Source organism: Eretmochelys imbricata, chromosome 6, assembly GCF_965152235.1.
Source record: "Eretmochelys imbricata isolate rEreImb1 chromosome 6, rEreImb1.hap1, whole genome shotgun sequence".
Taxonomy (NCBI): Eukaryota; Metazoa; Chordata; order Testudines; family Cheloniidae; genus Eretmochelys; species Eretmochelys imbricata.
This window is the reverse complement of record NC_135577.1, coordinates 56,900,460-57,153,169: the sequence shown is the minus strand read 5'-3', so window position 1 is coordinate 57,153,169 and position 252,710 is coordinate 56,900,460. Positions and strand designations below refer to the sequence as shown.

General features: G+C 42.0%; 1 protein-coding gene across 1 annotated transcript; it reads right to left on the bottom strand.

Annotated features, from left to right (window-relative positions):
* Positions 1-9,627: 9,627 nt before the first annotated feature.
* Positions 9,628-160,647, bottom strand: HSD17B12 (hydroxysteroid 17-beta dehydrogenase 12). The gene is made up of 11 exons (XM_077818566.1): positions 160,440-160,647; positions 94,900-94,946; positions 94,067-94,142; positions 73,687-73,797; positions 66,473-66,537; positions 64,852-64,896; positions 41,622-41,656; positions 35,569-35,650; positions 19,552-19,617; positions 12,183-12,332; positions 9,628-11,934 (listed from the first exon to the last, which is right to left on the bottom strand). Exons 1-11 carry the CDS (start codon positions 160,603-160,605, stop codon positions 11,830-11,832), a joined length of 948 nt encoding a protein of 315 aa, XP_077674692.1. The 5' UTR covers positions 160,606-160,647; the 3' UTR covers positions 9,628-11,829.
* Positions 160,648-252,710: the final 92,063 nt, after the last annotated feature.

Sequence of the window (252,710 nt, the reverse complement as noted above, 5' to 3'; positions counted from 1 at the left end):
ATGCTCATGAAATTGACCAAAATGGACCATGAATTGGGTAGGGTCCTAATTATAACTCATTCATTCTACCCCAGTAACCATGATCAACTAGACAGCCCCTGCTATCCCAGCCACATCCATTTCCATAGCCCAGCAACAGAAAAGGAGAGGTGGAATGGACTTCAAGAGGGCCTGAAACTCATCACCCTCACACTCAGCCACAATTATTATGCTAAAAAACACTTATCCGCTGGGGTTGGGATGCTGAAGAAAGAATAGGGTACCCTAAGCCCTGTAGCTGCAGCCTCAATGGTATAGAGCACAGGTTCCCATCCATCAGGTGCCCTACCCCCAACTCCTACTGAACTGGTGGTGTAGGCCCCTAAGTCCTAGCAGCTAATTATCACCTGATCTATGCTAGAGGCTCACCACCTCAGGCCAGGGCAGCTCTTGTTGTTTGTACAGCAGTAATCATGCTGCTGGCTACTAAATGCCAATGATTATTTCCAGAAGGCAGTGAGCATGGGGGATTGGGGCCTCAGTACCCCATTTCAAAAGTCCAGAGCTAGAAGTAGTTTCAGTGCTGCTCCTGTATTTCCTTTCCCAGTGCTGCCTCAACTAGATAAGCTATTTATGTTCTCCACAGAGGGTTACAGTTGGGGGGTACTGCAGCCAGTTTTAAGTTTAGACTAACAATAGCCTTGAAGACGTTATTAGCCTCTGTCTCTTTATCCTCCTTTTACAAAGAGGGAAATGATGATCCTGACGCATTAGTCATTTGTAAAATGCTTTGAAGATGAGAAAGGGCTGAGTAATGATTCTTCGCTATGCCACATGCATGACTATATGCCTACAGATAGAGCACTGACCGCTCACGAATCCCAGAAAGGATGAAAATTGGCCTGCAGAAAAATTAAATGGTTAGAACAAAGGAATGTGTTTCATGTTGACAGTGGTAATGCTAGTTACAGAACCACAGCTCTATTTATATTTTAGCGGAAGGATGGCTCCCCATTCTACCTAGCACAATGGATTTGGAGAAGAATTCATTCTTATGCAACATTTTGCTGATACTAAAAATATGGTTACACATCTGGTCCACAACTTGTTCAAAGAGAGGTATTGTACATGTCCATTCTACTTTAGGTGTCCCTGCGCAAGAACTGGATAACTTTTTCCCACTGTGGTACCTGTCGGGACAACACATGCACCCTCTACCCACTTGTGTTGCTTGTCTAGAGAATAATGGGATAGAGCTGCCTTGAGCCATCTCAGTTCCTTCCCATAGCAGAAGCCAATGTACCTAGCAACTATGATGCAAATGAAACAAATAGCAGCAAGGTATACCCTGAATGAACTGACAGGACAGTTTTCAGATGAAGGTAGTCCAAGATAAAATGAATAGCAGCCATGGAAGGAATTCCTCTATCAGGACCAAAACGAAAACCTTTTCCATTTCATAAGGTCTGTATATCTTGTAGAAGACTTTCTGGTATTCAGAGGAACACTCTGAACTGTGGCAGAACAGGCAGACTCTTGACAATCTAACCACTTAGCATCTGGGCAGTTTGATGCAGACTGACAGGGCTGGGATGCAGTCTGGCCACGACCTTGTGAGACTACATTCAGATTCAAAGGGAGGGGAATTGGATCTCAGAAGTTCAACAGACTGAAAAACTATGTTGACAAGGCCAGGTTGGTGCTATTAGGATTAGACTGGCATGGTCCTGTCTGATGTTGGCTAATACTCTGGGCACTAAACAGGATTGGGGAAAGCATAAACAAGCTTGCCCTTTTATAACATCAGAAAGGCACCCATTATTGACCCAGGGCTGGGGTCTCCTGTCAAACAGAATCTGTTCTAGCAGGTGGCGAACAGGTCCAACTCTGGTACATTCCATGTATAAAAAAATGGACTTTATGATTCCGGATCTGAGAGAGACTTGTGGTCTCTGATGAATGACCTACTGAGTCTGTCTGCTGGTGAATTCTGAAATCCCAGGAAATTACATGCTTTCAGCAATATCCTGTTCTTCATGCAAAAATTCCAAAGGCCCAATGCATTTTGGCAAAGGGGGTTAGATTTGGCCCTCCTTGTTCATTGAGGTCAAAAATCACCACAGTGTTGTCTGTGAGAATCTGCACGGAGCAGCTGGCTATGTGAAGAAGAAATACTCAACAGGCCAGGCATATAGTCCAAAGCTCCCAGATCCTGATGTGACTGGTGAGATCCTGATGTGACCACAGACCCTGAGTTCTTAAATTTCACAGAGGTGCCCCCCAGCGATGTAGCATCTGTGACTAGAGCCCCTGAAGGGAAGAGTCAGAGCAAAGGGAACTCCACGGCATATTTTGGCCTAGTCCATCCACCAGTTCAGGGAGGACAGGAGAGTTGAATGTACATGAGTGAGCATATCCAGCGGATTTCAGGAGGGACTGTTAACTGACTTCAACCACTACTACGTGATCAAGCTGAAGTCACATATGCACAATCTGCATACTGAGTCATGTATGTGGTAAGCTGACATGTCCTAGTAGTCTCAGGCAGTTCCTCATCACTGTGGGGATGCAGTGGCTCTTGGGAGAGGCCAAGTGTCTAGTCAGAGCCAGAGAGAGACCCTGAGTCAGCCCCCCTCATGAAAAATTGATTTGTCTTTGAAGGCCCAAGGACTGGAAGAGAGACTGATCCCTCTGCCCCCTTTCTTGCACCTGCTGTCCGGACTGTCCATGGAGCAACCAGTCATCCAGGAATAGATACACTGGGCTGCCCATCTTTCAAAAATGTGCTGCCATCACTGTTGTGCATTTTTTGAGAACTCGGGGGGCAGAAGACAGGCCAAGCAGAAGGTCCATGAACTGATGAATCTCTTCTATTACAAATCTTAAGAACTTCTTGTGACTCTGGCGTACAGCCACATGGAAGCATGCATCCCTTGAGACAAGGGCACCAAACCGGTCATTAGGAGACAGGTCTGAATAGTCGAGGATAGCGTAACCATACCTTTTTTTTTTTTCTTCTTCTTCTTCTTTTTTCTTTTTTTAAATTGGTTGAGATTTTGCAGGTCCAGAATAGATTTGAGACATCCCTTGGCCTTTGGTATGATAAAATATTGGGAATAAAATCCCTCCCCTGAAGGCAAGGGGGAACTTCCTGCATGGCCCATAACTGCAACAGAGACTGTACTATTTTAATCAGTATGGGCTTGTGGGACTGGTCACTGGAAAGGGACAGGGAATGGGAGGCATCTATGTGAACTGTGGAGTATATCCCAGTTCCACTGTGTTGGAAACCCACTGGTCTGATGTGATCCAACCCTTAGGAAGTGGAACAGCCTGCTGCCAAAGGGAGGGGAAATCTCCATGAGAGGTTCACTGTCCTCAACCAAGAACTCAAATAGACTGCTTTGTGGTGGAAGAATGTCTAGTGGTAGCAGATGATGGAGAAACATGGGGAGGCAGTCCCTTTTTCTGAGACCCCTGAAATCTCTTGGAGTAATTAGGTTGCCATAGTGGATAAAAGGGATCTCTTTACTGGACAGGAGGACGAAAATGCTTCCTCTTCCTCTACAGCAGGGGTATAAATCCCTAAAATCTTCAGAGTTGTCCTGGAATCTTTTAAGAGCCTTGTCAGTTTTGCCAGAAAAACTTGGGCCTTCACCAGCAAATCTTTTATCATCTGCAGCACTTCAAGCAGAATTCCTGATCCCTGGAGTCATGAAACACAATGCATAGTAATGGTCATGGCCATGACTCAGGCTGTTGAGTCTGCATTGTCTAGTGCGGCCTGTAAAGAAGAGTGGAGAACTGGACAATGCTCATTAATAAAAGCCTTAAACTCCTCTTTTGTCTCCTCTGGTAATTTGTCCTGAAATTTAGACATTGCATCCAAATGTGAAGAGTCATACCTGGCCAGTAACACCTAGTGATTTGCGATTCTAAATTGTAAGCCAGATGAGGAGTAAACTTTTCTTCTAAATAAATCAAGTGTTTTAGCTTCTCTTTCCTTGGGAATGGATTTGTTCATTAGTGTCTTGAATTTTCATTCACAGCCACCATCATCGAGCACCACGGGTAGGATGTGAATAAAGTTATTCACGTCCTTGATACCTCTTTTCAGGGCACTTATCTGTGGGCACAAAGTCATCTCATTAATAGACAGAGCCATTCTAGCTGGACCAAAAGAATGCAAGATGTCCACAAGCCAAAGAGGATTATCTTGCACTAATGCAATCTGGATCCTCGGAGTTAGCCAACCTCTTCATGAGCTCCTGGTATTCCTTGTAATCATCAGTGATTGGAGTAGATGACCTAGATACAGTAGCTTCATCTGTGGAGGATGAGGTGGTACTCACTGGAGGCACGAAAATATCTGTCTGGTCCAGTGGATTAAGAGCTCAGAAGGGAAAAAAACTGGAGCTGGAGTTAAAACCTCTCTCACCTGATGGGTAGCAATTTCAGCAGAGAGGATGGTTCTGGCCAGAGACCGGCATCCAGGTGGAGATCATGTGCCAGCATCCATGAGGACAGGACAGTACCCATAGGTGAAGAGCACCTGGATGGTGATCTTGTGCCAGCATCAGCACCAAAGATGGTAGCAGACTGAGAATAGCACCTCAACCATCTTGGAGTTTGGTGCTGAGGAAAAATTGCCCTCGAATCTGGGGGAACTCAGAAGGGTAAGTGCTGCATCTGGTATAGGATTGTGGCCCAACCCCACAATAGTGTTTCTCTCAATCTGTGTGTGTCTCAGTGCCAAGAGCACGAGCTGTGCATTGAAGATAGAGGAGATATATGGATGGGTTGTAGAAAAGAATTTTGATCTGTAGGAACTCTTTCAGAATCAGATTAACAGTCCACTTTAAGGTACCAGGGCAATGTAGTACTAAAGGAATAGGTGAACAGGGTCATTGCCATGAGATGATAGTGGTACCAACAAACATTCAAAGGTACCAGGTGTTTAGCTTGGTGGACATCAACACCACAAGTTGATGGAACTGACATGGTGAATTTCTAGACACTAAATTTGGTTAAAATTCATAAATCACAGTACAAGATCTAAGACTTTCCATATCCAAGTCCATGCCTGTTAATATGTAGGCTATATAGACCTTCTTTATAAAATTAATGGTTATTACACTAATGGCTGTCCTGTATAGGTATATTGAATAACCCAGAAAATTACAAAGTAGCAATCAAATACTCAATACAGGTAACTCCTTCAGTTAATTTCTCTCTCTCTCAACTCTCCTCCCCCACCCCCCGCACAATAAACTAACATCTGTGAAGTTGTAGACAGACAACTTAGATACAGATGTGTGCCTCTATAAAACAATTGGGTATATTTGGTTTCAAGTAAGTCAGTGGACTCAAAGATTTAAGCAATCCTGAGAAGAGGTTACTTGTCAGCAAGTTGCTCAGGAAGGTAACAAGGTTTCTAGTTACTGAGGTCTTCAGGGAAAGGTTTATGAAAAACAACTTTTCAGCATAGGCAGAATACAAGCAATATGACCAGGATACATTTTATGTTTAATCCATTTTACTGGAAGTGTCTGTCTATACTTAGCATATGCAGTGTTGTTGTAGCTGTTTCTCAGACCTGAAAAAGTGCCCAGTGTAAGCTCAAAAGTTTGTGTGTCACACCAACAGAAGCTGGTCCAATAAAGGATATTACCTCACCCACCTTGTCTCTCTATAATTAGAGTGTCTTTTCACCTCAGCTGGGAAGTTGCTTATCCCGGATGATTCCCAACTGATGGGATAGCCTGGATAATGGGTGTCCAGCAGAATCCTCAGGTTTCTTCTACCTTAATTCTGTTTAAGTACATCTCCTGCAGGCAGTAGCTTCCTTCAGGTTCCATCTGACTGGTCTCATGTCAAGAAAATCTGGTTTTTGGCTCTTCAGAACCATATTCTTCAAATACTCACTTGTTCAGGAGGATTTTTCTCTAAGATAGTTACCATAGTCTATAGGTTAGTGAAGATTAAAAAGGATGAAAGTTGTTAGGTATACTGCAGTAGAAGAACTTTTAAAAGGCTCCATTCTCTGTGCCCTGTTCTCGGTAAGTCAGAGATACAGTAGTGTGCTCTATACCAGTGGCTTTCAACCTTTCCAGACAACTGTACCCCTTTCAGGAGTCTGATTTGTCTTGTGTACTCCAAGCTTCACCTCACTTAACTACTTGCTTACCAAATCAGACAATAAAATAGTGACAGCACACTATTACTGAAAAATTGCTTACTTTCTCATTTTTACCATAGAATTATAAAATCAATTGAAATATAAATATTGTACTTACATTTCAGTGTCTAGTATATACAGTGGACATAGGCTGTATAAAATTTTAGTTTAAACTGACTTCACTAGTGCTTTTTATGTACCTGTTGTAAAACTAGGCCAATATCTTGAGGAGTTGATGTACCCCCTGGAAGACCTCTGCATACCCCTAAAGGTATGCGTACCCCTGATTGAAAACCATTGCTCTATACCAGAGATGGGTAAACTATGGCCTGCAGGCCACATCTGGCCTGTGGGACTATCCTGTCCTGGCCGGGGAGGCTAGCCCCCAGCCCCTCCCCTACAGCCTCAGCTCGCCATGCTGCCAGCACTCTAGGTGGTGGGGCTGTGAACTCCCGCTGGGCAGCGTGGTGGCATGGCTGGCTCTGGCCAGGCAGCTGCCAGACATGCTGCTCTGAGCAGCATGGTAAGAGGGCTGGGAGGTTGGATAAGGAGCAGGGGATTCCATGGGGCAGTCAGGGGACGGGGCGGTTGGATGGGATGGAGGTTCTGTGGGGGGGCAGTCAGGGGATGGGGAACAGGGGTGGTTGGATAGGCGTGGGAGTCCTCAGGGGGCTGTCAGGGGGTGGAGGTGTGGATAGGGGTTGGGGAAGTCAGGGGACAGGGAGCAGGGGAGGTCGGATAGGGGGTGAGGTCCTGGGGGGTGGTTAGGGGCAGGGGAGTCCCAGGAGGGGCAGTCAGGGGAGTCCCAGGAGGGGCGGTCAAGGGACAAGGAGCAGGGGGGGTTGGATAGGTGGGGAGTTCTGAGGGGGGTAGTCAGGGTGCAGCAAGTGGGAGGGGGCAGAGGTCAGGCTGTTTGGGGAGGCACAGACTTCCCTACCTGGCCCTCCATATAGTTTTGGAACCTCGATGTGGCCCTCAGGCCAAAAAGTTTGCCCACCCCTACTCTACACTAACTTTTCAGCCTTTCTAACCTTCAGGGTAATTTTAACAGTTAGAGCAGCACAGTCTCTGAATTGTGTGTATGTCTCCCTTTTCTCCTGCTCAAAACTGGTTTGTCCATTCTGATGATTTTCAGGACTAACTCCTCTTTTACAGATTTCCATTAGGTGTGTTGATAAGGGGAATCTCTCCTCTACTATTTAAGATACAAGAAGCCACTCATCCTTCTGGAAACTTTTCAATGGTAATTTATTATATGTTTTAAGACATTAAAAAAAATCTTAGTATTTCAAACTTTTCACCATTCACACTCGGGAAGCAGGACAACCCTACTTTATGGTAGTGACTTAGGCTTCTCTTTCTTGCTATTAAAAAGAGCATTTCTTGCAAGCTTCCCCAACAGATCAGCCAGGTAGAACCACCGCCACTCCTAACCTAAGGCAGGCATCCTTTTCTGCACATTGCCAGGTGTGCATCAGTCTGCAATGCCTATGCAATATAGGATGGCTGAGGGAAACAAAGTGTTAACTTCCAAGATCTTGCTGCTCAGTGTTTTCAGTCCTTCTGCTCACATTGCTCAGGCAAGGAGCCTGTATATGAGCTTCACTCCTACCGCATTCTCCTCTCACTTCATTTCTCTTTTGTTGCCCAGTGTGATCATACTTTCCTCCTCCCAGTTTTCATTTCATATCAATTAAGTGGCAATTGACCATTCCGAACCTACAATCCAATAAGGATGCTTTCATTTTTTTTTTTAAATAAAATTTTGGACCAATTGTAACTTTCAATATGTGGAAAACTTAAAAGGGAAACACTTAATGCATCTTTTGTTCTATTTGTTCTCTGTAAATTTATGTAATGCTCACTTGGTTTTTAGAAGCACTGAGCACCCAACAAATCCCAAGGCGGTAAGGGGAGCTGCAGGTGCTCAGCATCTTTGAAAATGAGGACACGTAAATGCTTTCAAAAATTTTTACTAAAAAATAAAATCTTGCTGTTTTGTGGCACTAGGGCTTCATGGTGAATGAATTTATCTGCTTAAAAAGAGATCCAATTCCCCAATTTCTTGCTGGGACTAGGTAATGGACATGGAGTTTGCATGTTTGAAAAGACAAGTTTGAGTAAATGCTGACCCAGCCTTGTAAAAGTTATGAGAACTTACACAAGATCTACCTGGCCATCCTTATAATGAAAATATTTTTCACTTGCCTGTACAAGAAACAGCATTCGCTCCTGTCAGGGCAGAGAACAAGAAGTTTGCAATGTTACCTCTAATGCTAAAAGTCTCAACTCAGCCAAAATAAGACCAAGCATTTGGTTTCCCAACAATGCAAAAAAAAGTTTAGAAAACCCTCTGACGCATATGTACATAGTCATGAGTTTTTTTAAGTGCTAATTACCTTTTGGTCCTAGACCATGCCAGGCATCACTATAAATGCTACTGCACTGATTGAGCCACTAATCTGCCTTCCAACTACATTATTGGATTTCCTGTGCCTCTTTACTTCTGGTTACATTTTTGCCATCCACTTCTGCCTTCTGAAGACGAAACATGTCTGACCTGATTGAGTACGTGTGTAATTGTCACCATCTAGTGGTACCCGTGCACTGCTACAGTTACTGACGATTCTTTAGAACAAATGGTAGAGGCCTTTTAAGGCCAAAGTCACAGATTCTATCTCCATGTTACAAATTTGCATCATAGTAATTGTGCTGTCCATATAATTATTGATTTTTTTCCCCCTGTGGAGACTATGTTCTTAGACCTACCTACCGTGTGACTGACCTCACTTCTGTTCCATCACCTCACTCAGAAAACAGGGAGGGCAAATAATGCAAGAACTGGAGTTATGTAAGTTATAAAAATAATTCAGAATATTCATAAAAAATTAAAATGAAAAAATGTAGTGCAGAAAAGGAAAGTTGCCTTATTTTTATCTCACTTCACAAACTACTGTACATGCACAGGAATCACTTCAATTACAGAAATGTAGCAGGTTTTAAAACAGCAAATACAAAGCACTTTTAGAGAGGACGTGGAGAAGATGCCCATCTTTAGCTGAATACAGAGAAGAGATTTTAGAGAATCAGAATGTAATTCCTGGGCTGCAATTTACGATGCTGGTAACGTGCTTAGTACTATACAATTCAAAAACTGAACTCTCTGCTTGAATGTAAGAGTTCTCTTCCAAGTTAGCACTCTCTATGCAGCAAGCTTCGGTCAAACTAACAGGAACACACGCAGGAACGTGAATTATTTCCCTTTAGTGGTTTACTTTGATATAACAAAAAAAACAACAACAAATGTCACTTTTAGTTGTCATTCTTGACAAGCAGGAAGCCATAGTAATGGAGTTCTTTTTGGGGTGGGGAAGGATCATTTCAAGTGTTGTGTTGCCCTGTATACAAGGCACCAATTATCATTTGAACGAAGCAGGGTAAAACATTTAAAAAAGGAAACTCAAGAGTTAATCGTTCAGGAGAAATCTTTTATTTTAACTATTTCAGTTCTATGTGTGTGTTAGAAAAAGAATATACACAGAATTGGTTAGTCAGATAACCCCATGTCTTCTCCAAAGCAAGCCAAGAAACAGTGGCCTTATGCAGTCTAATCCACCCACATTCTATCACCCCCACTCCAAAATAAAAGCTATGGGATAAGATCCTCATCTCATACCTGATCAGCACCATTGCATCGGTATTCATGTATTTTCAATGTACAGAAATGTTAGCCCCTTCATGCTTCAATACAACACATTTAACTTAAAAGCAGAGCTTTAAATTATTCTCTCAAGGGCAATAATCAACTCCAGATCACAGAATTTCTAGCACCACTAAAAATGATGAAGCTATTGCCCATGAAAGTTACTTTTAAAATACAGTTTTAGTACATTTACAGCTGGTAAAGAGTTTGATGCCAATGGAGACCAAAATCTTTATCCACGGAGCAAACAGACACCGGCAGGGGCAGTATAGACTTTATGCACACACACACACACACACCCTGATCAATGTTCCCCCATGGTGAGATAAGGATAGAGCAGCCTCAATGGAGCATTCCGTCTGGGTTAAAACTTTCAACCCAAGGGTGCCAACTGTGATGGCTTTTATTTCACATATCCTATTAAAAATTATCCAATATTTTAGCAATCCAATCTTTTGTAATCCAAAAACCCATTCCCCTCCTAGAGTAGATTTTTTCACGGTGTTAAAGTCGCTTGTAAAAACACATTCATGGCTCAGCCTAGAAACAAAATTTTGAAGCACTTGATTCTGCAGTTTCTCTACATTTAAATTCATTTATTGTTTTTAATTTGCATATTCATTTTTAGACGTTGGTTTCAAAGATTCAGCTTCTTATATCAGCAGGCCCACAGTGGAGAACAGACTGGTGCATGTGCCAGAAAAAGAGTTTAACCAGCAGCCCTAACAAAGACAGCACTGAATTTCAAGAACCAATACTGTGTTTTACGGATCAACCAACAAGCAGCATGTAACTGGTAGCATTTATCTATATTGTGCTAACACTGTCTACAGATTACAGCAGGCATCTTTTAAAGAGATCATTACAATTCCAGAAGATAATATATTTTGAAAAGTTAGCATTAATATTCAAGATGCAAGAATTTAAACAATTTCTGTTTTAGGATGTTAATATGTATTATATATATGTGTGTATATATATATATAGCAATCACTCCCATTGTGTACTTTGGTTCACTTCCCTCCACTTCATAAAACAGATTACAGTACATCCTTCTAATTTACACAAACACTCAAATGTTGGTTCAAGAATCTGTTTCAGTACACTAGATGAAAGCTCTGAGTGGTTTTTTAGGATGTAAAACCAAAAATAACTAAAAATGGGTGGTCTTTCTCAGTTGAGTTCACTTGACACTAGCCTGGAAATGGTTTTATTGGAGACCCATACACAGCAGCCAGGCAGCTCCACCCAGGGGAAGTTACACATACTTCTCTCCCCAGTGTCCCAATGCACATACAGCTTGTTAAGTGAAACATGGGGAGACATCATTAGAAGACTAGCCATATAGCATCCTAGCAAGCGCTCTGAAGCTGACCTCGGGAGTGGCTACATCACTGAACATTAGCTTGCCTTTTTTAATAACCATGTTTTCTCCCAGAAGTATACCTGAAAGACAAACTGCCACCATTCCTCCCTTCACCCAAACATGCACAATACAGGAAACAGGTGGAGGTTATATAACTGGTCGTTTCCAGAATGAAAACATTAAAGTGATGGCCAATCAACTTCCATTTTTCTTTTTAAATGAGCGCAGGCCATCTGACTTCAATAATGTAGCACTTTCGCTTGCTTTATTGTGAATTTTTTCTTTTAACACCAAGCTACTTGCATTGGGATACAATTCCTTATTCATTGGTATAAATACATTACATACAGCTAATGATTAAATCCAGCTAATATACCATATTCACATATGAGCAACAAATCAAGCATATTTTGAAATCAACATTGGAAAATTGAGGCCGGAAAGAAGTCATGTTATATCATAATCCCACCCTAAATTGGTGTTTGGTCCCATTAAAAAGTAAAAACGACAAGAGAAGATTTTAAATGTGATTAATTCTATTTGGTTCTGAATTGTGGGTACTGAGCCACCATGTGTCAAAACATCTGATCAAGTTGCTGCAACTTAGTTTTCCTTCACTTTCTTTAAGTAGCGAGCTCGAAATTGCTGGTGTTTTTGCATTGTCAAGTTGATGACTACTGAGGTGGGAAGAAGAGAACAGATCCAGCCCTAAGAAATTAAAAGAAAAAACTCCAACTGTTATCACCTGCACCAAACAAATTTAAAATTAATCTCTTCTACATCTTCAAATGTGACAAAATTAGGACTAAGTACGAAAGAACAAGTGTCAGTCTCAGGATTTTAAAAAAGGTAACTAATGTAATTCAGCACTCCCTTTTCTCCACGGTCAGAGTACATGCAGAACATACTCAGGACCACACAAAATTATTAACATCCCCTTTTTCAAGGTAACTTACAGAAATGGCATGGGGCAGACATCCGTTGGTCCGGGACTGCAGGCCTACTGTGCAGAGGGCAGCTCTTACATATGTTTCCGGACTGGGCTTATCGAAGGTCGGTTTCCGGATTTTAGACATTTTTGTAGCCACAAAATATGGCAGAACACTCTGCAGGGAGGAAAAGAGATGACAGTAAGTGAAGAGTATTTTCAGAAAAATTTCATGTACATCTACTGAACATGGCAAGAAGAAACAAAGTTCATATTGTACATCCTGGCTGGGGGTCTCCAGGTGTGCTCTCCAAGTATAGAGCTGCTGTCTAGCTAGCATTTGCTTCTGAGACAAGAAACCCTGCAGTCCAACTGCCCAGCCCCTGGGACCACTGCCGTCCCCCTCTGCTCCCTCCCAGTAGCTTAAACACAACCTCTCTCCCAAAACTCCAAGACAGACAGACTTCCACAGGATTATAAAGACCATTGCTCTTTACTTAAGAGCATGACACACACACACACACACACACACCCACCCACCCCTCAAGAAAATAAGACATGCCTGTATATATTTCCCTTACCTCAGTTTCCTCATAACTATGGAGAGTTCTCTGGGCCTGGGCAGAGTGTTCTGGTGCACCAAAGATCCTTCCCCTACAGCCTTCCCTTCAAAAACATGGAGCCTTTCTCTAGGTCAGCTAGCTGCCTCTGACCTTGGCTGGTCAGCATTTAAAAAGGACCCATGCTACAAAAGCCTGCCTTCATTTTCTTCTTTCCTATCCAAAGCTTCCTGTTCAATAAGTCCCTTGAGTTTATACGTCTCCCGTCAACACCTGGTTCCTTTGTTCTGCTGCTGGTGTTTTTCCACTTTTCCTATCACCAGCCTCCGTAAACTAGGTAGGAGAAAACTAGTTCTCCGAGGTTCCAGCTAAACCGTTGTCCTCAAGGTCCTTCCACCTATTAAGTTTTAAAGACCCACCATACCTGGCCTGGGAGAAACATGCTTACAGCCTTGTCAGGAAGAGGTGGATTCCATATTTACACAGAGGCATTCCCTGACATTACAATTTCTTAACATAAGAATGGCCATACTGGGTCAGACCAAAGGTCCATCTAGCCCAGTATCCTATCTTCTGACAGTGGCCAATGCCAGGTGCCCCAGAGGGAATGAACAGAATAGGTAATCATCAAGAGATCCTTCCCTGTCGCTCATTCCCAACCTCTGGCAAACAGAGACTAGGGACACCATTCCTGCCCATCCTGGCTAATAGCCACTGATGGACCTATCCTCCATGAATTTATCTAGTTCTTTTTTGAACCCTGTTATAGTCTTGGCCTTCACAACATCCTCTGGGAAAGGGTTCCACAGCTTGACTATGCATTATGTGAAGAAATACTTCCTTTTGTTTGTTTTAAACCTGCTGCCTATTAATTTCATTTGGTGACCCCTAGTTCTTGTATTAAGAGAAGGAGTAAATAACACTTCCTTATTACTTTCTCCACACCAGTCATGATTTTATAGACTTCTATCATATTCCCCCTTAGTTGTCTCTTTTCCAAGCTGAATAGTCCCAGTCTGATTAATCTCTCCTCATACAGAAGCTGTTCCATACCCCTAGTCATTTTTGTTGTCCTTTTCTGAAACTTTTCCAATTCCAATATATCTTTTTTGAGATGGGGTGACCACATCTGCACACAGTATTCAAGATGTGGGTGTACCATGGATTTATATAGAGGTAATAGGCTATTTTCTGACTTATTATCTATTCCTTTCTTAATGACTCCCAACATTGTTTGCCTTTTTTGTCTGCTGCTGCACACTGAGTGAATGTTTTCAAAGAACTATCATCCACAGTGACTCCAAGATCTCTTTCTTGAGTGGTAGCAGCTAATTCAGACCCCATAATTTTATATATATATAGTTGGAATTATCTTTTCCAATGTGCATTACTTTGCATTTATCAACACTGAATTTCATCTTCCATTTTGTTGCCCACTCACTCAGTTTTGAGAGAACCTTTTGTAGCTCTTTGCAGTCTGCCTGGGACTTAATTATCTTGAGCACTTTTGTATCATCTGCAAATTTTGCCACCTCACTGTTTACCCCTTTTTCCAGATCATTTATGAATACGTTAACAATCTGTACAATTTATGATTCTGATAATGCTGTGAAAACAGATTCCCTAAATAGTTCTAAGTGTGTTTTCAGACAGTTTCTACGTATATCTGTTGAAGATGGCAAGAAGAAACAAAGTTCATAGTGTACATTAGGTGACCTGTAGTAGCAGGGTTCTAAAAAAAGGTATGAACTTTAGTTAAACTTTAAAAAAAATCTGATCACCTTTTGGTGAAATCACAATCTATCACGTGTATGCATGTGTATATTACGTATATACATACACACGCAAACACAAACAAATACAATCAGGATTCAAGAGCATTAATAATCCATAGCCATATAACTCAGGGCTATGATGTTGTTAGATTTTACAAGCTAAAAAGAGTATTGGTCCTGATCAGTACTTGGACAGAAGAATTGCTGGGAGAATCCAGGTGGTGCAATAGTGGGGCTCACGATTCAGTAGGCAGACCTGTTACCGAACCAATGCCGCAGTGTGACATTAAGGAGTGCGGTGATGGGTAAATCTCTTGCAGAGGATTTCAAATCAGGGTACTTGTGCTTGTTTATGGAACTTTGAGAATAGTGTCAGATCCAGTGTTCTGAGCTAATTCCAATTTTAGGTAACTTCATTCTGCCTTCCCAGATTTCCTTGTTGCTTTCGTTGCATAAGGAAGTCCATTTCCCATTCTAAAGTATTGCTAATCGCTGTGTTCCATTCCACAAGGAGGTACATTTCTGCATGGGCTGAAACAGTCCCATGCACACAAGACTTGATTGGGGAATTCAGGGAAAAGAATGGCTAATGCAGATTGGGATTCCCCCCACCCCCCACGTGCATTTTTTAAAGTCATCATAACAATAACAGTGATCAGTTTATACTTTCAAGGCTCTTTGCAAATAAAGGGCTTAAAGACTTAGCACAGTTTTCAAATGTGGAGAAAGGCACTTTTATTAAAGTGGTTTGATTTTCAGAAGTGTAAATGCCTTCAGATCTCTTTATAGGTCAGCAGCATCTCTGTAAAACCACACCACTCATTCAGGTATCTAAATATGAATTTATGTGCCTAACTTTAGGCATCCGAGTTTGAACATTTTGCCTGTACTTTTTAAATTAAAAAGGTTCTACTTTGCATTTGGTGCCTTTCAAAAGTCTGCTGGAACTTGACTGACTATTTGGCAATTCCAAATTCACCAGTGAATAAATTCTCCAAAATCCCTTTTTGAGTCTCAAGGCTGTAAATCTTGCCAGCATCTTTTCCATAAGTTTCATATGAAGTTTTGACGACAAGCTATTTGAAGTAAAATATAGCAAGTGTTTCTTTTAAGACGTCCCCTTTTTTTTCCTCAACACCTTTCTGCAAATTTGGGCAAAATACAGTTTCAATCTTAACTAGCCACACCATTCTGAAACAAAAGAAGTTTACGTACAAATTGCACTACTTAGATGCACAACTAGATGGTGCTGAAAGATAATCCATTGTCTGCCCAGAGAAACTGAGCAGAGTGGGAATAAGCTGTACCGCTGATAATTTATGCATAGCGTTCTCTAGCCATTATTCCAAACACTTCAACGTTGTTAGAAGTTGTAAGACTATGGAATAACATTTTGTCTCCTGCATTCTATAGTGAAAAAAATGCTTCAGAAACATTAGCTCTACCATCTCTCACTAAGAATGCAATCTTTTGTTTGGGCTAAAGCTCCTATATGTTCTGAAAGCTGTTAATTTTTCCTAGGAAATACAAAAGGCAAAACTATTCAGAGAGATGTTTTATTCAACTGGGATCCAGAGATTGAAAGGCTGTAAGCAAAGCAAGGTTTGCTACGGGTAAAACTGGGTGCTTGCATATGACACTACACTGTTCAGGCCAGAAAAGTCTGTAGAGCAGCTGATCATATAAATCAGTGGGAGACCTATGAATGGAACTCAAGAGTCCTGGGTCCCTGGCTTATGCACTAGCTTGTAAACCACACTCACTCCCTATATGAAGGAAGACTAATTGAACCATAATCTTTTTATACTGATGCTTCTTGAGAAACTGCTGCATTCAGATCTTCTGGTACTACCACCCACCTGGGAGGTACAGGAAGGGACCTTCAGGCTTCTATGAAAAAGCCTCTTTAATGCCCCCCAAACCACTTTACAGAACAACAAAACAAAATCTCAGATATTCAAGGAAAATCCTTCAAACAGAGAAGTGTGAAAGAAAATCCAGTACTATGCCACTGCCTGGATACTGTAATAGCGGTATTAGGAAGAACTGTAAATAGAGTAAGATTTTTTCTTTCCTTATACTTTTAAAATATGTTTTAAAGTATTTGAAAAGAGGCAAAAATGCACGATACTGACAGAAAGCTGTTCTCTGCCTATTGTTCTGAAGCAGGAAATAGGAATAAAATGAACAGAAGGAAGAAGAACCCAGTGACCTCTTCAGACGGACTATCCCATGGAGACTCACGTTTCTGCAGACAGATCATAGTCATCCCCATTAACAGTGAACTTGCAAATTAGTCTTGTGAGAAATCCTTACATTTTTCCATATTCCTTTCATTCTTGGCAGCTACTTTCCACTATAGATTTTCATCCCATTCCCCATACACACACACAGGAATACTTGACCCTGAGACTATCTAGTTGCTATTCTCCAAATAAAGATTGGAAGTGGCCTGTGGAGCCAGAGAGGAGTTTGTTTCTGAACCTAAAAGTTCCTCTGCATTACAGTACAGCCACACTGCTCAAACCTGGCTTCCAAAGAGAAGGCATTTTCACTCGGGCAGCATTGCTACAACTTGTACTAAGTTTCAGAAGTAGTATATTAGCAAGCTGTCGTGTGTTTCTGCTTTTCACACAAGTGTTTTCTATTGGTCTGGTATAAGCTGAGGACATGCCACTTCAAACAGCTACCCCATACTTCAGCTATCAAGAGGCTGAAGTACTCCTAAGGGAATGAAGGAGACACGTTGGCCAAACTTTAAAGATATGCCTCTAATGTTCATTAGTGGTAGGCACAGGGGCTCAGACTGGGGTAGGGAAGAAAGACCAATAGCTTAGTACAATTAGCATAAGAAATTCTGATCACCAGCTATTAGGCCCACACAACTCAGAATGGCTATTCATTTAAATTTAGGGAGGAGATGGAGCTACCACCAATTGCAAGCCCACAGCCAGCATGCCCGAGAAGTGAAGCCAGGCTGACACTATTCATTACCTTGACGCATTTGGGATATCAAAGTCTTTCGGAAAACATGCTGGTAGCTAGGGGAAAACTTTGTTCGCAGGAAGACAGGCAAACCTAATAGAGCAACAGCTTTCAGTGAAGTTTAAGTTTGCAAAATACACAAATTCTCAGTTTCTCTACATCCTGTGCTAGAAAGGTTTAGAAGCTACACTCCGGGGGGGAGGACACCGCGGCGGTTCTCCCGTGTTTACACTAAGTTTTCTTGTCTGTGTAAAAGTGTCATCTTGACTGCATTTTCATTACCATGTCATCTATTCCTGCTCAGAGCAGGTCTGCGCAACAATACTTAAAACATCATCAGCCACCAGTGCCTTGTCAACACTAAAGTTTCACCATTGGAACTCCTACTGAAATTGCACCAGTGGTACAGTTAGGAATGTTAAGAAAAAGTTTAGCGTAGGTTTAAACAAGGAAGCCATTGTAGGGACATTGCATGCAATAGCTTATTGAATCAAAAGTTGTCCTTTTCCTAGCACTGTCCGCACAATACTGTTGAGCAACAAGGACAAACGGCATTTCAAGCATTACGTTTTTATTATGCTCTAAAAAGGAAAAGCCACGAAACAGACAAGATGTTCCTTCCCTAAGGACATGTCTACTCAACACATTTGAGATGTTCTTAACCAGTTAGTGAAAACCTAGTTTGTGTCCAGACAGTTCCTGGCTAGTACTCACTAACAATGGCAGCTCATAACTGTTCTCCTGTACCTTGTTTAAAATACTTGATTTGTTTATTTAGCATCACGTAGCATTGTTTCCCTGACTGTGTAACCTGCCTGGTCAGTCCTCCTTTCCTCCAAGCTTTCTGTGGCAGGACATCCGAGAGTAGATTGCCTCATGCTGCACCTGATATGCCACATGTATGCCTTCTGAGCATGACCTGCTGCTGAAGCACTAAGAGCCACCACAATTTTCTAACATCACATGATACAAAATATGGGCAGGCAAAGTGGTAGCTATGGACACAACTCAACTATGTTTGTAACCAGATCAGATGAGTGTTCCAAACGGTTTACAAAAATAACACCTGTACGTGTAGAGTAGACAGGGTCTTATGAAACTCTCACCAACCCTGATTTATGCTCTGGGGTGAAACCACGAAAAAAATCATTGGTTGTGACACCCAAAACCAGGCAAAACTTGGGGTCATGTGAGTACTGCTTTGAGTTTTTGAGTTCAAACAATTCTGAAACTCAAAGCAAACCCACAAGGGATGTGAGAAACAAAACTACAGAAAGGTTTGCACACGGTCCTGCAAACAAAGCCAGCCGGTGTCACATAGCTGGATTCAGCGCTCTTAAGCCCTGGTTTTCTTAATTTGTATCCAGATGGTTCACTGGTCTACTGTAAACACAGCTAAGTTACTGCAGGTAAACTAGAAGGCAAAGATAAAAACCTATTAAAATGAGGTAATACGAATATCAAGTTGTGAAGTTATACAACTGGAATCTGATATTCAAAATGAACCTATTTCCCCGATGCAAAGTTGTTCTTCCTGCTACGTTTCCCCACAGTGTAAGCAACTGTGAGTGCAGAGATCTTACTGTTATATACTTTATTAGAGTTGCCAGCATTATTCGTAACTAGTGCTAAACTAAAGGATATTTAAGTTCTGTGTTCTAGTCCTTAGTGTGGTTAGCTATTGGATTTCTGGTGCATAATGTCATGACAAACATACCAGGAGATTAAGGAATGTTGTAACCAGTCAGTATGTAACTACAATCAATCAGTTTTGTGGAATATATTGTAGCTAAAATCATAACAGGTTCTGTCAATTATATTGATCTTCTAATATTTAATTATTTGTAACACTCATCTTTGGTTTTTGTTTTTAAGTCATTTATACTTAATTTCAACAGGAAGAGTTCAGAAACAACTGCTACTGGGACAAACAAAAAGAGAAACTGTATCTTTAATGGTTTATCATCATCACATTTTTGAGTGAATGGGACGATTTCCTTTTGTTGCCAAGACAACAACTGTTACTGTGGTAACCACACAATAACACGGATACTTAAATGAAACAAACTCCACTCACCTGTACAATGATGCCCTTGCTCTTGTACTCCACATGGAGGCCTTGAGAGAAGAAATCCACAAAAGCCTACAAAGAAGGGGGAGGACACACAGTATATATCAAAGTGAAACTAATATATATGTAGTTTGTCAATATTTCTCAGGAGGTTCTAGATGACTATTTACACATCTTAAACGCTTTTTAAAAAAGACAAACTCGTTTTCAAATAAAGTTTGTAGATTACAGTAAAACCCTAGATTTATAGTGCATTATACAAGTGAGATGCCAGTTCAGAGCAAAGATGTCCCCAATCCAAAAGAGAAGATCCAAAACCCTTGGAACTACTGGAGGTTCAAATCTGGTTGCAGATTTAATTTTTGGGGCTTAGGCCCCTCTCTAGTCCAAAGAGAAAAGGGACTGGAGCTGGTATATAACGAAGTCCAGTAAAATGGCTTCTTGCTAAATGCCTGATTTGCTTAGCCTCTTACAGAAAGGTAGTTATCTGCCACTATTTCTCCATTTAAAAAAAAAAGGCAACAATTAAAATTGTTTCTCTTTGTAAAACTGAAATGTTTAGATATTTGAATTTTTTCCAGTTCTGCATTCACAGAAATGCCACCTTATTTTACACTAGTATATCCACTACAAGAGAGGCATTTGCTGGCTTTGAAGAACACCACTGTTCATTTTCCCTCAGTTGGAGGTTTACAAGTGCAACATCCTATAAAAGAAAAGGTGATACAGGAAGGAAATTGGTAAGGATTATCAAGACACCATCTCACAGCTTAATACAGCAAACAGACCCCGCTGTTTCCCCCTCCTTCCATACTCACACCCAAATGATGAAGACACCACTTCCAATTTAACACTCTGTCAGTGCTGTAATAACCCAAGGCTACTCACCAACTCCAACATTTTTTAGGACCATAAGGTTTCCAAACCATATTTCTCCTTCATTTCTTTTTCACCCAGGTAAAACACAAAAGGTGTCAGATGCAAGTATCATGACTTAATAACAAGGATGTACTGATCAATGAAAAAACTAATGCATTTTATTCATATTATGAAGTTAAATACAATTATTTACCTTTTACTTTAACTTCAATTATTTGAGAAAAAAATCAGCTCTGGAGAAAAAAGATGAACGAGAGATAGCAGCAGCTGCTTCAGAGCTGCGTCAATAGAGACATAGTCAAGAAAAAATATTACATCTGTTTTGCTATTTCTTTCATTGATCATGTCACCATCACTATTACATTAGTAAAAGTCCTACTTATACCCAGTGCTTTGTTAAATTTGTAGTAGTCATACTCATTTCTATTAAGTGGTCATCTCACTGAACTTCTCAGCCCTTACACAAAGCAAAGAGGGTATACTCCCACACAATACAATATCTCTATAGATATCTACCTGAGCATATGCAAGCGCTGAAAAAAACCCAGGTTTTACTGCAAGACAGATAGGTCCATGGGGATTTTACATCTTCAAGTCACATGTACAAATTAAGTTAGCATTTAGAAGAAAAGCTTACCAGGCCATCTAGACCACACCCAAGTCAGTTACCAAAATATCTATAATTTAAACAAGTTAGATATCTAGTTGTAAACAGCTGCCAAGTACCATGCACAGGCCCGGTGGAACCTGCATATGCAAATAGCTTGTTGGTCATTTCCATGTTCCACTGGCAGATTTGCATATGTGGTGACCGCACACCACAAGAGACATGCAATCATGCATCTACCGTATTTAAAATAAATAAAATCAGGCCCATACATTATTCCTATGTAAGTTGGCTAACCATGGTATTCTGTTAATCAACAAAGTGATTCCTTTTCCTCATGTCAGGTAGAGAATTTCTGATCTGACATGACTGGTAGTCCCACAATCAAACATTGACTTTAAAATATAAGGTGTAAAAAGGAACTGCTAGCCATTTTTATTGAAAGTTTTGCAAACAAAAATAGCATGTTCATTTTACATGGGTTCAAAAAGCAGGAATTTAGCCACTTCCACTGTGCGAATGAATTAAATATGTATTTCCAGTAGCTAAATCGTTCAAGACAGAGACAGACATTTGTATAAGATTTTACTTTTGTTGGCACCCCAGCTCCTCAAAGAGCCTTAAACACTCTTCTCCATCTTCTGTCTAGTTAGCTAAGGTCATCAACTTAGCCCTGAAGGATGCCGCAGATGAAACTAACATATATTGAGGGGGAGAGAATCTCAGAGTTGCAGATGGGGCCTTTCTACAGATTATAGACCTCAGGAGAGTCATTTGCAAATTTAATAATCTCAGCCACGGTGGTAGAAGAAAAGCAGTTCTTCCACACATAACAGCAAAGAATGGAACAATTACCCTGTAATTGTGTTTCTTGGAAGAAATCTTCCAGGGGTCCCTTTCCTGTGTGTCAGTTTCCCAGCATATGACAAATGGAAAAATCCCAAACACTTAAGATTTTTTAGTTCTTTCATATGGCAGCAGAGGATGAGAACCTGAGCCATCTCCCTCACACAAGAAGCCACATCCACCTCTGAATTTGCAGTGCCATTGGGGAGTTCTAGACAGTTCCTACCTTACAAAAAGCAAAGACTATCCAAATGGCATAAGATATACTGTCACTGGAGTATGAAACTCACTCATTCTACTAACTGAAGCTACCAGGAAATTGACCTTCTACATAAGAAACTTAGCTCACAGGAAGTGATTGTTTCAAAAGGAGCTTTCATCAACTAGAACTCTCATCCAGTAGATGAGAATTCTTACATCTTAATTACCACAACATTCTTTCCTCTAGTCTTGACAAATGCAAATTTTCCATTCAGAATGCTGCTGCAAAGTTCACCTTCCTAGACCCTCAGTTTGACCATGTCACTCCTCTCCTTGAACTGCACTGGCTTCCCCTTCTTTATTACATCGGACAAGCTGCTGGTCTCCACTCTCAAGGCTCTTTACAGTCAATCTCCATCCTAACCATCATCTTTCATTCACTATTGAGATGTCAACTCCCACCTCTGATCTGTCCATAATACCAAACTCCACATATCTATGAGGGGGACATTGTAAAGTGTGAATGTGGTTGATGCCTGTGCTCTTGTGGAATGGGCCCAAATCCCTTCAGGTGGGGACTGTCCCAATAATCGATAGCAGCACGTAATGCACCCTGAGACCCACCTGGAAATTTTATGGATGGAAATGGCTTGACCCTTGATTCTCTCTGGTATGGCAACAAAGCGCCTTGGAGATTTCCAAAATAGCTTTGTCCGCTCAAGATAAAAAGCCAAGGACTGCAAATGCCTAACAAGTGAAGTTTCCTTTAGTCATTAGAGGCATGAGGCTTGGGCAAGAAGGTAAGTAAGTGTATGGACTGACTGAGGTGGAATTGGGAAGCCACCCTGGGTAGGAACTTGGGGTGAAGATGTAAAGAGACCTTGTCTTTATGGAAAGGGGTGAAAGGGGGGTTGGCCATTATAGCTCCCAGTTCACCAACCCTCCTTGCTGATGTAATGGCGATGAGGAAAGTGACATTCATGGACAGGAGGGACAGTGAGCAGGAGGCCATAGGTTCAAAGGGAGTGGTTGTCAGCGAAGTGAGGACAAGGTTAAAGTCTGATTGGTGGGTGATAGACTGAATGGGAGAGTATTTCCGCAGAAGGCCCTTCCAGAACCGTACAGTAAGGGGTGAGTAAATATCAAACGGCAATCTACCGGTGGGTAAAAGACTCTATTGGCAGCTGCATGCACCTAAATGGAACTGAGGTCAAGTCCCGAGATCTTCAGATAAAGAAAATATTCCAAGAGTAGTGGGATGCCCATAACTTCAGGGATAAGGCCCTGCTGTGTAGCACAAGAAGTGAAATGTGTTCATTTGGTGCAGTATGAGCATCTTGTGGAGGTTTTTTTTTTTTTTTTTTTTTTTAACTGCTTGAAAGGACCTCTCTCACTGCTAGAGAGCACTCCTGGGCTAGTTGAGGTGTCCATCCAAAAACCAAGCCGTCAGTCAAAGTGTGTGTGGGTTGGGGTGTCTGAGTCTGCTGTTGTGTTGGGTTTGTAGCTCTGGAAACATCTGAAGCATGAGTGGAGGGTGCTTCGACATGTAGGGGAGAAGTGGGAGCCAGAATTGGTGAGGCCAGAAGGGGGCAATCAGGATGGTTGTTGCTTTCTCTGATCTGATCTTGTGAATTACTCGTAGTAAGAGGGGCACGGGGGGGGGGGGGGAGGTGTAGCATCCGGTTCAACCAACCAATGACTAGGGCCCCTCCCCTGTGATTAAGCTCCAGTTCCTCCCCGGGAACAATACTGGGTGCATTTGGTGGTGTTGTGGGATGTGAAAAGATCCCTAACGGGGGTTCCCCACTGACCAAAGATGTCAGTGATCACAGAGTCGTACAACTCTCACTAGTGGCTGGTTGCAAAGTTTCTGACGAGAGCGTCGGCAATCACGTTCTGGGTGCACGACAGGTAGGCTGCTGTCAAAAGAATGTAATGTGTGATAGGGCTGACCTAGGAGAGAAGGCCTTAAAGCCAGAAGCTAAGCAACAAAGGGGAGCTAGCAAACAGGGGAGTTTGAGAGGAATTTGTAATACTGTCGCTATGATTAGGAAGGGTTGCATCGCCTGTGCCAATGCTGCTCCTGTCTCTTCCACCTGCGCCTGTATCCAGACAGACAAGCTAACCATGGATGCCTCTACCCAGATCCTGGTGTGGATTTACAGAGACGGTGGCCTGCATTTCCCACTCTCAGAAAGCCAGGCTGCGGGGGCGACCATCCAGTGCGAAAGGTGGCTGCTGGTGGAATCTCTCAGGAAGCAGGTGGGAGAGCTATAGGAGGAGGTGGCCAGGCTGAAGAGCATCCGTGCCCAGGAGGAATTCCTCAAGAGTATTCACATGGAGACTTCCAAGGCTGAGGAAGCTATCCAGCTACAGAGGACTACTGTCAAACCACAGGGGAAGGAGGATATGGTTCTGTCACAGGGAGGACACTGGCAGCTAGTTACTTCTGGCAGCAGGCAGTGCTCCACCTCTACTCCCAACCCACCCACCATGGTGATGGAAAACTGATATGCTGCCCTGGCAACGAGCGATGAGGAATAACCCCCAGGAGGAGGAGGAGAAGCCATGTACCCCACAGCCACCACTCCCAGGAGTAAATGTAGGCTCATGGTGGTTGGTGACACTTCTGAGTGGGACAGAGGCACCCATCTGTTGTCCTGACAGGACATCCCAGGAGGTATGTTGCCTGCCGGGGACCATACCCAAGATGTTATGAAGGGATTGTCGAGGATCATTCGGCCCTCTGACTACTACCCCATTCTACTCATCCACGTGGGCACTAAATGATACTGTGACTCTCAGCAGATCAGAAGTGACTACAGGGCTCTGGGAGTAAGAGTGAAGGAGTTGGGAGCACAGGTGGTGTTATCTTCGATCCTTCTGGTCAAGGGCAGGGGCCCAGGCAGAAATACATGCATCCTGGAGGTGAATAGATGCATCCTGGAGGTGAATGCCTGGCTGCAAAGATGGTGTCACCAGGAGGGCTTCAGCTTCCTTGACCATGGGATGCTTTTCCAGGAAGAAGGACTGCTAAGCAGAGATGGGGTCCGCCTATCAAGGAAGGGGAAGAGCATATTTGGATACAGACTGGCTAACCTAGTGAGGAGGGCTTTAAACTAGGTTCGAAGGGGGCAGGTGACCAAAGCTCACAGGTAAGTCAAGAACATGGAGACCTGGGAGAAGGTTTGGAATTGAGGGGAACATGGGCTGTTATAACAGGGATAAAGGAAAGACAGAACTGATGGAGGAAATCAAATCAGTATCTTAGATGTCTGTATACTAATGCAAGAAGTATGGGGAATAAGCAGGAAGAACTCAAAATGCTAGTAAATAAATACAGCTATGACATAGTTGGCACCACAGCGACTTGGTGGGATAATACACATGACTAGAATATTGGTATTGAAGGGTACAGCTTTCTCAGGAAGGACCGGCAGGGAAAAAAAGGAAGAGGTGTTGCGTTATATATTAAAAATGTATACATTTGGACTGAGATTGAGATGGAAATAGGAGACAGACTTGTTGACAGACTCTGGCTAAAAATAAAAGGGGTAAAAAACAAGGGTGATGTCATGGTAGGGGTCTACTACAGACCACCTAACCAGGAAGAAGAGGTGGATGAGGCTTTTTTTAAACAGCTAACAAAATCATCCAAAGCACAGGACTTGGTGGTGATGGGGGACTTCCACTACCCAGACATCTGTTGGGAAAATAGCACAGCATGGCACAGATTATCCAATAAGTTCTTGGAATGTATTGGAGACAATTTTTTATTTCAGAAGGTGAGGACAGCTACTAGGGGAGAGACTGTTCTAGGTTTGATTTTGACAAAGAGAGAGGAACTGGTTGTGAATTTGAAAGTGGAAGGCAGCTTGGATGAAAGTGATCATGAAATGATGAGTTCATGATTCTAAGAAATGGTAGGAGAACAGCGAAATAAAGATAATGGATTTCAAGAAGCAGACTAGCAAACTCAGGGAGTTGGTAGGTAAGATCCCAGGGGAAGCAAGTGTAAGGGGAAAAAACAATAGAAGACAGTTGGAAGTTTTTCAAAGGCATTATTAAGGGCACAAGAGGAAACTATCCCACTGCGTAGGAAAGATAGGAAGTATGGCAAGAGACCACCCTGGCTTTGACCTAAAAAAAAAAAAAAAAGAGTCCTACAAACAGTGGAAACTAGGTCAAATTACAAAGAGTGAATATAAGCAAATAACACAAGTATGCAGGTACAAAATTAGACAGGTCAAGGCACAAAACGAGATCAAACTAGCTAGAGACATAAAGGGTAACAAGAAAACATTCTACAAGTACATTAGAAGCAAGAGGAAGACCAAGGACAGGGTAGGCCCATTACTCAATGAAAGGGGAAAAACAACAACAGAAAATATGGAAATGGCAGAGATGCTTAATGACTTCTTGGTTTTGTTTTTCACCAAGAAGGTTGGTGGTGATGGGACATCTAACAGTGAATACCAGTGAAAATGAGGTTGGATCAGAAGAGGCTAAAATAGGAAAAGAACAAGTTAAAAATTACTTGGACAAATTAGATGTCTTCAAGTCATCAGGGCCTGATGAAATACATCCAAGAATACTCAAGAAGCTGACTGAGGAGATATCTGAGCCATTAGCGATTATCTTTTGAGAAGTCATGGAAGATGGGAGAGATTCCAGAAGACTGGAAAAGGGCAAATATAGTGCCCATCTATAAAAAGGGAAATAGGGACAACCCAGTGAATTACAGGCCAACCAGCTTAACTTCTGTACCTGGAAAGATAATGGAGCAAATAATTAAGCAATCAATTTGCAAACATGTAGAAGTAACAGTCAGCATGGATTTGTCAAGTACAAATCGTATCAAACCAACCTGATAGCTTTCTTTGACAGGGTAACAAGACTTGTGGATGGGGGGAAGCGGTAGACATGGTATATCTTGACTTTAGTAAAGCTTTTGATACTGTGTCACATGACCTTCTCATGAACAAACCAGAGAAATGCAACCTAGATGAAGCTACTAAAAGGCGGGCGCAAAACTGGTTGGAAAACCGTTCCCAGAGAGTAGTTATCAGCAGTTCACAGGCATGCTGGAAGGACGTAACAAGTGGGGTCCTACATGGATCAGTTCTGGGTCTGGTTCTGTTCCATATCTTCATCAGTAATTTAGATAATAGCATGGAGAGTACACTTATAGTTTGTGGATGATAGCAAGCTGGGAGGGGTTGCAAGTGGTTTGGAGGATAGGATTAAAATTCAAAATGATCTGGACAAACTGGAAAAATGGTCAGAAGTAAATAGGATGAAATTCAATAAGGACAAATACAAAGTACTCCATTTAAGAAGGAACAATCAGTTGCACACATACAAAATGGGAAATGACTGCCTAGGAAGGAGTAGTGTGGAAAGCGATCTGAGGATCAAAGCGGACCACAAGCTAAATATGAGTAAACAGTGTATCACTGTTGCCAAAAAAGTGACATTAATACATCAAAAAAGCGACATTAATACATCATTCTGGGATGTATTAGCAGGAGTGTTGTAAGCAAGACACGAGAAGTAATTTGTCCGCTCTACCCGGCACTGATTAGGCCTCAACTGGAATATTGTGTCCAGTTCTGGGCACCACATTTAAGGAAGGATGTGGACAAATTGGAGAGAGTCCAGAGAAGAGCAACAAAAATTATTAAAGGCCTAGAATACATTACCTATGAGGGAAGACTGAAAAAACTCTTTAGTCTGGAAAAGAGAAGACTGAGAGGGGACATGATAACAGTTTTCAAGCATGTAAAAGGTTGCTACAAGGAGGAGGAAGAAAAATTGTTTGTCTTAAACTCTGAGGATAGGACAAGAAGCAATGGGCTTAAATTGCAGCAAGGGAGGTTTAAGTTGGACATTGGGAAAAACTTCCTAACTGTCAGGGTGGTTAAGCACTGGAATAAATTGCCTAGGGAGGCTGTGGAATCTCCATCATTGGAGATTTTTAAGAGCAGGTTAGACAAACACCTGTCAGGAATGGTCTACATAATTAGTCCTGCCATGAGTGCAGGGGACTGGACTAGATGACCTCTCAAGGTCCCTTCCAGTTCTACGATTCTATGCACCATTCCCATAGGTGTATAGTTTCAGCACACAGGGCTCAGGATCTCATTCCCCCTTGCTTGTTTAAGTAAAAGACTACGGTGGTGGTGTCTATCATGAAGAGAACTTGCAACCCTGAAATGTTGGCAGGAACACCTGGCAAGCTTTGCATACTGCCCAGAGTTCCAATATGCTTATGTGCATCCTGGTGTTCCATAGTGTCCAGGTGCCTTGTTTCATGCAGTTGCCTATCCTTCCCCAGGCTGTGAGGGATGAGTGTTATGATAGTCACAGTGGGCAAGGATGGAGGAAGGTCATCCCTGAGCAGATCCGTAGTGGGTCCATCTACCATTGTAGTGAGGAGAGGACGTCAGGTGGCATGCTGAGCAGATTATGCATAGGTTGATGAGTGGGGGAGTAGACTCTTTGGAGCTACAGCTGAAGGGGGCGCAAGTGTAGGTGACTGAAGGACATGACATATGTGGAGGTCGCCATGTGTACCAAGACATAAAGGCAGACTTTGGCCAGAACCGAAAAGTTGGAAGTCACCCAAGTGATTAGTTCTCGCATTGTCTGGAACCTGGAACTCAGGCAGAAGTCGCATTTATGAGAGCTCCTATGAACTCCAGCGACTGTGTAGGACTTAAGGTTGATTTTTGACGTTGATCCTCTGGGAGGAGAGGAGTAGAATGAGTTGGGATGTCGATTCCTGGGTTTCGTCTTGGGACCATGCTGCCATAGCTAGCCACGAAGATAGGAAAAAAGGGGGATCCTCTGACGACTGAGATGAGTTCCAACTACTGAGAAAACTTTGGTGAATACTCCCGGGGCAATGGTAAGTCCAAACAGTAGGACCCTGTATTGAAGGTGTCGAGGTCCCACCTTGAACCTCAGGAACCTTCTGTGTGTCAGGTGTATATTGATATGGAAGTAGGCATCCTGTATATCAAGAGCCATAAATCATATGCCTTTTTCTAGGGAGGGAATGATTGTTGCAAGTGTGACCATGCAGAATCTTTGTTTGGAAATGGAATGGTTGCCAATATCAGTCTCCATCCTACATTCTTTTTGGGGACTGGGAAGTAGCTCATTTGGAGCATGAATATTGGGGCCACGAGCTCCAGTATGGCTAACCCAGTTGACCCTGCTGTTGTGTAGCCTGTGACCATGGCGCTGGATACCAACTCTGTGGGTCAGGCAAGGTGGGGAACTGCCACCATGCTGTTAGAACCTTCTGGTCATCGTGCATCTGGAACAGGACCCATGGACCACGTCGGATATCCGTATCATCTGAATCATAGGAGTCAGAAATCTCGCCAACGGGGGGAGGCAGGAACATAGCAGATAAGGGTCCCTTGGACTTGATGATCAGACTGGGGCCCAGAGAGAACATAGTCCCTACAGTGCAAATAACTTGTGGGGACCAGGGCGCTTCCAGGTCTCCCAAGGGTCAATGATATCCTATCCGTTGGAGGAGCTGGTACCGAAAACTGCATCTGTCTGGGGACTGACATTTCCTGTGACTCTGGCAGAGTCAGAGCTGGCGGAGTCGCAGGATCCGTATGGGTGGATACAGTGATTGATACGGCTGTTTCTCAGTCTTGTGAGACTTGGAATACCTGGCTCCTTCATGGCTGGAACCCATGATCGGTGCCAAATCTGTCTTAGACTTGGAGGAAGATTTGCTGCCATGCTTATGTACATGCTTTCTTGCTTCACGGCTAGGCCCCGGCACGGGGTGCTTAGCACTAGTACCAGCGGATCCCGACGAGGTTCTGCAGTAGGGGGAAATACCCTTTGCATGTTCACGTCAATATACCGGGGCGGGGGTGGGGGGATGTCCCTGGCCAATGACTGCCTCATGGCAGCCTCCATAAGGTGTGTTTCCTGAGGTGGAGAGTCCAATTCTCTCAAGTATGGGCAGGAAAGGACAGGCAGATACTGCACCTAGCCACAATGTGGGCTTCCCCCAAGCAGTACAAACAGTGCTGGTGCTCATTGCTGATGGAAAATGAGTGAAGGCAGGAAGCACAGGTTTTGAACCTCAACATCTTTGGTATAATCTGTACCCTGGCCCAAATACTGGGGGTGGGGTGTAGGGGGTGGTGGCAAGAATTGCCACCAAAGCAGCATCCCAAGTTCTAAGTCTGTCATGAAAAGAAAATTTGAACAAAAATCAAAAAGGGGATACAGAATACAATAAATTGAAACTACGAACAATACTAAGAATATTTTTGTACAGTGTGTCACAAGGATGATAGGAAAGTAAAAGCTCCAACTCAGATCATGAGGTGGTGAGAAGGAACTGGAGACACTGGAGTTCTGCCGTGCCCTTTATCACCTCGGGTGAAGACATGAGGCAGTGCAGGGTGCATACGCAGACTGCTGAACGGTACTATTATCAAAAGTTCTGGTTCTGGGAGCATGGTGCATGCACATAACCCTCAGTGGAATACAATAGGGACAATCACTCAAAGGCGGCAGCGTTTTGCTAGACCTAGCTCTTCTCAGGGTCATGAGAAGAAGAGTGGTAGCTTCTTATTCAGGCAAGTGGGGAAGTGATCCACCTCACTGGATTCTCTATGGGAACCTGATTCGTCACAATCTGATATATGCACCACATGTGAGGATATATCATGGATCAACTCCATTTGCATGAGACTGTGTTCTTCCTTCCTGCTAGGCATATGGCTTCTGGGATTGTGTGAACAGAATACACTTTCATATCTAAAGGACTTTAGCAGGGCTGCATTAGATGGCAGCTGATCACTCAGTGCCTCTTTCTGTGAGGAAGCAATGCCTCAGAGCAGGTGGAACTCAGGAACCTGTGACTTCAAGTAGCAAGGTCTGGAAGGTATTAGTGACTGCATGGCAGAGTCCTTACTCTCCAGAGGGAGGATTCAGAACTCTCTGAAGATGAAACTATCCTGCTGAGCCTAAAAGGAAACTGGATTTGCTCTGACATGGGTGGCACTGACAGTCTGGTGATTAGTGCTGAAGGCTGACTTAAACATGTTCTTTGAAGAAGAAATCCTTGAAGCAGTAGGGGCTAGGCCTTGGGCTGTACTTAAGGTAGTTTCCAGGAGTGCCATACTGCTTGAGTGCTCAGCTTGACATTTGCACACAGATCTGATACTTTCCCCTTCTACTCATCCATTAGACATTCTTCTGCCCCAAGGGCACTGTTTGAAGCCGCTGAGGACTCTTATTGCCTTTTTAGGGCTCAAGTGGATGGAGGACATCCTAAACACCCACACAACAAATAGCTTTGGAGTCAAATTATCTCCCAAACATAGAAAGATGAAGCATCAAGGTGAAAATGGAGGCTGAATGCTGAGGCCAATTAGAAAGACTTCAACCACTGAACTGGGGTTCTGCCAAGATCTCTAACTGTGGGACAATATCCTATTGGTTATCTCATAAGCCAATGCGAGCTGAAGAGCCACAGCATTACAAAAAAAGGGAAGGGCAGATCCAATGAGACAACATATAAGGATATCAAGAGACAAATGTAGTGCAATGAAAAGTAGCTTGATAGTTGCAGTTCCTGTGGGAAACTTCTTTGGTGACTGTGGTTCAGAAATGAAATGACAAAAAGTTTCATAGGGTAATGGTTAAACTTCATGGTGGTTCACTACCACCAGCTGAGGGAAGAGGGATTGCTTGTGACTCTACTAGTTACTACTGCCCTTAGGGCCACAAAAATAGCTCAGGGAGCTATGGTTGTTGCATGTTAGGAGAAGGGAGAGGACTGGGAATCCTGCACAGATGGTACCTTTGGAGAAGTCAGCATGATAAATGCAGTGAAATCTCTTTAAAAATCACAGCTTTTGCAAGTCTGTAAACACATTCAATAAATGACGAGTAGCTTCTGTGTGTTTTATATCACTTCAAAAAAAAATTAACTAGCTAGAACACTGAAGTCAGGAGGGAGAAAGAAAGCCAACAATTTGCTGGAATACCTAGTATGGAACACACTTTAAAAGCTACAAGAATAGCATTCAAACTAATGCAAGTACTAATAAATAATATTCTGCGTGAACTGCACTGGTGGTCCACTTGCACAGATTCATACTATCTGCTATTGGAAAAAGGCTGTTTTGACATTCCTTCTCCATGCAGTGAGAAATTAAAAATAAAACAAACATTTTAAAATGAGGCTCCTATAATTCATATGGAAGATAAGACGAGGGATGGCAGAGCTTATACAGCTGGGTTGAAGTGGTGACACGGTGGTAGGACAATACTTTTGAAAGAGTGAAGATGTACTGCACAGAATTGTTTTCATAGAACAGTGCAACATTTTATTGAAACTGTAAAATGAGACAGCCAAAAAAAATTATAAAAAGCTAGAAACATTTAGAATGTTGTTTTGCCAGTGATGAACTTTTTAAACTAGTCTAATTGTTTCCAAATTCAAACAGTCAAAACTTGTAAGTGGATATCTTAAGTTGTGCATATAGGGTCCAATGGAGGAAACAGGTGTAACTCTTTAATAGAAACAATGGACAGATTACACCCTACACTTTGGTCCTATCACACAACAGGAGAAACATGTTCAAAAATATCTTAGAATCATAGAAGCATAGAATATCAGGGTTGGAAGGGACCTCAGGAGGTCATCTAGTCCAACCCCCTGCTCAAAAGCAGGACCCATACCCAATTAAATCATCCCAGCCAGGGCTTTGTCAAGCCTGACCTTAAAAACTTCTAAGGAAGGAGATTCCACCACCTCCCTAGGCAACGCATTCCAGTGTTTCACCACCCTCCTAGTGAAAAAGGTTTTCCTAATATCCAAACTAAACCTCCCCCACTGCAACTTGAGACCATTACTCCTTGTCCTGTCCTCTTCCACCACTGAGAATAGTCTAGAACCATCCTCTCTGGAACTGCCTCTCAGGTAGTTGAAAGCAGCTATCAAATCCCCCCTCATTCTTCTCTTCTGCAGACTAAACAATCCCAGTTCCCTCAGCCTCTCCTCATAAGTCATGTGTTCCAGACCCCTAATCATTTTTGTTGCCCTTCGCTGGACTCTCTCCAATTTATCCACATCCTTCTTGTAGTGTGGGGCCCAAAACTGGACACAGTACTCCAGATGAGGCCTCACCAATGTCGAATAGAGGGGGACGATCACGTCCCTCGATCTGCTCGCTATGCCCCTACTTATACATCCCAAAATGCCATTGGCCTTCTTGGCAACAAGGGCACACTGCTGGCTCATATCCAGCTTCTCGTCCACTGTCACCCCTAGGTCCTTTTCCGCAGAACTGCTGCCTAGCCATTCGGTCCCTAGTCTGTAGCTGTGCATTGGGTTCTTCCGTCCTAAGTGCAGGACCCTGCACTTATCCTTATTGAACCTCATCAGATTTCTTTTGGCCCAATCCTCCAAGTTGTCTAGGTCCCTCTGTATCCTATCCCTGCCCTACAGGGTATCTACCACTCCTCCCAGTTTAGTATCATCCGCAAATTTGCTGAGAGTGCAATCCACACCATCCTCCAGATCATTTATGAAGATATTGAACAAAACCGGCCCCAGGACCGACCCCTGGGGCACTCCACTTGACACTGGCTGCCAACTAGACATGGAGCCATTGATCACTACCCATTGAGCCCGACAATCTAGCCAACTTTCTACCCACCTTATAGTGCATTCATCCAGCCCATACTTCCTTAACTTGCTGACAAGAATACTGTGGGAGACCGTGTCAAAAGCTTTGCTAAAGTCAAGATACAATACATTCACTGCTTTCCCTTCATCCACAGAACCAGTAATCTCATCATAGAAGGCGATTAGATTAGTCAGGCATGACCTTCCCTTGGTGAATCCATGCTGACTGTTCCTGATCACTTTCCTCTCATGTAAGTGCTTCAGGATTGATTCTTTGAGGACCTGCTCCATGATTTTTCCGGGGACTGAAGTGAGGCTTATTGGCCTGTAGTTCCCAGGATCCTCCTTCTTCCCTTTTTTAAAGATTGGCACTACATTAGCCTTTTTCCAGTCATCCGGGACTTCCACCGTTCGCCACGAGTTTTCAAAGATAATGGCCAATGGCTCTGCAATCACAGCCGCCAGTTCCTTTAGCACTCTCGGATGCAACTCATCCGGCCCCATGGACTTGTGCACGTCCAGTTTTTCTAAATAGTCCCTAACCACCTCTTTCTCCACAGAGGGCTGGCCATCTATTCCCCATGCTGTGATGCCCAGCACAGCAGTCTGGGAGCTGACCTTGTTCGTGAAGACAGAGGCAAAAAAAGCATTGAGTACATGAGCTTTTTCCACATCCTCCGTCACTAGGTTGCCTCCCTCATTCATTAAGGGGCCCACACTTTCCTTGGCTTTCTTCTTGTTGCCAACATACCTGAAGAAACCCTTCTTGTTACTCTTAACATCTCTCGCTAGCTGCAGCTCCAGGTGCGATTTGGCCCTCCTAATTTCATTCCTACATACCCGAGCAATATTTTTATACTCTTCCCTGGTCATATGTCCAACCTTCCACTTCTTGTAAGCTTCTTTTTTATGCTTAAGATCTGCTAGGATTTCACCGTTAAGCCAAGCTGGTCGCCTGCCATACTTACTATGCTTTCGACACATCGGGATGGTTTGTCCCTGTAACCTCAACAGGGATTCCTTGAAATACAGCCAGCTCTCCTGGACTCCTTTCCCCTTCATGTTAGTCCCCCAGGGGATCCTACCCATCCGTTCCCTGAGGGAGTCGAAGTCTCTTCAATAAGAGAAAAGTGCCAATATGTTTTTGTATATAGACTAATTTTCAAAACACATTCTGTGCCCATGGGTCCACCCAAACCAAGTTTGCCTTGTGTTAATATCCTCCTTTAAATAAGGTATCAGATTATTTCAGCTTTTAAAAATATGCAGCATGTGATAAGGAAGTGTATGCAGACCTCACAAAACATTAGGTTAACACAAAAGTAAAACCAGTATGCCTTGTGTTCTCTCCTGCCCCACCCAAGCTTTCATTGTTTGCAAAAAATTAAGTTCAGTAACCACTACTTTTAGGACATGTCTACACTGCCTTCACTTCATACTATGAGGGTGTGACTAGCAATGTGCACTGAAGTGCTGAGCTGTAACTCTCCTGCATGGACACTGCAGGCACAAACGAAAAGGTTTCTACTTCACATTTAATGTAGTCCTATTTGAAGGGGATCACATTAACGTGAGCTAGGAACCTTTTAGTTCATGCCCACAGCATCCACACAGGGGAGTCATAACACAGCACTAAGTGCACACTGCTATTCACATCCCCTTACTCCAAAACGCGGAGCAGTGTAGACAAACCCTTACTTCACCAAACCACCAATAGAGGGACCTCAGAAACATTTACTCTCACAGCTTTTGTTGTTACATTTCTGTTTGACAGTTCAGATTGGAGCATACCAAAAGGAAGGTGTACCTTGGTTGCTGAGTACAGAGTGAGCAGTGGAGATGGATACATGCCAGCAGCTGAAGAGATATTCAGGATTATTCCTGTAGATCTGAAAGGCAATGAAAGCACAGTTACTTGCAGGAAAGAACACAGGCTTCAGAAGTGTCTGTTAACTAAAGGGAAATGTTTACTTGCAATAGGGGTCATGTAGATTCATTTATTTAAAAGAAAAATAGTTCAGAGATTTGTCTTCTGATGGCTATAGCAGACATGGGCCTCATTCTCTTTTTGTGCACGTATTAATCAGGAGTAACTCCACTGAAGTCAGTGAAGTTACACAAATGTTAAACTACTGTACTAGAAGAAGTAGGCACTGTACATCTAGGCTAGAGGTTTCAAAATTTTGCCCAACTAAGAGGTGCAAGGGCAACTTACAAAGGTGCTCCAAGGGCAGCTTTCAAATCTCTGCTAAAGTGGCAGGAAATAATAGGAGAAATTTGTAATATATTTTGCACTTCTGTGGTATTTTTCAGAAAGGGACCTGGAGTGGTTTATAAACATCAGTTCACAATGCCCTTGTGAGACAGTAACAAGTACCTATACCCACTGTTCAAATTTTGAAGTAATTTTTTGTTGGACGGGATAGACTTGAAATACACAACAAAAGACAATCCTCTAGATACCAAACACGTTTGGTACCCCACACAGTAAAGTCTACATTTTAAGCATTGATCTGACACATTGGCTATCAGCTGACCTTATATTTACCTTCCAAACCCCAACTCAGGGCTTGTCTACACTACTGCTAAGGTCAATGTAACTTTCCTTGCTTGGGGTGTGAAAAATCTACCCCCCGAGTGATAGAAGTTGCATCGACTTAAAGCAGTGTCTATGCTGTGTTACGTTGGTGGGAGACGCTCTCCTGCTGACTTAGCTTCCAACTCTTGTTGAGGTGGACTAATTACGTCAACAGGAGAATGCTCTCCTGTCGACGTAGTGCACCTTCACCAGATGTGCTATATTGGCACAGATATAGCGTGGTAGCGAAGACAAGCCCTCAGACTATATCATTTGATAAAACAATTATTAAGATTTAGCAAATGAAAGTTCCTTCAAGTATCTTGTAACTCTTTATTATTCCGACTGCAAGTAATTCGTCCACAATGGGGTAGTGAAGTTTTAAGCAAACAGGAAAACTAAGGTTGAAATCTCTCTGAATTGAAGCTTCTGTAATAAACTAACAAGCACTCACAAACCTTTTGTATAACACCTCTGCAAATAGCATAATTAATGTTCCAGTTAATTAGCAAATATCTATCCTTATCGCTATGTAACTGCACTTTGTGAACTGACTGTAAAAAGGCTGCTTTGGAATCACAATGACGTAGTGACATTATTTTTGATAGGTACGCTTTAACACGAGAAGAACAAATTCCATGAAATATATCTTGATTTCCGTTTGTTTCCTGCTAAAGCTTCAGAGTTCCTGATCATAGTATTATTTACTAGTGTAGCAGCCCTCTTGTCTCCCTGGAGTCTTTGTCAAAGTTCCTCAGTAGCTATGATGGGAGAGGCAAAGTATTAACATGGATCAGAAACTAGCTAAGACAAAGTAAGAATAGGACTAAATGGTCAGCTTTCACTGTGGCAAAAGGTTAACAATGGGTGCCACAAGTTTTTGCTAGTAGGTGTTTAGTAGATTTATTCTCGAGCTCAAAACAGGAATGAGCAGTGAGATGGCTAAATTTACATATGTCAAAACCATTTAGATTACTCAGACTAGAGACCACTAAGAAGAACTTCATAAGGCCCAACAATGCTACATGAACGGGCTACAGAATGAGAGATGAAACTGAATATTGACAATGCAAATAATACATACTGGAGAAAATAATTTGAACTAATCATATCCCCTACCGGTTTTTAAATCAACTCTTAACTCAGCTAAAAGACCTGAACATCACTAAGGACACAACTTAATGAAGACCTCTGCTTAATGTGCAGTAATGCTCAAAAAACCAAACAATGTTAGGATGCATATGGAATGGGAGGGTTAACAATACAGAAAATATAATGCAATTCTAAATTAATGGTTTACCCGGACCTGAAATACTGTGCTCAGGTCCTTCTGATCATCCTCTCTCAGAAAAGATAGCAGAAATTCAGGGGATTTGATGAGAATATTAGGAAGAAGGAAAAACGCTCATACAAAGGGTTTGAAAAGACAGACTGTTTACTTTATGGAAGAGATTAAATGAGAGGAGCTATGATAAAAGCACACAGAACAGTTAATGGTATAGGGATAGGAGATCAGACTCTTTGATTCACCCTCTTGTAATACAAAAGCAAGATGACATTTAATTAAAATGAAATACTGGAAATTCAAAACTGGTGAAAGGAAATACTTTTTCCACATGCACAGTTAGGCTGCAGAAGTCATTGCCACAAGAGTTCACTGAGGCCAAAAGCTTAGCAGGATTCAAAAAAAGGATCAGACGTTTATGTGGATAAACAAGAATAGTAAATATTTAAAACTCAAACTAAAGCCTTGGAAATGATATAAACACTTAAGCTTCAGGGCATAAGCCAGTCTCTATTGGGGGTCAGGAAGCAGCTTTCCATAGGGGCAGGTTATACCATAACATACTGCAGAGTTTCTTCCTCTGAAACAGATAGCACTGGCTCCTGTCAGAGAGAGAATACTGGAGTAGGTGGACTACTGGTCTGATCCAGTATGGCAATCCCTATAAAAAATTCCACAAGTCATAAATATAGCCTCCATGCAACAGACTGAGAACCCTATATATTACTATTTTGTTTAGTGCTGACAAAATGCTTTAGTACTGTGAAAGACAAAAATAAAAACTGGTCCTGACCTGAAGAGCTCACAATTTAAACATCACAGAGGGCAGGGAATCCAGATGCGGGGATAACAGTTTCCAATCACCCCATGATTATGGTTTTATTTCTTTCAGGTATCACAGAAGAAACAGGCTTTTTAAGGAGGGATCTGAATAAGGAGAAGGTATTGGTTTGGCAAACTTGACTGGGTAAATTAAACTTGTGATATGCCCCACTCCTCAGTTTGCTGAAGAAAGTTGATTAGCAATAATAAATAAAAAGGTGACTTGCCTAACACACCCTAACACCTCACCATCATTCTACCTTAAGCAGTACAGTGTAAGAGATGCTATATTTAGCTTTCCCACTGTTGCTATGGTAACCACCGGCTGCTCCAGCTGGAGCAAAGTGGAAAGAGCAAGCTTCCTTCATAATGTAATTATGCACTTGCTACTTCTATAGCAATATATACTATAGTTTGATATTTATCTAGAAAAAAAGTCAACTGATTTTTCTTGCTCACAAAGACATAAATCTTAATTTCTTGAGTAGTTCCACGAGGCTCCCACCTTTGCAAACAGCAGACAAAAGTCTGAACATCTACAGCAGAACAGCTCATCTAAGTGTAACACAAAGTACATATTATAATTTTCATATTTAAAATATAAGCATTAGGGAATCAGAAGATGAACAAGAACATAAAGCCTAAATGCCAGCATTTATAGAAGAGGTATTCTTCTAGTGCTGTACGTAATACAAATTAAGAGGAAAGACATACAAGGCGTGGCGAAGTTCTCCTTACAGACAAAGAGTTAGAGATTATAAAGTCTGCTCTGCTATTCCTTCACCTTGAGACATTATACGGATTTACATTGTACAAAAGTGCGTGCACCAAGACAGACAAGTACAGCACTATAATATACACCAAAGTGCATTACAGTAAGTTTTATCTCCTTGAACAGGTTATGCCTAGTGATCATGGGATCGCCAGTATAATACACTTGGACAGAAAGAAAAGGAGTACTTGTGGCACCTTGGAGACTAACCAATTTATTTGCGCATAAGCTTCCGTGAGCTACAGCTCACTGGCCCCCTTAACTTCGTCCAGGCTCATAAACCCAGATGAGGAGTTTGTGTTTGGCCCACAAAGTACAGTTAAACACAGCTACCTGCCATTCATACTCTTGGCCTGGTGAGCCACCAGATCTGTTGTGGCTATAGATTCTGAACAGTGTTAACAGCTTAATAATTTATACCATGGGTGCAGGGGGCTGCAGAACTGGTTTCTGTACCCCGTAAGGTCAAAAAAAAAAAAAAAAAAAAAAACCTGAGCCAGCAAGAATGTAGAGGCTTTTGTCACCCATCTTTCCTTTTCATATTGAGGGTGCCATCCAGGATGGGGGAATCATTTAAAATAGCTCTATATGACTTGGGGGGAAAGGGGGAGCTCTTGAGATTGGTGAACAATTTCTTAGCACTAATATGACTTTTGTCTTCAAACTGCTTTTTGAATATAAAGTCTCACCCTCCTGTGAAGTAAGTATGTATCACCATTTTACAGATGGGGCAACTGAGGCAGAAGGATGGAGTGAATTGCCCATGGCTAGTCAGAACTAGAACTCAGCATACATGGTTCCCTGGTTTATATTCAGACTATGCCACTCAATATTTGTCAAGTTGTATGTAAGTGTACACCATGCTTAACAGAAAAGCAAAGTTCCTGCCCTTAGAAAGTGACAATCTAACTGAAACAAACAGAAAAAGATACAAGACAAAAATAAAAGACCAAACAGTGCTATACACAAGGATTGAGAAGGAATGCAGGGCAGCTTTATGAAAGAGGTGCTTTTAAAAGGAGATATTTGAAGAAAGAGGCTGCCTAGTGGACAGAGCAGGAGGTCTCTTTAAAATGACAGGCGGTTTGAAGGCTACCACAATGCTGAGTGTGTGGTGAATAGAGAAGAGGAACAATCAAAAGAGATAACAAAGGGAAGAAGTACAGCTGAAGATAATCTCTGCCAGCCACATCTACGAAAATCTCCTAAATAGCGTTGTTTTATATATGGCCTACACCTTTTTCATTTGTTACAATTCCTAATTTTGTTTAAAAGAATCCCAGTGTACACAATGTTAAACCCCTCAGAAAAGCTGAGTGACTTCAGTAATGTCCATCTCTTTTCCTTTCATGGCAACAGTAGAGCTACTCAGAATATTTTTACTGCATTTGATTTTGCAGTCAGGCATATGCTACTTATGGTCATGAGCAAAACTATAGCTGCCAGCTTCATACAGGGGAGCAAAGAGTCCCACACTTTGGTCAAGAAAATTTTTGGCCTATGAATCAGGAAACGTCTGATGAAACATGTGTGCTAAGAAAGTGAATCCCAGGGTATACAGACACAAAAGGTTAATTATTTAAGCGCTCGTCAATATTTTAGGTTTGTTTACATACCAACACCACCAGGCTGCATTACCTACTCAAATGGTACTGAAGCATTGTATGTAGTCCCCTCCCATTGTATTTATTTAGTGATGCCAAAAGCAGCAAACTAATCATCATGGCTATCATGCCTGGTGCTATGCAATCTTCCATTCAGCCCCACAACCCTTGGAAATCCAGGCATAGTTCTTGAACAAAAACTGTGAAAATCATGGAACAATCAACATCAACTAGAAAACTGCCACTAGGCTGAGACTTCGGGGCTTTAGTTTTACCTGGGATCTAACCAGGAAGTCAATACATGTCTCCAGCAGTGAAAGACTGGTGTGTATTAACTGTTATTTTAAAGAATTGCCTCAAATTCTGATTTACTATATGATCACAAACTTCCCTCAATATGCCTCCTACTGTATAATGAGAGCACACTCTGAATCCATTTTACTTACAATGACTCTGAGAAATAGCCTTCAGAAGGTTATTCCCAGGAACTGTAACCACCCCCTCAGAATAGCAGGTTGTTGAGTTAGTGCCGATGAGTCAGACGGGCTTTTTAATTCTGTTCTAAAAGAAATCACCACAACAGTGGAGAAGGGGGAAGAGCAAAAATAAAAAGGGAATCGAGTGGAAAAGGCTTCCACCGTCTGATGATTCATGCACCATCAGCGTGACTCACCCAGCAATACTCTGCTGTTAAAACATGGAGGGTAGGTTGATTAGTCACAGTAATGAATTTTTCAAAGAAAGGATTCTCCCCTATAAATAATGATGACTTTGTCTGTATAGTGTTTGCGTGACTCACCTTTCCACCATGCCGGGTAGCACCAATCGTGTCATCTACAAAAAAAGGAAAGAAAACATTCGTGATGGCTGGGAATGTAGATACAGAGTGAGGGAATCCTTCCCTCCCAGAGGCAGCTGCCTGCCCTCTGCCCAACCTCCACTCAAGTCACTCTAGGGGAAACTGAAGACTATATTTTGCATAGGCAGTTTATTTTTATTCAGTGTAACTTGGCAGTGTCAAGCAGTTATGTGCAGTGAATCTGTTGAATTCATCTGCACTGGTAACATCAGTACAGTGGGAGAATCAATTTATCTCAGATATTTTCCACTTCTACAGCACTTTTCATCAGAGGCTTTCAAAATGATTTGCAATGTCATATCACTAGGATGTTTTGGGGCAGGTATAACCTCTGTTTTACAGATAGCCACACAGGGGTAACCAAGTAAGTGGAAAGGCTAACAACAGAATCCAATAGTTTCCCATCCTTTATGCCATCCATCCATCCTTCCCTCCATCCTCCTCTTTTAATTGTGAAAAAAAATTTTAGTGAAAAAAATATTTTCATTTGGTTTTGAGTGGCAAAAGCACTAGCCAGAGCGTAGGCAGGTACTCTGCTAACTTTGGTAGGCTGCTCTTTCAATGCAGCTTGCTATTGAGCTGAATCCCACTTATTAAAGAACACATTCTTTTCTGAGGACACTATGCCATCTGTGTAATAGAAAATAATTCCTACTAGAAACCAGATGGAGGTAAAGAGGTCAATCAGATTTCACTCCTGACCCAGGCCAAGTATTGTTTGAACGAAGTCTTCTAATACGAATGTGAGAATATTATATGCAATATATGTACACAGGCACAGAAGTTATAGGTTATTGTTCTGGTGATGAAGTTCAGAGTAGTCCTAGTTTGCATGCGTGGCTTTTGTTTTTAAACTACAGCTCCTTTAACAACAGAATGAGATCAAGTTACATATAGGAAATATTCAGGACCATTCGAGCAAAGAAAATTTTTCTTAACACTATCCAGCTGGAAATACAGCTTTTTCACACCACGAACATAACCTATATCCACATGGGGGCCATAGTCATGCAAGCTTTTATAAGGTGCAAACAGACTACAGTCCAGACAAGCAAGATATATACTTGGTGCTTTAAAAGGGCCAATTTCACAGAGTTGAAAATAACTGTCAGCCAATTAAGATGGGAGGAAGAATTTAATCAAGAATAGGAATAATGATAATTGGGAATTGTGTAAGACCACTTTATTAGATGCTTCAAAAGCCACAATTGAGGAAGAAGGCTTTGTTGATTATTGATATTGATAATATTGATATTATAATATATATATACAACAAATGGAAGGGAAAGGAAGTTGATAGTAATGAATAAAAATCAGAAGCTAGGAACTGCAGAAAGTTGAAATGGGAAGCAAAGGGACTCAAGGAGAAATCTATTGCCAGCAGAGTTAAGGACAATAGGAAGGAATCCTAGCAATGGTATTGGTCCATTACTAGATGGAAATAGTAGAATTGTCAATAATAATATAGAAAATGTGAAGTGTTAAATAAATATCGCTTTCTGTATTTGAGGAATAAGGATGCTATTGTCATATCATATGATCACACTCTTTCCATTCCACTAATATCTCAGGAGGATGTTAAACAGCAGCTATTAACAGGGAGGCATTTAAATCAGCAACTCCCAATAACCTACTTCCAAGAGTTTTAAAAGAGCTGGCTGAGGAACGTGCTGGACCATTAATGTTGATTTTCAATAAAACTTGGAATACTAGGGAAGTTCCAGAAGTCTGGAAAAAAGCTAATGTTGTGCCAATATTTAAAAAGGATAAAGGGGATGATCTGAGTAATTATAGACCTGTAAGTCTGACATCAATCCTTGGCAAAACAATGGCACAGCTGATGAGGGACTCAATTAATAAAGAATAAAAGGAAAGTGATATAATTAATACCAATCAACATGGGTTTATGGAAAATAGATCCTGTCAGATTAACTTGATTTCCTTTTTTGATGAGATTGCAAGATTGATTGAGACAGTAATACTGCTGATGTAATATACTTAAACTTCTGTAAGACATCTGACTTGTACTGGACAACATTTTGATTAAAGAGCTAGAACAATATAAAATTAACCTTGTGCATTAAATGGATTAAAAGCTGACTGTTACATCTCAAAAGGTAAGTGTAAATGGAAAATCACATTGAATGGATGCATTTCTAGTGAGGTCTTGCAGGGATAAGTTCTTGACCCTATGATATTTAACTTCTTAACAATGATCTGGAAGAAAACAAAATAATCACTAATAAAGTTTGTAGATGACGTAATTGGGGGAGTGGTAAATATCGAAGAGTACAGATCACTCATTCTGGATTACTTGGTAAACTGGGCACAAGCCAATACTACGTGTTTTAATACAGCTAAATCTATCTATCTATATATAGGCTATGATAACTGGATGGGGGACTCTATCCTGGGAAGCAGTGACTTTGAAAAAGACTTGAGTGTTGTAATGGATAAACAGCTAAACATGAGTTCCAAGTGCGATGCTGTGGCCTAAAGGGCTACTGCATAAACAGGGGAATCTCAAGTTGGAGTAGAGAGGTTATTTTACCTCTGTACTTGGCGCTGGTGTGACCTCTGCTGAAACACTGAGTTCAGTTCTGGAGTTTACAATTCAAAATGTATGTTGATAAATTTGAGTGTGTTCAGAGAAGAGCCACAAGAATTATTAAAGGGTTAGAAAACATGCCATATAGTGATGGACTCAAAGGACTCAATCTATTTAACTTAACAAAGAGAAGGTTAAGAGGTGACTTGATTACAGTGTAAGTACTGATATGGGGAACAAATATTTAATAATGGGCTCTTCAATCTAGCAGACTAAGGTACAGCGCGATCCAGTGGCTGGAAGTTGAAGCTAGACGAATTCAGACTGGAAATAAGGGGTAAATTTTTAATCGTGAGGGTAAAACAGATTATCAAGGATGGCGGTGGATTCTCCATCACTGGCAATTTTAGAATCAAGATTCGATGTTTTTCTCAAAGACACATGCTAGGAATTTTCAGTGAAATTCTCTGATCTGTGTTATACAGGAGGTCAGACCAGATTATGACAATGGATCCTCTGGCCTTGGAATCTATGAATAAGCTATCCCAATGCCCTGAGATAAGCTACCTCAACAATGACTTTGATAGGCCACCATCTCCAAACACAAGATCTGACTCAATTTCCCAAATAGCTCAGAAATCCCCCTTAGAGCCTAGAGTGCTAATTTTAGAAAAAACATCAAGCTCTAGACAGATTTTTGTCTCTGTGTACTTTCGGCAGGGATTGGCTCCGATTAGGGAGATTGGTATGAGGGTCTGTTTATTTCCAATTGTAACAGGAGGTGGAAACATACATGGTTATGCTATCCAAATATTTTACAAAGCTATTTAAAAACAGCTCTATAATTATAATTCATGCTTTTAATTAAGGACTTTTCCTTGGTCCTTACACACACACACATACACACACTCACTCTTCTAACTTTAATTTTATTGAACGACAGTCCTACTGAAAAGTTTTAAGGAAAACAAGCACCAAACTGTATTTCAAGAGACAGTGATCAGCCTTTTTTAAAAAATTGAGTATTATAGTAGAGTTTAACTCATCAATGAATAACTCTTGGCCAAAATACCAGATATAATGCATTTTAGTAATTAGAGCTAGAAAAGACGTTAGGTCAGCGTTCATGCCTGTGACAAGTTCAAGATACCATCCCCAATAGTATCAGTTCAATATCTGGTCATTTATACCAACGCCAAGAAATAGCAACTGCCAATGATCTTCACGCCCCTTATATTGTATAGCATTCTTGTGTTCCAACAAGATTTCTGGAGGAGCAATATAAAATCGCCCCAAAACAATGCTTCCCACTGGATCCAATTTATTTTGACAGTTTTACAAAAATGACTTTTGCAGGGTAGTGGCAGTGGTGATGAATCTGTGTAGATAAATTGTGAAAGTGTAGAACAACTCCATTTCAAGACACCTTTGTGCTTCTATAACAATTTTTTTTAAAACTTCAAATCTTAATATTAATTTTGAAGTATTATTTGTATTATTGTAGCACCTGTGAGCACCAGCCATGGACCAGGACCCAATTGTGCTAGACCTTGTCTATACTTTAAAGTTACTAAGAATGCTTCTGGCCAGCATCGCTACCATCATTCAGGGAAGTGGTGTTATTACATCGATGGAAAAAACCCTTTTGTTGGCACAGATTGTGTCTGTATTACTGAATTATGCCTGCATAGCTATCTCTAGACATACCTCTAGGTGCTGTACAAACACACAGCAAAAAGATAAACCCTGACCCAAACAGCATACAATCTTACCACTGCGTTAGCTCTCACATACTCTTATGGTGAGTTTGAGCTATATTCTGCTCTAAACAAAAAACGTCCCTACAAAGACGGAAGAAAAAGCCAACAGTCACAAAATGGAACAGCTAAGTTTCAGTTACACAAGTTCTTATAAAGCCAAAGTAGACTCTTCTATTGCATGGCATGAGCAGTTTCTATCTGATGTCACGTGATCCCTAGGGTGGGTAGGAACCATGGCCTTTACCACTCAAAGAAAGGAACTCAAGATGGCAGCAGCAAAGAGGCTGGATCCAAAGACGTACAGACCTGGCACCTGTGGTGTTCGTTCTGTCCAAAGCCCTCCAGCTGAGTCTTTTGCTCAGTGGCTGTATGTTGTCAGAAACATGATTAGCCATCTTTTAGAACACCCTCCCAGAGCCCAAGCCGCAGAGTCTTAAGTAGATGCTGTACTAATATTTCATTCTGGAGCAGTTAACCTCCTCTCTAATCACAGACTCATTTCTTCATCCATTCCCACAGAAAATATCAATACAGGAAACCCTTCCACAAACTGGAGATACCACCCTCCTAGCTCAGTGTAAATTGAATTAATTGCTTTGGAAGTGGGGGCCAATACGTTAACCTTCATCCCCCCAAGTAAATGATGACATCAGGCCTTAGACTTAACTGAAATCTGTGGTGTGAAATGCCTTCAGTCAGTTTTGTATATTGCACACATGGAAAACATGGAAGTTCCCTGTAACTTATGGAGGTTCTTCAAGATGTCTTGCCCCTATCTGTATTCCACATTTGGTTATGCATGCGCATCATGCACCTGAGATCCGCAATTTCTAGCAAGTAGTGTCAGTTGGTCCACACCTCAGCAGTTCTTCTTGTACTCTGAAACAAGGGTACGTACAGTGACCAATTCCTCAAGTTCCTCTCCTACTGCTAATCAGAAGGATCCAAAGAGAGGGGAAGGAGAGTGGATAGTGGAATACATATAGGGACCACACATTTTGAAGAACATCCAGTTACAGGTAAGTAACCTCTCTTACTTTGAGTGCTGGTCCCTGTGTGTATTCCACATGAGTGATTGACAAGCAATATTTAAACAGGAGGGGGTGGAAGGATGCAATTGGTATAGATGCCTATAGAACTGCAGTCCCAACAGCTGCATCTGCAGGAGGCAGCTTGAACTAATACATGATGCTTTGTGAACAGATGAATGGAGCTCCAGATATCTACTAAGGTATTAATCGAAGAGATGCTATTAAGGTTGTTTGTGTTCTAGTGGAATGGACTCTCACCCCACGTGGGAGAGAAATACACACCACTTGATGACAAAATGATGCAGCCAAAGATACTTAGTCTCTGAGCAGATAATGCCTAGCCTTGCCATCATTCCACTGTAGCAAAAAACTGCCTTGGTGATTTTCTAATCCATGTTGTCCTTTGCAGGTATAATACCAGACCTTTTCTGATGTTGAAAGAGTGAAGTCTACTCTCCCACCAGGAAGCATGAGGTTTTTGGGAAGAATACTGGTAAATTCAAATTACTTTAGGGATGAATTTCAGGTGAAAGTGAAGGGAAACCTCCTTATGAAAAATGGTGTACAGTAGGTCTACCAGGAGTGCTCCCATTTCACTGATCGTTCTGATCAATGTAATGGCAACTAAAAAGGCGACATTCACGTAAAGACGGGACATAGAATATGGAGCCAGTTCTTCAAGTAACGGTGTGGTTAGTACTTACAGTATGAGGTTGAGGTCCCACTGTGGTTCAGGTTTCACCACCGGTGGGAAGGTTCCTGAAAGTCCTACCTAGAATAGAGTTATTGCTAGATGAGTAAAAATAGAGTCTCTCTCTACTGGGGGGATGGAAGGCACTGACTGCTGCTAGATGGGCCTGCAGGGAACTAATGGAAAACCCTGACGTTTTCATGGACAGAAGATAGTCTGAATAGACTGAATGGCTTCTGAGCATGAATGTTCTAAGATCTGATGCTCATCCAAACACCAGGCCATGATGTGAAGGAAGCCTGGGTTGGGATGTCAGATCTTGCCATTCTCCTGAGCTAGTAGATACTGGAAGGGTCAGATGCTGATGGGAGGAGGAGTTAACATTTGCAGAAGGTCCAGAAACCAGAACTGTCTGTGTCATCAGTTGGGTGCTACGAAAATGCCAAGCTGTGACAGAGCGAATCTTCCACAGAACTTGTGGTAGTGGACAGATGGGAGCATATCTGAGATGATCTGTCCAGGATAACAGAAAAGCATTTGCCCCTGGAATTGCAGTTCAGAGCTGCCCTAGAGCAGCACAGAATAAACTTCTTGTTTGTTTGGGATCCAAACAGATTCCAGGATGGTGTTCCTCTCTGTGTGAGGATCTTGTTGAGGATTGAATTGTGTTATCTCCCACTTAAGACCATAAGAATGGCCATACTGGGTGAGACCAAAAGTCAATCTAGTCCAGTATCCTGTCTTCGGACAGTGGCCAATGCCAGGTGTTTCAGAATGAAAGAACAGAACTGGCAATCAAGTGATCCATCCCCTGTCACCCATTCCCAGCTTCTGGCAAACATGGGCTAGGGACACCACCTCTGCTCATCCTAACTAATAGCCATTGATGGACTTATCCTTCATGAATAGGAGAAGTGCCTGCTGAGAATATTCATTAAACAATCCAGTGCACCTGATAGATACGTAGCTAAGAGAGTTATGTGATTTGACACATCAATTTCATAAACTGACTTCTTCTAGGCAGAGAGGAAGAGATTTTGCTCCACCTTGTTTATGTGAGTGTCATGTTTTCTGACACTATTTGGAGGGATAGCTCAGTGGTTTGAGCATTGGCCTGCTAAACCCAGGGTTGTGAGTTCAATCCTTGAGGGGGCCACTTAGGGAACTGGGGCAAAAATTGGGGGATTGGTCCTGCTTTGAGCAGGGGGTTGGACTAGATGATCTCCTGAGGTCCCTTCCAACCCTGATATTCTATGATTCTATTCTATGATTTGGACATGGTGAGATGAAATAAGTGGAAGGAATGCATTACAGACTAGACGGACTGCTCTAAGTTCCAGTAGGTTGATATGCATCCTGGACTCATGAGAAGTCCATGCACATTGTGGGGGGCGGGGGGGGGGGGTGTAGTTCTCCAGGTGGGATTCCCAGCCAATAAGTCTTATGTCGGACAAGGTCACATCAGGTGTGGGTGGGATGAAAGGAACTCTCACATGTACTTGTTCCAGGTTCAACCAGCAGACAAGAGAATATGTGACTTTGGTGGGAATTCTTACTCTTGTGTTTATGTGGTCTCTGTCTGGACAGTAGATGGACCACAGCCAGGCCTGTAGGCAATGTACATGAAGACTGGCAAACGGTGTTACATAAGTGCATGATGCCATGGAGGAGATCAGGGAAAGGCAGCCCTTGACAAAGATTCATGGTCTGAAAAGTAACTTTCTTTTCACATTGTTCATGGCTTGGAATATTTCCATAGGAGATAGGCCCATGCTGAGATTGAATCTAGGGTCACTCCTATAAAGTCTATAGTTCTAGTAGGAAAAGTGGACTTTTCTTTGTTGACGAAGAGTCTCAAGGCTGCCGGAAGAACAGCCACTGAATGTACCTCCTGACTAGAGTAACCCATTATGAGCCAGTCAACTAGATGCGGAAAGACTGTAGTTGTGATGTCTCATTTGGCCCGCCACCATTGAGACGACCTTCATGAAGACCCTGGGTGCTGTTGCTCATCTAACTGGGAGTATTCTGAACAGTGATGTTCTTGTCCCACCAGAAACCTGAGGAACTTTCTGTGGAATGGATGAATCTTCATATGAAAGTAGGTGTCTTTCATGCCAAGAGCTGTGAACAGCATTCCCTCCTTTATGGAGGAGATTATTGATGCCAGCATAACAATTTGGAATTCTGATTTGTGAACAAAAACGTTTAATTGCTGAAGGTCAAGAATGAGTCTCCATCCTCTATTTTTCTTGGAGACTATGAAATATGAACAATTTCCTTGTTACTGATGTGGCACTTATTCTACAGCATTCACTGCATGAGAGAATCTGCCTCCTGACAGAGAATCTGCTCGTGAGAGTGGTCCCTGAGAAGGGGCCAGAAAGAAGCTGTGAGTGTGGGGAAGGAACTCTATAGAGTAGCTGCAGTGGATGATTACTAGTACCTATTTTGTCTGTTGTGATGACCCTCCAAATTGTGGGAAAAGAGGGTGAATCAGCCACCAAAGGTTGGGGAATTGGGGGCCAGTAGTGGATGGCACCAATAGGGTTAAGCAGTGCTCAATTGCACCATCAAAAATAACCCAATCCACCATCCAGGGGTTAAGTAGTTACAGATATGGTAAAAAGAACTGTATAGCTACGCCTTTGTACCCTCTAGTATTTGCGTGGTTGTTCAAATGAGCACTGGTGGTAGAACAGTTGGGGAGGTGGTCTTGGCTAATACATCTGTTTATGGGTGTTTCCTCTTCGAGGCCAGGCTGTAAGTGTCCACATAGTGGAAGGCTGTCCTAGAGTCCTTCAATGAGCCTAGAGACATCAGTCTTCTTGTTAAATAAATTAGACCCATCGAAAGGCAAGTCCTCTATGGTATGTTGAGCCTTCCTGGGGAACCCCACGATGTGCAGCCAAGATTCATGCCTCATGACCACTCCTGTGGCTATCCCTCGAAACATAATGTCAGCGGCATCCGCTCTGGCCACCAGTTTGCCTTCCTCAGTGAGAGCCTGGAAATGGGCCCTGTCCTCTTGATGGAGTTTGCCCTTGAAGTCAAAAATTTTCAAGTAATTGTTGAAATCCTATTTTGCTAACAAAACTTGCTAGTTAGCTATACAGAACTGAAGACTTGTAGAAGAAAATGCCTTCCTCTCTAGGAGGTCAAGTCATTGTTGACTTGGGATGCTGTAAACCTAGACCTTTCAGTGGCTGTTTGCACCACTAACGAGTTGGGCGCTGGGTGTGAGAAAAGAAACTCTGCTCCTTTGGCTGGTACAAAAATCACACCTATCAGCCCTTTTTGGGGTGCGGGCATAAGAGGCCAGAGTGTACCAGACTACCCTAGCTAGTTACATGATGGCCTCATTTACTGGAAGTGCCACCCTATTGGGATCAGAACGTTGCAAAATCTCCAGGAGATGATGCTTAGAATCCTGGTCCTCTCCTTTAGTGGACTCTGGAGGCCATTCACCACTCTGATATTGCCTGTGGTTGTCAGGCAGGGAAGGTGAAGATGGGGAATTGCCCTATCTGATAAGGATGATGACACACCCATCAGTATCTCTGGATCAATCTCCTCTCCCTCATACTCTGTAGAAGAGGTACCGTAGGACTCATGGATGGATCTGGAATGTCTAATGTAGGAATACTATGGGTGCCAGTAGGGCCAATATTAAGGCTTGACTGGTTGAGGGGGAGCTCACAGCATCAGGTCACATGGCAGTCATATCTGTGTGGCACATGGACTCCAGATTTCCTTGAGTCTCTGTCCAAACTCATCTCCTTATGGGGGAGTGAAGAATCATCTGGATCCTCCAACTCCTTCAAAGAAAAGGCCAGTTTCTGCTCGACCAGCACAGCAGTCAGTGGGCAAAAGTTCCTGCCTCTGAACCAAAGAGGGGAACAGGTAGTTTCAAGGTAGATTCATCTGGTGTCAAAATGTCTCTGGACCCCAAAGAAGAAATGACTGAGGATAAGGAAGGGTGAAGATATATGCTGGTGAGGTGTAGGTTTCAGTTAATCCCAAAGTTCTGCGCATTCTAGTAGTCAGTACCAAGGGTATGGTGCATTGGCAGTCATCGTGAACAGCAGGTCTTTATGGAGATACAATTCTATGATTCTAAGACTGGAATGGACCTTGAGAGGTCATCTAGTTCAGCCCCCTGCACTCATGGCAGGACTAAGTATTATCTTGATGGGTGAGTACCGTTGAAGAGTCTGACAGTGAGCTCTTAGATGGTGTTAGTAGATACTGATCTTTAGGCTTATGAATTGGAGCTGACGTCAGTATTGGCAGATACTTTCTCCTTCATACCTTGCCCTCATGATAGGAGGGTTTAAAGTAGGCCATTAAGTCCTTAGGACTTGCATGTGAGGACTCACCCAACTCGGATGGAGTCAGGGGGGATCCCTCCTTTTTGAAACAGACCTGGAAGGAGATTAGTCCTTATGCTTATGACAGTGGCCCTAACCTTCATGAGAAGTACGGATTGCTGACTCCTTGGGTTTAAGCAGCTCTGGCTTGGCTCCTGAGCTTGTGCTTGGAGTGGCACTGCTCGCTGGTAGAGGCCAATTTACGGTAGAGGGGTCTCCCTGGCTGGGTCCGACTGAGGTCTCATAGCTTTCTCCATAAGACGTTTCCTCAGTCAGAGCTCTTGTGCTTAGTGGGTTCACAGGGCAAACTAGCAGAAAATGCTGAACTTAGCTGAGATATGTGCCTCCCCCAGACAATAAAAGCAACATTGGTACTTGTCACTCACAGACAAGGAGTGGGGCTGGGAGAGGTTTTTAAACCCTGGGACTCTTTGCACAGTCTGTCTGCAGGGACAAATGAAATTGTACTAACTATACTAAGACAAACTCTAACCCCAGGAGGAATATGCACAAAGAAGAATCTTATGTTCAGGCATGTATAATTAACTCTCCCATTCCCCTGTATGTGCAGCATTAGTACAAACAGTAATTCTTTCCTTAATATTAAAATGATCAAGCCTTTCTTATTCATTACTGTTCAGAAGTGAGATGGGGTGACTAAAGACAGTCAGATACATTACATAGTGAATGTTACATCACTGCTGGTTAACAGTGATATTACAAATCCAGTCCTGAAAAACATGCAACTGTATCTATTCAGTGCTTAAATTACACAAATTAAGAAACTGTAAAACCAGTGACAGTTATGGCACAAGATTAGGGACAGGATACAGGCACCCAGTATGGAAATCAAACAGCAATTCAGTATTAGCAACTGGCTATCTATAGATACCCAGTTGAGGAACAGGGCATTTTGTTTTTAAGAACTTTAAAACCTGCAAAAGATCTAGTATCTACGGATTAGAATGCAGTGGGGACAAGACATCAGATCTTGGAGAAAAGAATGCCAAAAAAGTTACTGATAAAGAGGCAATTGGATACCAAAAATGTGTCATGATTTACAGAAAGCCCTCACCATCCTTGCAGTGTCACCCCTATTGGTGGTTACTGAGAGCACTTGTGATTTTTCAGTTAGATAGTGATTTTTATGAATAAACTGCTGGTTTCCACTGGGATGCCACTACTGCAAGAAAAACTACAGTTCTTGAGAATTCTACTGCTCTTGCCTTCTTCTCTAAATGTTGGTAACTTCAGGCCAAGTGGCCAGGCACTGGCAACTGCCTGTATACAAACTGCTAACACATTAAATGAAATGTTATTCATTTCAGGTAGTATGGACAATTCCCAGTATTTCCATTAAGGAAGTGTTCAGGACAGCCTTCTTGCTGCAGAAAGTTTCCAATTTTTCAAGTTTTATATGTTTTGGTAAAGGAGGGTACACTTACACCACTAATGACTGCTTCATTGCCTGTGCACTGACAGTTTCTCATGTATTTGGAAATCTCTCAACACTACCATCACTGGGCTTATGTACACACACACACACACTTCCCCAACATCCTGATTCCCTTAGCATTACAATTCATTAGAGGGCATTTATTCATTTATTGTCAAGCCAGTCATCACCTTCTGATGCACAAAAATTGTCACTGCAGATTGGAGTGAATGTAAACACTAATACAGTCTCTTGAAATACGTAATCAGCATGTCTCTTCTCATACTCTACCACCAATTCAACATTCCACTGCGAAGATACCGAACTTCAGACCCATGCCAATTGATTTTTAAATCCAGGGAAATTGCAGCTCCTACACCAGTTGTTTCAGAAAAAACACACAACTGGAATATGCAACTATGTAATAAGCAAGTTACCTTTGTTTTATGTTTTAAAATAGGCACTACATTTAATGCTCCTATTCATTAAGAATGGTGCCAGCATGAAGATTAACGACCACTTTAATGACTCTCCAGTGGTTATTCACCAGAAATATCCAGTTCTCCCCCTTAATTATCATTTGAAGTTGTATTTCCTCCCCACTTCAAACCTGGAAGATATATACTTACCATTGACATGGAGCAGTTGTCCAGGAGCATTGCTTAGGAAAGGGCCCTAGTTTGTTCAGGGAAATCATTCTCAACGTTTAGAAAACCTTCCACTTAAAATCTAAACAGTAGGGAATGTTAGCGTAAAAGTTAAACTATGGTGCACACAAATGTTAAAATGTACAAGGTTTATGTTGCTGTGGCCATATTGCTTCTAATACTAGAATTCTGCATCTAGAAAGACAAACAGTCATGTTAAATATGGGGAGACTGCTGCTGGGCTAGAACTCATTCTCCTAGCTTTCAAAACAAGTGCTGCTCTGGAATTTAAAGCATTTACCCAGCTCCTTAGTGTGTAATCAGCAGGATGAAGCTAGAGAACTTGCAAAAGAATTTTAAATTCTCCTACAGTTAAGATAACTTTTTCTTGGATTTCACATACACAGGTCTGGGACAAAGTTACAATAAGCTAGTAATAATGTAAGTTTCTGAAGAGACTACTGAAATAGTCCCCTGTGGTGTAGGACATTGTACATCTCCTTTATTTTAAGGGAACAAAGAAAGAAGTGTCTGCCACTAGAATGTAGTTTATGGTTCAAATGCTCTGGAGTGAGATGAAGCAGCAAGACCATTGGGTCGAACCAGAGGAACAGCTTATAGTTTGGGAGCATAATGTAGGAAAATCTCATTCTGTGGGCAAGTTAATGACAGAATGGTAAGGGCAGTGTCATTCGATTCATACAAATCTAAAGAATCATAATGTCAATGGTGTCACCCTCCGTGGTGTGGCGGGGGGAGGGGGGGAAGAGGAGAGAGAGACATGACTCACTGGACCCCATGCTCTCAGCTCCAGGTCCTCCAGTTGGTGGAAATTTGGATAATACAAAGTTGTCAGAAATAGGTCAAATCGAGTATCATTAAAAAGTCCTTTCTCCCACAAACACAACATACTTAGAACAATTATTTAGACAGGTATTTGAGAAAGTGTTTAAAAATAAAAAAAAAATTAATATTACTTTAACACAAGGATGCACGGCTTACTTAAGAGACATTGATCTTTGGTCATCCTAGGGAAGTTAGCCTTGAAAACATTTATTCATCAAAGTCATCGTAAGTGTTCTCTCCATGTAGGGCACCAACAGACACATTGTCACACTGATCCTCATGCAAGCTGCACTCACGCATCTCTGTACAAGGCAGGTTGCTGGCCAGACATTTGCAGGGTGATGAGCATCTGGTCTTTGTACACAAACATTTGATTAGCTGAAGGGTTGATTCAGAAGTGCGCGGTATTTCACACAACTGGGGAGATCAGTCTATCCTCCAAAACCCACCCATGCCCGACAAGGAAGGGTAGTTTTGGATGCACTCTATTATCTCACAGCCACTCCATTGCTTGATAATTTGCCCTCTTGCCCACATATAAATGCACCTCTTATCAGTAGCAATTTTTCTCCATTTATCTGCTTCTTGGGAGACATCCACCAGCACAGCTCTACAAGTGTCATAATGTTTGTCTTCAGATGGTAAACTCAGCATATGAAAACCTCCCCCTGCATTTTTGACCTCATCAGTGACCATCTCATCTTCAGAGCAAGAAGAGCCTTCAGAGACTGAATCAAATGCATTCCAGTAAAATAAATTGGTCTTTCTACAGGCAACCTTCCAGTAGCATCACATCCTGAAAGGGCGTGGAAATCCAGCAGTGGGGTGGCTTTTAATAGTCCGAGTGTTAGGAACACACCTCTGAGGGATATACAGAGATTCTGTCAAGCCTGCTCATGGGAACGATGAAGAAACTCCACTGAGCAGTGCAAGACAACAGCTTCATTATAGCATGCAACAACAAAATTTTCAGAGCATTTCTTTGCATGCTGGAGCATTTTTCCTGCAAGGTATGAAGTTAACTCATCTTTTGTGCGAGTATAAGACAATAGCTTCTTCATTGTGACATTGGAGATGTCTGAGGAGTCAATGATTTTGTACTGGACAATACTAGTACAATGCTATACCATGGAATCTCTTCTTTCTGTTAATATTTTTACCTGAGTCTTCTGCATATGTATCAATCCTCAGGTGGACTTTGTCATCAGTCCACCAATTTCTCTGTAGCCTCATAATGAAGTTTTCAGCCAAATCTCGGCAGGTATTAATAGTTTCTGGTTTGTTGAGAGCTTGTATCTCAGCCATACCAGCTATGATTGCTACTCAAAAGGCATCTGTGGAATAAGGTACCAGTCACATTGTCCACTAGGTCCTGGCTTAGGAAGACCACACAAGATGCTTTTTACCTGGTACATATGTATTGTTCCATCGCATTCAAACATCAATCGTGGTACCATGGAGAACTCGTATTTTCTCCCAAAGTCTCTCTCAGAGCAATATCATGCAGAGATCTGGACAATGACCAGGAGACACACAAACAATGATCTGCCTGCAGTTAGCTCTGTAACAGCACCTGCCACCATGTACTTTGACTTTATTCTTTTGCATTTGAGAACAGCTTTAGTCTGTTCTTCTTGACTGGAGCCCATAGATGGATTATGCCTCGGATAATTCTTTGGGGTTTGAAGGCTCCATACGAGTCATGACCCAAAGTATCCATTTGACTGACATCTTTAGCTATCTCATCACTGAAGACTGCTTTCATAATGATATTAATGAGCCCTGATTCATCATATACAAATGGATTGTCAGTGCACGTAAACTCATTCTCTATCTTTAAAATTGCTCCTACTTGGCATTTATCACCACCTAATGAAACTAGATAATGCTTGGTTATTTCCAGGCAAGTCATCCCAGCCATGATTAATATTTCATTCAAAATTCAATGGAGTTTTGGGGTTGTCAGGAAAACCCAGGAAAGAGCATTTGGATGCTGTGTTATGTCCACCAACCTCCCTCCCCAATGCCAATGACTTTCATTGCTCTGTTTTCATGTTCTAGGGCTTCATCTAAACCAAATGCACAGCAGAGACTTGTGACCTTTCAAAACCCAATTTCCTTTTGGAAATTTCTCCCATATGTCAGGATCAAACTTTCCTATGCCTCTTATTTCAGTGAGGTACCAGACAGTCACTGTAAAATAGTTCGTGAAATACTTTTTTTTGCTTCCAATGCGGCAAGATGCAAATTCCAATTAGCAGTCCTGACAAATCAAATAAAGAACAGCAAAGACTCAACCATCTTCACGCACCATCCCAAAAAGTTTGCTTTGTCACTGATTCAACCTCACTGAATTGCTTGATCCATTCTGGGATATTCATAGAATCATAGAAGATTAGGGTTGGAAGAGACCTCAGGAGGTCATCTACTCCAACCCCCTGCTCAAAGCAGGATCAACACCAACTAAATCATTCCAGCCAGGGCTTTGTCAAGCCTGGCCTTAAAAACCTCTGTGGATGGAGATTCCACCACCTCCCTAGGTAATCTATTCCAGGGCTTCACCACCCTCCTAGTGAAACAGTTTTTACTAATATCCAACCTAGACCTACCCCACTGCAACTTGAAAACATTGCTCCTTGTTCTGTCATCTGCCACCACGGAGAAGAGCCTAGCTCCATCCTCTTCGGAACCTCTTGGAAACCTCCCTTCAGGTAGTTGAAGGATGCTATCAAATCCCCCCTCACTCTTCTCTTCTGCAGATTAAATAAGCCCAGTTCCCTCAGCCTCTCATAAATCATGTGCCCCAGCCCCCGAATCATTTTTGTTGCCCTCTGCTGGATCCCTCCAATTTGTCCACATCCTTTCTATAGTGGGGGGCCCAAACTGGATGCAATACTCCAGATGTAGCCTCACCAGTGGCAAATAGAGCAGAATAATCACTTCCTTGATCTGCTAGCAATGCTTCTACTAATGCAGCCCAATATGCCATTCGCCTTCTTGGCGACAAGGGCACAATGTTAACTCATATCCAGCTTCTTGTCCACTGCAATCCCCAGGTCCTTTTCTGTAGAGCTGCCGCTTAGCCAGTCGGTCCCCAGCCTGTAGCAACGCACGGGATTCTTCCGTCCTAAGTGCAGGACTCTGCGCTTGTCCTTGTTGAACCTCAGAGTTCTTTTGGCCCAATCCTTCAATTTGTCTAGGTCACTCTGGACCCTATCTCTACCCTCCAGCATATCTACCTCTCCCCCCAGCTTAGTGTAATCCACAAATTTACTGAGGGTGCAGACCATCCCATCATCCAGATCATTAATGACAATGTTGAACAAAACCAGCCCCAGAACCGACCCCTGGGGCACTCTGCTTGATACCGGCTGCCAACTAGACATCAAGCCGTTAATCACTACCCGTTGAGCCCAACAAGCTAGACAACTTTCTATCCATCTTATCATTCATCTAATCCATACTACTTTAACTTGCTGGCAAGAATACTGTGGGAGACCATATCAAAAGCTTTGCTAAAGTCAATGTATATCATGTCCACCGCTTTCCCCATATCCGCAGAGCCAGTTATCTCATCACAGAAGGCAATCAGATTGGTCAGGCATGACTTGCCCTTGGTGAATCCATGCTGACTGTTCCTGATCACCTTCCTCACCTCCAAGTGCTTCAAAATGGATTCCTTGAGGACCTGCTCCATGATTTTTCCAGGAACTGAGGTGAGGCTGACCTGTCTGTAATTCCCCGGATTCTCCTTCTTCCCTTTTTAAAAGATGGGCACTATATTTGCCTTTTTCCAATTGTCTGGTACCTCCGCCAATCGCCACAAGTTTTCAAAGATGATGGCCAATGGCTCTGCAATCACTTCAGCCAACTCCCTCAGCACCCTCGGATGCATTGTATCTGGCCCCATGGACTTGAGCATGTCCAGCTTTCCATATTGCAGCTCTCCATCATGTGCAATAGGTCACAGAGTGGAATGCATGCTGGATGTGTGGAACTGGTCTTGCACATCCTGTGTTTTCTGGGAAATGTCTTCAAACATGTCAGTATGCTTTTCAAAGACGACATGTAATTACATTATGTAACGTATGTTATGTAACTATGCACACACCATTTGCAGATGGATTCCAGGAATTTCTTGCTGGATGTTGATGTCTTAACCATTCCTCATGACAACTCTTTGGACAGAATAAACAAAGCTGATCATCAGTACCACTGAACTGCTTCCTTTTTGCCGATTATGGCAAATAACTTGAAGCATTTCTTCCATTTATAATAATCTGTAACAGTAAAAAATTAGTTAGATATCTTGTTCTGAGCATTAACTGATAACAGTACAGTCCGTCAAGGGTCACAATTTAACTTTGTGAGGGCTGCACGTTTGACATGCCTGTGTTAAAGTACTATTAAACAAAGCCGATTTTTAAAAAAATTCTTATGTATCTTATGTGTAATTGTTCAAGAGTTGTCATGTTTGGTACCTTGTGTTCGTAAGAGAAAAGGTTTTGAATGATACCCAACTTGACCCTTTCTGACAACACTGTATCATCAAAATTTCCACCAACCAGAGGACCTAGAGCTGGAAGCTAGGGTATGGGGGAGGGGGAAGAAGAGGGAAGTGGGGGGAGTGAGTCTCCTTTGCTGTGCCACACAGGGGCACACCACTGAAATTATGATTCTACAGATTTTTACCAATCAAATTACACCTTCCTTACCCTTTTATCATTAGTTTGCCCATGAAATTACACACTCTCACAGACTGTAACTGTCCATATACAATCCATACAAGAGACTATAATATGTAAACTATTAGCACAGTGTTTCTCTATGACTGGTCTGTGGAACAGCACTGGTCCCCGAGATCTCCCTGACACAGTTGAGAAAGGCAGCAAGCCAGTCCTGGGTATCAAAAAAGTTGAAAAACACTGGGACAGTGTCTATGACCCTTCTACATGTGGACAACTCCCTTTAAAATGGGATGGGAATTATATCCATGCTTCACGAGAACGAACTTTTACAAGCAATTCAGTGAAATTTGTCTAAAATGAAAGCTTTTTAAATGGGGTATTTTATATGCAAAAATTCTTCGATAATTCTCCTATTCCAGGCTGGACAAAACTGGCCTATCAGATCTGTGAAAACTGTCACCAATTCAAGTATAAGGAAAGGTCTGAAACCTAGACACAGAGACAGTGCATATGAAGGCAGACACTATGACTGAATCACATCATGTTGCAAGCCTCTTCCATTCAAGTTATTTGTCTTTTGAGCAAAATTTGTTTCTAGGATCTAGCAGGACAAAAGTTTCCCCATTCAAGATCTCAAACTTTTTGAGGGTGAGCTGAAAGGGGAAAGAACCCAGGCTGACCCGAGAAAGATGTTTCGATCTGATGTGACCAGATGGAACGAGATTGCTCAACTGATGAGATGTACTGTTCCACTCCCAAAAAATCAGTGAGACTCATTTTTGTCACTACCCCACAGAGCTATCAAAAGTCATGGAACTACAGACTCTCCTAAGTTTGGACAGAATATCTGCAGCTGAAAGGAGGTCTTAAATACTTCCTTCAACACTGACTAAAAACATCTCTCTGCTACTGCTACCCTTCTCTCCTGGTCTGTTTCCTGTGTTTAAAGTTCTAATTTAGCAAAGTGCTTCATAGCCATCTCTGGTTTCTCCCTCTCCACAATTTAAATAGTTGATTCCCCACTTCCTAATGCATGTATAATATTTGCCCATGAGTGTTCTATCTAGGGAGTATCTTCTGCAGTGTATTTACTCTCCCCCTTTTTGGTGTTTACAACTTTAAATATTTGTTTACTTACAAATATCAGTAATAAATGTCATACATTAATAATCCTAGCCAAGATATTACATATATAGCTCTTGATCTTTCCTCATAAGTTAATTGCTCTGGCATCTGATCTTTTTGCTGGTCTCCTCTGGATTGCGTTCAATTTATCAACATCTTTCTCGAAACATGGTGCACCCAACCAAATGCAATTTCCTAAATATGGTCCCACCAGAGCCAAAGAAGGACCATCACTTCTTCTCTGTGACATAATGTTACACACACTCACAGGCATGCAGTCTTTGGCTGCCCTGGGCTATTTTAAACATGAATTTACAACATGATGGGGATGTCATTCTTGTTCCACAGGTTTCTCACTCCTGTGGAGTATCTGTATTTTGGATTATTTTCTGCCTATGTTTCTATTCTCTCTAATTCTGTTTTATAACATTTTCCTGTCCTAACTTTTATTCAGAATTTCTAATATTATCTGCTCTCTTTCCGCTCTTCACTAAGGTGTTACAAGTGTAGTCTTAATGCCAACAGACACCTTCTTCCCAGCTTGACACATTGATACCTATACATTTTAAAATATTACAGTAAAATTTTAAGTGAGCTACATGCTTTCCAAACAAAGCAAGATAATATTCCCTTTGGGGAAAGGATGCTATCTATTTTCTTTCCACCACTGATTTTTAAGATTGTATTGCATGGAGACGCAGAGTTGGACTGGAAGAGAGGAACAGCTAATTTCTCATCCTAGATCTGAACTCACTCCTTCTGTGGCCTTGACCAGTCTAACTCAGTCTCGTTGCTAAAATGGGTATAATTAATTCCCTGAATACTCCTTTAAATAAGTTAAATGTTAACCCTTTGAAGATGGAAAGAACTACTGAAGTGCTAAGTATTATTTCCAGCTGACAGCTTTGAGCAGGGGGTTGGACTAGATGACCTCCTGAGGTCCCTTCCAATCCTGATATTCTATGATTCTATGACAGCCTTAAGACCCATCAAGTTAAAGCTAACTGGTACCCCACACACATTAATGTAAGGGAAAATGTAAAGACTACTTTGGTGTGAGTTTTATACCACTCTCTTTTTAATACAGATATAGGGTATGTCGAGGGAAGCAGAGAACTAGTCTTTACCATTAATAGTAATAAAATTTAGATCTTCCATAGCACTTATCTACACATCTCAAAACACTCTACAAAAGGAGGGGTAAGTGTCATCCACATTTTATAGACCAGGAAAGTGAAGTTTAAAAAGGTAAAATGATTTATCTGATGTCTCACACCAGGTCAGAGGCAGGGCTTTACAGTAAGAGAAAATATTAATTATTTGCAGAAAACAGCTGCTAAAATACATGAAAATGTGAACTGCTGAACAAACTAGAGCAGTCCCCAAGTCTTCAATCACTGAATAGTAGGCTCCCCCTTCTGGTGGAGTGAGGATGTCACACATCAGGAGAAACTGAAGTCATCCTGCACCTTACCGCTGATACATTTTAGCTCTAGCTGAGAGGTCACCAGATACTTTACACAAAGTTTTACACACAAGTGTTGTAGGCATTAATTCTGTATATTAGCTCAGCTGAGTGACCTTTGTTGAAAATCTTTCCTAGATAAACCTGTTGATCAGAATCTGGCTTCTCCCAAATAGAAATCTTGTAGGAGAGCAACAAGTCACTGTGATCCAGCCCATCTGACAGAAGAATGGTGGTGCTTGCCGGGGACGAAGATGTGCAAAACCACAGGTACAACAATAGTCAGGCTAGTGGGAAGAGGCAGTTGCTGGAGTAACAACAACTATGGTAAATTAAGGTTTCAGAGTAACAGCCGTGTTAGTCTATATTAGCAAAAAGAAAAGGAGTACTTGAGGCATCCGATGAAGTAGCTGTAGCTCACGAAAGCTTATGCTCAAATAAATTGGTTAGTCTCTAAGGTGCCACAAGTACTCCTTTTCTTTATGGTAAATTAAGCAACTTCAAGTTTTGGAACAAATAGTACCCAGCTTCAAAGTAACACATAAATTCCAAAACAGTAAAGAGTTAACAGTAGCAAGTGGACCACAATCTACTACCTAATATATCCTTTTTTCTTTCTCTCTCTTTTTTTTCTTTTTTTTTTAAACTGAAGCGTTGTAGTGAAGGGAATTCTTACAGCAGTATTGTTTTGTTCTTTTCCGGCTTCTGTATCTTTTTGGATAGAAATCAGACAACTTCAGACTAAGCTTCTTGGCAGCACGTTAGATGAACTTCGATGTGTTAAAAGAAAACCAAAACTCTCATCTACACGGGTAAATCCTATCCATGCAACCACAACTCCAACTAAATTCACCCAATGTTTTGGTTTCAACAGGAGACAAAAAGTTAACCCTTAGCTGTCAGAAGAGTTGCAAGTTTTCTTCCATCCTACATACATAAAAGCAAATAGGAGTTAGGGGCATAGCTACACTTGCAGATGTAGAGCACTTTGAGTTAAACCAGCTTTCGTAGAGCGCAGTAGGCAAAGCGCTGCAGTCTGTCCACACTGACAGCTTCAAGCACACTGGCGTGGCCACATTTGCTGCACTTGCAGCAGCATTAGGTGCAGTGCATTATGGGCAGCTAACCCAGCATGCAAGTGACTGCAATGTGCTTTTCAAATGGAGGCAAGGGAGGTGGAGTGTGACAGGGAGTGTGTTGTGTTTATGTGAGGGGAGAGAGAGTGGGTTTTTGGGGGGCTGAGAGCATGTCAGCATGCTGTCTTGTAAGTTCAGACAGCAGCAGACCCCCCTTCCCCTGCCCCACCTCTCTCCCTCTCACACACAGCATTCCACACTAATGGTTGCTTTATCTCGGAGCAGATAAGCAGCTGGCTGTCAGAAATGGAGCTTTCAACGGGCATTTCCGCATTCCTACAGTGATTCCAAAACAACGACAAGAGTGGCCACTTGACTTAAGGGGATTATGGGATGTTTCTGGAGGCTGATCAGAGCTCAGCAATGCCACAGCTCGTCCACACTGGTGCTGTGGTGCTCCAGCGGGAGTGCAGCCAATGTTATTTCACTTGCCGAGGTGGAGTACCAGGACCACTGTAGCCATGGAGTCAGAGCGCTCTACATGCCTTGCCAGTGTGGACAGGTAGTGAGCTAGTGCAGCTCGGGCTCCTTTGTTGTGCTGTAACGTGCAAGTGTAGCCAAACCCTTAGTGGTGAGTAGTAACATACATTTCTTCCAGCATACTTCCTCAACTTACCAACATGGATTTCCGAAGCAATAGAGAAGTTGGTATCATTTCCATCTCCTATTAAAAGTCTGATATATTTAGCGTACCTGGGTAAAGAATAAAGTCACATCCTCTTCCCCTGCTCACTGTGCCACACCACAGACTTGGTTTTAACAAACAAGAAAACGTTGATGCTGTTGAATTTAAGGCTGAAATCAGACTCCTTTCTTCCAAATTTTAAAAAAAAAGTAACTGAACACATCAAAAAGTTTCAAGATACTATTGAAGGGGAGAGAAATAATTTCAAAAATAGCATTCTAAAAGTTAAAACAGACTACTTGTACAATAACCCACAACAGCAAGTAGTTTCCTACTTGTTTTTTTATCATCTCACACAGTGAATACAATATTTAACTGTTGTGCCATAAGTGCACATGGTACCTTATTTAAAAAAAAAAAATGAAGGACTTCTCTGCCCAGAGAAGCTTACAGTCTAGGACAGCAAGGGATGAGAGATAAGTGCAGGGACATGAGAAAGACAGGATTATGAATGTGAAAGATCATGAGGTTTTGTTTTAAGTACACATCGTAGTCTTTTATAGCAACTTTTGTGTATCATTTATATTAAGTTGTCTTCTATGCAACATAATTGGAGAACAGTCTGGTGAGCAGGTAGGAGAGCGCAAACTAAACGTAGCAATCCTTGAGATTAAAAGGAGGAGAGAAACTGCATTGCTCAAAGGAAGTGAAAGCAATTTACTTATAGCAGGTGAATCAAAGTTGTTTATTGTTTTAGAATACTTAAGAGTTTTAAGTGCAAATATCAGTGAGAGGGCACTTACCTTGCAAACAGACATGATGTTAATGTTTATCATTTTATTGATTGTCTGCAGGAAAAAACAGATTTATAGAAAAGATTATTTTGATAACTATTAACAAACTGTCCAGGGCTCAAAGTGTCATAATTTAAAAAAGCCACATGCACTATAGCAAAAACGATCTCCAGCAGGAAATCTAGCAACCTCCCTACCCCTGATCTCTGTCAGAATCAGGTGTGCACCCAGATTGACACGGGTGTAGGCTGTCAGTCACTTAGATATTGAAAGATATCTAACCACAAACATGCAGGCATTATATTTAGCTGTATATACATTAAGTCTGCTTAATTACCTATGTAATGTAGAGTGAGCACCTGATTTAAATTAAAAAGGTAAGTGGAATCATTTGGGATTCTGGACTGTGAACTAACATTTATCCTCATTTCAGATTGTGTGCTCCGAAGACTACTTTCCTGTAGTCGATACCTATTCACACCTGCTTCAATTGAAGAGGATGCAGAGAGGCAGTAATAGGATAGGAAAAATTATGGTTAAGAAAATCTGCAATTGCTTCCAGTGTTAAAGAAACAACTTGAAAGAATAAAAAATGAGTGGACTGGTACCTCAGCTATTTTACTGGATGATTTTTACCAGTTTAGGAATCCTACTAATGTGAACTGAGCATACATATCATGGTTGCAAAACACTTCCTTATACTATTACATACTTATAAACTCTCCGACTGTGTAAATTCTGGCTTCCTTGACATGCTGACCACTGAACAACATTAAATCACGATTGCTTTTAATATATTACAGACTTTTAAATGGCTATCATTTGCCTATATATTGCTTAGTGTATTAATTCATTTACTGACAAGTTTTTTTAATCATTAGATGAAGATACATTACAGCACTTTCAACGAACTTAAGATTTTCAAGCTTATTTAACGGTGACCCCAAAAGAATGAATACATCCATTAACCTGTTTGAGTTATCAGACCATGAGAATGGGACAAAGGATGGACACATTTCTAAAAATGTGTACATTTTGAAGCATGAGACTTTGCATTTCAGTTTTGTTTATCTTGTTCAAATTTAGTATGTATTTAGTACTCACTAAAGTATGAACCCTGGCAATTTGAAAAACAATCTTTAAAGCTGTTATAAAAACTGTCAAGTCCACACAAGTATAACATCTGCAAATATTCTGTATTTTTTCACATGGATCACTCGCTTTCACTGTCTTCACTTTTTTTTTGTACTCTTTTTACTTGGTTTTTAAAAAATGGAGTAAAATTCAGTTGAGGTTATACCCAATAGCCATGAAATTCAGATATGGATCCCATAGCAACTGTAGCTCAGTTACATCTTTTACACGTAATTTCAAATGGATACATGCAATTTTTTTGTTCTGGAAGAACAAAAAATATGCAAGTATCTAAAAAAGGCTAAGCTTCTATCATCTCTTTGCATTTCCCAATCTCGTGTGTGTAAGTAAGTCAATTAGCCTTAATGTATTACTTACAATTACATCCAGGCTACCCCATTCAACAAGCATTCCATCCTGCTCAGAAATCTAAGACAAGTTTACTATTAAGGTAAGAAAACTGCAGAAGAGTTAAGTTAAACATAGCATCACTTACATTATCCAGGTCTGGAACATCAAGAAAATATTCAGGGTAAGTGTATGAAATCCCCACATTGTTGACTGAAACAAAAATCAACAAGTTTTACTTGTTTCTGCTGACTGTCATTCCAATTCTGAAGCTTTGAAGACTTGCAATAAGCAGTCTCATTTCAGAGTTAACAATGCCACATTCAGATGTTTTATAACTGTGCCTTTATGCCCTTGTGGCGTGCCATATTTCCTACAGCATGCACACACTCACATGTACTCGTGGACAGTGCGAGGGTGAATACATAAGACACTTAAATATAATTTTTGGAATTCTTTTTGACCATATAAATTGTAATTGTCATCTTCCACATGTCCTACCGGATTTCTGCTAAGCTTTATAGTACAATACAGGAAACATTCCTGTAAGTGAGGTGGTTATTTCCAATATATAGCTTTCCCCTTTTGAAATTTGCAGCATGCATGGTTTAGACCATGTTGCATCTCTAATAAGTGAGCCTCAACATGCTATGCGCAAGACAGTTTGCGTTGGCATGGACCACATGAACCAGAAACTGAGGCAAGCGCTCACTCTATGGCCACTAAATCCACAGTCAAATGCCCTCTCTCTTCACATAATGTTAGTCTGGAAAGATCATCTGCCTTCACATGTTGAGCCTTCCACTCCCAAGTTACAATCACTCTCCAGTGTTTTAATGCTGTTTAAGGTTAATCTATTGGGATCAGAAGCAGGTAAGCAAACTTCATGTTTAAATACAAGCTAATCATTATAATTCTCACTCAATTTCTATTTTTAAGTACAGGGAGGAGAGAAGCAGCCCTTGAACTAGTCCATTAGAGTGCATGAAGAGAAGGAACAGCTGGTAACCCAGCACCCACTATAAGGAATGCAGTACAAACACTTAGGCAAAACTCACGACTAACTGTAGAAGACACCATTATTCTTTACTTTTTAAAATGTTGTTAAAAGAATATTCCCAATTATTTTTAACTTGCATTTGAATCCTTCTCATCCCCCAGACCCTTCTCCTGGACAGAACCGTACCAAGTGTGCAGAGGTACAATTGTGTAACTCACCTGAATTAAATGAAAAGTCAAGGGACACATCCCAATCCCTGGCAACATCCTACGTGACAACGGTTTACAGTTTGTGAAAGAGTAAATGTGCCAGACAGTTTCCCCACTGCCTTGACAAGGGGCCTACTTCTCTCCCCACCCCAAATATTTGCAACAAGCTCTCCAGACTACAAGTTATTTATAGGCCATCACCGTGGTTCTGCTCCATCTTGTAATTTCTGTGAAAAAACTGCACACACATGCATGCACACACACACAGTATAGCAGAAGGGAGTCCTAGAAAGTGAAATACACTAAATGGCCAAATTAACACCACTCCTAAATCGGCAATTGCTGTGTCAGGACAGTAGATGGCAGCAGTAACCAACATGCAATCTGAGAGCTCATTGATGGCACTCTGTCAAAGAGCTTCAATAGCTTGTGGGGGGGGGGAGAGCACGAATAGGAGTGCAGGAGAAATCTCATTAATGACAATCTTAGTACATTAAGCAGTGCATGTTTTTGACAAATCTTATCTGCTTTTTGAAAGGGTTTGTGTTTTGCTTTCTCTGTCTAGTCAAAGGCTCATTATATGCGGATTCACCATAGCAAACTGTTCCACAAGTTATTTTCACACTCTTCAGATCTGTGAAATCTCCCCCCACCAGCAGCATTTAAAATTAACTGACAATCTGTTAATTGTTTAAACCTAATTTTTTAATGCAGGACTTCAGACTTGTTCTCAGAGGGCTAGTCTACACTGGCAGTACTAAAGCACTCTAAAAAAACCCACCTCCACGAGGGGTGTAGCTCCCAGCGCTGGTGCACTGTCTACACTGGTGCTTTACAGCGCTGAAACTTGCTGTGTTCAGGAGGGTGTTTTTTCACACCCCTGAGCAAGAAATTTGCAGCGCTGTAAATTGCCAGTGTAGACAAGCCCAGATATGAAGCCAATATTCATACTCTAGTAATCTAAACACTAACAAATCATAGAAAACTTCTAATCCCACTCAAACAGTGCTGCTTCTGTCCTTTATATTCTCAATTTCAACTTCACTATGAAAGACAGTAGCATGAAAACAATCTTTGTTCCATACATATTTAGTTGCTGTTGACCTCACTGAACAAGTCTACAGTTCAGTGTAAACCCAGGGTTCAAACTCAGGCTCAAGCCTAAACCCCATTCCATCTACACACAAATCGTGCTAACCCAGCGCTTGGACTCAGGATCCCAAAGCCCCACGGAGGTGGAGGGCCTGAGCCTGAGTCAAACCACAACTTAGAGTTCAAGCTCTATTGCTTTGCAGTGTAAATGCATCCCCACTGGAATCCTGGCAGACTCCCAAGGTACAAGTATCCCACACTTACACACACACCAACTTTCTTTTTCCTCTGGACAAACGTTTTCCCACACTGCAACATGAACAAAGGGCTAGAGTGTCCACATTTTGGGAGGGCACAAAGTCTGGGATATGGGTGGCTTGACTTGGGCATGCATAATGCAGTGTAGACACTGGCAGCCCAGGGTGGGACCGAGGGGTCAATAATGCCTAACCTAGGGTTACAAATGAGTGTAGGCACTCAAGCCCGCTAGGTTAACACACCTAGAGTCTGCTAACTTGAATTCCACTAACTTTTTGGCTCACATTTCAGCATAGACATACCCACTGAAGTTAATCTATAGACACACCATAGTCAGTTGCTACGGACTCAATATTTTTCATTTCTATAGTGCCTTCAACCCCATAGGATCCTAAAGCACTGTACTATTAATATATTAACAGCACTGTTGAAATGCATTCTCCTTTGCAGGTGAAGGGAAACTTTCCGGCCAATGCCACTGAGGCAAACATTTTATGAGAAGTGTCATGGGATCTCTGTCTCAGTTGCAAAAGGTTGCATTTTAAGATAGTCTGAAAAATCATTTCAATATCAAGCATATTAAAAATATGTGGAGGAAACTACAGACAGAAGATTACTTATAAGCAGAGGTTATTAAACTTCATTCCGAGACTGTTAAGTACACCTCTCCTATTCGAGATTTCTGAACCCCTTTACAGCAACTACTTACCCATGTACATTTCTTTACAAGAATCCTAAAAATATATTAGCTAGAAATGAGGAGAAATAAACATCCTGCAGACCATTAACAAGTGCTCTGCACATTCCTAATATGTGTACATTGCAGTAAAACCTCTGTTGCTGGCCCATGTCAGCTGACTCAGACTATGGGGCTATAAAACTGCAGTGTAGACATCTGGGCTTGGGCTGGTGCCCAGGCACTAGGACCCTGCGATGGGGGAGGGTCCCAGAGCCCAGACTTCAGTGCAAGTGTCTACACTGCAATTTTATAGCCCCACAGCCTGAGCCCAAGTCAGCTGATCGGGGCCAGCCATGGGTATTTTACTGCAGTGTAGACATACCCTCAGAGGCATAGAAGTTTTAACAAGCAGTGTCAGCATTAGCATGGGCGCGGGATACATTTTTTGGCCACCTGTCATCCTAAATATAACAAATTTTTCACCACAGTCATCCACCTTTTTATGGGTAGGGCACAACTCAAGATAGTGTGAAGAGTTAGGGAAACGGTTTTTCAGGATTTTCTGAAAATTTAACTCATAATCATAGAATCATAGAATATCAGGGTTGGAAGGGACCCCTGAAGGTCATCTAGTCCAACCCCCTGCTCGAAGCAGGACCAATTCCCAGTTAAATCATCCCAGCCAGGGCTTTGTCAAGCCTGACCTTAAAAACTTCCACGAAGGAGATTCCACCACCTCCCTAGGCAACGCATTCCAGTGTTTCACCACCCTCTTAGTGAAAAAGTTTTTCCTAATATCCAATCTAAACCTCCCCCACTGCAACTTGAGGCCATTACTCCTCGTTCTGTCATCTGCTACCATTGAGAACAGTCTAGAGCCATCCTCTTTGGAACCCCCTTTCAGGTAGTTGAAAGCAGCTATCAAATCCCCCCTCATTCTTCTCTTCTGCAGGCTAAACAATCCCAGCTCCCTCAGCCTCTCCTCATAAGTCATGTGTTCTAGACCCCTAATCATTTTTGTTGCCCTTCGCTGGACTCTCTCCAATTTATCCACATCCTTCTTGTAGTGTGGGGCCCAAAACTGGACACAGTACTCCAGATGAGGCCTCACCAATGTATAAGTAAGTGTGTGTTAGGGAGATATTTAAATTTCCACATCTTCCCCCCACTCAACCTTTCACTGCAGAATGGAACTCAACACTGTACTCTTTTCAATTTTAGCAATCCATTTCCATGGCTATTTGCAAGGGAAAAACTAGAAACAGACTTTAAAAATGCAATTCTCCTTCATGGAGCCCAAAGCCTGGCTCTGCCAGCAAAAAGGATGGTCAGGAATTCATCTGTTGAAATGTGTGCAAGCAAAACTAGTTCTAAATTGATGGTGATTTTATAAAGATTGAGCATCACTTGATAGAGCTAACACTTAATTTTGGGCATCTCATGTACAGAGTGCCACCTCATCCACAGGAATGTTCATGGGCATCAACACAGAACTTGAGGAATTTTCCTGACTTGTCTGCCTGGTCCATTTTCGTGAGCAGGAAATAGAGGGAAGTTTACAAGAAACCTAGTCAGTAATGCCCTTGGCTTTGCATTCACCTGCTCCACACTCAGTTCAGTACTGGGCTTGGTGGTGGCAGGAGTGCAGCCCTTATCATTGGTGGCTCTCATTAAGTTTTGTAGCCATCTTAAAATTAACTAAAGTTTTGTTTAAAATAAAACTGAAACCAGATGGAAAGTGATAGAACATTGTGTATTTACCTAAAAAGTTGAGTCTGCTGACCTGGACAGTGTCCCAAGTTTGTCAGACTTCATTTAAGAAGCCCATTACTTAAAGTGGTGCAAGGAAAATCTCTCATCTCTACCTATTTAACATATTGCTGCAGTTAGCACATGTTCAAAGTCACTGACAATGCTGTTTTGAACACACAGCAAAACGTTATGCAAACTCTAGCCTTTGCATGTGGGTGAGAAGTAACTTCCAAATAAAAAGGAGTTTACAAGGATTTTAATCTGTAAATACTTTAGTACTAACTTGTGCTATGACTTTGCAATCACAGTGGTCCTGATTCTGCCCAGTGTAGATGCAGACTATTGTGTGTATATAAGTGAAAGGTTAAAAGTAATCAGGACACAGTGCAAGGAACCCTATCCTGCAATAGTGAGTACTGAGCTGCCACTAAGTTACTCCTTCATATCAGCCCAAGTGAGGCCCCAAAGAAGAATGTGCACTATGTAGCTAAGTACCTTATTAGCATGGTTAAGGGTCTCACTTAAACCCATGTCTTCTCAGACACTCATATGGACAGCATGTATTGGCAGAAGATAGAACATAGATCTTGCACAGCAATTAATGCCACAGAAGTCTACAATGCCGCCTTTCATCTTTAAAACAAACTTGATTTTCTGGCAATCAACAAAATACTGCCTTTATGGATTAGCCATAATCTGAACCGTAAATTTTGCCAGTTTTAAAGAGAGACAATGGGTTATCACATTATCTGGAAAAAATATGAATTGCCCTGGTAGGTGCTGGTGCCCTCTAAAAGAGAACACACGTTACAACTGCCAACAGTTTAAGCAGCTCAAGAACCTTGGAACATTTGCAATGGATACCACAGATCTAGCACAGACCGCCCCAATTTGAGGGTACAGAAATCCAGGATTACCTACACCTAAGAAATATTATTGATTTTTTTCTTAAATGCAAAACTATTCCATATGTATTGGTTCTGGTTTAGGAAGAAACTTGGTCTTATAGATCAAGTAGGGGAGCAGAAGTCAGAACTCCTTTATTCTAATCTCAGCTGCAATTGTACCCTAAAACACTCTGGAAATTTTGTATACATTCTTATTTACCTCACATGGGTGTTGTAAAACAGTGTTATCTTTTAGAGCGCTTCAGATGACAGATTTGTGAAATCTCAAGCCGTTGTTTACCATTACAGGTTCTCATCCTCATAATGGAGAACTGTAGAAACGCAGTGTGAGAAAGGTGTGTAAGAATATATACACACAGGAAAATGCACTACTAACATATAATTTTAAGAAAATTCCTTTACTGAATTGTCTGAATCTAAAGTATGTCTTCTTATCTTGAGGAAACTCTACAGGTTCTTGAGCTTAAGAACTGGTTTGAATTACCTATTGATTTTAGGTTCAGTGAAGCAAACAGAATAATCACCTTGTCTTCTCCTACCCTTTCGATGAGAAAATGCCAAGACTACTGCAGCATCTTCAAGATACTGTATGGCACCCAAAGGAGAAGTGCAATAGGCTGAACAATAGCGCTAACTCATATGACCAGAACATAGTCAAACCTTAACCTCCTGAAGCAGGAAGTCAATGACTTCACGTTATAGCCTACCTTCAGCAGTTCTGTAACTAAAAGTTAATATCGTTCCCACAGGATTCAACTGCTACTCTATACACAAAGAGCAGAAAAACTAAACATTTAGTTTCATTAGAGCTGGGATTTATGAATAAATGCAGAAGCATTTTCAGTGCTGATGTGTGATCATAAATGCACCATTTCTCACGAGTCCTATTGAAGGTATTTATATAACAAAAGTGTGCTATGAGTACAAAAAAGTAAAATCGTAGCCTGACTTTAAAGACTCATTTACCCCCTTACGTCTTATGAAAACTAAAGTTAGACAGGTTGAAGTTAGCTGGCTTCTATTACAGCTTCATGATGTAAACTGGAGGGTTGTGGGAAGTAATCAGAAGGCAAGGAGAAGTATCAGCCCCTTTGGCTAAGGCCACAGAGGATCAAATACTAGTATTTGAAGTATTAAAGGCACTTAGACCTGAAGGTCAGCCTTTAGTAATATAAATAAAAATAAAGCATACAAAATGCATCATCAGAAGCACCCTGATTTAGGAAAGAACTGAACTACTGGAGTACGCGCTCTCCTGAATAGGGATGCTTTTAGGAATCAGGGCCATAATAAGAAATATCTAGAATGCAGTTACTTCACTTTTTTCAGCTCAGTCATATCCACAGCCTTTTCAGGCTGATTTCAATAAACTTTTAATATTAGGGCAGAGGGGAGCAAACTAACAGGGATATCAAGACAAATATCTCCAGCACGGAAAAATCTAGAAACAGGTCAGATACAAACCTAAAATACCAATCTCAAGGCCTTCCAGTCCTGCTTTAATTCTACTGTAAATATCTTCTCTCTCACCAAAGTCAGCAGCAATCATTTTTGTTTCCACTTTGAACTTCTCTTCTGAAAAACAACAAAAAGTTGAATACAGTTAAGTTAAAGCACTTGGCCATTCCAATTTTAAAAATATGAAGGATACTTAAGTCATTATGGTTTAAGACAAACTACCACAGTGTTAATTCAAAACATTGTTATACAGTGTCATGTTCATTTGTGCAGGGCAAGTGTTTTACTGTTAGGCTGCTTTGATTTATTCATAAACCTTCAGAGTAATATTAAAATCTTCCAACTCTTTGAAGACACATTCAACTAGTTGTACTCTCTCACCACAAGAGCCTCAAAAGATTCAGCACCTTCTGTTCATGAGGATCCAGGGAGTCAGCAAACTACACAGGTTAAAAACTACTACAGACCACACAAAATCCAAAACTTAGAAGCAAATTTCACATATCTGTTACATGATGAGAATTAAAGTACAATGGGATCAGGGACCACTGTACTTCAAATATTTATAGAGTTTAAGTGGCTCACTAACATTAGCAAAAGACTATTGGTGCAGAAAGCGCTGCAGCTTAAATGTGCGCAGTTTCCTGTTGCCCTACATCTCCACCCCAACCCTGACTTTGATGTTTAAGAAACCAAGGGGCCAGAAGAAAGGAAGTAGGAAAAAAAGGTACAACTACAGGTTACACAAGGCCAAAACAATCACTCAACATAGTGTCACTTCCATTCTTGCAGCATGCTGGAACAAATTACGTTGTTATAATTTCTGACATTTTATTCAAGATTTAAGGATAAAATGTCTTTGTAGCCTAATTCTCTTTACATCAAGTTAAGTTAATTACGTTAAATTAACATCAACATAGTGCCGTCTTGGACATCAGCAAAACAAAAGGTGGTGACCAAAATAGTTTAAATTAGATGGGAAAAGCACTATTTTATTGTTCCTTCAGTAATTTATGCACATTTTAAAGAATGGTTGTGGAAAAATTATTTTAAATCATTCATAAAAATGGTGCCAATTTAAATGGAAAAGAATCATTCACAAAAAGATTAGAAACAACCACATTCCCATGATGCTCTCTTCCATTCAAGAAAAAAATGGCAGCTCCCATGATTCCGTTGTCCATTCATGCAGAATCATGAATCTACTGCACTCAGTGGTTTGCTTGCGGCTTCTTTTTTGTAATAATCTGAATGGCAGATGCAACTATTTCCCCCCCTCTTCATCTTTCATGAACAGCTGCATTGTTTAAAAATCCCCAGGGAGATGTTGCTATGTAAAATGACGACGTAAACAGCATTAAGCCCCTACTGCAGCAGCAGTCTTGTGATCGCATCAGAAGAAAATCAAGTTCAACATCTTTTTACTGAGAAGGGGGAAGGAAGGTGAAGAGATTCTATTTTTGAACACATCTCTTTGAATGTTAAAAACATACACATGTGAAATCCTACAGGACACTGAATTAGAGGGAACAAATGTATCAAATGGACTGGGTGGATGAAGCAGCAAAACAGGACATTACTGCATACGTAGTCTTTATTGTTTTACGGTATTTTCAGCAATTTTCATTGCCATTAAGGGGCTCTATGAAATGCACATTAAACAAGCCAAACCCCATCACTAATGACTCACTTCTTACATTCCTCAAAATATTTTTCATTAGTTTGTTTTTTTTAAGCAGTTAGGGCTGTCAATTAATCGCAGTTAAGTCATGCGATTAACTCAAAATTTTTTATCACGATTAAAAAAAATTGCAATTAATCGCACTTATAACGACAGAATACCAATTGAAATTTGTTAAATATTTTTGGATGTTTTTCTACATTTTCAATATTGATTTCAATTACAACACAGAATACAAAGTGCACAATGCTCACTATTATTTTTTATTACAAATATATGCACTGTAAAAATGATAAAAGAAATAGTATTTTTAACTTCACCTCATACAAGTACTGACGTGCAATCTTTTTATCGTGAAAGTGTAACTTACAAATGTAGATTTTTTTTGGTTACATAACTGCACTCAAAAACAAAACAGTGCAAAACTTTAGAGCCTACAAGTCCACTCAGTCCTACTTCTTATTCTGACAATCGCTAAGACAAACAAGCTTGTTTACATTGACGGGAGATACTGCTGCCTGCTTCTTACTTACAATGTCACCTGAAAGTGAGAACAGGCGTTTGCGTGGTACTTTTGTAGCCGGCGTTGCAAGGTATTTACATTGCAGATATGCTAAAAATTCGTATGCCCCTTCCATGCTTCGGCCACCATTCCAGAGGACATGCTTCCATACTGATGATGCTTGTTAAAAAATCAAGTAAAATAATAAATAAAAAAATAATGCGTCAATTAAATTTGTGATTTCTCCTTGGGGAGAGAAGTGTATTTCTCCAGCAGAACCCATCACCACCATAAAAGAATGTCCTCTGGAATGTGGTTGAAGCATGAAAGGACATTAATCTTTAGCCCATCTGGCACGTAAATATCTTGCAACGCCAGATACAACAGTGCCATGCGAATGCCTGTTCTTACTTCAGGTGACATTGTAAACAAGAAGCAGGCAGCATTATCTCCTGCAAATTGTAACCAACCTTGTTTGAGTGAGTAGCTGACCAAGATGTAGGACTGAATGGACTTGTAGGCTCTAAAGTTTTAGATCGTTTTATTTTTGAATGCAGGTTTTTTGTACATAATTCTACATTTGTAAGTTCAACTTTCATGATAAAGAGATTGAACTACAGTACTTGTAGGAGGTGGAATTGAAAAAAACATTCTTTGTTTTTTTACAGTGCAAATATTTGTAATCAAAAATAAATATAAAATGAGCACTGTACACTTTGTATTCTATGTTGAAATTGAAATGAATATATTTGAAAACCATAGTAAACATCCAAAAATATTTAAAATAAATGGCATTCTATTGTTGTTTAACAGCGTGATTAATCACGATTAATTTTTTTTAATCACTTGACAGCCCTATTAGCAATACTTAGGGGGGTCTTTAAAAAAAAGGTTTATAAAAGCATACAAAGATACTAAATGACAAAAGGGGTAAGCAAAAAAGCTAAGACCTGATGCTAAATGGAGATAATTATGAAGTTCTATATTACTGATGGTAGCTTCTCCATGCAAACTGTCTTCAAAGCTTATGAAAATTAGCAAATCCATAAAGACATGGATTTAAAATGATTAATCTATGCAGCTTTAACTAATGTGTATCATCTTCTATAATGTGAAACAAGAAGTAAGGGAAGCCAGAAGAAACGATACTATGAAAAATGAAAAACAGTAAAGTTAATATCTGCAGTAAAAATAGCTTTAGGATTGGAATTTATGTTCTGTTCAACAGGTACATTCAAGGTCATATCACTACCCAGCTCAAGACAAATATTTAAGATGGGGTCAGAAATGTTCAAGGTTTTTTAAATTTTATTTTCTCTCTTTCAATACTATCTTATTAAGATGGTATTACCACTTTAAAGGAGAATCAGTTAATACCCAGTAAGCCAGTTATACTTCATCAGCCCACCAAAAGCTTGTAACAAATGCAGATGTTTCAAATAGTAGACCAGATTTCAAACAACATTAGTGGATTCACACATGGTAGTCCTGAATACTTCACTTCCTTAGGCAACCCCCTAATGCACCACATCTCCTGAATCTCAACACATCTTCTCTCTACTTCCTCAATGATAACTACAATCAACTTTTCCACTTCACCCCTACTGATGCAACCCTGGTTTATACTTGGTCATCTCACATCTTAATGATAGGAGCTTCTCACTTTTTGGCCTCCCCACCTCTCACCCCTCTGAATCCTCCAAGCTATCAAAAAGCTGTTGCCAAAATCTTCCTCTGATCATCACCAATCCTCCTGAAACTCATTTATTGGCTTCTAATTTGCTTCTGCACAAAGTTCTTTGCTCCTTCTAGGTTCTTCACAACTTCAACCCTACCCATATCTCAGCTCTCTTCATCTACCCCCAGTACCTGCCCCATTTGCCTCTTCATACCACCCTCTCCATGCCTAGAAAAGTCTACAGTTACACTTACCGAGTACTTTCCCTCAAGACTCTTTCTACGCTATTCCCCACAGTGATGGTGGTGTTGGCTGGGTGTTTAAATAAACATGCTTCTATCTAAGGATGTAAATATCTGTTTAAAAAGTTAACTGGTTAAACTATTAACACTATATCATTTAATCCGTTAACTGAGGTTGCTCCAGCCAGCCTGGTGAGGCGGGGGCGGGGGCTGGGTCCAGGGCCCTGATGGGACCGGGGTTCTGCTGGCCAGCCAGCCTGGAGCAGCCTGGGCTGGGGTCCCTCTGGCCAGTCGGCTGGCCCGACACGGCCGGGGCTGCTCCAGCTGGCCGTACTCCGGCCAGCACGGGGTCACTGGTAAGCCTAATGCTTACCGGTTAACTTTTTACATTCCTACTTGCATCCTTAGAACGTTAGCATTCTGGATGTTCTTGATATGCTACATTAATAAAATCAAGGTCCAAGGTCCCAACAATTTCTCTACCTAAACAGATGTTCTTAACCCTTAAGCAGCACCTCCGACCCAGCCAAATTTCATGGTGATTAAACCATTAGTGAAATCACTAAAACTGACTAGCAGCTTCATTTGCCATGAATCACCAAGGCACAAAACGTACTCATGAAGAAATCTGTGAACAGCCTGCACCAAAGACTAAATCAATCCCTTTTGCAATGGTCCCTCAATCCCATTTTGGGACCTATAATTCCATGTTTACTTCCAAACCACTTTAAGATTTAAAACAAACAAGATATAACTAAAAGCATTTGCTCTGTAGGCTATCAATATTATTTCCATAGACAACTATAACCTCCAAAAAATATTAAACTGCAGTATATGAGTTTTTAACTGTTAACTACTTTATAATATTACTATAGGAAAATGCAAATAAATACACAAACAACATGGGCCATATCTTCCAAAGTGCAATTTTGCATGCATCTTACTTGGATATACACAAACATGAAAGTTCAGATCTTATTTATATCCAGGTACTACAGCATTCCATTATTTTTGTCATTTCACCACATTCCATATTATCTCAAGGTTCTCTTCCATTGCTACACAAACTAATTCACCTATTTCTGCTTGTAAGTTTTTTGCATTGGGACATAGATATTTGTAATTTCTTTTTTACAGTGTGTTTTTGTATATTTAACTATTTTCCCCACATACTTCATTGTAGAATGCAGCTATCTGCTGCTCTCAATCTCTCCCTCTTCCAGAGTAGTTATAATTGGACATATTTTTTTAACCAGATACAGAATTTCTTTTTTAATATCCCTAGCCAATCTCTGTCTACTCCAAGGACTCTTCAGCACCTATTGGCTTACCTACACCACGCCTCCAACTCGTAGTTTTAATAGCTCTCCAAAACCTTGACGATCTTCATATTAGAAGTTTGGTTCCACTTCTAAAGGTTGGGGCTGGAGTGAGTGGGCAGAGGAATTTATCAGGAAGGACCTCATCCATTCTGTAGAAGGTCTTCTTTTCCTAAAAAGTTTGCTGGTGCCTAAAAACTCACAACCCTTTATTTACACCATCTTCTCATCCAGACATTTGACCCTGAAGGTCCTGTCATCTACCCAGGTCTGCTCATGGCTGTAGGAGCATTTTAGAGAAAGCTAGAAATGTTACTGTTGTCTTGTCCTCCTCTTTCTCTATACCTCTAATTTGTCAGTTGCCTTCATCTGCTGTGTTATATTAAACCTAGACTGTAAACTCTCTTATTGGGAGTGTTTTTGTACAGTGCCCAACAAACCTGATCCTTGATTGGGGCACCAAGGAGCTAGTAAAATGTAACCCCCCCCCCGCCCAATTAAATATTCTTCCTAATGATTAAATTTAGCTGCCAAGGCTTCTTTCACCCCAGGCAGCAAGTCACCAAATGACTGTCAGTCACAGCATACTAACCTTAGGAAGTAAACTGAGAGTACTTCCTGATCCCAACTAGAAGAGCAAGCTCTTCCTTTTTTGCATTAGAAATACTGCTATGAAACATTTAAAGTCTGCGTCCACTTCTTTGGCTACCAGCTTATTGTCTAAGCCATGAAAGCTACACACAAAACATTAATTTCTGAACCACTTAGTAAAAGAACTGATTTAGGGGAAATGGAAAAACATCCGAAACATCTGCTCTCTCAATATAACAACATGGGATTCAATTTTTTTTTTAAATCAATAATCAGTTCTGTAGACCACTTATTGCCTTAAAGAAACAACACAAACACACACAGCCAAGTATTTTAATTAAGAGATACCATCTAGTGTCTGGCTATGGTGCAATACACTCTCACATGGCTTAGTGCCAGCTGTGGAATAGCAACACTAATGCTGCTGCCCTAATTGAAGATGCAGACTAAAGCACATTAATTTGGCTAGTCCATGTAATAGCAGGTATGCTAGCATTTCTACCAATATGCCTACCAAGTTACAAATGTTTCCATAGAACTCCACAGCACAGTACTGTACAGTACTAAGGAATAAACAGAAGTTGAAATAGATTAAAATTGATAGAACAGTTCAGTCTGTGCTCGTTTTGCAACAGAAGGCTCCAGGTAGGGATGTCATACTGTATCAGTTTCAGCACATAACATATAATGAGATGCCTGGGTAACATTTAAGAAAGAGCTTGCTATGTTAAATTTAGAAGGTAAATATATTTTGGTCAAGTACTATAAAATATTTCTGGTTTCATTTCACACCAGTGTAATTCACTGTATATATAGCCAGGTTTCAGAGTAGCAGCCGTGTTAGTCTGTATTCGCAAAAAGAAAAGGAGTACTTGTGGCACCTTAAGAGACTAACCAATTTATTTGAGCATAAGCTTTCGTACAGCTGTAGCTCACGAAAGCTTATGCTCAAATAAATTGGTTAGTCTCTAAGGTGCCACAAGTCCTCCTTTTCTTTTTGTATATATAGCATTGCCATATATACAGCATTAGCTAGACATATCACCTAAATAGGTAACTTTAAAGACAGTTTGCATCAAAAGAGTAACAGCTGTTTTTCAACACAGACTAAACAAGTGAGAGAGATTAGGGTACGTCTACTATGGGAGCTAAGGGTGTGATTCTCAGCTCATATAGACACATTCATGCTAGCTCTCAGCAAGCTAGTGTGCTAAAAATAGCAGCATAGCTGGGGTTGGATGGGCAGCAGAGAGCAGCAGCACAAGCTAGTCACTAAGTACAAATCTGCCTGAACCTCACTGCTCACAGCTGCTCATGCTACAGTAATATTTTGAGCACACTAGCTTGATGCATACTAGTGCAATCATGTCTATGTCAGCTACGAATCAGACCCCCCTAGCTCCAAGTTTACACATACCCTTAGTGTTAACATGAGCAGTGTAACAATTATTCAAAAGTGTGTGTAAGGAGTTCAGAGGCTCTGCAATTGTCTGTGTAACTAGTTATTTAGAACAATACCTTTTGAAAGTTGAAGTTAGATTTTTATTAATTTCTCAGATACCCCTCAACCTTCAAATAAATATGTTGCAATAAAATGTGTTTCTAAGTCACAAGAGCCACAAGCCCTTGAGCCCCATTGGGAATCTGAGTTGTTACACTGTGTATGTGAACAGTTCTTGTACACCATTTTCTTTCTTTTTTTTTTTTTTTTTTTAATTATTAGACATGTTTCATTTATCCTTGCCTCTGTTTGCTATCCCCAAAATTCCATTACATTAGCATGTCAGTTACGGACCTACAACATTTTTGAAAACTAGCTTTTAAAGTCTCAGATCAGCAAAAAGGCAAGGATTTCATAGTAAATTCTACACTAATGAACATATGTAACACCTTGTATCAAAAAGGCTTTACAAACAATAAATCAATTCTTGTGCCCCAGACTGTAAGCTTTCATAAAAATAAAAATGCTTTGTGAAAATATAAAGTGTAAATTGATTACGTTTGTCTGCCGGAGTCTACAAATAGCCCGTAACAATAGCTCCGCATATGAACTTCCTCTATTCACCCCAATGCCTGTTAAGTCATCATCATGCTTCAAAGTAAAGTGTCACCATAGTTATTTCAGCTGATCAAAGCGTACAAGAATCATATTACAAAGATCTGCACAATCAAGCCCCATTGGCATCTGAAGTGCCCTGAGTATGGTCACAAATTTCCTTCTTCCCCTTCCCCTCAACATAATTTTAACGGCCCCATAAGGTGTTTTTAGCTATCACATTGCTGTTTCCAGATAGCTTCTTCATGCTAATGTCTATTTTTAGTTTGATTATGTCTGAAAGGGCACATCACATCACATGCCCTTTAATTATTCCTTCTTACCTTTTGTACTATTGTCTGCTTGTTAGACTGTATAAAACTGTATGTGTGTTTAAAACCAGAATTCTAAAGCAATTATTTTTATTAAAATGGACACCATTAACCTGAAAAAAAATCCTCTGTCTGAAAATTTGTTATTGTTACCATTGTTATAAGTAACACCTACGATTAACAAAAGCTGGCGTTCAGTATACTTGGTGAATTTGATTTTGAGTCAATTTCTGAATCTCTGACAAATCAGTTAGAAAAGAGAACCCTACCTGAAAAGGCCTTTAGAAACAAAGGAGAAGATACTTATATTTTAAGGAATTGTTTAAGCAGTATACCCTTTTTTTCCTAATTACAAAAACAAAAACAAAACCTAGTCCAGGGGGTACATCAACTCATCTAAATATTTGCCTGGTTTTACAACAGGCTACATAAAAAGCACGAGCAAAGTCAGTACAAACTAAAATGTCATACAATGACTTGTTTATACTGCTTTATATACTATCCACTGAAATGTAAGTACAATATTTATATTCCAATTGATTTATTTTACAATTATATGATAAAAATGAGAAAGTAAGCAAGGAGTTTTTAAGTGAGGTGAAATTTGTGATATGCAAGACAAATCAGATTCCTGAAAGGGGTATAATAGTCTGGAAAGGCTGGAAGCCGCTTCAATTTTTAAAAAGTTAATCAATTTCATGAGATTCAAGTTGAAAGTGTCCTTAAAAAAACAAACAAACCCTTACACCATGTTTGGAAAGATTTTATTTTTTGAAGCTATTTAACAAAAATTTGCTAAGCCCCATACTATACTCGATCAGAAACTAGGTGGTGTGGCTATTAAACTAAAAAAATACACCTTTGGAACATCTTAATTGGTAGGGTGCCCTCAAAGATATAGTAGCTATTTTTTCTGTAAGTTTCAATATAGAAACCATTTTTTCAGAGCTAGAATTTGACAGCAATGCTTTGTTAGTCTTTTATTACTAGCACTACATAACAATTGTGCAAGGCCAGCAAATAGAAAGCATCGTTTTAGTTTAAATATTTTTGTTACAGTGCACAGCACATTAAGTGAAAATGGACAATGGTGTAGCTATATATTTATGCTTTTATACAAACCAACTCAATGCAAAGTGATTTAGACCTTAGTTATTTACCATTTGCTGTTTGCTTACAGACAATACTTTTCCTAGGCCTCAGTAACCTTCACATCTACAATGACAGAACCGGAAAGGGAAGAAAGGAAAGTTTCCCATGCAGCCCATGAAGGGTCCAAGTGCCCCCAAACACACATCTACCCAACTTTAACATTAAACCAAACAGCAGAAGATAAGTACAGGATGTGCCCAGCTTCTCTCCTTGCTCCCTAAGGAGATTGGCTTCAATCGCTCCAGCACACCAGCCCCCAACAGTTCCCCGACCCCACCACAGTCCAGACCAACATGGCCATAGCTTCCAGGGCAGCCTATAAAAGAATTCTTCCTGGAAGAGACACCCCCTTAGATCAGAAATATCTTACTGTTGAAGCAGAAAGAGCAGCATACAGACCCTTCAGCCTCCTGAAGTCATAGTGGACATCTACATTTGGAATTTTGGAGACTGTAAGAAGTCTGCTCCAATCACACACCTGACCCTCCTAACCAACCTATTACTTCCTACCCCTCTAGTTTATGTGCTAGCCATCAGACAGGCTGTTTTAATTGATATGTAGCTCAAAGAGGAGGGAGGGAGGGCACCCTTCAACCGAATAAATACTATATTCGGGTCCCAAGGAGGAGGAGCTTCCTAATTAGTGAAAAAACTGGAACCATCTCTTCCGGGAACCTACTCATCGTAGATTGCAAAAATACGGTATGGCTCTGGTCTAGAGAGCAATATACAGATATTGCCACTACATGTACCCTTATTGACCTGATGGACAGTCAATGTTTCACGTCAAGTAACTGGTCCAATATTACTGGCATTGGTGCCATCAACTCTGAAAGCTGGTTGAGCTGCTGAGATAGAAAATCTCTTTCATTTGCCCTCATACATCACTCTGGTCAAAGGTTTTCTGCTTTGAAGTAAGATGCTTTGAAACTTAAGTGAACCGACTTCTCTTTCTAGACATCATCCAGCCACCATCCAAACTGACCGGTAAAATGATGCAGGGTTCAAGTGCAGGATCTGGACTTTGTTCTGTGGCAGCAGGTCGGACGAAACCAGTAAGATGATTGGTGTATGTGTGGATACATTCACCAGCCACCAAAACAGCCTGGCCCATGCCAGGGCTATCATGATGTGATCTGCATCCTTCCTCTGCTTCCTCATAGCCCTGAGTATCATAGGCATGAGCAAAAAGGCATACAGTAATTCTGGAGTCCACGGGATGAGGAAGCACCTGTCAGAGTAGGCTCATGCTCCTCTGGAGCAAAATGTTAAACATTTGTTGTGATAAGCTGCAAATAGGGCTAACTTTTGGAAACCCCCACCCACGAAAGATGTTGTGGAGGACTAAAGCTTTGAGGAACTATTCATGGTTTTCAGAAAAATCTCTGCTGAGTTGGTTTGTCAGGATGTTCAGTGGATCAGGTAGGTGGAGAGAAATGTATGTAACGTGATAACGGATTCCGCAATCACAAAGATGTATGTCTTCTTGACAGAGTGAAGAGGATCTTGACTTCCCCTGTCCGTTGACACAGAGCAATGCTGTGATGTTGTCTGTCAGCACTTGGACTGTTAAGCTCTGAAGGGACAGGAAAGCCTTGCATGCTAGTCATATGACTTGAGCTCTAGAATGTTTATGAATAGGATGGCCTCCTGAGGAGACCATATCCCTTAAATTTTCAGCTGGTCAAGAGGAGGATGGAGGATTGTGAGTGGAGGCTTTTGTCACTGAAGACTTAAGCTAGATGCATTGAAAAGAGAACTTTGCTGCACTACTTAAATGGCTCTGCCCAAGAATTTAATGAGTATAGGGTTTCTTGAGGAATCATGATCAACAAATCCATGCTGTGCCTGTTTGGTAGATATGCTGGTTCAGGAAAGGCAGAAATAAAGATAAAGATGGGAGAGTAGCATGGTATATTAATGATGAGATAGACTAAAGAAATTAGTAGTCACGGAATAGATAAAACAGTCTGAGTCAAAATCACACTGAGGAAGAAAGCTATCAGATGCTTCCATGGGATAGTGCTTGGGGTCTGCTACAGGATCCAATTTGGATCTGGATAGAGAATTGTCTGATTATGGAAGACTAACTTCCCAGATATAGATTGAAGGACAAGTGCTACAAATAATAGTAAGGCCCAGCTTTCCTGGATGTATTAGCTGACAGATTCCTTCAAACAGTTGCCGAACCTACAAGAGGTGATGGCATTTTAGATTTTGTATTGGTGAGTAGTGAGGACCTCATAGAAGACCTTATGGTAGGGGACAACCTTGGTTCAAGTGATCATGAACTAATGCAGTTTAAACTAAAATGGAAGGATAAACAAAAATAAGTCTAACTAGGGTCCTTGATTGCAAAAGGGCAAACTTTATTTTTTAAAGGAATTAGTTAGGGAAATGGACTGGACTGAAGAACTCAAGGATCTGAATAGGGACGAGGCTTGGAATTTCTTTAAATCAAAGTTGTAAAAGTTATCTGAAGCCTGCATTCCAAGCAAGGGGAAAAAATTCTGTAGGGAAGAGTTGTAGACCAAGCTAGATGTGCAAGCATCTCAAACAGGTTATTAAGAGAAAGCAGAAAGCCTACAAGAAATGGAAGATGAGAAGGATCATCAAGGAAAGCTACCTCTTGGAGGTCAGAAAGTATACAGAATAAGTGAGAACAGCCTTTCAAGGATAGCAGTGGGGGGAAAAACCTAACTGGCTTCAAAATTGAACTTGATAACTTTATGGAGGGGATGGTACGACGAAACTGCCTACAATGGCATGTAGCTGATCCATGACTGCTAGCAGCAAATATCCCCAACAGCCGGTGATGTCACTAAATAGGGAGGGTTCTGAGGTACTACAGAAAATTCTTTCCCAGGTATCTGGCTGTTGGGTCTTGCCAGGGGTGAAAGTAAGTCGAGTGACTAACTGGTACACTGGGACCAGCTCTGGCCCCCGGAAGGGGCGGGGCTGAGGGGGTCAGAGCCAGCCCCAGCCTACCCTGTAAGGTAAGTGCCGCCCCCCGGCTTCTCATTCTCCTCCCCCCCCACCCCCCTCCTCCACCAGGGTAGCAGCAGCAGCCCAGGGCTCCGGGGGCTGTTTAAAGGACCGGGGTGGCAGAGGCAGCTGGATCCCTGGCCCTTTAAATTGCCCCCTGGGGAAACCGGGCTGCCCCAGTATGGTGCACCAGCTCTTGCCGGTACGCCATACCAGCTTACTTTCACCTCTGGGTCTTGCCAAAGTGTTCAGGGTCCAGCCGATTGCACTATTTGGGGTCGGGAAAGAATTTCCCACCCCCAGGTCAGATTGGCAGAGACTCTGGGGGGTTTCAACTTCCTCTGCAGCATGGGGCCAGGTCACTTGCAGGTTTAAATTAATATAGGTAGTGGATTCTCTGTAGCATGAAATCTTTAAATCATGATTCAAGGATTTCAGTAACTCAGCCAGAGGTTATGGGTCTATTACAGAACTAGGTGAGCAAGGTTCTGGGGCCTGCAATGTACAGGAGGTCAGACTACATGATGATGAAGGTCCCTTTACTCCTGCAGGCATTCCGCATCAAATAATTAAAAATTCTGCACACAGTATTTTAAAATTCTGCAAATTTTATTTGTCAAAAACAACACTACATAATCACATCAGTTTCACTTATTTTGGTAATTTATTTCAAAATACCTGTCAGCAAGTGTGTCTGTAACAATACAGACACCCACAAAAGTTCCCCCAGGAGTAGAGAGTTAAAGAAACCCCTATGACAACCCAGTTCTAATTTCTCTGTTCCCTTCCCCGCTCCCACCACGAGCCCAGCCAGCGGACCAGACACCTACAACCCCTCCCCCTCAGGACCCAGCTGCAGGGCCACCCTGGCCCAGACACCAACCCCTCCGAGCCCAGCCACAGCCCCCACCTTGCCCAGACACCCGCCCCCTCCCCCCCACTGCAGAACCCAGGGATCCAGAGGGAGAAACAGCCTGATGCTTTGTCCCACGCTTGCATGGAGTTTCCTACACACCGCCTTCCTTCAGGGCATGCTGGGAACTATAGCTGCCAAAAACCTTCTAGCTCCCTCCTCTTTCCTCACCCCAGCAGTGACTTCTATGTGTGAGCTGGGCTCAGCCGGGTCCAGCAACCCTTAGTAGCAGCAAGCAGCACTGTAGGTCGTTTCTGTGGGGGAAAGGAAATTCTGTGCACACAATGTTAATTTCTGCAAAATTCTGCATTGCACAGAGGTGCAGAATTCCCGCAGGTGTATCTCTTCTGGCCTTAAAGTCTATGAGTACAATGATGATATTATTGTTGCAAGTGTTTCCATTTTTGAGTATCTGTACCTTTATGAACCTGTTGAGGAGTTTTAGATCTAGAATGGGTTTCCACCCACTTCTCTTTTTTGGAACCAGGAAGTAACTGGAATAAAACCCCTTCTCTCTGTGTTGTACAAGGACTGGTTCTATAGCTCCTAAGTTCTGGAGGGAGTCTCTTTCCTATTTTAGAAAGTGCTCATGAGAAGTCCCTGAAGAGGATGAGGAAGGGGGAGGGATAGAGGGAAGGAAATAAAGTGGATGGAGTATCCTGCTGATCTCCAAAACCCATTTTTATGTAATATGCTCCCAAACTTGTTGGAAACGAGAAAGGAGGTCCCCAAAGTGAGGAATGCACATCAACAATTGCAGCTGGTAAGGAGAAGGGGAAGATAACTCAGAACCTTGACCACCCCATCGAAACAGATTTTGATGAGGGTTGTGAGGTCAATGTGTAGCAGGCAGTCTCTTTCTGGAACCTCCACCTCTTTCTTTGGGATCAGAAGGTCTCTCAAGAGTGAGAACTGAGCAGGATGAGATCTCTGAGCTGTTTGGGACTTACTAAATTTCCTTTTACACACAGGTGTGTAAAATGCCCAGAGAGCACAAAGTGGCCCTGGACTATTTTAACATATTCAGAGACTTCTGTATTATCCGGAAACAATTTTAAGCTGTTAAAGGAAGACCGTATTCCAGACCTCCCTTGGAAATCCTGGGTGTTGAAGCCAAGAGACCCTTCTCATGACCACCAACGTAGAAACAGTAAACAGCTGTGGTAGCAGCATCCAGAGAGACCTGCAGAGATGTTTCGACAAGGAGCTGACCCTCTGTAATTACTGCCTGGAATTGGTTCCTCTGCTCCAGTGGTAGATGCTCAATAAATAAATTGAACTAAATAGTTGGTGTGATCGTATTTCACTAACACCACCTTATAGTTGGCGATTCTAAACTGTAGAATCACAGATGAATATAATTTGTGACAAAACAAAAATCAAGACACTTCTGATCTTTATCATACAGCACTGATTTAGCATGGTGCTGCCTTCTACATTCATTTACAGCCCTAACAACTAGGGAGTTAGGAGAGGGATGAGAAAAACTCCGAATCTTCAGATGGAACATAATATTTCTTAACAGCCCTTTTACTGTATTTTTGTTGGCGGTATTTTTGTTGAAGAATGCCAGATTACTTTTGCAAGATCCAACAGAGCCTCATTAATAGGCAGTGCAATTTGAGCAAATAATGCTGTATGAAGAATATAAAGCCGTTTATGTTGTGACTCCTTAACCTCCTCAATTGGAACCTGAAGCCAGCCTGTGATACCACTGGCACTGGGTGAACATCCAGAGACCTAGAGGTTTGTGGTACCAAGAATGGATCAGTACAGAACAAAAGGGAGCCAGGCATTTCTGTTCCTGCAAAGTCAAGTGAAAATCTAAATTCATGCAGTGCTAACATAGTAGTCAGGACCAAAGTGGAAGCCTGAACAGAGGTAATTGTGGCAGAGGGAGCAGACAGTACAAGAGGCTTTATGCACTCCGAGGAGTGTCCGTTAGTCTGGTCTTTTGAATTTCTGAAATGCTAGGTACCAATTGCCTGAGTCTACCAGTACTGACTTAGAAGAAGTAGTTTCTTTTCCTTGTCTTCTTGATCCCTGATGGTACCTAGCATCCTGAAAATCTTCCTGAACAGGAACCCTGAAATTCTTTGGGTTTATTGGTGCTCACAGTACCTGAGGAACCTGCAGCCTCATGGGTATTGAGTTGGGAACCAGCAGATGCCTAAGTAATTGTCTCAATCGATATCCAAGGTTTCTTTGTGATAGATTGCCTAGCTGTGGGAACAAGCTCTATAACTTGGGCCCAAGCGCTACAACTGTGGGAACCCAAGGTCTACAACTTAACAAGGTAATGAATGACACTTTCTAAACATTTTCAGGAAGGAGTCACCTGGGTCAGTGTTGCAAGTACATGGGGTGGTACCATGACCGGTCACCTGATGCTTTGCAATGCAGTAGACTGACCTGAGCCAAAGCTGTAGTGGTCTCAAGTGAATTCTGGCAAGCAGTCACATATGTGCATTCAGACATGTGGCCTACCATAAGGCTGGTCAGTACCATCATTGTCAGGTTTGAAATCACTGTGCTCCGTGACAGCCAGAGCATGAATAATCTGTTTTGGGGTAAGTAAGCACTGGGTATGGTGGAATCTAGCCTAGCTCCTGAGTAACATCTGAGATGGGGTGACAACTTCTCAGTTCACCAGGACGCCCAGCCAGGCAAAAAGAGAGGCTACAGTTAAGACCTGCCAGAGTTCCTGATGTGATTTGCCTCTGATTAACAAATCATTGAGATATGGGTAGATGTGAATGCCCTTCTTTTTTAGGAGCACAACCACTACATCTAAACATTTTATGAGGATTCAGTCCGATGAAGAGTCCAAAGGTGAGTACCTTGTACTGATAAGGGTTCAGCCCCAATGTGGATCTTAGGTACTTCCTGTGGCCTGAGTGGACAGTAATGTGGTAGTATGCATCCTATAAGTCAAGAGCCACAAACCAGTCCTGGGTTTGAAGTGATGAAGTGACTGAGGAAAACATTACTATCCTGAACCTGGGGAGGGATACAAATTTGTTCAGTTTCTTCTGGGTCTAGGATAGGACAACAACCTCCATTTTACTTCAGAATGGGGAAATAGCAGGAGTAGAAACCTCTTTCTCTGTACTCTTTAGAACCTCTTTTACAGCTTGTATATGAAGTAACAAGGTCACTTCTGTTAGTAAAAGGGACTCACAAGAAGGGACCCCAAAGAGGGATGGAGAGCTGGGAAGGAGAGGGAGAAGGGAAGCGAACTGGATGGTGTAGTCATGAGCAATGATGTCCGACACTTATTTGTCAGCTGTTATGTTTGCCTAAGGCTAATGGAAAGGGATGACGTAGTTTCCGAAGGTCAGCTTGGCAATGGTCTTCATGTGGTTTTCGACAGTCTCATCAAACCTGCTGGCTGGCTGGCTGGATGGATGGAAGATGATGGGTACCTCCACAAGCCCCAGTGCCACTTGTCTAAGTAAGAACTTGAGCTGACTGAGAAAACAAATGTCCTTTGTATTGGCTGGTACCAGAAGAGATTGTAGTATGGTGCTGGACTGTAAATGACCTGGGATCTGAGTGTCATCCTGGCATCTTTGAGGTAATATAATGCCTTTTCTGTTCTTGAGCTAAATAGGTCCATACCCTCAAAGGGCAAGTCCTCAATTGTGGCTTCAACTTCTCTTGGTAAACCAGATGTCTGAAGCCAAAAGGCCCACCACATTGCAACTGCCATGGCCATCAAGCAGAGTTGGCTACCATTTGGCCCCGTTTGATGGAATCCCTCAGCTCTTCCATGCAGTCCTGCATAAGTCACAATCGGAAGAGGGTTACCCCCTCTCTCATATCGGGAAGCTCTATTTTTGCAAATAAAGCCCAATAGTTCATGATGGAAAACTAAAAGCTGACGGATAGGCCTTTCGGCTGACCAGGTCCAGCTTCTTGGGGTCCTTGTCTTTTAGAGTTCCTTCTATGGATCTGGTTTTCTCCTGGACAATAGAGATAACCGTGGTGTTGGATGGACAAAAATGCTCAAAGCCCTTGAGTGGAAACTGGTATTGTTTTTCCACTTACTTCGAGGTCAGCGGAAGTCAGGCCGAGGTATGCTAAAGAACGCTTGCTGGGTCCAGGATGCCCTGGGTATTGAGGATGTTGAATAGCTTGGGTGTGTCTTCTTGCACCACTGTCGTCTCAATGTCTAGTGTCTCAGCTATCCTGGATACTAACTCTTAGAACACTGAAGTCATGGTCGGCTGGGGTTGGGGCCACAGTGATTGCTTCATCTGGAGAGGAAAAGGGTACCTTGAATGGGGAAGGGAGCTAGTGTCTCTCTCACTACTTCTGCTACATCCTTGGGGGGTTCCCCGCTGTTCTGGTGAGGGTCCCCTTTACAGCAATACCAGTGGCAACTGAGCTCTCCTTTTCATCAAGACACGTGAAGTCATCCTGCTCAGGGATCTAAGCAAGGGTAGGCCCCAGCAGGGCCCCTATGCCCAAGGTAGTGCATTATATTAGAATAGTCTAACTGCGAGGACCCACCCATTGTCAGTCCTATACTGGGACTTGGTGCCACATGTCTTTCAAGGCAATGGTTCCCTGTGTAAGTCAGAGAGAAGAAATAGCTTTCTGGGAATGGTGGTGCTGATGGGTGCAGTTCCAGTTCTGATAGTAGTAGGGCCAGTGCCAGGTCTGGTGCAGAGAGGAGCAATGAGGGAGGCTCTTCAAGGGCATATCTCAGAACCAGGAAGGGCTGCAACCTCCAAGACCAGTGCTGGCATAGATCTCTGTGCCAGTATCTGTACCAGTGCGCCTGTCTACCACAATCTCAATGTCACTACTACTGTCTTGGTGCTATCCTTGATGTTGAGGATTTTGAGGTCTTCTCTTTCAGTAGAGTCCTCTGCATGGGACGGACATGTTGTCCAGTACACCCTGCATTTGTGCTTGGTGCAGAAGTGCATTTCCACTCCAGAGGATGAAGCCAGTACCTCTGCTCCTTAGTGCGGAGGCCTTCAGTGCTGACACAGATTTGGCTAATATCAGGGATGCTTACAATGGCACCAATGGGTTTGGCACCTTCTTTGCCTTCTCTTCCCTACTGGAAATGGGGATGTGGTGATCAGTTGTTAGAGCACTTGCCAAAGATAATCTCTTCACTTCCTGTACAGAGAATAACTGCACTCCTGGATCTGATGCTACGGTTATGGATTACTCCACTGTCACGTCTGAATCTTGTGTTTTAACATTTTCAGTTGTGGGACGAAAAGAAGCGGCAACAGCACGTTTAGCTAGGATGTGTATTTCCATGGGACAGAAGAGGCATCTGCTGGGTTCATCTATGATGGGTATTATTCCATTGCAGGAAGGACAGGCTTTAAACCCAATAAGTTTAAAAACTGCCATAGCTAGTGGCTGATGGAAAGCATCTTGCCCCACTGTACAAGGGGTGTGTGTGTCCCCGTCTGTCCTAGATGCTTTTTTATCTTTTTTTGCGGAAAGGCTGCCCAACAAAAATTCTACAAACAAATTAATAAAAAGGGAGAAATGAAGATGACAATTCTTTACTGGAGAAAGTTCTGGATATCAGAAGTGGGTCGGGTACAGTCCAGGTTCTGTCTCACTGCCACAAATGGTAAGAGGGAGGGTTGGTCACACTCCACCCTTTATTTCCTCATATAAGGCAGCATAAGATACATGTGTGGCCCCACTAGACACTGCTCTACAAAAAAATTCTGAGCCCACACACAAGAAGCACATGTACATCTACAAGTGACGTGTTCTAAGAGGAAACCTGGGTTCTACTCCACTCTCTGGAGCAGAGTGTGCAGTAACAGTTACTGATTTTTCTGTCCCTAACATATCCCTTCTTTAGTCAATCTGCTTCTTCCTTCTCCTGCATGTTGCCTGGCCAACAATACGGGTAGCATTAAGAAACCTGAAAAGACAGTCTCCTTGATCTGGTGCCAGGAGCAGCAACTGCAGGTAGAGTCCTAGTCAGTCTCTGCAGCCCTGAGCTGGAACATGCTCAGCGCAAATGCAATATTTGAGAAATTAGATGTCAACATCTAAAAAGCCTCTGCTAAACACATGCAGATGGCAATTTTCAAAGACTTATAAATTTGTGTAGAATTTTAACAGGGAGAGCAAAAGGCACCTATCTGACTTCAGGTTAACGCCTTCTTAAATTTCAAGTATCTGCTCCAAAGCATGGCTGTAAGTGATAGAGCTCCTCAACAAAACATTTGTAGTAATTTAACATTTGAAAAACATTTTCCCCAACCTTATTTTCAGAAATGACGGAACTGTTTTTGCTGAAACTTTCCAAAACAATTCGGCCTGAAGAGAAGACTTGGCATGGAAAGTTTCAGACTAAACAGCTAGTTTGGCCAACTTGTAAGCAACTGAAAACAGTCTTGTAATGGGAAGCATTCTGCAATCTTAACTACAGCGTCACCCCAGCTCCACTTCTAATAAAATTTAAAAAGTTATATGGACTATTTCTATCTGGTGTAATTTCTTTTACATCAGCAGAGTTACAACACGGATGAATCTGTCCCACTATTACTAATCTTAATTTACGTATTTCTTTATTTGAAAAACCAGAGGGAGGGAATGCAACTTGTGATTAGCGTAAGAAGACATGTTTAGGATTGTTTTGAGTTCCAGGAGAAAAAGCACAGTTTTGAATATATCCCATTCTAGAATTAACCCCTAATTGCTCTTGGAAATGAGATAATAAGAATTGTACAAATTTGGTCAGTTAAGCACTTCTCTTTTTACCATATTCATGAAGGTTTTTTTAAGTGTAATGTAAAAGTGATGAAGATCATTAAGAATGTAAAATTAAGGTTTATAGAATCTTTAAAAACTATCCATTAATGATTACAAAATTGTCTTCATGTGGAATTGGAGAGGTCGAAGGAGATGTATTTTAGCTTTCATGTGTTAAATTTTGAAATTTAAAAGAGTTTATCACATACTTATTTCACCGGCAACCTGTTCTAGTTTTTCTTGAGATCTGCTGATAAGAGCCACATTCATTCCATGCTTTGCTAGCTGAAAGAAACAAAAAAGAGATACAGAGCAGTTCAATCACAACTGTGCAATAGATCACTGGCCAGCATCACCCTTAAAGAAAAGGTGAAACTTGGGTCAAATACCACAAAATATACATTGACTGTTAACAGAGAAAGTCAGATATAGAAATTATGATTTAAAATAGCTAGAGGTGAAGGAAAAATAAAACAGTGAGTACCAGAATGAGTACATGGTACTTTACTGCCCCATGCCAAAGACACTTACAAAGGATCTTCAACAACTCTGCTCTGAGGTAGGTGAATATTTACATTTACAGATAGGGAAACTGAGGCAGGGGTTATGTAATTTTCCTAACCCCACAGAATAAGGTCAGTAACAGAACTTGGAAATGAGAATTCAGGCTCTAAAACGCTTGTTTTACTCAAATAGACTAGATTTCTTTATAGTTCTACAAAAATACTGTTTGTAACAAAATTAACTGTTACCTAATCAGCTATATTAGATTCCTTTCTTTGTTCTACTGCAGTCCAGATTCTCTGCCCAGCCCAAAAGCCAAGGAAGAGTGCAGGTAACAGTACATAGGTATTTGATATTTGTACTCCATATTCTGCATTTGAGTCTAAAATAAAATGGGGGCATTTCAGGTAACACTGATCTACGCCAGAATTAACGTACATTTGCATGAGATAGGATGGCACTATACTATTTCACTTTCACTGAGTCTGGACAGAGTCCATATCAGTTCTGATCATTCTAAAGGAATAAAAAGGCTTACCTCTTCTGCATAGGCTTTTCCAATTCCATCAGTAGCTCCCGTGACAACTATAACAGGGGAAAAGGGGGAAAAAATAAATATGAGTTATTACTGTAAAGATAGCTAACAACAAAGTGGTCATTAGTAGGCTATTGGAGCACCCCTTCCGACTAAGCAGCTCAGGTTACATCCTCACATGGTACCTGACTCCATTTCTTCTTCTTCATTATTAAAAAAGCTTTTAGAAAACCGACACTCCCTCTTCTAACGCCATAATCCATGTTTGGAGACCCAGATTACCCTTTATGGCCCAAATGGTGACTTTCAACTCCCACTTGCAATTGTAAAAGTTAAGTTGTGAATATCAAACACCTCTCAGATTAGTTTTATTTAAAACAGTGAGGTTAAAATGACCAGAGGTCTGTACGGAACTGATGAAAGTACATCCAGACTCATGGTGGACAAGGCACAAGTCAGCACAAGGCTGTTTAGAACAAATTTCCAGTCACGTATTCATTTCCTCTGTGATTCCATCCCCTCACTGCCCACACCCTAGTGTCCAGGAAAGTTAGATTTATCAGTGGAAAGTATGGCCAGACAAAGTCTTATGAAATTTTTTTCACCCATGGAAAATTGGATTTTTGACTCAGTGAAAATTTTTGAGGTATGTGTGTTTTCCTCAAAAGCTTTTTAGTTTTCAGCAACTGAAAAAAATTGTTTTTCATATTCTGAACATTTCAACAAAAGCCAAAGTTTTCAAAAGAAAAAGAATCCCATTTTCTGATCCCTCTAGTGGCAAGTCTGGCAAACGATAACAAGGTCCTCTGTATTGGACACTCATAAGTCTTTCTGGGACCCTCATCTACTATAGGGCCATGAGGAACTAAATCTGGGTATATCATGGCCACTTTTGAGAGGGGATTCCAAAACTCCATTCATACTGCTACCCACTGTTTTATCAAAGAAAGCTAAAGAGCAGCTCCTCTATCCATTTTCGCTACTTTGCCTACCACCTCTATTCAGCTAAGCATGCACATTCAGCATCTCCTTCTTCCTCAACTCTTCCCTGCCAGCCAGCCCACTTAATTACACTTAGGCCTTGTCTACATTGTCACTTTAGAGCACTGAAGCCTTCTTGCTATGGGGTGCAAAAAGAACACACCCCTGGGCTGCTCTTAGTGGGACTGAACTGGGAACTGGTTTAAAGTGCCCATTTCTGTTTTTTCTGAGTAACGGGTTCACAGGAACACAGTTTACTTGCAACAAAACAAAAACAAAAAATGTGATACGTTTTGCCAGATGCATTACAGTTCTGCAAAATGACACTGTCCCCTAAGTTCAAGGGCTAAAGCAAGCTCTGCTTTAAGTCTTACATTATGTATTATCATACAATTCATTACTGCTCCAACAAAATATGATAAACAAGACAGAAAAGAGAAAAACTGCACCAATACCATTCTCCCAAAAATTTGACTATCTTCTGAACTAACCTGATTTGAAGAATGTTCGTGGGCCATTTTTCACATTATAAATTAGTGAAGTATTTGAAAGAGCAGCTGTTGCTTAATGGAAAACTGGCTCATTGTATTTCCTCCTCCTAGCCACAACTTCATGGCTTGTCTCCTCTTCTTCCTTAAAAAGTTTCAGTCTGGACTAGCAAGCTCTCCACTTTAAATCCCTCCATAAAAACCGTTATTGCTTTGTCTTCAATGCTATCAGCACCTTAACTGGGTTGCACCTACAGACTGCATCCTCCTTAAGGAAGGGACTTAAGTCTTCCTACATATTTTGCTAAGTATCTACAGTACTTCATGAATAAAATGTTAGATTCAGTATAGTGCAAGAACACATGATACACACAGTTCTTCACTTGTTCTTTATTACCAAGGTCATTTACATGATTTTTATTTGCCATGTTTGCTCCTATTACTTATTAATCATAAGATTGTGTGTGACAGCAGCCACTTTCAAGATAACAAACAAAAGGTTTGGGACTTTAGGTGAGGCATACATAACAAGAACAGTTTCCCCACTCCTTCAGGTCCTGCTTCACCAAGAGCCTATGTCTGGCCAACGGAAGCTAGAGGAAGTGCCCTCCAGAATTTAAGTTTGATTGTTAAGTTGGCCCAGGGTTGACAGTCAATAAAAAGAAAAGGGCTACAAAAGTCACATCCTTCAAAAAGAAAAATATGATGGCTCCAGTGTTTCCAACCAGCCCAACTGAGCCACGCCCAGTATAAGGCCACACATACTTAATGCACATTGTTATAGCTTCACTCCATCAAAAAACCAAATTTCCCCCCAAACCCCTCAGAGTTCTGCACCACATTGCTCCCCAGATAAAACTCAATTCTGACATCCCCACACTCCAGTTAATATATTCTGGGCTCCCCTCCCAAGCCCCCAAAGCTCCCCCATTTTTTTTTTTTTTTTTTTTTTTTTTTCAGCATGCTGGAACTACAGCTGCTGTGCCTTTCTGATTCCTCCTCTTGACAGAAATGGCATCTGAGCCATTATTTTCCTGCTCCTCTCCAGTTCATCTTCCCTTCCCATCCCCCTCAAAAAGAGCAAGCAGTTCAGGAGCAGTGTTCTTTGAGCCACTCTGCTCCTTTGTTCCTCAGCCCCCTGAAGGGAAGGAGACAGTGGCTCCAAGGACAACTCAGTCCACTCTCCCAGGCAAAATTTCTTGTTTACCCTCGTTAAGCGTATTTTGTTCCCAGACCTACTCCCAAATTCATAGAAGCTCTTCTTGGGAACAGGGTCCCAAGCTCTACTCCAAAGTTGGAAGCACTACTACTAGTCCAGCCTCCTCCTATTACCAACAGGATGCAGAGTACTACTGGACCATTCTGATGGCAAAGGCACAGAGACTGAATTAGTGCAGAGACTGTGGCCTGGTTCACACTGATTGTTTTGCCAGCACAGCTGTTTCGTTTGGGGATGGGGGGAAGTCACACTGACCCAGCTATACCACCATAAAAGGTTCTGTTGCTGATACAGCTTATTTTGTTGGAGGAACTAAGCTATACCAGCAAAGCGGCATCTCTACTAGGAGGGTTTGCTGGCATAGCTATTCTTTCTAGAGTAGATAGGACTCAGAATAAAGCAAGGCGATTGCGAATATGAAGAGTCAGGGTTTGTCTACACTTAAACTGCTACGTTGGTATAGCTGCAGTGCTACAGCTGTGCCATTGTAGTGCTTCCGTGTAGACACTACCTATACCGAGAGGAGGTAGGCAATCCACTTCCCTGAGAAGCAGTATGTAGGTCAGGAAGAATTCTTCCATCAATCTAGCACTGTCTACCTCAGGAGTTAGCGTGGCATAACTATGTTTCTCAGGGGAGGGTTGTGAATTTTTCACACCTGAGAGATGTAGCTAGGCCGATGTAAGCTCCTGGCAGAGACCAGCCCAAAGACTTGAGGAATGGGTGCTGACATTTTCATTCCCACTCTTGAAATACTATGGCCAGATATACACTCAAAAGTTAAGTCGGCCCAACTATGTCACTCGGGGGGTGTGAAAAATCCATACCCCTGAGCAACATAATTAAGCTGAATGAATCCTCACTGTAGACCGGGGTCTCAAACGTCAAGAATTTGACGCGGAGTTATTTGCTGCAGCCGCCAAGCTCCCCGCCCCGCCCCAGAGTTATTTGCTACGGCCCGCCAAGCTCCCCCCGGCTCCCTCCCCCCCGGAGTTATTTCCTGTGGCTGCCAAGCTCCCTCATCCGCTGCCCCTCCTCCCCCCCAGAACGCCACGTCCCCACTCCTCTGCCTACCTCCAGGCACTTCCTGCCAACAAACAGCTGTTTGGCAGTGCTTAGCACTTTCCAGGAGGGAGCGGGGAAGGAGCGGGAAGCCATGTGCTCAGGAAAGGAGGCGGAGAAGAGGTGGGGCAGGGGTGGGGATTTGGAGAAGGGGTTGGAATAGGGACAGGGAGGGGACAGAGTTGGGGTGGGGACTTTGGGGAAGGGGGTGAGGAAGGGCCTCATGGAAGTGGTGAAGTGCAGACAGGGCCAGGGGCAGAGGGGGTGGCTTTTGTATCTTATATTAAAAGGTGTCAGCGATGCGGCCCTCGGGCCAATGTACTAGTCCTCATGTGGCCCTCATGGTGATTTGAGTTTGAGATCCCTGCTGTAGACAATGCTAGGGCAACAGAATTCTTCCATTGACCTAGCTACTGCTGTCACTGTGGAGCGTCAACTCGATAGCTGTGCTGCTGTAGTGTTTCAACTGGAAACAAGCCTATGAATGGCCATTATGAATGACAATGGTCAGTCACTTGGAAAGAAAAAGAGTGAGAATGACACTAAGCCTGGTGGTTAGAGCACTCACCTAGGTTGTGGGAGGCCCAAATTCAAGTCCCTGCCCCAAGGACTAATTATTTATAAATGCAGAACAACTACAGTAGGCGTGACAAAGAGCCCTATACCAGAATATTCCCATAGTTCAGTGGTTCGGGCACTCAGCTGTTTAAATCCCTTTTCTCCATCAAACAGAGAGGGGACTGAACTGGGGTTCCCCAGGTGAGTTTTGTAACCACTGGGCTCAACGGGAGAAAGCCTCCTCCTCCGCCATTGCTGTGCTTCCTGTCTTCTTTTGCTTTTGTCAAAATGAATGAAATTGAAACAAAAAATGGAGTCAGTTGTTTCAACCTACCTGAAACAGTTTTCAACTTTTTGATTCACCAAAAATGTCAAAAAATGTCCTTTTCAGTTTGACGTGAAATAAAACATTTTGGGGTTTTTTTTGGAATTGCCAGCAAATGGAAAAATCCATTATTTGTCCAACTCTATTCCCTAGCAGTGTTGCTGGGGAACAATACATACAACATAGCCTTTTATTTAATGCACTGCAAATAATATGGAATTAAGTGGTCGTTCTAAGCAATAGCACCAGGAATATCATGTTTTAATATTCTAATGTTTTAATATTCCTGAAGTCCTGATTTAATTTTCCAAATTTCCCTGCATATGTGGGAATCTTTTAATTTTACTTAATCATGATGTGCATATGCAGAGGTGTGAACTTTTGCAGGATTTTCCCTGAGGGAGGATGTAGAAAGGACAGTTCCACCTAGATGAAGCAGCACAATTTCTGTTATACACAGACTTAAATTAACCTGCTTGTGTTAATCACAAGTGACAGAGAACCAAGTTACACCAGAAATATCCAGTAAGCGACCTAATGACTGCCCTTTAGAATGAGGGAAGATAGTTAACCATTACAATAGCTGGCCTTAACTTATACTAATCTGCAACAAGTGGAGAAAACGATTGATACGCTAAAGGGGCCTGCAGACAGCACTGGCCAGTCAACTGCACAACAGACAGGGCTGGTAGCACTGCCTATTAAGGTTGCCTGACGCTGCCCTTTTTAAGAAGCCTTATCTGTTGCTCATAATTTTGCCAAACTAACCATGGGCTGAAATTTGCCAAGCTGGGTGTCTGTCTCAAGTTGACTTTATTGAAGTTTCAGCCACAAGAGCACAGTCATTTCTAAGAATGGGACTAGGAAAAAAAATATGCTGTTCTACAATGTTAAAATTCTGGTGACTTTTTTTGCTTATGCTTTGAACCATGGATTGGAAATTTGTGCAAGACATGTGCCTTCTGCTGTTCCTGTGAAAATCCACCCAAATTTAGCCAAGGTAAGCTTCTGGAAAAAGATCTATTCACATATACTCAGTAGAGACTTGAGTTTAGCAGCTAAAAATCTCTGCAGATTCAAGCCCTCACCAAGCCTACTTCAGTGTCTCACAGCTGACCAGTCTGCACATCCCCACACTAAGTGACAGCAAGGTCCTGCTCAGGGCTGCTGTTACCAGCCGCTCTGGGCCAGGTACCAGAACTGAAAGTAGGAAGTCGGTCTTCTGTGCTCACAGCGACACTTCCAGTGGCGGATTAGCCACTGGGCCCATCGAGCCCATTCCCTAGGGCCCCGGCTTCCACTACCTGTCGCAATACCTAGTCGGCTGGAGAGCATCTCCTGCTGACAAAGCTACCGTCACTCATTGGCGGTGGTTTCATTATGCCAGTGGGAGAGCTCTCTCCCACCAGCATAGAGCAGCAACACAGGAGACCTTGCAGCGGCAAAGCTGCAGCAGTACAGCTGTGCTGCAGTGCCGCTGTGCCGTCTGTAGTGTAGACACAGACCAACCTAACATATCTACACCAACAAGGGAGCCAAATTAAGGATACAAAGGAAATCTTAATTCTGGCATTTCCTAACTTTTGAGTATTTGACTTTGCTACCTTAATAACATCCTTTTAAATGTAGTTGTGTGTGTGCACACAATTCTCTATATATGTCATATGAAGAGCACACAGCATGAGCAAAGGAGTGGCAGAAGCACCAGATCATCAAACTGCAGTAGGATGGGTCCTTACACAGCCTTGTATTCTGTGTGGCTTGGTCTTCAGTAGAGATTTAACTCGATCACAAGTTTTCTTGTGAACACACTTTGTTCAGACATGAATACCCTTCAGTCACGCCATCACTCTGCCACACACAGCAGTCGCCACTCTCTGGGGTACAGGGCAAAACACGAGTTAACAAAAAGCAAGACAAGTGAACTTGAGGCATCTGCAGTGAAGACATATGGCCATGATCAACCACAACAATTGATGATCCACCAATCTTTTCCAAAAGCCCCCCTGGGCACCAATCCTGTGTCCTATCTGCAATCTTTCTGTGCTTTCTCCTAACGATATATGGTTCTACTCAGTAACTTTGGAACCACACTGCTTGCTTCAGTCATCTCTGGACGGATACAGCAATGAGAATGCCAACAAGAAGACTATTCAGTATATCAGAAATCAGTCACCTGGCTGGATGCCAATAAGAAAGCCAGGACCCAGAAGAGGGCTGCCCAACATTACTACAAGATGGCTCGGAAACTGTTGGCTTATTGCGGAAATCAATCAAACCACACAATACTGTAGAGAGAAGATCAAGGGGCTCAATGTGAGCTACCACAGGGCCAAGGATAACAATTCCAAGTTCAGTGCTACCCTGATGAGCTAGACGAAGTGCTGAGCAACATCCCCAGCAAAGATCTCCATGTCAGGCTGGCCTCATCTGTGGAGTTGGGATGAATGCAGATTTGTATGTTGGACATGAAACTCATCTCAACAGCTGTGAGCAACCAGCCTAGAGAAGACCTCTTCTCCAAATCACAGAATCACTTCTATGAACTGGCCCTGGTGAACACAGTCGGGTGGAGGACACCCACACAGAAGAACTAGAGGACGCAGCATCTCAGATTGATGAGATGAGCACAGCCATTATTGTTACTAAGGATAGTACAAAAAGGTGTGGGTGAGTTTTAGCCTATAATCCCACATCTTGCTTTTGCTGGAAAGAAATGCAGCCCAATTATGCATGTCTCTATTCCTTGCGACCCCCCTCCATCTCCTCTTCCTGACTAACCACTGTTCAATATGGTAGACAAGTGGAGTTTGTAAATGAGCAGCTGCTTACAATGGCTGATATAAGTAGAAATTTATTAATAGAAGAAAATGGCATGAGTGTAAAAGACCTGAAAGTTAAAAAAATTATAGCCATAGCCCTAGCAAAATATGGCTTGCACAAACACAATCCTTAAATGCACCACCATGAATACCACAGGAATAGACAGCACCTTAAGGCAACACATGGCATCATCCTCTCACTATGCAGCTACCAGATTGCAGATCTTACATTGCTCCATTCCTAGGAGTAGTAAAGTAAACTTTTTCACTCAGTAGAAATTTGAGCTGTTCTAGAGATTTCTGGGCAAGACAAGCCTCCTTCGGTCTTCCCTGTACCTCACAAATTCCCTCCAGTCATTTATCATTCCATCTGGTACAAGACACAAAGATTTCCCTCCCATAATCAGAAGGTCTCTACACAGAGGCCTGCAATTAACTTCTCTCAATTCCAGTCTGGGACCTCCAACAGAACCACATCATCTAACAGCACAGCAGTCTGGAGGAAGTTTGAAATAATCACTAATGCTGCTGTTTTACTGGGACTGCACCCTTCACTAAAAGTCTCCCCTATTAAAGAAAAAAATCTGGGGGCATGGTAAGAGTCTGTAAACTTACTGTTCTTTTCCTGGGAAAATGTTTTAAACAAGTTTGGAATGGAGCAGAAACTAGCTAGAAATGACATTTTCAAATGAAAGTTGCAATATTTTATTCACAGCTGCATAGAAAGTGTTTAAAATCATAGACACATTAAAGGACATTCAAACTTTTCTTAGAAACCTGAGGTAGTGTCAGATTCAGTGAGGGACGAGAGGGGAAGAGACCACTCCAAGGAAACCACTCAGTGACCCAAAGGCTGCAGGATCTCTGGGGAAAGTGACACTGGACCAGGACTACTCCTGGCGGAATTCTGTGCCAAAAAATTAAAAATTCTGCAAATTTTGTCAAAATAACACTACATAATCACACCAGTCTCAATTATTCTGATAATTTATTTCAAAATACTTGTCAGCAAGTATGTCTGTAACAATACAGACACACAAAAATTCCCCCAGGGGTAAAGAGTTAAAGAAACCCCTATAACAAACCAGTTGTTGTTTCTCTGCCTCCCCTCCCCTCCCGAACCCAGCGGGGGGTCAGACCCCCACAACCCTTCCCCCGCAGGGCCCCTCCCAGCCAATACACCCAAACCACTTGTCTCCCAGCACCCAGCCGTGGGGCCCCAACAGAGCCCAGTCATCCTCCCTCGGCCCCAACAGAGCCCAGCCATGACGCGTCCCCCCAAGCCCAGCTACCCATCCCCCTACTCTTCAGAGCCCAGGGATCCAGAGGGAGAGACAACCTGATGCTGGGTCCCAGGCTTGTGTGAAGTTTCTTATGTGCCACAGTCTCCTTCCTTCAGAGCATACTGGGAACCACAGCTACTACTCTCCTCCTTTGAATATTTGAAATGTTTGTACTGTTATATTCTTGCTTGTATCTGTTGCTGTTTTACACTTGTTTAGCACACTTTTACGATTATGTAATGATAGCTGGACTGCCCAAAATACATTTGTTTTTAACAAAAATTTGTTCGGTCACATACGGAGGTCTGGAGTGACAACGGATAATCACAACAAGCAAAATGACATGTCCAACATATTCGTTTCATACAAAGGTCAGATAAGGCTATACTTAATTTCAGTCTTGCAGCCCCAGATGCAGCATCAGCCCTAGCGTGCTTCCCACACAGTTTGGGAATGCAGGTGCACAAGGCATTACTTTATAGCCTTTGCTACTGCACTAGCAACTAGACGCGCGCTAGATAGTTGTCTCTAAGACTACTCCAAAACCATGGTGTCCTCCAGTTATTCTGCTCCAAAATATTCCCCTTATCACGTATATTATGAAGCACACAATATGCCTCAATCACTTGCATGGCATTATACACACTACAGACCAAAGAAGTCCGTAAGCAGCTCCATCTTACCTTCAGTTGGCCAAGAGCACATTGCACCACCACCCTGCACATGTTTAGTCTGTAGGTGAACGGTCTGCTGCCAGGTTGGTGGAAATCATAAGAAGTCTTGATCACCCAGGACAGCGGTGAGTAGGGTCACTAAAAATCACAGTGGGCATGGACACTCCATTGATGACTTTCGATAGGAGGGAATAACATCTCACCTTGCTCAGACTAAAATAGGCCACACCTTCAGATCACCCTGACATCATGTACTCCACGAGTGCATCCTATTAGGCATTTGTGAATCTGCCATAGTGTTCCACAAAGGCCTGCATAATGACATAGCAGTATTCTTTCCTAAGAATGTACTCACTTTATCCAAATAGCAGGCAGCACATAGGTTTAGGTGCACCATCAATAATTCCTGCATACCTCAGGAACCCCATCCCTTCAAAACGCACCATTGTTCTGAGGATATTTCCCAATACAACCACCCTGGGTTGCAGTAGAGCAATAATTGCCTTGCAAATCTCCGTAACCACTGAACCACCTGCCGATTTGCCAACCCCAAAATGACTACCAAGAGCTCTGTAAAACTACACAGCTCTAAGAACGTTGCTTTTTTCATATGGAAGTTATGGACCCACTGCCAATCACTACATTTCCATCACGATGTAGTTAAATCAGTCTGCCCTTGTGGTCCTGATCTAGAAGCAGTGCTTTGAGGCGGGGGTGGCGGACGGGACCCTGCCATCAAAGAGCATCAGCTGGGTCCATTTCTCCGTGTCCACATGGCACTGAGCTTTCTTCCTCTTCTACTTGTAACAGCAAGCTCTCGCTATCGTCTTTAGTTACAAAGCCACCACTGAAACACTCACTACCATCCTCTTTGCAACAGTTTTCTCAAAGGCACACCAAGTCAACACTGTCTCCTTAAAAAAACAGTTCTGACAAGCGGAAGCATACCTTAGAGCATCAGGAGGTAAATGCACAGCAGCTTGGGTCCTGCCAGGAAGTAAATTTCTTGGGACTAAATCACTTTCACTCACAATCCCCAGAAGGGCTGGACAAGTTGTCCCACGATACCATGCAAGATTGAGCATGAAGTGGTGCAGCTCTATTCAGTAATGAAGCTCGGGATATGCACCCAGAAAACTTTTAATCTCTCAAGACTGGAAAGAATGCAAGTGTGGACATAGGGCATGATAACAGGGATGTAGAACTCTTCTGCTATTCTGCAGTGTGGTTGCACTCTACGGAGTTATGCTAAAGCATGAATAACTTATGACTGCCCATGTCTAGCAGTGAAGACAAAGTCAAAAGATCAAGTCTGCCTTCAGACATGCATTGAGGCTTAGATAGGTATCTTGTAAAATCACAGTGGAGACAAAACAGACGGATAGTTTTGCCCTGTTGTTTCTAGTCAAGCTAAGCCCTAGACCCTGCCTAGTGTTTACCTTGACTAGTTACATTGAAGTTAAATGTCTTGTGTCTTGCCGACACTAAGATTTTACAAGATTTTAAAAACCATACCTTTTTCCCAGTGAAGACAAGCTCATTGAACTTAGCAAATAGGTAACACTGTGAGTGTAAGAACATCAACAAGCCCTACAAAAATGAGAACTCAAACATCAATACAAAGTCTTACCACTGAAGTCTTATTATACTGAAGGCCAGAGGAATAAAGTCAGTCCCCAGGAAAAACCAGTTACCCACTTTTCTTCATTATTATTCTTCACGATGCATTGCTCATGTCCATTCGATTCTAGGTGTGTGTATGTGCCCACGTGTGTGGTTGTCAGAGATTTTTGCCTCAGCGGTATCTGGAGGATCAGCTGTGGCGCCCCCTTGAGGGGCCCTCTCAGTTCCTTCTTGCCAGCAACTCTGACAGAGGAGCAGGAGGGCAGGTAATGGAATGGACATAAGCAACACATCTTGAACAACAGATACGAAAGGTAGCTAACTGTTTTATCTTTTTCGAGTGCTTGCTCATGTCAATTTCATTCTAGATGACTCGCATGCGGTGCCCATGGAGGTTGGCTCAGAGTTCACGGTTGCGCAGCTTGCAGCGCTGCTCTGCCAAAGCCAACGTCATCACGAGCTTGCTGGGTAAGTGCGTAATGAGACATGAATCGTGTGGACAGACAACAGATAGCGGCCCTACAGATCTCTTGGATTGGTACCTGCACCAGAAAGGCTGCTGAAGACACTTGCGCCCTAGTCAAGTGTGCCGTCACGATTGCCAGCAGAGACACTTGCAGTAGTGAATGCAGGCGTATGCATACTCAGCGAGCAAAGGCTGCCCCGAGTGCCCTTCAACCAAGCATCCATCTGCTCCGCAAAGAGTCAATTCCCATCAAATGGGAGATCCTGGATTGAGGTCTCATTTCTTGGGAAAGGCCAGCAATCTGAAGCCATGAGCTGCGCCTCATGACCACCGCCGATATGACTACCCTAGCAGCCGAGTCAGCTGCATCCCACGCCATTTGAAGAGAGCACCTTGCTGCCATGGTACCCTCCTCTACCAAGCTGCCAAATTCCTGGGCCAGATCTTGTGGGAGGGATTCCTTGAACTTATGGAGGGAGTCCCATAAGTTAAAATTGTATCTTCCGAAGAGAACCTGGTGGTTCGCCACCCAAAATAACAGGCTGGCTGTCGAATAAATTTGCCTCCCAAAAAGGTCCAGTCTTTTAGCCTCTTTAGTTTTGGGGCTTTAACTAGTTTGCCCCTGCTTGTTCTTTTTGTTGCCACAGAGATGACCAGCGAGGAGAGCCCTCAGATGGATACTGTGCTCTTTCTGGGTCCTGGGTCAAAAGGTTTTACAGATACAACATTTGTCCTTCACATGTGATTCCCCAAAACATCTGAGGCAACCGCTGTGGGGATCATTAACAGGCATAGGCCTGTTGCAGTCCGAGCAGGGCTTAAACCCCAGAGACTGGGGCACGCCCCACCTGGGGCGAAGTCCCTGATGGGACTCTAACTTCTAATTAGACTTCAAAATTACTTAACACTAACGACTATAAACTATTTACAAGGCCCTAAGGCTCAAAGTTAGAGGAGACAAAACTGCTAGCCCAATCACCATGGGCAGTAAGAAGGAACTGAGAGGGCATAGGGCCAGCAGCGCCTGATATACCTACGCATGAGCCCGGCACTCAAGGGGGCGCCACAGCTAACCCTATGGATACTGCTAAGGCAAAAATCTCTGATGACCATGCATATGGGCACGCACACACCTAGAATGGAATCAACATGAGCAAGCACTCAAAGAAGAAACAAAAGGACCTCTAAGGATGGAGTTTAGCTAACAGAAATGGAACCTAAAGATGAAAGCTCAGCCATACATCCAGGCTGCAATTCAGACCCACTGAATGTGGTACTCAGTGTTCTCAACTGCTGCGAAGAATGGCTTTGACACGTCGTGTAACACAGAGGTGAGGGAGAAATATGAGAGCGAAGTGGCTACAGTAGACTCCGTCTCCAGTGCATGGGGAAAGATTTATATTTGTGAATAGCCACTGCTCTGCAGTGTGCAGGAGCTAGTCATGGTCAGATCACTATTTCTGAAGACCTCTATGATTCAATTAAAACTAGGTGCAAACCAGGCTATATGTTATTTCACAAGTGCCTGAGCTAAAGCAGGTTTCAGCACTAAACAAAATAAACTAAGGAACAGCTTTTTTTCTTTTGCAGCAGTGCAGTTCACAGGAACATCACAGCAGCAGAAAGCTTAACATGGGTGTAAACTTCAATAGCACAGATGTCTGATGAATCTGAAGAGTCTTCAGCTACAGAATAATATGAACACTGTACCAAGAATATGCCAGCCCTTTGGGAGAACAGAAGCTGGCAAGAATAAAGACTATCCCTGCTTGGCACTAAGTAGTGTCTCATTATTACAGATTATATAAAACACTGGCAACTGACCAATGCCTAGCTCCCAAATTATCTGCAGCCAAGGAAAGTACTTTAGTCTGTATTGGTTAAAAATATGCTACTTTTTGTCCTTAACTTGCTAGGAACAGTTATTTTTAGTAGGAACCCAATCAACCTTATCAAAATCAAGCATCAAAAATAGACTGGAGAAACACTGAAAGCAAACACTATTTTTAGCTTCTCTGTCTATTCTCTGCAGTTACCCACCAAATTCTGACTGCACAGCCCATGCATGAGTGCTTAGTTATTCTAGGCAGATCCTCCTCATGACCCTTTTTTTCCCCTGAACACCTGAATGCAGAAAACACTCGATTGATTAAAGATTAATACTGCCGCAAACCATGACAGCTGCCTTTCGTCTGAGTGCTTTTGGGGAGGGGGAGAATATGGAATGACAGAGCTTGCATCAGTATTCCTCTTGGGGATCTATTACATGGAAAGAAAATTGCTATTTCAATTCCCTTTTGTTGCTAAAAATAGGAGTCCCAATTGATTCAAGCAAACAGGGCACCGGTTTAGCAATGCCAAATTTAGAAACCACTGAAGTCCCTAAGAGTGAACACTAACGCAGTTTAACACATGCCAGCTCATATTTAACAAAGAACAAAGAAGATAAGCATGCAGACTGCAAGTTAATAAGACAGCAGCAACTCCCTGCATTTTTATTAAAGAAAAACAGAAAACTTGGTGTAAAAATAAGACAAATGTGACTTCCACTACAGATTTTACTCATTTAAATAGCTAATAATTAAGCAGAAAAGTTACGGGCACTCAGTAAAAATCTAGAAATTGTATAGGTTTTTTCCACACATGAAAAGTATTTCTATATAAGACATAAGACATACATGTAAACAGCAGGCTCAGTCTAACAGCCTAATGAGCACGCTTTGCATAGTCAGGCTAGGGAATGAGGTTCAGTTCCCAGACTCAGCCACCTATTTGCTACCATTGCTCTGTTCCTGGTCCCATCTTCCTTACACAACCTGTCCTTCAGCAACCTCACCACGGAATTCATTTTCTTCAAATTATTCAAAATAAATTTCACTTTAGCTTGTGGAACACAAGGAAAGAAAAGTGACCTACAAGTCTGCACGAATTTCATTTAGAAGTAAATTTTAAAAATTGTAACATCATGCAAAATTGACAACCTGCAAGATTAAAGATTTAAATAATGACCATTTGCAAAAATGACTTTACTAGAACCACTGATATCAAAGCCACTCAGCTGCAGACTATATTCACAATGCAAATTTCACCAATACCAGCTGAACCAAAAGTGACTAGACTTGCCTAGTTTGATGTCTCAAAGACATGCATTCCTCAAATAGTTAATCTGCCAAAAATGTGCGCCAGTATTTTCTCATACAATGGAAATCTTCATTTCTAGTCTTACAGTTGAGTAGTTTTGTATTCAATACATGATCATCTTCATCACAGGAGATTACAACAATCAAAAACAAAGCATCTAAAACCACACACCCTTGTCTAATTTACATTCTGCTTCCCACTCTCCCCCTCCTCTAAAGAGAGTCCCTCAGGGCTCTGTTCTTGGTCCCCTACTTCTCCTCACACAACCTATCCTTCAGCGACCTTGCCGCTCTCATGGAATTCATCACTATCCCAATTCCAACAACTCAAATATATTTCTCCACTCCTGACCTGGGATGACTCATCATACCAAGCTCAACATAGCTAAAACAGAGTTCATAATCTCTCAAATACAGAGAACAGAGGTCAGAGTCAGAGTTTAAGGCCAGAAGGGACCTCAAGATTATCTACTCGGGCCTCATGTATATTACAGGCCAACACCACCACCCAGCACTAGGGTGACCAGACAGCAAGTGTGAAAAATTGGGATGGAGGTGGGGGGGGAGGATGAGATAATAGGAGCCTATATAAGAGAGAGCCAAAAATCAGGACTGTCCCTATAAAATATGAACATCTGGTCACCCTACCTAGCACCTACACACTAACCCCAACAAATGAAATTTGAACAAAGTTGTACAGCTCACAGGAAACCAAACTGTTATGTGCCACAGGGAGAGAATAGGACGGACCAAGGCCTGAGGTAGCAAAGTGTAACTGTCAACATCAACACCATCCACCATGTCGCTCAGGCTTACAATTTGGTAGTCATCTTGACTCTCCCCACGCCTTCCTTCCTACAGGCTGAGATGTGAGATTGGACTGAAGGAAACAGGAAGGCAGACTGATGAGTTAGAGTACTGATGATAGCTTAGGCCCTAGCAGTGAGATCATCCAGAGAGAAACAGAGCATAAAACACATCCCTGTGAGATCCCTTCAGAAAGTGGAGAGAGGAGAGAAAGAGGATCCATGAATAAAGAGATGCTAAAGGAACAGCCAGTGAGGTAGGAAAATCAGGAGAGGGCAGAATCATGAAAGTTAAGGGATAAGATGTTACTAGGAAGGAGTGATCAGTGTCAAAAGCAGCAAGCACATCAAGGAGGGTGAAAATGGAATAGAAACCCTGAGATTTGACCAGGAGAGGAAAGAAACCTAGGTAAGACCAATATCACTGGAACAGAGAAGGTAGAAATCAGATTGCAAGGTATGCAGGATGGAAACTTGAGGCAACAAACAAAGGCAGCACATTTGAGGAGTTTAAAGATGAAAGGAGATAGGAAGTAGCTGTAGAGGAAGAAAGATGAGAGACAGTTCTTGTATATATATTTTTTTAATATATACTTCTTACTGCCCTCTTCTAGAGCCAGACTCAGATTTTCAGTTGTCTCCTCCACAACTGAAAAACACCATGAATTAAAATACTCCAAGCAGTTAACATACAACATGTTACATAACACGAGGATATCAGGCACTTTACTGGTGCATGAAAAGTCAAGCTCTATTCTCACCTCAACATTTTTATTCAAGCCATTCAAACATGTCTCCATTTCAACAGATCAAAGAATAAGTTCCTAAGGCACAGCTCCAAACGGATAAAGGAGTTCAGGAGAACTGTTAGTTTCTCAAGGAGGGAATATTAAAGGCACAACTGCAAACTATCCCAATGTGGAGGAAAGATGGGAAGAATAGTAGGAGGCCAATATAGTAATACTGAAATATTAATAACTTGAAAATCAAAAAGGAATCTTACAAAAAGTGGAAACAGATGAATTGCTAAAAAGGAGTACAAAAGAATAGCACTGGCAGGTAGGGACAATATCAGAAAGGCTAAAGCACAAAATGAATTACACCTCGGCAGGGATATAAAAGACAATAAGAAGAGGTTCTTTAAATACGCATTAGGAGCAAGAGAAAGGAAGAAAAAGCATAGGTCCTCTACTTGGCAGGGAAGAAGAGCTAATAACTGATGACCTCAAGAAGGCGGATGTATTTAATTTCTATTTTGCTTCAGTCTTCACTAAAAAGATTAATGATGACCAAATACCTAACAAAACAAGCCAAAATAGGGAAAAAACTGATTAAAAAATAGTTCAATAATTAGATATATTCAAATTGGCAGGGCCTGATGAAATTCATCCTATGGTACTTAAGGAGCTAGCAGAAGCAATCTTGGAACTGCTGGTGATTATCTTCAAGAACTCCAGGAGGCGGGTGAGGTCCCAAAGCACTGGTCAAGGGCACACTAAGCATTTATCTTTAAAAGGGGGAACAAAGAGAGCCCCAGGTATTATAGACCACACAACCTAACTTCAATATTTGGAAATATACTGGAACAAATTATTAAACAATCCATTTGTAAATACCCAGAGGATAAGGGCATAAGAAACAACCAGCACAGATTTGTCAAAGACAATTCATGCCAAAACAACCTAATTTCCTTCTTTGACAAGATTACTAGCCTACTGGATGCAGGGAAGCAGAAGATGTGATATAGCTTGGTTACAGTAAGGCTTTTGACACAGTGCCACATGACATTCTCATAAGCAAACTAGGGAAATATGGAGTAGATGAAGTTACTATAAGGTGGGTGTACAACTGGTTGAAAGATCATAGAATATCAGGGTTGGAAGGGACCTCAGGAGGTCATCTAGTCCAACTCCCTGCTCAAAGCAGGACCAATCACCAATTTTTGCCTCAGATCCCTAAATGGCCCCCTCAAGGATTGAACTCACAACCCTGGGTTTAGCAGGCCAATGCTCAAACCACTGAGCTATCCCTCCCCCCTCATAGTCAAAGATCAGTTATCAATGTTTTGATGTGAAATTGAGAAGGCATATCTGGTGGGTGTCCCACAGGGCTCAGCCCTAAGGTCCGGTGCTATTCAATACTTTCATTAATGACTTGGACAATGGAGGGGAGCATATGCTTATACAATCTGTAGACGACACAAAGCTGGGAGGGGTTGCAAGCACTTTGGAGGCCAGGATTAGAATTCAAAATGCTCCTGACAAATTGGAGAATTGTCTGAAATCAACAAGATGAAATTCAAAAGACAAGTGCAAAGTACTTCAGTTAGGAAGGAAAAATCAAATGTACAACTACAAAATGGCGAATAACTGGCTAAGTACTGCTGAAAATGATGTGGGGGTTATAATGGATCACAAATTGAATGAGTCAGCAATGTGATGCAGCTGTGAAAAAGAATAATATTCTGGGGTGTATTAACAGGAGTGTTGTATATAAGACAGGGCATGTAATTGTCCCACTTTACTTGGCACCAGCGAGGCCTCAGTTGGAGTGCTGGGTCCGATTTTGGGAGCCACACTTTAGGAAAGATGTGGACAAACTGGAGAGTCCAAAGGAGAGCAACAAAACCAAAAAAGGTTTAGAAAACCTGACCAATGAGGAAAGATTTAAAAAACTGGGCATGTATAATCTTGAAAAAGAAAACTGAGGGGGTATCTGATCACAATCTTCAAACACGTTCAGGGCTGTTGGAAACAGGACAGTGATCAATTGTTCTCCATGTCTGCTGAAGGGAGGACAAGAAATAATGGTCTTAATCTGCAGCAATGGAGATTGAGTTTAGATATTAATCTTTCCAAATATAAGGGTAGATAAGTACTGGAATCAGCTTTGAAAGGAATTTGTGGATTCCCCATCCTTGGCAGCTTTTACGAACAGGTTGAACAAACACCTCTCAGGAATGGTCAAAGTTTACTTGGTCCTGCCTCAGAGCAGGGGGCTGATCTTGACACTCTCTCGAGGTCTCTACTCCTAGGGGCATTCTGCACCAAAAAATTAAAAATTCTGAAAATTTTATTGGTCAAAATAACACTACATAATCAAGCCAGTTTCAATTATTTTGGTAATTTATTTCAAAATATCTTTCAGCAAGTATGTCTGTAATGATACAGACACACAAAAATTCCCCCAGCAGTAGACAGTTAAGAAACCCCTATGACAACCCAGTTCCTGTTTCTCTGCCCCCTTACCCCCACCCCACCACAGAGGCCAACCAGGAGGCCAGAAACTCTCACCCCCTCCCACCCACGGCCCAGCCGCAGGAGCCCCCCCAGCCAATACACCCAAACCTCCTTTCCAGAGAGCCAGGTACACCCCCCACCCTGGGCCAGATACCGACTCCCCCTGTGGTGGCCCCCTTCCACCATCACCCCCAGAGCCCAGAGATCCAAAGGAAGAAAAAGCCTGATGCCTGGTCCCAGGCTTGCATGGAGTTTCCTGTGCGCCACCCTCTTAGGGTTGCCAGGCATCCGGTTTTCAGTCAGAACACCCGGTCGAAAAGGGACCCTAGTGGCTCCGGTCAGCAACGCTGACTAGACCATTAAAAGCCCGGTTGGTAGCACAGGCAGGCTCCCTACCCAGCTCCACGCAAGTCCTGGGAAGCTGCTGACATCTCTCTCTGGCTCCTAGGCTATGGGACTTTGCACGCTGGGACTTTGCACGCTGCCACAGGGACTTTGCACGCTGCCCCCACCCCAGCACCAGCTCAGTAGCTACACTGACCAGGAATCGCAGCCAATGGGAGCTGAAGGGGCAGTGCCTGCACATGTGGGTAGCACGCAGAGCCATGTGGTAATGCCTCTGCCTAGGAGCCAGAGAGATGTCACTGCTTCCCAGGAGCCACCTGAGGTAAGTGCCTACCGGAGTCCGCAACCCGAGTCCTCTCCTGTACCCCAAACCTCGGCCCCACCCCAGAGCCCACACCCCCAGCCAGAGTCCTCACCCCCCAACACCCCAACTCCTTGCCCAAGCCCGGAGCCCCCTCCTGTACCCCAAACCCCTCATCCTTGGCCCCATCCCAGAGCCTGCAGCCGGAGCCCTCATATCCTCTCCCACCCTGCCCCAGCACGGTGAAATGAGTGAGTGAGTGAGGGTGGGGGAGAGCGAGTGACAGAGGGAGGGGCGATGGAGTGAGCGGGGGCGTGCCCTCGGAGAAGGGGCAGAGGAAGGTTGTTCGATTTTCTGCAAATAGAAAGTTGCCAACCCTACACCCTCTCCATCCTTTAGGGCACGCAGGGAAATGCAGCTGCCAGGAACCTTCTACCTCCCTCTACCTCCCCGAAGCAGTGTCTTCTATGTGCAAGTTGGGCTCTGCCGGGTCCAGTGGCCCCTAGTGGCAACTAGTAGCACTGCAGCCCATTTCTGTGGTGGAAAGGAAATTCTGCGCACACAGTGTTAAATTCTGCAGAATTCTGCATTGTGCTGTGGTGTAAAATTACCCCAGGAATATCTCTTCCAATTCTACATTTCTATGATTCCATGACATCAGTGGAAAAAAGTCCAAAAAGGCAACTGTTCAGAATATAGTTTTATTGAAGCAGAAAATATAAGTAATATCACATGCATACAAAAATCATGCAACTTTCAACCCCTGAAGAGGGGATTTCTTGCCTTATGTAACAGAAATGCCTCTCATGGCAGAGTATACTCTCTCAAACTGCTTTTGCACTTTTCAGAATGCTTCTACCTAGCCACTTCCAAATGCCATTGATTTTCCTATGTACTCCTCCATGGAAATCACTTTAAATCACTCTATGCATGTTTTATTTACATTGTGGTAGTACCTAGGAATGCCACTCATTGAGTAGGACCCCTGTGTTCTTGTACGAACACTATAAAAAGATGGTCCCTACCTCAGAGCTTACAATCCAAAAATACATTGTAAATCTCTTCTCCCAATCTCTCCCTAAAACCTACTTCTTCCACAAAGCTTGTCAATGATTGCCTATATAACCTTCCAAAATTTCTGCTCGTGACTATGTACCATCACCTAGTGTACTTTGTGTGCCTGAACTGTACAGCCTGTATAAACTAGTCTGTGCAGCTCCTTGAGGGGAGGAACACATTTGTTAGTGCCATGTCAAGCACACTGCTCTCAATAAAATGAATTCTAAAATGATAGGGAGGAGACTTATTAGGTCGTCTAGTTAAGGACCTGTCCTTGCAGTGTAGTTTCTAGTGCTTAGCCCAATACAATTTTAGTGTTTCAAGCAATAAGATTTACACTACTTCCCTTACAAGGCTATCCCATAGTTTAAGATCTCACCACCAGCCTAAAATGTCCCTTGAAACAAGGAATAATGGAGTGGTATTAAATACTCTTTTACCAGAGTGTACTAGCCACTTTGCAAGATCCCAAAATATGAAATGTCACATCACCTTACCACAGTTTGTCTATCACAACAGAATAATGTTCCAAAATATCTAGAATAGCTTCTTAACCATATAGATATATATCCCTTATACATCCCAAGTTTGTGTTTTTCACAAAGGACAAAAAACCCTTCTCTCTCAAAAGAAATGCCACTTTAAGATCAATGTGCTTTTTGGGGAACAGAGATGGAGGTCAGACTAGGGAGACATAAGTAGGCATCACAATCCATTTATTTTCCCCCCACATGCACGAGAACAGTTCACCCATAATACACAATAAGTGGAGCTGCGTAAGCAGCTGCGTACAGAAGAAGATGAATGAACTGTGTGACGCTAAAGATCTGTGAATTCAAGAATCTAATGCATGAATCGAAATCAAGCTCCCCATCCCCCTCAAGACTCGTATACAGCACGACCTAAAAGGAGAGGACAGAGGTGAAAAAAATCTGGTCTCTCTGACACCTTTATAAAAAGTGATGGCCTGTCACCCGGACGCTGATGAATATTTTTACAGGATAAAAATGGCAACCTAGAGTCTAAAAATAAAACGCTGTGCTGCAGACCTGTCTGGTTCAGCTACACCACTGGAATACAAACACACTCCCTTGCTGGTATCTTGACTAAGATTTCACAATGAAGGAGAAGGGGGAAAAAAAATGTAGAAACAACCTTTTATTTAGAGGAGTAGGAATGTTTACACGGATTTAGATGAGCATGATGTTTTTCTTGCATTGTACAATTACAATTTAGTTTTATACTGGAATTTTTTTAAAAACTGATATGAATGACCGTCAGATTTCCTCACACTGTCAAAAGAAATTCCTCCACAGCCTCCCCAAATACAACAAGAGTATATTTATCAGTGTCTTGTGTATTAATTTATAATACCAATTAGCTATGAATATTTTTTTCTGCAAAACTACACAGTCTTAATGTCTATACTACAATCCCCAAACATCCTTTGAGATGGAAGAAAAAACCTACTACTTCATTTTGCACCAGAACTTAGAATAAAAAGCTATTAGCTAAAATGCATAATGAGTGACCATCGTTCTCTAGAAACACTAATTTATCAAGTCTCTCCACACTGCAGACAAGCTGTCTTATGCAGTGAAGTTTCTATTCTTGGTAAGTGATGCAATAGCTTTAAGGGCTCTCCCAGAACCCTTCATTTAACAAAATCAAACTTTGAAATAATGTTATAAGATGCCTAATAAACCTGCATTATGTCACCTTTCCATTCCCTACATCCACACAGAAAAAACCCGTTTTCAAAAGTAGAATCATTTAGTGAAAATTTGAATTTCACACAAAGTGTAAGTATATATATTCATTAGAGAATATAACTTTACTGCACATCACAGGAGAAAGTTGCATATCACTGTATGGGGATTTTCTGACCTCTAAATTTGTTAGAATATGAAACAGCTTGGTTCCTTTTCTAAATTTCTGTGAAGACGTCCAAAAACAATACAGAGCTAATACAAGGTTTAATACTTTCAACAGCTAATTCTATTCTTAGAGACCTCTTTTAAAAAAAAAAAAATTATAACTAAGATGCACTTTTCCTATGTGGCTGCATATATTTCAACAGCTAAACCATTTCAGGATGAGAAGTTTTAAAAACTCTAAAATAGAAGAGTTGTCCATGCCAGCGTACATTTCAAAAATGCAATACTGTTAAGTCTAAAGCTAGAACCACAAACTGTTTGTTTGCAGTACATTACATTGCCCTTTGACATCTGATCTGGTACTGGAAAACATGGCTCTTATAAGTTTTTAAAAAATTCCACGCTTCCTGTTTTAAGCACGCTGAAAGAGTGGAGGGACATCATGACATACCATGGCTGGGCTAGGAGCTGGGGACCAAAGCTGGGGCCACAGCTGGGGGTGGGTTTGGGGCCAAGAGTGGGGCTGCAGCCAGGGGCTGAGGCCGGGGGGTGGTGCTGGTGCCAGGAGCAGAGCCGGAGCAAAGCCCAGGCTGGCTGCCCAGCTCCGAAGGTAGCAGGCGCAGAAGTAAGGGTGGCATCGTATTGTATTGCCACCCTTACTTCTGCGCTGCTGCTGGTGGGAAGTCGCCTTCAGAGCTGGGTGTCCAGCCAACAGCCACTGCTCTTTGACCACCCAGCTGTGAAGGCAGCACAGAAAGAAGGGTGTCAATATTGTGACCCCCCCCCCCCGCAAATCCCTTTTGGGTCAGGACCCCCAGTTTGAGAAACGCTGATCTCCTCTGTGAAATCTGTATAGTATAGGGTAAAAGCACACAAGGACCAGATTTCATGGGGGGGGGGGGGGGGAACAGGGATGGAGAACCAGATTTCACAAACCGTGACACATTTTTCATGACAGTGAATTTGGTAGGGCCCTATATATAGGAGTCTGATACTGGCAAAAGATGTTGGGATGCCAACTCCGGGAACTGAGGTCCTTTATCCTCAGAACATACGCAAAATGAGCAGCAACAGTGAGTGAAGACTTCCACCACACTTTTCTGCCTATGGGTTTCACATTTCCCTGGAGGAACCATCACTAGCTGTGAGAGAGGAGTTTAGTCCTCATGGTCAATCCTTGACTTCTCTGCTGAGATAGCCAAGGGGTGCCAACTGGTAGCCATTCATAAGACACACAATCCCTCGAGACTTGAAACATGTCTGCCCTATATGAAATAAGGGTTTCAAATGGAAGTCAGACAGTAACAATTTGGGTTAGGTTTGCGCCGGTACCTACAGGTGAAAGTTTATGCACCCCCATCGTCTCCTCTCCCCTACTTGTTATACAGGACACATTTTTCTAAATCTTGGACCCCCTATACAGAATAAGAATATACAAAAGAGCAGTATTCTTGCTAAAGTTAATACACTTACATTAAAAAGGTGACGCATCTGGGGTAATGAGTATTTTGAACCCATCAGAACAGAGACACTAAAGTTACCTGTGTTTATCTGTTGCTCCAGACAAAAACAAAGTTTGAGAAAAACTCCCCAGAGAAACTTGTGGCTTAAAATGTAGAGGACGTAGATGCAATCTCACCAAACCTGCCTCAAGCAACAGCTGAAACAGCACTAGCTTGGGATAAAAACTGAGAACTTCCTCCCACAGGTACAAAAATGCTGTCTACGTAATACTCCCAGTCCCAAGGAAGGTGACTGGCCCATTTACACTAAGCTACAATTGGTTTTCAAGCCATGAGTTACTCACTCAGTGATAAAAGACATGTGGAAATTAAATATAAAATTTTGCTATAGTTCTGTTAAAACCACTACCAAGGACACACCAAGTCAGAGGTTAAGTGCCCTTCTTAGGACATATCTACACTTGAAATGCTACCATGTCACAGCTGCAGCAGTGCAGCTGTAGCACGTCAATGTAGACACTCGCTACAGCCACAGGAGAGGTTCTCAGTCAGCATAATTAATCTCCCTGAGAGGTGGTAACTAGGTCAAAGGACAAATTCTTCCAGCCATCTAGTGTGTCAACACTGAGGGTTAGATCGGCTTAACTACGTCACTTAGGGGTGTCGATTTTTCACACCCCTGACCAATGTAGTTGGTCAGCTTAACTTTTGAGTGTAGACTTGGCCTTAGGTTCGCTGTGATGTCAAAGTATCACAGAAGAGGACTGCCCTCAATCAAATACTATCTTTATGTAATTTGCTAATAAAGAAAATGCAATGACAACTGCTGGCAAAAGTCGATGCTCCTAACATATCTTTCTCTAGTTGCTAAGATGCCTACATGTTAAGAATATGTTGTCATTTAAAATTAGACTTCTGATATTAAGAGGTGCTTTGAATCAAAGACTATGTAATCAGCATTTTCTCCTTTATGAAGTGAATAAAAGCTAAAAGTTTTGTTAAAATAAAGCACTAAACCCATCTTCCTCAGTATCCTGGGTGCAACCAAAATAAAGGAGGGGCAATCTGTAAATTCTTGTATGAACCATGTTTTACATTCAAGGTATTTTTTCCCCTAACACTGCACAAAGGATAAAACACATTCACAATTTGTACCATATAGCAACTCTCTCCCAACTGCCTTGCTTTTGTGCCTTGCAGTTTTTAAACAAATGCTTAAACTTAAACCACACCTTAAGGAAAAAAAATCTCCACTGTCAGAAAGATTTCTGAAGTACCAACAGCACCCTCTAGCCAGATATTTTCTTTTAAGAAACACAACAGCTAATTGCTTGAACTGAGCAAAAGTTGCCATTCATAAAAAATGGTTACAAAAAAATTGTCTTTCAGAGTCACCCCCAGAATTCAGAGACTGAGGGCAGGTCTACTTTAGAGTTTACAATGGTACAGCTGCACTGATACAGCTGCATCACTATGAACTCTGTAATATAGCCATTCTAAGCTGATGGGAGAGAGCACTCCCATTGGTTTAACTACTGCAGCCCCCACAAGCAGCAGAAGCCATGTCAGCAGGGGAAGCTATCCCATGCACTGTCCATACTGGCGCTTATGTCTGTGTAACTCATGTCACTCAGGCGGATGAATAAATCATAAGAAGTTATTATAAATTATGCAGACATAAAATGTAGCATAGACATACCTTAATTATTCATCTTTGTCTCTTTGGCCCCAAAATATAACCCAATTCACCTAAAAAAGCATATATTTGAAGAATTTTGAGTAATTTTCAGTATCTCAATTTTTCCTGATATTAATTAGTTTGACTTGAATCATCTGGAAGTTTGACTAAGTGTCTAGAAAACCTTATTTTGTATATGGATTGGGAGAGAAACATCTCACCAGTTTCCCTTGTTTAACACACCTTATGAAAGTGCTATAATTTGGAAAGAGATAAAGGGCTCTCTTATACAAAATGTTATATACTTTTAACAGCAAATTTTAGGGAGGATTTTCATTTGTATAGGTTTCCATTTTAAGATTATCCTAAAGAGGTTTTTAAAATTTTGTTTTCTTTTACAAATGACATTGATGCCAAATATTTTATATTTGAGATTCAAGGGAAATCTCTGTCAAAAGATAAAGAGCAGGCATAGCCAAATGGCAGCTCAAAAGCCACATGCAGCTTTTTTTCAGTTAAAGTGCGGCTCGCAGAGTCCCCCATACCCCCCTATTCTCTGCCTACCAGACTGGGGGAGGGGAGCTTGGGACTTCTGCCCTGCAAGGGGGGGGGATGTTCAGGGCTTCAGCCCCATGTGAGGCACCTGTCGGGGCTCAAGGCTTCAGCCACGAAGCCCCAAGCCTAGGTAGGCACCTTCCACAGGGCTGAAGCCCGGAGCCACCCCCACCTCCATAGGGCACAAGCTCCAAGCTCCAGCAGGTGCCTCCTGCAGGACAGAAGTCCTTATACCCCTCTCTCTGCAGGGCAGAAGCCCCAAGTCCCTAGCCCCACCACAGGGCTGATGCCCCAAGCCCCAGCAGGCACAACTCTGAGGACTGAAGCCCTGAGCCCCAACAGGCATGCCTGGCTCTCAAATTTCTGAAGACTATCATATGTGGCTCAGAGGGTCAGAAAGTTTGGCCACCCCAATATAGAGTATATTTCTTACCAATATTAAATGTAACAGCAAGGGCTCCTTGAAATTATTTCATTCTTAGTGATTAATAACTTGCAAAGCTCTTTCTTGATGGAAAACGTCTCAAATTTTTCTACATGAAAGAAACTACCATAAAGCCTCCTTAAATCTTTCAGCTACGATTGATTTGATGCACTTTATTCACCCTGGAAGAACACAGAGACAGAGGAAGTGCCTGTGGGCATTGCACAGGCATCAGCATGCTGTGTTCAGCAACCCTCAGCCCCACTCTGCCCCCTCCCCTCCGTCAGCAGCACATGGACTAGCCAATGTTCTTGTCACATGACACAGCTCGGTCCTCTAGGGCTCAGTCACATCCAGTCACCATTCATACAGATGAGTCCACTGCTCACAGAAACTACCACATTCATGCCAGCAGCCCTAGCACATGAATGGCGCCCTGTTTGATTCATAAAAGTGTCAATGATCAATTCACAATGTACTGTTAGTTTCACTAATAAGTTGAAGCAAAGACAAAGGAAAATTCCTGCTTTTGATCACGCATGAGGAAACCCACAGCAAGTTTTAAAGAAAGGTTTTAATAAAAAATAAAAGGCATCTGGAATAATAATAAACTAAAACCTGAGTTAATGACAGGGAAACCCCCAATCATAAACTCATCAACCACAAAGGGGACAACGTAATGTTTCCATTTGGCTTGTGTGAACCTCTCCAGATTGCCTAATGCAAGTGTTTCATAATATGAAAAACATGATAATATAAAGGACAAAAAAAGAGGGGACATGTTATGTCACCAATTATCTAATATGTAGAGGAGAACAGGGCTCACTGCAGAGAGAGAATTTTTCTGATGCTTTTTCCACACGGACGCACTGACAGGTTTGTGTGTGCGCGCGCATGAGGGGGCTTTGCACAGGGCAGTTCTGTCATTGGGGAAGTTGAGATGAAAGAAGGTTAACCCTTTGGTGATAAGGATTAAGATTTCTCCAAAGGGCATTACACTTGGAAGCGTGCAAGAGAGAATCCCTACAGGGCAGGGTCAGACACCACGAAATTTCCCCTTCTCTCTCTCACACACACAACAGTACTGCAGCCCTGTCACCACATGCAAGGTAACAATGAGAGAAAACTTGCCTCCAATTTTCTCCTCCCTATTGTAAGAAACGTATTTAGTTTCATCAGTACATTTTGTGCATATCAGTCAAGATGTAACATGTATAAAGTGTTTAAATGAATTTTGCGAATTAGTAATTTCTTATATATTATGTAGTTTAAATTTTACCATAATAGGTGTACATTATCCAAAAAGCCATGCAGCTATCACCTTAATTATTGTGCTCAATTGACAAAGTACTTATATGATTGTAGAGATCAGTGGTTTGAAGGGAACACTGTTAGCCTGTATCCATCACTGCAAAGTCAAAGTCATTTTACAGGTTAGCCAACAGGGGATGCTCTGTAGCAATGCATTCAGAGCTGCTCTTTCTGTAAACTGGATAGTACACAAGCTCATCATAGATACGCAGAAACTTTCAAGATAAATGGCTTTTTTCACTAAAAAGCTTAGGATAAATAATGCACCAATATTAAGCTAAATTGATTTACTGCATTGGTCATTTCTGTAACAGTTTGATACCCATGTGCTTACTTGAGTCATACAAACTTCTTCAAGGTGTGTGGTCTCTAATCTGTATTCCACACATAGGTACGCAAACGCTCCATGCACGCGAGACCAGAGATTAGTAACAAATATTGTCCATTGGTCTGTGCCTGTGCAGTTGCTCTCCTTGTGCCCAGAACTGAGGGCACAAAGGGCAGCACAGACCAATGCCTCTCCAGTTCTTTCTCTTACTGTGAATCAGATAAGCTTTGAAGCAGAGGGTGAGGAAAGCAAGTAACAACACAGAAAGGGACCACGCATCTTGAAGAACCTCCAATTTTCAGCAATTAACCTCCATTTCGTCTTCAAATGGTGGTCCCTTTGCATATTCCACATGTGGATGATTGGTAAACAATATACAAACACAAGAGAGATGCAAGGATGCAGCTACTATGTATGTTTAATACTGCTGTCCCCAGTTTCATACACGTTTAATACAGCTGGATCTGCAGAAGCCTGGACTAGGGTGCAATGCTTTGTAAAGGTGTGGATGGCGCCCCATGTACCTGCCTTACAAAACATACAGTATATCTGCAGAAAAAAGGCCAACAACCATCTGACCACAAGGGAATGCAGTCTTTTTTCTTCATTGGAAGCATAAGGTTTTGGAAAGAATACTGGTAAATGAATAGGGTGGATCACGTGAAACTCAAATTACCTTGGGGATTAATTTTGGGTGGAGGCAAAGGGAGAGATTCTCTCTATGAAATATGGCAGGTCAGCCAGGAGTGCTCCCAGTTCACTCACACATCTGGCTGATGTGATGACAACAAAGATGGTAACCTTTATGGAAAGAATATGTGGCCAATGCTTAGAAGTATGGCCTGCTCCCTGCTGCAGCCCAGTGGATTGGAGAAGCTCTCTACTACCCCCCTCCTTGCTGTAATGATCCCCTGGCTATACCGAACAAATGGCTTGGATAACCCAGTGGTTAGTTAGAGTCAGGGTGTAATGTACTATATTTGACTCTATGCTTTCTTTCACATATAGTGCCATTCCCCCATCAGCACGACTTGGGTCATTCCTATATATATTTTGTACCCTGCTATTACAGAGTGCCATCGATTATCATAATTCCACCAAATTTCTGTGATGCCTATTATAGCAATATCCTCATTTAATACGAGGCATTTACGTTCACCCATCTTAATATTTAGATTTCTTGCACCTTTATATAAGCACTTATAAAATGTGTCTCTTTTTAGCTGTCTGCCATTATCTGATGAAACTGAATGGGACTCTTTCATTGGACTATTTCTCATCAGATCCTACCGGCAGAGGCAGATTAAGGCTTCCTGTGGTCCTGGGCCAGAGCAAGTGGGGGGCACCTCCCCGCTCCTTCCACCTGCAACCCTGTCCCCATTCCATCCCTTCTGCCTGTGGCCCCAGCCACAGCTCCATCCCTTTCTGTTCCTTTCCCAGGGCCTGCCCCTGTTCCACCCAGGGTCCCCCCATTTCACCCCACCCCCCACTGCAGCCCCGCAATCCCTTTTGCTCCTTTCTGCTCCCCACCCACTACGGCCCCAAGACCGGAGAAGCTCTGTCCCAGTGCCGTGGTCCCAGGGTGCAGCAGAGAATGAGAGCTCTTCCAGCTCCAGGGCCACAGTGGGGATTCAGGTGCTGGGCTTCCCCCACCACCCCCATGCTTCTGTGGGGGACCAGGGTCGAGGCACTGAGACTTCTCTCACCCCGCCCACCCGCACTTCTGCCGGAGAGTGGGTCTGGTGTGGGGGCTTGCCCTGCCGCCCTGCGATTTCTGTCGGGGATGGGGACCGCTGCAGGGCGGGGAGGAGGGGCTTGCTCTGATGGGTACAGGGCTCGCTGAAGAATGGGGACTTCCCCCATCCCGCAGCTACTGCCATGGACAGGGTCCGCAGGGGGGAGTCTTCCCCCATCCCATGGCTGGGGATGGGGTTGGAGGCCCCTGGCCAGTGCTGCGGCCACAGAGCACCAGCAGGGTGTGGGGGCTTCACACACACACACACACACCAGCCCAGTGACTAATCCACCACTGCCTACCTGTACTTTATCATCTTCCATCCTCTCCTCCTTACAGGGACATATAGAATCCCCATTAATAGATCCTCCCGTAAGTGATGTCTCTGTCCTCCACATATGCCACCGACCCACAAGGCAGGTGCTACTCTCAGTATTAAAAATTGGATAGCCCCCACTCTGCAACTTTCTTTGTTCAGTTTTGTTTCTCTGGCTTTGTTTTTTTTTTTAATCCAGATGGGGGGATATTGCCTTAAATTTAGAGAATATTAATCAGGTGTATCTAACTTTTCCATAGACACTCTAAAAACTCCCTCACAGAGCTTCCATTATCTGCTCCTGCTTCCTAGCTCCTCTGGTTGTTTAAAAACTGGCTTTTTAAATCCCTGTTCTCTCTCAGTAGCCCCACCCCCTGGTTAAGGGGTGCTAAAGGACTTAGGGATCAAAGCCTTTGTAAGAAGCTCTCAGCCTTGCCTAGCAGGCCACTAGGCTCAACATACAGCCCCCCCAAACAAACAGATCACACTGTATATTTCAGTCAAGCAGTAAGCACATCACAAAACACACACACTAAAGACAAACTCACTCCAAGTGTCATGTAGTCCCTCCTCCTTCCTCTGGAGAACTCCCTTGCAAAACTCCCGTTAGCTGCTCCCGTTTGCTAGCTCCACTAGCTAGTTGCAAGCTAGGCGAACTGACTTCAGCTCCAGGAGACTGATATGCATTCTGGCCCCTGAAAGGAACCATATGCCTTGCACAGTTTGATTGTCCATGTGGGCTCTCCATCCAATGAGAATGGTCGTGTTGGGTGTGGGTGAAAGGAAAGGAACTCCTGCTTGCACTTTTTCCAGTTTTGTCCACCATACAAGAGAAGCTCTGACCTTTTGAGGGACTTATCTTGGTATTCAAGTTGTCCCTGTCTGATAAGTAAACAGACTGGAACCAGGCTTGCAGGTAGCACAGATGAAGCGTGGCGAACAGCTTTATGTATGTATACGCAACCATGTCGCCTAATAAGGAAAGACATACATTGACTGTGGTGACAAGGTGGGTGAGGTGACATCTTTTATTGGACCAACTTCTGTTGGTAACAGAGATAACAGAAGTTGATCCAATAAAGATATCATCTCACCCACCTTGTCTCTCTAATATCCTGGGACCAATACGGCTACAACTAACAGTCCCTGGTAGTTAGTAATTCTGAATTGGAGGCTGGTTGATGAAAATACTTTCCTCTCCAGAAAGTCAAGGTGTTTAGAGCCCTGGTCAGTTGGAGTAGTCTTATAGTACTGTATCCTGGACCTCTCAATAAGGAGTTGGGAGCACTGGGTGAGTAAACAGGAACTCTGCCACTTTAGCTGGCTCGAAATAGCATTTTTTAGCCCTTTTCAAGGTAGGAAACAGATGGCAGGAATATGCCACACAGTCATGGTGGGTTCCAAAAAGGCCTCATTAACTGGGAGAACAACCCTACTAGGGCCAGGGGTTGCAGAATGTCCAAGAGACTGTATTGTGTCTTATGGACCTCCTTAACAGTGATCTGGCCCTCAGCTGCCAAGCTCTGCAAAAGCTTTTGGTACTGCCTGTGGTCATCAGGCAGGGAATGGAATGAAGGAGCAAATGGATCACCAGCAGAGGAGGTTGACATACCTGTTGAAACCAGCAGATCTGGCTTGACTGCCTCCTCCCCTGCAAACTCCGATGGAGCTGGTTGGCACGGACTCTGAGAAGGCCAGTGCAATTCTTGTACTGATCCAGGGTATCTAGTGTACGGATCCCAAGGAGCCCACAGGCCCACTATGGAGGATTGACCGGCTGTGGTGGCCCAAATGGCACTGGGTACCAATGGTTCTCTGGGTAGTCATAACAGGGAATTACGGGAGGAAAGCAGCTTCAAGACCTCATATGGGTTCAGTCCAGGCTGGCCTCCCTCAGGAGGGAAGACTTGTTTGGAAGATCAGATTTGTGCAATAAGAAGGCAGGTTCCTGGCTATACCAGCAGAAGAATGCTCTGGCTTATGGACATGGTAGGGGAGGATCCTCTCCTCCTTAAGGTAGTTTCTTCTGATGTTGAAATGTCTCTGAGGAGGACCAGGCCCAAAAGGAGAAGAAATTCCAGATGTGGTAAGGCAAAAATATCCTCTGATGAGGTAAAAGTTTCAGTCTTTCCCCAAGGTTCAGGGAATCCCAGAGGTCAGAACCAACAGATCCAGCACATCCAACTACTTGGCACTTGAGGATGCCACCCAGAATGTGCTGGAACCATCAAACAGGGTCCAGCATGTCAGAGCTACCGGGTGCCAATCTCTCAGCCTATGAGATGGAGTTGGAGCCAGAACTATCAGGTTCTTCTTTCTTCATCCCATCTTGAATAGAAGATTTATGCAATCTTAATTCCTTAAGACCTGCACACAAGGACTCACCTGACTGGGACTAAGACAGGAAAAGATCTTTTCTTAGAGGCGGATTTGGACAAGAATCTGTCTTTATTCTTCTGATCTTGTCCCCTACTTTTGTGTGAGGGTTTCTTAGGCTTAATGGTTCTGGCCTCAACTCTAGAGCTCATGCTCGGAGGGGCACTGCTCACAATCTGAGGCTGCTATTTGGGGAGTGGGGGGTCTCCCTGGCCTGGATCTGACTGGGGTCTTATGAATCTCTCCATGAGGTGTTTCCACAGACAGAACTCTCACCCCCTCACAGGTTCAAGGAAGGAAGGAACAGCAGATACTGTACTTGGTGGCTATGTGAGATTCCACAAAGCAGTATTGATGTTTGTCACCAACAGAGAAGGAACAGGGGCAGGAGATATGGTTCTAAAACTCCAGGATTCTAGGCATAACCCTTCTTTGTGGGGAAAAGCTCCCTGAGATAGGTAAAACTAGACAAAACTTTACTAGCTATACAACACTAAAACACTAAGGCTAAGATTACTAAAAACTATTTACAACATATATTTACATATTCTGAATATAGAGGAAGATCATTTTGGACTCAGAGGATTCCGATTCAGGCCATGCGGAGGTAAGAAGGAACTGGAAAGGCACCAGTTCATGTCACCATTTATGCCCTGGATTCAGTACACAAGGAGAGCAACTGTGGAGGGGCAACTGACACTACTTGCTACAAATCTGTGGTCTCAAGTGCATGAAGAGCATGTGTACCCACATATGGACACATACAGGGACCAGCGCTCAAAGAAGAGCCAGCAGATGCAGAAAAAATGTTAACTTCAACGTTTTCCATGCAAATATGTGTCAAAATGTTATTATAGGCAGACCTGGTAACTCTGCTTAATGTCAAGAAGGCCTAGCACTTCCCATTCTAAGCCCTTGTTTTCAGTTGTTTATAAGACTTGGCCAAGCTAACTGTTCAGGCTGAGATTTCCCATACCTGGCGTGTGCCTCAGGGTGAATTTTTTAAAGAAAATTTAAGCTGAAACAGTTCAGACATTCCTGATAATGATAAAAGGGAAAAAAAAGATACATTTTGCTCACGTTTAAAAAAAAGGGGGAGGCGGGGGGGGGCACCCTGAAATTCACCAGATGATCTCCCAGGTGTCAGGGATGTGTCTTTTACCATCCCTGTGAAAATTCACCCTAAGTTATTGAAGTTGTAAGCCTCTGGAGAAAAAATAATCGTTCACACCTGCTCAGCAGAGGCTTGATAGAATCTTCAGAGACTTTAGCAGTCAAACTCAAAGCTCTACACCGAGCATGTTTCATTTCAGAGGTGCAATGGTTGAGCAGAACTTTCCCTGCAAATTTTCCTCCAAGCATCTGGGAAGTGGGGGCATGAAGAGAGAGTGTACCATGGCGTCTGGCATTGGAACGAAGGACTTGTCTATACTTAAAATGCTACAGCAATGCAGCTATACTGTTGCAGCTGCGCCGCAGTAGCCCTTCAGTGAAGTCGCTTCTCCCACTGGCATATGTACTCCACCTCCCCAAAAGGTGGTAGCTACATCGACAGGGAAGCCCCCCATTGACATAGCACTGTCCACATCGGTAGATCAGTGTAGTAACTGTGTCAGTCAGGGCTGTGGATTTTCCACACTCCTTAGCAACAGTTATACTGACATAAGTTGCTTGTGTAAACAAAGCATAAGAGCTGTGCTGTCAGTGTTCCTCTCCCCCATCTGAGCCAGATCCCAGACAGCTTCAAGGATGAAGCATCCTAACCGGAAAGAAGAGGGAGATAAATGCTAGGGGAAGGACAGGAGTCAAGGAGAGGGCAGCAAGGAGCAGAGGAGGACAGGGACAGAAGAGTCTATAATCACTAAAGAAAACACCCCTCCAGAACCTGGAATTCAATTCACGAGTCTTGACTCTACATTCTTTGCGGTCAGCAAAACAGCTGCGAAACCTACTGGCAAAGTGGGTGTCTCATCCTCATCTAGTGCCTGCTCCACATAATGGACGACAGCCTATTACTAATACCCTGGAGAACTGAATTCTACACCTTTTGCCACAGAGTTTTTATGTGATGCTGACCATGTCACTTAAAACCAAACTTTTCACAAGTGGCCACTAATAGTGAATTTCATTTTTTCTGAATGCCAAAGTGGAGACTTCTGGGTCCAGATCTGCAGGAGTGCCATGTGCTCAAGACTACAACTGAAGACAACAAGAGATGTGCTTTGAACATACATGTGAGTCGCATCATACGCGCATTTAACTTATGTGAATTCAACTATATGCGCTCAGCAAAAAAAAAAACCAAACAAACAAACAAAAAACCGAACAAACAACAAGATACCTGTAAATAGCGTGGGCAATTCCACCCACCATTCCACTCGAGCGTATGCCCCAGAGTGAGCGTGAGATGGGAAGACGTGAATCTGCTGTGCCCTCAGTCGGTCTCAGTTCCCACGTGCTTCTCATAGTGTGAGCATCTCGCCGTGCTGAGTGTGATTCTAGTGTTTAAAGATACTGTACATATTGTTCGTACAACAGGGCCCCTAAACGCAAGCCAACTACTTCATCTGGTGCTCAACTGAAGAAACAGCCATCTGTTCCAACGCTGGAGGAAAAACTGGCTGAGTTGGACTTATTCAGAGACGGTATGTCAGTCTCCAACGTGGCGCGTAATATATGGTCACAAAGAATCTAGCATCTGTGCCATCAAGATTCGAGAGAGAGAAATTCGTCAAGCCGTGGCATCAAGTGCTCCAATAACTGCTAAGGTGATGAGCCAGGTGCGTGATAAGACTTTAGTGAAGGCTGCAAAGGCATTAAACTTATGGCTGGAAGACATGAACCATAAACGTGTGCCTATCGATGGCAACACGTTGCAAGAAAAGGCTCTTAGCCTCTTGTTCAAACCTCCCGCAGAAGAGGGACAGCCTTCTGATGAGAAGGAATTCAAAGCCAGCCAAGGCTGGCTTAACAATTTTAGGAACCGCCTCAACCTCAAAAACGTGCAGACTACTGGTGAAGCTGCATCTGCCAATAAAGAGGCAGCAAAAGCCTACCCCGAACAATTAAAGAAAATCATAGAAGAAAAGGGCTATCTTCCGGAACAAGTTTTTAATGCTGACGAGACCGAGCTCTTCCGGAAAAATAATGCCCAACCACACTTACACTTCTAAATCAGAAAGACAAGCCCCTGGCTTCAAAGCAGCTAAAGACTGTGTGACTGCGTTGTTTTGTGGCAATGCGGCTGGGCATTTAATAAAGCCGGTCTTGCTCTACACGGCTGCAAATCCCCATGTCCCAAAAGGCAAGAACAAAAATCTCCTGCCTGTGTTCTGGCAATCAAATAAAAAGGCTTGGTGATGGCGGCATTATTTCTGGACTGGTTCCACAAGTGTTTCATTCCGGAGGTCAAGCAGTACCTTGAAGAGAAAGGACTTGACTTTAAAGCGTTGCTGATCGTAGACAATGCCCCTGGCCACCCTGCGACACTCCAGTTTGCGCATAACAATGTTGAAGTCATCTCTCTCCCCCCCCACAATACCACCTCCGTCCTCCAACCTCTCGACCAAAGCGTGACTCGCTGTTTCAAGGCCATGTACACGACACTTACATTCTCACAGATATGCAGTGCTATGGATGCTGATCCCAATCTTACTGTGATGGAGTGTTGGAAGCCCTTTAAAATTGCCAATTGCATCACTTATATTAAACAGGCAATGGATGCAATCAGGCCTGAAACAGTCAATGCATGTTGGTGAAACCTATGGAAAGAATGTGTGAATGATTTTAAGGATTTCCCGACCATTTACAAAGAAGTGAAATGCATTGTGCAGGTGGCCAGGCAAGTGGGTGGTGATGGCTTTGTCGACATCCTTGAGGAAGAAACTGAAGAATTAATTGACAAACAGAGAAACATTGACTAACAAAGAGTTAGAGGAACTGATAAAATCATCTACAGAAGACAAAAATGACAACAACGAACAGGAAGAGCCAGCAAGTTGGAATCTTCATAAATTTGCTGAAGTGTTCCAAGCAGTGAAACACGTGAATGATTTAATTTCTGAATACGATCCCCCTATGGAATGAAGCCTCAAAATCACACATAGTATTATGGACTATTTGAGACCGTACCAAGAAGTGTTTGAGCAGCTCAAGAGACAACAGCGACAGTTGCCGATCACCATGTTTTTCAAAGAAAAACAACTAGCAGCAGATGAGCCTACGCAATCAACTTCTCGAGCTGAATCAGAGCCAACCACTTCGTCTACAACTCGCTCTCCACCACCCAAGCTCTCCGTCACCTCCATCTCCTGGATCAACATCAAGCCCTGACGACCCCCTGTAATTACCCCTGTAATTAAAAATACAGTACTGTAGAATTATATTTTGCATATGTACTCTATTATGTACTGTACATTACTGTACACATACATATTACTGTACAGATTTGTATACACAAAACCATGTACAGTATACTGTACTTTATGGGCAATTTAAGGGATTTTCAAGGGTAATTTTGACTATATGCGATTTTCGCCTTACACGCTGACTTTAGAACCTAACCCCAGCGTAATATGCGACTCCACCGTACAACGTGCTATAAAAGTCTCAAGTACTCTGAAAAATCAGGCCCTAGATCCCAAGTTGGGTACTCAAAATCAATGGATACTTAAAAATTTTGGCCTTAACCTCTGAGCTTCAGTTCCCAGCTGTGAAACAAGGATAATGCCATCACATCACCTCACAGGCCTGTTGTGGAGATAAATTCATTGTTTATGAAACACTCAGATACCATGGAGAGAGGAGCAGACACACATCCATGAGGAAATTAATTTTACATTCAGTGTAGTGTTTAAATGGCGTGTGTTAAATAAGGCCTAGGGGCACACAATGAATGGGCATGATAAAGAGAAATGTTGACTACCTGTTCCCTGAATGGAATAAGGATCCTGTGGACAAAATATGTGATATAACTAAAGACTGAATCATGATGCACACCTACAAGGGGGCTGTATTAAACATTCATGGACAAGTTCAATTCTGGCATCTCCTAACTTCTGAGTGCTTCATTATGAAATCTTAACATTTTTATGTAGTTATTTTACATGCAACAATATATAGAGAGCTGCTTATGGTAAAAGGATAACATTAATTTTTATTTGCCTTACGGCCAAATACACTCAATTCACAGATTCCAAGGCAAGAAAGGACCATTCTCATCATTGTCTGACTTCCTGTATAGCATAGGCCAGAGAACTTCCCCCAAAATAATTCCTAGAGCACAGTTTTTAGAAAAAAATCCAATCTTGACTTAATTGCCAGTAATGGAGAATCCACAACAACCCTTCATAAATTATTCTAACGATTAAATACCCTTGCTGTTAAACTTTTACATCTTATTTCCTGTCTGTGTTTTCTAGCTTCAATTTCCAGCCATTGGATTATATTATATTATCAAATATTTGTTCCCTAAGTATGTACTTACAAAAACTGTGATCAAACAACTGCTTTGCCTTCTTTTTGTTAAGGTAAATAGCTCCTTCGTGTATCGCCACAGGGCAAATTTTCTAATCCTTTAATCATTCTCGTGGCTCTTCTTTGAATGATCTCCAATTTATCAATATCCTTTCTTGTATTCACAGTATTCCACAGTGGTTGCACCAGTGCCAAATACAAAGGTAAAATAATCTCTTTGCCTCCACTAGAGGTTCCTCTGTTTATGCATCTGAGGATCGCATTAGTCCTTTTGGCCACAGCATCACTCTGGGATCTCATGTTCAGCTGTTAATCTACCATGACCCCACAAATCTTTTCTAGAGGCACAGCTTCCCAGGATAGAGTCCCCCATCCTATAAGCATGACTTAAATTCTTTGTTTTTAAATGCATACATTTAGCTATATTGAAAGACATACTGTTGGCTTGCACCAGCTTACCAACTGATACAAATCAGCCTGTAACAGTGAACTGTCCTCTTCATTATTTATGACCCCTCCGCCTCCCCTAATGTTTGTCTTATCTGTGCGATATTATGTTTTCTTCTAGGTCACTGATTAAAATGTTAAATAGTGTGGAACCAAGAACTGATCTCTGTGGGACCCCACTAGAAACATCCCTGCTTGATGATGATTCCCCTTTTACACTTACATTCAGAGACCTATCAGTTAGCCAGATTTTAATCCATTTAACGTGTGCCATCTTCATTTTATATTATCCCATTTTTTAAAATCAAAATGTCATGTGGTACTAAGTCAAAAGCCCTGCAGAAGTCTAAATATATTACATCAACACTATTACCTTTAGCTACCAAATGTGTAATCTCAGCAAAAAGATATCCAGTTTGTTTGACAGGATCTATTTTCCATAAACCCATGTTGATTGGCATTAATTATACTACCCTCTTTTAATTCTGTATTAATCAGGTCTCATATCAGCTGCTCCATTATCTCGCCCAGCAACAATGTCAGACTGACAGGCCTATAATTACCCACATCATGCCATTTACCCTTTCTAAACACTGGCACTTTCATCCAGTATTTTGGAACTATCCAGTGTTCCAAGACTTACTGAAAATAAGCATTAATGGTCCAGTGACTGTTGCAACCCTTGGATGCAAATTATGTGGACTTGCTGCTTTTAAAATGTCTAACTTTAGTAGTTGCTATTTAACATCCTTCTGAGATACTAGTGGAATGGAAAGTGTTATTATAGATACCATTTCCATCTAGCAATGCACCAATACTATTATTAGGATTTCTTTCATTCCTAATACAGCTCTGCTGCTGATAGATTTCTCCTTGTGACCCTTTGTTTCCCTTATCAGTTTTCTACAATTCCTAGCTTCTGATTTATATTCATTACTATCAACTTCCCCTTTCCTTTATTTTTAGATATATTATATTTTATGGCTGCTTTCACTTCACCTCTAAACCAGGTTGGTTTGTTAACCAATACTGCCTTGTTCCTCAATTGTACATGTAGTAAAAAGTGTTCTTCATCCCCAATCATCATTCACACTTTTCTAATTAAATTCTTCCTCCAAGCTGATCTGGCTCATAACTGTTTTCAGCTCCAGGAGAGATTCCCCTGAATCATGACTGTTGGTAAAACTGCAAAATAACTGCAAAACTGCAAAAAACTGTAGAATAATTTTACCTGAAAGACTCAAACTCTTGAACACAAAAAAAAAATATTTAAAAAATGTTTGGTAGAAATACTCTATAGTACAAAACTAAACTGAACTTCTGGGTTATTAGCCCTATAAGAAAAAAAGATCCTCAAACTTTTTTTTGTTTTGGGGAGGAGGGTACACTTCTCCAAGTTGTCAACATGCTTACCACTTAAACACACACATCAAATAATCTCAGTCTTTGAGGAATGAAGTAGTTTTTGCAGATTACCCCAACTCAGGACTGAGGCCTCAGTGTACTCTGGCCAGATACATACAAAACTGGGTGAAATAGACAAGCACTACACTCTTGAATGAGCTCACACAGGAAAAAGATAAAAGATAACACCCTATCACTTGTGAGTGAACATTTTTCACAGAGCGATCATTTTGTATCTGACCATCAGTCGTCATCCTGAAAGGAAACCTGCACAACACTTTGCAGCCTGATCTATAGATTATGAATAAAAATTCCCAGTTATCACTTTGAGGGTTGACAGGTTCTTTTCCCAAGATCAGGCCCAGTATTATTAAAATTATTATATAGTTGGGAACCCCGATGTGCACAGGTCCAACACTCACACTTTAAGGAACTCATATTTACAAATAATTTATTAATACATTTAGCAAAGTCACACACACTAACTCAGAAAGGTAAATAGAAATAATATAGAAAGTACATCTGAACAGCCATACTTTCACCATCCCTTGCAGAACAACCTGAAATGTTAGCCATTATTTTCCTCATCGCTGTCACCTTCCACCATTCTCACCTCTGGCCGCTCCCAACGGCTACATCTCTCTCTCCTACTGCCCCAAGTTGGGATGCCACTTTTATAATGTATTACGCTGACATTACCATGTCTAATGCATATTCCATAAGGGTTTCTCCCCTCTTCCTTATTTGTATTTCCTCCCCTTACCAATGTTAAGGTGTCCTTCTATAGGTTAGTGTATTTATGATATCACCCCATTATTATATACATCAATTCACTGTCATGACACTCTTGCGGTCGGATGTTACATCCAAAACCTTCCAGAAGCTGGTGTCAGTTCATGTTCTGTGGTTGGCTGATATCCTTATGGACAAAATTCCCCCTCTACACTCTACTTCCAGTTCCTCAAAACTTATGAGTTACCTAAGTTTATCCATGCCAAAATTCGTAGGCCTCAAAACTCATGCTAACTGCTGAAGTCAATGTCTTACAGGATACAAGCCTCAAGGTTCCTTGCATTACTGCTGAATATAAAAAGCAGAATATAATGCAAAGCAGTTAATATAATAACAGAGGTAAGCTGGCCCACTGGGCTACAACTTTCAAAAGATGACCCTGGGAGCTTAAATTCATAACTTTGCAAGATACTAAAAATCATGGTCTGAACAGACACACTGGATTTATTGCTTATTACAACCATTTGTAATCCACATAGGCCTTGTCTACACTACAAAATTTTGTCAACAAAAGCTGCCTTTTGTCGACAAAATAGTGGAGGTGTACACATTGCAATGTGACTTTTGGAGGCAAAAATGCCCTGGTTTGCCAACAAAATAAAACCACTCTGACAAGAGACATAAAAATTTTGCACAAAAAGCCTTAACGACAAAGTGCCAGTTTAAACACCATGCTTGATTTTATCACTTTAATTGGCCTCCAAGAGGTGTCCCACAATGCCCATCATGACCACTCTGGTCAGCACTTTAAAGTTCACTGTCCTGCAGCCAGGTAAACAACCATCCGCTCCTCCCCCTTAGAAGTCCCTGGACTTTCTGAAATTCCATTTCCTCTTTGCTCAGCGTGGAGAGGTCTCTTTGCATCTTCCCAGGTGACCACGGCAGGTTATCACAGCAAACGCTCTTCCACTGTGACCACTGTGGAGCTGCTGGATCTGCTCAGGATATGGGGAGAGGAGGCTGTGCAGTCCCAGCTGCGCTTGAGCTGTAGGAATTTTGATACCTACAGGCAGATTTCTCAAGGCTTGGGCAAAAAGGGCTATGATCAGGACACGTTGAAGTGCAGGGCGAAGATAAAGGAGCTGAAGCAGGCGTACCATAAGGTGAGGGAGGCAAACCATTGCTCCGGTGCTGCACCTAAGACCTTCCAGTTCTATCCTTGGACACTATCCTTGGTGCCGACCCTACCTCCACTGCCAAGAGCCCCATGAATACTTTTTGGCAGGCCTGGAGGCAGCGGAAAGAGGACCTAATCCAGAAGATGAAGTCATTGATGAAGAGGTGGAGTTAGACAACAATGTGGAGCTCCCGGTAGGGCAGGCAGCCAAGACCTGTTCACCACCCCAGGAGGTGTCTAGCCAGTCTCAGCAGTTGCTCTGCAGCGAGCAAGAAGTAGGAAAGGAGATGCCTGGTAAGTGGCTCTAGTTTGTATAGTGTGGAGGTGGGTTCAGGGTATAGAAATGTACAAGGCTGACTGTGTTTCTGTGTGCTGGACATTTGCCTGTGCAGCTAATCAGTACAGCAGAACTGTGTGTTGATGCATGTCGAGATCTCACAGGAATCCTCCAGAGATCTCTAGGAAAGTTTCCTGGAGATACTTGGTAATCCTCAGCCTCGGCAGAGCTACTTTGTTCCTTCATCCATTGTAGGAAACTTTCCCGCACCATTCAACAATCATTTGTGCTGGGACCAAAGCAGCACACAGGCGAGTAGCATAGGGACTAGGGTGGAAGCCACAAGCCTGTAGTACATGTACCCTTGCTTCCCTGCTTACCCTCAGCAGTCAGATATCTGCTACAATGATCCCCGCTTGTGGAAAAGTGTGGGAGAATTTTAGAATATTTTTCCCCTAGTCAGCTGCACTGCAACTCTTCAGAGTGCTGTTTTCCCCACGTAGAGCCCCCAGCCAACACTCACCATGCTTTGGGTGTTCACAGAGATGTGTGCTTGCGAAGGCTCAGTGAGAAAGTGATTTTTAATGTTACCAGAGGTGTATTTTACTGACATGTTTCAATGCTGTGCATGAATTTAACAACCACGCTTTCGTGCATTGTTCCTTCTGCTTCGGCAGATGTGGCCTTCAGGAACACCCCACGCACACCGGCAAAGTGTCTCCACCAGATAAGAAAGTGCCCAAGATGGAGCAAAGACGACATGTTCTGGTAGATACTGCACTTCTCCAACGCAGAGAAAAGAGAACGCAAGGAGTGGAGGGAAGCCGAAAGGCAGGACAGAAAAAAATCAGGAGTTTGTTAAGGACACTACTGAGTGGATGATTAAAGTCATGGAGGAGCAAATGCTGATGTCCTTAATAATGCTGCAGACTGAGCAGATGTATGCCCACCCTCCCCTGCAGCACATTCAGAACTCTTTTCCATGCCCCCCCCCCCCCCCCCCCGCCCAAAAAATGCACTCACACAGTCCTTTCTGCTTTCTGGGACTTCTCAGTTTCCCTTTCACTTCACCCTCTTGGACAACTTTCAAAATGACAGCTGGACCTATACACAGCTCTGAAAGTCTGCCCTTTCCTGGTACCTCCTTTCCCATGAAGCTTCTTTGTTGGGGGGGGGGGGGTTTCTTGTGCAATAAAGCAAAAGTTTTGAATGGTAACTCATCTTTATTTGTTTCCTACAAACTGAAATAGCAGGCACCACCAATACATACACAGGCAGTTTAATCATTTGCTTACTGGAATGTAAGGCCTCAAATGTCACCATTACTTCCTAGGAAAACTACATGTAATGTAACATTGCAGCACCAATCACGAAGATATACATGACTGGTTCTCATTTTCAAAGTGTTGCCTCAAAGCCTCCCTGATTCAAATTGCTCCCCTCTGATAGCCCTGGTGTCTGACTGCTCAAAATCAGCAGCCAAGCAGTCTGCCTCAACACTCCACCCCTGAGCAAACCTTTCACCCTTAGCTTCACAAAGATTATGCAACGTACAACATGCGGCTATGATCATGGGAATATTATCCTCTTTGAGGTCTAACATGCCATAAAAGCATTGCCAGCACTCCTTTAATCTGCCAAAGGCACATTCCACTGTCATCCGGCACCTACTCAGTCTGTTGTTGCTCCTTACTGCTGTCCAGGTTTCTTGGGTAAGGATTTATGACCCACGGCTATAAGAGGTATGTCGAGTCTCCCAGGATCACCCTGGGCATTTCAACATCCCCCCACTATAATCATCTGGTCTGGAAAGAAAGTCCCCGCTTGTAGCTTTCTGTACAGGCCGGTATTCCTGAAGATGTATGTGTCATGCACCTTCCCAGACCACCCTGCGTTGATGTCAATGAAATGCTCACAGTGACCCACAAGCGCCTGCAACACCATGGAAAAGTACCCCTCCTATTGATGTACTCCGTCACAAGGTGGTCTGGTGCAAAAATTGGAATGTGTGTGCCATCTATGTCCCCTCCACAGTTCGGGAAACCCTTTTCTGCAAAGCCATCCACTATTTCATGCACATTTCCCCAGAGTCACAACCTTCGTAGCAGGATGCTATTAATTGCCCTGCACACTTGCATTAACGCAGCACCAACGGTCGACTTCTCAACTCCAAATTGATTCGCGACCAACCAGTGATTGCCACATGCTGCTCTACCAATAGGGCAGCTCTCATTCTGGTGTCCTTGCACCGCAGTATGGAGTGAGCTCCGCACACAGTTCCAGGAAGGTGGCTTTCCGCATCCAAAAGTTCTGTAGCCATTGCTCTTCATCCCACACCTGCATGACAATATGATCCCACCATTCAGTGCTTGTTTCCCAAGCCCAAAAGCGACAGTCCACCGTCTGCAGCTGTTCCATGAATGCCAAAAGCAATCTCAAGTTGCTCTTATACATATCACACAGCATATCCGGCAACTGGGAGTCTTCTTCAGTTAGAAAAACTTCATGATTAGCTGCACTGGCATCCACAATGTCCTCATGACAGTTATCAGAGCATAGGAGAGCAGCGCAAGAATCATCCCTTCTCTCAAAGATGCCAGGATACACAGCAAAAGAAGGGCCATTGAAAAATGCTACAAAAGAAAGCTGAAAGCAATGCAGAGGACATTGAGCCCGGTCTTAAGACTCACCGCACCTGCTCCATCTTCCCACAAGACCTAGCAGCAGATGGTATCGAGCTGGACTGTGGGATAGGTACCCACAGTGCACCGCTCACATGGTCAACGTTAGTGCCCCAAGTGTGGACGCGCTCTGCTGACAGATGGAGTGTGAATATGCAATACCGATTTTTATTATAGCACTTTTTGAGTGGCGACATAACTTTTGTCAACAAAAATCTAGTACAGACAAGGCCTAACAAACCCCTCAGCCACTTCCTCCCCTCTTCCTTGTTACTGGAGGGATGTTAACAGGCCACTTCACCTTGAATAGTCCTTTGAAATGTGTGTTAATTACTTATGCTAAACAATCTGTTCCACCTTGTAGTTAGCTGTGACACTCTGAGGGCTTACAGCACTCCATCAGTGCAGTTGCACTACAGCAGTGCTTAGTGAAGATGCTACCCACGCCAATGGGAGAGTTTCCACGTCGGTGTAACTACGTTGCTCAGGGCTGTGGATTTTCCATAAACACAACATAAGTTGGTAGGATAGACCAAGCCTATGTAAATTTCCCAGAGGTGAAGAAGAGCTCTGTGCAGGCTCAAAAGCTTGTCTCTCTTACCATCAGAAATTGGGCCAATAAAAGATACTATCTCAACCATTTTGTCTCAAGAATATTATCAGCAATGAAAAATTAAAATAATTATCTGTATTAAAGCAGAATCAACAGCATTAGCAAACCTCATGTACTCATAATGATTCTTTGCCCTTATGCCCGCCAATGCTCATTCTTTTATAGAAGATGACGAATAGGGTCCTACCCAAAAGACAAGACTAATATCAGATTTTGGTCAAACACTGCAAGTAATTTATGCATCACTAATCAATAAGCACTTTCAGCACCTCAGCACTAAAGTTATAAACCTTACATTATCTCAACCTGACTCGCTTGTACTGTTTTATGAAAGTTCTGAGAGCAGAAGTGTTTATTAGTTATTTTAACTGTAATGAAAGCCAAATCAGAGAATGACACTGCAATTTTCTAGTCTCAAACTGCATAGTGTTTCACTGACTATATTTGCAGAGTCCATCTTTTGTCAATGGCCAATATTTAGGAATTACTCTATCCCATCCCTTCAGAGATTAAAACAAGGAGAAACTTCTGAAGGAGATGGTAAAGGAGCAGGTCTCAGACAACTACCAAAACTCAAACAGGATTGAAGTGGATTAACCAGCACAAATAGACTAAGCTTGTGCAAGACCATTTTCAATGACATTGTTTGAAAATACAGAGCAATGCAATCTTTACCGTTGTACTCCAAAGAGAGCTCAGTCTCTATTTAGCATAAAAAATGGTTTTATCAATAATTTATACAAAAATAACTTTCCATTAAAAATCTCAGTAATTATCTGAAGATATGATTCTACAAGTATGTTTTCAGATCTTAGCACCATTTTTCAACTGTCATATAAAATGCAAGGTAATTTACTGACTCCTACTGTACTTACTTTGCAATTTCCAATACACTTTGGAACCAAAGCCTTGTGATTGGGTCCTAAACACATAGTTTCATAAGAGAAACACCAAGGTTTCTCTTATGTCAAAAGGTGGAGGGTATACTCCTAAATTTAACATGAAAGATTCTAAGGGCGGAAACCTTGCCTTCATTCTCCCCTAAATAAGATACATAAAGAAAATTAAATTTTCCCTATTTAGCTTAACATTCAATCTTGTATCTGAACAGTACAGCCCAAATATAAAAGCACTTCAAATAAGTATTATATTTATTTAAAAAAAAAAAAGAATTTAAAGGCTGAAACTGAAAGCCTGCTCAAGTTCATTCCCATTCATGACCCTCAATAATACTTATGTATAATCTAGAGGAATGTTGCTAAGGAAAGTAAATTGAGGGTCTTAAGCAGGTCAGTCAAATCTTTTTAAAAACCATTTTACTAAGTTTCTCTTAAAAAAAAAGGCAGTCTACTGCCAGCAAGGATTTAATCGTAAAGTTTGCAGGGTTTTTACACAGCTGTAGTTACATACATTTGCAATAGAAACACTACTGTGTTCAGGTAATGAGAATACCACCTAGCTCTTATTTAAGACTTTCCATCAGTAGATCTCAAAGGAGTTTTACCAAGGAGAGAACCATCATTATCCTCATCTGCGCTAAGGGGAAACTGAGGCCTGGTCTACATTACAAAGTGAGATCAGCTTAACTCTGTGAGCGCATGTGTCTATGCTCCAATTTGTCTCTGGTCAATGTAAGCACTCCATTACAGTGAAACAGTAAATCACCCCTCCAAATGGAATAGAGCTGTGGACAACCTACTGAATTCAACACAGTGAGAGCGCAAACACTGTGACCTTTGTCGACTCAAACAATCCTCTAGCAGCTATCTCATAATGCCCCATTCCCTGCAACAGTGGCTATGGTCACTGCTCTAAATTCCATCGCCCAGAGGTCAGAGAGACCAGAAGCTGCCCTATTCTTTAAAATAGCCCACATTTTTGAAATGCCTTTTCCTGTTTGCCCACCTAGGAGCTCACTCTTTTTGCATGCAACTGTCCAACCAATCATGCTGAGCTCCACGCACGGGACGCACGCCTGCCTGGTGTAGACAGGAAGTATTTGATCTCACGTACTTATGGGAAGAAGAGGCTGGGCAAGCACAGCTACAGTCCAGCCATTGAAATGTGGACACTGACAAACAGTTTGCACAGAGGAGGCAGACAAAGTGGTCCTTTGGAGAACTCCATGGTGGCTGCTTCTTATGTTCCCACCCTCAACATAACACATGGCATCAGAGTCCACCAGTGCCCTGCCTTTCTGCACCAGGGGACAGGAAGGAAAACTACAGCTTCATATACACTGACCGTGAGAATCTAAGGTTGGTGTTTATGTGCAGCCACAAACACACACCTGTGCACCTAAAGGGACATAAATGTTTACTTCCTTTCTAATTTAAAATCACCCTACATTATGTTAAATATTTGATTTGTATAACATCGTCTGTTGACTTTTTGCTTTTTTTCCCTGGTATATTGATTTTCTGCCCTGCCCCCACTCAATGTACTATTTTTGGAGATTTAAATTACCTTTATTAGGTCACAACAAATATCGCAGAATGCATAGCAGTAGTCCAAGCAAACAGTACTTGTAAATGCACACCAAGCACCACAGAATTCACAGCTTCAGGAAAACACAAGTCATTCATAAATGTACAGTAAGCACAATTCTTAGCAGCACCCAAAACTCCATACCCAGAGAACTCCCCAGCACCGAACACTACTGAGGCTGACCATTAAATTGCTCTTTCAAAGCCTTCCTCAACATCACATCTCCACATGCCCTTGTGTCCAACTGTTCTAAGTCAGCAGATAGCTGTGCCATTTCTGCCCTCCTTCCTAGTGTCAGCTTTCCCCCTTTGCCTCACAGGTATCATGCAGAACAGAACAGTCAGCTATAACCACTGGAATATTTTTCTCAATGAGATTGAAACTAGTGAGTAAATGCCACTCGTGTCCCTTCAATCTACCGAAAGCACAATCAACAGTCATTCTGCACCTGCTGAGCCAGCAGTTGAAGAAACGGCTACTTATTGTAACTGTGGTTCTTTGAGATGTGATGCAAATGCGTATTCCACTTAGGTGTGTGAGCACTCAGCACACTGGAACCAGAGAAATTTGCCTTGCAGTACCTGTAGATGGGCGGCACTTGCTCCTCTTGGCCATAGCTCCTCACCTGCATACAGGAAGTGGCAATATCGCAACTCTCCCTCAGTCCATTCGTACCGGACACCTGTAAACAAGACTTTGATGCAGAGGTGATGGAGGGTGCATCACATCTCTAAGAACCAGTTACAGTAACAGTTTCTTCTTCTTCGAGTAGATGCAGACGTGTATTCTACTTTGATGACTCACAAGCAGCCAGGAGGCAGGGCTCAGAGTCTATCTAAACAAGGATTGCAGGACCTCTCTACGAAAGCCTGCATTTGCCCTGGAAGATGCAGTTATGGCATAATGGTTTGTGAACGTATGTATCAATGACCATATGTAGCAGCCCTGCAAATGTTCAATACGGAAATGTCACTGAGGAACACCAAGGACATTGCTTGCACCTTTGTAGAATGAGCTTGCACTCGCTGTGGGGATGTAGCCAAAGCTATTTCACATGCAGTCTTGATACAAGATGTTATCCATCTGAAAACCATCCATGAAGAGACCTGCTTGAACCTTCATGCAGTCGGTCTAGGACAAACAAGGTGAAACACGAAATGGTTTAGTCCTGTCCAGATGGAAAGATACCAGGCAATGTTTAGCTAAGGTGTGGAGACGCTGCTTTTCCAGAAATGAATGCAACTTAGGAAAGAACACAGGTAAATACATTGCCTGGTTCAAATGAAACTGAGAAACCACTTCAGACAAAAATATTGGATGCTGTCATAAAGTCACTTTGAAGTCTTTGAAGAACTGCGTATTAGGAGGCGCTGCCGTCAGAGCCTGCAACTCTCTCCATCTCCTTGCGGACTTTACTGCTATCAGGAACACAGTTTTCTGACATGATAGTGAAAAGGGACAAGATGCCAGAGGCTCAAATGGAGGTCCCATTAAAGGCCGCTAGGACTGAGTTAAGGTCTCACTGAGAAACTGGCTCTTGGACCGGAAGATGTAGATGAAGCAGCCCTTTTAAGAATTTTGCTACCATGGCACGGAAAAGACTGATTTTCTCTGAATGGGGGAATGAAATGCAGATATCGCTGTCAGATGCACTTTCAGTGAACTAAACTCAAGCCCCAACGACTGAAGGAGCAGCAAGTACTCCAAAATGCCCTGGATAAAGGCCAGCATTGGTTTGATTATGCAAACTAATGACCACACTGAAAATCGCTTCCATTTCACTGAACAGACCATTCTTGTGGAAGGTTTTCTACTGTTAAGGAGGACTTATTGGACAGCCTGCTGAAACCACTCTTCCTTTTCATTCTGCAATGCAGCAGCCACGCTGTGAGAGACAGGGAGCTAAGTGCAGGATGCAACATGCAGCTTTGGTTCTGAGTAAGTCAGGAAGGGGAGCAAGTGATATGGGAGGTTGAACAGACTGTGAGAGAAGGTCAGAGAACCAGCACTGTCTCTGCCACGCTGCGGCAATGAAAATGAGCTTGGCCCTATCCACCTTGAGCTTGATGATCTAAAGGATGATCAGGAGTGAGCAAAAGGCATACAGGAGAGCCGACTGCCAGCTGAGATGGAAAGCATCAGACAGGGAATCTAGGCCCACTCAAGAACAGAAGAGACATTTCCTGTTGTTTGCTACATGAGACAGGTCAATTGTCAGGATGCTCCTATCTGTAAAGGAGGCCTGGAGAATATTTGTATTCAGGAACCACTTGTGACTCAGGGAAAAAATATCTGCTGAGATAGTCCATAGATCATTCTGAAACCCAGGAAAGTGAACAGCTATTGGAGTAATGGTCTCCTCAATGCAGAACTGCCACAGCCTGAAGCCAAGGCCAAGCAACTTGGAGTGTGCGCCACCTTGTTTATTCACATAATACAGCTCAGTGGTATTGTTAGGAAGTATATGAAGCACTGAATCTCTGATATGGTCTTGAAAAGCATGACATGCATTGAAGATGGCCCTAAGCTCTAGCACATCACTATGGAGTGAGCCCTCCTGCTTTGACCATAGCCCCTGCACTTACAGGCATGCCAGGTGTGCCCCCCCACCCTCCCGCAACCTATCAGGCAAGTGTCAATAACAACTGACCTGGTTGGCAAGGGCCAAAAAAAGGGAACATCTAGGCAAATGTTCTCTGGACACATCCACCACTGCAAGGAGCCCAGAACTAGGGGAGGAAGACAGACCAGTCAGTCTAGAGAATGAAGAGTAGGATGGTAAACTGGCCTGAGCCACATTTGAAGGGGGTGAAGGTGCTGCCTTGCAAACTGGAACATATGCGTGCAAGGAAGACACATAGCCCAAGAGTCTCGGACACATTCAAACTATTATGGAAGGCTAAGGCTGCAGATGGAGGCAAAGGTGGCAAATTGTCTGAAAGCGGTCGGCTGGCAGAAGTGCTTTCACCATCATAGAATCTAATAGCACTCCAATGAACAAGATTTTCTGAGTGAGCATCAAGGCTGACTTCCTGGTGTATAGGATGAGACCCAGACCATCGAGCAAATGCCATGGTGCTGTGGTGTCAATGTGAGCAAGAACTTCCTCTCTGGATCTGCCCCTCAGTAACCAATCGTCCAGATACGGGAAGATGTGAATTCCCTTCTTCCTGAGATATGCGGTTAACAATGACCATCATCAGGTAAAAAAGTTGGAGGCAGAAGAGAGGCCAAATGGAAGCATTCTGTACTGAAAGTGGCACTCCACCACAACAAATCAAGGGAACTTTCTGCAGCTCGGCAAAATTGGCACATGAAAGTAAGTGTCCAGAAGGTCCAGAGCAGCAAACCAGTTGCTCTCAGAAAACGGAGGAAGAATAATAATCAATAGAGTGACCATTCGGAAACTCATGTTCCTGATATATTTGTTGAGACCACGAAAGTCAAGGATGGGCTTCCCAAAGGGGGAAGATGAGGAGGCAGGACCAATGACCGGAATAGTGCTCTGGACCAATGAGACAAAAAACGGGCACTTGGAGGGCACTGGGGGAGGGTGTGTGGACTGGCCCTTGCCATCCCCTGCAATGATATACCCCACCACCACCAGCATTTCCAGCTCACCCCTCTCTTCCTGTCCCATTACACCATTAGCACTTTGGAAGTCAGGTGTGGACAAAAAACGATAATAGACTCTGTGAACTTTAAGAAAAGCTGTTTTTCCCCCCCAAAAGATGTGGGTGAGGGAGGGTGTATCTCAGGAATTTCTTGCTCAAACGACTCCAAATTTGGCTCACTACTAACACTGCCAACACCCATCAGGCACAGGAAACTCCAAGGCAATCTGAAAAATCATTCATATTTTCGAGTGCTTAAAAAAAAAGTCGAATTTTAAGCCAAAAGTTCTTAACCTTAACTATAGCAGAGTACAGACACTGCATGCCCAGCTAGCACGGCTATAAACAGCAGCATAGATGGTGAGGCATGGCTTAGGCGAGTACAGTACAGCAGTAGCCTACATGCCTCAACCCTAGGGTACATACCCAACACAGCTCTGTATACCCAAGCAATGCCTCCCATGTCTACACTACTATTTTTAGTAGTGTAGTGTCCTACTGCCTCACCCCTACCAGAGAGCCTTTCCTGGTCCTCTCCCCACTGCAGAAACCTTTCACTGCCACGTGTCTACACACCACAGTGACAAGTGTGGACGCAGACTGCTTTCACTGTGGCATGTAGCTCCTGTACTCTACAAGCCACCTTAAGTCCAGACCAGGCACACATCACACAGGGCATGAAATTTTTCACAGCCCTGAGTAACATAGCTAGGTTAATCTAAATTACTGGGCAGAATTTAACCCTTCATGTCTGAGATCAGTTCGACAGTGATTCTCAAACTATGGGGTGCAGAGCACTGACTGATCATGTGGTGCTGTCTGCTTACGCATAGCTCCTTCTCTAAGCATCCAGATTCTGTGAAGTACTTAGATGCCTGCAGTAGCCTCTATAGAGGATAAGGAACAAGCCAAGAAGCCTCTGATAAAGTTCTGATGCAACTAGAGGAGTCTGTAGCTCCATATGAAGAGAGGCAAGAATTGTGAAGGAAAAGCTGCCTGCACAGTTAGAGCAATTAGCTACCTTTGTGAGATACTTCACACAGAAGGGAGCAAGAGACCTGGTAGAAAATAGGTCCTGGGATAGGGAATAGTGGGGAAATGAATTGCTGGTCAGACACCAAGCCTAAAAAATTTCAACCTTCAAAGATGAATATCCTTTGGAAGGTTAGGTGACTGAAACCAGGAGGTTACCAGAGAAATGCATATGCACTCTTAACTACAGTTAAACAATCACTGTTATGTCTGCTATTAACAATGCTAGATTTGTATTAGTTTACTAGAATTGGAACTTGCTTTCTAAAAGGCAACTGTATACCAAACACAGGTATTCCTTACATGGGCAAAACTCAATTTTTAGTGATTGTTCTTCAAGTTTTTATACTTAAGGACGGCAGACCACTTATATTCTAGTATTCTTAAACTTCTAGTTCAGATAATTGAGATCTTGATGTGGTTCTACAGTTTTCAGAAGAATGTTAAAAGGATACAGCAGAATTCCATGTTCATAGTGAAAATTACATCCTTACAAAAACTTGTTTCTCTTACAAGGAAAGAGATGGCTTCTCAAGATGCCAGCTGGGCAAATTCACCATGGGACCTAAAAGTCAAGTTGGGTTATTTATTTGTACATTTTCACTGGTAACAAAAGTGATGGAATTGAAATGACAATTCTGTTGCCTTGTGAGTTAGGTTAGAGCTCTCTTCTACAGCGGTGTTGGTTCTGCAATATTAGTAAGAGTAAGAAGTAGGAAAAACTTTGTCCCTAAAGTAAAGAGAACAAGCTGTGCAGGCAGCTTTTCCTTCTCAATTCTTGCACATACAAAAGAGGTAGATCTGTGTAAGAAAGTGCCATTTTATTTGCTTACTTTTCAGCACAGATTTAAAATGCCTGCAATTTTCAAGTACAAGATAGTCTAATTCCTCTGTTAGTCAGGATTCTGTTTTCCCACAGAACATGTGTTGATTTTCAAACAGTGCAAGCAAAACGGAACTTGGTTTTAAGCAGGGGATATTGATGAGCAAGTAGTTTTAAAACACAATACAAATGACAAATAATAATAATAATAATAATAATAATAGGCCAAGTTTACAAGGGCACACAACACTCAACTTGAGGGCATTTCTGGATCTGTCATGTGATAACTTTTGAATACCACATCCAAGCAATTCCAATTTTCACAGAATATTCTTTGCCTCAGTGGCCTGAACTCCTACTGATTTGCAGGAAAATCAAATTCCAAAAGGCTAAAAATGGGGAACACCTGGAGCCCTGCTATCTATTTAGCACCATCCCAGCTTCAAGCACCTCACAATTGTCTACAGATCAAACAATTAGTTAATGGCACCAATTAATGCCTTCAAACATAATACTGCTGCTCATCCTTCCAATAGTTTAGCATGTTGACATACTGTATGACTATTTCCCAGACACGTGATAATGAAGCACGCACACAGCCCTGGCATTGGGGGAGGAGGAAATGGCAGACCCTAACAGGAGAAATGGGAAACACAGCCCCTAGCTTCTGTGGACGAAGGGACTGGGGGGCAGATGAAACCCCTGAAAGAGGGAGATTAGGGGACCCTGGTTTGGGGGAACAGGGGGCACAGGGAAGTAGGAATGCGGGCACACACAAAGTGCCAGACATGGGAAGAGGAATGGAGGCACACAGAACCCCCAGGGCAGATTGGGGAAACTTGATGGAAGGGACAGAGCCCCTGCAGGGAAGAGACTGGGAGGATTGGCAGAGAATGCAAGGAGCCCCTGCAATAGGCTCAGGTTACAGAAGCTACGAAGTATGTGTTCCCCTAGAAACAAAGTTTGCCCTATGCATATTCTGTTACTGGCTTTAAACCTTGCACTGTCTACAGCTTTGTAGTTATTCCTGAAGTCAAACTCCAATGGCTGGTCTATACCTAAAAACTTAGGTCAACCTAGCTATATTGCTAGGTGAGAGAGAGAAACTTCTCACAGAATTTTCAGGTTTTTGCATTCATCCTACGGATGTAAATATTGTTTAAAAAGTGAACTGCTTAAACGATTAAAAAATATTTCATTTAAACAGTTAACCGATTAAAGGGCCAGCACAGGGCTACTCTGGCTGGCGGGGCCACTCCGGCTGGTGCGGGGCCGGCCTACAGGTTAACTTTTAAGGCAGGTTAGTCTTACCAGTTAACGGGTTAACATTTTACTTCCCTAATTCATCCCCCCTTATTCAATGAGCATCACTCTAAACATTCTTCTCTTGCCTTTAAACTCTGCTTGCTTACTTTAATCAGCATAAGACCAGAACACTGTTCAATGTGTACTCCTATTACGCATATGGTAACTATCTTACTATTGTACTTCTACTGCTGTTTTATCATTTCAGTTTAATTGACCCACAATACATTGTGTTCTGTTTTGGTTGTCCAGGCTATACTCCTAAGATACTGCTATATACAATTTTCTGCTGAAATATCTCAAATGAGAGGAGCAGATGTTTCTTAATGGTTTGAGCGGCAATATCTTATGCAACAATTGGAGCCTTTGTCTGTTTATTAGAGTTGGATCAATTTGTACCTAGTCTCTCGGGCCTGGTCTACACTACAAAGTTTTTTTTTTCAGCACAGCTGCCAGTTTGGGTGTGAAAAACACACCCCTTAGCCAATATAGCTATGCCAGCAAAACCCCCAGTGTAGATGCAACTATGCCAACAAAAGCACTCTTCGATTGGCACAGCTAACGTTATTCAGGGAGGTGATGTAGCTATGCCAGTAGGAAAACCTCCTTCTGGCAGCATACTCCGTGTCTATGCTAGGGGGCTCTGCTGTTATAGCTACGCTAGCAAAGAATTTGTAATGTAGACAAGACCTCAGTGCTTTCACACTAATTTTGCTTTATTCTATGACTGCAGTTTTTTCGTAATTTTTTTTAAATAAAATTGTTTCACTTATTGAGAAAATGTCTGCAGCATTTGGGCCTGGTTCTTGGATATCTCCCTCTGAGAAAAGTAAATCAGGTTACAGTAGTTTAGCGATGGGGACATTTCAGATTTCCAAAGTTATCAGGTAGCCTAGGTTAGATTCATGATCTAGACTGCTGTCCAGTATAACCAACCTGAAATGTCAACTGCTACTATTGTCAACTGCTACCAAAATGAACTAGAAACTAGTTTAAAATCTAGTAAAGACATATGTCAATAAAGAATGACAGTCTTACACAATTTATATTTCCATTCTGTTGTAACTTCAGATTCATCACTTAGGCTGGAACTCAGGATCCAATCCTTATGAAGTATTTCCCTTCCATGCTATAAACAAAAAAAAAAAAAATCATCCCCAAAGGAGAACAGGTAAAGGAATGAGCACAGAATGGGATATGATTAAAAGTTAGAGTCTCTTTCTTAAATCTGAGACTTTCAGCCCAAATTAGCAGATGAAATGGTTTGCTGATGTCGTCCTCTGCCTACAATACTTAGGCTTCCATCGATCATGAGAAGGCTGTTTCTGGACAGCCTTTGAAGCTGTCTGACAGACAGTTGAGACTGACCTTGCCTCATAGCAGAAGGGGTCTGATTCCCACTTATAAGGAATACTCTACAGACAATGAAGGTTACTGGTTATTTAAACGACTCCAGTATTCCATAAGTTTTAACACTAAAAAGGTCTGGTACTCTAAAAAGTCAGTCCACCACTTCTTTTTGTTTGACTTGTGAGAACCACTGACCAGTTCCTTCCATTCACCAGCTCCATCAGTAAGTCTGCCTTTAGGCTGACCGGTTGACTTGAGGGTATTATGGGACATTTCCGGAGGCTGATCAGAGCACATTAAAGCAACACCTCGTTTACACTGGCACCGCGGCACTCCAGTGAGGGTGCAGCAAACGTTATTCCACTCACCAAGGTGGAGTACCAGGAGCGCTGTAGCTGTGGAGTCGGAGCACTCTACGTGCCTTGCCAGTGTGGACGGGTAGTGAGCTAGTGCGCCTGGGGCTCCTTTATCGCGCTGTAACTCGCAAGTGTAGCCAAGCCCATATTTTCATAACACCCCTGTGAAATGAGGGGATATTACTATTCCAATTTCAGATGGGGAACTGAGACACAGAAATTAAGGTCAAAAGCATTCACTAATTTTGGGTGTCAAATTTGTCAGCTCTAGTATCTTATTTTTCAGACTACTTCGCAATACATGGCACTTGGTATATTAAAAGTGCAGATTCCATTGACTTCAGTTGCAGCTGCGAGTGCTCAGCACATCTGTAAATCAGACCCCAGGTGTCTCATCAGGCACCCAGAAAATGAGGAACACGATTAGTGACCACCTGTAAAAAATCTGATTTAAGCAACTTGACTAGCATCACATAGGAAATCTCTGGCAAAGGCAGAAATAAAATCCATTTCTCCAGGGCAACATTCAACTGTCTTAACCCGGAGACCCTCCTTTCTCTTGTTGCAATCCCTGGCCTTATTTACGACATACATTCTAACTTCTGCAAGAAATGAAGTGGGAGTGCTACAGACAGCAGCCTTCTTTTCTACACCACCTTGATTCAGCACAAGTGGAGGTCTATCTTGGGCACTGAATGAGGCAGGCTGATGTGGAAAAAATAGTATATGATCACAAAATTAAAGACTTTATCAATGCATATGCACCAGGGGACCAAATGAAGGTTGCACAGGTGGGATGACACACTCTGCCTGTAACTTTCACAGATTTTTTTCAAACGGTATGTAAATTAGCCAGATTTGAACAGTTTTTCATGGGGAAGGCAAAAGACAAATCCCTGACACAAAGGTCATGCCCCTGTCAAATTTCAAGTCCCTGGTCTAACGCATGGGGGAGTACTACAGCTTCTCAAAGAAACGACTGCCAGAATTTAATATAGGCAAAACATTTCTCCCGGGCCTCATTCTCCATAACGACTAAACTGTTCCTTTTTGGTTGAAACTTTCTAAAATAAGTCAGGCTGAGGTGACAGGTTTCAGTGGTAGCTGTGTTAGTCTGTATCAGCAAAAAAAAAAAAAATACAGGAGCAGGTATAAATACACAAAAGGATGTGGGTTGCTTTACCAAGTGTTAGGCAGGTCCAACGAGATAAATCAATTAACAGCAGGATACCAAGGGAGGAGAAATAACTTTTGAAGTGGTAAGGGAGTGGCCCATTACAGACAGTTGATAAGAAGGAGCGAGTAACAGAAGGGAGAAATTAGTCTTGGGGAAATTAAGTTTAGGTTTTGTAATGACCCAACCAATCCCAGTCTTTATTCAGGCCTAATCTAATGGTATCTAGTTTGCAAATTAATTCCAGTTCTGCAGCTTCATGTTGGAGTCTATTTTGAAGTTTTTTTGTTGAAGAATTGCCACTTTGAGGCCTGTTATTGAGTGACTAGAGAGACTGACGGATTCTCTGACTGGTTTTTGAATGTTATGATTTGTGATGTCAGATTTGTGTCCATTTATTCTTTTGCGTAAAGACTGTCCGCTTTGGCCAATGTACTTGAAAAATTTCAGCTTGAATGGTTAAATTGGCAAGTTTCAGAGTAACAGCCGTGTTAGTCTGTATTCGCAAAAAGAAAAGGAGTACTTGTGGCACCTTAGAGACTAACCAATTTATTTGAGCATGAGCTTTCGTGAGCTACAGCTCACTTCATCGGATGCATACCGTGGAAACTGCAGCAGACTATGCATCCGATGAAGTGAGCTGTAGCTCACGAAAGCTCATGCTCAAATAAATTGGTTAGTCTCTAAGGTGCCACAAGTACTCCTTTTCTTTTTGTAAATTGGCAAGGTTATAAATAGCTGAAGAAAGTGCCTAATAACGGGAAGTGTTGGGCAACCTTAATGTGCAGTGCTAGCATCCACACCTACAGTAGAACCTCAGAGTTACGGACATCTTGGGAAAGGAGGTTGTCCATAACTCTGAAATGTTCGTAATTCTGACCAAAGTACAGTTCAGGCTCCAGCAGCAGTTGGCTGGCAGCCTCCTTTCAAGCAGCTTCTTTCCCGGGATCTCCCTCCTGGGCAGCGGAGGGGTGTGTGAAAACAGTGTGTCCCCCTCCTGGCCGGGGTAGGAGAGTTGAAAGAGGCACAGACCCATGTGCTTCCTCGCTGTCTGCCGCTCGGGCTGCCTTGGGCTGGCAGCGCCAGCGTCTTCACCTCCTAGCTCTAAGTGGCTGCCCCATGCATGGGGGTGGAGGACAGGCAGCTCAAATGTGCCTACCTTTAAGATGCAATACAGACACAGTACAGTATTTGCTTTTGTGTATGTGTCCGCTGCTGCCTGATTGGTTACTTCCAGTTTCACATGGTGTCCAGTTGACTGGTCAGTCTATAACTCTGGTATTCGTATCTCTGAGGTTCTACTGTATATGACAGACTTCAACATTATAAGCAGAAATGTAACAATTCTCATTCACTAGTCATTACAATGAGTATCTCTAAATATCTCAACTTTTAAAAACAGAGCATTTTAATTAGTTTTTAATGGGACAATATTTCGGGCTGTTTAAAGTGCAGAACTTTTTTCTGGTGTCTTCCCTTTATGGGATTTATGGGTGTTCGCATACAGCCACACTTTCACACTCACATGCTGAAAATAAAGAGAGACCAGTATGTGAGAATAAAGAGACGAGCTAATACAACAAAAAAACAAGATGGAAAAATGCAATACTTGAAATGACATGGAGAATTTGCAAACTCTTCAGCGCTCAGTCTTCTGGTCAGCTATTATAGGGAAGGGGGTAAACAGGATCCTCCAGGGATCTGTACTGGGACCAGCGCTATTGAACATATTCATAAATGATCTGGGAAAAGGGGTAAACAGTGAGATGGCAAAGTTTGCAGATGATACTAAATTACTCAAGATAATTAAGTCCAAAGCAGACTGCAAAGAGCTACAAAGGAATCTCACAAAAGCGATTTGGCAACTCAAAAGTGTTCCTATTCTTCTTGCAAACAAGGCAATTACGGTAATCTTTCCATTTTGTAAATGGGTTATAGTTCAATGGTCTTATCTTCTGAAATCAAAATCTTGATAAAAAAAGTTGCTCTAAAACTAATCAAGAGGAAATCCTTTTGAAATAGAAAACTTTAATTTTTATGTAAAGTCTGTACAGCCATACAAATTTTTCTCACTATAGTCTGCAGTTTTATTTCCACTCTACAAGATGCCTTGATACCCTTCTCCCGGGGTATAGTGAGATAAATAAAATTGGAAGTTAGGGTGTTAGACTAATATCCAAATTTTTCCTATCAGACTGTGAAATAAGTTTCCAAAGAAAGTATTATAAGTCCTATTGCTCGGAACACTTAAAAGGAGACTGAATAAGTGCAAGAAACTGCACCAAAGAGCTTAGAACAGTAGTGAAGTGAATAGTCTAAATGGTTTATTCTGATTTTTCCAGCTCTTCCTGGCTTTAGAAGAAAACAGAGGCTCTGAACTTGAACTCTGCTGAGTTACTGCTGAGAGAATTCTGCACCAAAAAATCAAAAATTCTGCACATTTGTCGATAAATAAATGTGGAGGCTCCAGTATGGCAGTGGAAAGCACAGGTCTCTGGCTGCATGGAGGTAAGAGATCATCCTGCAGCCCCCGCCCCAGATTCAGAGTAAGGCTGCACCTGACCCTGACACAGCACAAGGGCGGGGCCTGCCCAGAAACAGCCCAGGGCCCAATGGGAGCTGCGGGAGCAGCGCTTGTGGGCACAGGCAGCACCCAGAGACCTGCTGCCTCCTCCCCTCCCCTCCCCAGGGGCCACAGAGACGTGCCAGCAGCCAGCCACTTTCGGGAGCAGTGGGGGGGAAAGCGCCTCCCAGCCAGAGCCTGCCCTTCGCACCCACTCCTACACCCCAACCTCCTGCCCCAGCCCCCTCCTGCACCCAAACTCCCTCCCAGAGCTTACACCCCTCACTCCTTCACCCCAACCCACTGCCCCAGGCTCAGCCAATGCACACCCCACAGTTGAGAATGTTACACTGATTTGTGACAATCCTTGAAGAATTTTGGATCTATAAACCGTAAGTTACACTAATAAAAAGTAAAACTCATGAAATGTTCAGTGGATTCTATGAGATTAGGTGCAGTGTGACCATATGACCCCAGCACCCAAACTCCCTCCTAGAGCTTGAACCCCTCACTCCTGCACCCCAAACTCCTGCCCCAGGCTCAGCCCGGAGCCCCCTCCCACACTCCAAACCCCTCGGCCCCAGCCCAGATCCTGCACCCTCTCCCGCATTCTACCTGTAACAATAGTAATTTAATTTCTCCAACTCCACCAAAAGTTAAAACGTAACTGCAATAAAATAATTCCTGTCATGATTAATCTATACTCTAATCATACCTAGTTCTGTGCAACTAGATTTCAAAGTTCACATGCATTACTTTGGGGGGGGGGGGCAGGCAGGGGGGTTAATGTTTCCTAATCACTGTTTGTCACGGATTGAAAGTTGGCAGAAACACAATATTGCAACATATGTGCATCAAGATTGCAGTTTTACTGATGAGTCAATGCAACTAGAGGTGTCTCTACTAAACTTGTGAATCAGTTAAGAGTATATATTTTCACAACATGGTACTCAAACAAGACAAGTCCTGAACAAGAAATTTTGCTCAACTCAAATATTTTGCCTGTACTTCTTGAAAATAGTTTTTAGTAGTGTCCAGGAATACCACTTATTGTTTACAGTGTGTAGCATTTCATGGCTGTGATAAAGTATGGAAATTGTCAGCCCAAAAAGAGAAATTTTCAGGGTACATGAAAGTGAATTACAAAGAAATCCCAACATAACCTTAACCAGAGTTGTAACGTTAGTTTGAGAATTTGACTTGGAGTAGGGATTGTGAGCTCGATCTACGAAAAGGATATAGGTGTCTAACTGCCAGTGAGCACATGCACAGAAAGACACCTTAGTCTAAGCACCTAGCTCACGGCTTAGGCAGGATCTTGTAACTAAGCACTTCCCCATCTATCTTGCTGCAGGACCTCGTCTGGTAGGTATTTTCGTAGGATACCAAAACCAACACAAAACAGCTAGAGGATGAGGAGGTGCCCCCTTCTATCCCAGTGGTTAGAGACCCAGGATGAGGGGATGCAGGTTCAATTTCCTCTTCTGCCTAATGTGGAAAAGGGACTTGAACTCGGGTCTGCACCACACCCAGGAGAATGCCCTAACCATTAGGCTAAAGGGGTGGATCTCAAGCTCTCCTAGTGAAGCTGTTCCACTGTGTATTAATAATTAAGTATGCACTCAAGTAGGGAGACTGGACCCTGCGTCTTCCACCTCTCAGATGAATGCCCCAACTCGTAAATGCCCTAACTCAGCTGAATGACCTAACTAGGCTATAAAGTAATGCTCACTCTCTCTTTGCTCAATGAATATTTAAAGGGATTAGGCACCTAACTCCAGGAGAGGGTTCACAGATGTGAGTCCTGAGCCAAGGAAGGTTCCTAAGTCCATTTGAGGAACAGGGCTTGAGACCATCCCTTTTCTCTGTATTTCCTGTGGACAATCTTAGGTGGCTCCCTGCTCAGCATACTCGCTTTTGTGGATCCCATTCTTAGGCACCTTAATCTCCCCAACATTGTATAGGGAGCCTAGGCACCTAACTCAGAGCTGTGGATTGCCACTGGGTGGCAATGTGCCTAAATTAGGCACCCAAACACTGAATTGCATTGCCCAAGTCCATTTGTGGCTCTAGCCCCATGTCTTCTTTTCCAGAAAGCACTTATTACATGCACTTCTGGAAATGAGTAATACAGCTTCTGCTAACAGCATGAACAATAATACGCAACCAACCTGGTAAGTTTCCTCTTAAACAATTCTTAAGGAAACCTAGACACAAGTGCTATGCATTAGAGATGTACTGCACTGCACTTTTACTGTTCACTGAACTCCAAGAAATTTGTTAAATCCAAATTGCCCAAGGTAAGCTAACCTTTGAAAGCATACTTTTGTATTAGGACCTACTGGTAAACATCTGTGCTGGAATCAATAGTAGAAAGCATCACAAAAATGAATCTTTTTCAAACTAGTAAAAGAGAAAATGATGGTAACTTTAGTGTTTTAACTAGGGATTTAAACTGAGGCAGAGTCATCAGGGCAAAGATAAAAATAACCATCTCCTGAGGAAAATATAAGTGTTAAGAGAGCTGAATGGAAAAAGAGAAGAAAGAATAAGAATTTCAAGTTGTGTGCATTCAGCTGAACTGCAAAAAGAATTTGTTTCCAATCCGTGTCACTTCCTTAGGTTTGACTCCTCTTATTTATCCATATTGCCCTATATTATTAGCATACAATTACAGCAATGTTATGATAATAGAAAGATTCAGAATCCAAACAAATGAATTCGGTGTCACTATTGGCAGTTTGTATTTAAAGAAAAGCTACAAAGCTCAGCATAACAAAGATACGTACACAAAAGTATATAATGTCACTCACCTCCATCCTTCTAAAAAACTCAAACTTGTGAAAATATGATGGATATTGCAGGCACTGAAAGCAATTTGGTCCCGCACTTGATCAACATAAGTGGTGTGAGAAATAACGGTTCTCTTTTAAAGAGGATTTAAATCAATCATATTTTTCTTGCTGTTCAACATTTGGTCCAAATGTCCTTACTCATTGTAGACCTGATGCTTTCACTTAGAGCTTTAAATCCACAAAACTCTGTTATAGCATGAATTATTCCTTACTAGCATTAATAATCATTAAGGGTGCATGTCTGTCACAGAGTGACTTTCCGTGACTTTTGCAATGGTGGGTGCTGGCTCAGGGGCTCCCTGACTGGGCAGACCCTGGGCCAGCAGCAGCAGTTTGGGTGTGCGAGAGGAGGTTCAGGGCTGTGGGAGAGGGGTGTGGTGTGGGATGACACTTACCTCGGAGGGGGGAGGGTGGGGGGCTTCTCAGCTCCGACCAGCATGTTCCTGCAGCTCCTAGCTCCTAGACCAATGGGAGCTGCAAAGCCGATGTTTGTTGCTGGAGCAGCATGCAGAGCCCCCAAGGTTACCCCTCCCCCTAGGACCTGCAGGGACATGCGGAGCCAGGTAGGGACATGTGACCCTCGCCAACCCTCTCCCCCACAGCGCCAGAGGGGGTCCCAGGCCGCCACCCACACCTCTTCCTCCAGCGCCAGTGAGGGTCCCAGGCCATGCACCATCACCTGCCCAGATCACCCCGGGGCCCCCCAGCCCAAGTTTTAGTTAGAGGTATATAGTAAAAGTCGTGAACAGGTCACGGGCCATGAATTTTTGGTTACTACCTGTGACCTGTCCATGACTTTTACTAAAAATAACTGTGACTAAAACAGCCTTAATAATCATCAACTAAATGTAGCCTTAGTAACTATTTTACTTTAAGTATAAATCCTACTAAAACACTACTATTATAATGAAACAAAAATTGTCAGGCAAGGTGCAAATTGTGAACAAAATGGCAAAGAGAAATTACAAACAATAAACTGAAGTTAAATAGTGAAATGTTCCAACGGGTGCATGACTGGCACTTCATTGGCTGTTTCGCAAAGACCCCACAGGTCACACTCATTAACTTTATTTTTTTCCTTAGAACATCCAAAATGCAGGGATTATCTGTTCAACAAATAGTGACAGGGACTGAGGGAGTTATCAAATCCACAGATCAAATTGGTCACAGCACCACAATCAGAACAAAAGCCCCTAGGCTCCCAATCTTGCATTTAGTCCACTAGACCACGTTACCGTAATGTATTTATGACGGTCAAAACAGAGAATTATCAACAGAAAATGTTTATACTAAAGCCAGATCCCTCTTCCCTTTACACACTTTACTATTATTTTTTTCCCCTTGGGACCTTCATTCTAGGTCCTTATCCCAAATTTGGGACTTGGCAGGCTCATGTGGCTGAGATATTGAGGCAGAATGGGTTGTGTTTCAGGGGGCTGAGATTATCCCTGAAGCACGTTCAAGATTCGACTACACATAAGCCTGTATCTAAGACTGATTTTCCACTGTTTTCTTTAAACTATTTTAACACATAGTGTGTCTGGGGTGCAGGGGAGGTTAAGCTATACTTAGGGCCTTACCAAATTCACAGCCATGAAAAACACATCATAGACCATGAAATCTGGTCTGCCTCGATAAAAATCTGATCTTGTGTGTTTTTTTACCCTATACTATATAGATTTCAAGGAGGACACCAGTGTTTCTCAAACTGGGGGTCCTGACCCAAAAGGGAGTTGCAAGGGATCATAAGGTTGTTTTAGGGAGGTCGCGGTATTGCCACCCTTATGCTGCACTGCCTTCAGAGCTGGACAGACGGAGAGTGACGGCTGGTGGCCAGTGAGCAGCAGTGGGTGGCCAGGCGTCCAGCTCTGAAGGCAGCGCCCCGCCAGCAGCAGCGCAGAAGTAAGAGTGGCAATACCATACCATGCCACCCTTTTCTTCTGCGCTGGTGCTGGCTCCACCTTCAGAGCTGGGCTCCCAGCCAGCAGCTGCCACTCTCCAGCTGCCCAGCTCTGAAGGCAGCCCCATCGTCAGCAGCACAGCAGAAGTAATGGTAGCAGTACCGCAACCCATCCCTAAAATAACCTTGCAAGCCCCACCCTCTACAACTCTTTTTTGGTTGGGACCCCTACTGTTACAGATTTTAATAGCTGAAATCATGACATTTATGATTTTTAAAATCCTATGACCATGAAATTGAACAGAATGTACTGTGAATTAGGTACGGCCCTAGCTATATTACAGCTTTCATGTAGTTTTGGATGCACCCAAGCAGTTCACTGGTGAGAAGTTTTGCTGGATCACCCTAATCTGGATTTGCCCTGTCCCCCACTTGACACATTCCCACAGCAGCAGCTCCCTGCTACCAGCAGGGAAACACGCATCCCCCGCGGCTGCGTGGAGACAGATCAGGAGCACGCCAAGAAACAGGGGAGGCCAGGCAGGCCCGCCCCATGCGGGGCAAAGGTGGCGACCAGGAGTAGGTCTCCGGTCCCACCCCACCCACTCCGGGCAGGGACTCAGCGCAGGTCGCCCCCCACCCCGGATAGGGAGGGTTTGGGGGAGGCTGCCTGGGGCAGTGCCAGCCGCATGGGGTCCCAGCGCGGAGGACCCCAATGAAGGGAACGGGGAAACCTCAAGGGACCCCCGGGGGAAGCCCCTCGCTGAAGAGGAGCCCCGGGCCGCTCCGGGGCAGGGTGGGCAGCCCCGAAGAAGCGGACTCACCTGCCCAGGCGCCCAGCCCCGGGCCCACCACCAACGGGCTGCCCAGCACCCAGACGCGGAGCCCGGCCAGCAGGCGGTAGGTGGCCCGCACGACGAAGTACACTGCACTCAGCACCCCGACCCAGTAGAAGAGCCCGCCATTGGGGAGAGTTCCTAGGACCTCCATGCTCCGGGGGCGGAGGACAAAAGCAGACTAAACCCTGCGGGCCAGCGCTGACCCACACCCGTAATACAGCCTGCCCACCACTACTTCGCCATTGGCTAAGATGCCTCTCACTCAAAAATATGCTCCTCTTCCATTGGGCAGCGCTTCTCCACCCCGCCCCCAATTCTACAGACCACGCCAACTGTCTTCTCATTGGAAGATAGGGATGCTCATCAAACGCTCCCATTCATCTGTCTCCTGCACGCCACGTGGTCGACTTTACGTTCCTACAGCCTTTGGCAGAGGCACTTGTCAGTCACACAGAGCGTTCTGTGGCCGTTGGTGCCGTCGGGGCGGGTAGTTTGAACTAAGGTGCAAGGTCTCTGCCAGCTAAGCCTCTGGAGTCCCACGCAGGGGAGAAAGAATCCCCAGACTGGGCCCAACTAGCGGGACAAACGGGCACTGCCTGGGGACCTCTTCCAAGCCCTGAAGGCAGGAGATCCCAGCAGCTCACCAATAACTGTAAAGTGCAGCTTGCAGTTGCTGATTTGCAGCAATGTACTTAACACCAATATTGTCATACAGCTGCATAACTATGTATGCCTTTACCAGTGTTTAGGTAATAGACCTCATTACAAGTAGGGGCCTTCCTACTCTTGCTTTTGGACTGTAACCAAAGCTCAGAAAAGTGAGACAGGAATCCAGCTGTGCGGTAGGGCAGGTGCCTAAGCTGCTAAAATCTACAAGGCAGAATGTTTGACTCATATCATGGCACAAGACCACATATATACTAGAAATCAGATATCTGTGCTATGTCACAGTATGTGAGGCTTTTCTAAAATAAGGGACACAAATGTTCTATTTTCAATAGGACGCAGGACCACATCAGGGACATTTTGCTTCCCTTGGAAATGTGCAAAGCCACCAGATCCTCATCCTCTAAATGAATGAATAATATTAGGAGCTTGCTATGACACTTATGGAAAAAAATAAGAGCACCTAGAAATGGCAGAATAAGACAACTTTATTTCAGCTAGGACCTATTGCAAAGATTTTCAGCAAGATCTCTTCTTGATGTGAAAGGTAAGTATATTGTTGCAGGTTTCAGAGTAGCAGCCATGTTAGTCTGTATTTGCAAAAAGAAAAGGAGTACTTATGGCACAATAATCATAATGAAGGCCAGAGTTTGTAAAGCAGTTTGAGCATCTTTGGAAAGAATGGTTCTGTAACAGGGTGCTTGGAGGGCCAGGCAGCCTAGTGGCTGGCATGCCTGACTTTCAGCCCCTTGTTTCCCTGGACGCTTAGTTTTTCAAGTGGTGGGGGTAAGAGGACCCAGGTCCTCCCATTCCACTGGAGGGGGCACTCCAAGTAGAGAGTCTAAATCCACTGTCCTGGACTACTTCCTACCAGCATCCCTTCAGTTTGGGGCATGGCCCCTATTGTCCAATTTGCTGGGGCGGCTTGCCTCTCATGGATCTTGGGCAGTGCCCAGCCATGGTCCCAGGCTCCTTTGGGCAGGGTAGTCATAACGTTGGGCCCCACTAATCAACGGTTCAGCGGCGGGTGGGATGTGCTGGGAGGAGGGGGCGAAGTGGGATGGGAAGAGGCAGAGTCGGGGCAGGGGTGGAAAAAGGCAGGGTGATGGTGTTGCCTTGGGGGAAAGGGCAGAGTGGGGGCAGGGCCTCAGGGTGGAGCAGGTGTGGAGCTGACTGAAGAAAGTCACCACCTGTGCCCACACTGTCTCTGGTCTGCAGTCACCCAGTTACCAGAAACTCCTAGGTCTCCTCCACAGTCTCCCTTGGCTGGGAGACGGAACATGATGTCTTGGCTGGCAGGCTACCTTTCAGATAGGGCAGTAGTTAGCTCCTGTCCGTTCACCAGTCAGCCTGAACTGGGCCAGGCTTTCTTCTTTTCTCTCCCCTCCAGGCCTGGCATTGACTCCAGGTATCATGAGGTGGGGCTAGCTGGGCCCAAAGGCTCTTCTTAATCCCTGCCGTGCTGATGGGCACTTTTTCCATTTCATCACAGGTTCAAAAAGTTAAAATATATTATTATTAGTGTATGACTGTCCAGAATAACAGTAGTTCAGGCACGTGTCTGTAAGCCGCATAAACCATAATGTAGTTTCTGTATCACAGAGTTATTTCTCATGTGTTATGCTCCCTGATGCATCAGATTCGATCTTCCCATCATTCTGAGTTGTGTGCTCCAAACATTTTTAACAGGGCCGGCTCTAGGTTTTTTGCCGCCTCAAGCAAAAAATTTGTCACCCCAAGCTCTGAGAGCGCAGCTGCCCAAGCAAAAAAAAAAAAGAAAAAAAGGAGGGCCAGAATGCCACCCCCGGAATTGTGCCACCCCAAGCATGTGCTTGCTTTGCTGGTGCCTAGAGCCGGCCCTGATTTTTAATGTAGTTTTTCGTAAAACAGATGACGTTCCCCCACTTGTGTAGGTCACGATAACAAGAGTCTGTTATTAGGGAGCTGCTTTGCTTTTAGTCATACTGCTTGATATTGACTTCTTTTCCTTGTTTACACTGCTTCAATCAGAGCTGGCCCTATGTACAGTGAAGCAGGCCACAGGTTGAGGCCCTTCACTTCATGCAAGCTCTGCCACGCACAGGCTGGCCCTATGTCCCACACCAGGATTGTACAAGGATGAGACAGATCTCTGTGAGACACCCCTTTTCTCTAGTACAGCAATGAGGCCAGAAGAAGAATCAACACAAGCCCTGGTTTCCCTGATTCCAGCAACTTGTGCCCCACTCAAGCCTCTTCCCTCCTTTCCCCATCCCACCCCCCTCTAAACCCCAAGCTTCAACTTGCCTTCTTCCTCTTTGGTTTTCTTCACTCTCACCCTTATTGTTCTTTATTGGCCGAGTTTGAGTATGGAAATGATTATTCTGAGTTGGCTTCCCTTCTAAGTCGTCACTGGAACATTGTATTGTGTCAATTATTATTGCTCTGGTTTCACTGTTGGAAGTGCTCTTGTGCAATTTCATAATAACCTTAGCATGTCTGGTAACCTGGGCCATGTTTCCATGTATCTTATGCTGTATCCTTAATCTGTTGAACTCATCTACCACAAATCTTTTGTGCTTAAGGCTCTTCCACATATCTTTTAGATCATACCCCCTTTAACCTCACCATTCTACTCCTGAGCATGGCCATGTATAGTCACTGGAAAATCTTTGTGCATGCTGCAAATTCTATTGATTTAGCTACCTATATGACCCCGTCACTATAATATCTGAGCGCCTCTCAATTATTAATAGATTGTCTCTTCATAACAACCCTGTGATGTAGTAAATTATAATCCTCATTTTACAAATGGATAACTGAGACAAAAACTGGATTAAGTGACTTGTCTATAATCACACAGGAAGTCTGTGCCTGAACAAGGAGTTGAACCCAGGTCCCTTGAGTCCCAGTGCAGATTTCCATTCAGTAAAACATCATTAATATTCTAATTTTACAGCAGATTTATTTAAATTGGAAAATAGAGACTGCTACTGAATAATACAGTAGCCCAATATTGTAATATAGTAGTCCAGGGTTGTTTATTCTGATATTAAATTCAGTCTATATTATGCTGTTCCCCCACTTTCAGTTTTCAATATATCATAGATTTTGTATTGACATTACATTGCATAATACCATAGTGCAAGTTGTCAGAGATGAAGCTGGACGTTGAGGCCTGATCTACACTACAGGGTTAGGTCAATGTAAGCTGCCTTGCATTGACCTTGCTGTGGAAGTGTCTTTGCTTAAATTTGGCTCTGGCCGACACAAGTGTCTCCCTACGCTGATTTAGTAACACCACCTCCCAGAGCAGTGTAGAGTCATGGTTGATGTAATTAGGTCAATGCAGTGTCAGTGTAGATGCTGCATTGATTACATCAACTGCTACTGACTTTCAGGAGCTATCCCACAATGCCCTATACTGACAATACAATCGATAAAAGTGCTCCTGACGAGAACATGCACTGCCGACACAAGGAGCCGTGTGCACACACACAAGCAATTTAGTAACTCTAATGATTGTATGCTGACGTAAATTAAGATGACATAATATTGTAATCTAGACATGGCCTTAGTACGTTAGAAGAGGAAAGTTGTGGAGTTTGGCACCTGGGGAGGCATAGGAAGCAGTCTGGAATTTTTAGTAAAAAATGAGCAGGATGTTTCTACTAAAACGGTCAGCAGAGAAATAGTCAACAATGTTGATGTTTAAATTGTCATGTTCTAGCATATCAACCCACTGAGATAAATGGGCAGATTGCACCTCTCTTAGTTATTGTTTTGGCTGGCTGAAGGTCCAGGAAGAAATCACTGATTTATATTCCATTCATATTTTCGTGACCATCTTTACAACCATAAGGACTAGAAAAGTTTAGATTCTGGAGCACTGTTCTGTGTGGGAGGTAGATTCTGCAGCTAATTCTGTGGCCTCAAATTGTTATGCAGACAAAACTACAGAGGATTGTTTCAGGGGACAAGACAAGATGTCACGTTTATTATAACACAATTTCATTTATGACCAATAATTAATATCTAATACCTATGTACACACACACACACACACATCAAATGTTCTGCAGCTGCTAGATAGTTACCAGTCCTGAATGTAGCTTGAGTTCGTGGCTTGAGTTCATAGCTTGTGGTGGCTAACTGGCCAGGAATGCCAGGCACAAGGAAGAGCTGGGTCTCTGTTGGGCATGCACCGATGCCCTTCCATGTTGGCAGCAGAATATTACCCTCCAAAGTCTTCCATCTCACTCATCCTTTTTTGTAGGCTTTAGTTTGAATCCAGAGTCTATAGGTCTTGCTGTGTCATGCTGCCTCTGGGTTTGGTGTGATTGATCACCCGCCAATTGCAGACATGACTTTCAGCCTGGGACCTGGCTTTGACGTTTCTTCAATTGTACTTTTGTTCTTTTCTTTTGAGGGCGGACTCTTCTTGCCTTGTCAGGGCTGTTGTCTGCATCTTCAGCCGTTGGGTGTTTACACTTTATTTCATCAGGACAGGCTTGGGCTGGAGATTGATTCCATCATCCATTCATACCTCATTCACACATCTAAACTAAACTAGTAAGATTACAGCAGGGTTTTGCAAAAATGAAGGTTGCAGCAAGCTTTTACAAAATGGAGTGAGCATTTTAAAATGGCATTTGGGACAAGTTAAAATGGAGTTTGAGTTACAATATGGACAAGTATAAGGAACGGCAAACAGTGAACAGAAGTTACAATATAGACAAGTATAATGAATGACAAACAGTGAGCAGAAGTTACAATGTTGAAATAGTGTAAATTTCAGTATTTAAGCAGCAATTTGATTGAAAGTGAAAATCAATTAGCCAGTTATTGGGGTAACTGATTTTATGAATGAATGTTGTTTCATTTATAAAACTTTGCTTATGAAGTTATATTCATAAAGTGAACAATTAAAAACAATTTCATTGATCAGTTATACAAAATTCACAGATCCCAGTCAGGTGCAAGCCCCTGTGGTCCTGTGTTGCTAACACAGTAGCAGAAAAGGATGTAATTTTACCATAATCCACGCTCATGTAACATAGAATCATTCTGCCAACCAGGGCCAGTACAGCCTCCACAGCACTTCCAGAGCTGAGAGTGAGAAACTGGGATTAGAAATCAAAACTTGCTCTTCAGTGTGGCAGCACAGACAAAGCTGGGCCATAGGGCCAGTTTGACAGCCTTTTGTTTAGTGTGGATTTTGTACTGGTTTCTCTGCTAGTTTTGTTCTAGTTCTAGTTCTGGATTATCTCAATATTTTTCCTAGTTCCTGTCTGCATTTTTATGCTCTCAATAGGTAACAACTAGGGATGAGTAAACTGGTTCTAACAGGAATTGATCCACACCTTCACCCAAAAATCATGTCACCCATTTTCATCTTTTAAAGAGTGAATCACTGTATAATGGAAGATTTTATGAGTTGGGTTTAATTTTTTTCATAGATAAAACTGAAAGCAATCTCTTAGATTATTTTATAATCTTAACCCATGCTTTGAGCAAGATGGGCCTCTGCTCTACCATCCCAATAACTTTCTTGTCTTTACCTAGAACAAGTCTAATGACACCTGCTGATGTGAAATTACAAACAGCACACACAAGGCTGTAGAAACATTGAACCTGCATACAAGACCAGCCCACAGGCAAGAGTTATAAATTTGTCAGCAGGGAAACCAGAACATAGGGGAAATTGTGTAAAATGTGTAGCAGGCTGATTATCCACAGAAAAGTCAATGCACTACTTTTGCAATACTACAGCACGGGGGTGGGATGGAATGCTTTCCCAGTCCTATCACTGATCAGTTTATGCCTGAAACATGAGAAAGTATGACTGTCATAACTTTTGTACTAGTTAGTGTAAATACAACTGCGGCAGTGTACTCAAACAATCCCAAATTATCCTACATAATACACACCTTGAATACTGGCTGTGCATTGAGCATCTCAGTGGAGATGGAAGAATACAGGGAGCATCTTTTCCCTAGGTCACAGATAAATTGTGTGGCTTCAATGCAGCCATTATTGCAAACTTGAGGCTGTATTACCCCATGCTCTAATGCACAACCTCCTCAATGGAAAGAAAATGAGGATCCATGTGGCAGGGGATCCTATAGCTCTGACTTCTCCCTCTTTCTAAGGTGCCACAAGTACTCCTTTCCCTTTCACATTGGTACACAGAGTGCTAGGAAACTACAACTCCCATGAGGCATCAAAGTGGCTCAGCCATAGGGTGAGACCATGGTGCTTCATGGGAGATGGAGTCTGGCTGCAGAACAGAGCCCAGAAGAGACAACAGAGGGAGGAGGGACCTCCTATAAAATACATCAGTGGCTCAAGGGATGGAGAGATTAATGTTGATTCAAAATCAAATGTTTCAGTTTGGATCAAACCAAAGTGTAACATTCTTGGTTTCCTGATAGAAAATTCTGCCAAAATCTATCTTTTGCCCTGGAAAACTTTGATTTCAACATAATCCCATTTTCCTGCAAGAAAATATTTAACTTAAAAATTTTGACCAGCCCTAATATTGGGCCAAATCTTGTGATCCTCGTTCAGGCAAACCACTCACTGAAGTTAATACAGATTTGCCATTGACTTCAATAGGAGCGGGACCAAGTCCTCTCGAGGCAAGGCTTTTTGAGATCAATTTATTACTACTATTATTTATGGCTTGTAGTAATATTAATATATTGAACTAGTATTATTTTTTACTTCTCCCGCTCCCTTGCCCCACACATGGAAGGCATATCCAAATCTTGCCACTTCCTCTTTCTCAACAATCGCCAAGATCCACTCTTTTATTTCTATTCTCAAAGCAAAATCTCTCACCCAGGCTCTCATTATAGCCTGTTTTAACTACTGCAGTATCCTTCATTCTGGCTTCCCAGACACCATATATTCGTCCTGTTCAGTCCATGCAAAATACAGCAGCTACATTCATCTTCCTCGCCTGTCAATTTGATTATGTCACTCCCTTCTTTAAAACTCTTCTCTTGCTTCCCATCCACTATCAAATAAAATTTAGATTCTGGTCACCACATTCTAAGCTCTATATAACTCTGTCTCTCCCTACTTATCCAAGCTTGTCAAGCTCCATGTTGCGCCTATTCCCTCTGCTTTGCTAATGCTCCCAGCCCTGTCTGTTTATTTGTCAATCTCCTCCATGCCATCTTCCATGTACTCCCCAAGCCAGGTACAATCTTCCCGCGCTCACCTGCAAAGCCCCTATGTTCTCTGCACATAAGTCCCTTTTAAATATCCACTTCTGCTGTGCTGCTTACAGTGAATCGGACTGACTTGCATACAAATTGTATTTTATTTTCTGTTGTTCCCATTCCATTTTCCCTAACCTTTGTCTTCTTGTTTGTCCTTAGATTGTGAGTTCCTTGGAGCAGGGACTGTCCTTGAATGTTTGGAAAGCATCTAACACATACTGGGTGCTACCATAAGTAAAAACTGAATAATATTACTGTAATGCCCTGTGACTCCATTCAAATCAGGGCCCTGTTGTGCTAGGCACTGTGCAAATACAGAGTTTGAGAGACAGTTCCTGATCCAAAGAACTTACTTAAGAAAAGATACAACATGTTGGTGCAACAAACAACTGGAGGGAAGGAGGTAATGAGGAGACAGGTTGAGTGGCTTTAGATGAAATATACATGGAAGATCATTGACATTATTACATTAATTGCAAAGTGTAGCAAGCCCAAGTGAATAAGACTAAACCATGTTTTCATATTTTTAAAATACATTTTTATTTTAATAACAAATACATGCCTATGTTTCCTGTTATGAAAGAACATACCATAGCATGTCACTCAAACAGCATACATTATTAATACAAATCTAAATAAATTATAGAAGCCTGTGCGCATAATCAAATTGTATCAAACAATTAAATCTACGGTGGAATTTAAGTTTTGTTGGGTTCAACAACACATTGTAATCTGGATTTCTTTGCCCTTGAACAAGCATATGCATTAGATTTGATGCTGGTGATGCAGCGAGCCCAGCGTGTTAACTGATACACATGACATAGTATTGTGATGTAGGAGAATATCTTTGTGAAGAAGTGGATAATTAGCCAAGTCAGCATGATGTGGAATTATCCATGTATCAATTACTATTGATTCTTGGTTTTGATGACAATGAATAAATTTGTCCATAGAGCAGTTTGAGTTGCCACTAGTATAATTTTGCTGACTTTCTGTATAAATACACTGCATGAAGTAGCTGTTGAGTAGAATAACTTAGGTCACAATTTATTTTTTCCTGTTTATACATCTGATCCTGACAAAGCACCACTCCGGATCAGGCTCTCAGAGAGCTTTCTCCCTACCAAACCAAACCTGTATATTATTCAGTGAAATTTGGTTACATTTTTTAGGTCTGTACAATTGATAAATGGAAATGTAGGGCCCAGTCCTGTAGCTGGTAGTCAGGCAAACCTCTAATTGTCCTCAGTGAGGGTATTTTCTGCATAAGGACTTCCATAGTGGATTCATAATTACAATAGCAAGGGCAAACTTGCAGGACTGACTTTTTTTTTTCCTTTTGATGCTGTTTCCTTACCTTACCTTTAGTTAGCAGCAAATAATACTCAACTCTTCTACAATTTATATAATTAATTCCAAGGAATGCTTTGATTTAAATATAGAGATCTTATGTATTTTCTCTAAGACAGTACCTGCATGTGTATATGTGTAAGAGAGGCAAAGAAACAACTCTACTATAATTTTAAGAGAAAACAACACAGCTATAAAATTGTTTTTATGCCATGACTGTGACAATCAGGTCCCAGACTCCCAAGGAAAAAACAGGGCATCTGAACCCCAAAGAATGAACAATTGAATCAACTGGTTGTATGCAATGTTTTTGGGTATAACTATATGTCATATAAAGTCTTCTGTGAACACTTGTAATGTTGTGAACTTGATGGTCATTAGGAGATATGTATATAGGTTATAGTTATGAATATATGCGTAGAAAATTTTGATCATAACTATGAGGCAACTACAGCATCACCTCACAACAGGGTGGTGAAGCAATCAGGCAGGGAGAGACACTTTTCAGGCTAGTTGTTTACACGAATCCAACTTAAAGTACCCATCCATAGTACCCATCTTCCAGCCAGGAAGAGTCAATTGTGGACTATTAGAGTTGACGGAAAGACATTGAAACTGAAAAGAAAACACCAGTCTTGGAAAACTAAGGCTATGTCTACACTACAATTTATGTTGGCAAAGCTTATGCCAGGTGCAACAAGGTCTCCTCTTTTTTTGCTGATACAGACTAATGCGGCTACCACTGAAACCTGTGTGAAGTATGTGTCGCACAGTGAGCTGATAATGGGGGGCTGTTTTCGCACTTTCAGGAGTGATGAACCAGAGGGGAAAAGTCAGAGTGGCTGGTAGTTAAGACTTGAGTAGATAGATTTGGGGAGACTCAGGGCTGTTGGTATTACCCTGCAAGGAATAACTAAGCTGGTAGAAGACAGGGAGAGACCTTTATGGGTGTAGGCTGGCTACTGGTATCAGAGCTCTGAGCCGTAACAGCATAGCATTAAGGTCCCCAAAAGTACCAGGCTGGCAGTGACAGAACCCCTTACTGGTCTGAGTGATCCCCAAAACTTCACAATGACATTGTATAGAGAATGCTCTCGCCCATCTACAAGATAACAAGAGTCAGATTCTTGCATTGCTTTTGAGTGGGATACAGTGGAATTACAAATCATTAGAAAGAACATGTGCTCACTGTGGTTGCACCGTATAGGACTTTTCTTATTATCTGTATATCAGGGGTTGTCAAACTGGTTTGTGGGGAGCCAGTATATAACGTGTGATCTCCTGCTCCTTGTTTTCATCTGCTTTTACAAGCACCCAGGCTCTTCTTTGCAGTAAGGAGCCTGGACATTGTAAAAGAACCTGGAAAGGGGGGAAGGAGCCAACTAAGTTAGTTCTATTAGGTGCTACTGCTATATTAGTTGAGGATGAAACAGAAGCTATGCTGAGGGACTGGGAGCCCCCCGCAACATGAAAGGAACATCCAGAATACAAGTGAATCAGACAACTGAGCAGCATGTACAGGGAAACAGGGGAAGGGAACCAGGCAGAGGACAATATGCTTAGGGAACCAGGCAACTTACCATTGTGTGTCCATGGAAGCATCTGCTGCAGTTACCACAAGGATGTTATACAGTTCCAAATAGGATCAGTACTAGGAGGAGAAGCAGCCATGAGATAGTCTATTAAAATGCATTCCACACTATGAAAATGTTTGCCCTAAATCCTCAGAACCTGCCCAGTTTCTGTTGTATTACCTGCTCAGGCCCAACCAGAGAAATTTGGAGCTCCAGTATGTCGTGTTGGCTGGGCCCCCACCCTCCCATTTTACTTTATTTACACAAAGGTTACAGATTTTTGGAGGGGAAGGGGGCCCTGTGCTCGGTTCCTCAGTACAATTGTCCTTCCTTTCCCTGCTCTGTTGTCAACCCTCACCTACTGCATGTAGGATTGCCAACTTTCTAATCGCACAAAACCAAACACCCTAGCCCCACCCCTGTCCCAAGGCCCCGCCCCCACTCACTACATTCCCCCTCTTTCAGTGGCTCACTGTCCCCCACCCTCACTCACTTTCACTGGGCTTGGACAGGGGTGCGGGATGGGGTGAGGGCTCTAACTGGGGGTGCGAGCTCCGGGATGGGGCCAAAAATGAGGTGTTCAGGGTGCCAGAGGAGACTCTGGACTGGGGCGAGGGTTCGGGTGCGGGCTTTGTGGTGGGACCGGGGATGAGGGCTTTGTGGTTCAGGAGGGGGCTCCACACTGAGGGGTGGAGCCAAGGGATGTAGAGTATGGAAGGGGGCTGCGGGCTGAGGCAGGGAGTTAGGGTATGGGAGGGGGTACAGGCTCTGGGCTGGGGGGTGCAGGCTCTGGGCTGGGGGGTGAGAGGTTTGGGGTGCAGGAGGGGGCTCCAGGCTGTCAGTGTGGGGCCAAGGAATTTGGAGTGCAGGAGGGAGGGTGCAGGTTGAGGCTGGGGGTTGGTGTGTAGGAGGGGGTGAGGGCTCCAGCTGGGGGTGCAGGCTCTGGGGTGGGACGGGGATGAGGGGGCTCTGGGTTTGCGGGGGGGGCTCAGGGCTGGGGCAGGAGGTTCAGGCACAGGCTTACCTAGGGCAGTTCCCAGTCAGCAGCGCAGCAAGGCTAAGGCAAGCTCCCTGCCTGTCCTGGCTCTGTGCTGCACTGCACCCCAGAATCGGCCAGCAGGTCTGGCTCCTAGGCCAGGGGCCCAGGAGGCTCCACGCGCTGCTCTTGCCCACAGGCACCGTCCCCAGCTCCCACTGGCCACGGTTCCCAGCGAATGGGAGTGCAGACCTGGTGCTCAGGGCGCGGACAGTGCACTGAGCCCCCTGGCCTCCCCACCTAGGAGCTGGACCTGCTGGCCACTTCTGGGGCGCAGCGCAGAGCCAGGACAGGGAGGGACTAGCTTGCCTTAGCCCCGCAGCACTGCCAACCAGCCTTTTGACCGCCCAGTCAGTGGTGCTGACTGGAGCCACCAGGGTCCCTTTTCGAAAACCAGACGCCTGGTACCCCTACCTGCATGTAGGAACTGCTGTTACCATTATCTTTTTTTTGTCATACAGATTCCAAAACCCCTCAGCTATGTCATTATTAGGTTTCTACTGTTGTTCCATGAGTGGGAATCAATCAATCCTTGATAGGGGAGCACAGATACAGTGAGTCTCCCTTAAGTCTGTGGATTGCACTTTTTAAAATGTTGGCTATTCACCATTTTTTTTTTTATTGTTTATACAGCTCTATGCAGACATATAAGGAGATAAAGATGCTTCCCTGAGCAATCTTACTTAGATGTAATGCAGGGAGTGATACTCATAAGGAAGTTGTGCTCATAGAGAAGGGCAAGATTTACAACAATAAGAGCCCATGTGATTTTTGTTTGGCTGTATCTTGTTTAAGGTGACTATATGTTCTTGGTGCCCCGTCAGCTTTACAAAACCAGTTTTTGACCCATTTCCTGTAAATTGCTGTACACTCTAAAGGAGCCTCAGACCAGCTAGCTGATGCAATTGACTGTTGAATGCATTTGCACATCAAGCAACACCCGCACCAGGATATCCCACCTATCCCTCAGGGAACATCCTTGTCTGCACAAGACCTTGAGTAAACCTCACATGTTGAGTCAGAGACATTTGGCTTTAGACTTAGTCTGACTCAGGGCAGTGCTGTGCTGCAAGTAGTAAGTCTAATACAGGACTACAGGTCTACATTAGGCCTGAGTGAACTATGGTTTTAAATTGAGTTTGAATATTAGCATGAGTAATAGGCCCAAAAGATGTGACCAAAAATAATGTACTCTTAAGAGAGAGAAGGATTGTTTGTGTTAAACTTGTAGTGTCCCTTAGAATACCACTGTCATCTTATTTAAGTTATGGAAATAAAGAAACCATAGCTAACTGGGCATCAGCTAATTGGGCATCGGTAAATAATTGGTTAAAACTTAGTCCAGTATTTGAGAAAATATATGGCAAAGTAAGATAAGTCAAAAACCTTGGAGAGAGCAAGGTTCAGTCCAAAACTCCCTCATCTAGCTTTTGCTAAGGTCCAGTAATCTGCAATTACATCACCTGTTATACTGCATAAAAAAACAAGGTTTTATAGAGGTTCTTTGTCAGAGCTTTTCCTGCCCCCTCTGGCATCACACCATGATGGGAAGGTCTCTCCTAGGCCTAGCCCTGTTGTATTTTGGCCAATGTTTATAATTGTATTTTGTTGCTAGGGTATAGAATAGAGGTGTTTATGCTTATATTTGTATTTTGAACGTAACCAACATCAACTGGCCTTGGACTAGTAAAGGAATGCTTGTATAGAAATTAAACAGTAGTTAAACCTTAATAAACGTAATAAAGGGAGAACAGACTGAAAGGACAGAAAATTAGCAGAGAAGAAAAGAGAAGAGATAAAAAATAGAGAGAGAAAATATAAGAAATGAAGAGAGAATACAGTGGCATTATTCAGTGCTGAAAACTGGAGCATCGTTGCCTCAGTAACACTATTCAGGCTGCCCAGTACTTCTGTCCTTGGAGCTCCAACATCTTAACAGATGAAAGGAAACACAACAAAGTAAGTTGGTCAATGTGCATGACAGCAGTGTGGGAGAAGAACCCAAGGTGCAAGTGGCAGACCTTTCCATAGTGGCTAAAGGTTCACTCGCCAGATGGAGGTTGGAGCACATTCTGCTTCCTGGCTCGCCTGGACTCTCTGATGGCTCTCTGCGATGACTGCATCAGCTTTCACCCAGCTTCTCCAGACTGAGTGGTTGTGAGCAGGGTTTTCCCAGTTGTCAGTGGGAATGCTGAATTTCTTGAGACCTTGCTTGACCTAGTCACTGTATCAGAGCTTTGGAACTTCCTCTGTGTCTGAGCCAGCGAAGCCTGTGAGCGTCCAGCATAGTCTGCATAGACTATAGGCCGGTTCTCTCAAGGATCTCGTTGTTAGTGATCCATTGGTCCCAAGTGACTCCAAGGATTTTTTTGAGACAGTGAAGGTGTAAGCTGTTCCAATCTCTGCTCCTGCTTGGAATACATGATCCAGCTTTTACAGCTGTAAAGGAGGGTACAGAGGACACTAGCCTAATAAATGGACACCTTTGTATTCACGGCTAGCAGCTTGTTGTTCCAGATACATGAGGTAAGTTTGCCAAAGATGTTGGGGCTTTGCCAATTCTCACATCAAATTCTCTATCAAGGCTAAGTCAGCTGGTTAAGAGCTGAGCCAAGATAGCAGAAGTGATCCACGTTGTCCAGAGCTTCATTACTGACGTAGACTTTAGGTGGAATGATTTATACTGATTACCATGCCGAACTTAATACATGCATCAGAGAACTTACTCATCACGATCTGCAATTCATCAGGTGACTTAGAGATGAATGCAGCAGCATCTGTGAAAAGCAGATCTTCAGTAGTGAGCTGGGTGATATGCCTTTTGCTCTGAAATCATCTGATATTGAACAAGCTGCCATCCATCCTTGATTCAGTTAGTATGCCAGATTGATCATTTCCAAAAGCGTACTTAAGTAGAATAGAGAAAAAGATCCCAAAGCCAGTTGACATTAAGATGCAACTTTGCTTTATGCCCACCTGAATGCTAAACTCAGACGATGTTTCATTTTCATGCTGGCTAGTCGCCTTCATTCCCTCATTGAACTTCTTAAATAGAAGAGAACACTTTTTGTGGACAGTCAGTTTTCGACAGGGTCTTGTATATGCCATTCCTGCTAATGTGTCGAAGGTCTTTTGTAGGTCAACAAATGCTACATAGAGAGGTGCCTGTGGTTTACGGCTTTTTTCTTGTAACAAACACATTATGAAGGACATGTCAGTCATGAAGCATCCAGCTCTGAACTGGCTCTCTGGATAAACTCTCTCAGCAAGGACTTGGAGTCTTTTCAGCAGGACCCTTGCAAGCACTTTGCTGACCATGCTGAACAGATATCCCTTGGTAATTCTTGCAGTCTGCTCTGTCCCCTTTATTTTTGCATTAAGTAATTATGTTTGCATCATTCAGATCCTGGGGTATGTGGCTTTCTTCTCTGCACGTGCAGAGAACTGTGTGGATGCCACTCGCAAGCTTTCTCCTCCCTGCCTTTAGGAGCTCTGGAAGTATCTGATCATTGCCTGCTGCTTTCCCAGGCACAATCTCTTTGATAGCTTTCGCTACATCTTTAAGAGTTGGTGTTTGGTCCAGCTCCTATATTATTGGAAGCTGGGGAATGGCAGCTGCTCTTGCCCACAGGCACCGTCCCCAGCTCCCACTGGCCACGGTGCAGACCTGGTGCTCAGGGCGCGGACAGTGCACTGAGCCCCCTGGCCTTCCCACCTAGGAGCTGGACCTGCTGGCCACTTCTGGGGCGCAGCGCAGAGCCAGGACAGGGAGGGACTAGCTTGCCTTAGCCTCGCAGCACTGCCAACCAGCCTTTTGACCGCCCAGTCAGTGGTGCTGACTGGAGCCACCAGGGTCCCTTTTCGAAAACCAGACGCCTGGTACCCCTACCTGCACGTAGGAACTGCTGTTACCATTATCTTTTTTTTGTCATACAGATTCCAAAACCCCTCAGCTATGTCATTATTAGGTTTCTACTGTTGTTCCATGAGTGGGAATCAATCAATCCTTGATAGGGGAGCACAGATACAGTGAGTCTCCCTTAAGTCTGTGGATTGCACTTTTTAAAATGTTGGCTATTCACCATTTTTTTTTTTTATTGTTTATACAGCTCTATGCAGACATATAAGGAGATAAAGATGCTTCCCTGAGCAATCTTACTTAGATGTAATGCAGGGAGTGATACTCATAAGGAAGTTGTGCTCATAGAGAAGGGCAAGATTTACAACAATAAGAGCCCATGTGATTTTTGTTTGGCTGTATCTTGTTTAAGGTGACTATATGTTCTTGGTGCCCCGTCAGCTTTACAAAACCAGTTTTTGACCCATTTCCTGTAAATTGCTGTACACTCTAAAGGAGCCTCAGACCAGCTAGCTGATGCAATTGACTGTTGAATGCATTTGCACATCAAGCAACCAGGATATCTCACCTATCCCTCAGGGAACATCCTTGTCTGCACAAGACCTTGAGTAAACCTCACATGTTGAGTCAGAGACATTTGGCTTTAGACTTAGTCTGACTCAGGGCAGTGCTGTGCTGCAAGTAGTAAGTCTAATACAGGACTACAGGTCTACATTAGGCTTGAGTGAACTATGGTTTTAAATTGAGTTTGAATATTAGCATGAGTAATAGGCCCAAAAGATGTGACCAAAAATAATGTACTCTTAAGAGAGAGAAGGATTGTTTGTGTTAAACTTGTAGTGTCCCTTAGAATACCACTGTCATCTTATTTAAGTTATGGAAATAAAGAAACCATAGCTAACTGGGCATCAGCTAATTGGGCATCGGTAAATAATTGGTTAGAACTTTGCCATATATTTTCTCAAATACTGGACTAAGTAAGGTAAGTCAAAAACCTTGGAGAGAGCAAGGTTCAGTCCAAAACTCCCTCATCTAGCTTTTGCTAAGGTCCAGTAATCTGCAATTAAATCACCTGTTATACTGCATAAAAAAACAAGGTTTTATAGAGGTTCTTTGTCAGAGCTTTTCCTGCCCCCTCTGGCATCACACCATGATGGGAAGGTCTCTCCTAGGCCTAGCCCCGTTGTATTTTGGCCAATGTTTATAATTGTATTTTGTTGCTAGGGTATAGAATAGAGGTGTTTATGCTTATATTTGTATTTTGAATGTAACCAACATCAACTGGCCTTGGACTAGTAAAGAAATGCTTGTATAGAAATTAAACAGTAGTTAAACCTTAATAAACGTAATAAAGGGAGAACAGACTGAAAGGACAGAAAATTAGCAGAGAAGAAAAGAGAAGAGATAAAAAAATAGAGAGAGAAAATATAAGAAATGAAGAGAGAATACAGTGGCATTATTCAGTGCTGAAAACTGGAGCATTGTTGCCTCAGTAACACTATTCAGGCTGCCCAGTACTTCTGTCCTTGGAGCTCCAACATCTTAACAGATGAAAGGAAACACAACAAAGTAAGTTGGTCAATGTGCATGACAGCAGTGTGGGAGAAGAACCCACGGTGCAAGTGGCAGACCTTTCCATAGTGGCTAAAGGTTCACTCGCCAGATGGAGGTTGGAGCACATTCTGCTTCCTGGCTCGCCTGGACTCTCTGATGGCTCTCTGCGATGACTGCATCAGCTTTCACCCAGCTTCTCCAGACTGAGTGGTTGTGAGCAGGGTTTTCCCAGTTGTCAGTGGGAATGCTGAATTTCTTGAGACCTTGCTTGACCTAGTCACTGTATCAGAGCTTTGGCCTTCCTCTGTGTCTCAGCCAGCGAAGCCTGTGAGCGTCCAGCATAGTCTGCATAGACTATAGGCCGGTTCTCTCAAGGATCTCGTTGTTAGTGATCCATTGGTCCCAAGTGACTCCAAGGATTTTTTTGAGACAGTGAAGGTGTAAGCTGTTCCAATCTCTGCTCCTGCTTGGAATACATGATCCAGCTTTTACAGCTGTAAAGGAGGGTACAGAGGACACTAGCCTAATAAATGGACACCTTTGTATTCACGGCTAGCAGCTTGTTGTTCCAGATACATGAGGTAAGTTTGCCAAAGATGTTGGGGCTTTGCCAATTCTCACATCAAATTCTCTATCAAGGCTAAGTCAGCTGGTTAAGAGCTGAGCCAAGATAGCAGAAGTGATCCACGTTGTCCAGAGCTTCATTACTGACGTAGACTTTAGGTGGAATGATTTATACTGATTACCATGCCGAACTTAATACATGCATCAGAGAACTTACTCATCACGATCTGCAATTCATCAGGTGACTTAGAGATGAATGCAGCAGCATCTGTGAAAAGCAGATCTTCAGTAGTGAGCTGGGTGATATGCCTTTTGCTCTGAAATCATCTGATATTGAACAAGCTGCCATCCATCCTTGATTCAGTTAGTATGCCAGATTGATCATTTCCAAAAGCGTACTTAAGTAGAATAAAGAAAAAGATCCCAAAGCCAGTTGACATTAAGATGCAACTTTGCTTTATGCCCACCTGAATGCTAAACTCAGACGATGTTTCATTTTCATGCTGGCTAGTCGCCTTCATTCCCTCATTGAACTTCTTGAATAGAAGAGAACACTTTTTGTGGACAGTCAGTTTTCGACAGGGTCTTGTATATGCCATTCCTGCTAATGTGTCGAAGGTCTTTTGTAGGTCAACAAATGCTACACAGAGAGGTGCCTGTGGTTTACGGCTTTTTTCTTGTAACAAACACATTATGAAGGACATGTCAGTCATGAAGCTTCCAGCTCTGAACTGGCTCTCTGGATAAACTCTCTCAGCAAGGACTTGGAGTCTTTTCAGCAGGACCCTTGCAAGCACTTTGCTGACCATGCTGAACAGATATCCCTTGGTAATTCTTGCAGTCTGCTCTGTCCCCTTTATTTTTGCATAATTATGTTTGCATCATTCAGATCCTGGGGTATGTGGCTTTCTTCTCTGCACGTGCAGAGAACTGTGTGGATGCCACTCGCAAGCTTTCTCCTCCCTGCCTTTAGGAGCTCTGGAAGTATCTGATCATTGCCTGCTGCTTTCCCAGGCACAATCTCTTTGATAGCTTTCGCTACATCTTTAAGAGTTGGTGTTTGGTCCAGCTCCTACATTATTGGAAGCTGGGGAATGGCAGCTAAGACAGTATCACAGATAATAGCATCCTCTGAGTAAAGTTCTTTGTAATGCTCAGTCCATTGGTCAAGTTGTTCTTGCCTGTCCATCAGGATGGTACCATCTTTCACTTTCAGTTTTGCAGGTGTTTTTACAAATTGGCCCAAGTGCCTCTTTGATTCCATCATAGGTACAATGAAAGTCCCCTCTTTCAAAGCAGGTCTGAATCTTTTTGCACAGGTCTTCTTAATACTTCTGGGCACATTCTCTAGTGGCTTTCTAGACCACAGCCTTAGTCTCTTTGAACTTAACATTCTGGACTTAGTTGGTTGTTGAAGTAAAGTGAGGCGAGCTTGCTTCTTCTTTTCTATGAATGGGAGCAACAGGTTCTTTTTCCTTTGTTGTTCCAAAGACATACTTGGCAGTAACCAGTGTCTTATTCTTGAAATTTTCCCACAAGGTGTCAGCATCAGCGAATCAAATTGATAATTTTCAGAAACACACTCAAGCACATTGGAGCTCCAATGTTATCAACAGATAATGCAGTTTGCTAATTCAGTAGACCTTGACGTTACTCATAAAGAAAGACCACAAGCATAGTTCAGTGGCAAAGGCACCCAGCCAGGTTTATTGCCTTCCTGGCACAATCCTAGTGCCCTGGCTCCGTGGTTACAGGTACACTAATACATGAGTGCCCAGTGGCAAGGAGTGGCTCAGTCAGCAGAGGCAGTCTCTGCTGTTCCCTATACCACACAAAGGGTTAAGGCGAGGTACCCCAACATTTATAGACTGAGACGAAAAACTGAGATAAACAATTTATGTACCATCTTACCTGTTCCATGATATTTGTTTGTTACCTCCACTTATTAATTTATTTATCCCAGTGAGAACCCATTCCAGTGCCTTAGCCATGACATCTTCTTCCTTTCTCATGGCTTGGGCCGTGGTTAGCTGAGAAATACCTTTCTTACTGTGAGCCAGCCCAGCACTTGATATCCACTGGGGCTCTCAAGCTAAGAGTCACTCACTTGAAAGCAATGGGTAAGGATATGATTCTGTCACCGAGGTCACGGATTCTGTGACTTTCCAGGACCTCCATGACTTCTTCTGGGACAGAGCTGGAGCAGCTGTTAACCACCAGAGCAGTGGCGGGAGCAGTGGTGGCTGGAACAGCTGACTGGTGATCAGCCCCGGTGCTGCCAGAGCCTGCCAGCCTGCCACCGGAGCAGTGGTCCCCAGCTCGCTGGAGCAACAGTTACAGCTGGGTTAACCCCCCGGGGGCTGAAACTTCTTTTCTGATATCAGCTGCATCCACACTAGGAGCGTTTTGCTGGTATAGTATACTGGTATATCTAGACCAGAAAAGTGCTCCTACTACAGACATGATCTAAGTGACATACCTGCAGCCCGAGCAAATTTGATCCCTTTACAAATTTGTTTTTCACACTAGCAACCTGTCTAACTGTAGCCCTTTCCCTCTCTTCTATAGTAGTTCCCTTCAGAGGTTTCTACAGTGTTAATGCAGCACACATGTGAATTATTACAATTAAAAAACAAAACAAAGGTATGCTCGGATTCCCATCTCTAGCTAAACCTGTTACAACATATATTCTGACTATGTTTGCTGGCTGGTGGGGGAAACTCAACTGAGCTGTCCTAGCTTCAAGTTGCCTCATCCCAAGTGTTTCAGGTTACCAGTCTGCATGGCAGCTGTATTGTTTTTGTTTGTTTGTTTTGGTAAACCTAAGGTTCCAGCAACCTCCCTTTCTGCCTCAGAGATTTTAATCCTTAATTGCTGAACAATAAACACCACAGTATAACTGCAGAAACAGAAGTTTCACCTAGAGCAAGAAATGGTTGGCATGTTCATCCTGCTGAATGCAGAGCCAAACTGGCACACTGATTTCTGCAGATCCTTATGAGAAAGTCCCTTTAATAGGAATTACACCAATAGGAAGCTATAGAAATTACACTACAAACCTATAGAAATTAAGAGAGAATTTTAGGCTCTAGGACCCTTCTGTTTAGTTTTCTTAGGCCCAAGTGCAAAACCCCTGCATTAAGGTGAAAGGTAATTATTGTTGTGTCATGCTAGCCACCAGAAAAAGGGTAGGAATGTTTCTTTGGGACAGAGAGAAATAGGATAGAGGAGTTCCTAGAGGAAAACCGTAGGACCAGTCAATCTCGGGAAAGCTTAGGCTGAGTTTTGTGGAAGACTCGTTGAAAATTTTCAAAATTTGCAAGTTTAACAAATTACCAGAAAGCGGGGATGAGTTTGGGCACTAAATCAGGGTCTGTGTACTCTGTTGAGGAGCAGGGAGGGACTAAAATCATTTACAGGATGTTATCCTTTCTATAGACATTTTTTAAAATCATCCCATAGATTTCTAAAGGTTGGTAAATTGTACATAAAGGTTATCAATCCCTTTTGAATTCTGTAGGACTTTTCCATAAGCAATTATAATGGGGAGTGCTTCACATCCTCAACATGTAGAACAGGAAGTGGCTTGAGGGATTGCCGTGCAGGAAAGCAGCTTTTATAGAAGCTGCAATGTTCAAAGGCACATGAGTACATTTTTAAAAGTGAATTTTAGTGATTATAGGTGCTGAATTAAGAGCCCCAGAATGTGACATTCTCTAGTGAATACACAGTGTGAGCAGTGGCAGCAGATGGTTAACCTTTTTCTAGCCTAATGCACCCTGTTGATTCTCAGCAGGAAGGCCCACCTTTAGAGGCAAGACAACATGGTCCCATTTGCTTATTCCTTGGAGTCTCTGTTGACACTGCCAGTCAGTGCCTTTTGAAATAGTAAGTTAGTAATATAGACACTTGTCCATTATGGAATGAACAAAAGACAGCATTCATTTCACTGGTCCCAATACCAATGTACTGTGTTATCTCACATGATGCATTCCCCTCAGCCCCATCTGCTTTTTGATGAGAACTCTTTGTTCCCCATCTATAACCCATTGCTTATTCACTGTATCATAATATCTAGAATCATCTTTCTCTCAGTGCATCTTTGTGTGGTGCTATGTTGAACATGAAATTGTGTCTACAGCCCTCCCTGTATCCAATGCATCTGTTGTTGATGAGAAAGTTAGTGTAGCATGACTTGTGTTTCACGGATGCAAGGCAGCAATCATGTAATGCTTCCTCTTCTCCATATCTCTGTGTTCCCCTCTTACATTTTTCCAGAGAATTAAGAGCCACAGAAGTCAGGTTATCTTGGCTTATTCATTTCCCCTTATTTTTAAAGATTTGAAAAACATGACCCTTCCTCTAGACCCTTAACTGACAGCCACCATTTGTCAAATATTTTTGGTAGCACTTCTACAATTTAGTAATATTGCACATCTACAACACCTTTCATCTTAGGATCTCCAAGCAATTTACAAACATTAATTAATTAAGCCTCACAGAATGCATGTGAAGTAGATATATATCATTCTCAGTTTGCAGACAAGGAAACTGAAGCACAGAGAGGTGGCGTATGACACAGTCAGGAACGGCAGTCAAGACTTACAACTCAGAGGCCCCTGTTGTTAAAATCCAACAATACTTCCTTTTTTCAGTGTTCCCTAAATGCTTCTCACCTCCTCCAGAACCTACTCGAGGACAGTCATAGTCATTAAAAGGGAGATTTTCAAAGGGGTCTAAGATAGGTAAGCACCCTGCTCCCACTGAAACTGAATAGGATTTGGGGCATCTAAATCATTTAGGCTCTTTTGAAACTCCCAGCCTTAGTTCAATAATATAATCCTTCATTATTCTCCTTGCTAGAAGTTATATCTACATCTTCCATTTTGCACCTGCACCCTCTTCTACTGCCTCTCCTATTAAAAATATAACTGAAATATTTAAAAGTGTGACCATTTTTGAGTCCTTGGTTATTTCCCTTTTCCATAGGTCACAAGCTGTCCTCTTTGGATTGCCTTCTCCCTAGAATATAATTTGAAAATGTTATTTACTGACTAAAAAGAATTCCTTGTATTGTTATGACAAAGAAATACATGTTCATGAACTATTAACATGCACACCTGATAGAATACAGAAAAGTCATATAAGAAAAATATACCTGGGACCCTCCAAATCATTAACAGCACAGAGCTTAAGAGTAATTAGGCATCAAAGAAACCAGAATTGCACAGAGAGTTTTGTGTAAGAGGAAGGATGGCAATGAATTCAAATAGTTTTGTCCGCATTAGAAAGGCAACCCTGTGAACTGGCATCACCTCAGGGCAGGGTAGGGAAACCAACTTGCTCAGTAAGGCACTGGACTGTCCCTGGAGCCTGATGTCCTCTGGCTTCAGAACAGGGGCAGCATATAGTTCTTCACATACTGCCCTGCCAAGATGCCTCAACCCTCACCTGTTCTACGTGTGACCTGGAAGTTCGTTCACCTTCAATGACTTCAAAGCCTCTGACCTTACTGCTGAGGCTCCCTGAAAGGCTGCTAACCAATAACAGTGATGGTGTTTTTTATGATATGGATATGAGGCAACTCGGAAATGGAAGTTACTTATTGAAGAACCTCCAGTTACAAATATGTGTGGACCCTATCTGTAGTCCACATGTGGCTATGCGTGTGCACCATACACCTGAGATTGGAGATTTCTGGCAAGTAGTGTTTGTTAGTCTGCGCCTGCACAGTTACTCCCCTTGTGCTCTAAACTGATAATATAAGGGGCAGTGCAGAGTGACACCTCTCCAGTTCCTCTTCTTATCGCAAATCAAATAAGATCCAAAGCAGAGGGGAAGGAGGACAGGTAATGGAATACAGATAGGGACCACACATCTTGAAGAACCTTCAGTTACTTCTATTTCTTCTTTGAGTGCTGGTCCCTGTGTGTATTCCACATGCGGATGATGGATAAGCAGTATTTCAAGAGAAGCGGGCTGAGAGGATGCAGTTGGTATAGGTGCTTGTAACACTGCAGTTCCAACAGCTGTATCTGCAGAGGACAGTTGAACTAATGTGTAATGCTTTGTGAATGTATGAATCTACAGATATCCACGATAGGTACCTCTCAAAGAGACGCTGTTGAGGTTGCTTGTGCCCTAATGGAATGGTCTCTCACCCCATCCAGGGGAGGAATATGCATTAATTAGTAAAAAAGGATGATGCAGCCAGAGATCCACTTAGAGCGCGTCTGAGCAGATAATGCCTTCCTCATGACTGTTCCGCTATAGTGACAAATAGCCTTGGCGATTTTCTAATCAGTTTTGTCCTTTGCAGGTAGAATGCCAGAGTTCATTTGACATCCACAGAGTGAAGTTTCCTCTCCTCGTTGGAAAAATACTGGTAAGTGGATAGGTTGATTGATGTGAAACTCCAAAATGACTTTAGGGATGAATCGCAGGTGCAGGCAAAATAAAACGTTCTCTTTATGAAAAACAGTGTATAGCAGGTATGCCAGGAGTGCTCCCAATTCACTCATCCTTCTAGCTGACGTGATGGCAACTAAAAAGGTGTCTTCATGGAAGCTAAAACATGGAATATGTGGCCAACGGTTCAAATGGTGGTTTGGTAAGTACTTACTGTATGAGGTTGAGATCCCATTGTGGTGCAGGTTTCACCAGCGGTGTCAGGGTCCTAACTAGGCCCTTCATAAATCTAATTGTTGCTGGGTGAGTAAAAATGGAGTTTCCCTCTACTGGCAGATGGAAGGCACTGATTGCTACTAGACGGACCTGCAGGGGACTAATGGAAAACCTTGAAGTTTTCAAGGACAGGAGATAGTCTAATATAGCAGGGATACCTGCAATTTCTGGAGATGACTAATCACATTATCCCCAGGTAGAGAAACACCTTCATTTAGCCAGATAACATTTTCTGGTTGAGACTTTCCTACTTTGATTGAGAATAGACTAAACAGTTTATGAGCACGAACATTCTAGGTCTGATGCCCATCCAAATACCAGGCCATGAGGTGAAGCGGGCCTGGGTTGGAATGTCTGATCTTTCCATTCTACTGGGTTAATATATACAGGGAGGGTTGGATACTGATGGGACAACAGGTTGACATTCACAGAAGGTCCAGAAACCAGAACTGTCTGGGCCAGTTGGGCGCTATGAGAATGACCGAAGCTTTGTCTCAGTGATTCTTCTATAGAGCTTGTGATAGCAGAGGAACGGGAGGAAAGGCATATCTGAAATAGTCTGTCTAGGATAACAGAATGGCATCATCCCTGGAACCATGGCCCCGAGCTGCCTTGCAGCAGTAAGGGGGGAACTTCTTTTTCATTTGGGACACATACAGATCCCAGGAAGGTGTTTCCCACTGTATAAAGATCTCGTTTGGGAAGGAACTGTGTATCTCCCACTCATTATCTGTGGAGAAGTACCTGCTGAAATTGCCCACTAAACAATTCTGTGCACTAGGGAGCTATGAAGCCAACAGAGATATGTGGTTGCTGAAGCACCAGTTCAGACAATTGACTACTTCTAAGCAGAGAGAAAGGAATTTTGCTCCATCTTGTTTATGTAAAAGACCGCTGTCATATTGTCTGACATTTGGACATGGCGGGACCAAATAAGTGAGAGGAATGTGTTGCAAGCTAGACGAACTACTCTTAGCTCTAGTTGATATCCATCCTGGTCTCCCGAGGATGCCAAATGGCCTTGTGCATTGTGGTTGTCCAGATGAGCTCTCCAACCAATAAGGGATCCATCTGTGATAATGGTCACAAAGGGTGTGAGTGTGAGGTGTTCCAGGTTAATCCACCAGGCAAGTGAAGTGATAACCCTAATGGGAACAGTTACTTTGATGTTTATGTGGTCTCTGTCTGGTAAGTAGATGGACCAGAGCCAGACCTGTAAGCAGTGTACATGAAGACTGGTGAAGAGTGTTATAGAAGTACATGATGCCATGGGGCTTAGTAGAGAAAGGCAGACCGACCGTGGTTGTGGTCTGAAAGTGACTTTCTTATAAAATTGTTCATGGTCTAGAATCTTTCTCTAGGGAGATAGGCCCTTGCTAAGATCAAGTCTAGGGTCGCTCCTATAAACTCTATAGTGGGAGTCAATGTGGAGTTTTCTTTGTTCACGCAAATTCCCCAGGCTGCCAGAAGATGGAGCAAGAACAAAGTCACCAACTGGACTTCCCTGACTGGAAAGACCTATACAAAGCCTGTCATCCAGATATGGAAAGACTATAACGTAGCTATGACATATGACTATGAAGTAGCTATGACGTCTCATTTGGGTGGCCACCATTGAGAAGACCTTCGTGAAAACCCTGGGTGTTGTTGCTAGCCCAAAAGGGAGTACTCTAAATTGGTAGTGTTCTTGTCCTACCAGAAACCTAACAAACTTCCTGTGGGATGGATGACTGTCCACATGAAAATAAGAGTCTATCATGTCGAGAGATGTGAACTGCATTTCCTCCTGTAGGGAGGGAATTATTGATGTCAGCATAACAATTCAGAATTTTGATTTGTGAATAAAAACGTTTAATTGCCAAAAGTTAAAAATGGGTTTCTATCCTCCATTTTTCTTGGGGACTAAGAAATATGGGGAGTAGAACCCCTTCCCTCTGTGTTAAGGCAGATCCCTGCTGCATGGGGCCAGGTAGGTGCCCTGGAGCTTGCGGGGCCGGGCGGCTGCCCTGGATCTTGAACCCCCACTGCATGGCTACCCTGGACCCCCACTGTGCGGGTCCAGCGGGCTGCCAACCCCGGACCCCCACGATGAGGCTGCCCCAGAGTTTGCGGGGCCGGGCAGCAGGTGCTTGCGAAGCTGGGCAGCAGCCCTGGAGATTGTGGGGCTGGGTGGTGCCCCAGACCCATGACCTCGCAAGGCCAGCTGGAAGCCCCAGAGCTCCGAGGGCCGGGCAGCTTCCCTTGGACCCCCATGGGGCCGGCCGGGAGCCCCAGACCCCTGCTGCACGGCTGCCCCAGATCCTGTGGGGCCAGACAGCAGCCCCTGACCTTAGATCCCTGCCATGCGGCTTCCTCGGAGCGTGTGGGACCAAGTGGGTGCCCCGGACCCCTGACCCTCGAGGCTGGTCGGGAGCACCAGACCCCCGCCACATGGCTACCCCTGACCCCCGTTGTGCGGGTTAGCCAGCTGCCCACCCCAGATCCCCGCCACACAGCTGCCCCAGAGTTTGTGGGGCCAGGCGGCAGACCTCGGACCCACGCTGCACAGGGCCGAGTGGGTGCCCCAGACCCCTGACCCCGCAAGGTCATCTGGGAGCCTTGGACCCCCACCATGTGGCTGCCCTTGACCCCTGCCATGCAGGTCAGCTGGCTGCCCACCCTGGACCCCCACCACGCAGCTGACCAAGAGCTTGCGGGGCCCGGCAGCAGCCCCGGACCCCCACCCCCATGGGGCCACACTGCAGCCCTGGAACCCCATCCCTGCGGGGCCGGCTGGCAGCCTCGACCCCGCACCCCTGTCATGCAGGGTGAGCCAGCAGCTCTGACCCCGATCCCACCGTGCTGGGCAGCGGGGCAGCCCAGACCCCACCGCGCCAGGCAGCCAGAAACCCATACCCTGCCACGCGGACTGGCCTTTAGCACAGAGTTGAGCTGGGCCGGGCCACAGCTGTATGCTAACTGGGCCACATGCAGCCCACGGCCTGCTGGTTGAGAACTGTAGCTCTAGATGCAGTGTCAGCTGCATCCACTGTCTTCCTCAAGATGGCCAAGAATTGGCCACTATCCTCTTGAGGGAGATTATCTTCTGGTAATTGTTGAAATCATATTTTGCTAACAAAGCTTGATAGTTAGTAATACAGAACTGAAGACCTGTAGAAGAAAACACCTTCCCTCCCTGGAAGCCTATCTCACCACCCAGGCAAGCTGGATTCAGTGATAACTGCTCACCTACACCAAAGATCACAAAATATTTAGGTTACTTCCAGTCCTAAGGGACAATCCACATACCTCAGATCGCTTTGTATTTTAGATCTCACACCAAAGACAACGCCTATAGCCAATCCTGTAATAAACTAACTAAAGGTTTATTAATTAGGAAAAAGAAATGAGAGAGTTATTTATAGGTTAAAACAAGCAAGCATACACATAACAATGAGTTACCATCTATGGTTCCTAAAGACAAGAGATGAAGTAATCTGTCCATTCAATATATCTTTCAGGGAGGATGCAGGGGTAATCCCTGGGGTCTGTGCCTTAGTTTAGTCTCTCTGGCCCTGTAAGAGTTCAAACAGCAAAAAGATGAAAATTTTTCTTGTGACCCTGTTTTATCTTTTACATTTAGCTTTCCAGTCCATGAGAAGAGCTCCTTTGAATGTAGTATATCCAAGGTGTGACAGGGCCATTCACCCTTGAATTGTGATGTTCCTTAATGGTTCCAAACATTCGGTTAGCTTTTTTGACTGCTGCTGCACACTGAGTAGATGTTTTCAGGGTATGATCCACGATGACACCAAGATCTTTCTTGAGTGGTAACTGCTAATTTAGACCCCCATCGTTTTATATGTATAATTGGGATGATGTTTTCCAATGTGCATTACTTTGCACTTATCAACACTGAATTTCATCTGCCATGCTGTTGCCCAGCCACCCAGTTTTTTCAGACACCTTTATAACTCTTCAGTCAACTTTGGTTTTAACTATAGTAAGTAATTTTGTATTGTCTGCGAATTTTGCCACCTTACTTCCAGATTCCCCCTTTTCCAGATCATTTATGAATATGTTGAACAGCACTGGCCCCAGTATAGATCCTTGGGGAACCCTGCTATTTACCTCTCTCCACTGTGAAAACTGACCATTTATAGCTTCCTTTTTTGTCCTATTTTTAACCAATTACTGATCCATGAGAGGACCTTCCTTTTTATCCCATCACTGCCCACTTTGCTTAAGAGCCACAGGTGTGGTACCTTGTTAAAGGCTCTCTGAAAGTCCAAGTACACTATATGAATTGGTTTCAGAGTAGCAGCCCTGTTAGTCTGTATTCGCACAAGTACTCCTTTTCTTTTTATATGAATTGGATCACTCTGGTCCACATACTTGTTGTCCCCCTCAAAAATTCTAATAGATTGGTGAGGCATGATTTCCCTTTACAAAAGCCATGTTGGCTCTTCTCCAAAATATCATGTTAATCTATGTGTCTGATAATTCTGTTCTTTACTAAAGTTTCAGCCAATTTGCCTGAAGTTAAGTTTGCTGGCCTGTCAGGATCACCTCTGGAGCCCTTTTTAAAAATTGGTGTCAAATTAGCTATCCTCCAGTCATCTGTTACAAAGGCTGATCTAAGCGATATCTTACTGTGACGGGGTGTCCACCCCAAACAAGGCCTGAAAGGGTTAATGTGGCTAAGTGGGCCAATTAACTTCTTATGCTGCACCTGGAGGAGGAGCCAGGGAGCAATGAGGACTAATTAGCGATGGTGCTTAGCTGGACAGGAATAGGAGGGCCCTGTATAAAGCCCAGTAGCAGAGAGAAGAAGGGCCATGAAGCAGGAGCAGCTGAGTCCCGAGAGAGCAAGACTGAGAGTAACAGGCTGCAACTGCAGGAAGGGATGTCAGCCTGGCAGAGCTAATCCCCTGGTGCAGCCAGAAGGAGACGTTCCAGCAAGGAGTAGAGCACCCTGTGACAATTACATACCACAGTTAGTAGTTCTGCAATTTCAAATCTGAGTTCCTTCAAAACTCAACAACATATGCAGGGAGCAGATTAAGCACTTCGGTCCTGCAACCAAGTACTGGGTATTATGCTTTTTTAACAATTGCTCATCAACCCTTACTATACCTAAATTATGGCAACAAGCCCGTGTAATAGCTCTATTGAAGCCGGAGAAGGATGCATCTGATCCAAAGAACTTCAAGGCAATATCAATCCTATGCCACCTTTAGGAACTTTATGAACGTCTTATTCTCAATCACCTCTCCCCTCATATCGAACAGCATCTAATACCAGAACAAGCCAGATTTAGTCCTGCACTGGCCAAATATTAAATATCACCCAGCACACAGAAGATGGGTTCAAGAGAGGGATGATGACAGGCGCTGTGTTCGTAGACTTATCAGTGGTATACAATACAGTCAGCCACCAAAACCTGCTTGGCAAATTCTACAATATGATTAGGGCCCTACAAAATTCACAGCCGTGAAAAACATGTCATGGACCATGAAATCTGGTCTCCTCCGTGAAATCTGTTCTTTTGTGTACTTTTATCCTATAATATATAGATTTCACGGAGGAAACCAGCATTTCTCAAATTGGGGGTTCCAACCCAAATGCAGGCTTTGGGGGGTCACCAGGTTATTGTATGGGGGTCGCAGTATTGCCACCTTCTGCACTGCCTTTAGAGCTGGGTGGCTGGAGAGCAGCGGATGCTGACTGGTTGCCCAGCTCTGACGGCAACACCGCACCCAGCACAGTGCAGAAGTAAAGGCGGCAATACTATACCATGCCATCCTTATTTCTGCAGTAAAGGTGGCAATACTATACCATGCCACCCTTATTTCTGCAGCTGTCTTCAGAGCTGGACTCCCAACCAGCAGCCGCAGAGCTTCCTGAAGTTCCTTGAGGTGGGTCTGACCCGTCCCCAGTGGAAGCCCCTGCAGTCTGGACAATAGCAACAGCAGGAACCCGGCGTATTGTAGGAGCCCTTGGCCAGGGTGCCCCCAGCCCTGCCCCTCCCCGGTTCTGGGCCCAGCACCCCAGCTGTGTATGTCTTGGGGGGGTGTGTGTGTGACCACGGAAACACTCCCCACCCTCCGACCACAGTACCCTGGGTGGTCACCCACATTGCCCACCTATAAGGCTGGCCCTGCCACTCCCAAAATTGAGGATCCCCCCATATCATGCCACCCTCACTTCTGTGCTGCTGCTGGCAGTGGTACTGCCTTCAGAGCTGGGCGACCAGCCAGCAGCCACTGCTCTCCAGCCACCCAGCTCTGAAGGCAGTGCCGCCACCAACACAGCACAGAAGTGAGGGTGGCAATACTGTGACTCCCTACAATTGCCTTGTCCCCCCTCCCCCCTGCAATCCACTTTTTGGATTGGGACCCGTGGTTACGACACTGTGAAATTTCAGATTTAAGTGTCTGAAACCATGAAATTTATGATTTTTAAAATCCTATGACTGAAATTGACCTGAATTTGGTAGGCCCCTAGATATGATGCACGACTACCATCTAGTGCAGCTCATGTGATCTCTTCTGGAGAACAGATGTTTTTACGTAGAACTGTGCAAGAAACAGAGCCGCTGGAGACAACAATGAAATGGCTTCCCACAGGGCAGTGTGCGAGCACCAACCCTCAACATATATATCAAAGACCAGCCCATACAGAGCGACATGAGGAGTTTCATATACGCCTATGATCTATGCATCACGTCACAGGAGAAGGACTTTGCCACTGCTGAGAACAGACTGTCATGTGCATTGAGCAACCTCTCAGCTTATTACGTAAGAACCAGGTTCGCACCAACCAGACCAAGACAGAGGTGACGGTTTTTTACCTATGCCATTGAGCAGCCAAGCAGAAACGAAACATCACTTGGGATGGGATCCCACTGGCTAATCACCCAAACCCTGTCTATGTGGGGGTGACATTGGACACAACACTTTTCTTCAAAACACATGTAGAAAAGAAGGAAGGGAAAGTTAGTGCCCACAACAACATCCTCTGAAAGTTGGTCACCTCAAAGTGGGGAGCTAATCCAGCTACTTTGCGAACCACTGCTATTACCATTTGCTACTCTACAGCAGAGTATACATGTCCACTGTGTGAACAATCTGTCTACACTAAGAAACTAGACCTTGTTCTAAATGACAGTTGTCATGTAATAACTGGAATTCTAAAGCCAACACCGAAGGATAGCCTGTACTTACTGGCTGGCATTACACCACCTGATATCAGGAAGAAGGTAGCAAGCCAAAGGGAAAGATCACGACAGATGGCAAGGCACGGTTGAGTTTATGGAATAAAAGACTACATGAAGTCGGACACACTGAAACAGATCTGAAACCCCAGGAGGATCTTCCCAGAGGGGCCAATAAACACTGGTCAATGTGGCGATGCCTGAACCGCCTGCGTATGTAAACTGGTGGATCAAAGACTATCATGATCAAATGGGGCTAACTCTAATGACAGGAATATATGTGAGTGCAGTGAATTGCAGATCATGGAGGACCTGCTTATTTGCTGACTCCTTGGGGAGACCTGTACGAAGGAGGACCTTGCTGCAGTGACAGAAAGAGCCATTGCTGTGCTTAATTCTGGAAAAAACCTCTAGTTTGTGACAAGGACACGAGAAGAAGACTGTGGTGGATTTCTCTGGTATTTTCCTTCCTCAACTATGTTAAATTTAATTACATTATGATTGCTATTACTGAGCAGTTCAGCTATATTCACCTCTTGGACCAGATCCTGTGCTTCACTTAGGATTAACTCAAGAATTGCCTCTCCCATTATGGGTTCTAGGACTAGCTGCTCCATGGAGCAGTCACATTCATGGTGTCTAGAAATTTTATTTCTGCATTCCATCATGAGATGTACCCAGTCAATATGCGGATCACTGAAATCCCCCATTATTACTGGGTTTTTCTGGTTTTGTAGCCTCTCTAATCTCCCTGGGCATTTCACAATGACTATCAGCATCTTGGTCAGGTGCTTGGTAGTATAGTCCTATTGCTATACTCTTATTATTCAAGCACAAAAATTCTATCCATGGAGATTCTGTGGTATAGTTTGGTTCATTTAAGATTTTTACTATATTTGACTCTGTTTTCTTTCACATACAGTGCCATACCCCCACAAGCATAACCTACTCTGTCATTCCTACATATTTTGTATCCTGGTATTATCGTTTCCCATCGATTATCATTGTTCTGTCAGGGGACTGGTTGTAGGTGGTCAGGCCTAGTGCTCAGAGCAGGAGTCAGGCCGAGTGATTGGAGTCCAAATACCAGAGCCAAAGGTTGAGAGAGTTGGAGTCAGGAATCAGAGCCGAGGGTCGGAACCGGATTACCAGGGGCCAGGGAAGGCAGGAACAGGGTTGGTTCTGAGGCAGGAGCAAGGCTAGGACAGGACTAGAACAAAACTGAGTGCAGGGCAGGATCTGGACTGGAGCCATGGAGGAGTAAAGCAGGAGCAGGGATTGTCAAGAGACAACTGGGAGGCAGAGAGTCCGTGGGCATGTGCATTGAGCAGCCAGCCAGCTACCGCTGCTGCTGAGCTTAAGAAGTGACCCGCTGATTTCCTCAGCCAAATCAGGCAGGGTGGTCCGTCAGACAGCATAGCTGACTCACTAGGATGTCAGGAGTACCGAGCAGGTGCAGCTGTATGGCCTTACTCCTGACACGTTCCACCAAGTTTCTGTAATGCCTGTTATAGCAATATACTTATTTCACAGCAGGCCCTCAAGCTCACCCATCTTAGTATTTAGACTCCTAGCATTTGTATACAAGCAGTTAGTTCAAATTTGTCCATATTTAGTTGTCTGCCTTCATGTGATGTACTTGAATGGGACTCTTTTTTATTTGACTGTTTCTCTTCAGTTCCTACCTGTAATTTATCGACTTCCATCGCTTCCTCTTTACTAGGATATAGAGCACCCCCTTTTTAATAAATCTTCCCCTAACTGACATCTCTGTCCAAGCCATCTAAAAAACAGCAGCAGAACAAACAAATAAGTCCTCAGTAACATCCTAAGTGAGCTGGTTGTACATCTCCTTAAAGGACACAACAGTTCTTGCACTAAATGACTTTGCACTAAATGCATCTTTTCATTTATATTACTCCTCAAACACTTCTTCCATGAAGTCTTCCAACAATAACCCATACAGGAAAGAAAGTCATCACAGTGTGAGTGGACTTTTAATGGATCAGCTAGTGCACAAGGTGTCCAAACTGTATTGTGTGTCCACTTTAATATATAAACTCCTTGGAGCTGGGAGCATCTTTTCCACTCTGTCAGCACAGTGCAGGGCATGCCAATGATGATGATGATCAATAGATAATAAATATTATTTAACTATTCCTCTTCTGGTGAGGCCCACAAAGAGAGAAGAAATTCAAGTAATGAGAGAGAAAAATAAAAATACTGTAATAGAAGAATCTCAAGATGTGCCCATAACAAACCTACATAGTATAGTATTTTAGTATAGTATAGTATACTATAGTATTTTAACTATTTTCTTTCCTATTGCCCTCCTCCACATAGCAATCCCCATTGCTTGCTACTCCCATTCTTTGTCACATGTCCAAAATTAGATTATAAACTCCCTGGGGCAGAGGATGTGTTCTAGTAGTTCTGTTGAGTGCCCAGTACATTCTGAGTGCTATTGAATTAATCAGGAACTGAAATCCAGGAGCACTAATTTCCAGATTGTAGAACTGACCAACAGTGGTTCCTATTAGCATTTCATATTAAGGGTGATAGTTGATATGTCTGAATATTGTTCAAGCATTTTCCTTCTCTCTGATGCTGTGCAATTCTTGTCATACTTTTGAACTTATTGATTCCATTTCTAAAGTCTTCTTCAGTAGTTTAACTCAAGTGTAGAAACAGCACATGTATCCAGGTCTCCATTACCTGGGGTAGGTAGAGTAGGTGTTTAGATTCTTGTCTCTTCTTTTTTGAGCATCCAATAATTCCTTTTCCATGTAAACTGAGACCTTTCCTCCTACATAATAACTCCTCTTTCCTGTTTAAAAAATGGGTTTCCTTGTTATCTTTTCACTTCCTATTAGATTCATGCCTGTATAATTTAGGGATTGTACTTCAACTGATGGTTATTGTCTTTTTATGTGTTACAAATGTGAGAATGCTTGTAGTCCCAAGAGAGCTCACAGTCTCCCAGCCCAGAACTAATTTGCAATAGAAAGTCAACATATTATAAAATATTTCTCTTTTCAGTTTTATCTTGAGAATCGAATTTTTCCTAGGCAATTAACAGATTGAACAAACGAACACATTATGTTTTCCCTTGCAATTCATGGATGCATGTGAACCATATATAAAAAGAAAAAAAAATACCTAAAATGACACAATACTGTCCAAATCCTGTGAGGTGCTGAGTACTGTCAGCTCTCATTGCAGTCAGTTACAGTTAAGGGTGCTCAATACCTGGCAGGATCAGACTCTTAAAATGTAAGAAAACGATACTTGAAGTCCACTGCATACTAATGTATTATACACAACAACTTTCTTCCTTCCTTTGTATATAGTAGACATGGATCCAGATCAGATGACCAGTTCCAATCACCTTGGAAAATGGGGAAGTTCATATCTATATCTGACCTTTGCAGTTTGGGCTGATAACTAACATAAATTAAATGAATGTGTAATATTTGCACATTTTCCACTCTTTTTTCCCCTCAGGGGAAATGCCTCATAGTCAAAAATAAAGTCCCAGAGTTGCTGCAACAGTGTCATGTTCTCTAAATACAGTTTCTCCCTTCACATATTTTCCACACTATAGTCCCAATTTCTCCTCTCCACACTAAAAATACTTTCTATAACTCTTATCTATAGTACAACAATCCTCCTGTGAGTTGCAAGCATTAGATCCAATAATCTGATTGATTTCTTCGGGTTTGTGTTTTCATTTTGACAAAGAGCCTACAAAAAAGTGGACATGTGTACAGTGACGCACAGGAAAGCAGTGCCAGAAAGCTGTGTGAGTAAGCAGGGTCAAAGGACTGTCCAGTGATACGTACAGGGGAGACATAAGTGCACTGGGAAGTGCATGAGAGACAATGGATTGATGGGCAGTAATGTAGGAATACTCAGTGAACTCATTAGGATTATACCCAGTGAATATCAAATAAACCCCTGAAGTTCCTGGGGCTGCTGCCTGGAACCAGCTCCACATTCTCTATTGCCCTAGTGCCTCTGGGGCCACTGTTCAGGCCAAACCTGCTATTCACTATTATCCCAAATCCCCAGGGCCATTGCCCAGACCAAGCCCCACATTCTCCATTACCCTTAAACACCCGAGGCCAGACGAAGGCCCATATTTTCCTACAAACAGTGGCTTACTGTTTTGAATATAAACCTCACTCTTGTTACCATCGGCAGCGCCCACTTTTGTGGCGCTGACGTTTGAATGGCGCCTGTTGACAAGGACACATGGCACACAGGTTAAAAAAAATAAAATAAAAAAAGCATTATTGCTACAAAGGTATTTATTAGCAAGGTAAAAGTAACAAAGAAGGGTTGTGAACAGCACCAGTGTTTTCGCCCTCCCCGACCACAGGCAGACATAACAGAGAAAAGGAAGCCTCCCTAGAGAGCAGGAACAGTCAATCACTTCACCAACAGATACAGCAGAAAAGCAAACAGTTCCATTGACACAGAAAGCAGGTGAGCACCACAGTGCAGCTAACCTAACCGAATCCTCCTAACAAACGTGGCAAAAGCCAAAGCAAAAACACAACTGACCTGAGTGCACGTAAAGCAAGCCAGGAATACTGTACCAGGCCTGCTGCAGCAATGCCGAGGGTCTGCCTAGGAGAGAGAGAAAATAAAATAAAAAACCATAACAAACAGCAAGAGAGATCCCCAGTCAGCAGAGATTTTAACAGCCGCATGACAGGCAGGCAGCATTTTGTCAGCAAGGCAACAACCGGCCGGATGATGACATTTGCAGCAACACAGGAGAGCGAGAGAGATCTAAAAAGCTCTTTTCCCTTGTTCAGAATTTCCACTGTGACTTGATCAATTGCATCCTTTCCTTGTTCACGTCTAACTGGCACAAAGGATCCCACATTTGTGCTGTTTACTGCATTCAAAGAGGGGAAATGAGGCTTTTGCCAGAGAGAAAAAACCCCATTACCTCCCTACAATCGGCCATTACAGGAAGAAGCAAAGGAGAGTTTTACGACAGCTCCCAGCATTCTTACTGCCTACAACTCCCATACTGCACACGCTCAACTCCAATGTTAACCCTTTTGTTACACTCAGACAACTTTGTGCCACCAAAGCTACACTAAGAAAAGGAGTACTTGTATACTTTCCTCCTCTACCACAATGTATAGCCAGCAGCTAACATATGGTACAATAACAACAGACATTATGTTAGCTTTCTCCACTCCAACACATACACATAACAGGACTCCTTGATCATTTTAGTGGAAAAGGCTATTTTAAGATTCTTCAGAACAATAACAGATCTGCAAATGCAGTCATCAAATGTTTATTATGAATTGCACATTCAAGTTTAGTCTTTTTCTAACTAGCTAATTTTCTTGCAGATTTCTACATTTCTGCAGTACAGAGTTGCTGGTCACTATTATTATTATTATTTATTTTACCTTTTCTCTGTAACTTAGAAAAAGCAGATGAAAGATCTCCTCCTACCTACATGCATTCTTCTACATTTCAAAAGACAAATTCTAATAGATACATTAACAGAAAAATATCCTTATAACCCAAAAAGCCTTTTGTGACAAAACTAGTAAAAGATACTGTATTTTTCCGCAATGAAACTGATGGGAAACTCTGTCATACTGTCATGTTTCTCTCTGTCTTTTTCTCTGTCTCTCTCTCTCTATATATCACATATATGCATTCAAGATACGTATCACTAACACTTGTAGCAGTTGTTCAGCTCCTTCTGTTTTAAAATGAGCAACAAACTATGTGTATACGAATCATCTATTGAAAATTGAAAAATAAACCACAAGACTAGAACCGGTTAATAAAATAACTACTTGGGTGGGGGGATGGAAATGTTAATTCATGAAATAGATCCTTACAACAAGAATTCCTGGATTTTAATTAAAATCAGATTTTAAAAAATCCCTGTTTACTTTCTATAAATATGGTTTATTTGAAATAATTTTAAAAAGAACATTGTACAGCAAATGCAAGTCAAATGGTTCTAATTTGTAGTGCTACAAACTGTAACATGCTCAGACGTGTAACTGCCTGACAGACTACACAGAAATCTGGTTTATGCTCCAATCTCTGAAACAAATGCAAATATCTAAAAGCAGTCTGCTATTTCTCCAAAATTAAAATCCCAGGTAAAACATACTGACTGCCAGATTTTTTCATACAAAAACTTCACTTTCAAAAATAAATCACTACAAATTTATTATTTATTTTAAACCATAAACAATACAGATGAAAGAAGCATATGGATGTTTTCTTTTCTTTTTTTTAAAAAATCCGTCAATAATAAACACACATGTACTCTCCTAAAAAGTTTAATTTCAAACATCTTCTTTCAAACCTAAATCAGTATATCAGCGAACAGCTTTAACCAAGGAAAACACAACAGGAAAAGCATTTCTCCATGATACCCTTTTCCAGACATACGCTTTATGTTTTTAAAGACAATTCACATCCACGCCATTCCAAATGGCATAAATACAATTATTTAGAATTTATTCCTCACTATAGCAATTTTTAGTTTGGTATATTTTTCAGATTTTTTATGGAAAACACAATCAATTAATAGCTATCTTTGCGTAGCTACACTGTTACCTCTTTTTGCACATCTTCTGTCTATTACATGACCGTAAGCATTTTATAAGCATTTTACATATACACATTAAAGTAATGAGAAGGATAACACGCAACAAGAAAGGCTCAAAAACAAATTGGAAGTGTAAATGACCTTCTCCCATATTCCAGACGTACCTACAAAATCCCTGCTCACTGGTATGGGATTATATGTTCCATAATTAGGGTGGCCTTTTTATATTTTGTACTCTTTTAACCTCCCAAATTTATAGGTTTTAAAAATTGGCATGTTAAAAGGGCTTTATTTAAGGATTTCAATTAAAATAGTGTTATGTTTTGTCATATTACCATAATCCCTCTTTTAAAATCACTTAGAATTTCAGTATAACCTAATTAAGTAATTTTAAGTAAGTCTTAACCCAAATACATAGATCTAATAAAAATGTGTTCTGCAAACAGGGAAAATGGACTCCTGAAAGGGATTCTTCAGGTATGAAGAAAGATATTAAAACATTTGTCTCCCCACAAACTTTGAAATATTAACTGTTTTACAGTACCTACGTTTTAAACCCTAAATATTGATAAGAAAACCAATTTTATCAGAGGCCGAGCATACCATTTCATCGCAACTGTATTTATTTATTTATTTTACATAAGCTGCATCCTTTCTTTTTCCCTTGCAGAGAGAGAGGGAGGCTGGGGGAAGAAAAAATGCTGCAAAACCCTAACTATCTATCTCAATGGATTATTTGTTTCAAAACTCTCGTAAGAACAATTTCTACTGCTTTCAGATATTGTATATTTTACCAGTGATGATAGTTTTGTTTGGATTTTGCCTTTTAAAAGGCTTCAGAATAACATGATGGATTTTATAGATTTCTAAAATTTTAAATCTTTTTTTTTAATGCCACAAATTCCCAATTTTGGTAAATGAAATGTACTTTATGCATGTGTCTACATTATCAGAGTGGAATAAATTGTCCAAAATAGAAAGATCAAGTGAACTACTGTAATACAATAGAACGTCTAACATATTAACACAACTCCTCTCCCTGATATTAATGTTATATGATATGATTATCAAAACCAGAAAATAGTTCATGAATATAGAGTCCTCCCTGATAAAGAGGATTTCTTATTGATAAATTTGGCCTCAAGGAACCGCATTTTACCCAAAATCATCCGGTCTAGCGCTTTATGTTACTCACAAACTCCTGGTTAATTTTAATTAACTGGGCTGTTTTTAAGACAAAGATCTTTCCTTCCAGTTTACCTAAACAGACTATTTTAAAATGTTTAGCACATCAAATGTATTTGTCAATATCGGAAAATTACAGAGATTTGGGAAGAACTAATTTTTTAATCTTTTTTCTAACCTAACCACAAAAGAAGAATGCATCTTTCACCAGGAATTTATTTTGTATTCCAATGTGTTCTGGGCTTGAACACACACAGTTTTAAAGTATTAAGCCATCTTCCTATAACCATATATTATTCACATGCTTTTACAGGGAAATCCAGTACGATGCTACCTTCCTTGCTGCTTTTGTGTAACTGATCAGACGTCTGAAGTACTTCATATTAATTTGTCTGCTTTGCAGCATTTTAACATCCTCCCCCCCCCCCCCCCCCCCCACACACACAAATATTTGGATTTCTATGAAATGTCACCAGTAAACTTCAAAATCAGAAAGGCCGTAGGGTCAGGTATTATTTAACCCACAAAGAAATGCTATTTTCTCTCCATGTAAAAACATATCAGTAACAAGCAGTACCTTACAGGAGAACTGGTGCTCACCTCCCTTGACTGGTCTTCATTATGTCCAGAACAGGAGCTTTTCCACATTCCCTACAAAATAAGAGAGAACAGGATGAAATTAATGGGTGTCCAGCCCCTTTTGGGATAGTCAATAAAATTCATTCAAGTTATCTGGCCTTCGTGAGGCCACATATCTCTTGTCCTGAAAAGCATTTTTAAAGCCATGATTACATTTTAATTAAGGCCGTGAAAGAATGGTTCTGATAAGTCTGATGCAAATTTTAAATATTATCTCCATACCTGTGCAAGAGAAGTTCCACAACTCCTGAACCTGTTTAGGCATATGTGGAGGCCTGTACATTTCTGCATGCAACACTTCATCTGCATCATTAACTTCACACATCACGCCATCTCTTTATCTTAAAAAAGAAAATTTCTATTTATTTTAAATGCATTTCAAAATAATATTGGCAACGAGTGATTTCTTTGTAGAGAAGGAGGTGTGGGATATTTCCTTCCACTGCAACCTTTCCTTTCCCTGTTCTAACCCTTGAACAACTTCCCAGACAGGTAGTGTATTATCCCCTTTCCTTTCTCTGTTTTTCTGTGATTTCCATTCATATATTACGATGTACAATTTGTCCCAGCCTATAGCTTTGAGACGTTTGCATACCTCTCTCGCCAGCAAGGAAGTTCGCAACTAAAATCACCAGTTATGCACTATTTTCATGCTTTATTTTTATTTATTTATTTAGCATTCAACATTTTAAAACAAACAGGAAAGGAAAAGTATTTAAGCCAGTGTGTATGCAATCTACAGTGCACTAAGGTTCTCAAATGACCCAATTTCAGGATATCATTTTACAAACCTAAATAAATCACAATTTAAAATCAAATAAACATAGGATGTAAGATTTACAGCTAGACTTAATTTTTTTTAAATCACTTCTTCCATCTTTCAATGTTTTATTATCTCTCAGCCTATGTGGGTGACTGTCTTTTCATTTACATTTTCCTTTCCCATACTTCAAGGATCCTGAAAGACTGATATGCTTTATTTCATAGGTATTGGCCAATGCGAACTAAGGAAACATTTGGAACAAATGTTAGCAAACCTAAACCATTTTCTCCCCTGCCACACACACCGCTTCCCCCTCCGCATTTGATATTTGACCATTTTTTTGTATATATATGTCTCCTCCTGATCCTATTAGGCCAAACAGGAAGAATTGAGTGTCTCTCCACCATTTGCTACAGTATCTCTCCTTTCTGGATTTGACAGCTAAAATGCCCTCTACCACCTACTTCACATGTTATTGTCAAGGTAAATATTTTTCTTCTCTAGCTACCTGTTGATTATAAGAACCCATATCCTTCTGGCACAAGGTAAATCCTTTCCTGATCTAGTACTTTCTCTTACCATGGTTCTGATTTGAATGGCTGGGGAGCTTGTGGTGCAAGGCAGGAAAGGGAAAAGGGGGTGACATCAAGAGATGTCTTAAGAGCATAAGAAAATATGTTTATTAACATATTAATATGTAATATTTACATCACAAACAATATGCTGTTCATTATTTAACCTAATGTTTTAAGGACAAACTACTATTGTTGGGAAGACGGGGAGGGGAGGAATATGTTACCGGGGTCACTAATTACACTTTTTAAATTACTTAAAGCAAAGAGGATTTACAAAATCAGATTTTCTTTTCACCATTACCTGCTTAAGATTTACTTGGTTAGCATTTTAAACATCTGGGAGTGTGAAAGTAGCCTGTTTGGTTTTGCTTTAGCTGCTATTCAGTTTCACTTTTTTGCACTGGCCATAAAGTTTTTATTTTGGGGGTTCAACAATACTGCAGGGGAATATTTCAATATTAAAATGAGCCAATTCCATTTAAATGTGAACAAAACATTGCAAAAACATTTCCATCCATAATATAGGACATTAGGAAAACATAACTTTGGGGGCTAAAAGTAATCGACTGCATCCCTGGAAAGTGATGTTCTGGCTTTCACATATACTTCAACCTCTGGCCTGCTCCTTTGCCCATAGAAGTCAATAGGAATTGTGCCATAAACTTCACTGGCAGCAGCATCAGGTCTCTACATCTATTATATTCAGCAAAATAATTCCACATGCAAACTAACCACCTGCTCATAAAACTTAATGCTCAGCTGAACTTATTTTCCTTTTCAAAACATAAGAGTTCCTATATTTCCCTTTTCATGCACTTTTAACCGATAAATGCCTCCCTGACATTGCCCATGTGAAATTAGAGCAAGTCTATCCCCTATGGTTTGTGATGGGGGAAAACATTACATCTCACTTCTACCAACTATGAAGAGCTAATTCTTGTGCTTGTGCCAGCCACATGCTATATGTGACTGTCGAACAGATATAGCAACATTATTGTCTTTCACCAGGATGTTGTTAACCTACATCTCCCAAATCATATACGTAATCCTCAACTCTTCAGGATCAACCTCAATTTTTTCAGAAACTGAGATTATTAAATGCAGAAAAAACATTGTTTTTTATTTATATTTTCAAAATATATCTTTCTTTCCTTTTTGCTGGTTGTTCTTCCCTTTTTACCTGTTTATGGTGTAGGCCCCCAAAACACATTGGTAAACACGCATATGCATATATATGAAAATCCAATGAAAATCTTCCCTCAGCTACGTAGACTGTGCAATTTATATCTGTGTAGGTACAGGGGTTGCTGTACCACACTGAGAGTTAATGGAAAAGATTCAGGTTCTTATAGGTACCATACAGCATAAACCTATTCATGCTTCCTTTTGACAAAGCCAATGTCCCACAAGCATATTCAGAGGCTGTCATTAGCCAGTTATGTTAATTATCGTCCTATTTGCACATCTAATGCTCATAAAAGCTTCAGTATGCACCCCCTGTGGGAGGATCTGAATCTTGGTTTATTTATTATATTATTTACATTTCCTAATATTAAAGATGTATGAAAATGGAGAATTACATTTTGAACACCGCCCTCCCCACCAGCTCACAGACACTCACTCTATTTGTATTATAGCAGACACAGGTACAACACTCTATTGGCTTTTATTATCACCTCACACATCTAGAGACGAACAGCTTCCCCAGATTGCTTTTTTTTTTTTCTGCCTCCTCCCCCAACTCCCCAGTCAGATATTTTGTGCATTTTTAGGTCATAATTCAGCAAAGTACGTAAGCATGTGCCTAACTTTAAGCATGTAAATTGACCCATGCTAACTTGGTAAATCTGCCTTGCAATGGAACACAGTTATAATGACCTGGGATCAAGTGAAAGGGTTTCTAATGAAGCATAATCAAAGTACCAAATTATTTCACATTACAACATGCACATTGCAATTCGGAGTATACTCACATGCCTCTTATACAATGAAATTCAGCTTTTGCAGAGGCCCTGTTCAAGGTATATCCATCATATAAGTCCTCCTTAAATCCTCAAACCTGTGTAAAAGTGGAACTTAAATGGTGCCTAGTCCTTATGCTGGCCCTCTGCACCTTGCACATCTAGTGGTGAATTTCACTCACTGTGATGTTGTTCTGTAAAGAAGACTTTGTTATAAGAAAGTTCCATTGTGTTTACAGTTGGCAGCAGAATCCCTGAATTTTGTTAAGTTTCTGTATACACAATAAAACTTGTCTTAAACAACCACTCAGAAAACCAGCAATTATTAATCACCTAGCTTTGAGTCTTTAACAGACAGGGAAATGATTACAGGAAAATGCATGAGGATACTAAAATGGTTGCTTAAAACAAAGCATTTAATATCTTAGATCTGCTTCTAACTGCAACTTTTACAGTACTACCAGACATTAATTTTCTATCTGGCACATTCTAGCCTGTGTTTTTACCAGCTGGCTCTTTTTATATAAATATATAATATAAATGTTTATATCAAATTAAGTAATTTTATCATTTTAAGATTGATGAACATTCCTTACCTTCACATACTAAAAATAGAGGCTTCCTAACAACTCTCATCAATGGACTAATCCATTCTAAATGTCGTATGTGGGGGGTGGTAGAAGGGGTTATGAAACAAGACCTTCCCACTTTTAAACATATTTTATATTTCTACAAACTCCTAAAAGTAAGTAGAAGAGAACACTTTTTAAGCTGGCTTGCATTGCTATATCAGAGGCCTCATGAGGGCTTTGGAACATGGAGCTGATAATGTTTCCTCAAGGTCGCAAATGTTCTGAAACGATCTCGTAGCCACTGCTCCAACACTGTGAAAGGTTAGCACACTTGAGGCTGGCCCTCCAGCCCTTCTTCGTCAAGAATAGTACTACTGACTTATTTGTTTTGTAAGGTGTCGTGCACATTTCTGGTGCTGTATAATAAAGAGATAAATAACAATAATTCTATTCCCATTATACAGGTAGGGTAACTGGGGCACAGGGATGTGGAGAAGTCAAACAGCTAGTGTGTGGTGTAATTGGGAATCTGGGTTTGTTGATGCCCAACAATCTGGGTTTGTTGATGCCCAACTTCATGTTTGATCCTTAAGCAAGGATCACATCCCTAGACCAATGGCCAAATGCATTTAATAAATAATGGCAAGCACAACAGTGGGAGATTATAAATATAGGCTGCTTGCTCATGTGTAAGGGGAGGGAGCAACTCAAATCACTATGGGGGTCTCCACTATCTCTTGAAACTCAGTGCCAACATCCTACCCTACTGCCTATTCTGAGATATATTATAGGCACAGGAACTGAGATATGTGCAGTTGACACACAACATACCGAATACATACATGCACTAGTGCCTAAGATTCTCCTCCAGTAGGTCAGCGCCTAATGCAAGCAACCACTGTAAAATAGCCCCTAAGATTTCCAGTACAATCTTGTTCAACCTTTACTTAAAGACAAGCCTCTACCAAGATACGTTAATCTCTTGGGCAGGTAGCTAAGACAGTTTTCATTGTAAAAATAAAATGTTTGTTCAGACATTATAACACTATTTCTTTAAAGTAAACACACCGGCATGGAGGCTTCTTTCACACTGAAGTCTTTTTTAAATTTCCCCTCCCAGAACAGTTTCACTCTAAATGGGAAGTGACTATAACCAGAACTGTTGGTGAGAAAGACAAGCTTTCGAGCTTACACAGAGTTCTTCAGTTCTGGGAGTTAGTTTCCCAGAAGAACTCTGTGTAGCTCAAAAGCGTGTCTCTCTCACTAACAGAAGTTGGTCCAATAAAATATATTTCCTCTTCCACTTTGTCTCCCTAATATTCTGGGACCAACACGGCTACACCAACACTGCATATAACCAGAATTGTCATTACATTGCCATGAAATTATGTAGGACTTTCACAACTTCACTAGCGCAGAGTTTCACTACGTCCAAGTTCACTAGAGTACTTCCTGGTTATTGTAGAAGAACCAAATGACTAAGTCACCTGGGTAGCTGATCTATGCCACCACATCAGACAAGAAAAAAGGTCAACTTATTGCCTAAGTGACAGCTGCTATGGTTGACTTGATCAAATATCAGAGCCCCATTTAATGATTAGGCCTCCCGTGCATATAACCATTAATTTCCACAACTAAAATTCATAGTCCAAAAGCATCAACTCTTCAAAATGAGTTATCAATGGGAGAACAGGAAGGAGTTGTTCTAAGCTCTTCTTATCTGGAAGATATGTTCATATGTCTTACAATCATGCAGGCTCCCATCATCTCAAAATATATCATGACATTTATTTTTGCTTGTAAGGGGTCATTTGATGAGCTTGCCCAATTCCTCTCTACCTTCTTGAGTGACTGACCTCTTCAGATAAGAAGATGATATGTCCAATAGCCCTCCTTCCTTCCTCTATTTAGACTACTTTCATATAGCCTCCAGCTTCGCCCATGATTATAAGTCCCATGTTCAAATGGAGGTTAGTTACAACTACCAGAAAAAAAATCTAACTTCTTAATGTAGCTGTCTTCTGGCAGCCATAAAAAGTTCTACTGATCCTCTGCATTTCAGGGGAGCTAATATGCCATTCTTCAACAGATGAACCGGAGAGAAATTTAATTTAATTATTTCTTATTTTTATTTGCCCTTCACTGTGGCATCTGGGAGAATAGCATAAATTAAACTCACACATTAATTTAAACTGCCCACAACAGACAACACAAAGCATCCCCCTTCCCTTACCAGGACAAACGAGCATAGTAAATATCCCAGCACTGGTACCTAGTCAAAAAATACTTGACTATAAAGATATGCCTTGTACCACCCTGAAGGTCAGTACCATTGGACTATGGTGGAGCATCAAAACAAGTTGTTTCTATATCTGCGAGTAGCACACTGAAAACACGTTGTATTTGGTCCTCAAGAGTGGGCATATTTATGGATTGTTAACAGAAGTGCTTCAGTTAAACTCAGCCATATTGGGAGAGAGGCGGTCCATACTCAAACAACACAGCCTCTTTCCTGGCCAGTAAAGTCTTACCATTCCCAACCACTACAAGCACTCTTATCTTGTCATCACTGATGGGCCTTTAGAGAGCACAGTGATATGCATGGCATTAGAACTTAAGCAGAATGGGACAGAATACAATAGAATCTGTTGATGATAAAATGATAAAATGAAATGCTCCATTTCCACAGAAATGCCCAGTGTGATTCAGGGTTTTTATATAGAATTTTTAAGCCATCCTAAACAATTTAATAGAGATTGGATCTCTGCTATAGAATTCTATGTGCTAATTAAAAAATTCCATAGAAAGGTTATCATTCTTCATCAGATTCCATAGGACTTTCCCCCATAATTGTGTAATAGGTTAACTGCCTATGTGTAGCTCTCACTGAAGTAAATGGGAGCCACTAGTGCATCTGAGAAGAAAATTTCGCCCTGACTTCTGGTGCCACCCCACTGATGAACTTTATCTGCATCAGCTGCAAGTGGTAGTTATGGGCCTACACATTTATCTCACTGCAACACAATGAAAATTGGCATGGCCATCTTCAGTGTGTCAGTTAAAGGCAACACATTTTGTACTGTGTCTGTCTTCCTCCCACTGTTAGCGTTATAACTGCTTTTGTCCTCCATAGTTCAGGAAGGAACACTGCTACCTATCACAGAAGGTCAAACCATGTGGAAGTGGTTTCTCCGCATTCACCATGAAGAATTCCAGATCAGCTCAATAATTTTTATTACATAAATAAGCACAATATAAATATCTTTAATGTGCACAGAGCAACACAAAGGGAGGTTTTATATTTCACATTCCAAGTTGGGGCTACATACTGCCCTCCTTAAATTATGCCGGGATGCACAGCAATATTGTCCTCACTACCTTATTGTTGGCTGAGTTTGTGAGGCCTTACATTCAACTCAATGGGATTTCTCGGTTTGTCTCACTATCTGTTATGTAATAATTTTTGAATGCCATATCTGATAAATTCCAAAATGTCGGTGGACACTGTAGGCATCAACAGGCAGAACCTTATTGATTTTGGTGAAATTTAAAAAAACAGAAGGGGGAAATCGGGTGGGACTCAAAGCCCCTAGAGTCTGGTAAGCAACCCAGAAGCTTCAAACAGGTCTGTAATGGTCTATAAATCGAAGAACAGATTGATGGCAACCATTAACACCATACCCCCATCTCAGCTGTGCCCATCCTCCCAATACAGTTTAAAGTATGGGGAAGTGGGAGGGGGGCACAGAACCCACGGCATTAAGGAGGGTGTTGGGAGAGATTACAAGGAGTTCCTGAAGTAAAGGGCTGGAGGGTGGCACACAGGGAGCTTCTAGGGGAGAATGGAGGGATGCAAGGAGCCCCTGGTGTGTGCATGAACTCAGTCTACAGAAGCAACAAAGTGTGTGACTCTCTAGTTTATGTGGAATGGGGTGGGGGGTGTGGGTAAGAATAGATCTATCTACCTAAAGCTATAGTTCTAGTCACATACCACAGGCAATATAATCAAACTGTACATTCAGAGAACTTATAAATAGACCTCTCCCTGTACTGTAGTATGCACAAAAACAAGGAGTCCGGTGGCACCTTAAAGACTAACCGATTTATTTGGGCACACGCATTCGTGGGTAAAAAACCACTTCTTACAGTAATTCAAACATCCTGCTGGGAATCAGTTAGAAACTGACCATACTGTGCACTAGAATGTATTCATGTGACTTTAACAGAGATAGGCCCAACCCAAACCTTACGTCAGAGCTTGCATCTTTAACCTATCTTTATAAATGGCCTCATCAGAACACCCTGAAGATTAGGCCAGAATTTGTGGATTTTGAACCCATTATGTTCAGGACAGATCAATTCTGGGGATTTGTCTCAAGTCCCTCTCTAGAATTAGAGCATATACACCATATCCCACTTCATCGATGCCTCTAATCCAAACTCCATTTTAAAACTATGCTGTATAACCAATCAGTGGTTCCATATGGGCCTAATCATCACAGAACATCATTTGGCTGGGTTATTACAGACAAGGCTGTACATACATTCCATGTCTATGGAGAGAGAATTTTATGAGTTGAGACTCAAAATCATCAACACTGCAGTTTACAAAAGGACTTTGAACTAACTAATCTAAACACATTGTTCTCTGCATTATGGACTGTGAAGCTTCCCTTTCCATTCTCACTAGATGCCCTTGCACATGCAGTCCCACCTCACTTTTCATATGTCCCTATGTCATGATTTACCATATTATAATAATGGAACAGCGATGAAGATAATTTGAATGCCTGCTTTAAATCTTAAAAAGATGAGACCTGGCCACTGTAGCAGCATTTGGATACATGGGCACATGGCTACAATGCAGTGATCAGTGAAAGACAGAGTTAATTTTCAACCAAAACTACTGGTGGAAAAAACCTTTGATAAACCCTGAATCCAATTCAATGGGAGGTTTTTCAATGATAGGGATTTAATTATTGACGTGTTTTAGGTTAAAATGTATAGTACTAGCAGAATTTTAATATTACCCCTTAAATCTTTTTTCATGGGAAGGGAAGATTTGATGGGGATGTGGAAAAACACTAACTGAGACCTGTTTTCCCCCATCTCCCAAATACCGGGGGGAAGGAGGGGGAATAAAAGCGTGAAGTTAATCTTAGGTAAAAAGATAAATTCTCATCTGAAGGATACAGTTTTCAGAAAGCACAGAAAAAACAGCTGGGTTTTTTTGCTAGATACATATTAATATTGGAAAATCAGAGAGAAGTTAATATAGGAAAACAGAATAGAAACCCTTGACAACAATAGAAGAAAAACAAAATTTAAACCACATGTATAGATGTAACTGGATATTTTGATCCCAGTCCTATCTGTACTTCATCTAATATCCCATTATCATCAATATGAATTTTGACTGCAAGATTTGGTCTCTCATTTATTAAGTCTTATAGGAGAACTTCATGCAAAGTCTTAGATTTATAATCATACTTTATAGAACTAATAATTTCCAGGAAATTCTTTATAATTAGGAATTTTTAAATTAATAATAAATTTGTTAGTCTCTAAGGTGCCACAAGTACTCCTGTTCTTTTAGCGGATACAGACTAACACGGCTGCTACTCTGAAACCTAAATTTATTGAAGTAAGTTTCATCTTCACCATTTGCCTCATTTCAATCTGAAATATCAACCCCCTGAAAACTTTATTGTAGCATTAAACACAAATTAGCATCATGGATGGCCCCTCTAGAGTCTTTGCATTTATTTAAATAACTCAAAAACCATACACAATTTTGAAAAAAACATTTAAAGAAAATGAAACTGAAGGATATATTCATCACCCCAAAAACTATTCATAAGTAATTAAAGAATAAGTCATGTTATGAACACGTGAGTTCTGGTTTCTATGTACGCTGGTCTTATTCTGTGAGACATTCAATTCAAGATGTAGCAAGTACAGTATTAAATTGCAGTTTATAAATTTAACAAATTCCAGTGTATGTTGTTGTTACAGTTGGACATTATAACCAAAGAAATTGAAGTTTTGTTCCTGACATCTATCTTTATGTACTGCCACTACATTGTACAGATTCTTTCCATACCATCCATCAGCTCATGCTTCAGGTAACTTCCTACCCTTGTGCCCAGTAAAGCCAAACTGGATTATACTGATTATAGTATCACTAATGTGGGCATAAGCATATAGACAAAGATTTAAAAGTTATGAATAGTTAAATTATTTTCCTTGCAAAAGTAGCTTTTCTTGTGTTTATCCTCCTATTATTTTCTTTTGATATATGCACACTTCCCCACCCCACGCCCAGTAAGTATTTAGATTTATTTAATTAAATAAAATAATATAATCTACAATGCATCCTCCACTACATTTAAGTAACTGATCAATATTCTTTCAAAAGTTAGTTTTGTGTCAGCAACAGTACCACCAATACTCTTGCTGGTACTGAATCTAATTCTAATCTAAGAGTCAAGAATAAATTCAAAATTGAGGAAGCTGTTCTCCCCTCTCCTCCCTTCCCACCACACACGCACGCATGCACACACACACACAAAGGTTTCACTGTATACATTTGAAAATATTTTGATTCAGGCACGTTATCTTTTTCTTATTTTAAATCCCCTTTCCTTACTGCAAATGCTTAAAAACTCCAACCATACAAAGTTACCTGTGCAAAATAGTTGTCTACCTCCTGCTGTCAATAATTTCCTTCTACGTCAAAACAAAATCACTATTTCTTATGCATTACATATTTCAGAACAGAACAGGGATGCACTAGTTAATATTCTATGGCCTATACATGAAAGTACTCAGAGGAAACTAAAATATACAAAAAATATAGTTCCTGAACACATGATCAATATGTGACCATTAAAGATATTTAATTACTTCCAATGTTTTGGATAATGTTTATTCCAAATAAAAACACTTATTTGGTTTATTGCTTTGCTAAATGAGTCTGCGTTAAACTTACAAGCAAGTTTGAAGTAACCTTATATTCTCAGTCAGTTTAATGGTATATGAACTATATCCAAAGAGAACTGCTTTATTGTTCAAAGAGTTATAAGTAAGCTACACATGCAATATTTTAAAATGATATATTAACTTTTTTAAAGCCAATTTGTTTTTTTAAAATATTTTAAAAGTAATTAAAATAGATGTTTTTTTAAAAATCTCAGTGTCCATACAAACTGCTTAACATCTTTTTTTCTAAAGTACTACAACACAACAATGCAAACTGAAGTTTTTTTTGTTAGTTATTATGGGAAAATATCTGGTTTGCACATGGGTCACGTGCCAATTGTAGCAAAAGCTTGAGCTCAGAGAGTCTGCAAACTTTCAAAAAATATTTTCTAAAATACCTAAAGTAAAAAAATTAACTTTTTTAGAAAAAGAATATTTAGTAATATCAAAGTAAAATTTTGCTTCAGAAGAAAGTATTTGTGAATTATGATCAAATGTATTGCTAATTTTGCTTTGCATTAGAAATGTCAATAACAATTTTGACAAAAGAGAAGGACCATTACAAAGTTTGTATATAAAAATATTAAGTAGGAAAACCTCTAATCCCTCAGTCATTAATATATACACATTACTCTAAATTAAAGGACTCCATAGGATGGGAATGAACCACAAACTGACTTCTGTTAATTGTCTGTTTGCCCTGGTCAAAATGTTTTGTCTTTATACAGATTGTAAGCTTTAATCCTACCAATTATCCCTCCTTGAAGGCTGCCTCTGCCTATTATTTTAAAACAGTGTGCTCGCTTACTAAAGTACAAGTTCAAACTCATAAATACAAATAAGGAAATATACATTATGTCTGAAAAATCAGATTCCTACATTTTATTAAAAGAAGTTCTTTCTTGATCCAAATTTCTCTCTGCTTTCTTTTCTACAGAAAACATTAAAACATCAACACTTAAGTAACTAAGTTTTAAATTCAGAAGATAGATCATCTTTGTTCTAGTTGCCAAAATATATTTCTGAATTTATTCAAAAAGGTTTTTTGGTTTCAAATGCTACAACTGCTAAATAAAAAATGTAAAACATTTAAATCCTGCAACCACTGAGAAACAGTAGACAAATAAAACGGAATTCATTTCACCAAAATTATCTTTTTACAGTATTTGCTACTCCTTTGCTTAAATTTTAATCTACTATTTTTGTCACCTTTATTTTAAAGAAATGGTGAAGATTTATTCTTTAGCAAAATATGGACAGTTAGTAAAGCAAATAAAACCCAGGAGCCCAATCCAGTTCCCACTGAAATCAAAGGGAGTTTCAATGGAAGCAGGATTGGGCCCCAGGAATTTAAAATTCACTTGTTTCATGTGTTTTATCTTATCATTTTATTAAAAGTTGGGCATGCCTACCTTTCAAAAGTATGCACTGATTGAATCCTTTTTTTATTAGGACTAAGAGAAAAGCCTAGCACAGGGAGAACATTTTAAGGCAAGACTTTGGCTATTGGAAATAACATCACATCTATGATTTTTCCCTCTGTTTACAAGAACATATAAAAACAAACAAAAAAACCCCAATTCTGTTCTAAACATGTTTCTCAAATCTCTGTTTCTATATCTACATGGGATATCTGAGTGGCCCATACTTACATAATTTAGCATCATATTGTGAAGTACTTAACTTATCACAAGATAGGGCCCATATGAAATTCTACTTAATGTCTAAAATGTGTTTTTTACGGTTACATGCAAATAATTTTTACACTGTATTATATGTTGTCAAACTGTCGCAGAACATATATCTCATTACCTTTCCTTAATCTTCTGGCTAACTCTGGTTCTCTCTCACCTGGAAGATAAAGCTGCTTTCAGAGTTAGATCTGCAAAGTATCATTTTCTGATTGCTAATCACTGATACGTACCCTTTTAAAAAGACAACTTTGTGCAATTTATTTAGATGAAGATCCATGCTGCTTTTCCTTATGACTCCTTTCAGTTTTATAGAACTGATTATGCAAGATCACAAACTTTCAAGAAAAAAATATGACTGCCCTATATATTTTTAAAAAACCCATTTGGATTGCCTAACAATAGCTAAATATTGTTTGATGAGTACTGCAATTTGAAAACTGCATTTTGATTTTTAACGTGCTTTTGATTTGTTGCCTTTAAAACACAGGTATCATGAGAAGAAACGCTGCAGGCTTTATCAACTGACAGTTCTTATGGGGCCCAATCCTGAAAACCTGTACTCCTACAAATAGTCCTTATTCATGCAAGTATTTCCATTGACTTCCTTGAGATTACTCATATGAATAAGCACTACATTGGTGACCATGGGTTTGTAGTTAGAATAGCCGTTAATAAATACTTTACTTCTTGCAGTAAAAAGCAGAAAGCCAACTTAGTTTTGATATATAAATAAATTATTTTTAATATGACAAAAGACCTTGGGGAAAATATTATATAGCACAGAAGATGTATATACCTTCTCTATTTGAAAGGCAACTATAGTATCATATAAAGTAGCCCTGACTACTGCTGATTGGGAAATACGGGGCAGAAAAGGACCAGAACATATTGTGGTCCCAAACCTGTAAGGGGTTTGCCCGTGCAGAGCTCCAGGCTGGACTGGGGTCTAGGCCACTAAAAAAGCGGCAGGGCTGAGAATTTTGGGCCCAATCCTGCAAGCTCTCCACATAGAGGGGGATAGTGATGCAATTGCCAGGAACAGTGATGTTAACGGGAGTTCCATGGGTTTGCAGGATCAGGCACTCTTTTGGTACATAGTTACTAATATGTAGTTGTGCTAGGCTAGAAGCTGGACACAGATACATGGTGTCAGTTTTGTTGACAATTTTCCAGTCTCTGTCTTAAATGCTGTTAAACTATAGGAAAAATATTAAACTTGGTTTTAAATGTTTTATGCTGGAGATTTGGGCTAGCAGAAGAGATTCCCATAGAAATAAAATCAGATCTAATTTGGGGAAACTAACAAAATGAAGGAAAACTCCCCTGCCTTTCCACAAAAGGGGGTAAACCAAGGTGGGGAATAATAAAAGAAAAAGCCAACTCTTCTCTCCTAATTCTTCAAATTGCTAAAATCAATTTGTGAATTTTGGAATGCACTGGGCAGGGAAGGGTTAATTAGGTTTTTTTGTTATGGAGAGGCTACGCCAGCATCATTTGAAGTAAAAGTACTAGTTACGTGCCTGATCCTGTGAGATGCTGAGCACCCTCGAATCTAAGTCAGCTGTGCGTGAGCGCAAGGTGTTCAGCACTGGGAGGCTACACCTTGTGTCATGTGATACTATTGCAACAGATAAGGGACTGCTACTATTTCCACTCGGAATCACACTACTTCAAACCATAAACAGTCACTCCAGACTGAAATCTTGGGTACATAAACAGGGGAATCTCAAGCAGGTGTAGAGAGGTCATTTTCCTTCTGTATTTGGCACTAGCGCAACTGTTGCTGGAATGCTGTGTCCAGTTCTGGTGTCCACAATTCAAGAATGACATTGTAAAATATTGAGAGTTCAGAGAAGAGCCATGAGAATGCTTCAAGGATTAGAAACATGCCAGTGATTGACTCAAAGAGCTCAATCTATTTAGCTTAATAGAGAGAAGGTTAAGGGGTGACTTGATTACAGACTGTAAGTACCTACATGGGAAACAAATATTTAATAATAGGCTCTTGAATCTAACAGAGAAAGGTATAACACGATCCAATGGCTGGAAGCTGAAGTTAGACAAATTCAGACAGGAAATAAGGGGTACATTTTTAACAGTGAGACTGAGAGTAATTAACCATTGGAACAATTTACCAAGCGTTGTTGTGGATTCTCCATTACTGACAATTTTGAAATCAAGATTGGAGGTTTTTCTAAAACCTATGCTCTTAAGACAATGGTTTTCAACCTGTGGACCGTGGAGCCCTGGAGGTACTCAGACTATTTCTAAGATTTCCAAAGGCATCCACATCTCCATGCAAAATTTTTTAGGGGTCTGCAAATGAAAAAAGGTTGAAAAATACTGTTCTAAGAATTATTTTGGGGAAGTTCTACACAGGAAGTCAGACTAGATGATCACAATGATCCTGTCTGGCCTTGTTTCAGAGTAACAGCCGTGTTAGTCTGTATTCGCAAAAAGAAAAGGAGTACTTGTAGCACCTTAGAGACTAACCAAAGCTCACGAAAGCTTATGCTCAAATAAATTGGCTAGTCTCTAAGGTGCCACAAGTACTCCTTTTCTGTCTGGCCTTGGAATCTATGACAATTCTATAAAATGTGGCCAACAAGATTTCAGCCCACATATAGAAGGATCTTTTTCTTTAAACAGAATCTGAAACTTATTTAAAATTTATTTAATAGGTTTTACTATTTTTAACTTATAGAACTAAAAAGTGCATTACTAATAAATAAAAGGTAGTGTTTTCAAGTGATTTTTTAATGTCCCTGTAACTGCTAACAAAGCAAATTTTTGTCAAGCTCAAATTCTGCAGTCCATTAATCATTAACGGAGACAGTTATTTAAATTAGAAATGGGTTTCTGTAGATGGGAAGTTGCTGTTATTATCTACAAGCCCAATAAATCCTGTTTTAAAAGAGTCCGGCTTTACAGGGGTGACGATCTATAGAGTTGCTAATTTTACCCCATATTGCTAATTTTCATGGTCGAGCAAAATGTCTCACTACTTACCCAGATGAATTATCCTCATCTTTAAAAGTTCCTGGACATAAAGTGTTAAATAATCATTTTTACCAAATGCCTTCTTATTCCCAAGTCCCCTTTCATAAGTCCATAACTTAACCAAAGCCTGTATGTCGCCCACTGATGAGAACAGGAGGGAGAAAGAGTCAGAGGTTTTTTGGGGTTTTTTAATCCTAGCTCTGCCCTTATTCACTCACTGGGTAGATTTGGGCAAATCACATCCTCTGTGCCTCAATGTCCCCGATTGTAAAATGTGTATAGTAACAGTTACCTGCCTGCACTACAGGGATAGTGTAAGGATGAGCTAGTTAATATTTGTAAAGCATTTTGAAAAATGAAATCACCCAATGCCTTTTGTGATTATTAATTTTAGGGCAGGTGAACTATTCACATTAAATTCAATGGATACTGAGCAGCTAAAAAACACCAAAGCATGGCTTTACATATGTCCTCTCTGGACCTGATCATGTAAGTGATGGCCACATGGCTCTCCCACTGAAATCAGTAGCAGTTCCCTGCACAGAAGATTGGGGTCTAAATATTGTTTAACTTCATATTTGTGTAGTTTTACATTGAAGTGCAGTTCTGTTCAGAAAAGTGACTGTGTGGCTCCTTCTTATGCAATATAGCTGAGCCCTATGTGTTGTATGCTTTTGTTGTATGCTATATTGTACTGATCACAAGGGGGAAAATTAAGCATTTTAAGAGCAAAGATCTCCTTATTTTACTGTCAAACTCTGACCAAATCCTCCAGCTGGTGTAAACGGGTATGGATTATTGAGTTCAATGGTGTTTTTCTCATTTACTCCAGCACAGAATTTGGCTCACAGTATTTACACCTATTACACCAGAGAGAGAGAGACGAGAGCAAGAGCTCATTTCTACTTTGCCTTGCACAACATCAACAGCATCATCTTAAGTTCTGAGCACAGAGACTCTGTATTATCTCCGATATTATAAGCAGCAGAAAGACTAAGCTTGGTTTTCAGATCTTGAATTTGAGCATGGGATGGCATAGGTGTTTGAAAAGTCATCTTCTGACTTGTAAAACTAAGGAAAGTTGAAGGAGGCATTACCAAGAGTGAAATTCACCTCTATGCAGAGGGCCAACACACAAGAACTATGCATTGCTTCAGGCCCGGTGGATGGTGCAAAGGTTTTTGGCCAACTCTCTGCACAAGGGTGAATTTCACTCTGATGGAGATTAACTATGGATTCCAGCAGTTGTTTTTACAGTACCTTTTCTGGCTATTACCACACTTCAGATATCTGTGTCTTAAACTTTATTTTCAATATTTCTGTTTGTAGTTTTCAATTTTAATTTTTCTCTGAAAATAGCAAACATTCTAATGTACATATAGCAATGCATTGATTAGTGTATTTCCCCTAGCATCACAATCTTTGGAAATGCAGGGTTGGTTTGTTTATCATTAAAGACAGTTTTGCAAATTGTTTGCGTTATAGATTCCATCCTGACACTCGTGAATAAAAGGAAACTTAGCTGGTGAATTACTGGTGGTTGTTTTGTAAAGAGAAGTCACGTGAGCTTCAGTGGTCCCAGTCTTGCGATATGATGTAAGTGCCTGGCCCCCTGCACCCGTGCAGAGCCTGATTGATTTCAATGAGTGAAAGGCTCCTCCCACATCTCATTGCACTATTGGGCCCTTTTTCATCATAGTTACGTTGGTGAAGAGCTCCTCTCCCTGTATTTTAGTCCACCTATACATACAGATAAGCCTGCCGGCCCATCTGATATACAGTTCTCTATCCTATGGCAAAACAAAATCCCTAGTATTTTGAACAGATTTAATAGTTGTGGGTTTTTTGAAAGAATACAAGCTAAAGTAAAAAAAAAATTAACAATCCTCCTTATCTGTATTATGTATTGTACCTTGGATTGTTAAAAAGGAAATACTTTTGAACAGTATATTTGCTTTTCACCAGACATGCTGGGTGTTTGTTTTTGCATTTTGCTCACTTTGAACTGTGAAACTAGACTGGTCAGCTTCTGGTTAGTTTCACTTGCCAGTTTTCAGCTATTAGGGAACACAAGGTTGTCGTGCTTGAGTTTTCGACACAATGTGGAAATACTGAAACTATTAAAAATCATGAAAACATTTCTATTAATATTCATTAAAAACATAAAATCTAAATTTGAGGCCTATGTTGGTCAGTGTCCCTTTAAACATTTTGTTGTTGTTTAACTCAGGCTATTTCATACAGTCAATTCTTAAGCAGGAATCTCTTGATATCAATAAAGACTACTTCTTAAACTGATGACATGATCTGGTCCCATGGATTTTATAGTACATATTGGTTACTTTGCAAACTAAACTTCAGATGCTAGATCTAAATTCAAAAAGGAACACAAAATTCTTCCTCTGCTGATAGAGGTAAACTCAGTAATGCTACTTTAGCTCAAAAGAAAGTTCTATAGGCTTGTAAGTGAATTTTCAAGTTCTTCTAACAGCCAAGAGATTGAGGCTGGGAACAGCTTGTCTTCATTGTAATTTGAGGGGGGTTAGAAAGACCAAATGGGCAAATTGTTCACCCAGGCACATCAGTGAACTTACTTAAGTGAATGAGGTTACTTAGGATTTACATCAGTGTAACTGAGAGCAGGATTTATGACCATCAAGATATCTCCTATTATAGCTTCATTGACAGACAGGTCTTGTACTGTTTGGTTCAAATTTTCTATTAGGTTGTAGATGAAAAAATATTAATTGGGAGTAAAACCCTTTTGAATCAGTAGAAATTCTTCAACTTAAAAAAACAACTATCAAATGTACTGATAACACACCAACTGTTACTATCCTATTGGTAATTAGCTCCTCAAGTAGTAGGCTCATTGGTTGATAGGTTGATAAGATTGATAAGCTTCTGGTCTACAAATTAGGGCAAGTCAATTAAATCTCCAAAACAATGCTATACTGATTACCTCTTTGCCTAGGAAAGTTATTAACTGGAAGACTAAGTGGGGCAATCAACTGAAAAGTGACTACGGAAATGCCCCTTGGTAGTGCATATATCTGCTCCTTATATGTCTTCTGAGTCACATTGACTTAATTTACCTAGTAATATTCTGCCCTTGACACACAACTCCTGCTGACGTCAATGAGAGTTCCCATCACATATCACAGCCACTGTATGACTCTTGGGTTTTAATTCTGTTAGTACTGTGCATTCAATATATCAGCAGAAGGGAGAGTTCCATTCCACTCTTCCTTGTGCATGATCCAGCAGGTTGCAACTCTCTTCTGGTTCCAGATCTTTGATATCTGATGATGGGATGCAACACAAAAGAACATAGCTAGATTTCAAATGCCATGTTGAGCCGGCAGCGCCATTAGTCTCAGAGGGGAGGAGGGAAGAAATAACGTTTTGATTTACAAACACTAACAGCAAATACAACATGATGTGGAATAAATTGGGATGCTTTGAATATTTTCTGCAGGTGCTACCTACTTACCATGTAACTTTGCTCTTCTTATTTTTCTTAGAAAAAAAAAACATATTAATTGCTATATCTAGCATGAGAAGTGGACATTTCTGAGATATACCAAAGAATGAAGTCAAACCATTGACTTAAGAAACAAATGATACACCAAAGAAATCAGGTTCTCAGTGATCACTGCTCCCATATAAGGAACAAAATATGTGAATAAAAACAATGTGAAAAGATGTAACTAGAGATTTAGGGTTTGATCCAACTTCCATTTTCTTTAATTGAAATTGGAATAAACCCTTCAGGCCTAATTTTCCACCGTTCTTGCTCCTTGTTTAGTCAATTACTCCTGGGAAAAATGGGCCTATTTCAGCACTGTGTAACTCCAGCTTTATCCTGGTGAATAACTCTTTAGACCTACTGAGTGCAAAGTAGGTGTAAAATGCTGCCAGATCAGAAGAGTAGTGTTTTGCACCCAGTTTGTTCTCACTTTGTACAAGAGTAAATGGTTGCACATGGCAGTGGAGAATCAGACCTGGAAACTGAAATCAAAGTTCTTTTATTATGGATAGGAAAAAAAATAACCCCTGGTTCCCTTGCAAAACAGTGATAAAATCATCCCATGTAGCTCTTCGGGGAGAATATTTCTTTTAAGTAATAACTAGATAGATTCATATCCCTTGATTTTTGCCCACTGAGCAGATGCAGACATCCTCTGTTGTCAGTCACTAGCCTGCATTTGTAGGAATCTCTTGGTGAACCAAAGGGTTAACTTGCTAAACATAGGATGAAGAATCTAAGGAGTTACATTTCTAAACATGAGACAAAACTGCTGAGTATCATAACCAGAAATGTCCAAATTGTAGAGTTACCTATAAAAGCAAATTACCTCACCCTGATTTATCACCAATTCCAGTTGGTTACCGTTATTGTGATGGGAATTTTTATTAAAAGCAGGATGGAGCACTGTGTGAGCTTGGCTTTGGGCAGGAATACAATTATTATTATCTTTCTGCTGAATTAACATATTTTTAATATTAGTGATTAAAATATGGACCACAAAACCTAATATTAATATAGGATTAAGCACTGAAAAAACTGTTCACTGTGTACACTAAGAGTGTGGCAAATATATACACACTAGCACAGACAGAGATGCACACTCACCTGTGTATGTACACAGTACAGACCAGCACAGACAGACAGACACACCCCTGCACACACACGGTGCACACTGCGAAGACCGATAAACACACCATTGTGCACATCTTATAGACTGGCAGAAATAGACCTACACATTCCAGGATATCTGCAGTACAGACTGGTACAAAAAGACAAACACACCCTTGAATACATATGGTGCAGATGGGCAAAGACATACAGATGTGCCCCGGAATGCACAAAGTACATATCCCTGAATGCACATAACACAGAGAGACCTCTAAATATGCATTGTGTATAGGCACAAACACACTTGAATACCTAAAAATATGTACACTAATCTGTACTGCATATATACACACATATAGCTGCATACACACCTATTTGTACATGCACAGGTTCACATACATACGCTCATACAACACAGTTATATGGTTACACTCATATAGCATTAACAAAGATGCAGGCATTTGCTAGTATACACACATTCCCCTCTTTCCTATTTATCTGCCTGAATTAGACTGCAAGCTCCTTGTGGAACTCTGCTTTGCTTTGTTTTGTTTTGGTAAAAAGACTGTCCATGTACAACTGCTCCCCATAAATAACAACAATTATAGTACATACAGGTACACTCTTCTGTGTACATACTGGCACTTACATACATTCCAGAGATAGATTCCTTTTTGGCAGAGAAATCTCAGATATTTTTTCTCCAACAAAATATGCCTCACTCTCTTTGTGAGCTGTCGTGTCCTTCAGCAAAGAGTGGGATGTAAGAAGCAAAAATATCAGATTTTAAGTCATGACTGCTTAGATTAAATTTATAAAGACCTCAAACCCTCCCCGCCCCACACACAATTCTGCTTCCCCAACCTTTATTCAAAGGCAGCAGCTCTGATTCCCATCTGTGGCCCCTTCATGAATGGTTTGACTTGAAGTTCAAAGCACGGAGGGGCGAATACATTGAATCCCTTGGTAAGCACTTGCAAGCCTAGGCTAAAAGAATGTTGTTGGTATATGTGGTGTTATTATTTATATAGTGCTGTAGGTGTGCATGTCAGAAAATGGTCCACGCCCAGAGAATCTAGTGGTCTAAATTAGACCAACAACACAATAGATCATTGTGCATGTGGGACAGAGTGAACAATGGAACGGGGATCTTGTTTTGGGGGAATGTGTTTTTTTCTACAGAGAGCAGATCATAATTATTGTTTTGTTTCACATATTTCTTATCAATGTTTGAACCTATCTTTTATCAGTTAAATTCCTTTGGTTGGTTAACTCTGAAATGTCTTCCAGAAGAAACTTGTTCTGAAGAGGGATCTGAAGAAAGAGACAGTGGCTTAAATGGTGCACAAAAGAGAGAGACTGTTCCGAGAATAAGAAGGATTCTAGAAGGAGATAGGAAGATGAGAGTGGTGAAGGATGCAAAAGGAGCAGTTGGAAGAAGGATTATGTAGAAAGGCAAGAACATGATGTAAAATGAAGGTTAGTAATCCCCCTTTTTCATATTGCTTTGAGGGTCTATACTTTAGTCAACATACCTTTCTCTGCAGCATTAAAGCATCTTTCTGAAGTATTCTTTTGGAAATAGTTCAATGCTAAAAGAATCTCTGGTGAAAGCCACCTGGAGTTATTACGATTATTACTAATGATCATTTAAATTATGGTAGTAGCCAGAGGCCAACCAGTTCAGGTCCCATTGTGCTAGGTGTTGTACAATCATATAAATATTGACTGTCTCTGCCCCCAACGAGTCTAAAATACAAAAGACAAGGCACCACGAAACAGAGATTAGGGGATGTAGGTCCTAGTCCCAGTTCTAACATGACTTATGAAGTAAAAAGCAGACAGAGGATGCAACCAGGTATAATCCTCACTGGAGAACACCAGAAACAAATTCAGGCAAACTGTCTTGCTTGGAAGTAGCACGTTTGATTGTACAGTTCACACTTCCCATTCTGGTTCATGTCTGTCACTTTGGTCCACAAGTTAACATTATGAGTCTATATATACTATATATATATACTGTCCTCTCAGATATTCAAATGCATTCTCTTTTAGTGCACCATGGCATCAGTTATTAATATTTGATGTTTAGAAGAAATCATTTGTGAAAACAGGCATGTTTTAGAGATATTAATGATAAAGCAACACTTTGGAAAGTTATATGAAAAGAAAAAAGAAAAGAAAAAGGAATGGCTCTTGTTGATTAAATCAGATCATACCTGTCTGAAGCAAACAACTGATTTTTTTTTTAAAAAAAACCTTTAAAATATTAACATTTTCCAGTATGATGCACTGGATAGGGGGATGAACTCCCACATGTTCCTTTGGCCACAAATATCCCCCTACACATTGTGCAATTCACATGTGTTGTGCAGTGTGCTATAAACTGTTTATCTCCTTGGCTGCCCATAAAGCTGGACAGTTCAGTTTGGAAGGAATTCCTGTGCATATGTAGTTTGTAAAACACTTTGGGAATATTCACAATGAATACACAGTGTTGGCCAAAACCCAAAGGGAACAAATAATAGATGTAATATATGATTTTAGCATCCGAACAGTTAAAATGTGTCATTCTGAGAGCTGAACTCCTGCCTGCTTTGAATCAGATGTCCCCAAAATCCTGGTGTGGGTTTGTTTGGGTATGTGCACGTGCGAACACACATATAAGAATATACTTTGCCTATGGAAATCTGATATGTAATTTGCAGGTAGTCTGGTCTGCTCAGATGAGCTGATGAAAAATATACAGTGGAGTAGTCTGTAAATGTAATTCCCTACAGTGCCAGGCTTGGGGAGTCTTTGAGAAGATCTGCTGGGAAAATCAAGAAGAAATCTGTTCAAGACATTTACTATACTAACAGGGGTAAGGATTCTGCAAGACCTGCTGAATCAGTGAGAAAGCAAAGCGTTTTTCAGTCCTGGTCAAGGCATTCTAGAAGCAGATTTAAGATCAACGACTGAAGGAATCAAGTTTCTGTTCAAACTGGAATCTTTCCATGGTCACCAAATTGTAGTTATATATTTTTGATATTAATATTTGAAAATATGTATGTGCACTTAAGTTCAATCTTAATAACTTTATCTCATCATTTAGCAGATTTGTATTAACATCATCTTGTGAGTAATTTGAGTTCCTTTTTTAATTAAAATTAACAATAACAATAAAAAAATACAAAAAGACCAACAATCTGGTATGATTACCATACACACTCCCAAAACCAGATCATGATACTTGAGAAGTTATTGTTTCCTTTAGAAATGAACCCTGGAAAAATAGGGCCAGATACTGATCTCACAGAGATCAATGGCATGATTCCCATTGATTGAAATGAGAAGAGCACTGGCCCTTAGTCCTCTAAAAATGAGAAGAACCCATGATAATATTGCCAGGTGCCCTATAACATATAGCACATGGACAGAGCATGACAGGGACAAAAGGATGGATGTTTCAGACCAGCAACATCAACATTCCCGTGTGTCCTCCAAACCGTCTCATCATTGCACGTGTAAAAAAAGGCATTGAAACAATTTGTACTTAAAGGGACATGGCTGGGTTAAAACACAAATTCCTTTTCTCTGCTACTGATCACATTTTAGATTCTGTAAACGTTTTCTGGATGGAATAGTTTCATGGACTTGTCTTCCTGCCCATCGTTCACTTTCTGCACCTCACTCAGTGCAAACAGGAAAGCTAGAATAGACAGATTCATTTTATTATTTTTAGCCAAATTCACTTTCTGATTCTTTGATACTAGCACAGGGCTATTTGTGTTTAGGTCAAAGAACTTAAGGGAAAGCTGACATAAAAAAAACTATTCCCATTATTTTTTTGGAAAAATGTCATTAAAATATTTCTATTCATCTTCAGTTTTATAAAATTTCTTTTAAAAGAGAAATCTAAGTTTGGAAACAACTCCCTTCATTGTCCCCTTTTTAGCTATGGATAGATGCAACTGACAGAAAAATGGACAAGTAGTTTGTGATATACCTCTATGGGAAAATGGCTTTTGTTGTATTTCCATCTAACTTGCCTTGAATGCAAAAGTTTCAAAATCCTTCAAGTGTATACAAATATCAAAAGGAAGTATTTTTATTTTATTTTTATAATCAATTGGTTTCTGAAAAATCCAATAGATGGGCAACTAACAGAAAATTGTATTAATGTTGCTATATACCACATAGTATAGTATCAATATAGCAGAGAAATATTGGTGCTATTAATATCTTACAGTCATGTCATTATTGAGGTCCTGCCGACATATTAGTACTAATAACGTATGGTTTTACTAATATTATGGCTGTTTAAGATATTGGATTTTAAATAAAAAATAGTTAACGTTTAAATGGGATCATTTGAACATTATATTATAAAACAAAAGAGGAGAGAATGAAGGGCTGGGTGCCTTCTGGGGTGTACTGTGTGGTCACCAATGACCTGAAGTGAATTTGAACCAGTGACCTTGAAAGGAAAGTTTCTGTAGGTAGGATAGCTAGGTCACTGCTTTGAATCAAGCCAAAACTGGCAGTGCCCAGAGACAGTGAAGGATGTTAACACCTTCTGTGTGAAATGAGTCTGGCAGTCTCAGTCCATTCGCCAATGGACAACTGACCACATCACTAAACACACCCATAGAGTTAGCCCCGCTGTTGGCACTCTCAGCAGAGAAGAAAAGGGTTGAGTGGGTCACAGATATTAAAAATGCCTCTAAAGAAGGTCACACTTAGGCAAAACTTGTACTGCTCTTGGTCAGTGCTGAGCCTATTATGCAGATAGTGGCATGCTATAAATACTATAGATTGGATAATTGGAAGGATGAGGCCTGTTGGCAAACCACTCTGGCTCCACTGCCACACTTTTTGGAGTCACCAGATATCTTTAAACTAATCACAGCTGTGAAATATATAATTGATGCTATATTATTCCTCTCGCATACTGTATTGGCCCAGGCACATTCAGACAGGCCTTGACTGCAAACTCAGAAACAAATTAATTTTAGTGATGGGTTCATGCTTCAGAATTCAGATCACAATCCAGATTCTGAATGCACCCAAGTGAGGAAATGTTTGGAATTGGGTTTTTGGTTCCAACCATTGAGAGAAGGGCCTGCTGCAAATTTCTTGTCTGGGACTGAGCTGCCAATTATTTTTTTAAAACCATGGCTGCATTTCTAGTTTTCAGGCCTTTGTGAGTGAAGAACTGGGGAAATCTGCACCTCTTGATAGACACTGTCAGATGAGTTATGGAATTTAAACATTTGTAGTGGGGTTCATAGGTTTTATATTAGTAGCTGGCAAGCTATTTGCCACACTCAATTTATTGGATGTATTTAGCCTGCTATTTTTCATGAATTATTAATGAACAGACATATTTTTACAGATTATTCAATGGATGGTTGATGCCAACCTATGTCAGCATACAAGGTTGTTCACAAACAATTTGCCAAGACAATTGCTTTGAGTATTTTGAGAATTCAGTATTGCTGATTTGATATTCACATTGTGATTTGTCACTCAAGTCACATGACATTGCTTCTGCTGTCTGACTGGATAGCTCCCACTCACCAAGGAGCTTTCAGGATGGCTGCGTGAAGATTTCCAGTTTAGACACTCCGGTGGATACATATTTGTATGAGTATATGCAACACTTCTTTTTCACAAACAAAATATCATCCTTATGCATGTTTCTGGAAAGTGAATAAGTGTGGTCTCAAATGCCACCAAAGCAAATAGATAGTTTTTATTCAAACAAAAGTTTGCTTTTATATTTTTTAGTGTTTGCCAATCAATGTACACTAACTTCCATTGACAGAATCATTTCCAACAGATATGGACTCCCAGATGAGTACATATTTGCTAAAACTTTGTAATATTTATAACAAAAATACTTTCATGGCTATGTATGCATGACATCCTGACAGCCTCTGTACTCAGTGGGAGCCCAGTATATGTATCACAGGCCAGAAATTAGCCCCAAATATTGTTTAATCCCAACAGGAGTTTATTTTCAATCAACTGATTGTCAGGGGGAGGGGAAATATTACAAATGTAAGGCCATAGCCTGCCTCAGATATCCCAGCAGAGCTCTTACTGATCTCAAGAGTTAATTAAGTCCATGTGATTGGAAGATTCTCCACAAATACACAATGGAAATTAAGGCTATAGCTTTCTTCTGAGCTTCTTCCAAACCACCAATTTGTCATTACATACAGCCAAATCTTATTTGCCTTACTCACTCATTGAATTAAATGGGATAACTTGCGTGAGTAAAGCAAGTAGAATTTGGGTCATAATATAATTTGTACAAATATCACTCCAACATGAAACCTTGGAACAGCAAAAATATTATTGACATTTATCTACGCTTTATTTACTCATCCAAAATGTCTCCATGAATGGACACACAAAAGATGAGTCAACAAAATCCTAATAGATGATCATTAACCTACACTGCATGGTCTCATCTTTAATTTCCCTCAGAGACATTTCAGTGTCTGCTTAATACATATATATAATTTGTTTCACTGACTACTTCTACCTGTAGCTTTGTAAAATATTAATAATCATCATAATAATTTAAAAGAAACAGTCTCTCAGTTAGTAAAATAATCAGTAGAAGGAAACCACTTCTCCCTGGTTAGCAATAACTTTCCTAAAACTGTGCAGGTAAATGGCCCAACCTGAAGCCACTTGGGACACAGAATTGCCACTGAATTGAATAGGCTGAATTCAACCAGAGCTTACACGGGCATAAAGAGGGCAACCGAGGGGGCAAGTCCAACAAGCAGGGATGCCAAACTACCATGCTCTCCCATGTGCAGGAGGCCATTAAGGGATGAGAGCAGCACAGAACTAGGGACAGCTGACCAAGGAGGATGAGAAATGTGTTGACCTAGAGCATCCTTTCAGCTGCCTCTGCTGCGGGATTCCTATGGAACATGGTTGTAAACTAGAGCTGCAAAAAATCTGAGGGAAGGTAGCAGTGGTTCCACCATCTGCCTTCCCATGTGTTGAATTCCCCACCTAGATTTGTGCAGACCTCTGTATAATTTATGTTTCCCTGTACTGCCGTTACTGAATCTGGCCACAGTGACTCTGGCAACAGGATCTATTAGTGAATCTGGCTACTGGATTGGGCTCCCATGTATCTTTTTTCCCCTTATTTATCATTCTCTCTACCTATGCCCTCCCCTGCTACATTACTAAGGGAGCTGGCGTTAATTAATTAAACACAAATAATATTTATAAAGTACTCTTTCCTCACTTTTGGGGAGGCAGTGTGCAAGCAATTCAAACAGAGTAAAATAACAAACCAATCAAATTCTAGTCCTTAAAAACCCTTGGCGGGGGAAAGGACTGTTCTCACCCCGGATAGGATGAATGGATGTAGGTGGTCCAGGTGGAGCAAGATCAACCTCCACCCTCCTGCCACCTCTAAGAGCCACCCCACAATGGCTCAGTCAACTGCAAGATTTGGACACAAAGATACAGTTCCTAGAGGTGGATCGCACCAGAGCATGGATACAACTCAATGAGCAGATCTCCAATGCAGCAGGTCTCTCTTCATTAATGGTTTTAAAAAACACTGGGGCTGAGATTTTCATAAACACACAACTCCTATTAACCTTAATCCCCTAGACAGTTTTGAAAATCTCCACCTGGTTCTCATTGTTCACTTCCCTGCTAACATGCCAACAACAACAAGGGCATAAACACAACTCTGAGCCTATTAACTTCTGTTGGCTCTGCAACAGTGAGAGGTAGAATTATTTTCACGGAACCAACAAAGATAGCAATATTCTGTTAGAGGGTTGGGAGGGGGCAGGGTTGGGAGGGTGTCAGAAAATAGATCTTTGGTGCCCCTGCTGGGACTTGAGGTTCTTCAGGTTTTACAGCTCCCCACCATTATTCTCAGCGGCAAGCTGCTTCCTCCTCCAGTCAAAATCACCACCTTTGTGGCTGAGGATAACTGAAGAGGGTGCCCTTAGAAAGCCCAATAACATTAAGTCAGCTAGAGAAGTCATTGTTCAGCAATGCCAGACACTGTCTCCCCACTGGTTTCAGAGTAGCAGCCGTGTTAGTCTGTATTCGCAAAAAGAAAAGGAGTACTTGTGGCACCTTAGAGACTAACCAATTTATTTGAGCGTAAGCTTTCGTGAGCTACAGCTCACCCAACCCAGAAAGCAAGGAACTGGGAAGGCGAACAAAACCTGGGCCTACTGCATGGCACTGCAGACCATTAATCGGCATTAGGTCACAAGGCTGGACAACTTGTGTGGCATTTCGAGGAGGGAACTGGGCGGTGAAGATAAGAGCCATTTACGATTAGAAAGATATTCTCCATCCATCACAAAGAGAGAACATTCAGGCTGGACAACATATAACATTTCTGAAAGAGTCAGACCTAGCAGTCTCTGCAACAGTATACCTAGCAAGGTGGCGGAAGTTCCATAGCTTGGTTCATTTAAGACTGGTCTTGGGGAAATCTATGAAGAGTAGACTGTAAAGAACAATCCTACCCTACCCAGATTGTGAAGAAATAATCTAAAAGGTCTTTTTGATCTCCAGTTTCTGCAATTCTAATTCAATTATAAGAAAGATAAAAGGTGGGGCTTATTTGACCAGTGCATGTGCAAATGACTGTGTTCATGTGTACGCAGATACACTTAATTTATTAGACATATACTGGAATATGTATTGCACTTTATCAGTAATTAAACAATTATAGATTATCTATTTTATATATGTGTATATATACCTACACCCACAGCTATGCTTCCTCCTTCCCAACTTCTGCCTTGCACTTTCCTTGGCAGTTGTAATTACTGGAGGAAGGAGCTGAGGGACATTTAGCATGGTGGGGAGAGAGCTAAGGTCCTTGAAGGACAAACCATGGCCAAAGGAGTATATAGTGGTGCTCGCATTTCAGGGAGCCTCAAGTAGGAACAATTGCACATAAACAACTTCTGGTAGGAAGAAGGGAATCCAAGAAGCTAGAAGCACCCACCTGCAAGTAGAAAAGCCGTGAAGGATACAACTGAGGAGAAGAAGACCCTCCTTCTCTGGGTTAGCTGCAGCCTCATCAAGGGGACCTGTGGAAAGAATGTGGTCCATGGTGAGAAAAGGGAGGATACAATATCGAGAAGCATTTGAATGATCTGGTAAGCTGGCAACAGAAGCTGCTTCTCCACCAGCAGCTGAGGCATCAGTTTCAAGGTCTTGATGGCCACTGTCTTGGTCACAGGATGAGCTAGACCTGTGTTCACAAGTTTTAGATAGCTGTAAACATTTCTATCCTGTAAAGGCTTTGTTTGTAATGTGCCATGCATAGTAACCAGTGGTGACAATATCTCATCATTCCTACAGAGCGTATGGCTCCCTTCATATTTAACCATTAATGGTTGTGATCATATATAGTGGTTGCTTTGGGGTTTCTATGCAAATAATGCCAGCCCATAGAGCTCCATTTCAGCATATCTCCAGCTCCAGTAATGCTGCATCTTATTTCAAGAAGGGCAAATTTCTAGGGAAGGCCCGAATAGTTATGGGAAGTGTTCTCAACAACAAACAAGGTAAAGGGAAGGAAATCAAAGTGGCAAGGCACCAAACACAGCAATCGAGTCAAGCAGAGAATGACTGGGGAGTGAGCTAAAGACTGAAAAAGCTGATGACCAGAAACATTCCAGAATGGAGACAGTAGCACCATACCGAGCAGAGCCTACCTCACAGCTAGTATGGCTTCCATTACCAAAGAAAACATCTGAGCTAATGCATGAAAGAGGCACTCCAAAAGAAAAACAGTAAGCTTGTGCCCTTCCACTTTGTTTATTTTTTTATGTGAGAAATTCTGGGTTTGTCTACCCTCTTTTTCTTTACAGATTCTATAGGCAACTGAAGAGTTAATGAGATCATGATATCACCACTGCCTATCATGCTGAGAAATATTATCTCATTGTTTCCTTGTACTCCCTTTCAGTCTGTATCCTTCTCTTGTCTCTTGTCTTATACTTAGTCCCTGCCCCTTTAATCTTATAATCTGTTTTTTTGTGTTGTGTTTGTACAGTATCAAGCACAATGGCATTGTTCAAGATTAAGCACTTCATCCCTTCCCTTCTCCAGGTCCCTTAAGTAGACCTCCTGTGAATTCAGGAAAAATATGACTTGATTTTCCTGATCCTTCATAAGGTAAAAACAAGCAGTTAAAGTAAGTGAAAAATGCATGTGTATGTGGGGGGAGGGACCCCAAAATCTTTCAAGCCTTCATATAACAGCAAAGCAAGGCCATGTTTTCCCTTTGCGGAGAACCTTTAACAATAGTTAATGAGGAGAGCAAGAAAGAAAACTGCCTATTTTGGAAAGGAAACGTTAGATGTTGTCGTTTGTAACTGGCCATTCAGATGGGGTTAGCAGGCTATACTAGTGAGATAAGAAAACAATTTGTCACAAGTAAACATCCACCCATATCTGTGATTCAGTGGCCCCACACTTAGGGATAGTCCACCCAAAGTATGTCTGCTTATTGAAGCTTCCATGCAGCTGAAATCCATCTAATTTAAATACCGAATGCCATCTGAGACATAAAACGTTTTGCCCAATGTCACACAGTGAGTGGCAGAGTACGGTTTCCTAATCCTTTGTTCTAGCCACTGGACATAAAGTTCTGTAGTGGGGCTGGTCTTGTGTATATGCCAGTGGAGGAGAAATACGGGGAGCGATCAGAAGAGTGGAAGGAACAAGTAACACTTCCAACACATGCTCAACTTAGAGCATTTTCTCGCCTCTTTTTTTGAAATGGGCCGTTGTCTCCAACATAAAATTTCACCCACTAGCAAATCCCTCTTTAGTATCAGAACCAAACCTATTGTCTATTGTTGCTATTTACAGTTGAATAGCTATCCTGTTTAACTCCAAAGCCAACTGCACTTCAGTAATAGTAAAGCCATCTTTGTATATATTTTAAAATCAATTTTGGATCCTTTGGTATGAAGACCACTCTAGAAATGTAAGAAAATAAGCTTTGTTTAGGTGAAAAATACGTAAAGCTAAATTCTTCTCTCAGACGCTTAAGTCAATGGGAGAGGCACGGATGTGTCTGAGAGCAGAATTTGATCCTTATCATTTTGCATAATTGTCATTTGTGCACAAGCAACATGTCTTAATATCCCTTTCTATTTTTTCAGCTTCAATTTGCCTTTTCTTATGTATGCACACAGTACCTCACACTCACATAAAGTGTTTTATAAAAACAGATTGATTTCTCCTAGCTTGTGTTTTAATATTGTTGACAATGGCCTTAAATTCCTTTGGCCCACAGTACAGACCTCTGAATGCTGTTATATGTCCTCTGGACTGCGAAATATTCTGTGTATGCAAATGAAATCTCAAATAACACCAGCCCTCGGCTTTCGTACAATAGTCTGTTGGCCTGATTCTGCTTCCATTAAATTCAACAGGAGCAGAATCAAGACCTATGTCCATTATTTTTCCTTAGCTGGTCACTTATTTGCTCCTGTGTTTGGGAAAACAGAAATAAAATGAAAAAATCATGAAATAGTACAAGTCTTCACAAAAAACACCATAAATACAACAATGTTTTTATTAAGGTAGGAAAAAAGGCTGATGGCCAATATGCAACTTTAAGTAAACTTTTTGACACCATTGACAAATTGGCAAATTTCTGATTCAGGCTTCTTTATATACTTTCCTTGAACAAGTCAAATCAGATCAGAATCTTTCTCCATGCTAGAAAGTGTTAGCCCGAAGTTTATCTAAATCAGTACATTAGACGTTTGATTGTGATCTCAGGTACTCAGAGATCACCTTACAGCTCAAAACAAAGAAACCAAACAACCTCATTTGTATATTGTGGGTACCAAGCACCACAGTCAATTTCACAAGATAAGTTGCTATATTTCCTGATGATCCTTATCTGGAGCTAGAATCAAAGGAATCAGGCCTAAAATCTTCAGTTATTCTCTTCCGCTTTCATCCAAATATATTACCCGAGACCTCAAACCTGCAAACATTTACTTATAGGAGTAGTCCTATGGGCTTCAATAAGCTACTTGCCAAAGTAAAGTTACTCACAGCCCTCAAACTACATCCTTGTACTTTTGGCATAGTTATGCCCAACAGTTGATTCCTCAGAATAAATAAACTTAAGTATAAAGTATTTATCGTACTGAAAAATAAATGTAAAATTTTGGTAGGGAAAATTCTCATTTAAAAAGAAAAAAAAATATTAATCAGAAATATGTAAGATTAGAATTACAGGGAAGTGAAAACCTGCCACAGATACTACCCAGAAAGAAACGCCAGCTGAAAATGATCAGTGAAAAATAGATTAGCTAGAATGGTCAACAAATAGAGGCAAGTTGGCTAAATTGTTAATTAGTAGATTGTACAAGGAAAAAAAAACCGTCAGCATTCACTATCATCAGCAAAATTGTTTTGTAATGGGTTTCTCATGTTGGAATGAAAAGAAAGAAAATTATGTCTGTTATTTTGTAAGAAAGAAAAAAGAGGATAAAAAAAACTTCATTTAACAATCTTCATATTAACAGTGATAAAAGGGCAGTACATCTGATGCTTTGACAAAAATTTCTCTGATCCAAGCTTGTTTATCACTCAACTTCCACTATCACCTCAAAGAAATTATTTTTCCTTCTTAATTTTGGTTACATTCATATGAAAAACTCATCCTAAATCCATCTTGTTGGTTCTAAATGTGCTGCAGACTTTTGTTTGCAAATAAGAATGACTGAGCCAAACCCTGGTTTCCTTACAAATGTGAGTTGTCCCTCTGAGGCCAATGGGCCTCATTCTACTTCTATTAAAATAAATGGGACTGTACTCACATGAGCAAGACAAGATGGCCATTATTTTTATTTTTTTGTTTCAGACATCACTTGCAGATGGATGCATTATGTACTTTATGGCCGATAACTGTAATCTGCTGAATTGCTGTAGCAAAGACGATATAGCAAGGTTTTTTATTGTTTCTTACTTCCGTTATAAGGTGGGGTTGGTTTGGTTTTTTTTAAGTATTAGAAAGAAATTCAACTCAAGGTTACTTCTTAGGGCCAATTTCTGCTCTGAGAATTCTTACAGATAATCTCATTTACTTGAAACGTGTACAGCAAATAATGCCATTTGGCAAATGAGAAGTATTTGGCCTTTACATACATAGGTTTTCTATTTGTATCATTCCTAACAGACTTACCATTTACCACATTGTCTTTCACAGCAGATTCTCTTGCCCATATAGTGGATCTTTGAATAAATATATACAAAATCAAATTTCCATTAAGGCTGACTTTTGCTACACAAATGCTTGTTTTAAGGAACTGCTTTATAACATCCTCAGGGATTCCATTACAATTTTCTTTGAATTTAAAAAACTTATAAAACTATTGTAGATATTCCCTCCAATAAAGGTACCGACGCTGCATTCCTCACATATCCAGAACTTCCATTGACTTCAGAATCAGCCCACTAGAGTAAATGTTTAGCATTTCATTTATGTTTTATTCTCTTCCCTTGTTTTGATTGTTCTATTTGTTTCCTTTTGGGTGTCTTCCTTTTTGTTTCCATTGGATAGTGAAGTCTTCTTATGGCCTTGATCCTGAAAACACTTAGGTACGTCAGTGACTTTATGGACTTGTGTAGTCCTATGGAACTCAGTGGGAGTTTATACATGTTCATGTGTCTAAGTGTTTGCAAGATCGGGGGTGGGGTGGGGGCGGAGGTGGTTGGTTGGATGGTGAAAACTACCTGTTGTGTAGAACCATGTCTGCTCTATTTTTACACTGATCCAGTGGCTTCCATGCCCTGAGCAACTGTGGCTGGAATGTAGCCTATGGACTAGCGTCTCAACCACATAAGAGGCTGGACTCCATCCCTGTGCCCTAGCCTCTGCACAGAGGTGGATATCACCTCCCCAGATCACTTGCACTTATCCCATATACAGTCCAGTTACTTTATGCCAGTGGAGTAGATTTCACAGGACACTTTCACCCTAAGCCAAAAATCCATATAAACCAGACATGCAATTCTTATATTGGGATGTATTAACACACTTTTCACCTTTCATTCTACGTCACTATAAACAGAGTTCTTTTATTTTTTCCACTGAATATATATTTTTGCATCTTATATCATTCAGATCTGCAAAAAACAACAGAAACAAAAATTCCTAAAAGGAAAGGAATTGACTAAGGTTTCCTCCTTTATGGGTTGTCCCATAACTCCTGTTCATTCTTATGGAGTTATGGTCTGGAACCAGAATGTAATACACTGTACCATGGTAAGAATGATTTGATTCCACTTATTTTTATTTTTAAGGCAAAAGTTATATTCAATTATTTAGTGCAAAGTTATGGTGCTTTAAATAAGAATAAAAACAATAGGCAACAATTTCAAAAGTGGTTGCTTGAAGTTAGGCTCCTAAATTTCATTGGCCTGGAAATTTTGACCAATAAATAAACAAATAAATAATAATAATAATATAAATGCGGTCTTGGTTATTTGATGTAATGTCTACAAAATATTTGGATTTAAATAGTTAGGTTTGAAACTTAGAAATATTTTTAGATCCATAATTCAAATTAAACTATTGAGCTTCATCAGGACAGCTCAGGTAAAGCAGGCAAGCAGGATTTGTTCCTAAGTGGCTTTATATACTATCTCAGATAATATGTCTCCTTTGGCACGGTAGACACTTTGCAGAGAAGTGTTCGTGACTTCATGTTACCTGTCCCTGTGACATGACAGTACGTTTCCAAGAAAAACAAATCGTGATGTCAGGTGATCGACAAAATCTTTCTAACCTTCAAGGACAAACCATTCCAACTGAGACAGGAGAAAAAGCAGCAAGAACTACTCTACTGTATGTTTTCCCTGCGGAGGCACGCATGACGCCCATCACTCGGCTAAAAATTACACTTTTGCATAGCAAGGAGATTGTCGCCCTATAACGTTCCTTCTCACACGCAGCTGTGTATGTGTGTTTGTGTGCACAGCTAATGTACATGCGTGCGCACACTGTGAGATATATACACAAAACGTGTAAAATACTTTGCTTTTGGATAGATACAAAGGGAGGGCCTGAACCAAAGCCGATTTAATTCAGTGGAAAGACTTCCATTGGCTTCAGTGGACTTTGGATCGGGCTTTGAATAAATTAGGTGAGCAGGGTTTGGCGCATAGCAATATTAAATTCCAAAGTTTTTTGTTGGAACGTCAGTGAATTTTTGTGACAGGCCTTTTTTGGCCTGACTATTTCAGTTTGTATTATTACTCCTTGCAATTTTGCTCAACAGCTTTACCTTCTCCTAAACTATTGAAACTACTGTATGCTGATAAATAGATTTATTATATGCTATTCGTTAACTTCTGCTGCTAGTGAAAATATTTTTACATACACACGTACCTGCATACATGTACATACACATGCATATGTGCACACACACCCACGTACAGTATACTCGACTTTATCAGTGCATGTTTATTCAGGAAATCTCCTTAACTAGAATGAGTCAAGAGACTGATTTAGTTTAATGACAGTAAATGGGAATGTCCATTGTTTACCTGGGACAGCATTAGCAAAAATTCCACTTACTGGGAGACATATTATTCAGGTGCCAATGGGTTAAGTGGTGTTTAACCAGGTGTTATAGAGCTATGAAATTCTAAGTTGTGATCTTTTCACTCAGAAGCATCCATATTAAGAGGAAAAGAAAAAAATAAAGATGAAATGCAGTGAATATAATTTTTACGTTGTACAATTTTTTTTTCAGGCCTAGTCAGATTTTGTTTTTTAAAAAGGTATCTTCTCTTAACTGGGATACCCACTTAAATTGTGACAGCAAGTGAAATGTCCAAATTAAGAGTATTCTACTCTGTGTGTGTGTGTGTGTGTGTATATATAAAGATCAAATAAGTGACAGCAAAAAAAACACATAGCAAAATGGGTTAAAATAATTGAATTTAAGAGCAAAAAATGATTGCTATAGAGCCAATCCTCTTCTGATACAAGTCTAAGAGACCTTTACTAATGGCTTCAGTGGAATCAGAACTGGGTCCATAAGCCATGAACAACATGTGAAGTTAAATGACTACATTATGCACACAGATATATTATAACAGGTTACCAAACCTTTTGTGTTTATGTCTGTTATGAGTATCACTGATTAGATCCCTATTTGCAAGGGATTAGTACTCAGCCATATTTAGTATACCGAGTGCTGAAAAGTAGCATCTCTGCTCTCATCTGGACAGCTGCTTTTTATTTTTAAAAATAAATTAAATTGGGAAAAATCTAGTTTGCCCAGGAACGATCAGAGCAACAAACAAAGAAAAGAATCTGCAGCCTGTGGGACATGAGTTTGGTGGGTCTCAACCCAGTTCCCAGTGGACAGGTGTCCACATAAAAATCTTCATCACAGCTGCACTAAATGGCTTCTTTTAGGCAGTCTCAGCAGCAAGGCCCTAGGAAACTGAACTCCCCGCTCACCCACAAAGGTCGTTCCTCTAACTTAGAGTTGAGGAACATAGCCAAGGGACCACATGGAGCAGAGGAAAGGTGAAGCCTGAGTCTCTTCTGCTGCTGGGCTTTTTGAGGACGTGAACGTTGAGCTCCGCCAACGTCCTGTCTTTCACCAGCACTAAATTCGACAGAAACAGCTACAAATAATAACAAAGAAAAATGCCTACATTAGGTGATGTATTTAAAAGTCTTCCTCCACTCTTGGAATATGACCATTTGCCTTAAACTGAAATTTAGCAAGAACTTAATTTTCAGCATGGTTGAGAGATTTTGATGCAGGTTGAGGGGAGAAAGGGAAAAAATAAATGTAAATTTAAAAAAAAAAGGATCTAATCCTGCAAACACTTACTTCGAAGAGCAGTGCTTGCTACTGGGAGAAGTCCTATCCTGGACAAGCTGAGTCCTATTATAAGACAGCTCAGAATAATAAGCACTCCATTTGGTAATGTGAGCACTTGCTGGACCAGGCTGAAGTTACTTTATTTAGAGAAATAGCTGCAGTGTTTGCAAATAGGGGGATAAAGGTCTGCGTCAGGGGCTAGTTGCATGTATGTACAGCTGCCATTTTGAGACTATATTCTCCTGGCTATCTGGTTAAAAACAGGGTTAAAACAAAACAAACCAAAACCAAAAATCCTGACTATCAGTTGCATGAAACACAGCCAATCACTGGTTAATATACAATTTTTTAAAAGGCTTAATTCTATAAACTAAGATATAATAGATTAAAACATGCTGTTACTGACTGCAGGGTAAATAATACTGGATGTGCCTTAAAAAGTCAGCAGATGTTTATTTATGAAATTGCCTATAATTTCATTTGCATACAATGAAATCTGGTGAGTAAGTAGTACATATTTTAAAAATTCTTAGAACTCTTGACTCTCGGGGAGGTGATTACATTTTTTCTTTATTATTCATATTTTCTATGCGTGTGTGTTATAGGTGTATGGGTCTGTGTGAACGCACACACACACACAATCCTGTAATATTTATATGTATACATACATAAGCACACACACATACCAACAAATAAAAGGAATCTGATCTGCATGAAATATGTCAAAATTATTATATCAACTTAAATTCATATTTTTAAACATCATAACCTTTGTGTCTAATAGTATCTTAGATGATCAAAACTGAAAGCATTAAATAAATCTAATGTGATATCTCACCACGTATGTTATTTATTTTTCCTGTCTCATTTCACTCAGCTTGGCCAGTGAAAATCAGCCAGTCATTTTCACTGTCTAGCCATTTTCACCTCCTCACCATCGTCTACAAGTACAAATCTGTTGCGTTTGGCTTTCTAACATCACACATAAACATTTTAATATGAAAAGGAAATGGTTTTAGTTTGTTTTTTTTTTAAATCAGGAGAACATGCCTTTTCCTGTCAGAGCATGTAGCACCCTTCTCCAAACACTCTTTTTGTTTTTAAACTAAACAAAATGTTGGATTTAAAAGAGTATTACATGGTTGCTTTAAAAGAATGTTGTCGGTCACAGTACTATGTGCCTGATTCTGCACACTCTCTGAGCTTAGAACTACCAGCTGGGGTCAACTTCACAACTTGGCCCCTCCCATCAGACTTAAGTATTTCAACCTAGTAGTAAAGCCTGGTATTAGGAGCCCGGGGCATAACGGATGACCTGACAGAACACAAACTATATCAGCTCCAGGCACAAATGAGTGACTTACACTTTGAATTATCTTACTTCATTCAGTTAAAATCTGATCCTTTCCCACAATTTTATCATAATATTATATCTATTTTATACACACATATAAATACTGATGTAATAATGGGATGCATAATAATGCATTCTCTATATGTGCATTGGATTCTTCATTCATGCCTTTGCATTCCTAAACCTATCGCAAAATAAGGACTGCATAGGGTGACCACCTTTGTCAGGTGGGAATAAGAGAAAACCACATGAAACATAAAGGACATTCTAAGGGACGTTTTAGGGAAACACCATTGCCCTTAGCATATCATGTATTTTTCTCTCCAGTGTGCATTTCTACTGCCCTCAAGTATACAATGCAATCATCATAAGCATTAATTTAATGTTTAAAATGACACATTATCAGTTTTAAAACATTTCAATACATCTTAAAATAAGGGATGGGTGGTCACCCCCAGGGACAAATCAATTAAATAAGGGACAGTTCCTTAAAATAAAGGTTGGGTGGTCACCCTAGACCACATGGGCCTGGATATACATCACCATTTTCAAAGCCATCAGCAACGTATTGCCACTAGCTGATTCATTCTAACCTGTCATATTACCTGCAGAGTGCTAGGCACACGCAACACACACAGTTGCATATGCCAATCTAAATAACCTGGGACAAAGACAATGATTTCGATGGGCACTAGTACAAAACCCTCTGGTACATAGAGTGCTCCTTCATGTTTATATCAACAGACCCTGCTACCTCCCTTCTGGTCTCTGATGGACTGCATGTGGCAGAAGAGAGTGGCCACTCCATCTAGCAAGCACTTGGGCAGATTCTTCTGCTGTTGCTGGGCAGACTCATGCTGATTCCTGTGCTTCGTGCCCTGCATGCCAGCTCTTCCCATTCTGCATTTGACATGAGTGCTCATCTTATGCATTGCAGGGAACAAAAGTGGAGAAGCTGGGTGATAGAGGAATCTGCTGAGGGCCCCCTCCAGTGATAGCATTCTGGAAATTGGGGAAGACGCCAAGGGAGAGGGAAAGAGATGGGGTGGAAGGAGAGAGAGTTAGGGAGGAGGGACAGGAAATGGAAAGGGGGGAGAAATGGAAGGAGAAAAAGAGGGAAAGAAATGGAAAATAAGCATGATGAGACATCTCTTATGCCATTGAGTTGCATTTATTATGCCACCTACGTCATACTATATTTTGCTGGCAGGCATATTGCAGCTGGATACGTCTACATGGAGGAAGGTTGTTGCTTTGATGGGGGCGGGTTTGGGAGTTAATGTTGGACAGATTTTTAAAATAAATCTACATGTAAAAGTGTTGGATCTTTAATTTTTTTTGGATTGCAGGGGACGGGAGAGTTACAAAATGTTTTACAAAAATAACGGTGCCCCCCCCAAAGCTGCGTGGCCCTACCCCATGTTTTGCGGCATCTCTCCTGTTTCCTTAACTCACATGTTCCCCTCCAACTCTCACCACAAACATACCTTGTGGCTTGTTATTACTCTGTTATCTATCAAACTGAGGCCTCAATCCTGCAATCAGATCTGCAGAGGTGAATGCTTGCATGTGGAACAAGAGTCCACCCATGAAGATCCAAATTTAGGATTGGGGCCTTAGATGGCATGTCCCTCGGGGCAGGGACCTCATTAGATTTTTTTTCTGTAAAGCTCCATGTGCTGGGATAAATTAAAACAACATCGTAATTAAGGATATTTAAAGAGGGAACCAGAAAAGGATGGGTGACTGGCATCATTTTGTCAGAAGGGAGATGGGCTGCTCCTCCAGACATCAAGAATGTCAGCAACTCACCAGATGGGCATTCCAGACAGAGAAAGGCAAGGGCATAAAGACATTTCATGGTTGGCTTTTGTATCTTTCATTGGATGCATGCAGCTCTGGTTACTTAAGTTAAAATAACATTGCTGCCTTTACATTCTGTATATTGAGGTTAAATAACTGGTAGAATTGGCTGCTGGCTACTTCTTCCCACCCTTCCTCATTGTTAAGTGGCCTTTTTTTTCCTGTCGTCCTCTCTGGAGAAATGCTGACCTTTTTTCCAGAGTGGATGCTGTGTGTCATTCATTCCCTGTATGATCACACCCACACCCATTGCCTTCCATTCTTGTGCCTCCAGCATTAGGGACAACACCCATATATGTTTCCAGGGGTGTGGGCCTTGCTCCCTCTATCACAAAACATTAGTATTTCCTAGAGTAAAGAAATCAGATCAGCAGAGTGTATTGCTAAAGGGAAAAGTATAAATATTTTGGGTCAGATCCTGAAGCCCTTCCTCCCCCAGGTAGGTTTAATTGGAACGACTCGAGTGCATATGGATTCTTCAGTAAGGAAAAATAGCAGCATTGGGTCCTTGTAAGAGGGGCATGGAATTTGCATCTAGCAAATATGTTTCCCATTTCCTCTTTCAATTTTAAAAATGTGTCCATTAAAAAATAACATCCTCAGAAGATATTTTCTCTGATTTCTACTTTCAGTAAAGGTTTATACCCAAGCAGAAAACATTCAGAATTTCCCAGTAGTGACCCTGTGTCGTTTTTCTGCCTACTTTAGCCTAACTAATTTAAAATATCATTATTCTAGTCTGTTTACTTACAGCTCACTTAAAGCAGGAGACAAAGGAACAATTCTTCCCCTCGCCACACCCGTCTTTACTAGCTGCTTGAGCAAGAGATTGGTGCAACTCTGAGTGCTTTGTCCTCTGAAAAGAGACCTGCCCAACATTAGCCACCTACTCCCAGTTATCAAGGAAAACTTTCAGTAACCATTTCAGTGTCTTCCTCTAGCTAACAAATGGGCTGGACTGGGAGGACCAAAAAAGTATAATGTTTGTCTCCCTTCTCCACTGCCCGCCTGCCAATCCTCCTGTTCTCCTGCTTGGGAATGGAGTGGGCTGCTTGCACACTGGAGATCATAATGCAACAATCTAGTGGTGATACAGCATACACAGGAAATCACACCTTGCCTCTAGCTGACCGCTTGACAAGGCCACTTGGTCTCCTGGGGTTGTTATCGAGTGATTTAATGCAAGGAGGCAAGACAGCTCTCCCCAAATGATCCCAGCACGTAGCACTGCTACTGTACATGTGAAGATATGCACAACCATCACCACACCTGAAAATTCTGCCTGTGGGTTAACTGGCCTGGGGATTGGAACCCTGACGGTTGGAGGCAACTCTGGCAGGGTGGGGCACTATCCGGTTACAATTTCAGGCTGGTTCTAGGATAAGGAAGATCATATTAAAAATAAAACTCATGTCATGCTAGTGCTGTGATTCATTTCTATATGTGCAAAAAGAATAATTAATAAAGCAGCTTCTATTGTCCTTCACAACCCATCAGAACAGTACCAATGAATTTGCTGTAAAATATATGACTGCAATTTCTGTGTTTTGATTTTTAAGTGGAAAAGCTTGATTTACACAGACAAGTTTTGTAGCTATCTACTATAAACTAGTCAGCTTTGACTACCTAGAATTAAAATAAGTTACTGAAATATACTCAACCTATTTTTTGTTTAGCCACCAATGCACCTGGGTGTATTTTTCTACAGGATACCATGTCACTTATACAGAAAACTGTCTACATTTAAATACTGTGCAACTTCCCTTCTCAGCTCCAAACAAAGTCCACACAACTCGCAGCGAGTCAGAATATATTTCCTTTCTGGGGTTTGTTTTTATTCACAAAAAGAAATCAAAGTGAAACAACACAAAATCCAGCCCAAGTCTTTTCCTCAGGCTTGGCTACTCCCAGGGTTCCTCTCTCAAGACTGCTCAGCCCATGCATTATGTCCTCTTCCATCTCCCTTATACTGGGGATTAATGAGCTATCTGCAAGAATATACTGTTTGCTAAAATTTCCCACCATTGCTACCACTGGTTCAGTTTAATCAAGGATCGTAATGGTATGACCCCTAGTATAGACAATGTATTGGTGACATCCTGTATTTTAAACACTGCATCATACAGCCCTGTCCGTCCACCCCCTGCCCCCAGTATTTCCACTGGTGAAACTGAACTGGTGGTAGCCACACTGGGAGTATTTTGGGGGGGGAAAAAAAAGCAAAAAAAAAAAAAGCCTAGTATTGACACCCTAAGTGAGTCAGCAGAACCCACTTAACATTCCCCAGCAGGGTCATTACCTACTAACAAGGTGAGGTTTTCATTTCTGTTGGAAAGGATAAAGACAAATATTTTCATTTGGGGAAAAAACAACAACCAGGAGTATGTCTAGAAGTTTTAAAGCCAAAAAGATTACTTTGTATACAAGTCCCGAAGAGTAAATATATATATTTTAAAATAAATATCTTGATTAAATAAGAGATTAGTAGCTTTTCAATAGCAATTTAAAGTTATCAAAAATTGCAAAAACAACAAAAAAGATTGTCCCCAATTGTACTATTACTACTACTAATAGTAAATTTAATTTCTGAGCATCCCATTTTGGAAGGCCTTTATTTACAAATCTGCGTGCAGCATACCAGTTACCCAACTCTTGATTAGCATTGTATCCAAATGATTGTCAGTAGAATAATCTATTTAAAAGAGAATGAATTGGGACTGACCTATAGGTAATCTGTAAATGATTCAAATACTAATAAAAGTTCGGTGATGGGGGGGGGGAAAAAGGGGGTCAGCCACTATTCCATGCAGTTTATTACTCACATAGCAGTTATTTAGCAGGTGGGGCTTGACATATTTCCTGGTGTGTAAGTGGTAATGATACAGGAGGCTTAGAGGCCTTGTGCAGAAATTGCATTCATAGGCCCTTAGCCTCTATATAATTGTATTAAGCATGCTGACAGACACAACTTAACATGCCCTCACCCCATGATCCTTGCAATGTACTCCTTGGTCTTTTTACCAATCTTAAGTGTAATGACAGTTTAATATTGGTTATGTCCTCTTTCAGGGGAGATGATATGCTGGCTTGGCAGGAGTATGTACTCAATGATCTAATAAGCCTTTTCTATCTCTAACTACTATGATCTGCTTGTCATTCCTATATTTAGATATGCAGAAATGTTTATTGCAAAAACAGAAATTAAGGGATATCAGGAAAGCAATGCTAGGCCTTATGTGGCCGAAAGACATGTTTGTCCCCCATCATTTAGAAAAGATAACCCCAAAGTTGTGATGAGACCGGTCCATAGCAGCACCTTTACAAACGATGACATTTTGTTGTGTTACAACAAATTGTATATTATATGGGTGATGACAATAGCCTTATGTGACGTAAGAGGCCAAAATGGAATATCAGAAATGGCCTTCTAACAAAAAGCCTTCCTGCATCATCTTTATTGGGATTTAGAATTCAAAATATAGTCAATTAAAAGACACTTTCCTACAATTATTCATTTGAGAGTCTTTTACTTGTAACTCAAATATATTTTCTCCCTTTTTCTAAAACTGATATGTTAAAACAAAACAGGAGGCTTTTACTGTAAATGAAGGAAAATAAGGGTTTTCCCCCCCCCCCATGAATAAGTCTGACCAGTATGTTTCTACATCATGACTACAAATCTATACGTAAATGACGTGCCAACTCTCTCAGCATTAATCAAAAACCTACGAGCTTAAAACTAAAACACCTGCAGACTTTGGAACAAGCATTAACATATGGGTTGAAAAAGAATTTCACTAATGAATAAAGAAGCTAAGATAGTTGTTTAATATTGTATGAAATTTTATGAAAAGATCCCTATCCCGATACTAGATGAGTTTTTTCTTACTCAAAATGGTAGACTTTCTACAAATCAATTTGACGGTAGTTTAGGAAAACATTATAACAGAAATTTTAGCCTTTTTAAATTATTGTCTTAAATTCTTTCCATGAACCTAAACTTTCCTCCTCTATTATGAACATGCCCATTGCCCTGTGCCAGCTCATTGTAAATTACCTTTGCACTCACGTTAAGGCCCCATTTCAGGGCTGGGGTGGTGACAGTATAAATGAGAATGAGACTATTATATTTTGGAACTATACTCCTGTAAAGCAATAATGTAAGCAGGCCTGCTATGAGGTCAAGACTTGCTCCATTTATTGTGTGAAGTCCCACTTGCAGAAGACAAGCTAGAGTTTAGACCATGGTCATAGTGGACGTAACAGGTTTAAAAGTTACCCGTAAAATTAAGTAAAAATTATATATTATGTATATGTTCCAATTTGTTTTTTATATAAAGGAAATACAGAAAATTATTCAAAAGGGGGATTTACCAGTTAATGGAAAAGTTGATTTAATTTTGATTTTTAAAAAGGGAAAATTGACATGAAGTTGAAATCCAGCTCTATTTTTATCTGCTTCTTCTTCCCTTTTGTACTGTTTTTATTCAGGACTGCCTAGCCAGGCCTCTAGCACTCCATCTTGTCATAGCCATTGAGAGGAGGTCATTAGAAACACACACAATTCGCTGTAACACAACCGAGCAGGGCTGCACGCAAGAATCGGTTCTGGGTTTAGATCAGCCCGACGAGGAGGAGAGCTCAGGGAGGAATAATGGGGATTCGAGCTCCTTTTAAAGCTTTGAACAGCTCTAACTTCACGGGGCACTGAGAGGCGTTTGGATGCGGTATGGGCTGTTAATAAAGACGCTGAGGGCACGTTCAAGCAAAGGCCCTGGGCTAGTTTTCACTCGGAGGACGGGGCGGAACACGGGCAGGGAATTCTCTTTTCTTCTATAGGAGAAGCACTCCGGACTGAATTAAGAGGCAAGCTCCCTAAAAGTCACTGGGAGTAACTTACTTTGGAAGCTTGGCCCCATAACTCCCCCCCACCCCCACACACTTGGTTTTTAATAACGGCCCTGCTGATTAACAGTAAACTGGCTGCAAGCCGAGCTATCCTACATCTCCTGCCACCTGTTACTGCCACAGAAAACCGCGAGCACTAATACTGGATGTAGGAGATGAGGCTGGTGTAACGCCCTGGACTCCCATGTGGTGACACCAGGGATGCATCTGTCCAATGGATCTAGAATAACGGGATTGTGTAGTTTACGTGGCCTTTAGTGACAACTGGGATCGTGCCGGTAGCTTCTGCTGTGTGTTTCTCACCTGGTCTTACAGGCTCTGGAGTCTTCCTCTTGTTCCATCGACTAGAATCCGGAACCTCCGAGTAGCCTTTAGCAGATGGTCGTCTAGGCCAGCCTGAAAGAGAGACACAGACACCCGTTACACGTATGTGCTGCACATCGCCCAGAGGTGCTAAAGAAGAGAGCTGCAAGAACAGAGGATTTTTTTAAAAACTTGTGTCTATGCAGTAAGAAGCAGCGGGGTAGTTCTCATCTCCCTGCACTGGGTTCAACAGGACACTGAGGCCCGAAACTTACCCAAAGACCATGTCACCCAGGAGGGAAGGTTGCTGGATCGACAGCACGTTAAGTGAATGCAGAGCACGTTAGCTAAACATTTGGGGGAAAGGCGAGGGAGAGGCGCAGACATCCCCTCCCACCCCCTGGAGCTTTGAACTTCACTTTCTGAGAGGAATTGTGCGCATCCTCCTGACTCACCTTCGCTTTTGCGGAGACACCCAGGCTGTGTTAGCGAGAGTTGGGCTCTGATCAGTCAGACATTTAAAAGTAGCCATGAAATGTAGGAGGGAAACATTTTTGCTGCCTAGGGGCAGATCTGAATCTGCCCAGACTCGCCTTTAACACTCATATTCATTCAAAAAATCAAATCAAACAAACCCTTCAGTGCAAAACAGTTAGCAGTAAAGGTGAGGAAAGCCCCCTGCCCCTTGACCCACTCCCTTGCTAAAGCAACTGCACCTCGTAACTTCAGGGAGTTTAAAACCAGCATTAGCCTGAGCTGGCGGGCGGGTTTGGCTGTTGCTTTTCATAAAGAAATGAAATAGACAAGACTGTTTGGTGTCAGAGTGAGGCCCTTAGTGGAGTCAAGGGAATGTTGTGAATTGGGTATCCGTCTGGAAGAGGCGGAGGGAACCATCAATAACTATAACCCTTTTAAAGAAGCTGCAAATTAATCCGCTAGGAGAATCTAATCGATCCAAAAGGTGCCTCTTTCCGCGGCTGTTTTTCTGGTTGATCAGGTTTAGGAATGGGGTATTTGCCATGTTTCTTAAGGTGCAGCCCCCAAGCCCTTGCGTGGAGGCTGCTGCTGCTGTTTAAATGATCAGGGCTGATGCAAGTTTCCAACTTTCCACCAATTAAAGGAAGTCTTCCAAAAGATAAAATGAAGAGAAACAAATGCCTCGCTTTTCTTTTTCACTGCCCCCTATGTTGGAGAGCAAAGCTTGGGAGTAGCCCCCTGATGTAGCTGAAAGGAGAAGTCCCCGTTCACACTCCTGCAGCAGCAGTCCCCAGAATGGTAGCAACAGTTGGCTGGCAATGTAAAGAGATGTGAATCTAAACCACGGTGGCTCGGATTTACATTCGCTTCTGATCTGCCCAAAAATCACCTTTGGTTTAAATTCCCTTGGGCCAGGCTAAGCAGGAAATGGTGAAGATGTTTCCATAGCCTGATCTTTGCTGATCCGTCTCATCACTCCTTTTTTTTTTTTTTTAAGTTCCCTCTAAAACCTTGTCTCCCTTTAAAAGATGCTCACATGCATAAAGCCCTGGACAGAGGTTTGCTGGCGATTGGAAAGGACAAACACTATTTTTCCAAAGGGGAGAGAGCAAACAGTTGGGAATATGCAAGTCTGTTTGAGAGATATTGTGACCCTTCCACCTTTGTTCTCACCAAGCCAGTTACGTGTCCTGGCTAAGGTAGGGGTGCGGGGAAACAGCAAGGTGCTTTTGCTTTCGCCTTGTTTCCCTGCTTATCCCTTAGCCAGCCTTTCACTCTCTTATAAAGTACAACCAGGGCTTCAAAATATCTTTTATCTCTGGAGAAATATTAACTCTTTGCCTCGGCTGTGCTCCTCGCCCTATGGGTCTTCAATGCAGACTTTTTTCAAATACAAAGCCAGCCCTTTCCGAGCCGGATCCCCCTCTGTGAAGAGTAGAGGGGTGCAGGGAGGGGAACCCTGGTGGTTTTTAACAGTTCCGATCTTAGATAATAATCCCTTTTAAAAAAATTTGCAGACGTTTGAACCACAGGCCCCTGTCTTGCGTCAGCCGGGCACTCCACTGCCAACTTGCTGCTCAGCTCCTGTCTATTTCCCCGGGCTGATCTTCACGGGTATACTTTTTAAAATCGCTTTTCTTTTGGGGGTCAGCAATTAGGGAGGGGGGGGTTGATTTGTGGCCCACGAAATCCGCCCCTGGTAATTACTGCAAAGAGAAGGAATGCAGCCTTCCTAACTCCTGTATAGATGCTCTCACTGCTGTGTGCTTGGAACAAGGCAGTTTCAGAGCCAGAGAGCTGATGCTGCTTTGCTCGCCTGCAATCACCTCGCCCAAAAGCATCGCCTCGGCTGGGTTTCCCCCCGGATTCCGCCTTTTTTACCCCTTTCGGGGCCACTTTGTGTTGGGGAAAGGATGATTTGGGGAATCAACGGGCTGCAAGTTGCCTAAAATCAGGGTGGAAGTGTGCAGGGAGGCGCTTTTGGCAAGCGCTTCCATGGTGCATCTCCTGGTAACTGGGGTCTCCCCCAAACCGCGGCTGATTCGTGCGCCTCCCTCTCCGCCTCCCTCCCTTTTTTATGGGGTGATCCCAGAAAATCCCACCCTCCCCACCTCGAAATAAACCCAATCTCCCGGCTAAAGAGACAGTTTAATGAACCGCTTCAGGTTTTTTTTAATTAAATCATTTCGATCCACTGAAAATCCCCTTTTTAAAAAAATCCTTGGGGGTGGGGGGAGGAGGGGCTGAGAACTTCTGGGAAGTTTTATTTTTTTTATTTTTTTTTACGAAAAAATAATTAAATACAATCCACAATAAAAGGACCCGAATAAACGTGTGATCCGCCCCGTTAGGCAAAAGTCGATTACAAAGTTAGGCTGGAAGACGAGGGTGAATAACTGAATGTCTCGGTGACCAAGCGGGGTGGGGAAGGGGAGAGGGTGTTTATTTCTTTCCACATATACACACAGGACAGAAGGATTGGGGCCGGATTGAGGAGGGAGGGGGAAGGTAAAGAAGCCAAGAGAGTCTAGATAAGTCCAATGCTCGGCGATCGCAGCTGCTGCTCCTTCGGCGAATGCGCCCTCCGCGAATGCTTTTTGGGGTAAGGGCTTCCCGGCTAGGTAGTTATATACAGCAAGCCCAGACCGCAAAAAGATTCGCGAAGGACAAAGTCTCCTGCGGCTTCCTACATCCATCCATCCGGCTGCCACCAAAATATCCACACGACCCAAAGGCGATCGGCTGATTATTTCCCAGACACACCAGGATCCCTCCCCACCCCCTCCATCCCGACCAAGTCCCTCTCCAAACCCAAGGCGATGTACCCAACTCAGGAGAGGAAGCGGTGGGGGAGGAGGGGGGGTTCCCCTAGCCCATCCCCATCACAGTGGGCCCCCTCTTGTCCTCCTCTTTCCCCCTCCCCGCCAAGGAGCTGGGAGCCCAGGCTTGCAGGATCTGGGGGCTTTGTGAGCAAGGTAGAGTTCGGAATGTCCCCCCATCTCTCTGCTCCCGAGCAGAGGGTCTAGCGCTGTGCACAGGCGCTGCGTAAAGAGAAAACTCTCCCCCTGAGCACTAAATAAATAGAGACCAGGCAGACAGCTCATTGGTGCGGACTAAAATCGTCACCCACCAATCAGGAGACGCCTCACATTTCCTTTTTTTCGAAAGGGGGAGAGGTGGGGGGGGGGCAGAGAGAAACATTTCCATTTCTAATTATTCAACAAATCCTAGACAAGAGCACGTTCAGTAGTGTTGCCATGCAATCCCAGAACAAAAGAGACACAATTAAATTATAATAAATCAAATCAAGAGAGGACCTGGATTATGCATATATCCAAACAGCAATTAATTCCAGGTATATTTAAGACAATGAGATGCCCAAAGTCTAATAACAATGAAGGAAGCTAAAGTAATCTAAAACTAGCCAGGGCATTTGTCAGCAAATTATGCTGATGCTGCCACCCATCAATGGCCAATGTATGCCACCAATATCAATTCATCAGTCGACTGAGCACCCAAGATATGAGGGGTGGGGGGAGAGGGAGGGAAGAGAGAGGAAACTGCCTACTTTCCACTTATTACCAACTCTTAATACCATCGTGACTTCTAAGCTTCAACTCAGCCCAAGCAACCCCCTTTTCAGTTAATAAAAGTTCCATGAATGTGTCATAGAACTACTCCAGAGATCTTCTGAACAAAGCCTGCTGGAAATTAGGAGCCTCCCTAGTGCCGATCAGCAGCAGTATAAAGGCAAATTAGTGTCCACTTTCCCCCCAGGCATCAACCGGGTTCCTACTCAAGTTGAAGATATCGTACAGAAGATCGACTAGGACTCGCAGAACTAACAATAACTCAAGAACTTGAAAGTTAATCTCTTGTCTGCTCGCACACTGAAAATACTGTCCCTGATCAATATACACTCTCCAAAATGAGGTGCAGAGAGGCAAAGTTCCTGCCTTATCAGCTTATAATGGCACACTAAACTCACACCGGGAATATCACCACAACCACAACACACACTTCTAGATCCAAACCACCTACGCGCCCCTGCATCTTCCCTCAAAAGTATTGCTAGCCTCACTGCGGACTGCTCTGAACAACACCAGCTTGCTTTAGAAACTCCAAGCGAAACAACCGAACGTCCGGGCTGACTGCAGAGTTGGGGATTCTGATCACAATATTAAAAAGTTTTAAACCCCCATCACTTACCTTTGTGGGTGCATCAGTGCCCGGTCCTAGGAGCATGTTGGAGGGTGCAGCCATCACCAAATATTTTTAGGAAGCCCAAAGCAAAGCATTCCTTCCTCCAGGTATGTATATAAGTTACTGTACTGTGTGGGAGGGTCACGATCTTGCTAAGTGCAGAAGATTCCTCAAGATTAACCCCTCCACTCCCTTCCCCTTCTGCAACTTGGTGTGTGTGTGTGTATATATATATGTGTGTGTGTGTGTGTGTACCCACACACATATATATAAACACACACACGTACATATATAAATAAACACACACACACACACACATATATATATACACACACATACATACAGGCACACACGCACGGATGGGAGAGCAAAGAGAAAGCGAGATCCGAGGAGTCCAGCTGCCCCCCTGACGCCGTTTTGATTGGATGGTCTTTTCATGTAGAGGGGACGTCTCAAGTCGAAGTCACGATTTCTGCTCAGTTTGGAACCATCTGTGACTGGAGCCATGACGCAGCCAGCGCACATTACTCACTTTTACAGTCACGACTTGGAAATCCGTGCAGTTTCCAACCAAAATTACACCGCCACCATTGAATTATTTAATAGGATCCAGTTAAGGGTAATCTTATGCATTGTGCCAAGAGATGCAATGATCTAGGAGGGGAGGGTCGGGGAAGGGAGGGAGCGGGAGAAAGGAGGGCAGCATTTCTGGTTGCTAATGACTGTTTTATAGAGCTATATTAAGAGTTACAGTAATTGGTTACACGTGTTGTAAGTGGATTTTTTTTTTAAATGATCAGTTTGTAAATACGACCACGCAGGCTCGGGAAAGGGACGATTTCTACATTAAGGACATTAGTGGGTGGCATTCTACTGTGCTAGGAATACATAGGCTTGTGTTTTATTAATTGCAAGAAACGATGTCTTGTTATATATATAAAGTTACTGCCTGCAATGTTAGCCAAGATGTGCTTTTGCCAAACAAACAAATAAATATGTCCTATGCTATACTGATGTTCATGTCTGCATCATGTCATTGTCTGCAGGATCCGCAACTGTCGCTGGGCTTGGAGTGGTAGGTGCACCATTTTATAAGCTTGCTTTTTGTCTCGCTGAGCTAGCTAGATGTACTTACTGAAATCTGCTTTCTTTTGTTATTGTCGGGCTTTAATATTTCTACTCCTTGCAGGTATAGAAATAAGTCTGCGGCTAAAAGACCCCCCACCCCCACCCCCATCAGGTCGGGAATTAATTTCCTCTTCCTTCTCATGTTAAGGAGAATGGGTTGATGCATGTGAATGTTGTACAGTGTCAATGTGTGATTTAATGCAACCTGCTGACATGTTTTTGCTAACTGAAATGCCTATAAACCTGCATGCTCCTAGCCTAGCAAGAATATCCCTGGTTCCAAAAGGGGATGATTGGTGTTTGTAGCATTGAAGTAACCCTGCATCTATTTCGTACACACAACAATCGCCCCACTACTTCGCCTCTAATTCAGTCATTCCACCAATTCCTCTGGTGAGGTTATGACTAAGGACGCGAAGGAAAGGCAATAACAACACACACACACACGACCTGTAGAAGGTGTGAGCACTTAGAGGGGGGAAAATGAGGTGGGAGGAGAAGGGGTGAGTCCAAATAAAGCAACCTATAGCCTCTTATTTTGCTAAGCACCATCATCAGGTACAGACTGTTTCAAACATACAGGCGGGAAGGGCAGGCGATTCCGAGCAGAGTCAGCAGCAGAGTTTACGCACGGATGGGGAAACCTGAATGGGAGGGAAGCGCCCAGCCACTCTTAGCTTAGAATAAGCAGGGATCTCAGCATCCTCCGGGGTCCTTCAGAGAGTGCAGCAGAGATTACAACATCCTTTGAAAGCCATTAAACCTACAGACAGCGGCTAGATCGAACGAATAAAGAAAGTGAACTCCTCCAGCGCAAGCTAAGCAGCCGGT

Bases quoted from the DNA above. Each gene is read 5' to 3' on its own strand.
- HSD17B12 (XM_077818566.1), bottom strand. From the start codon at position 160,605: ATGGAGGTCCTAGGAACTCTCCCCAATGGCGGGCTCTTCTACTGGGTC. The intron at 41,657-64,851 runs GTAAGTGCCCTC...CTTTTTTTGTAG, and splicing joins ACATCATGTCTGTTTGCAAG to ATGACACGATTGGTGCTACC. The intron at 35,651-41,621 runs GTGAGTCACGCA...ATTGCCTTTCAG, and splicing joins CTACCCGGCATGGTGGAAAG to ATCTACAGGAATAATCCTGA.